Genomic DNA, 288,358 nt, shown 5'->3' on the forward strand with positions numbered 1-288,358 from the left:
GGGACATTCAGAGCTCTCTGACAGAGTTTTTGGGCCACCAAGAGTTTCTGCACTTCAGTGGTTCTAGGATGCCTGTAAACCCCTTTTTTGGTCCTTCAAAGTTTTCTACATTTTTGCACGCCAAAGAGGCATTTGAAGGCCTTTTTTGGGCTGCCATCATATTCTGAACTTTCAGGGGTGTAGGATGCATTTTTCATGCACAAAATGTTTTTGGGAATTTCAGTGGTCTAGGATGCGGGTTAATGCCCCTTTTAGGCTGCAAATGTTTTTGGGACATTCAGAGCTCTCTGACAGTTTTTGGTCCACAAACATTTTCTGGACTTTAGGGGGTCTAGGATGCCTGTAAACCCCTTTTATGGGCCTCCAAAGTTTTCCACATTTTTGCAGGTCTAAAATGCATTTTAAGGCCTTTTTTGGGCTTCCAACATTTTCTGAACTTTCAGGGGTGTAGATGCATTTTTCGTGCCAAAAATATTTTTGGGAATTTCAGTGGTCTAGGATGCAGGTTAAACCCCCTTTCAGGCTGCAACTGTTTTTGGGACATTCAGAGCTCGCTGACACAGATTTTGTGCCACCAACATTTTCTGGATTTTAGGGGGTCTAGGATGCCTGTAAACCCCTTTTTTGGGCTTCCAAAGTTTTCTACAATTTTGCAGGCCTAAGATGAATTTTAAGGCCTTTTTTGTGCTGCCAACATTTCCTGAACTTTCAGGGGTTTAGGATGCATTTTTTGTGCCAAACATATTTTTGGGAATTTCAGTGGTCTAGGATGCAGGTTAATGCCCCTTTCAGGCAGCAAATGTGTTTGTGACATTCAGAGATCTATGACACAGTTTTTGGGCCAATAATATTTTCTGGACTTTAGCGGGTCCAGGATGCCTGTAACCCCTTTTTTGGGCCTCCAAAGTTTTCTACATTTTTGCAGGCATAAAATGCAATTGAAGGCCTTTTTTGGGCTGCCAACATTTTCTGAACTTTCAGGGGTGCAGGATGCATTTTTCTTGCACAACATTTTATGGGAATTTCAGTGGTCTATGATGCAGGTTAATGCCCCTTTGAGGCTGCAAATGTTTTTGGTACATCAGAGCTCTCTGACACAGTTTTTGCTCCACCAACATTTTCTGGAGTTTAGGGGGTCTAGGATGCCTGTAAACCCCTTTTTAGGGCCTCCAAAGTTTTCTACATTTTTGCAGGCCTAAGATGCATTTTAAGGCCTTTTTTGGGCGCAAACATTTTCTGAACTTTCAGGGTGTAGGATGCATTGTTCGTGCCAAAATATATTTTGGGGAATTTCAGTGATCTAGGATGTGGCTTAATGCCCCCTTCAGGCTGCAAAAGGTTTTGTGACATTCAGAGCTCTATGACACAGTTTTTGGGCCACCAAGATTTTCTGGACTTTTAGGGGGTCTAGGATGCCTGTAAACCCCTTTTTTGGTCCTCCAAAGTTTTCTACATTTTTGAAGGCCTAAGATGCATTTGAAGGCCTTTTTTGGGCTGCTAACATATTCTGAACTTTCAGGGGTGCAGGATGCATTTTTCTTGCACAACATTTTATGGGAATTTCAGTGGTCTAGGATGCAGGTTAATGCCCCTTTGAGGCTGCAAATGTTTTTGGGACATCAGAGCTCTCTGACACAGTTTTTGCTCCACCAACATTTTCTGGAGTTTAGGGGGTCTAGGATGCCTGTAAACCCCTTTTTTGGGCCTCCAAAGTTTTCTACATTTTTGCAGGCCTAAGATGAATTTTAAGGCCTTTTTTGTGCTGCCAACATTTCCTGAACTTTCATGGTGTAGGAAGCATTTTTCGTGCCAAAAATATTTTTGGGAATTTCAGTGGTCTTCGATGTGGGTTAGTTCCCCTTCAGGCTACAAATGTTTTTGTAACAGTCAGAGCTCTATGACAGCGTTTTTGGGCCACCAAGAGTTTCTGGACTTTAGGGGGTCTAGGATGCCTGTAAACTCCTTTTTTGGTCCTTCAAAGTTTTCTACATTTGTGCACGCCTAAGATGCATTTGAAGGCCATTTTTGGGCTGCCATCATATTCTGAATTTTCAGGGGTGTAGGATGCATTTTTCGTGCCAAAAAATATTTTTGGGAATTTCAGTGATCTAGGATGTGGGTTACTGCCCCCTTCAGGTTGCAAATGTTTTTGTGAAGTTCAGAGCTCTCTGACACAGTTTTTGGGCCACCAAGATATTCTGGACTTTAGGGAGTCTAGGATTTCTGTAAACCCCTTTTTTAGGCCTCCAAAGTTTTCTACATGTTTGCAGGCCTAAAATGCATTTTAAGGCCTTTTTTGGGCTGATAACATTTTCTGAACTTTCAGGGGTGTAGGATGCATTTTTTGTGCCAAAAATATTTTTGGGAATTTCAGTGGTCTGCGGGTTAATGCCCCCTTCAGGCTACAAATGTTTTTGTGACATTCAGAGCTCTCTGACACCGTTTTTGGGCCACCAAGATTTTCTAGACTTTAGGGGGTCTAGGATGCCTGTAAATCCCTTTTTTGGTTCTTCAAAGTTTTCTACATATTTGCAGGCCTAAAATGCATTTTAAGGCCTTTTTTGGGCTTCCACATTTTCTGAACTTTCAGGGGTGTAGATGCATTTTTTGTGCCAAACATATTTTTTGGAATTTCAGTGGTCTAGGATGTGGGTTAATGCCCCTTCAGGCTACAAATGTTTTTGTGACATTCAGAGCTCTATGACAGAGTTTTTGGGCCACCAACATTTTCTGGATTTTAGGGGGTCTAGGATGCCCGTAAACCCCTTTTTTGGGCCTCCAAAGTTTTCTACATTTTTGCACGCCTAAGATGCATTTGAAGGCCATTTTTGGGCTGCCATCATATTCTTAACTTTCAGGGGTGTAGGATGTTTTTTCGTGCCAAAAAATATTTTTGGGAATTTCAGTGATCGAGGATGCAGGTTAAACCCCCTTTCAGGCTGCAACTGTTTTTCTGACATTCAGAGCTCTCTGACACCGTTTTTGGGCCACCAAGATTTTCTAGACTTTAGGGGGTCTAGGATGCCTGTAAATCCCTTTTTTGGTCCTTCAAAGTTTTCTACATATTTGCAGGCCTAAAATGCATTTTAAGGCCTTTTTTGGGCTTCCAACATTTTCTGAACTTTCAGGGGTGTAGATGCATTTTTTGTGCCAAACATATTTTTGGGAATTTCAGTGGTCTAGGATGCGGGTTAATGCCCCTTTCAGGCTGCAAATGTTTTTGGGACATTCAGAGCTTTCTGACAGAGTTTTTGGTCCACAAACATTTTCGGGACGTTAGGGGGTCTAGGATGCCTGTAAACCCCTTTTCTGGGCTTCCAAAGTTTTCTACATCTTTATAGGCCTAAGATGCATTTTAAGGCCTTTTTTGGGCTGCCATCATATTCTGAACTTTCAGGAGTGTAGGTTGCATTTTTCATGCACAAAATATTTTTTCGGAATTTCAGTGGTCTAGGATGCAGGTTAAACCCCCTTTCAGGCTGCAACTGTTTTTGGGACATTCAGAGCTTGCTGACACAGATTTTGGGCCACCAACATTTTCTGGATTTTAGGGGGTCTAGGATGCCTCTAAACCCCTTTTTTGGGCCTCCAAAGTTTTCTACATTTTTACAGGCCTAAAATGAATTTTAAGGCCTTTTTTGTGCTGCCAACATTTCCTGAACTTTCAGGGTGTAGGATGCATTTTTCGTGCAAAAAATATTTTTGGGAATTTCAGTGGTGTTTGATGTGGGTTAATGCCCCTTTAGGCTACAAATGTTTTTGTGACATTCAGAGCTCTATGGCAGAGTTTTTGGGCCACCAACATTTTCTGGATTTTAGGGGGTCTAGGATGCCTGTAAACCCCTTTTTTGGGCCTCCAAAGTTTTCTACATTTTTGAACGCCTAAGATGCATTTGAAGGCCATTTTTGGGCTGCCATCATATTCTGAACTTTCAGGGTTGTAGGATGCATTTTTCGTGCCAAAAAATATTTTTGGGAATTTCAGTGATCGAGGATGTGGGTTACTGCCCCCTTCAGGTTGCAAATGTTTTTGTGAAGTTCAGAGCTCTCTGACACAGTTTTTCGGCCACCAAGATATTCTGGACTTTAGGGGGTCTAGGATTTCTGTAAACCCCTTTTTTAGGCCTCCAAAGTTTTCTACATGTTTGCAGGCCTAAAATGCATTTTAAGGCCTTTTTTGGGCTGATAACATTTTCTGAACTTTCAGGGGTGTAGGATGCATTTTTTGTGCCAAAATATTTTTGGGAATTTCAGTGGTCTGCGGGTTAATGCCCCCTTCAGGCTACAAATGTTTTTGTGACATTCAGAGCTCTCTGACACCGTTTTTGGGCCACCAAGATTTTCTAAACTTTAGGGGGTCTAGGATGCCTGTAAATCCCTTTTTTGGTCCTGCAAAGTTTTCTACATTTTTGCACGCCTAAGATGCATTTGAAGGCCTTTTTTGGGCTGCTATCATATTCTGAACTTTCACGGGTGTAGGATACATTTTTCGTACCAAAAAATATTTTTGGGAATTTCAGTGATCTAGGATGTGGGTTACTGCCCCCTTCAGGTTGCAAATGTTTTTGGGACATTCAGAGCTCTCTGACAGAGTTTTTGGGCCACCAAGAGTTTCTGCACTTCAGTGGTTCTAGGATGCTTGTAAACCCCTTTTTTGGTCCTTCAAAGTTTTCTACATTTTTGCACGCCTAAGAGGCATTTGAAGGCCTTTTTTGGGCTGCCATCATATTCTGAACTTTCAGGGTGTAGGATGCATTTTTCGTGCCAAAAGTGTTTTTGGGAATTTCAGTGGTCTAGGATGGGGGTTAATGCCCCTTTTAGGCTGCAAATGTTTTTGGGACATTCAGAGCTCTCTGACAGTTTTTGGTCCACAAACATTTTCTGGACTTTAGGGGGTCTAGGATGCCTGTAAACCCCTTTTATGGGCCTCCAAAGTTTTCTACATTTTTGCAGGCCTAAAATGCATTTTAAAGCCTTTTTTGGGCTTCCAACATTTTCTGAACTTTCAGGGGTGTAGATGTATTTTTTGTGCCAAACATATTTTTGGGAATCTCAGTGGTCTAGGATGCGGGTTAATGCCCCTTTCAGGCTGCAAATGTTTTTGGGACATTCAGAGCTCTCTGACAGAGTTTTTGGTCCACGAACATTTTCTGGATTTTAGGGTGTCTAGGATGCCTGTAAACCCCTTTTTTGGGCTTCCAAAGTTTTCTACATTTTTGCAGGACTAAGATGAATTTTAAGGCCTTTTTTGTGCTACCAACATTTCCTGAACTTTCAGGGTGTAGGATGCATTTTTCGTGCCAAAAATATTTTTGGGAATTTCAGTGGTCTAGAATGCGGGTTAATGCCCCTTTCAGGCTCAAATGTTTTTGGGACATTCAGAGCTCTCTGACACAGTTTCTGGTCCACCAACATTTTCTGGACTTTAGGGGATCTAGGATGCCTGTAAACCTCTTTTTTGGGCCTCCAAAGTTTTCTACATTTTTATAGGCCTAAGATGCATTTTAAGGCCTTTTTTGGGCTGCCATCATATTCTGAACTTTCAGGAGTGTAGGATGCATTTTTCATGCACAAAATATTTTTCGGAATTTCAGTGGTCTAGGATGCAGGTTAAACCCCCTTTCAGGCTGCAACTGTTTTTGGGACATTCAGAGCTCGCTGACACAGATTTTGTGCCACCAACATTTTCTGGATTTTAGGGGGTCTAGGATGCCTGTAAACCCCTTTTTTGGGCTTCCAAAGTTTTCTACAATTTTGCAGGCCTAAGATGAATTTTAAGGCCTTTTTTGTGCTGCCAACATTTCCTGAACTTTCAGGGTGTAGGATGCATTTTTCGTGCCAAAAATATTTTTTGGAATTTCAGTGGTCTTTGATGTGGGTTAATGCCCCTTCAGGCTACAAATGTTTTTGTGACATTCAGAGCTCTATGACAGAGTTTTTGGGCCACCAAGAGTTTCTGGACTTCAGGGGCTCTAGGATGCCTGTAAACTCCTTTTTTGGTCCTTCAAAGTTTTCTACATTTTTGCATGCCTAAGATGCATTTGAAGGCCTTTCTTGGGCTGCCATCATATTCTGAACTTTCAGGGGTGTAGGATGCATTTTTCGTGCCAAAAAATATTTTTGGGAATTTCAGTGATCTAGGATGTGGGTTACTGCCCCCTTCAGGTTGCAAATGTTTTTGTGACGTTCAGAGCTCTCTGACACAGTTTTTGGGCCACCAAGATTTTCTGGACTTTAGGGGGTCTAGGATTTCTGTAAACCCCTTTTTTAGGCCTCCAAAGTTTTCTACAGGTTTGCAGGCCTAAAATGCATTTTAAGGCCTTTTTTGGGCTGATAACATTTTCTGAACTTTCAGGGGTGTAGGATGCATTTTTTGTGCCAAAAATATTTTTGGGAATTTCAGTGGTCTGCGGGTTAATGCCCCCTTCAGGCTACAAATGTTTTTGTGACATTCAGAGCTCTCTGACACCGTTTTTGGGCCACCAAGATTTTCTAGACTTTAGGGGGTCTAGGATGCCTGTAAATCCCTTTTTTGGTCCTTCAAAGTTTTCTACATTTTTGCACGCCTAAAATGCATTTGAAGGCCTTTTTTGGGCTGATAACATTTTCTGAACTTTCAGGGGTGTAGGATGCATTTTTTGTGCCAAACATATTTTTGGGAATTTCAGTGGTCTAGGATGCGGGTTAATGCCCCTTTCAGGCTGCAAATGTTTTTGGGACATTCAGAGCTCTATGACAGAGTTTTTGGGCCACGAACATTTTCTGGACTTTAGGGGGTCTAGGATGCCTGTAAACCCCTTTTCTGGGCCTCCAAAGTTTTCTACATTTTTGCAGTCCTAAGATGCATTTGGCCTTGTTTGGGCTGCAAACATTTTCTGAACTTTCAGGGTGTAGGATGCATTTTTTGTGCCAAAATATTTTTGGGAATTTCAGTGATCTAGGATGTGGGTAAATGCCCCCTTCAGGCAGCAAATGTGTTTGTGACATTCAGAGCTCTATGACACAGTTTTTGGGCCAATAATATTTTCTGGACTTTAGCGGGTCTAGGATGCCTGTAACCCCTTTTTTGGTCCTCCAAAGTTTTCTACATTTTTGCAGGCATAAAATGCATTTGAAGGCAATTTCTGGGCTGCCATCATATTCTGAACTTTCAGGGGTGTAGGATGCATTTTTCGTGCCAAAAAATATTTTTGGGAATTTCAGTGATCTAGGATGTGGGTTACTGCCCCCTTCAGGTTGCAAATGTTTTTGTGACGTTCAGAGCTCTCTGACACAGTTTTTGGGCCACCAAGATTTTCTGGACTTTAGGGGGTCTAGGATTTCTGTAAACCCCTTTTTAGGCCTCCAAAGTGTTCTACATTTTTGCAGGCCTAAAATGCATTTTAAGGCCTTTTTTGGGCTGATAACATTTTCTGAACTATCAGGGGTGTAGGATGCATTTTTCATGCCAAAAATATTTTTGGGAATTTCAGTGGTCTGCGGGTTAATGCCTCCTTCAGGCTACAAATGTTTTTCTGACAGTCAGAGCTCTCTGACACCGTTTTTGGGCCACCAAGATTTTCTAGACTTTAGGGGGTCTAGGATGCCTGTAAATCCCTTTTTTGGGCCTTCAAAATTTTCTACATTTTTGCAGGCCTAAAATGCATTTTAAGGCCTTTTTTGGGCTTCCAACATTTTCTGAACTTTCAGGGGTGTAGGATGCATTTTTCGTGCCAAAAATATTTTTGGGAATTTCAGTGGTCCTGGATGCGGGTTAATGCCCCTTTCAGGCTGCAAATGTTGTTGGGACATTCAGAGCTCGCTGACACCGTTTTTGGTACACCAACATTTTCTGGATTTTAGGGGGTCTAGGATGCCTGTAAACCCCTTTTTTGGGCCTCCAAAGTTTTCTACATTTTTTCAGGCCTAAGATGCATTTTAAGGCCTTTTTTGGGCTGCTAACATTTTCTGAACTTTCAGGGTTGTAAGATGCATTTTTCGTGCCAAAAATATTTTTGGGAATTTCAGTGGTCTGCGGGTTAATGCCCCCTTCAGGCTACAAATGTTTTTGTGACATTCAGAGCTCTCGGACACCGTTTTTCGGCCACCTAGATTTTCTAGACTTTAGGGGGTCTAGGATGCCTGTAAATCCCTTTTTTGGTCCTTCAAAGTTTTCTACATTTTTGCAGGCCTAAAATGCATTTTAAGGTCTTTTTTGGGCTGATAACATTTTCTGAACTTTCAGGGGTTTAGGATGCATTTTTTGTGGCAAACATATTTTTGGGAATTTCAGTGGTCTAGGATGCGGGTTAATGCCCCTTTCAGGCAGCAAATGTGTTTGTGACATTCAGAGCTCTATGACACAGTTTTTGGGCCAATAATATTTTCTGGACTTTAGCGGGTCCAGGATGCCTGTAACCCCTTTTTTGGGCCTCCAAAGTTTTCTACATTTTTGCAGGCATAAAATGCAATTGAAGGCCTTTTTTGGGCTGCCAACATTTTCTGAACTTTCAGGGGTGTAGGATGCATTTTTCGTGCCAAAAATATTTTTGGGAATTTCAGTGGTCTAGGATGCGGGTTAATGCCCCTTTCAGGCTGCAAATGTTGATGGGACATTCAGAGCTCACTGACACCGTTTTTGGTACACCAACATTTTCTGGATTTTAAGGGGTCTAGGATGCCTGTAAACCCCTTTTTAGGGCCTCCAAAGTTTTCTACATTTTTGCAGGCCTAAGATGCATTTTAAGGCCTTTTTTGGGCTGCAAACATTTTCTGAACTTTCAGGGTGTAGGATGCATTGTTCGCGCCAAAAAATATTTTGGGGAATTTCAGTGATCTAGGATGTGGCTTAATGCCCCCTTCAGGCTGCAAAAGGTTTTGTGACATTCAGAGCTCTATGACACAGTTTTTGGGCCACCAAGATTTTCTGAACTTTTAGGGGGTCTAGGATGCCTGTAAACCCCTTTTTTGGTCCTCCAAAGTTTTCTACATTTTTGAAGGCCTAAGATGCATTTGAAGGCCTTTTTTGGGCTGCTAACATATTCTGAACTTTCAGGGGTGCAGGATGCATTTTTCTTGCACAACATTTTTTGGGAATTTCCGTGGTCTAGGATGCAGGTTAATGCCCCTTTCAGTCTGCAAATGTTTTTGGGACATCAGAGCTCTCTGACACAGTTTTTGGTCCACCAACATTTTCTGGACTTTAGGGGGTCTAGGATGCCTGTAAACCCCTTTTTTGGTCCTCCAAAGTTTTCTACATTTTTGCAGGCCTAAGATGAATTTTAAGGCATTTTTTGTGCTGCCAACATTTCCTGAAATTTCATGGTGTAGGAAGCATTTTTCGTGCCAAAAATATTTTTGGGAATTTCAGTGATCTAGGATGTGGGTTACTGCCCCCTTCAGGTTGCAAATGTTTTTGTGACGTTCAGAGCTCTCTGACACAGTTTTTGGGCCACCAAGATTTTCTGGACTTTAGGGGGTCTAGGATTTCTGTAAACCCCTTTTTTAGGCATCCAAAGTTTTCTACATTTTTGCAGGCCTAAAATGCATTTTAAGGCCTTTTTTGGGCTGATAACATTTTCTGAACTAACAGGGGTGTAGGATGCATTTTTTGTGGCAAAAATATTTTTGGGAATTTCAGTGGTCTGCGGGTTAATGCCCCTTCAGGCTACAAATGTTTTTCTGACATTCAGAGCTCTCTGACACCGTTTTTGGGCCACCAAGATTTTCTAGACTTTAGGGGGTCTAGGATGCCTGTAAATCCCTTTTTTGGTCCTTCAAAGTTTTCTACATTTTTGCAGGCCTAAAATGCATTTTAAGGCCTTTTTTGGGCTTCCAACATTTTCTGAACTTTCAGGGGTGTAGATGCATTTTTTGTGCCAAACATATTTTTGGGAATTTCAGTGGTCTAGGATGCGGGTTAATGCCCCTTTCAGGCTGCAAATGTTTTTGGGACATTCAGAGCTCTCTGACAGAGTTTTTGGTCCACAAACATTTTCGGGACTTTAGGGGGTCTAGGATGCCTGTAAACCCCTTTTCTGGGCCTCCAAAGTTTTCTACATCTTTATAGGCCTCAGATGCATTTTAAGGCCTTTTTTGGGCGCCCATCATATTCTGAACTTTCAGCAGTGTAGGTTGCATTTTTCATGCACAAAATATTTTTTCGGAATGTCAGTGGTCTAGGATGCAGGTTAAACCCCCTTTCAGGCTGCAACTGTTTTTGGGACATTCAGAGCTCGCTGACACAGATTTTGGGCCACCAACATTTTCTGGATTTTAGGGGGTCTAGGATGCCTGTAAACCCCTTTTTTGGGCTTCCAAAGTTTTCTACATTTTTGCAGGCCTAAGATGAATTTTAAGGCCTTTTTTGTGCTGCCAACATTTCCTGAACTTTCAGGGTATAGGATGCATTTTTCGTGGCAAAAATATTTTTGGGAATTTCAGTGGTCTTTGATGTGGGTTAATGCCCCTTCAGGCTACAAATGTTTTTGTGACATTCAGAGCTCTATGACAGAGTTTTTGGGCCACCAACATTTTCTGGATTTTAGGGGGTCTAGGATGCCTGTAAACCCCTTTTTTGGGCCTCCAAAGTTTTCTACATTTTTGCACGCCTAAGATGCATTTGAAGGCCATTTTTGGGCTGCCATCATATTCTGAACTTTCAGGGGTGTAGGATGCATTTTTCGTGCCAAAAAATATTTTTGGGAATTTCAGTGATCTAGGATGTGGGTTACTGCCCCCTTCAGGTTGCAAATGTTTTTGTGACGTTCAGAGCTCTCTGACACAGTTTTTGGGCCACCAAGATTTTCTGGACTTTAGAGGGTCTAGGATTTCTGTAAACCCCTTTTTTAGGCCTCCAAAGTTTTCTACATTTTTGCAGGCCTAAAATGCATTTTAAGGCCTTTTTTGGGCTGCTAAATTTTCTGAACTTTCAGGGTTGTAGGATGCATTTTTCGTGCCAAAAATATTTTTGGGAATTTCAGTGATCTAGGATGTGGGTTACTGCCCCCTTCAGGCTACAAATGTTTTTGTGACATTCAGAGCTCTCTGACACCGTTTTTGGGCCACCAAGATTTTCTAGACTTTACGGGGTCTAGGATGCCTGTAAACCCCTTATTTGGTCCTTCAAAGTTTTCTACATTTTTGCAGGCCTAAAATGCATTTTAAGGCCTTTTATGGGCTCCAACATTTTCTGAACTTTCAGGGGTGTAGGATGCATTTTTTGTGCCAAACATATTTTTGGGAATTTCAGTGGTTTAGGATGCGGGTTAATGCCCCCTTCAGGCTGCAAATGTTTTTGGGACATTCAGAGCTCTCTGACAGAGTTTTTGGTCCACGAACATTTTCTGGACTTCAGGGGGTCTAGGATGCCTGTAAACCCCTTTTCTGGGCCTCCAAAGTTTTCTACATTTTTGCAGTCCTAAGATGCATTTGGCCTTGTTTGGGCTGCAAACATTTTCTGAACTTTCAGGGTGTAGGATGCATTTTTTGTGCCAAAATATTTTTGGGAATTTCAGTGATCTAGGATGTGGGTAAATGCCCCCTTCAGGCAGCAAATGTGTTTGTGACATTCAGAGCTCTATGACACAGTTTTTGGGCCAATAATATTTTCTGGACTTTAGCGGGTCCAGGATGCCTGTAACCCCTTTTTTGGGCCTCCAAAGATTTCTACATTTTTGCAGGCATAAAATGCAATTGAAGGCCTTTTTTGGGCTGGCAACATTTTCTGAACTTTCAGGGGTGTAGGATGCATTTTTCGTGCCAAAAATATTTTTGGGAATTTCAGTGGTCTAGGATGCGGGTTAATACCCCTTTCAGGCTGCAAATGTTGTTGGGACATTCAGAGCTCTCTGACACCGTTTTTGGTACACCAACATTTTCTGGATTTTAGGGGGTCTTGGATGCCTGTAAACCACTTTTTTGGGCCTCCAAAGTTTTCTACATTTTTTCAGGCCTAAGATGCATTTTAAGGCCTTTTTTGGGCTGCTAAATTTTCTGAACTTTCAGGGTTGTAGGATGCATTTTTCGTGCCAAAAATATTTTTGGGAATTTCAGTGGTCTGCGGGTTAATGCCCCCTTCAGGCTACAAATGTTTTTGTGACATTCAGAGCTCTCTGACACCATTTTTGGGCCACCTAGATTTTCTAGACTTTAGGGGGCCTAGGATGCCTGTAAATCCCTTTTTTGGTCCTTCAAAGTTTTCTACATTTTTGCAGGCCTAAGATGCATTTTAAGGCCTTTTTTGGGCTGCAAACATTTTCTGAACTTTCAGGGTGTAGGATGCATTGTTCGTGCCAAAAAATATTTTGGGGAATTTCAGTGATCTAGGATGTGGCTTAATGCCCCGTTCAGGCTGCAAAAGGTTTTGTGACATTCAGAGCTCTATGACACAGTTTTTGGGCCACCAAGATTTTCTGAACTTTTAGGGGGTCTAGGATGCCTGTAAACCCCTTTTTTGGTCCTCCAAAGTTTTCCACATTTTTGCAGGCCTAAGATGAATTTTAAGGCCTTTTTTGTGCTGCCAACATTTCCTGAACTTTCATGGTGTAGGAAGCATTTTTCGTGCCAAAAATATTTTTGTGAATTTCAGTGGTCTTCGATGTGGGTTAATTCCCCTTCAGGCTACAAATGTTTTTGTGACATTCAGAGCTCTATGACAGAGTTTTTGGGCCACCAAGAGTTTCTGGAATTTAGGGGGTCTAGGATTTCTGTAAACCCCTTTTTTAGGCCTCCAAAGTTTTCTACATTTTTGCAGGCCTAAAATGCATTTTAAGGCCTTTTTTGGGCTGATAACATTTTCTGAACTATCAGGGGTGTAGGATGCATTTTTTGTGCCAAAAATATTTTTGGGAATTTCAGTGGTCTGCGGGTTAATGCCCCCTTCAGGCTACAAATGTTTTTCTGACATTTAGAGCTCTCTGACACCGTTTTTGGGCCACCAAGATTTTCTAGACTTTAGGGGGTCTAGGATGCCTGTAAATCCCTTTTTTGGTCCTTCAAAGTTTTCTACATTTTTGCAGGCCTAAAATGCATTTTAAGGCCTTTTTTGGGCTGCCATCATATTCTGAACTTTCTGGAGTGTAGGTTGCATTTTTCATGCACAAAATATTTTTTCGGAATGTCAGTGGTCTAGGATGCAGGTTAAACCCCCTTTCAGGCTGCAACTGTTTTTGGGACATTCAGAGCTCGCTGACACAGATTTTGGGCCACCAACATTTTCTGGATTTTAGGGGGTCTAGGATGCCTGTAAACCCCTTTTTTGGGCCTCCAAAGTTTTCTACATTTTTGCAGGCCTAAGATGAATTTTAAGGCCTTTTTTGTGCTGCCAACATTTCCTGAACTTTCAGGGTGTAGGATGCATTTTTCGTGGCAAAAATATTTTTGGGAATTTCAGTGGTCTTTGATGTGGGTTAATGCCCCTTCAGGCTACAAATGTTTTTGTGACATTCAGAGCTCTATGACAGAGTTTTTGGGCCACCAACATTTTCTGGATTTTAGGGGGTCTAGGATGCCTGTAAACCCCTTTTTTGGGCCTCCAAAGTTTTCTACATTTTTGCACGCCTAAGATGCATTTGAAGGCCATTTTTGGGCTGCCATCATATTCTGAACTTTCAGGGGTGTAGGATGCATTTTTCGTGCCAAAAAATATTTTTGGGAATTTCAGTGATCTAGGATGAGGGTTACTGCCCCCTTCAGGTTGCAAATGTTTTTGTGACGTTCAGAGCTCTCTGACACAGTTTTTGGGCCACAAAGATTTTCCGGACTTTAGGGGGTCTAGGATTTCTGTAAACCCTTTTTTTAGGTCTCCAAAGTTTTCTACATGTTTGCAGGCCTAAAATGCATTTTAAGGCCTTTTTTGGGCTGATAACATTTTCGGAACTTTCAGGGGTGTAGGATGCATTTTTCGTGCCAAAAATATTTTTGGAATTTCAGTGGTCTGCGGGTTAATGCCCCCTTCAGGCTACAAATGTTTTTGTGACATTCAGAGCTCTCTGACACCGTTTTTGGGCCACCAAGATTTTCTAGACTTTAGGGGGTCTAGGATGTCTGTAAAGCCCTTTTTTGGTCCTTCAAAGTTTTCTACATTTTTGCACGCCTAAGATGCATTTGAAGGCCTTTTTTGGGCTGCTATCATATTCTGAACTTTCAGGGGTGTAGGATGCATTTTTCGTGCCAAAAAATATTTTTGGGAATTTCAGTGATCTAGGATGTGGGTTACTGCCGCCTTCAGGTTCCAAATGTTTTTGGGACATTCAGAGCTCTCTGACAGAGTTTTTGGGCCACCAAGAGTTTCTGCACTTCAGTGGTTCTAGGATGCCTGTAAACCCCTTTTTTGGTCCTTCAAAGTTTGCTACATTTTTGCACGCCTAAGAGGCATTTGAAGGCCTTTTTTGGGCTGCCATCATATTCTGAACTTTCAGGGGTGTAGGATGCATTTTTCATGCACAAAATGTTTTTGGGAATTTTAGTGGTCTAGGATGCGGGTTAATACCCCTTTCAGGCTGCAAATGTTTTTGGGACATTCAGAGCTCTCTGACAGAGTTTTTGGTCCACGAACATTTTCTGGATTTTAGGGTGTCTAGGATGCCTGTAAACCCCTTTTTTGGGCTTCCAAAGTTTTCTACATTTTTGCAGGACTAAGATGAATTTTAAGGCCTTTTTTGTGCTACCAACATTTCCTGAACTTTCAGGGTGTAGGATGCATTTTTCGTGCCAAAAATATTTTTGGGAATTTCAGTGGTCTTTGATGTGGGTTAATGCCCCTTCAGGCTACAAATGTTTTTGTGACATTCAGAGCTCTATGACAGAGTTTTTGGGCCACCAACATTTTCTGGATTTTAGGGGGTCTAGGATGCCTGTAAACCCCTTTTTTAGGCCTCCAAAGTTTTCTACATTTTTGCACGCCTAAGATGCATTTGAAGGCCATTTTTGGGCTGCCATCATATTCTGAACTTTCAGGGGTGTAGGATGCATTTTTCGTGCCAAAAAATATTTTTGGGAATTTCAGTGATCTAGGATGTGGGTTACTGCCCCCTTCAGGTTGCAAATGTTTTTGTGACGTTCAGAGCTCTCTGACACAGTTTTTGGGCCACCAAGATTTTCTGGACTTTAGGGGGTCTAGGATTTCTGTAAACCCCTTTTTTAGGCCTCCAAAGTTTTCTACAGGTTTGCAGGCCTAAAATGCATTTTAAGGCCTTTTTTGGGCTGATAACATTTTCTGAACTTTCAGGGGTGTAGGATGCATTTTTTGTGCCAAAAATATTTTTGGGAATTTCAGTGGTCTGCGGGTTAATGCCCCCTTCAGGCTACAAATGTTTTTGTGACATTCAGAGCTCTCTGACACCGTTTTTGGGCCACCAAGATTTTCTAGACTTTAGGGGGTCTAGGATGCCTGTAAATCCCTTCTTTGGGCCTTCAAAGTTTTCTACATTTTTGCACGCCTAAGATGCATTTGAAGGCCTTTTTTGGGCTGCCATCATATTCTGAACTTTCAGGGGTGTAGGATGCATTTTTCATGCACAAAATGTTTTTGGGAATTTCAGTGGTCTAGGATGCGGGTTAATGCCCCTTTTAGGCTGCAAATGTTTTTGGGACATTCAGAGCTCTCTGACAGTTTTTGGTCCACAAACATTTTCTGGACTTTAGGGGGTCTAGGATGCCTGTAAACCCCTTTTATGGGCCTCCAAAGTTTTCCACATTTTTGCAGGCCTAAAATGCATTTTAAGGCCTTTTTTGGGCTTCCAACATTTTCTGAACTTTCAGGGGTGTAGATGCATTTTTCGTGCCAAAAATATTTTTGAGAATTTCAGTGGTCTAGGATGCGGGTTAATGCCCCTTTCAGGCTCAAATGTTTTTGGGACATTCAGAGCTCTCTGACACAGTTTTTGGTCCACCAACATTTTCTGGACTTTAGGGGATCTAGGATGCCTGTAAACCTCTTTTTTGGGCCTCCAAAGTTTTCTACATTTTTATAGGCCTAAGATGCATTTTAAGGCCTTTTTTGGGCTGCCATCATATTCTGAACTTTCAGGAGTGTAGGATGCATTTTTCATGCACAAAATATTTTTCGGAATTTCAGTGGTCTAGGATGCAGGTTAAACCCCCTTTCAGGCTGCAACTGTTTTTGGGACATTCAGAGCTCGCTGACACAGATTTTGTGCCACCAACATTTTCTGGATTTTAGGGGGTCTAGGATGCCTGTAAACCCCTTTTTTGGGCTTCCAAAGTTTTCTACAATTTTGCAGGCCTAAGATGAATTTTAAGGCCTTTTTTGTGCTGCCAACATTTCCTGAACTTTCAGGGTGTAGGATGCATTTTTCGTGCCAAAAATATTTTTGGGAATTTCAGTGGTCTTTGATGTGGGTTAATGCCCCTTCAGGCTACAAATGTTTTTGTGACATTCAGAGCTCTATGACAGAGTTTTTGGGCCACCAAGAGTTTCTGGACTTCAGGGGCTCTAGGATGCCTGTAAACTCCTTTTTTGGTCCTTCAAAGTTTTCTACATTTTTGCATGCCTAAGATGCATTTGAAGGCCTTTTTTGGGCTGCCATCATATTCTGAACTTTCAGGGGTGTAGGATGCATTTTTTGTGCCAAAAAATATTTTTGGGAATTTCAGTGATCTAGGATGTGGGTTACTGCCCCCTTCAGGTTGCAAATGTTTTTGTGACGTTCAGAGCTCTCTGACACAGTTTTTGGGCCACCAAGATTTTCTGGACTTTAGGGGGTCTAGGATTTCTGTAAACCCCTTTTTTAGGCCTCCAAAGATTTCTACAGGTTTGCAGGCCTAAAATGCATTTTAAGGCCTTTTTTGGGCTGATAACATTTTCTGAACTTTCAGGGGTGTAGGATGCATTTTTTGTGCCAAAAATATTTTTGGGAATTTCAGTGGTCTGCGGGTTAATGCCCCCTTCAGGCTACAAATGTTTTTGTGACATTCAGAGCTCTCTGACACCGTTTTTGGGCCACCAAGATTTTCTAGACTTTAGGGGGTCTAGGATGCCTGTAAATCCCTTTTTTGGTCCTTCAAAGTTTTCTACATTTTTGCACGCCTAAGATGCATTTGAAGGCCTTTTTTGGGCTGCCATCGTATTCTGAACTTTCAGGGGTGTAGGATGCATTTTTCATGCACAAAATGTTTTTGGGAATTTCAGTGGTCTAGGATGCGGGTTAATGCCCCTTTTAGGCTGCAAATGTTTTTGGGACATTCAGAGCTCTCTGACAGTTTTTGGTCCACAAACATTTTCTGGACTTTAGGGGGTCTAGGATGCCTGTAAACCCCTTTTATGGGCCTCCAAAGTTTTCCACATTTTTGCAGGCCTAAAATGCATTTTAAGGCCTTTTTTGGGCTTCCAACATTTTCTGAACTTTCAGGGGTGTAGATGCATTTTTCGTGCCAAAAAATATTTTTGGGAATTTCAGTGATCTAGGATGTGGGTTACTGCCCCCTTCAGGTTGCAAATGTTTTTGTGACGTTCAGAGCTCTCTGACACAGTTTTTGTGCCACCAAGATTTTCTGGACTTTAGGGGGTCTAGGATTTCTGTAAACCCCTTTTTAGGCCTCCAAAGTTTTCTACATTTTTGCAGGCCTAAAATGCATTTTAAGGCCTTTTTTGGGCTGATAACATTTTCTGAACTATCAGGGGTGTAGGATGCATTTTTCATGCCAAAAATATTTTTGGGAATTTCAGTGGTCTGCGGGTTAATGCCTCCTTCAGGCTACAAATGTTTTTCTGACAGTCAGAGCTCTCTGACACCGTTTTTGGGCCACCAAGATTTTCTAGACTTTAGGGGGTCTAGGATGCCTGTAAATCCCTTTTTTGGTCCTTCAAAATTTTCTACATTTTTGCAGGCCTAAAATGCATTTTAAGGCCTTTTTCGGGCTTCCAACATTTTCTGAACTTTCAGGGGTGTAGGATGCATTTTTCGTGCCAAAAATATTTTTGGGAATTTCAGTGGTCCTGGATGCGGTTAATGCCCCTTTCAGGCTGCAAATGTTGTTGGGACATTCAGAGCTCGCTGACACCGTTTTTGGTACACCAACATTTTCTGGATTTTAGGGGGTCTAGGATGCCTGTAAACCCCTTTTTTGGGCCTCCAAAGTTTTCTACATTTTTTCAGGCCTAAGATGCATTTTAAGGCCTTTTTTGGGCTGCTAACATTTTCTGAACTTTCAGGGTTGTAGGATGCATTTTTCGTGCCAAAAATATTTTTGGGAATTTCAGTGGTCTGCGGGTTAATGCCCCCTTCAGGCTACAAATGTTTTTGTGACATTCAGAGCTCTCGGACACCGTTTTTCGGCCACCTAGATTTTCTAGACTTTAGGGGGTCTAGGATGCCTGTAACCCCTTTTTTGGGCCTCCAAAGTTTTCTACATTTTTGCAGGCATAAAATGCAATTGAAGGCCTTTTTTGGGCTGCCAACATTTTCTGAACTTTCAGGGGTGTAGGATGCATTTTTCGTGCCAAAAATATTTTTGGGAATTTCAGTGGTCTAGGATGCGGGTTAATGCCCCTTTCAGGCTGCAAATGTTGATGGGACATTCAGAGCTCACTGACACCGTTTTTGGTACACCAACATTTTCTGGATTTTAAGGGGTCTAGGATGCCTGTAAACCCCTTTTTAGGGCCTCCAAAGTTTTCTACATTTTTGCAGGCCTAAGATGCATTTTAAGGCCTTTTTTGGGCTGCAAACATTTTCTGAACTTTCAGGGTGTAGGATGCATTGTTCGTGCCAAAAAATATTTTGGGGAATTTCAGTGATCTAGGATGTGGCTTAATGCCCCCTTCAGGCTGCAAAAGGTTTTGTGACATTCAGAGCTCTATGACACAGTTTTTGGGCCACCAAGATTTTCTGAACTTTTAGCGGGTCTAGGATGCCTGTAAACCCCTTTTTTGGTCCTCCAAAGTTTTCTACATTTTTGAAGGCCTAAGATGCATTTGAAGGCCTTTTTTGGGCTGCTAACATATTCTGAACTTTCAGGGGTGCAGGATGCATTTTTCTTGCACAACATTTTTTGGGAATTTCCGTGGTCTAGGATGCAGGTTAATGCCCCTTTCAGTCTGCAAATGTTTTTGGGACATCAGAGCTCTCTGACACAGTTTTTGGTCCACCAACATTTTCTGGACTTTAGGGGGTCTAGGATGCCTGTAAACCCCTTTTTTGGTCCTCCAAAGTTTTCTACATTTTTGCAGGCCTAAGATGAATTTTAAGGCATTTTTTGTGCTGCCAACATTTCCTGAAATTTCATGGTGTAGGAAGCATTTTTCGTGCCAAAAATATTTTTGGGAATTTCAGTGATCTAGGATGTGGGTTACTGCCCCCTTCAGGTTGCAAATGTTTTTGTGACGTTCAGAGCTCTCTGACACAGTTTTTGGGCCACCAAGATTTTCTGGACTTTAGGGGGTCTAGGATTTCTGTAAACCCCTTTTTTAGGCATCCAAAGTTTTCTACATTTTTGCAGGCCTAAAATGCATTTTAAGGCCTTTTTTGGGCTGATAACATTTTCTGAACTAACAGGGGTGTAGGATGCATTTTTTGTGGCAAAAATATTTTTGGGAATTTCAGTGGTCTGCGGGTTAATGCCCCTTCAGGCTACAAATGTTTTTCTGACATTCAGAGCTCTCTGACACCGTTTTTGGGCCACCAAGATTTTCTAGACTTTAGGGGGTCTAGGATGCCTGTAAATCCCTTTTTTGGTCCTTCAAAGTTTTCTACATTTTTGCAGGCCTAAAATGCATTTTATGGCCTTTTTTGGGCTTCCAACATTTTCTGAACTTTCAGGGGTGTAGATGCATTTTTTGTGCCAAACATATTTTTGGGAATTTCAGTGGTCTAGGATGCGGGTTAATGCCCCTTTCAGGCTGCAAATGTTTTTGGGACATTCAGAGCTCTCTGACAGAGTTTTTGGTCCACAAACATTTTCGGGACTTTAGGGGGTCTAGGATGCCTGTAAACCCCTTTTCTGGGCCTCCAAAGTTTTCTACATCTTTATAGGCCTCAGATGCATTTTAAGGTCTTTTTTGGGCGCCCATCATATTCTGAACTTTCAGGAGTGTAGGTTGCATTTTTCATGCACAAAATATTTTTTCGGAATGTCAGTGGTCTAGGATGCAGGTTAAACCCCCTTTCAGGCTGCAACTGTTTTTGGGACATTCAGAGCTCGCTGACACAGATTTTGGGCCACCAACATTTTCTGGATTTTAGGGGGTCTAGGATGCCTGTAAACCCCTTTTTTGGGCCTCCAAAGTTTTCTACATTTTTGCAGGCCTAAGATGAATTTTAAGGCCTTTTTTGTGCTGCCAACATTTCCTGAACTTTCAGGGTATAGGATGCATTTTTCGTGCCAAAAATATTTTTGGGAATTTCAGTGGTCTTTGATGTGGGTTAATGCCCCTTCAGGCTACAAATGTTTTTGTGACATTCAGAGCTCTATGACAGAGTTTTTGGGCCACCAACATTTTCTGGATTTTAGGGGGTCTAGGATGCCTGTAAACCCCTTTTTTGGGCCTCCAAAGTTTTCTACATTTTTGCACGCCTAAGATGCATTTGAAGGCCATTTTTGGGCTGCCATCATATTCTGAACTTTCAGGGGTGTAGGATGCATTTTTCGTGCCAAAAAATATTTTTGGGAATTTCAGTGATCTAGGATGTGGGTTACTGCCCCCTTCAGGTTGCAAATGTTTTTGTGACGTTCAGAGCTCTCTGACACAGTTTTTGGGCCACCAAGATTTTCTGGACTTTAGAGGGTCTAGGATTTCTGTAAACCCCTTTTTTAGGCCTCCAAAGTTTTCTACATTTTTGCAGGCCTAAAATGCATTTTAAGGCCTTTTTTGGGCTGCTAAATTTTCTGAACTTTCAGGGTTGTAGGATGCATTTTTCGTGCCAAAAATATTTTTGGGAATTTCAGTGGTCTGCGGGTTAATGCCCCCTTCAGGCTACAAATGTTTTTGTGACATTCAGAGCTCTCTGACACCGTTTTTGGGCCACCAAGATTTTCTAGACTTTACGGGATGCCTGTAAACCCCTTATTTGGTCCTTCAAAGTTTTCTACATTTTTGCAGGCCTAAAATGCATTTTAAGGCCTTTTATGGGCTCCAACATTTTCTGAACTTTCAGGGGTGTAGGATGCATTTTTTGTGCCAAACATATTTTTGGGAATTTCAGTGGTTTAGGATGCGGGTTAATGCCCCTTTCAGGCTGCAAATGTTTTTGGGACATTCAGAGCTCTCTGACAGAGTTTTTGGTCCACGAACATTTTCTGGACTTCAGGGGGTCTAGGATGCCTGTAAACCCCTTTTCTGGGCCTCCAAAGTTTTCTACATTTTTGCAGTCCTAAGATGCATTTGGCCTTGTTTGGGCTGCAAACATTTTCTGAACTTTCAGCGTGTAGGATGCATTTTTTGTGCCAAAATATTTTTGGGAATTTCAGTGATCTAGGATGTGGGTAAATGCCCCCTTCAGGCAGCAAATGTGTTTGTGACATTCAGAGCTCTATGACACAGTTTTTGGGCCAATAATATTTTCTGGACTTTAGCGGGTCCAGGATGCCTGTAACCCCTTTTTTGGGCCTCCAAAGATTTCTACATTTTTGCAGGCATAAAATGCAATTGAAGGCCTTTTTTGGGCTGGCAACATTTTCTGAACTTTCAGGGGTGTAGGATGCATTTTTCGTGCCAAAAATATATTTGGGAATTTCAGTGGTCTAGGATGCGGGTTAATGCCCCTTTCAGGCTGCAAATGTTGTTGGGACATTCAGAGCTCTCTGACACCGTTTTTGGTACACCAACATTTTCTGGATTTTAGGGGGTCTTGGATGCCTGTAAACCACTTTTTTGGGCCTCCAAAGTTTTCTACATTTTTTCAGGCCTAAGATGCATTTTAAGGCCTTTTTTGGGCTGCTAAATTTTCTGAACTTTCAGGGTTGTAGGATGCATTTTTCGTGCCAAAAATATTTTTGGGAATTTCAGTGGTCTGCGGGTTAATGCCCCCTTCAGGCTACAAATGTTTTTGTGACATTCAGAGCTCTCTGACACCATTTTTGGGCCACCTAGATTTTCTAGACTTTAGGGGGCCTAGGATGCCTGTAAATCCCTTTTTTGGTCCTTCAAAGTTTTCTACATTTTTGCAGGCCTAAGATGCATTTTAAGGCCTTTTTTGGGCTGCAAACATTTTCGGAACTTTCAGGGTGTAGGATGCATTGTTCGTGCCAAAAAATATTTTGGGGAATTTCAGTGATCTAGGATGTGGCTTAATGCCCCGTTCAGGCTGCAAAAGGTTTTGTGACATTCAGAGCTCTATGACACAGTTTTTGGGCCACCAAGATTTTCTGAACTTTTAGGGGGTCTAGGATGCCTGTAAACCCCTTTTTTGGTCCTCCAAAGTTTTCCACATTTTTGAAGGCCTAAGATGCATTTGAAGGCCTTTTTTGGGCTGCTAACATATTATGAACTTTCAGGGGTGCAGGATGCATTTTTCTTGCACAACATTTTTTGGGAATTTCAGTGGTCTAGGATGCAGGTTAATGCCCCTTTCAGGCTGCAAATGTTTTTGGGACATCAGAGCTCTCTGACACAGTTTTTGGTCCACCAACATTTTCTGGACTTTAGGGGGTCTAGGATGCCTGTAAACCCCTTTTTTGGTCCTCCAAAGTTTTCTACATTTTTGCAGGCCTAAGATGAATTTTAAGGCCTTTTTTGTGCTGCCAACATTTCCTGAACTTTCATGGTGTAGGAAGCATTTTTCGTGCCAAAAATATTTTTGTGAATTTCAGTGGTCTTCGATGTGGGTTAATTCCCCTTCAGGCTACAAATGTTTTTGTGACATTCAGAGCTCTATGACAGAGTTTTTGGGCCACCAAGAGTTTCTGGAATTTAGGGGGTCTATGATTTCTGTAAACCCCTTTTTTAGGCCTCCAAAGTTTTCTACATTTTTGCAGGCCTAAAATGCATTTTAAGGCCTTTTTTGGGCTGATAACATTTTCTGAACTATCAGGGGTGTAGGATGCATTTTTTGTGCCAAAAATATTTTTGGGAATTTCAGTGGTCTGCGGGTTAATGCCCCCTTCAGGCTACAAATGTTTTTCTGACATTTAGAGCTCTCTGACACCGTTTTTGGGCCACCAAGATTTTCTAGACTTTAGGGGGTCTAGGATGCCTGTGAATCCCTTTTTTGGTCCTTCAAAGTTTTCTACATTTTTGCAGGCCTAAAATGCATTTTAAGGCCTTTTTTGGGCTGCCATCATATTCTGAACTTTCTGGAGTGTAGGTTGCATTTTTCATGCACAAAATATTTTTTCGGAATGTCAGTGGTCTAGGATGCAGGTTAAACCCCCTTTCAGGCTGCAACTGTTTTTGGGACATTCAGAGCTCGCTGACACAGATTTTGGGCCACCAACATTTTCTGGATTTTAGGGGGTCTAGGATGCCTGTAAACCCCTTTTTTGGGCCTCCAAAGTTTTCTACATTTTTGCAGGCCTAAGATGAATTTTAAGGCCTTTTTTGTGCTGCCAACATTTCCTGAACTTTCAGGGTGTAGGATGCATTTTTCGTGCCAAAAATATTTTTGGGAATTTCAGTGGTCTAGGATGCGGGTTAATGCCCCTTTCAGGCTGCAAATGTTTTTGGGACATTCAGAGCTCTCTGACAGAGTTTTTGGTCCACAAACATTTTCGGGACTTTAGGGGGTCTAGGATGCCTGTAAACCCCTTTTCTGGGCCTCCAAAGTTTTCTACATCTTTATAGGCCTAAGATGCATTTTAAGGCCTTTTTTGGGCTGCCATCATATTCTGAACTTTCAGGAGTGTAGGTTGCATTTTTCATGCACAAAATATTTTTTCGGAATGTCAGTGGTCTAGGATGCAGGTTAAACCCCCTTTCAGGCTGAAACTGTTTTTGGGACATTCAGAGCTCGCTGACACAGATTTTGGGCCACCAACATTTTCTGGATTTTAGGGGGTCTAGGATGCCTGTAAACCCCTTTTTTGGGCCTCCAAAGTTTTCTACATTTTTGCAGGCCTAAGATGAATTTTAAGGCCTTTTTTGTGCTGCCAACATTTCCTGAACTTTCAGGGTGTAGGATGCATTTTTCGTGCCAAAAATATTTGTGGGAATTTCAGTGGTCTTTGATGTGGGTTAATGCCCCTTCAGGCTACAAATGTTTTTGTGACATTCAGAGCTCTATGACAGAGTTTTTGGGCCACCAACATTTTCTGGATTTTAGGGGGTCTAGGATGCCTGTAAACCCCTTTTTTGGGCCTCTATAGTTTTCTACATTTTTGCACGCCTAAGATGCATTTGAAGGCCATTTTTGAGCTGCCATCATATTCTGAACTTTCAGGGGTGTAGGATGCATTTTTCGTGCCAAAAAATATTTTTGGGAATTTCAGTGATCTAGGATGTGGGTTACTGCTGCCTTCAGGTTGCAAATGTTTTTGTGACGTTCAGAGCTCTCTGACACAGTTTTTGGGCCACCAAGATTTTCCGGACTTTTGGGGGTCTAGGATTTCTGTAAACCCCTTTTTTAGGCCTCCAAAGCTTTCTACATGTCTTTTGGGCTGATAACATTTTCGGAACTTTCAGGGGTGTAGGATGCATTTTTTGTGCCAAAAATATTTTTGGGAATTTCAGTGGTCTGCGGGTTAATGCCCCCTTCAGGCTACAAATGTTTTTGTGACATTCAGAGCTCTCTGACACTGTTTTTGGGCCACCAAGATTTTCTAGACTTTAGGGGGTCTAGGATGCCTGTAAATCTCTTTTTTGGTCCTTCAAAGTTTTCTACATTTTTGCACGCCTAAGATGCATTTGAAGGCCTTTTTTGGGCTGCTATCATATTCTGAACTTTCAGGGGTGTAGGATGCATTTTTCGTACCAAAATATATTTTTGGGAATTTCAGTGATCTAGGATGTGGGTTACTGCCCCCTTCAGGTTGCAAATGTTTTTGGGACAATCAGAGCTCTCTGACAGAGTTTTTGGGCCACCAAGAGTTTCTGCACTTCAGTGGTTCTAGGATGCCTGTAAACCCCTTGTTTGGTCCTTCAAAGTTTTCTACATTTTTATAGGCCTAAAATGCATTTTAAGGCCTTTTTTGGGCTGCCATCATATTCTGAACTTTCAGGAGTGTAGGATGCATTTTTCATGCACAAAATATTTTTCGGAATTTCAGTGGTCTAGGATGCAGGTTAAACCCCCTTTCAGGCTGCAACTGTTTTTGGGACATTCAGAGCTCGCTGACACAGATTTTGTGCCACTAACATTTTCTGGATTTTAGGGGGTCTAGGATGCCTGTAAACCCCTTTTTTGGGCTTCCAAAGTTTTCTACATTTTTGCAGGCCTAAGATGAATTTTAAGGCCTTTTTTGTGCTGCCAACATTTCCTGAACTTTGAGGGTGTAGGATGCATTTTTCGTGCCAAAAATATTTTTGGGAATTTCAGTGGTCTAGGATGTGGGTTACTGCCGCCTTCAGGTTGCAAATGTTTTTGTGACGTTCAGAGCTCTCTGACACAGTTTTTGGGCCACCAAGATTTTCCGGACTTTTGGGGGTCTAGGATTTCTGTAAACCCCTTTTTAAGGCCTCCAAAGCTTTCTACATGTCTTTTGGGCTGATAACATTTTCGGAACTTTCAGGGGTGTAGGATGCATTTTTTGTGCCAAAAATATTTTTGGGAATTTCAGTGGTCTGCGGGTTAATGCCCCCTTCAGGCTACAAATGTTTTTGTGACATTCAGAGCTCTCTGACACTGTTTTTGGGCCACCAAGATTTTCTAGACTTTAGGGGGTCTAGGATGCCTGTAAATCTCTTTTTTGGTCCTTCAAAGTTTTCTACATTTTTGCACGCCTAAGTTGCATTTGAAGGCCTTTTTTGGGCTGCTATCATATTCTGAACTTTCAGGGGTGTAGGATGCATTTTTCGTACCAAAATATATTTTTGGGAATTTCAGTGATCTAGGATGTGGGTTACTGCCCCCTTCAGGTTGCAAATGTTTTTGGGACAATCAGAGCTCTCTGACAGAGTTTTTGGGCCACCAAGAGTTTCTGCACTTCAGTGGTTCTAGGATGCCTGTAAACCCCTTGTTTGGTCCTTCAAAGTTTTCTACATTTTTATAGGCCTAAAATGCATTTTAAGGCCTTTTTTGGGCTGCCATCATATTCTGAACTTTCAGGAGTGTAGGATGCATTTTTCATGCACAAAATATTTTTCGGAATTTCAGTGGTCTTTGATGTGGGTTAATGCCCCTTCAGGCTACAAATGTTTTTGTGACATTCAGAGCTTTATGACAGAGTTTTTGGGCCACCAAGAGTTTCTGGGCTTTAGGGGCTCTAGGATGCCTGTAAACTCCTTTTTTGGTCCTTCAAAGTTTTCTACATTTTTGCATGCCTAAGATGCATTTGAAGGCCATTTTTGGGCTGCCATCATATTCTGAACTTTCAGGGGTGCAGGATGCATTTTTCGTGCCAAAAAATAGTTTTGGGAATTTCAGTGATCTAGGATGTGGGTTACTGCCCCCTTCAGGTTGCAAATGTTTTTGTGACGTTCAGAGCTCTCTGACACAGTTTTTGGGCCACCAAGATTTTCTGGACTTTAGGGGGTCTAGGATTTCTGTAAACCCCTTTTTTAGGCCTCCAAAGCTTTCTACATTTTTGCAGGCCTAAAATGCATTTTAAGGCCTTTTTTGGGCTGATAACATTTTCTGAACTTTCAGGGGTGTAGGATGCATTTTTCGTGCCAAAAATATTTTTGGGAATTTCAGTGGTCTGCGGGTTAATGCCCCCTTCAGGTTACAAATGTTTTTGTGACATTCAGAGCTCTCTGACACCGTTTTTGGGCCACCAAGATTTTCTAGACTTTAGGGGGTCTACGATGCCTGTAAATCCCTTTTTTGGTCCTTCAAAGTTTTCTACATTTTTGCAGGCCTAAAATGCATTTTAAGGCCTTTTTTGGGCTCCAACATTTTCTGAACTTTCAGGGGTGTAGGATGCATTTTTTGTGCCAAACATTTTTGGGAATTTCAGTGGTCTAGGATGCAGGTTAATGCCCCTTTCAGGCTGCAAATGTTTTTGGGACATTCAGAGCTCTTTGACAGAGTTTCTGGTCCACGAACATTTTCTGGACTTTAGGGGGTCTAGGATGCATGTAAACCCCTTTTCTGGGCCTCCAAAGTTTTCTACATTTTTGCAGTCCTAAAATGCATTTGGCCTTGTTTGGGCTGCAAACATTTTCTGAACTTTCAGGGTGTAGGATGCATTTTTTGTGCCAAAATATTTTTGGGAATTTCAGTGATCTAGGATGTGGGTTAATGCCCCTTTCCGGCAGCAAATGTGTTTGTGACATTCAGAGCTCTATGACACTGTTTTTGGGCCAATAATAGTTTCTGGACTTTAGCGGGTCCAGGACGCCTGTAACCCCTTTGTTGGGCCTCGAAAGTTTTCTACATTTTTGCAGGCATAAAATGCAATTGAAGGCCTTTTTTGGGCTGGCAACATTTTCTGAACTTTCAGGGGTGTAGGATGCATTTTTCGTGCCAAAAATATTTTTGGGAATTTCAGTGGTCTAGGATGCGGGTTAATCCCCCTTTCAGGCTGCAAATGTTTTTGGGACATTCAGAGCTCGCTGACACCATTTTTGGGCCACAAGATTTTCTAGACTTTAGGGGGTCTAGGATGCCTGTAAATCCATTTTTTTTGGGCCTCCACCACTTTTGGGCCTCCAAAGTTTTCTACATTTTTGCAGGCATAAAATGCAATTGAAGGCCTTTTTTGGGATGCCAACATTTTCTCAACTTTCAGGGGTGTAGGATGCATTTTTTGTGCCAAACATTTTTGGGAATTTCAGTGGTCTAGGATGCAGGTTAATGCCCCTTTCAGGCTGCAAATGTTTTTGGGACATTCAGAGCTCTTTGACAGAGTTTCTGGTCCACGAACATTTTCTGGACTTTAGGGGGTCTAGGATGCATGTAAACCCCTTTTCTGGGCCTCCAAAGTTTTCTACATTTTTGCAGTCCTAAAATGCATTTGGCCTTGTTTGGGCTGCAAACATTTTCTGAACTTTCAGGGTGTAGGATGCATTTTTTGTGCCAAAATATTTTTGGGAATTTCAGTGATCTAGGATGTGGGTTAATGCCCCTTTCAGGCAGCAAATGTGTTTGTGACATTCAGAGCTCTATGACACTGTTTTTGGGCCAATAATAGTTTCTGGACTTTAGCGGGTCCAGGACGCCTGTAACCCCTTTGTTGGGCCTCCAAAGTTTTCTACATTTTTGCAGGCATAAAATGCAATTGAAGGCCTTTTTTGGGCTGGCAACATTTTCTGAACTTTCAGGGGTGTAGGATGCATTTTTCGTGCCAAAAATATTTTTGGGAATTTCAGTGGTCTAGGATGCGGGTTAATCCCCCTTTCAGGCTGCAAATGTTGTTGGGACATTCAGAGCTCGCTGACACCATTTTTGGGCCACCAAGATTTTCTAGACTTTAGGGGGTCTAGGATGCCTGTAAATCCATTTTTTTTGGGCCTCCACCACTTTTGGGCCTCCAAAGTTTTCTACATTTTTGCAGGCATAAAATGCAATTGAAGGCCTTTTTTGGGATGCCAACATTTTCTCAACTTTCAGGGGTGTAGGATGCATTTTTCGTGCCAAAAATATTTTTGGGAATTTCAGTGGTCTAGGATGCGGGTTAATGCCCCTTTCAGGCTGCAAATGTTGTTGGGACATTCAGAGCTCACTGACACCGTTTTTGGTACACCAACATTTTTTGGATTTTAAGGGGTCTAGGATGCCTGTAAACCCCTTTTTAGGGCCTCCAAAGTTTTCTACATTTTTGCAGGCCTAAGATGCATTTTAAGGCCTTTTTTGGGCTGCAAACATTTTCTGAACTTTCAGGGTGTAGGATGCATTTTTCGTGCCAAAAAATATTTTGGGGAATTTCAGTGATCTAGGATGTGGCTTAATGCCCCCTTCAGGCTGCAAAAGTTTTTGTGACATTCAGAGCTCTATGACACAGTTTTTGGGCCACCAAGATTTTCTGGACTTTTAGGGGGTCTAGGATGCCTGTAAACCCCTTTTTTGGTCCTCCAAAGTTTTCTACATTTTTGAAGGCCTAAGATGCTTTTGAAGGCCTTTTTTGGGCTGCTAACATATTCTGAACTTTCAGGGGTGCAGGATGCATTTTTCTTGCACAACATTTTTTGGGAATTTCAGTGGTCTAGGATGCAGGTTAATGCCCCTTTCAAGCTGCAAATGTTTTTGGGACATTCAGAGCTCTCTGACAGAGTTTTTGGTCCACAAACATTTTCGGGACTTTAGGGTGTCTAGGATGCCTGTAAACCCCTTTTCTGGGCCTCCAAAGTTTTCTACATCTTTATAGGCCTAAGATGCATTTTAAGGCCTTTTTTGGGCTGCCATCATATTCTGAACTTTCAGGAGTGTAGGTTGCATTTTTCATGCACAAAATATTTTTTCGGAATTTCAGTGGTCTAGGATGCAGGTTAAACCCCCTTTCAGGCTGCAACTGTTTTTGGGACATTCAGAGCACGCTGACACAGAATTTGGGCCACCAACATTTTCTGGATTTTAGGGGGTCTAGGATGCCTGTAAACCCCTTTTTTGGGCCTCCAAAGTTTTCTACATTTTTGCACGCCTAAGATGCATTTGAAGGCCATTTTTGGGCTGCCATCATATTCTGAACTTTCAGGGGTGTAGGATGCATTTTTTGTGCCAAAAATATTTTTGGGAATTTCAGTGATCTAGGATGTGGGTTACTGCCCCCTTCAGGTTGCAAATGTTTTTGTGACGTTCAGAGCTCTCTGACACAGTTTTTGGGCCACCAAGATTTTCTGGACTTTAGGGGGTCTAGGATTTCTGTAAACCCCTTTTTTAGGCCTCCAAAGTTTTCTACATTTTTGCAGGCCTAATATGCAATTGAAGGCCTTTTTTGGGCTGCCAATATTTTCTGAACTTTCAGGGGTGTAGGATGCATTTTTCGTGCCAAAAATATTTTTGGGAATTTCAGTGGTCTAGGATGCGGGTTAATGCCCCTTTCAGGCTGCAAATGTTGTTGGGACATTCAGAGCTCACTGACACCGTTTTTGGTACACCAACATTTTCTGGATTTTAAGGGGTCTAGGATGCCTGTAAACCCCTTTTTTGGGCCTCCAAAGTTTTCTACATTTTTGCAGGCCTAAGATGCATTTTAAGGCCTTTTTTGGGCTGCAAACATTTTCTGAACTTTCAGGGTGTAGGATGCATTTTTCGTGCCAAAAAATATTTTGGGGAATTTCAGTGATCTAGGATGTGGCTTAATGCCCCCTGCAGGCTGCAAACGTTTTTGTGACATTCAGAGCTCTATGACACAGTTTTTGGGACACCAAGATTTTCTGGACTTTTAGGGGGTCTAGGATGCCTGTAAACCCCTTTTTTGGTCCTCCAAAGTTTTCTACATTTTTGAAGGCCTAAGATGCATTTGAAGGCCTTTTTTGGGCTGCTAACATATTCTGAACTTTCAGGGGTGCAGGATGCATTTTTCTTGCACAACATTTTTGGGGAATTTCAGTGGTCTAGGACGCAGGTTAATGCCCCTTTCAGGCTGCAAATGTTTTGGGACATCAGAGCTCTCTGACACAGTTTTTGGTCCACCAACATTTTCTGGACTTTAGGGGGTCTAGGATGCCTGTAAACCCCTTTTTTGGGCCTCCAAAGTTTTCTACATTTTTGCAGGCCTAAGATGAATTTTAAGGCCTTTTTTGTGCTGCAAACATTTCCTGAACTTTCATGGTGTAGGATGCATTTTTCGTGCCAAAAATATTTTTGGGAATTTCAGTGGTCTTCGATGTGGGTTAATTCCCCTTCAAGCTACAAATGTTTTTGTGACGTTCAGAGGTCTATGACAGAGTTTTTGGGCCACCAAGAGTTTCTGGACTTTAGGGGGTCTAGGATGCCTGTAAACTCCTTTTTTGGTCCTTCAAAGTTTTCTACATTTTTGCACGCCTAAAATGCATTTGAAGGCCATTTTTGGGCTTCCAACATTTTCTGAACTTTCAGGGGTGTAGATGCATTTTTTGTGCCAAACATATTTTTGGGAATTTCTGTGGTCTAGGATGCGGGTTAATGCCCCTTTCAGGCTGCAAATGTTTTTGGGGCATTCAGAGCTCTCTGACAGAGTTTTTGCTCCACTAACATTTTCGGGACTTTAGGGGGTCTAGGATGCCTGTAAACCCCTTTTCTGGGCCTCCAAAGTTTTCTACATCTTTATAGGCCTAAGATGCATTTTAAGGTCTTTTTTGGGCTGCCATCATATTCTGAACTTTCAGGAGTGTAGGTTGCATTTTTCATGCACAAAATATTTTTTCGGAATTTCCGTGGTCTAGGATGCAGGTTAAACCCCCTTTCAGGCTGCAACTGTTTTTGGGACATTCAGAGCTCGCTGACACAGATTTTGGGCCACCAACATTTTCTGGATTTTAGGGGGTTTAGGATGCCTGTAAACCCCTTTTTTGGGCCTCTAAAGTTTTCTACATTTTTGCAGGCCTATGATGAATTTTAAGGCCTTTTTTGTGCTGCCAACATTTCCTGAACTTTCAGGGTGTAGGATTCATTTTTCGTGCCAAAAATATTTTTGGGAATTTCAGTGTCTTTGATGTGGGTTAATGCCCCTTCAGGCTACAAATGTTTTGTTTTTGTGACATTCAGAGCTCTATGACAGAGTTTTTGGGCCACCAACATTTTCTCGATTTTAGGGGGTCTAGGATTTCTGTAAACCCCTTTTTTAGGCCTCCAAAGTTTTCTACATGTTTGCAGGCCTAAAATGCATTTTAAGGCCTTTTTTGGGCTGATAACACTTTCTGAACTTTCAGGGGTGTAGGATGCATTTTTTGTGCCAAACATATTTTTGGGAATTTCAGTGATCTAGGATGTGGGTAAATGCCCCCTTCAGGCAGCAAATGTGTTTGTGACATTCAGAGCTCTATGACACAGTTTTTGGGCCACCAAGATTTTCTAGACTTTAGGGGGTCTAGGATGCCTGTAAATCCCTTTTTTGGTCCTTCAAAGTGTTCTACATTTTTGCAGGCCTAAAATGCATTTTAAGGCCTTTTTTGGGCTTCCAACATTTTCTGAACTTTCAGGGTGTAGGATGCATTTTTTGTGCCAAAAATATTTTTGGGAATTTCAATGATCTAGGATGTGGGCAAATGCCCCCTTCACGCAGCAAATGTGTTTGTGACATTCAGAGCTCTATGACACAGTTTTTGGGCCACCAATATTTTCTGGACTTTAGCGGGTCTAGGATGCCTGTAACCCCTTTTTTGGGCCTCCAAAGTTTTCTACATTTTTGCAGGCATAAAATGCAATTGAAGGCCTTTTTTGGGCTGCCAACATTTTCTGAACTTTCAGGGGTGTAGGATGCATTTTTCGTGCCAAAAATATTTTTGATAATTTCAGTGGTCTAGGATGCAGGTTAATGCCCCTTTCAGGCTGCACATGTTGTTGGGACATTCAGAGCTCTATGACACAGTTTTTGGGCCACCAAGATTTTCTGGACTTTTGGGGGGTCTAGGATGCCTGTAAACCCCTTTTTTGGGCCTCCAAAGTTTTCTACATTTTTGAAGGCCTAAGATGCATTTGAAGGCCTTTTTTGGGCTGCTAACATATTCTGAACTTTCAGGAGTGCAGGATGCATTTTTCTTGCACAACATTTTTTGGGAATTTCAGTGGTCTAGGATGCAGGTTAAACCCCCTTTCAGGCTGCAAATGTTTTGGGACATCAGAGCTCTCTGACACAGAATTTGGGCCACCAACATTTTCTGGATTTTAGGGGGTCTAGGATGCCTGTAAACCTCTTTTTTGGGCCTCCAAAGTTTTCTACATTTTTGCAGGCCTAAAATGAATTTTAAGGCCTTTTTTGTGCTGCAAACATTTCCTGAACTTTCATGGTGTAGGATGCATTTTTCGTGCCAAAAATATTTTTGGGAATTTCAGTGGTCTTCGATGTGGGTTAATTCCCCTTCAAGCTACAAATGTTTTTGTGACGTTCAGAGGTCTATGACAGTTTTCTACATTTTTGCACGCCTAAAATGCATTTGAAGGCCATTTTTGGGCTTCCAACATTTTCTGAACTTTCGGGGGTGTAGATGCATTTTTTGTGCCAAACATATTTTTGGGAATTTCTGTGGTCTAGGATGCGGGTTAATGCCCCTTTCAGGCTGCAAATGTTTTTGGGGCATTCAGAGCTCTCTGACAGAGTTTTTGCTCCACAAACATTTTCGGGACTTTAGGGGGTCTAGGATGCCTGTAAACCCCTTTTCTGGGCCTCCAAAGTTTTCTACATCTTTATAGGCCTAAGATGCATTTTAAGGTCTTTTTTGGGCTGCCATCATATTCTGAACTTTCAGGAGTGTAGGTTGCATTTTTCATGCCCAAAATATTTTTTCGGAATTTCCGTGGTCTAGGATGCAGGTTAAACCCCCTTTCAGGCTGCAACTGTTTTTGGGACATTCAGAGCTCGCTGACACAGATTTTGGGCCACCAACATTTTCTGGATTTTAGGGGGTCTAGGATGCCTGTAAACCCCTTTTTTGGGCCTCTAAAGTTTTCTACATTTTTGCAGGCCTATGATGAATTTTAAGGCCTTTTTTGTGCTGCCAACATTTCCTGAACTTTCAGGGTGTAGGATTCATTTTTCGTGCCAAAAATATTTTTGGGAATTTCAGTGTCTTTGATGTGGGTTAATGCCCCTTCAGGGTACAAATGTTTTGTTTTTGTGACATTCAGAGCTCTGAGACAGAGTTTTTGGGCCACCAACATTTTCTCGATTTTAGGGGGTCTAGGATTTCTGTAAACCCCTTTTTTAGGCCTCCAAAGTTTTCTACATGTTTGCAGGCCTAAAATGCATTTTAAGGCCTTTTTTGGGCTGATAACACTTTCTGAACTTTCAGGGGTGTAGGATGCATTTTTTGTGCCAAACATATTTTTGGGAATTTCAGTGATCTAGGATGTGGGTAAATGCCCCCTTCAGGCAGCAAATGTGTTTGTGACATTCAGAGCTCTATGACACAGTTTTTGGGCCACCAAGATTTTCTAGACTTTAGGGGGTCTAGGATGCCTGTAAATCCCTTTTTTGGTCCTTCAAAGTGTTCTACATTTTTGCAGGCCTAAAATGCATTTTAAGGCCTTTTTTGGGCTTCCAACATTTTCTGAACTTTCAGGGTGTAGGATGCATTTTTTGTGCCAAAAATATTTTTGGGAATTTCAATGATCTAGGATGTGGGTAAATGCCCCCTTCACGCAGCAAATGTGTTTGTGACATTCAGAGCTCTATGACACAGTTTTTGGGCCACCAATATTTTCTGGACTTTAGCGGGTCTAGGATGCCTGTAACCCCTTTTTTGGGCCTCCAAAGTTTTCTACATTTTTGCAGGCATAAAATGCAATTGAAGGCCTTTTTTGGGCTGCCAACATTTTCTGAACTTTCAGGGGTGTAGGATGCATTTTTCGTGCCAAAAATATTTTTGATAATTTCAGTGGTCTAGGATGCAGGTTAATGCCCCTTTCAGGCTGCAAATGTTGTTGGGACATTCAGAGCTCTATGACACAGTTTTTGGGCCACCAAGATTTTCTGGACTTTTAGGGGGTCTAGGATGCCTGTAAACCCCTTTTTTGGGCATCCAAAGTTTTCTACATTTTTGAAGGCCTAAGATGCATTTGAAGGCCTTTTTTGGGCTGCTAACATATTCTGAACTTTCAGGGGTGCAGGATGCATTTTTCTTGCACAACATTTTTTGGGAATTTCAGTGGTCTAGGATGCAGGTTAATGCCCCATTCAGGCTGCAAATGTTTTTGGGACATCAGAGCTCTCTGACACAATTTTTGGTCCACCAACATTTTCTGGTCTTTAGGGGGTCTAGGATGCCTGTAAATCCCTTTTTTGGGCCTCCAAAGTTTTCTACATTTTTGCAGGCCTAAGATGAATTTTAAGGCTTTTTTTGTGCAGCCAACATTTTCTGAACTTTCCGGGTGTAGGATGCATTTTTCGTGCCAAAAATATTTTTGGGAATTTCAGTGGTCTTCGATGTGGGTTAATGCCCCTTCAGGCTACAAATGTTTTTGTGACATTCAGAGCTCTATGACAGAGTTTTTGGGCCACCAAGAGTTTCTGGAATTTAGGGGGTCTAGGATGCTGTAAACTCATTTTTTGGTCCTTCAAGGTTTTCTACATTTTTGCACGCCTAAGATGCATTTTAAGGCCATTTTTGGGCTGCCATCATATTCTGAACTTTCAGGGGTGTAGGATGCATTTTTCGTGCCAAAAAATATTTTTGGGAATTTCAGTGATCTAGGATGTGGGTTACTGCCCCCTTCAGGTTGCAAATGTTTTTGTGACGTTCAGAGCTCTCTGACACAGTTTTTGGGCCACCAAGATTTTCTGGACTTTAGGGGGTCTAGGATTTCTGTAAACCTCTTTTTTAGGCCTCCAAAGTTATCTACATTTTTGCAGGCCTAAAATGCATTTTAAGGCCTTTTTTGGGCTGGTAACATTTTCTGAACTTTCAGGGGTGTAGGATGCATTTTTCGTGCCAAAAATATTTTTGGGAATTTCAGTGGTCTGCGGGTTAATGCCCCCTTCTGGCTACAAATGTTTTTGTGACATTCAGAGCTCTCTGACACTGCTTTTGGGCCACCAAGATTTTCTAGACTTTAGGGGGTCTAGGATGCCTGTAAACCCCTTTTTTGGGCCTCGAAAGTTTTCTACATTTTTGAAGGCCTAAGATGCATTTGAAGGCCTTTTTTGGGCTGCTAACATATTCTGAACTTTCAGGGGTGCAGGATGCATTTTTCCTGCAGAACATTTTTTGGGAATTTCAGTGGTCTAGGATGCAGGTTAATGCCCCTTTCAGGCTGCAAATGTTTTTGGGACATCAGAGCTCTCTGACACAGTTTTTGGTCCACGAACATTTTCTGGACTTTAGGGGATCTACGATGCCTGTAAACCCCTTTTTTGGGCCTCCAAAGTTTTCTACTTTTTTGCAGGCCTAAAATGCATTTTAAGGCCTTTTTTGGGCTGATAACATTTTCTGAACTTTCAGGGGTGTAGGATGCATTTTTTGTGCCAAACATATTTTTGGGAATTTCAGTGATCTAGGATGTGGGTAAATGCCCCCTTCAGGCAGCAAATGTGTTTGTGACATTCAGAGCTCTATGACACAGTTTTTGGGCCACCAAGATTTTCTAGACTTTAGGGGGTCTAGGATGCCTGTAAATCCCTTTTATGGTCCTTCAAAGTGTTCTACATTTTTGCAGGCCTAAAATGCATTTTAAGGCCTTTTTTGGGCTTCCAACATTTTCTGAACTTTCAGGGTGTAGGATGCATTTTTTGTGCCAAAAATATTTTTGGGAATTTCAATGATCTAGGATGTGGGTAAATGCCCCCTTCAGCCAGCAAATGTGTTTGTGACATTCAGAGCTCTATGACACAGTTTTTGGGCCACCAATATTTTCTGGACTTTAGCGGGTCTAGGATGCCTGTAACCCCTTTTTTGGGCCTCTAAGGTTTTCTACATTTTTGCAGGCAGAAAATGCAATTGAAGGCCTTTTTTGGGCTGCCAACATTTTCTGAACTTTCAGGGGTGTAGGATGCATTTTTCGTGCCAAAAATATTTTTGGGAATTTCAGTGATCTAGGATGTGGGTAAATGCCCCCTTCAGGCTGCAAAAGTTTTTGTGACATTCAGAGCTCTATGACGCAGTTTTTGGGCCACCAAGATTTTCTGGACTTTTAGGGGGTCTAGGATGCCTGTAAACCCCATTTTTGGGCCTCCAAAGTTTTCTACATTTTTGAAGGCCTAAAATGCATTTGAAGGCCTTTTTTGGGCTGCTAACATATTCTGAACTTTCAGGGGTGCAGGATGCATTTTTCTTGCAGAACATTTTTTGGGAATTTCAGTGGTCTAGGATGCAGGTTAATGCCCCTTCCAGGCTGCAAATGTTTTTGGGACATCAGAGCTCTCTGACACAGTTTTTGGTCCACCAACATTTTCTGGACTTTAGGGGGTCTAGGATGCCTGTAAACCCCTTTTTTGGGCCTCCAAAGTTTTCTACATTTTTGCAGGCCTAAAATGCATTTTAAGGCCTTTTTTGGGCTGATAACATTTTCTGAACTTTCAGAGGTGTAGGATGCATTTTTTGTGCCAAACATATTTTTGGGAATTTCAGTGATCTAGGATGTGGGTACATGCCCCCTTCAGGCAGCAAATGTGTTTGTGACATTCAGAGCTCTATGACACAGTTTTTGGGCCACCAAGATTTTCTAGACTTTAGGGGGTCTAGGATGCCTGTAAATCCCTTTTATGGTCCTTCAAAGTGTTCTACATTTTTGCAGGCCTAAAATGCATTTTAAGGCCTTTTTTGGGCTTCCAACATTTTCTGAACTTTCAGGGGTGTAGGATGCATTTTTCGTGCCAAAAATATTTTTGGGAATTTCAGTGGTCTAGGATGCGGGTTAATGTCCCTTTCAGGCTGCAAATGTTGTTGGGACATTCAGAGCTCTATGACACAGTTTTTGGGCCACCAAGATTTTCTGGACTTTTAGGGGGTCTAGGATGCCTGTAAACCCCATTTTTGGGCCTCCAAAGTTTTCTACATTTTTGAAGGCCTAAAATGCATTTGAAGGCCTTTTTTGGGCTGCTAACATATTCTGAACTTTCAGGGGTGCAGGATGCATTTTTCTTGCAGAACATTTTTTGGGAATTTCAGTGGTCTAGGATGCAGGTTAATGCCCCTTCCAGGCTGCAAATGTTTTTGGGACATCAGAGCTCTCTGACACAGTTTTTGGTCCACCAACATTTTCTGGACTTTAGGGGGTCTAGGATGCCTGTAAACCCCTTTTTTGGGCCTCCAAAGTTTTCTACATTTTTGCAGGCCTAAAATGCATTTTAAGGCCTTTTTTGGGCTGCCATCATTTTCTGAACTTTCAGAGGTGTAGGATGCATTTTTTGTGCCAAACATATTTTTGGGAATTTCAGTGATCTAGGATGTGGGTACATGCCCCCTTCAGGCAGCAAATGTGTTTGTGACATTCAGAGCTCTATGACACAGTTTTTGGGCCACCAAGATTTTCTAGACTTTAGGGGGTCTAGGATGCCTGTAAATCCCTTTTATGGTCCTTCAAAGTGTTCTACATTTTTGCAGGCCTAAAATGCATTTAAAGGCCATTTTTGGGCTGCCATCATATTCTGAACTTTCAGGGGTGTAGGATGCATTTTTCGTGCCAAAAAATATTTTGGGGAATTTCAGTGATCTAGGATGTGGGTTACTGCCCCCTTCAGGTTGCAAATGTTTTTGTGACGTTCAGAGCTCTCTGACACAGTTTTTGGGCCACCAAGATTTTCTGGACTTTAGGGGGTCTAGGATTTCTGTAAACCCCTTTTTTAGGCCTCCAAAGTTTTCTACATTTTTCCAGGCCTAAAATGCATTTTAAGGCCTTTTTTGGGCTGATAACATTTTCTGAACTTTCAGGGGTGTAGGATGCATTTTACGTGCCAAAAATATTTTTGGGAATTTCAGTGTTCTGCGGGTTAATGCCCCTTTCAGGCTACAAATGTTTTTGTGACATTCAGAGCTCTCTGACACCATTTCTGGGCCACCAAGATTTTCTAGACTTTAGGGGGTCTAGGATGCCTGTAAATCCCTTTTTTGGTCCTTCAAAGTTTTCTACATTTTTGCAGGCCTAAAATGCATTTTAAGGCCTTTTTTGGGCTTCCAACATTTTCTGAATTTTCAGGGGTGCAGGATGCATTTTTCTTTCACAACATTTTTGGGGAATTTCAGTGGTCTAGGATGCGGGTTAATGCCCCTTTCAGGCTGCAAATGTTTTTGGGACATTCAGAGCTCGCTGACACAGATTTTGGTCCACCAACATTTTCTGGACTTTAGGGGATCTAGGATGCCTGTAAACCCCTTTTTTGGGCCTCCAAAGTTTTCTACATTTTTATAGGCCTAAAATGCATTTTAAGGCCTTTTTTGGGCTGCCATCATATTCTGAACTTTCAGGAGTGTAGGATGCATTTTTCATGCACAAAATATTTTTCGGAATTTCAGTGGTCTAGGATGCAGGTTAAACCCCCTTTCAGGCTGCAACTGTTTTTGGGACATTCAGAGCTCGCTGACACAGATTTTGTGCCACTAACATTTTCTGGATTTTAGGGGATCTAGGATGCCTGTAAACACCTTTTTTGGGCTTCCAAAGTTTTCTACATTTTTGCAGGCCTAAGATGAATTTTAAGGCCTTTTTTGTGCTGCCAACATTTCCTGAACTTTGAGGGTGTAGGATGCATTTTTCGTGCCAAAAATATTTTTGGGAATTTCAGTGGTCTTTGATGTGGGTTAATGCCCCTTCAGGCTACAAATGTTTTTGTGACATTCAGAGCTTTATGACAGAGTTTTTGGGCCACCAAGAGTTTCTGGACTTTAGGGGCTCTAGGATGCCTGTAAACTCCATTTTTGGTCCTTCAAAGTTTTCTACATTTTTGCATGCCTAAGATGCATTTGAAGGCCATTTTTGGGCTGCCATCATATTCTGAACTTTCAGGGGTGCAGGATGCATTTTTCGTGCCAAAAAATAGTTTTGGGAATTTCAGTGATCTAGGATGTGGGTTACTGCCCCCTTCAGGTTGCAAATGTTTTTGTGACGTTCAGAGCTCTCTGACACAGTTTTTGGGCCACCAAGATTTTCTGGACTTAGGGGGTCTAGGATTTCTGTAAACCCCTTTTTTAGGCCTCCAAAGTTTTCTGCATTTTTGCAGGCCTAAAATGCATTTTAAGGACTTTTTTGGGCTGATAACATTTTCTGAACTTTCAGGGGTGTAGGATGCATTTTTCGTGCCAAAAATATTTTTGGGAATTTCAGTGGTCTGCGGGTTAATGCCCCCTTCAGGTTACAAATGTTTTTGTGACATTCAGAGCTCTCTGACACCGTTTTTGGGCCACCAAGATTTTCTAGACTTTAGGGGGTCTAGGATGCCTGTAAATCCCTTTTTTGGTCCTTCAAAGTTTTCTACATTTTTGCAGGCCTAAAATGCATTTTAAGGCCTTTTTTGGGCTTCCAACATTTTCTGAATTTTCAGGGGTGCAGGATGCATTTTTCTTTCACAACATTTTTGGGGAATTTCAGTGGTCTAGGATGCGGGTTAATGCCCCTTTCAGGCTGCAAATGTTTTTGGGACATTCAGAGCTCGCTGACACAGATTTTGGTCCACCAACATTTTCTGGACTTTAGGGGATCTAGGATGCCTGTAAACCCCTTTTTTGGGCCTCCAAAGTTTTCTACATTTTTGCAGGCCTAAAATGCATTTTAAGGCCTTTTTTGGGCTGATAACATTTTCTGAACTTTCAGAGGTGTAGGATGCATTTTTTGTGCCAAACATATTTTTGGGAATTTCAGTGATCTAGGATGTGGGTACATGCCCCCTTCAGGCAGCAAATGTGTTTGTGACATTCAGAGCTCTATGACACAGTTTTTGGGCCACCAAGATTTTCTAGACTTTAGGGGGTCTAGGATGCCTGTAAATCCCTTTTATGGTCCTTCAAAGTGTTCTACATTTTTGCAGGCCTAAAATGCATTTAAAGGCCATTTTTGGGCTGCCATCATATTCTGAACTTTCAGGGGTGTAGGATGCATTTTTCGTGCCAAAAAATATTTTGGGGAATTTCAGTGATCTAGGATGTGGGTTACTGCCCCCTTCAGGTTGCAAATGTTTTTGTGACGTTCAGAGCTCTCTGACACAGTTTTTGGGCCACCAAGATTTTCTGGACTTTAGGGGGTCTAGGATTTCTGTAAACCCCTTTTTTAGGCCTCCAAAGTTTTCTACATTTTTCCAGGCCTAAAATGCATTTTAAGGCCTTTTTTGGGCTGATAACATTTTCTGAACTTTCAGGGGTGTAGGATGCATTTTACGTGCCAAAAATATTTTTGGGAATTTCAGTGTTCTGCGGGTTAATGCCCCTTTCAGGCTACAAATGTTTTTGTGACATTCAGAGCTCTCTGACACCATTTCTGGGCCACCAAGATTTTCTAGACTTTAGGGGGTCTAGGATGCCTGTAAATCCCTTTTTTGGTCCTTCAAAGTTTTCTACATTTTTGCAGGCCTAAAATGCATTTTAAGGCCTTTTTTGGGCTTCCAACATTTTCTGAATTTTCAGGGGTGCAGGATGCATTTTTCTTTCACAACATTTTTGGGGAATTTCAGTGGTCTAGGATGCGGGTTAATGCCCCTTTCAGGCTGCAAATGTTTTTGGGACATTCAGAGCTCGCTGACACAGATTTTGGTCCACCAACATTTTCTGGACTTTAGGGGATCTAGGATGCCTGTAAACCCCTTTTTTGGGCCTCCAAAGTTTTCTACATTTTTATAGGCCTAAAATGCATTTTAAGGCCTTTTTTGGGCTGCCATCATATTCTGAACTTTCAGGAGTGTAGGATGCATTTTTCATGCACAAAATATTTTTCGGAATTTCAGTGGTCTAGGATGCAGGTTAAACCCCCTTTCAGGCTGCAACTGTTTTTGGGACATTCAGAGCTCGCTGACACAGATTTTGTGCCACTAACATTTTCTGGATTTTAGGGGATCTAGGATGCCTGTAAACACCTTTTTTGGGCTTCCAAAGTTTTCTACATTTTTGCAGGCCTAAGATGAATTTTAAGGCCTTTTTTGTGCTGCCAACATTTCCTGAACTTTGAGGGTGTAGGATGCATTTTTCGTGCCAAAAATATTTTTGGGAATTTCAGTGGTCTTTGATGTGGGTTAATGCCCCTTCAGGCTACAAATGTTTTTGTGACATTCAGAGCTTTATGACAGAGTTTTTGGGCCACCAAGAGTTTCTGGACTTTAGGGGCTCTAGGATGCCTGTAAACTCCATTTTTGGTCCTTCAAAGTTTTCTACATTTTTGCATGCCTAAGATGCATTTGAAGGCCATTTTTGGGCTGCCATCATATTCTGAACTTTCAGGGGTGCAGGATGCATTTTTCGTGCCAAAAAATAGTTTTGGGAATTTCAGTGATCTAGGATGTGGGTTACTGCCCCCTTCAGGTTGCAAATGTTTTTGTGACGTTCAGAGCTCTCTGACACAGTTTTTGGGCCACCAAGATTTTCTGGACTTAGGGGGTCTAGGATTTCCGTAAACCCCTTTTTTAGGCCTCCAAAGTTTTCTGCATTTTTGCAGGCCTAAAATGCATTTTAAGGACTTTTTTGGGCTGATAACATTTTCTGAACTTTCAGGGGTGTAGGATGCATTTTTCGTGCCAAAAATATTTTTGGGAATTTCAGTGGTCTGCGGGTTAATGCCCCCTTCAGGTTACAAATGTTTTTGTGACATTCAGAGCTCTCTGACACCGTTTTTGGGCCACCAAGATTTTCTAGACTTTAGGGGGTCTACGATGCCTGTAAATCCTTTTTTGGTCCTTCAAAGTTTTCTTCATTTTTGCAGGCCTAAAATGCATTTTAAGGCCTTTTTTGGGCTCCAACATTTTCTGAACTTTCAGGGGTGTAGGATGCATTTTTTGTGCCAAACATTTTTGGGAATTTCAGTGGTCTAGGATGCAGGTTAATGCCCCTTTCAGGCTGCAAATGTTTTTGGGACATTCAGAGCTCTTTGACAGAGTTTCTGGTCCACGAACATTTTCTGGACTTTAGGGGGTCTAGGATGCATGTAAACCCCTTTTCTGGGCCTCCAAAGTTTTCTACATTTTTGCAGTCCTAAAATGCATTTGGCCTTGTTTGGGCTGCAAACATTTTCTGAACTTTCAGGGTGTAGGATGCATTTTTTGTGCCAAAATATTTTTGGGAATTTCAGTGATCTAGGATGTGGGTTAATGCCCCTTTCAGGCAGCAAATGTGTTTGTGACATTCAGAGCTCTATGACACTGTTTTTGGGCCAATAATAGTTTCTGGACTTTAGCGGGTCCAGGACGCCTGTAACCCCTTTGTTGGGCCTCCAAAGTTTTCTACATTTTTGCAGGCATAAAATGCAATTGAAGGCCTTTTTTGGGCTGGCAACATTTTCTGAACTTTCAGGGGTGTAGGATGCATTTTTCGTGCCAAAAATATTTTTGGGAATTTCAGTGGTCTAGGATGCGGGTTAATCCCCCTTTCAGGCTGCAAATGTTGTTGGGACATTCAGAGCTCGCTGACACCATTTTTGGGCCACCAAGATTTTCTAGACTTTAGGGGGTCTAGGATGCCTGTAAATCCATTTTTTTTGGGCCTCCACCACTTTTGGGCCTCCAAAGTTTTCTACATTTTTGCAGGCATAAAATGCAATTGAAGGCCTTTTTTGGGATGCCAACATTTTCTCAACTTTCAGGGGTGTAGGATGCATTTTTCGTGCCAAAAATATTTTTGGGAATTTCAGTGGTCTAGGATGCGGGTTAATGCCCCTTTCAGGCTGCAAATGTTGTTGGGACATTCAGAGCTCACTGACACCGTTTTTGGTACACCAACATTTTTTGGATTTTAAGGGGTCTAGGATGCCTGTAAACCCCTTTTTAGGGCCTCCAAAGTTTTCTACATTTTTGCAGGCCTAAGATGCATTTTAAGGCCTTTTTTGGGCTGCAAACATTTTCTGAACTTTCAGGGTGTAGGATGCATTTTTCGTGCCAAAAAATATTTTGGGGAATTTCAGTGATCTAGGATGTGGCTTAATGCCCCCTTCAGGCTGCAAAAGTTTTTGTGACATTCAGAGCTCTATGACACAGTTTTTGGGCCACCAAGATTTTCTGGACTTTTAGGGGGTCTAGGATGCCTGTAAACCCCTTTTTTGGTCCTCCAAAGTTTTCTACATTTTTGAAGGCCTAAGATGCTTTTGAAGGCCTTTTTTGGGCTGCTAACATATTCTGAACTTTCAGGGGTGCAGGATGCATTTTTCTTGCACAACATTTTTTGGGAATTTCAGTGGTCTAGGATGCAGGTTAATGCCCCTTTCAAGCTGCAAATGTTTTTGGGACATTCAGAGCTCTCTGACAGAGTTTTTGGTACACAAACATTTTCAGGACTTTAGGGTGTCTAGGATGCCTGTAAACCCCTTTTCTGGTGAAGTGGGAGAATGGAAAACCAGACTCCCGTCCTTCACCTCTCGCGCTTGGCCTAGAGGGTCGCGGCCCAGACACCCGCCACGAGAAGAGTTTGCCCATTTACCAGATGACCAAATACCCTGGTACAGAAACATACGGATGTGTCCATCTGCCTGCCCAACAGCCCGCACTGGCCATGCCGACACCTGCGGCACGGACCAACTAGACTGAAATCTACACATCGTTAGAGATGCCATGACGACCTAGATAACGGGAAGCACCGCTGAACTATTATACACGCTGAACATTTCCACACCAATCTACACGAAGAACATACTCAGTGCTCTGACGTAGGCGACAGGCTTATTCACGGACGTGCATCTTTATTATTTTTACATAGGCTTTCAGAATGCAGAAACGCAAGACGCACCATGAGCTCATTTATAACGCTTGCTCACGCTTCTCTTGAAACCCGTTACCATCATGAGAGATATAATGGAAACACGATACTGGCCATGAAACTGTATGCCACTATAACCTAAAGCATCCATGCACTAAATGGATTACTCGTGCACCAGGCCCAAGTAGGCCTCAAGCAAGAGTTCCCGTGGACATTAACAAAGCAAAAGTCAGGTTGCTGAGCCTGCAGAAAGAACCCAGTGGAGCAACCAGCCAAGGTCGTAATGTTGCAAACCCACAGTCAAGAAACAAATCTTCAAAGGCACGATGTTGCAACCTCGCACTCCACGTACCAATGTTAAAATCATATCTGCAAATTAAACCAGACATACAGTGGAAAAACAATATTAATTGTGCAGAATTATGCCTCAAACACGGTCCCTCCCCACGTGACCAAGCCGAACCTGACGAGATGCCAAAACCCAGGAGAGAAAAGGCGTCTGGGTACCTCGCTACGAGACGCAGGCCGACACACTTGAAAGGCTCAATGGACACCTGCTACAGTGGGAACGGTCAGTCTCCCACCTATGAATAAATCCTCACATTGCCTGCACGTACCCATATTGAAACACTGTTGCAACCACAGGTGCACCGTGTGCTGGGAACAACGGTGGTCCCAGGCTGGGGAGCTCACGGATGCACCAATCAGAACATGAGGTTCTTATCTCAGACGTCAGTAACGTTAGCCAATCCTCAGGGGTCTTCATGTAACAATTCTTATGTATCTAATTGTAGGGACAACCCAGATATACCACCTGACTACATCTTAACCACTAATATCATTCTCTATATGCGTACTATACTAACCCCACCACTCGAGCAACCAATCAAGAGTGGCGATAGGTTCTTTTGGTAACTTTTTGGAATGACGCAAGTAGCGCGTCATAATGTAGTAAAAAGGGCCTGCGAGCCCCACTATTGTGTGTGTGTCAGGACGAACGCGTACGCTCCTTGACCCATCCCTGCCGTTTGCATAATAAACGGCAGAAGTTGCCTTGCTCCTTGTGTGTGCCTCATACTCTGTCTCGATCCGAGATATACACGGGAGGAGTTGGGGCCTCCCTGCCCGGAGGTCTGCGGACGGCCCGGCCGACCCCGGCAGAATCCCCCCCGACAAGTTGGAGGCACTGCTGAGATCTGTTTAAGATCGACTTTTATTTTTTATTTTTCCAGGCACTCCCGTTGCGGGGAGGCCCGGCGGCGCGGCCCCCTCTGCCGTTGCCCCCTTCTGAGGACTACAGGACCATCGCGGAGCTGCGAGAGGACCGGACAGCGCAATCCGGATATTGGCCCTCGGGAGCCGGTTGAGAAGTATCCCGCCCGCGGTCGGCGAGTGTCCAGACGTGGTCCAGACGAGGGGAGGTGGCGAGCCGCTTGGAGGGGTGCACGCAGTCGAGCGGCCCTGCATCGAGGGAACTTGGTGAGCATGACACGCACAACAAGCAATGCGAAATTGTGAGGGAGGGGGCGGAAGTAAATAAGGGAGGAGGGAGGTATTGTAAAAAGGTGGGGTGAAGGTTTAATTGAGTGATGATAATGGAATGAATGGTAGTGAATTGAGTGCGAGAGAAGGCGGCTAACGTTACGCGAAAGAGGGGGGCAGGGCACGAGAACAACACGTGCAGACGCTCGCAACAAAAAGCTAACGTTACGCGAAAGAGGGGGGCGGGGCACGAAAACATCACGTGCAGCCGCTCGAAAGACACTGATTGGCCTAAATCGCGACTACGTGTGAGGGTGGGTGTGTGTGGTTTCCTACGATTTGACATTTATCATTCAATGAGTAGATGAGGTTCCCTATTGTTCGAGCAAGAAACTCGATAGGTAGATGAGGTTCCCTATTGTTCGAGCAAGAAACTCGATAGGTAGATGACGTTTCCCTGTGGGCGGTGGCTAGTTACGTAGTTGCCCAAAACGGAAGATAATTGGCTGGTTAAGCCCTCCTGTTGAGGGGCGTATCACACGCGAGGCGACGCAGCGTGCGCAGTCCGGTTATAGTATTGATGAGATTACCTTGTTCCAGGAGAGACAGGAAGACAGCTGTAGGGTTAGCGGGGTAGATTGCAAGTGTATTTTGAATTTAAAGAACATAACACGAATATACCAGTAGTTCGAAGAAATAGGTGACGTCACCAGTAGGGATTTAGTAAGATATCGTGAACACAAGAAGCTTTGGGTTTGACATTGGTGGGGAAGAGAAACATGATAAAGGAGCGGACACGGAGATAAACGATAAACGAGTGGATCAAAGAGGAGAAGGGGAAGGGGGCGTGGCTGCGCACGGAGAACGCCGGCCACGGCAAGTGTAAAGGTGGGAGGAGAACGGGGAAAAAGGACGACTGTGTAAGATCGTCGTAAGGGGTACGCAGCTGCAGGGGGCTGCGTGCGCTTCGGCCGCAGGGGGCCGTAGGGGAAGGAATATAATATAACATCATAAATATATTTGTTTTATAATTTTTTTTTTTTTTTTTTTTTTGTGATTATTATCATTGCATAATTTGTCAAAGGATTGTCGTAAGTCCCCACACTTGCGGGGCAAGGTAAGCAATAAAAGGTTGTATGTTGCAAACTGGTAGCAAGGGGAAGGGTAAGAAAGGGTGCGCTAGTATGTCATACGGGAGAGGGTTGGGAGGGTGGGGGAATACCCTCACTACCCCACTACAACATATATGCACCACACTGCCACCACATAGGGAGAAGTTAATTAAGTACAGCATAGAGTGGACCCAGGGGACGGACAACAAAATGTTGACACCATGGCCGCCTAATGGTAGCTTTGACCCATATGCCCAACATTCACTATTAAACCATCTGCACAATACATACAAGGGGAAGAAGTTGGCAAACCATGTGGAGGTGTTTAACTTATGGAGGATGTTCCAGGGGTCTAGACCAGGACCAAATGGAATGTTCACTATGGGGGAAACACCGGAAGAAAAGGAGATTAAGAAAGAAGGAACGGATGGGGAAAAGGAGAGTGAAGGAACAAAGAATATGGGGAATGAAAAACTGGGTGGAGGAAAGGTTGATAAATTAGCTGACATAAAACAGGAACCGAGCAATGAGATACCCTTAACACCGGGAGTGAAAACAGAGGGAGGAGGGTTGTACCCTTTAAGAGAATTAGGAGAAATAAAAGGACAGTTAAGGGCGGCTGAAGGATACTCAAACCCGGCATACAGCCCTCCACCATATGTGGCTCATGGAAAGATACCAATGGGGGACGGGAGGAGAGAAGAGCAGACTGTAGAGATAGGAAACGATGAGTGGGTAGCTGCACAGATATTGTTGAAATTACGAGGATCACTAACTGGAGAGGAAAGGGAGGCGGTAAAGAGAACAAACGAGGATAGTGAAAGAGAGAGTGAAATGAGGGGAGAGGAGCTGCTACGGCAGAAGGAAGAGATTTTGGAGGAAAGATTAGCTAAACTAAGGGATGAGCAGAATGAACTGATAAAACAACTTGAGGGGGAGGAAAGAGAGAGAGTGAGGAAAAGGAAAGAAGGTAAGGACGAATTGGAAAAATTAAGGGAGCAAAGTGAGGAGAGAAAGAGGGAAGCTGTAAGGGTAAAAGCAGCAGCAGAAAGGGTATCAAGAGTAGTGATGAGGGAGAAGAAGAAGGAAGAAGAAGAAAATGAAAAAGAAATGGAAATATGGAGGAGGAGGATAATATCAGAGACAGCTAAAAAATATGAAGAGGGGAAGGTAATAGAGAGTATAGTAGAAAGAGAAAGGGTGAAATGGGAAAGGAGGAGAGAGGATGAAAGGATATTGGAACAGATGAGCAACGAAGTAATGGAGGAATTAAAAAGGAAAAGAGAGGAAAATAGTAGGGAGATGGAGGAGAGGAGTGAAGGGGAGAGAGAAGAGAGTAAGAGGGAGAGTGAAAGATGGGGAGAAGTATATAAAAATAGAGAGGTAGCAACAACGTCAGCACTAAGGGGAACAGTTGGTAACAACGGAAAGGAAGAGGGAGACCTAATAGACTTAAAAACTGTAACAATAAAAGGAAAAAAGGCAGAGTGGGGGGCGCAATTTATGAATGATTTTTGTAGTGAGGATGGAAGGAAGAGTGAAAGGGAAAGCTTAGATAAGCTATACCTCACTAGAACAAACATAGATTCGCCATGGGTGAGTAGAAGATGGGAGGAGCTGGAGAGAAGTAAGGAGGAAGTGAAAAGAATGGGAGAAACACAAACTAACGAACACACGCCACCGACGCTCACCAACCAACACACGCCACCCACATCACCATCACGCTCTCTAACGCCACACCCCACATGTTCAACAACTGCACGCTCTCTGCACAGAATAAAGCTCGCACCCTTCATGGACGAAGTTACACCTTATGCATGTCGGCTTAGGGACCTCCCTAGTCGCAGGCAAGACAGGCAAACAGACGTGCCCATATTGAACACAGGAAAGGATGAAAAAAGGGGAAAGGAAGAAGAGGGAGGTAGGAGAAGAGGTAGTAAGGAAGGATTTGAAGTAGTAAAAGGAATGGGGGAAGAGGAGGGGTGTGAAGAGTTAACATCATGGAGCATAAAGGATGACACAAGACAGAATGTAATGCCACTGCTGGAGAGAGGAGGGGTTAGACCACAGTATGTACCTTGGAAACATACGGATAAGGAAAACATAAAATGTAGGCTCCCATCATTAAGTGGAGGTGCGGGTAAATGGATATATGAAATGGAAAAACACACCGCAGGACAGAAACTAGCAGTGGGAGATGTTAAGGGCCTGTTAATATCAATATTAGGGGATAGAGCGGATGACATTTGGAAAAGAGCGGGATTCCATGGGGTAACAATAACAAACACATCGCATGATGGGGCACCATTTGCAAACTGCAGACATGCGCTATGGCAGGCACTAAGAGTGCAGTACCCAGACACATCAGACATAGGAGCCATTACTTCCCGTAAGATGGGTGAGAACGAGGATCCTGTTGATTATATCCAGGATATTCAAGAGAAGTGGCGCATGGAAACTAGAGAACAATGGGACAAAACACCAGCCATATTTTATCATATACTAGTACAAGGGCTCCCAGAAGGAGTTCAGAGACAATTAAAGAAAGTAGTGGGGATGGAAGCAAAACCATGGCCGGAAATACAACTGACTATAGTACATCACTGTAGAACATGGCAAGGAAAAATGAAACAAAAGGAAGAGGACAGGAAAACAGAAGAGGCCAAATTAGTACAGAAAAAACTTACTAAATATACCATGGAAGGGGCACTAATAACTGCGCCAACACCAATGGCCCAAAGCCCAACGCAAGTAGTGGCTGCACAAAATCCAGCTCAAATAGCGCCTCCACAAGAGGTAATAGAGCAAGTGCTGCCTCTGCAATCACACGCACAGAACATGGGAGGAGGGTACCCAATGCAAGGAGCTGGGTATTATAATTATAATAGAGGGAGAGGAGGGTTTATGAGGGGAAGAGGATACGGATATAATACCCAACAACAGGCTGGGGGACTCAGAAATAACTACCAGACAGGGCAACCAGTATACCAGGACAACACAGGGAACTTCCCATGGCAAAACAGGGAACCACCCGTGTGTTGGAGCTGCGGACTATTAGGACACATGTCACGTACATGCAGGGTCAGGCCAGGAACACCAGCATGGAACGAACAAGCACAACATAGGACATCACAAGAACAGCAGGGCATACAACCACAGCAGATGTCACCACAAGGGAGTGACCAACACTATTCCCTACCACAACAACAAATAAAACAATACCTGCCACAAGTAACTGGTGCAGCGTTAATACAACCACCACCACAACCTGAACGAACGCAATTGGGTGGGGTGACGGTGTTGGGACACAACCCTTACACAGGGAATGGCCAGTCATTGTACCCCCAATAGGACAGCCCACAGACGGCCTTGGTGTGTCCCATCCTGTCAGTAACACCTAATAGTGCGGAGGAGCCACGCATAGAGGTAACGATAGGTGACAAAAAATTATCATTCCTTGTTGACACCGGGGCAACCCGGTCTTGCATAAGGGAAGGTAAGTTTAAGATGTCAGGCGAAGCCATGAACACACAAGGGTTTTCTGGGGCTAAAGGGTTGGTTCCATTTACTGATAACGTTCCGCTATCCATTGGAGATTACGATCTGTCAGTACCACTTTTGTATTATAGTGCCTCACCAGTAAACATACTGGGGAGGGACATAATGAACAGATTAAATATGACGATCTCCTTTACAGAGGATGGCATAATTTGCTCTACTCCAGGGATTAACATGCTTGCAGCACGACAGATTTTGCAAGCATACTGTGGACAGATAGCGATCAGGGCGGAGCCGGTAGACGGCGAGCTATTCCAGTACGGAACAGACATGGCATTTGCATGGATGCCAGGGATAGGAGGGAAAATATGGAGGAGACCAGCAGCCTATCTATTCCGACCAGAAACACCAGCTAATGAACTGGAAGGGAAGGTCCTTGCAGTGGACATTGAGAGCATTATTGCAACAGCTGATTATGTTGCTGTGCACGCCCAAGATAAAGAAGGGAGAGCATGGAGGGCGGTGATAGCACTAGCAGAAGGATGTAGGCTGACCCAGGTGTCAGATGAAGAGTTGTTTTCAGAAGAAAAGGAGGAAAATGAAATGGTGTTCATGATGAGTGTAGAAATGTGGCTAACAGTGGCTCACAAACAAGTGGCACAGAAAATTGCAATGGCACTTGAGGCACCCGCTGGCACACCAGTCCCATTTTTTAAAGAAGATATGTCAAAGGTGCCAAAATCATTATGGACTATTAGCCCTTATGATGTAGGATGCATTAAAAGCATAGGGGGTGTAAGGATAAAATTAAAAAAGGGTGCCATACTACCAAGAGTGAAACAATACCCATTGTCAAGAGAGGCAGATGAGGGCATATACGAAACCATAACAGCCCTTATAAACAATGGCATATTGGTCCCCTCAGAATCCCCATGCAACACAGCTGTGTACCCGGTGCGCAAGGCTAAAGGAGGGTCTTGGCGGTTCATACAGGACCTCAGACCGTTGAACAACATAGTAGAAGCAGAGTATCCAGTAACAGCAAACCCGGCCACAATTTTGTGTGGCATTCCAGCAGAAGCATCACGGTTTACAGTGATTGACCTTAAAAATGCTTTTTTCTCAATACCATTACACCCAGACTCACAAGACTTGACAAGCTTCACTTACCGAAATAGGAAGTGGAAACATACCAGATTACCACAGGGATATTGTGAATCACCTTCAATTTTCAATAGGGTAATACAGATGGATTTGGGTAACGTTGAGTTGGAAAGCACAGTGTTACAGTATGTGGATGACATAATAATTTGCAGTACAAATGAAGATAAATGTAGAGAGGACTCATTAAAAATGTTGACGATATTGGCTGAAAAGGGGTACAAGGTAGACATGGAAAAGATACAATACTGTCAGGAACAGGTACTTTACATTGGCCAACTGATATCACAACATGGAAGAAGGATTGCACCACAAAGAGCACAGGCAATATCAGGCACTCCCGTGCCACAGACTGTAAGAGAACTGCAGCAATTTCTGGGACTGTGCAACTACTGTAGAGCATGGGTATTTGATTACAGCTCTTACATAGGACCCCTGCTTGAGGGTTTGAAGGAAGCAAATAAAGGGGAGAAAAAGTTGGGATGGACTATGGAAATGAAGGAGGCATTTGATGAATTAAAAGAAGCAATATCAACTGCTCCAGTACTAGCATCCCCAGACTATGAGCGACGATTTTTTATATTTTCACATTGCGACTCAGCAGTAATGAAAGCAGTATTGGCCCAAAAGACTAGCATGGGCTATAAACCAGTAGCATTTTACAGCGGTCACTTAGATCCAATAATGTTAGGACAATTCTCTTGCGAACAAGGTCTTGCTGCAGCTGCATTTGCAGTAGAAAAAGCATCATCAATAACTATGGGGTGTCCAACTACACTATTTGTAGAACATGCACTATTTGCGATATTGAATAAACCTAAGTCCACACTGACGACACAGAGGGCAACAGGTTATGAGATTATTTTGTCCAAAGCTGAACTGGCAATTGTTAGATGTAGCACGGTTAACCCTGCAAGGTTCCTAGCAGAAGTAATTGAAGAGGGAGATTACGCCCACGACTGCACCCAAGTAACTGAGATGTACTCATGTACTAGGAAAGTTGAAGAAAACGCACTAGAGGGAGGTGAGCTTTTGTTTATTGATGGGTCATCAACTATTGATCAAGGAGACGGGATAAGGAGGACTGGGGCAGCAGTAGTACAAATGATGGAAGCGCCAGTGTGTGTGGCTATTAAGTGTGTACAATTACCACAGCATTACTCTGCTCAAGCGGCGGAACTGGTTGCACTCATATTGGCACTAAAGGAAAGTTTTGATAAAAAAGTTACTATATATTCCGACAGTGCATATGTTACATCCACTGTCCACTCAGGGCTATCAAAGTGGAGAAGAAGAGGGTTTAGGAGAGCTGACGGCACTCCAGTACAACATGCCCTCTTGTTGGCTGAACTAATTGAAGTAATAAACGATCCCCAAGAACTAGCCCTAGTAAAATGCACCGCACACACCAATGGAGAAGACTATATATCAAAAGGAAATGCAGCAGCAGACGCACATGCAAAATATGCTGCATATTTTGGTGAGATATGGAACCCCACAGACTCACAGAGAGGGAGAGGGAGGGGAATAGCGAGGGAGATGTTAATAAAAGAAGGGTACACCCATCTCCCAGCCACCCAGATTATGGAGTTACAAGCGGCTGCACCAATGGCCGAAAAAGAAGTATGGGTGAAAAGAGGATGCACAATGTCACCAACCGACGCACTATGGCGCCAGGGTGGCACTGGGAAAGTTGTAATACCATTGGCATTGTTAAATACCGCCTTGAACCAATTACATCACCCTGCCCATACAGGCAAAGAAATAATAGCAGCACGAATTAGAGAAGATTGGTTCTGTCCCGAGTTAACATCCCATGTGTCAAATTTTATCAGCAATTGCCTTACATGTCAACAGTTCACGGCCGGTCATACTTTAAAGGTGATAAGAGGTACCATACCCCGACCAGAAGGACCTTTTCGGCACCTCCACATTGACTATGTTGATATGATCAACATTTGTCAAGGCAATAGATACATGATAGTAGTAGTATGCCCATTTTCTAGGTGGATCGAAGCAGGGCCCTGTTCACACCCTGATGCGTTTAGAGCAGCCAAATTTATAGTAAGGGAGGTATTCCCCAGGTGGGGAGTGTGCGAGGTGTTAAGATCAGACAACGGACCCCATTTCGCAAATGAAATGTTCCAGCATATCACATCCCTACTGAACATTAAACACAAATTTGCATGTGCGTACCACCCACAGGCTAATGGTGTATGTGAACGCCTGAATGGCCTATTGAAGGAGGCAATTGCTAAAATACAGCAAACAACAAAGAAAAGTTGGTTGTATTGCCTTCCGTTAGCACTGTTCGAACTTAGAAACAGGCCAGGGTCCGACCACCACCTCACCCCACACGAGGTGGTTACTGGACGCCAAATGCGCCTTCCCCTAACACCAACGTCAAGGGCATTCACCGACCAAGAAAGTTCTGCGAATGTGTTAGGTGATGAAATGTATCAATATGTGTCTTCTTTGATTACTAGCGTTGTGTTTGTGTCTCAACAGCTCGAGCGCACACGGGGCGGGTCCACCAGCAACCAAGAAATAGACGAAAATACAGAATTGGGAAAGGAGAACTTGTGCCAACTTGCCAAAGGTGACCACGTACTACTTCGAAATTTTAATAGAAAGTGGAACCAGCAGAGGTTCACTGGCCCCCATTTAGTAGAGGACGTATCAACAAGAGCAGTAAAACTAAAGGATAAGCGTGCGTGGAACCACCTGCATGATGTAAAAATTTACAAACTGCAGACCCGCCCCAGCGCCAACGACAGGTCCATTGGAAAAACGCCAACAACATCCCCGGCAGCGGAAGAAAACACAACCACAGACAACGACCCAATTGTTCCCTCGGAGAGAATAACGGACGAAGAAGGGGGTGATCCCCACACTGCCCACCCCATGGTCACACGTTCAAAGAGTAAAACTGCTCCCGCCATCTGAGCAAACCCCCCCCCCCATTGACTACTAAATACAATTGTAATAAAAACTAAGGACTTCGCTTGCACCAATACACATGTAAACACGTGAATGTTCTCTTTTTCTCTCGCACATACAGGAGCTGCGTAATATTGTATTGTTAAGAAAAGTTATCTAACAAATTCAGTGTGCAGGCGTAGATGGTGCTGCCAGACGATAGTTACCCAGAAGAATTGTCACACCAATTTGTATACGAAATAAAAAGGCCAACATACTTAAAAAAGAAAAGGGTACGTGTATACTACACGGCCTTCCTCCTGGCCATAGAAAATTACATGCCCCACCTCCGCCCATACTTGCCGGTCTTGAGAGACCGATCACTTAGAGTAGCGTGGGAGCAACTCTTCACCTGGGCACTGAATGACTATTTGATAGGGAGAGCTTAATGAAACAAAACTAACATTTAATAACAAGCACTTTTTGAGAATTTTTAGGCGGGCAACTTTAACGTCGCAAGAATACGCTGCCAGGACTGCAGCAAGGTAAGAGCAAAAATGTCGGTGAGGTTAGCATATGTAATAAAAATAATAGGGATTTTTATGATCACCGGAGTTTTGGCTGCCTCTGTATGGCAGTACAGCTATGCTATGAGTTTTTTTGCTGCACCCAAACCTAATGTACCCCACCTCCCTGCTGCAACAGGTGTTACGTCAGGTGGTAACAGTAACAATGAACAAAAGCGAAATAAAGTTAAACGCAGCACATACTCAGACAATAAAGGTATTGATAATTATGTACAAGATTCAGCACACGTCACAAACAACATATGGTACCAGCACATGACCCGCATTGGTAAGCAGACAACTGAGGATAGCTGTTACGTTTGCTCATTAATACCATACGCCATGAGCGCTTCACGAACATTTGTTGCCACAGAAATAGATGAAAAAACAGCACAGTGCATAATATATTTGGCCCTGTTCCAAACGAAAGGAAGATTCCAAGGAACAGTAGTGCACATGACATGGAAAACACGAGACTCATACCCATATGAAAACAACTTCCTCAAGACCTATCTGAGTTATCACAAGACCAGTTTACATGCTGAAGCATTCAGATACATAACAAGTGGCCCTGAAAAAGGAGAAACAAAGAAGGTAACACTGCAGTATCTACCATGTGATTGGTACGCCACGGAAGTTCCGGGTAAACAAGGATGCTGGGAGAGGCCATTACTGACGATAACAGGAAAGGTGTTCCTGGGTACCAGCTGGGAGATAGGAGTGGTTGGCAGCAACATGGTAACAAAAGAAACTATCTCAACCATCGAGACACACAATCATCGATGTTGGACGACATGGATCAAGTATGTACCAATGCTCACGTGGGTAGAAGAAGATGAAGACCCGATAACTATATTACCATTGACTGCGCCCAAAGTATGTTACCAGCATAAAGGAGAGGTGGACGTGGGATATAACACCAATTGTGCAAGTGTGATGGAGTTACCTGAGGGGGGAGCGGGAACAGCAGTAATAATGGACCATTATTGGGCCTGTGGAGAAAAGGCATATCATACACTGCCTCCCCTGTGGAGTGGTGTGTGCACAATGGTACACGTCAATGTACCATCACTAGTGGTACCTAAGAAGCATGTCGATGTGGCGAAATTTCCGAAAATGGATGAAGGAGACAGGAGAAGAAAGAGATCTGCACCACTCCAGAAGGAGCAAGAAAACAGGACCAACAGCAATGATACTGTCCTAAACAGGAGAAAAAGACAAGGAGAGCCATTAACAGGAAATTATCTGTGGGGAAGGTCGGAAACGGAACTAACATCAATACCGCCAGAACACAGACTATTCAGCAGAGCAGCAATGTTCTTCTCCTCAATAATACATCCGGGACTGCAGGCATACGCAAACGCAAAATGGCTGCAAATAACCAGATGGGAACTAATGATGACCATAAATTCGACAGTAAATGGGTTTAACGCAATTAAAGAGGAGCTGCGAGCTGTAAGGATGGTAGCACTACAGAACAGATATGTATTGGACCTTCTCACAGCAATGGAAGGAGGAGTTTGTGCAAAGATAGGACAATCATGCTGCACGTTCATACCTGCCAACGATGCCGACAATGGTACACTAACAGAAGCAGTTTCACAATTGGCCCAGATGCACTCCAAAATGATGGACGAAAGTAACGGCGTAAACAAGGATAAAAGCTGGTTTTCACTATTATGGTCATGGATGCCATCTTGGCTGTCAGATGGACTGAAAATAATAGTGGGATGTGCTATTTTGGCTGGAGCTGCACTGATAATAATTAGATTTTGGAAAGCCCGGAAGGCGTGCTCAACTGATGAGTTGCTGGAAATGGTGGGAATGCACCCCTTGATGCCAGCGGATGACGGCCAGCACACAGGTGTGATAATACACGAAAGGGAGAAGTTGCGCACCCAAATCATCGCCAATCATCTAGACCCACCATCAGTGAAGATCGAGAACCCAAGGAACCCTAGGAGCTACATAGGAAGATGGGTGTACTGTACTCCTGGAGGAACATGCGAATACATGTATTGGTCATTTGAAGATCACGTAAACCATTATGGACATCTCGGAGGGATAACCAAGATATGGAGAGTAAGAGGAGATAACGAGAAGGATATGTTTGTGGTCGACAAGTCGACCAGAGGGGGGACTGAAGTGGGAGAATGGAAAACCAGACTCCCGTCCTTCACCTCTCGCGCTTGGCCTAGAGGGTCGCGGCCCAGACACCCGCCACGAGAAGAGTTTGCCCATTTACCAGATGACCAAATACCCTGGTACAGAAACATACGGATGTGTCCATCTGCCTGCCCAACAGCCCGCACTGGCCATGCCGACACCTGCGGCACGGACCAACTAGACTGAAATCTACACATCGTTAGAGATGCCATGACGACCTAGATAACGGGAAGCACCGCTGAACTATTATACACGCTGAACATTTCCACACCAATCTACACGAAGAACATACTCAGTGCTCTGACGTAGGCGACAGGCTTATTCACGGACGTGCATCTTTATTATTTTTACATAGGCTTTCAGAATGCAGAAACGCAAGACGCACCATGAGCTCATTTATAACGCTTGCTCACGCTTCTCTTGAAACCCGTTACCATCATGAGAGATATAATGGAAACACGATACTGGCCATGAAACTGTATGCCACTATAACCTAAAGCATCCATGCACTAAATGGATTACTCGTGCACCAGGCCCAAGTAGGCCTCAAGCAAGAGTTCCCGTGGACATTAACAAAGCAAAAGTCAGGTTGCTGAGCCTGCAGAAAGAACCCAGTGGAGCAACCAGCCAAGGTCGTAATGTTGCAAACCCACAGTCAAGAAACAAATCTTCAAAGGCACGATGTTGCAACCTCGCACTCCACGTACCAATGTTAAAATCATATCTGCAAATTAAACCAGACATACAGTGGAAAAACAATATTAATTGTGCAGAATTATGCCTCAAACACGGTCCCTCCCCACGTGACCAAGCCGAACCTGACGAGATGCCAAAACCCAGGAGAGAAAAGGCGTCTGGGTACCTCGCTACGAGACGCAGGCCGACACACTTGAAAGGCTCAATGGACACCTGCTACAGTGGGAACGGTCAGTCTCCCACCTATGAATAAATCCTCACATTGCCTGCACGTACCCATATTGAAACACTGTTGCAACCACAGGTGCACCGTGTGCTGGGAACAACGGTGGTCCCAGGCTGGGGAGCTCACGGATGCACCAATCAGAACATGAGGTTCTTATCTCAGACGTCAGTAACGTTAGCCAATCCTCAGGGGTCTTCATGTAACAATTCTTATGTATCTAATTGTAGGGACAACCCAGATATACCACCTGACTACATCTTAACCACTAATATCATTCTCTATATGCGTACTATACTAACCCCACCACTCGAGCAACCAATCAAGAGTGGCGATAGGTTCTTTTGGTAACTTTTTGGAATGACGCAAGTAGCGCGTCATAATGTAGTAAAAAGGGCCTGCGAGCCCCACTATTGTGTGTGTGTCAGGACGAACGCGTACGCTCCTTGACCCATCCCTGCCGTTTGCATAATAAACGGCAGAAGTTGCCTTGCTCCTTGTGTGTGCCTCATACTCTGTCTCGATCCGAGATATACACGGGAGGAGTTGGGGCCTCCCTGCCCGGAGGTCTGCGGACGGCCCGGCCGACCCCGGCAGAATCCCCCCCGACACTGGGCCTCCAAAGTTTTCTACATCTTTATAGGCCTAAGATGCATTTTAAGGCCTTTTTTGGGCTGCCATCATATTCTGAACTTTCAGGAGTGTAGGTTGCATTTTTCATGCACAAAATATTTTTTCGGAATTTCAGTGGTCTAGGATGCAGGTTAAACCCCCTTTCAGGCTGCAACTGTTTTTGGGACATTCAGAGCACGCTGACACAGAATTTGGGCCACCAACATTTTCTGGATTTTAGGGGGTCTAGGATGCCTGTAAACCCCTTTTTTGGGCCTCCAAAGTTTTCTACATTTTTGCACGCCTAAGATGCATTTGAAGGCCATTTTTGGGCTGCCATCATATTCTGAACTTTCAGGGGTGTAGGATGCATTTTTTGTGCCAAAAATATTTTTGGGAATTTCAGTGATCTAGGATGTGGGTTACTGCCCCCTTCAGGTTGCAAATGTTTTTGTGACGTTCAGAGCTCTCTGACACAGTTTTTGGGCCACCAAGATTTTCTGGACTTTAGGGGGTCTAGGATTTCTGTAAACCCCTTTTTTAGGCCTCCAAAGTTTTCTACATGTTTGCAGGTCTAATATGCAATTGAAGGCCTTTTTTGGGCTGCCAATATTTTCTGAACTTTCAGGGGTGTAGGATGCATTTTTCGTGCCAAAAATATTTTTGGGAATTTCAGTGGTCTAGGATGCGGGTTAATGCCCCTTTCAGGCTGGAAATGTTGTTGGGACATTCAGAGCTCACTGACACCGTTTTTGGTACACCAACATTTTCTGGATTTTAAGGGGTCTAGGATGCCTGTAAACCCCTTTTTTGGGCCTCCAAAGTTTTCTACATTTTTGCAGGCCTAAGATGCATTTTAAGGCCTTTTTTGGGCTGCAAACATTTTCTGAACTTTCAGGGTGTAGGATGCATTTTTCGTGCCAAAAAATATTTTGGGGAATTTCAGTGATCTAGCATGTGGCTTAATGCCCCCTGCAGGCTGCAAACGTTGTTGTGACATTCAGAGCTCTATGACACAGTTTTTGGGACACCAAGATTTTCTGGACTTTTAGGGGGTCTAGGATGCCTGTAAACCCCTTTTTTGGTCCTCCAAAGTTTTCTACATTTTTGAAGGCCTAAGATGCATTTGAAGGCCTTTTTTGGGCTGCTAACATATTCTGAACTTTCAGGGGTGCAGGATGCATTTTTCTTGCACAACATTTTTTGGGAATTTCAGTGGTCTAAGACGCAGGTTAATGCCCGTTTCAGGCTGCAAATGTTTTTGTGACATTCAGAGCTCTCTGACACCATTTCTGGGCCACCAAGATTTTCTAGACTTTAGGGCGTCTAGGATGCCTGTAAATCCCTTTTTTGGTCCTTCAAAGTTTTCTACATTTTTGAAGGCCTAAGATGCATTTGAAGGCCTTTTTTGGGCTGCTAACATATTCTGAACTTTCAGGGGTGCAGGATGCATTTTTCTTGCACAACATTTTTGGGGAATTTCAGTGGTCTAGGATGCGGGTTAATGCCCCTTTCAGGCTGCAAATGTTTTTGGGACATTCAGAGCTCTCTGACAGAGTTTTTGGTCCACAAACATTTTCTGGAATTTAGGGGGTCTAGGATGCCTGTAAACCTCTTTTCTTGGCCTCCAAAGTTTTCTACATTTTTGCAGTCCTAAGATGCATTTGGCCTTGTTTGGGCTGCAAACATTTTCTGAACTTTCAGGGTGTAGGATGCATTTTTTGTGCCAAAAATATTTTTGGGAATTTCAGTGATCTAGGATGTGGGTAAATGCCCCCTTCAGGCAGCAAATGTGTTTGTGACATTCAGAGCTCTATGACACAGTTTTTGGGCCACCAAGATTTTCTAGACTTTAGGGGGTCTAGGATGCCTGTAAATCCCTTTTTTGGTCCTTCAAAGTGTTCTACATTTTTGCAGGCCTAAAATGCATTTTAAGGCCTTTTTTGGGCTTCCAACATTTTCTGAACTTTCAGGGGTGTAGGATGCATTTTTCGTGCCAGAAATATTTTTGATAATTTCAGTGGTCTAGGATGCAGGTTAATGCCCCTTTCAGGCTGCAAATGTTGTTGGGACATTCAGAGCTCTATGACACAGTTTTTGGGCCACCAAGATTTTCTGGACTTTTAGGGGGTCTAGGATGCCTGTAAACCCCTTTTTTGGGCCTCCAAAGTTTTCTACATTTTTGAAGGCCTAAGATGCATTTGAAGGCCTTTTTTGGGCTGCTAACATATTCTGAACTTTCAGGGGTGCAGGATGCATTTTTCTTGCACAACATTTTTTGGGAATTTCAGTGGTCTAGGATGCAGGTTAATGCCCCATTCAGGCTGCAAATGTTTTTGGGACATCAGAGCTCTCTGACACAGTTTTTGGTCCACCAACATTTTCTGGTCTTTAGGGGGTCTAGGATGCCTGTAAATCCCTTTTTTGGGCCTCCAAAGTTTTCTACATTTTTGCAGGCCTAAGATGAATTTTAAGGCTTTTTTTGTGCTGCCAACATTTCCTGAACTTTCAGGGTGTAGGATGCATTTTTCGTGCCAAAAATATTTTTGGGAATTTCAGTGGTCTTCGATGTGGGTTAATGCCCCTTCAGGCTACAAATGTTTTTGTGACATTCAGAGCTCTATGACAGAGTTTTTGGGCCACCAAGAGTTTCTGGAATTTAGGGGGTCTAGGATGCCTGTAAACTCATTTTTTGGTCCTTCAAGGTTTTCTACATTTTTGCACGCCTAAGATGCATTTTAAGGCCATTTTTGGGCTGCCATCATATTTTGAACTTTCAGGGGTGTAGGATGCATTTTTCGTGCCAAAAAATATTTTTGGGAATTTCAGTGATCTAGGATGTGGGTTACTTCCCCCTTCAGGTTGCAAATGTTTTTGTGACGTTCAGAGCTCTCTGACACAGTTTTTGGGCCACCAAGATTTTCTGGACTTTAGGGGGTCTAGGATTTCTGTAAACCCCTTTTTTAGGCCTCCAAAGTTTTCTACATTTTTGCAGGCCTAAAATGCATTTTAAGGCCTTTTTTGGGCTGGTAACATTTTCTGAACTTTCAGGGGTGTAGGATGCATTTTTCGTGCCAAAAATATTTTTGGGAATTTCAGTGGTCTGCGGGTTAATGCCCCCTTCCGGCTACAAATGTTTTTGTGACATTCAGAGCTCTCTGACACTGTTTTTGGGCCACCAAGATTTTCTAGACTTTAGGGGGTCTAGGATGCCTGTAAACCCCTTTTTTGGGCCTCGAAAGTTTTCTACATTTTTGAAGGCCTAAGATGCATTTGAAGGCCTTTTTTGGGCTGCTAACATATTCTGAACTTTCAGGGGTGCAGGATGCATTTTTCCTGCAGAACATTTTTTGGGAATTTCAGTGGTCTAGGATGCAGGTTAATGCCCCTTTCACGCAGCAAATGTGTTTGTGACATTCAGAGCTCTATGACACAGTTTTTGGGCCACCAATATTTTCTGGACTTTAGCGGGTCTAGGATGCCTGTAAACCCCTTTTTTGGGCCTCCAAAGTTTTCTACATTTTTGCAAGCCTAAAATGCATTTTAAGGCCTTTTTTGGGCTGATAACATTTTCTGAACATTCAGGGGTGTAGGATGCATTTTTTGTGCCAAACATATTTTTGGGAATTTCAGTGATCTAGGATGTGGGTAAATGCCCCCTTCAGGCAGCACATGTGTTTGTGACATTCAGAGCTCTATGACACAGTTTTTGGGCCACCAAGATTTTCTAGACTTTAGGGGGTCTAGGATGCCTGTAAATCCCTTTTATGGTCCTTCAAAGTGTTCTACATTTTTGCATTCCTAAAATGCATTTTAAGGCCTTTTTTGGGCTTCCAACATTTTCTGAACTTTCAGGGGTGTAGGATGCATTTTTCGTGCCAAAAATATTTTTGGGAATTTCAGTGGTCTAGGATGCGGGTTTATGCCCCTGTCAGGCTGCAAATGTTGTTGGGACATTCAGAGCTCTATGACAAAGTTTTTGGGCCACCAAGATTTTCTGGACTTTTAGGGGGTCTAGGATGCCTGTAAACCCCTTTTTTGGGCCTCCAAAGTTTTCTACATTTTTGAAGGCCTAAAATGCATTTGAAGGCCTTTTTTGGGCTGCTAACATATTCTGAACTTTCAGGGGTGCAGGATGCATTTTTCTTGCACAACATTTTTTGGGAATTTCAGTGGTCTAGGATGCAGGTTAATGCCCCTTTCAGGCTGGAAATGTTTTTGGGACATCAGAGCTCTCTGACACAGTTTTTGGTCCACCAACATTTTCTGGACTTTAGGGGTCTAGGATGCCTGTAAACCCCTTTTTTGGGCCTCCAAAGTTTTCTACATTTTTGCAGGCCTAAGATGAATTTTAAGGCTTTTTTTGTGCTGCCAACATTTCCTGAACTTTCAGGGTGTAGGATGCATTTTTCGTGCCAAAAATATTTTTGGGAATTTCAGTGGTCTTCGATGTGGGTTAATGCCCCTTCAGGCTACAAATGTTTTTGTGACATTCAGAGCTCTATGACAGAGTTTTTGGGCCACCAAGAATTTCTGGAATTTAGGGGGTCTAGGATGCCTGTAAACTCATTTTTTGGTCCTTCAAGGTTTTCTACATTTTTGCACGCCTAAGATGCATTTAAAGGCCATTTTTGGGCTGCCATCATATTCTGAACTTTCAGGGGTGTAGGATGCATTTTTCGTGCCAAAAAATATTTTGGGGAATTTCAGTGATCTAGGATGTGGGTTACTACCCCCTTCAGGTTGCAAATGTTTTTGTGACGTTCAGAGCTCTATGACACAGTTTTTGGGCCACCAAGATTTTCTGGTCTTTAGGGGGTCTAGGATTTCTGTAAACCCCTTTTTTAGGCCTCCAAAGTTTTCTGCATTTTTCCAGGCCTAAAATGCATTTTAAGGCCTTTTTTGGGCTGATAACATTTTCTGAACTTTCAGGGGTGTAGGATGCATTTTACGTGCCAAAAATATTTTTGGGAATTTCAGTGTTCTGCGGGTTAATGCCCCTTTCAGGCTACAAATGTTTTTGTGACATTCAGAGCTCTCTGACACCATTTCTGGGCCACCAAGATTTTCTAGACTTTAGGGGGTCTAGGATGCCTGTAAATCCCTTTTTTGGTCCTTCAAAGTTTTCTACATTTTTGCAGGCCTAAAATGCATTTTAAGGCCTTTTTTGGGCTTCCAACATTTTCTGAATTTTCAGGGGTGCAGGATGCATTTTTCTTTCACAACATTTTTGGGGAATTTCAGTGGTCTAGGATGTGGGTTAATGCCCCTTTCAGGCTGCAAATGTTTTTGGGACATTCAGAGCTCTCTGACACGGTTTTTGGTCCACACACATTTTCTGGAATTTAGGGGGTCTAGGATGCCTGTAAACCCCTTTTCTGGGCCTCCAAAGTTTTCTACATTTTTGCAGTCCTAAGATGCATTTGGCCTTGTTTGGGCTGCAAACATTTTCTGAACTTTCAGGGTGTACGATGCATTTTTTGTGCCAAAAATATTTTTGGGAATTTCAGTGATCTAGGATGTGGGTAAATGCCCCTTTAAGGCTGCAAATGTTGTTGGGACATTCAGAGCTCGCTGACACCGTTTTTGGTACACCAACATTTTCTGGACTTTTAGGGGGTCTAGGATGCCTGTAAACCCCTTTTTTGGGCCTCCAAAGTTTTCTACATTTTTGAAGGCCTAAGATGCATTTGAAGGCCTTTTTTGGGCTGCTAACATATTCTGAACTTTCAGGGGTGCAGGATGCATTTTTCTTGCAGAACATTTTTTGGGAATTTCAGTGGTCTAGGATGCAGGTTAAGGCCCCTTTCAGGCTGCAAATGTTTTTGGGACATCAGAGCTCTCTGACACAGTTTTTGGTCCACCAACATTTTCTGGACTTTAGGGGGTCTAGGATGCCTGTAAACCCCTTTTTTCGGCCTCCAAAGTTTTCTACATTTTTGCAGGCCTAAGATGAATTTTAAGGCTTTTTTTTGTGCTGCCAACATTTCCTGAACTTTCAGGGTGTAGGATGCATTTTTCGTGCCAAAAATATTTTTGGGAATTTCAGTGGTCTTCGATGTGGGTTAATGCCCCTTCAGGCTACAAATGTTTGTGTGACATTCAGAGCTCTATGACAGAGTTTTTGGGCCACCAAGAGTTTCTGGACTTTAGGGGGTCTAGGATGCCTGTAAACTCATTTTTTGGTCCTTCAAGGTTTTCTACATTTTTGCACGCTTAAGATGCATTTGAAGGCCATTTTTGGGCTGCCATCATATTCTGAACTTTCAGGGGTGTAGGATGCATTTTTCGTGCCAAAAAATATTTTTGGGAATTTCTGTGATCTAGGATGTGGGTTACTGCCCCCTTCAGGTTGCAAATGTTTTTGTGACGTTCAGAGCTCTCTGACACAGTTTTTGTGCCTCCAAGATTTTCTGGACTTTAGGGGGTCTAGGATTTCTGTAAACCCCTTTTTTTAGGCCTCCAAAGTTTTCTACATTTTTGCAGGCCTAAAATGTATTTTAAGGCCTTTTTTGGGCTGTTAACATTTTCTGAAATTTCAGGGGTGTATGATGCATTTTTCATGCCAAAAATATTTTTGGGAATTTCAGTGGTCTGCGGGTTAATGCCCCCTTCAGGCTACAAATGTTTTTGTGACATTCAGAGCTCTCTGACACCGTTTTTGGGCCACCAAGATTTTCTTAACTTTAGGGGGTCTAGGATGCCTGTAAATCCCTTTTTTGGTCCTTCAAAGTTTTCTACATTTTTGCAGGCCTAAAATGCATTTTAAGGCCTTTTTTGGGCTTCCAACATTTTCTGAACTTTCAGGGGTGTAGGATGCATTTTTTGTGCCAAACATATTTTTGGGAATTTCAGTGGTCTATGATGCGGGTTAATGCCCCTTTCAGGCTGCAAATGTTTTTGGGACATTCAGAGCTCTATGACACAGTTTTTGGGCCACCAATATTTTCTGGACTTTAGCGGGTCTAGGATGCCTGTAACCCCTTTTTTGGGCCTCCAAAGTTTTCTACATTTTTGCAGTCCTAAGATGCATTTGGCCTTGTTTGGGCTGCAAACATTTTCTGAACTTTCAGGGTGTAGGATGCATTTTTTGTGCCAAAAATATTTTTGGGAATTTCAGTGATCTAGGATGTGGGTAAATGCCCCCTTCAGGCAGCAAATGTGTTTGTGACATTCAGAGCTCTATGACACAGTTTTTGGGCCACCAATATTTTCTGGACTTTAGCGGGTCTAGGATGCCTGTAACCCCTTTTTTGGACCTCCAAAGTTTTCTACATTTTTGCAGGCATAAAATGCAACTGAAGGCCTTTTTTGGGCTGCCAACATTTTCTGAATTTTCAGGGGTGTAGGATGCATTTTTCGTGCCAAAAATATTTTTGGGAATTTCAGTGGTCTAGGATGCGGGTTAATGCCCCTTTCAGGCTGCAAATGTTGTTGGGACATTCAGAGCTCGCAGACACCGTTTTTGGTACACCAACATTTTCTGGATTTTAAGGGGTCTAGGATGCCTGTAAACCCCTTTTTTGGGCCTCCAAAGTTTTCTACATTTTTGCAGGCCTAAGATGCATTTTAAGGCCTTTTTTGGGCTGCAAACATTTTCTGAACTTTCAGGGTGTAGGATGCATTTCTCGTGCCAAAAAATATTTTGGGGAATTTCAGTGATCTAGGATGTGGGTAAATGCCCCCTTCAGGCAGCAAATGTGTTTGTGACATTCAGAGCTCTATGACACAGTTTTTGGGCCACCAATATTTTCTGGACTTTAGCGGGTCTAGGATGCCTGTAACCCCTTTTTTGGGCCTCCAAAGTTTTCTACATTTTTGCAGGCATAAAATGCAACTGAAGGCCTTTTTTGGGCTGCCAACATTTTCTGAACTTTCAGGGGTGTAGGATGCATTTTTCGTGCCAAAAATATTTTTGGGAATTTCAGTGGTCTAGGATGCAGGTTAATGCCCCTTTCAGGCTGCAAATGTTGTCGGGACATTCAGAGCTTGCTGACACCGTTTTTGGTACACCAACATTTTCTGGATTTTAAGGGGTCTAGGATGCCTGTAAACCCCTTTTTTGGGCCTCCAAAGTTTTCTACATTTTTGCAGGCCTAAGATGAATTTTAAGGCTTTTTTTGGGCTGCCAACATTTTCTGAACTTTCAGGGGTGCAGGATGCATTTTTCTTTCACAACATTTTTGGGGAATTTCAGTGGTCTACGATGCAGGTTAATGCCCCTTTCAGGCTGCAAATGTTTTTGGGACATCAGATCTCTCTGATACAGTTTTTGGTCCACCAACATTTTCTGGATTCTAGGGGGTCTAGGATGCCTGTAAATCCCTTTTTTGGGCCTCCAAAGTTTTCTACATTTTTGCAGGCCTAAGATGAATTTTAAGGCCTTTTTTGTGCTGCCAACATTTCCTGAACTTTCAGGGTGTAGGATGCATTTTTCGTGCCAAAAATATTTTTGGGAATTTCAGTGATCTAGGATGTGGGTTACTGCCCCCTTCAGGTTGCAAATGTTTTTGTGACATTCAGAGCTCTATGACAGAGTTTTTGGGCCACCAAGAGTTTCTGGACTTTAGGGGGTCTAGGATGCCTGTAAACTCATTTTTTGGTCCTTCAAAGTTTTCTACATTTTTGCACGCCTAAGATGCATTTGAAGGCTATTTTTGGGCTGCCATCATATTCTGACCTTTCAGGGGTGTAGGATGTATTTTTCGTGCCAAAAAATATTTTTGGGAATTTCAGTGATCTAGGATGTGGGTTACTGCCCCCTTCAGGTTGCAAATGTTTTTGTGAGTTCAGAGCTCTCTGACACAGTTTTTGGGCCACCAAGATTTTCTGGACTTTAGGGGGTCTAGGATTTCTGTAAACCACTTTTTTAGGCCTCCAAAGTTTTCTATATTTTTGCAGGCCTAAAATGCATTTTAAGGCCTTTTTTGGGCTGCCAACCAACATTTTCTGAACTTTCAGGGGTGTAGGATGCATTTTTCGTGCCAAAAATATTTTTGGGAATTTCAGTGGTCTGCGGGTTAATGCCCCCTTCAGGCTACAAATGTTTTTGTGACATTCAGAGCTCTCTGACACCGTTTTTGGGCCACCAAGATTTTCTAGACTTCAGGGGGTCTAAGATGCCTGTAAATCCCTTTTTTGGTCCTTCAAAATTTTCTACATTTTTGCAGGCCTAAAATGCATTTTAAGGCCTTTTTTGGGCTTCCAACATTTTCTGAACTTTCAGGGGTGTAGGATGCATTTTTTGTGCCAAACCTATTTTTGGGAATTTCAGTGGTCTAGGATGCGGGTTAATGCCCCTTTCAGGCTGCAAATGTTTTTGGCACATTCAGAGCTCTCTGACAGAGTTTTTGGTCCACGAACATTTTCTGGACTTTAGGGGGTCTAGGATGCCTGTAAACCCCTTTTCTGGGGCTCCAAAGTTTTCTACATTTTTGCAGTCCTAAGATGCATTTGGCCTTTTTTGGGCTGCAAACATTTTCTGAACTTTCAGGGTGTAGGATGCATTTTTTGTGCCAAAATATTTTTTGGGAATTTCAGTGATCTAGGATGTGGGTAAATGCCCCCTTCAGGCAGCAAATGTGTTTGTGACATTCAGAGCTCTATGACACAGTTTTTGGGCCACCAACATTTTCTGGACTTTAGGGGGTCTAGGATGCCTGTAAACCCCTTTTTTGGGCCTCTGAAGTTTTGTACATTTTTGCAGGGCTAAAATGCATTTTAAGGCCTTTTCTGGGCTGCCATCATATTCTGAACTTTCAGGGGTGTAGGATGCATTTTTCGTGCCAAAAATATTTTTGGGAATTTCAGTGGTCTATGATGCGGGTTAATGCCCCCTTCAGGCTGCAAATGTTTTTGGGACATTCAGAGCTCGCTGACACAGTTTTCTGGTACACCAACATTTTCTGGATTTTAAGGGGTCTAGGATGCCTGTAAACCCCTTTTTTGGGCCTCCAAAGTTTTCTACATGTTTGCAGGCCTAAGATGCATTTTAAGTCCTTTTTTGGACTGCAAACATTTTCTGAACTTTCACGGTGTAGGATGCATTTGTCGTGCCAAAAAGTATTTTGGGGAATTTCAGTGATCTAGGATGTGGCTTAATGCCCCCTTGAGGCTGCAAATGTTTTTGTGACATTCAGGGCTCTATGACACAGTTTTTGGGCCACCAAGATTTTCTGGACTTTTAGGGGGTCTAGGATGCCTGTAAACCCCTTTTTTGGCCTCCAAAGTTTTCTACATTTTTGCAGGCATAACATGCAATTGAAGGCCTTTTTTGGGCTGCCAACATTTTCTGAACTTTCAGGGGTGTAGGATGCATTTTTCGTGCCAAAAATATTTTTGGGAATTTCAGTGGTCTAGGATGCGGGTTAATGCCCCTTTCAGGCTGCAAATGTTGTTGGGACATTCAGAGCTCGCTGACACCGTTTTTGGTACACCAACATTTTCTGGATTTTAGGGGGTCTAGGATGCCTGTAAACCCCTTTTTTGGGCCTCCAAAGTTTTCTATATTTTTGCAGGCCTAAGATGCATTTTAAGGCCTTTTTTGGGCTGCCAACATTTTCTGAACTTTCAGGGGTGTAGTATGCATTTTCCGTGGCAAAAATATTTTTGGGAATTTCAGTGGTCTGCGGGTTAATGCCCCCTTCAGGCTACAAATGTTTTTGTGACATTCAGAGCTCTCTGACACCATTTCTGGGCCCCCAAGATTTTCTAGACTTTAGGGGGTCTAGGATGCCTGTAAATCCCTTTTTTGGTCCTTCAAAGTTTTCTACATTTTCGCAGGCCTAAAATGCATTTTAAGGCCTTTTTTGGGCTTCCAACATTTTCTGAACTTTCAGGGGTGTAGGATGAATTTTTTGTGCCAAACCTATTTTTGGGAATTTCAGTGGTCTAGGGTGCGGGTTAATGCCCCTTTCAGGCTGCAAATGTTTTTGGCACATTCAGAGCTCTCTGACAGAGTTTTTGGTCCACAAACATTTTCTGGACTTTAGGGGGTCTAGGATGCCTGTAAACCCCTTTTCTGGGCCTCCAAAGTTTTCTACATTTTTGCAGTCCTAAGATGCATTTGGCCTTTTTTGGGCTGCAAACATTTTCTGAACTTTCAGGGTGTAGGATGCATTTTTTGTGCCAAAAAGTTTTTTGGGAATTTCAGTGATCTAGGATGTGGGTAAATGCCCCCTTCAGGCAGCAAATGTGTTTGTGACATTCAGAGCTCTATGACACAGTTTATGGGCCACCAACATTTTCTGGACTTTAGGGGGTCTAGGATGCCTGTAAACCCCTTTTTTGGGCCTCTGAAGTTTTGTACATTTTTGCAGGCCTAAGATGCATTTTAAGGCCTTTTTTTGGGCTGCCATCATATTCTGAACTTTCAGGGGTGTAGTATGCATTTTCCGTGGCAAAAATATTTTTGGGAATTTCAGTGGTCTGCGGGTTAATGCCCCCTTCAGGCTACAAATGTTTTTGTGACATTCAGAGCTCTCTGACACCATTTCTGGGCCCCCAAGATTTTCTAGACTTTAGGGGGTCTAGGATGCCTGTAAATCCCTTTTTTGGTCCTTCAAAGTTTTCTACATTTTTGCAGGCCTAAAATGCATTTTAAGGCCTTTTTTGGGCTTCCAACATTTTCTGAACTTTCAGGGGTGTAGGATGCATTTTTTGTGCCAAACCTATTTTTGGGAATTTCAGTGGTCTAGGATGCGGGTTAATGCCCCTTTCAGGCTGCAAATGTTTTTGGCACATTCAGAGCTCTCTGACAGAGTTTTTGGTCCACGAACATTTTCTGGACTTTAGGGGGTCTAGGATGCCTGTAAACCCCTTTTCTGGGCCTCCAAAGTTTTCTACATTTTTGCAGTCCTAAGATGCATTTGGCCTTTTTTGGGCTGCAAACATTTTCTGAACTTTCAGGGTGTAGGATGCATTTTTTGTGCCAAAATATTTTTTGGGAATTTCAGTGATCTAGGATGTGGGTAAATGCCCCCTTCAGGCAGCAAATGTGTTTGTGACATTCAGAGCTCTATGACACAGTTTTTGGGCCACCAACATTTTCTGGACTTTAGGGGGTCTAGGATGCCTGTAAACCCCTTTTTTGGGCCTCTGAAGTTTTGTACATTTTTGCAGGGCTAAAATGCATTTTAAGGCCTTTTTTGGGCTGCAAACATTTTCTGAACTTTCAGGGTGTAGGATGCATTTTTTGTGCCAAAATATTTTTTGGGAATTTCAGTGATCTAGGATGTGGGTAAATGCCCCCTTCAGGCAGCAAATGTGTTTGTGACATTCAGAGCTCTATGACACAGTTTTTGGGCCACCAACATTTTCTGGACTTTAGGGGGTCTAGGATGCCTGTAAACCCCTTTTTTGGGCCTCCAAAGTTTTCTACATTTTTGCAGGCCTAAAATGCATTTTAAGGCCTTTTTTGTGCTGCCAACATTTCCTGAACTTTCAGGGTGTAGGATGCATTTTTCGTGCCAAAAATATTTTTGGGAATTTCAGTGGGCTTCGATGTGGGTTAATGCCCCTTCAGGCTACAAATGTTTTTGTGACATTCAGAGCTCTATGACAGAGTTTTTGGGCCACCAAGAGTTTCTGGACTTTAGGGGTTCTAGGATGCCTGTAAACCCCTTTTTTGGGCCTCCAACGTTTTCTACATTTTTGCGGGCCTAAAATGCATGTTAAGGCCTTTTTTGGTCTTCCAACATTTTCTGAACTTTCAGGGGTGTAGGATGCATTTTACGTGTCAAAAAATATTTTTGGGAATTGCAGTGATCTAGGATGTGGTTTACGGCCCTCTTCAGGTTGCAAATGTTTTTGTGACGTTCAGAGCTCTCTGACACAGTTTCTGGGCCACCAAGTCTTTCTGGACTTTAGGGGGTCTAGGATGCCTGTAAATCCCTTTTTTGGGCCTCCAAAGTTTTCTACATTTTTGCAGGCCTAAAATGCATTTTAAGGCCTTTTTTGTGCTGCCAACATTTCCTGAACTTTCAGGGTGTAGGATGCATGTTTCGTGCCAAAAATATTTTTGGGAATTTCAGTGATCTAGGATGTGGGAAAATGCCCCCTTCAGGAAGCAAATGTTTTTGTGACATTCAGAGCTCTCTGACACATTTTTTGGTCCACCAATATTTTCTGTACTTTAGCAGGTCTAGGATGCCTGTAAACCCCTTTTTTGGGACTCCAAAGCTTTCTACATTTTTGCAGGCATAAAATGCAATTTAAGGCCTTTTTTTGGGCTGCCAACATTTTCTGAACTTTCAGGGGTGTAGGATGCATTTTTCCTGCCAAATATATTTTGGTGAATTTCAGTGGTCCAGGATGTGGGTTAATGCCCCCTTCAGGCTGCAAATATTTTTGTGACATTCAGAGCTCTCTGACACAGTTTTTGGGCCACCAAGATTTTCTGGACTTTAGGGGGTCTAGGATGCCTGTAAATCCCTTTTTTGGTCCCTCAAAGTTTTCTAGGTTTTTGCAGGGCTAAAATACATCTAAGGCCTTTTTTGGGGTTCCAACACTTTCTGAACTTTCAGGGGTGTAGGATGCATTTTTCATGACAAAAATATTTTTGGGAATTTCAGTGGTCTTCAATGTGGGTTAATGCCCCCTTGAGGCTGCAAATGTTTTTGTGACATTCAGAGCTCTATGACAGAGTTTTTGGCCCACCAAGAGTTTCTGGACCTTAGGGGGTCTAGGATGCCTGTAAACCCCTTTTTTGGTCCTTTAAAGTTTTCTACATTTTTGCACGCCTAAGATGCATTTGAAGGCCTTTTTTGGGCTGCCATCATATTCTGAACTTTCAGGGGTGGAGGATGCATTTTTAATGCACAAAATATTTTTGGGAATTTCAGTGGTCTAGGGTGCGGGTTAATGCCCCTTTAAGGCTGCAAATGTTTCTGGGACATTCAGAGCTCTCTGACACAGTTTTTGGGCCACCAAGATTTTCTGGACTTTATGGGGGCTAGGATGCCTGTAAATCCCTTTTTTGGTCCTTCAAAGTTTTCTACATTTTTGCAGGCCTAAAATGCATTTTAAGGCCTTTTTTGGGCTTCCAACATGTTCTGAACTTTCAGGGGTGTACGATGCATTTTTTGTGCCAAAAATATTTTTGGGAATTTCAGTGGTCTAGGATGCGGGTTAATGGCCCTTTTAGGCTGCAAATGTTTTTGGCACATTCAGAGCTCTCCGACACAGTTTTTGTCAACCAACATTTTCTGGACTTTAGCGGATCTAGGATGCCTGCAAACCCCTTTTTTGGGCCTCCAAAGTTTTCTACATTTTCGCAGGCATAAAATGCAATTGAAGGCCTTTTTTGGGCTGCCAACATTTTCTGAACTTTCAGGGATGTAGGATGCATTTTTCGTGCCAAAAATATTTTTGCGAATTTCAGTGGTCTAGGATGTGCGTTAATGCCCCTTTCAGGCTGCAAATCTTGTTGGGACATTCAGAGCTCGCTGACACCGTTTTTGGTACACAAACATTTTCTGGATTTTAGGGGGTCTAGGATGCCTGTAAACCCCTTTTACGGGCCTCCAAAGTTTTCTACATTTTTGCAGGCCTAAGATGCATTTTAAGGCCTTTTTTGGCCTGCAAACATTTTCTGAACTTTCAGGGTGTAGGATGCATTTTTCGTGCCCAAAAATATTTTTGGGAATTTCAGTGATCTTGGATGTGGGTTAATGCCCCCTTAAGGCTGCAAATGTTTTTGTGAGATTCAGAGCTCTCTGACACAGTTTTTGGGCCACCAAGATTTTATGGACTTTAGGGGGTCTAGGATGCCTGCAAAACCCCTTTTTTGGGCCTCCAAAGTTTTCTACATTTTTGCAGGCCTAAGATGCATTTGAAGCACTTTTTTTGGGCAGCTAACATATTCTGAACTTTCCGGGGTGCAGGATGCATTTTTCATGCACAACATTTTTGGGAATTTCAGTGGTCTAGGATGCAGGTTAATGCCCCTTTCAGGCTGCAAATGTTTTTGGGACATTCAGAGCGCTCTGACAGTTTTTGGTCCACCAACATTTTCTGGACTTTAGGGGGTCTAGGATGGCTGTTAACCCCCTTTTCTGGGCCTCCAAAGTTTTCTACATTTTTGCAGTCCTAAGATGCATTTGGCCTTTTTTGGGTTGCAAACATTTTCTAAACTTTCAGGGTGTAGGATGCATTTTTAGTGCCAAAAAATATTTTTGGGAATTTCAGTGATCTTGGATGTGGGTTAATGCCCCCTTCAGGCTGCAAATGGTTTTGTGACATTCAGAGCTCTCTGACACAGTTTTTGGGCCACCAGTTTTTTTGGACTTTAGGGGGTCTAAAATGCCTGTAAACCCCTTTTTTGGGCCTCCAAAGTTTGCAGGCCTAAGATGGATTTGAAGCCCTTTTTTTGGGCTGCTAACATATTCTGAACTTTCCGGGGTGCAGGATGCATTTTTCATGCACAACATTTTTTGGGAATTTCAGTGGTCTAGGATTCAGGTTAATGCCCCTTTCAGGCTGCAAATGTTTTTGGGACATTCAGAGCTCTCTGACAGTTTTTGGTCCACCAACATTTTCTGGATTTTATTGGGTCTAGAATGCCTGTAAATCCCTTTTTTGGTCCTTCGAAGTTTTCTACATTTTTGCAGGCCTCAAATGCATTTTAAGGCCTTTTTTGGGCTTCCAACATATTCCGAACTATCAAGGTTGTAGGATACATTTTTTGTGGCAAAAATATTTTTGGGAATTTCAGTGGTCTAGGATGCGGGTTAATGCCCCTTTCAGGCTGCAAATGTTTTTAGGACATTCAGAGCTCTCTGACACAGTTTTTGGTCCACAAACATTTTCTGGACTTTAGGGGTCTAGGATGCCTGTAAACCCCTTTTCTGGGCCTCCAAAGTTTTCTACATTTTTGCAGTCCTAAAATGCATTTGGCCTTTTTTGGGCTGCAAACATTTTCTCAACTTTCAGGGTGTAGGATGCATTTTTCGTGCCAAAATATTTTTGGGAATTTCAGTGGTCTAGGATGTGGGTTAATGGCCCTTTCAGGCTGCAAATGTTTTTGGGACATTCAGAGCTCTCCGACACAGTTTTTGGTCAACAAACATTTTCTGGACTTTAGCGGATCTAGGATGCCTGCAAACCCCTTTTTTGGGCCTCCAAAGTTTTCTACATTTTTGCAGGCATAAAATGCAATTGAAGGCCTTTTTTGGGCTGCCAACATTTTCTGAACTTTCAGGGATGTAGGATGCATTTTTCGTGCCAAAAATATTTTTGCGAATTTCAGTGGTCTAGGATGTGCGTTAATGCCCCTTTCAGGCTGCAAATGTTTTTGTGAGATTCAGAGCTCTCTGACACAGTTTTTGGGCCACCAAGATTTTATGGACTTTAGGGGGTCTAGGATGCCTGTAAACCCCTTTTTTGGGCCTCCAAAGTTTTCTACATTTTTGCAGGCCTAAGATGCATTTGAAGCACTTTTTTTGGGCTGCTAACATATTCTGAACTTTCCGGGGTGCAGGATGCATTTTTCATGCACAACATTTTTTGGGAATTTCAGTGGTCTAGGATGCAGGTTAATGCCCCTTTCAGGCTGCAAATGTTTTTGGGACATTCAGAGCGCTCTGACAGTTTTTGGTCCACCAACATTTTCTGGACTTTAGGGGGTCTAGGATGGCTATTAACCCCCTTTTCTGGGCCTCCAAAGTTTTCTACATTTTTGCAGTCCTAAGATGCATTTGGCCTTTTTTGGGCTGCAAACATTTTCTAAACTTTCAGGGTGTAGGATGCATTTTTCGTGCCAAAAAATATTTTTGGGAATTTCAGTGATCTTGGATGTGGGTTAATGCCCCCTTCAGGCTGCAAATGTTTTTGTGACATTCAGAGCTCTCTGACACAGTTTTTGGGCCACAAGATTTTATGGACTTTAGGGGGTCTAAGATGCCTGTAAACCCCTTTTTTGGGCCTCCAAAGTTTGCAGGCCTAAGATGCATTTGAAGCCCTTTTTTTGGGCTGCTAACATATTCTGAACTTTCCGGGGTGCAGGATGCATTTTTCATGCACAACATTTTTTGGGAATTTCAGTGGTCTAGGATTCAGGTTAATGCCCCTTTCAGGCTGCAAATGATTTTGGGACATTCAGAGCTCTCTGACAGTTTTTGGTCCACCAACATTTTCTGGATTTTATGGGGTCTAGAATGCCTGTAAATCCCTTTTTTGGTCCTTCAAAGTTTTCTACATTTTTGCAGGCCTAAAATGCATTTTAAGGCCTTTTTTGGGCTTCCAACATATTCCGCACTATCAAGGTTGTAGGATACATTTTTTGTGGCAAAAATATTTTTGGGAATTTCAGTGGTCTAGGATGCGGGTTAATGCCCCTTTCAGGCTGCAAATGTTTTTAGGACATTCAGAGCTCTCTGACACAGTTTTTGGTCCACAAACATTTTCTGAACTTTAGGGGTCTAGGATGCCTGTAAACCCCTTTTCTGGGCCTCCAAAGTTTTCTACATTTTTGCAGTCCTAAGATGCATTTGGCCTTTTTTGGGCTGCAAACATTTTCTGAACTTTCAGGGTGTAGGATGCATTTTTTGTGCCAAAAATATTTTTGGGAATTTCAGTGATCTAGGATGTGGGTAAATGCCCCCTTCAGGCAGCAAATGTGTTTGTGACATTCAGAGCTCTATGACACAGTTTTTGGGCCACCAACATTTTCTGGACTTTAGGGGGTCTAGGATGCCTGTAAACCCCTTTTTTGGGCCTCTGAAGTTTTGTACATTTTTGCAGGCCTAAAATGCATTTTAAGGCCTTTTCTGGGCTGCCATCATATTCTGAACTTTCAGGGGTGTAGGATGCATTTTTCGTGCCAAAAATATTTTTGGGAATTTCAGTGGGCTTCGATGTGGGTTAATGCCCCTTCAGGCTACAAATGTTTTTGTGACATTGAGAGCTCTATGACAGAGTTTTTGGGCCACCAAGAGTTTCTGGACTTTAGGGGTTCTAGGATGCCTGTAAACCCCTTTTTTGGGCCTCCAACGTTTTCTACATTTTTGCAGGCCTAAAATGCATGTTAAGGCCTTTTTTGGTCTTCCAACATTTTCTGAACTTTCAGGGGTGTAGGATGCATTTTTCGTGTCAAAAAATATTTTTGGGAATTGCAGTGATCTAGGATGTGGTTTACTGCCCTCTTCAGGTTGCAAATGTTTTTGTGACGTTCAGAGCTCTCTGACACAGTTTCTGGGCCACCAAGTCTTTCTGGACTTTAGGGGGTCTAGGATGCCTGTAAACCCTTTTTATGGGCCTCCAAAGTTTTCTACATTTTTGCAGGCATAAAATGCAATTGAAGGCCTTTTTTGGGCTGCCAACATTTTCTGAACTTTCAGGGATGTAGGATGCATTTTTCGTGCCAAAAATATTTTTGCGAATTTCAGTGGTCTAGGATGTGCGTTAATGCCCCTTTCAGGCTGCAAATGTTTTTGTGAGATTCAGAGCTCTCTGACACAGTTTTTGGGCCACCAAGATTTTATGGACTTTAGGGGGTCTAGGATGCCTGTAAACCCCTTTTTTGGGCCTCCAAAGTTTTCTACATTTTTGCAGGCCTAAGATGCATTTGAAGCACTTTTTTGGGCTGCTAACATATTCTGAACTTTCCGGGGTGCAGGATGCATTTTTCATGCACAACATTTTTTGGGAATTTCAGTGGTCTAGGATGCAGGTTAATGCCCCTTTCAGGCTGCAAATGTTTTTGGGACATTCAGAGCGCTCTGACAGTTTTTGGTCCACCAACATTTTCTGGACTTTAGGGGGTCTAGGATGGCTATTAACCCCCTTTTCTGGGCCTCCAAAGTTTTCTACATTTTTGCAGTCCTAAGATGCATTTGGCCTTTTTTGGGCTGCAAACATTTTCTAAACTTTCAGGGTGTAGGATGCATTTTTCGTGCCAAAAAATATTTTTGGGAATTTCAGTGATCTTGGATGTGGGTTAATGCCCCCTTCAGGCTGCAAATGTTTTTGTGACATTCAGAGCTCTCTGACACAGTTTTTGGGCCACCAGATTTTATGGACTTTAGGGGGTCTAAGATGCCTGTAAACCCCTTTTTTGGGCCTCCAAAGTTTGCAGGCCTAAGATGCATTTGAAGCCCTTTTTTTGGGCTGCTAACATATTCTGAACTTTCCGGGGTGCAGGATGCATTTTTCATGCACAACATTTTTTGGGAATTTCAGTGGTCTAGGATTCAGGTTAATGCCCCTTTCAGGCTGCAAATGATTTTGGGACATTCAGAGCTCTCTGACAGTTTTTGGTCCACCAACATTTTCTGGATTTTATGGGGTCTAGAATGCCTGTAAATCCCTTTTTTGGTCCTTCAAAGTTTTCTACATTTTTGCAGGCCTAAAATGCATTTTAAGGCCTTTTTTGGGCTTCCAACATATTCCGCACTATCAAGGTTGTAGGATACATTTTTTGTGGCAAAAATATTTTTGGGCATTTCAGTGGTCTAGGATGCGGGTTAATGCCCCTTTCAGGCTGCAAATGTTTTTAGGACATTCAGAGCTCTCTGACACAGTTTTTGGTCCACAAACATTTTCTGAACTTTAGGGGTCTAGGATGCCTGTAAACCCCTTTTCTGGGCCTCCAAAGTTTTCTACATTTTTGCAGTCCTAAGATGCATTTGGCCTTTTTTGGGCTGCAAACATTTTCTGAACTTTCAAGGTGTAGGATGCATTTTTTGTGCCAAAAATATTTTTGGGAATTTCAGTGATCTAGGATGTGGGTAAATGCCCCCTTCAGGCAGCAAATGTGTTTGTGACATTCAGAGCTCTATGACACAGTTTTTGGGCCACCAACATTTTCTGGACTTTAGGGGGTCTAGGATGCCTGTAAACCCCTTTTTTGGGCCTCTGAAGTTTTGTACATTTTTGCAGGCCTAAAATGCATTTTAAGGCCTTTTTTGTGCTGCCAACATTTCCTGAACTTTCAGGGTGTAGGATGCATTTTTCGTGCCAAAAATATTTTTGGGAATTTCAGTGGTCTTCAATGTGGGTTAATGCCCCCTTCAGGCTACAAATGTTTTTGTGACATTGAGAGCTCTCTGACACAGTTTCTGGGCCACCAAGTCTTTCTAGACTTTAGGGGGTCTAGGATGCCTGTAAACCCTTTTTTTGGGCCTCCAAAGTTTTCTACATTTTTGCAGGCCTAAAATGCATGTTAAGGCCTTTTTTGGGCTTCCAACATTTTCTGAACTTTCAGGGGTGTAGGATGCATGTTTCGTGCCAAAAATATTTTTGGGGATTTCAGTGATCTAGGATGTGGGAAAATGCCCCCTTCAGGAAGTAAATGTTTTTGTGACATTCAGAGCTCTCTGACACATTTTTTGGTCCACCAATATTTTCTGTACTTTAGCAGGTCTAGGATGCCTGTAAACCCCTTTTTTGGGACTCCAAAGCTTTCTACATTTTTGCAGGCATAAAATGCAATTTAAGGCCTTTTTTTGGGCTGCCAACATTTTCTGAACTTTCAGGGGTGTAGGATGCATTTTTCCTGCCAAAAATATCTTGGTGAATTTCAGTGGTCTAGGATGTGGGTTAATGCCCCCTTCAGGCTGCAAATGTTTTTGTGACATTCAGAGCTCTCTGACACAGTTTTTGGGCCACCAAGATTTTCTGGACTTTAGGGGGTCTAGGATGCCTGTAAATCCCTTTTTTGGTCCCTCAAAGTTTTCTAGGTTTTTGCAGGCTTAAAATACATCTAAGGCCTTTTTTGGGGTCCAACATTTTCTGAACTTTCAGGGGTGTAGGATGCATTTTTCATGACAAAAATATTTTTGCGAATTTCAGTGGTCTTCAATGTGGGTTAATGCCCCCTTCAGGCTGCAAATGTTTTTGTGACATTCAGAGCTCTATGACAGAGTTTTTGGCCCACCAAGAGTTTCTGGACCTTAGGGGGTCTAGGATGCCTGTAAACCCCTTTTTTGGTCCTTCAAAGTTTTCTACATTTTTGCACGCCTAAGATGCATTTGAAGGCCTTTTTTGGGCTGCCATCATATTCTGAACTTTCAGGGGTGTAGGATGCATTTTTTATGCACAAAATATTTTTTGGAATTTCAGTGGTCTAGGATGCGGGTTAATGCCCCTTTAAGGCTGCAAATGTTTTTGGGACATTCAGAGCTCTCCGACACAGTTTTTGGGCCACCAAGATTTTCTGGACTTTATGGGGGCTAGGATGCCTGTAAATCCCTTTTTTGGTCCTTCAAAGTTTTCTACATTTTTGCAGGCCTAAAATGCATTTTAAGGCCTTTTTTGGGCTTCCAACATATTCTGAACTTTCAGGGGTGTACAATGCATTTTTTGTGCCAAAAATATTTTTGGGAATTTCAGTGGTCTAGGATGTGGGTTAATGCCCCTTTCAGGCTGCAAATGGTGTTGGGACATTCAGAGTTCGCTGACACCGTTTTTGGTACACCAACATTTTCTGGACTTTAGGGGGTCTAGGATGCCTGTAAACCCCTTTTTTGGGCCTCCAAAGTTTTCTACATTTTTGCAGTCCTAAAATGCATTTTAAGGCCTTTTTTGGGCTTCCAACATATTCTGTACTTTCAAGGTTGTAGGATGCATTTTTTGTGCCAAAAATATTTTTGGGAATATCAGTGGTCTAGGATGCGGGTTAATGCCCCTTTCAGGCTGCAAATGTTTTTGGGACTTTCTGAGCTCTCTGACACAGATTTTGGTCCACAAACATTTTCTGGACTTTAGGGGGTCTTGGATGCCTGTAAACCCCTTTTCTGGGCCTCCAAAGTTTTCTACATTTTTACAGTCCTCAGATGCATTTGGCCTTTTTTGGGCTGCAAACATTTTCTGAACTTTCAGGGTGTAGGATGCATTTTTCGTGCCAAAAATATTTTTGGGATTTTCAGTGGTCTAGGATGCGGGTTAATGGCCCTTTTAGGCTACAAATGTTTTTGGCACATTCAGAGCTCTCCGACACAGTTTTTGTCAACCAACATTTTCTGGACTTTAGCGGATCTAGGATGCCTGCAAACCCCTTTTTTGGGCCTCCAAAGTTTTCTACATTTTTGCAGGCATAAAATGCAATTGAAGGCCTTTTTTGGGCTGCCAACATTTTCTGAACTTTCAGGGATGTAGGATGCATTTTTCGTGCCAAAAATATTTTTGCGAATTTCAGTGGTCTAGGATGTGCGTTAATGCCCCTTTCAGGCTGCAAATGTTGTTGGGACATTCAGAGCTCGCTGACACCGTTTTTGGTACACAAACATTTTCTGGATTTTAGGGGGTCTAGGATGCCTGTAAACCCCTTTTTTGGGCCTCCAAAGTTTTCTACATTTTTGCAGGCCTAAGATGCATTTTAAGGCCTTTTTTGGCCTGCAAACATTTTCTGAACTTTCAGGGTGTAGGATGCATTTTTCGTGCCCAAAAATATTTTTGGGAATTTCAGTGATCTTGGATGTGGGTTAATGCCCCCTTAAGGCTGCAAATGTTTTTGTGAGATTCAGAGCTCTCTGACACAGTTTTTGGGCCACCAAGATTTTATGGACTTTAGGGGGTCTAGGATGGCTGTTAACCCCCTTTTCTGGGCCTCCAAAGTTTTCTACATTTTTGCAGTCCTAAGATGCATTTGGCCTTTTTTGGGCTGCAAACATTTTCTAAACTTTCAGGGTGTAGGATGCATTTTTCGTGCCAAAAAATATTTTTGGGAATTTCAGTGATCTTGGATGTGGGTTAATGCCCCCTTCAGGCTGCAAATGTTTTTGTGACATTCAGAGCTCTCTGACACAGTTTTTGGGCCACCAGTTTTTATGGACTTTAGGGGGTCTAAGATGCCTGTAAACCCCTTTTTTGGGCCTCCAAAGTTTGCAGGCCTAAGATGCATTTGAAGCCCTTTTTTTGGGCTGCTAACATATTCTGAACTTTCCGGGGTGCAGGATGCATTTTTCATGCACAACATTTTTTGGGAATTTCAGTGGTCTAGGATTCAGGTTAATGCCCCTTTCAGGCTGCAAATGTTTTTGGGACATTCAGAGCTCTCTGACAGTTTTTGGTCCACCAACATTTTCTGGATTTTATGGGGTCTAGAATTCCTGTAAATCCCTTTTTTGGTCCTTCAAAGTTTTCTACATTTTTGCAGGCCTAAAATGCATTTTAAGGCCTTTTTTGGGCTTCCAACATATTCTGAACTATCAAGGTTGTAGGATACATTTTTTGTGGCAAAAATATTTTTGGGAAATTCAGTGGTCTAGGATGCGGGTCAATGCCCCTTTCAGGCTGCAAATGTTTTTAGGACATTCAGAGCTCTCTGACACAGTTTTTGGTCCACAAACATTTTCTGGACTTTAGGGGTCTAGGATGCCTGTAAACCCCTTTTCTGGGCCTCCAAAGTTTTCTACATTTTTGCAGTCCTAAGATGCATTTGGCCTTTTTTGGGCTGCAAACATTTTCTGAACTTTCAGGGTGTTTGATGCATTTTTCGTGCCAAAAATATTTTTGGGGATTTCAGTGGTCTAGGATGTGGGTTAATGGCCCTTTCAGGCTGCAAATGTTTTTGGGACATTCAGAGCTCTCCGACACAGTTTTTGGTCAACAAACATTTTCTGGACTTTAGCGGATCTAGGATGCCTGCAAACCCCTTTTTTGGGCCTCCAAAGTTTTCTACATTTTTGCACGCCTAAGATGCATTTGAAGGCCTTTTTTGGGCTGCCATCATATTCTGAACTTTCAGGGGTGTAGGATGCATTTTTCATGCACAAACTGTTTTTGGGAATTTCAGTGGTCCAGGATGCGGGTTAATGCCCCTTTTAGGCTGCAAATGTTTTTGGGACATTCAGAGCTCTCTGACAGTTTTTGGGCCACCAATATTTTCTGTACTTTAACGGGTCTAGGATGCCTGTAACCCCTTTTTTGGGCCTCCAAACTTTTGTACATTTTTGCAGGCATAAAATGCAATTGAAGGCTTTTTTGGGCTGCCAATATTTTCTGAACTTTCAGGGGTGTAGGATGCATTTTTCGTGCCAAAAATATTTTTGGGAATTTCAGTGGTCTAGGATGCTGGTTAATGCCCCTTTCAGGCTGCAAATGTTGTTGGGACATTCAGAGCTCGCTGACACCGTTTTCTGGTACACCAACATTTTCTGGATTTTAAGGGGTCTAGGATGCCTGTAAACCCCTTTTTTGGGCCTCCAAAGTTTTCTACATGTTTGCAGGCCTAAGATGCATTTTAAGGCCTTTTTTGGGCTGCAAACATTTTCTGAACTTTCACGGTGTAGGATGCATTTGTCGTGCCAAAAAGAATTTTGGGGAATTTCAGTGATCTAGGATGTGGCTTAATGCCCCCTTCAGGCTGCAAATGTTTTTGTGACATTCAGGGCTCTATGACACAGTTTTTGGGCCACCAAGATTTTCTGGACTTTTAGGGGGTCTAGGATGCCTGTAAACCCCTTTTTTGGCCTCCAAAGTTTTCTACATTTTTGCAGGCATAACATGCAATTGAAGGCCTTTTTTGGGCTGCCAACATTTTCTGAACTTTCAGGGGTGTAGGATGCATTTTTCGTGCCAAAAATATTTTTGGGAATTTCAGTGGTCTAGGATGCGGGTTAATGCCCCTTTCAGGCTGCAAATGTTGTTGGGACATTCAGAGCTCGCTGACACCGTTTTTGGTACACCAACATTTTCTGGATTTTAGGGGGTCTAGGATGCCTGTAAACCCCTTTTTTGGGTCTCCAAAGTTTTCTACATTTTTGCAGGCCTAAGATGCATTTTAAGGCCTTTTTTGGGCTGCCAACATTTTCTGAACTTTCAGGGGTGTAGTATGCATTTTCCGTGGCAAAAATATTTTTGGGAATTTCAGTGGTCTGCGGGTTAATGCCCCCTTCAGGCTACAAATGTTTTTGTGACATTCAGAGCTCTCTGACACCATTTCTGGGCCCCCAAGATTTTCTAGACTTTAGGGGGTCTAGGATGCCTGTAAATCCCTTTTTTGGTCCTTCAAAGTTTTCTACATTTTTGCAGGCCTAAAATGCATTTTAAGGCCTTTTTTGGGCTTCCAACATATTCTGAACTTTCAGGGGTGTAGGATGCATTTTTTGTGCCAAACCTATTTTTGGGAATTTCAGTGGTCTAGGATGCGGGTTAATGCCCCTTTCAGGCTGCAAATGTTTTTGGCACATTCAGAGCTCTCTGACAGAGTTTTTGGTCCACGAACATTTTCTGGACTTTAGGGGGTCTAGGATGCCTGTAAACCCCTTTTCTGGGCCTCCAAAGTTTTCTACATTTTTGCAGTCCTAAGATGCATTTGGCCTTTTTTGGGCTGCAAACATTTTCTGAACATTCAGGGTGTAGGATGCATTTTTGTGCCAAAAAATTTTTTGGGAATTTCAGTGATCTAGGATGTGGGTAAATGCCCCCTTCAGGCAGCAAATGTGTTTGTGACATTCAGAGCTCTATGACACAGTTTTTGGTCCACGAACATTTTCTGGAATTTAGGGGGTCTAGGATGCCTGTAAACCCCTTTTCTGGGCCTCCAAAGTTTTCTACATTTTTGCAGTCCTAAGATGCATTTGGCCTTTTTTGGGCTGCAAACATTTTCTGAACATTCAGGGTGTAGGATGCATTTTTGTGCCAAAAATTTTTTTGGGAATTTCAGTGATCTAGGATGTGGGTAAATGCCCCCTTCAGGCAGCAAATGTTTTTGTGACATTCAGAGCTCTCTGACACCATTTCTGGGCCCCCAAGATTTTCTAGACTTTAGGGGGTCTAGGATGCCTGTAAATCCCTTTTTTGGTCCTTCAAAGTTTTCTACATTTTTGCAGGCCTAAAATGCATTTTAAGGCCTTTTTTGGGCTTCCAACATATTCTGAACTTTCAGGGGTGTAGGATGCATTTTTTGTGCCAAACCTATTTTTGGGAATTTCAGTGGTCTAGGATGCGGGTTAATGCCCCTTTCAGGCTGCAAATGTTTTTGGCACATTCAGAGCTCTCTGACAGAGTTTTTGGTCCACGAACATTTTCTGGACTTTAGGGGGTCTAGGATGCCTGTAAACCCCTTTTCTGGGCCTCCAAAGTTTTCTACATTTTTGCAGTCCTAAGATGCATTTGGCCTTTTTTGGGCTGCAAACATTTTCTGAACATTCAGGGTGTAGGATGCATTTTTGTGCCAAAAAATTTTTTGGGAATTTCAGTGATCTAGGATGTGGGTAAATGCCCCCTTCAGGCAGCAAATGTGTTTGTGACATTCAGAGCTCTATGACACAGTTTTTGGTCCACGAACATTTTCTGGAATTTAGGGGGTCTAGGATGCCTGTAAACCCCTTTTCTGGGCCTCCAAAGTTTTCTACATTTTTGCAGTCCTAAGATGCATTTGGCCTTTTTTGGGCTGCAAACATTTTCTGCACTTTCAGGGTGTAGGATGCATTTTTTGTGCCAAAAATATTTTTGGGAATTTCAGTGATCTAGGATGTGGGTAAATGCCCCCTTCAGGCAGCAAATGTGTTTGTGACATTATGAGCTCTATGACACAGTTTTTGTGCCACCAACATTTTCTGGACTTTAGGGGGTCTAGGATGCATGTAAACCCCTTTTTTGGGCCTCTGAAATTTTGTACATTTTTGCAGGCCTAAAATGCATTTTAAGGCCTTTTCTGGGCTGCCATCATATTCTGAACTTTCAGGGGTGTAGGATGCATTTTTCGTGCCAAAAATATTTTTGGGAATTTCAGTGGTCTATGATGCGGGTTAATGCCCCCTTCAGGCTGCAAATGTTTTTGGGACATTCAGAGCTCGCTGACACCGTTTTCTGGTACACCAACATTTTCTGGATTTTAAGGGGTCTAGGATGCCTGTAAACCCCTTTTTTGGGCCTCCAAAGTTTTCTACATGTTTGCAGGCCTAAGATGCATTTTAAGGCCTTTTTTGGACTGCAAACATTTTCTGAACTTTCACGGTGTAGGATGCATTTGTCGTTCCAAAAAGTATTTTGGGGAATTTCAGTGATCTAGGATGTGGCTTAATGCCCCCTTCAGGCTGCAAATGTTTTTGTGACATTCAGGACTCTATGACACAGTTTTTGGGCCACCAAGATTTTCTGGACTTTGTAGGGGAGGACTGGCCGCGAGGCCCTCCTCACCTGCAGCCTTCTCCCCAGGTGAGGACCATGACTCGGTGGCCGTCCCCTCATGCCACCCGGGCCCAGGTGAAGGAGGGGTCACCCGCCGACGACATTGCCCACACCTATCCGTTCCCTGCATATACCCAAATTCAGTTAGGCCTAGAAGCCATCTTGTTTAGCAAACATGGCGTGAGTTCAGCACACTGTAACGAGGCCCCCACCTTTGGAGGACCTTTCATGCATCTCTGCCGCCGCAGTAGCCTTGGTAGATCCGCTGCGAGCGCGTTCCCATGAGAAAGTCGGATATGAACTAACCCGAGATGCTAACATAGTAACATTATTCTCATCCACAATGTAATATCGCACCCTGCATGACCTGGTCCGCGAGGCCGGGGTGACGGGAAAAAAGCTGAAGCATCACTATCTGAAGAAAGTAGAAAATAATTCAAGTATTGGTATTAACGAACTACCTCGGTTTAAACAGATCATGTAAACTGTGAATTAACCATAAAGATGTAACGTTACATGATACCACCCTAGGTCTGGACTAGTGCTGCTACAACCACAGAGAAAGATGTCGACCAAATGTATAGCCTTTACTTACTCATATATGTTTTCTTAATCACCTAAAGCAGCGAGCATCAATTTCTGTAGGCCATAACCTAGAACGACCTCGTGTAACGTTTAATGTACATAAAATAATCACATCATGTAGTAAATATAATGTTAGGTAACGAAAAGGTACTCGGACCGACTGTATTAAAGAAATGTGTAACGAAATGGAAATATATATGTGTGTTTAAATAACATCAAAATAAGACGGAACGTTATAAAAGTTCTGCATTTAAAAGTTAGCAACGCACGAGGAAAAAACCTTTGTGAGTATATGCAAGGCCATTCTCCCTCCCACCCTGCCAAGCCTGCCAGATAAGGAAGCTAAGGCCTGTGCCGCGCTCCCTCACCTCCCCCAACCAAGCTGGAGCCGCTTCAGAGAGTCAGAGGCCCCGGTACCGCACCCAAGGCCACAGCCCACCACCTGGGTTATTTACAGCACGGTAATAAACCCACGTTTTGAATCCTCTGATCTACCAGCACCCTCTCGTAAAGTCCACAACCCTCCCCCCTAGACCACCCCAAGAACGACCCCCATCACTGGGACAAGACACAGAGACCCATTTGTATAATAACTTCTAACGCGGCAGACAGGCATGTACCAGTCGTCTCAGGCCCCAAAACTCAGCCCCTCGACCTAAAATACCGGTCAATAGGACACAGGTAAATCTCACCCTAACCGACAATCACCGGACCTCTCAAGAGGTGCATTCCTCATGCGTTGCGTTTATTGTATAAGACAAACTGCCGAGCGATTTATTGATGAACTTAGATGTCGTTTCTTGAATAACTGCAGTGTGCATGGCCTAGGGCAAACGAGTCAGGAGAGGTATTCATCTTTGTCACAGGCTGCCCCAGCATACCAACACCGCTCGGATGACCTCAAGCTGGCCTGCCAGGCCCAACCCAACCCACGAGGCTGACCAGTGACGTCCTCACGCCAAGACCAACCACGCTGCAGCAACACCTATAGTTAGTCGACGCCACCCAATCCCAATTAACTTGTGCCCCCTATAGTGTGTAGGTTCTGATGACGTTTTTTGTATTAGAAATACGCCTGTCTTTGCTATTGTCAGACAGAGCGCTCTCGGAGGTTGCAGAGTTCTTTGCATGCCCTATTCTTTGGATAAACTCCCACTTACGCTCACCCGCACTCTGTCTTGGCCTTATTCCCACTACGGGAGAGTCCCTTATTGTCTCTCATTGCGGGGAGGATCGTGCTGAAATTGGGGGCGCTTCCTTTCAGTGGTGACCCCGATAGCGTGATATCTCCAAATTATTTTTCCTATCTCCTTTCTAACGACCCCCTTGTGGCACGAGAATCTCCGGTCGAGAAGGGATACGCACGGTGAGCCGGCTCCGGGAGGCCGCCCGCCAACGGCGACCGGCACAATAAGAAGTGCGCACTCAATGAGAAAGGGTACGGGATCCCGATTGGAAAAAAATCCCCTTTGAGTGCCGCTCGCCGGAGCCAGGGGCTGACCGTTGAGTTACCGGTGACACCGCCTGGACGGACCCAGTTTCGGAGACTATCGGTTCAAGACGGGCACGTGAGTACTGAGTGCGAGCGATCGTAAAGGGGAAGGGAGGGGAAACGGTGAACAGGAGAACGGGGACAGGTAGAGGAGAAGAATATCGGGGGTCTACTAAAGACGGGTCTTGAAACTTTCTTTATCTTTTCTTTGCATATGGCCATTAGGAGTAAGAAATAAGTGAAGTGGTAGAAGTGACGGAAACCTAGCTCCGAAAGGGGGTGGAAGGCGGCGCCGCATAGTGCTATCTAAACTAGTACTGGGAATATATGAAGAAGTAAGAAATAAGTTATTGGTGTCTGGCAAAAGGAGACACCGGGAATATTTTTTAGTGATTGCTATTCTCTCTATTTCTTTTTTCCAATCCACGGGGCAGGGGAAGAAAGCGAAAAGGGTATAAGATAAATATACTTGTAGAAGGACTATAAAATAGGGAGCACATTTTGACGAGTGGGGGCTAAGTAGTGGCACGTACAGACGTGAACGGAGCAACTTTAGCAGAAAAATAGGGACAGCTGGCCAGGGAGGAAAGGGAGGAAATAAGAAGAAGTGTGAGTGGAAAGGCATTGTGATGGGTGCGCGCACCGTGTGAGTGTTGGAGACGATCGGTTGACCGCGAGGTGGCGCCAGAGAGTGTTGACCATAACTAGTACTTGATCAGTTGTGAGCGGAATCACACGAGAGTGTATGGGAATGGAAAGGAAATGAGCTATGGTAAGTGCGAAAGGATTTGTGCAGTAAATAAACTTGGGTGATAAAATTTGAGACGTTCGCTCTTGTCTGTGCCATAAAGGTATACATACATAGATCTACACCTAACTAAACGTAAAGAAGGTGGACACGGCTGTGAGAGTGATTTAGAAGATGGGGGCCGAAACTCCCTTGTCACATATTTGTAAGAGCTTACCGGGATACGCTGAACGAATAAATAAATATCACGATCAATGGGTAACAGAATTGAAGGGGGAGGGTCTGCCCCAGATTTGGCCCGAGAGAGGGTCTTTTGACAAAAGCGTTCTTGATATGGTACGAACATGCATTAGCCTCAAGTATAAGGGGAAACAATGGCAAAATAGGAAGGAGATATTAGACCTCTGGAGATTGTTTGAGGAGGTACCCCCACCCAAAGCTCCGGCCCCAAACATTGATCTACCTTCCACCACAGATAATCCATTGATAATTCCAAGAGAGGACAAGGAACAGCTAAGTGCAGCACAACCTGCGGAAGTGATTAGTCTGTACCCGATATTACCTAAACCAGCCCCCGCAGCAGGATACAGCGACCCTACGTATGTGCCTCCCCCCACAACTGGTACACCACAAAGACCAACAGCCCCCCCGCCATACGAAAGCACCAGAGAGCGAGCCCAGGGAAGCACACAGAGGGTGGATATAGAGAAATTAACGAGTGACTTAGAGTCGAGGCTTACTGTGGCAAGGGATGAACTCTCAAGGATAAAAGACATATGTGAGCGCACAGCGTGTGCCCCCACACAATCAGGACGCACGTCTAGAGCGTCGAGCGAAGGTAGACAGATAGAGGAAGGATGGAAAAAGGGGGAAATACTGTTCAGGATTGAGGAGGAGCCGACACGAATAATAGAGGTAGGAGCAGTAGAAGGGAGCATTGGTGATGTATCACGAGAGAGAGGGATCAGAGAGGACTTGTTATGTGATGTCAGAGGAGGATTGGATGACAGTGATAGGTTGAGTATGGCAGTGGGAGGGGAAAGCGAGGAAGTGGACGGTGCATGTTCACTAGGGACTATAGACGACGAATGGATGGGACGACTAAGAAATAGGGTAGGGAAGATGGCGTCATTGGAGTCAGCAGCGACTAAGGAAAGGGAGGGTGCAACTGCAAAAGGGAAGTTACAACTTCCATTGATACACAGAGGGGGGGGAGACCAAACTATATACCATGGGCTCAGATGGATAAGGCTAATTTAATGAAATTATTGCCCCAGCTGTCAGGAGGGGCGAGCAAGTGGATATATGCATTTGAGAAACATACCGCCGGCATACCGTTGGCAGTAGGCGATGTGAAAAGCCTACTAGTCACCGCAGTAGGAGATCAAGCGGACAGAGTATGGGCTAAGGCTGGTTTCCCGGCCGTGACGTTAGATTATGATCGTCATGATGGAGCTTCCTTTAATACAGTACGAGCAAGGGTGTGGGACGCGCTGCGGGAGACATTCCCAGATACCCCTGATTTACAGTCAGTAATGCAATGTACAATGAACGACGGGGAGGATGCTATGGATTACATTCTCCGGGTGCAGGAGATGTGGAGAGCGGAAACGGGCACGCCCTGGCACCAATCCACATCTCTTTTTTATTTCATCATTAAGAGAGGGCTCCCAAAAGAGGTGCAGAAGGCACTCGATAAGATAGCGGGCGTTGAGGCGAAGGGGTGGCCAGAGATCCAAAGTATAATAGTGCACCATTGCAAAAGGATCAAAGAGAGAGAGAGGGAAGTAGCACAGAAAAGGTTGGCAGACGAGGCAAAGTTGGTACAATCAAAACTAGTGAAGGTTGCAGCAGCGGTAGCAGGACTCCCACTCATGAGGGAGGGAGAGGAAGGAGAGGAGGGGCAAATAGCAATACAAGGAAGAATAGCAGCAAATTGGGCAGGACAAGGACAACGACAGTGGACTGAGCAGGAGCAGAACGGAGGTCCAATGTGGCAAGAGTGGGCCCCAAGAGGGGGAAGAGGTGGGTACCGGGGCCGAAGAGGAGGACAAGGGTATGGAGGAATGGGAGGTAATGGGTGGCAGGGTGCCAGAGGTCCACAGGGGAGCTGCTGGAATTGTGGGAGATGGGGGCACTACTCAAGAGAGTGCAGGAGCAGACAAAACAACGGGTTCCAGGAGACAGGACAGTACGGTCACCCCCACCCAGGAAGCCCCTATGGCCTCCCCATGGGACAATATCAACAACCAGAAAATGTAGGACAAAGAAGTAACGCACAGCTACACGGACATCAGTACAGGACACAAAACCACCCACAGAATAATGACAACATGCAATACACGCCAGGTAACACTTTCGCCACAGTAGCTAACGGAGCACCTGCTCCTGCACCTTACAGCGGAGTGTCAGTAGTTTCGGGGAACATTTTTGATCAAGGGGGGGCAATGAGACACCCCGCATAGGACAGCCCACAGAGAGCACTTGCGTGTCCAGTACTATCTACGACCCACAATGCATCAGAGGAACCATTGATAGGAGCGCAGATAGGAGACAAGCAGTTCATATTCATGGTGGATTCGGGAGCGGAGAAATCATGCATTAGAGAGGGCCGGTTCCCGTTATCTAATAGAACGTTAGAGACGCAGGGGTTCTCTGGGGCTGTAATTGAAGTTCCTTACACAGAAGCATTGGATGTGACAGTGGGGGGTAAAACAGTGAAAGCACCCTTACTGTACTATGAACACTCTCCCATTAATTTGCTGGGGAGAGATCTCTTGAGCAAACTAAACATGACAATATCATTCACAGGGAGCGGTATCGTATGTTCGACGCCAGGCATATGTCCTCTCCGCATATTAGCAGTAATACACGGCCACACAATTATGCAAGAGATCAGAGGGTTACCAAGAAACGAGGAGATGTTTGTTGAGGGCATGAGAGCATTGGCTCTCATAGTACCAGAACTAAAAAGGATGGATTGGAGGATTCCAGCCGAATTCCTCTTCCGCCCCATAGCAAGCCCCGACACTGCTCTAGGGTCAGTGGTATCGTTGGATTTACACGCAGTACACGTGTCAGCAAACAGAATATGTGTGATTGGCGTTGACATGGAAGGATGTGAGTGGCGGACAGTACTGTGTACAAATGCAAATATCCCACTGAGGGAGCTCTCGGACGAGGAGCTATTTTCAGACACTGAGACAGATGGCGAAATAGTGATGGAACTAGCAATGCCGTGTGACATTGTAGTTACAGCCAGAAAAACTCAAGTTGAATTAATGGCAGTGGTAGGAGCACCACATGCATTTTTTGATGACGACATGCGGTTAGTACCCGATAACATATGGACAAATGGCCCCCATGACGTGGGGTTATTACATGAGGTTCAGCCTGTGGTAATAAAACTGAAACCGGGAGCAATTATACCCCGGGTAAAACAATATCCATTGTCACGCGAAGCAGAAGAAGGGATCAGAGAGACACTAGATGCACTGCTAGCACAAGGAATAATAGTGCCCTCAAACTCCCCATGCAACACATGTATTTACCCGATTAAAAAGGCGAAGGGAGGTTCATGGAGGATGATACAGGATTTACGCCCACTCAATGATGTGATTCAGAAGGAGTTCCCTTTAGTTCCGAACCCATCAACAATACTGTGCAACATTCCAAAAACGGCATCCCACTTCACAGTTATTGACTTAAAAAATGCATTTTTCTCGATTCCCTTAGCTGAGGAGAGCAGGTACTTAACAGCATTTACACTAGGGGGGAGGAGGTTCGAACACTGCAGACTACCTCAGGGGTATTGCGAGAGCCCAAGCATATTCAACAGGGTACTACACGAAGATCTGGGGAATTTGTGTGTAGAAAGCACAGTGATTCAGTACGTTGATGATTTATTGATCTGTGCACAAACTGAGGAAGAGTGTAGAAAGGACTCAATAACACTCCTGACATTATTGGCCAATAAAGGGTACAAGGTGGACAAGGGGAAGTTACAATACTGTCTGGCCGAGGTCCTATACTTGGGACAGCTGATATCAAAGGACGGCAAGCGGATCATACCCGACAGGGCACAGGCGATTAGAGCAGTTGGGGAGCCCAAAACAGTAAAAGAGATGCAGAAATTTCTGGGTATGTGCAACTATTGCCGAGCATGGATATTGGATTATGCTGCATACACAAGGCCCTTGTTACAGGCACTAAAAGAGGCACAGCAGGAAAACAAACACATAGAATGGACAGAAGAGATGAACACAGCATTTGACTCACTAAAAGAGCTGATATCAAGCGCTCCAGTACTGGCAAATCCAGACTATGGACGCGAATTCTTCTTATTTTCACACTGCAAAGGAACACTGATGACAGCAGTATTGACACAAAAGACATCGTTAGGGCACAAACCACTGGCTTACTATAGTGGCACCCTAGACGCAGTAATGCAAGGTCATTTCGCGTGCGAACAATCTCTAGCTGCAGCCGCGTTCGCGATTGAGAAAAGTGCCACGATAGTGATGGGCTGTCCTGTGACACTGTTTGTGGAACACTCACTCTTTGCAATATTAGAGCGATCAAAGAGCACATTGACGACACAACGCGCCACAGCATACGAAATAATATTGTCCAGCGCAAACATCCACATAGTAAGATGTAAAACAGTGAACCCAGCCACATTCATCACAGAGGCATGCACCGTAGAGGATATGCAAAACCACAACTGCGCTACGTTCACAGGTGACGAATGTCAGGATCAAGTGATTTTTGAGAATGCCCTGAACGAGGGAGAGGTGTATTTCGTAGACGGGTCAGCATCAATAGATATGGAGACAGGAGAGAAACATGTGGGTATGGCAGTTGTACGATTAGAGGAAGATGAATACGAGACACTAGTGCAACACCGTCTCCCATCCCACTATTCAGCCCAAGCAGCAGAACTAATTGCGCTAATAGAAGCATTGCATGCCGCCAAGGGGTGCGCAGTAACAATATATACCGACTCAGCATACATGACAACGACAGTACACGGCGGGTTGGCACGGTGGGGGCGGAGAGGGTTCCGACGAGCAGATGGAGCACCAGTTCAGCATGCAGAACTATTGAAAGAACTGATTGAGGCTCTGCAAGACCCCACGGCAGTGGCCATCGTAAAATGCCAAGCCCACACCACAAATACAGATTTTATATCTTTGGGGAACGCGGCAGCAGACGCCGCTGCCAAAGAAGCTTCGTATTTACAGAAAGGTGTAGTAGGAGAATACATGTTGCACCACACAGCACGCCAAGAGGTCCCCACAGGATACAACATGATGCCCACACAGGAAATAATAGAGCTGCAAGAGGGAGCTAGTGCAGAAGAAAAATTGCTGTGGACTAAAAGGGGATGCAGCAAATCGCCGACTGATTTGTTATGGCGACAAAAAAGTTCAGGAAAAGCGGTAATGCCAGTCACATTGTTAGAAATAGCATTTCAACAACTACACTTTCCCGCACATAACGCAAAGCAACACATAATGGCGGAGATACAAGAAGATTGGTTTGCACCTTGCCTCCATGAACATGTCACAAGACTGGCTTTAGAATGCACGACATGTCAGATTTACAACTCAGGCATGACATTGCGCACACTGAGAGGAACGATACCCAAACCAAATGGCCCATTCAGAGAGCTCCACATTGATTATGTAGACATGGGAGAAAGATGTAACGGGGCTCGCTACATGATTGTGGTTGTATGTCCATTTTCGAGATGGGTGGAGGCAGGCCCCTGTGCGCGCCCTGATGCGAAGGGTGGCGCGAAGTTCCTAGTGCGGGAAGTGTTCCCGCGCTGGGGGATTTGCGAAGTTATTCGCTCAGATAACGGCACGCATTTTGTTAATGAACTATTCAAGGAAGTGACTACCCTATTGGGAATAAAGCACAAATTATGTTCAATTTATCATCCTCAAAGTAATGGCGTAGTGGAAAAAATGAACGGTCTGTTAAAAAGCAGATTGTCAAAACTGTGTTTTTCCCTTAAAAAGACCTGGATGTACTGCCTGCCTTTGGCCTTGTTCGAGTTACGAAATCAGCCAAGTAAAGACCACCACTTGTCCCCGCATGAGATCGTCACGGGAAGGAGGATGCACACAGCGCATTCACCTCTCCGTGAACGTTCTGATGCACACAGAAGCGCAGCGATATTAGGAGAGGAGTTCACAGAGTACTTGAGAAAACTGACACGGGCAGCGCGCGTAATTGCAAAGCAACTAGCCCCCCCCTCTACAAGAGAGGAGGGGAACACAACAGAAACAGAGACAATGCCTGAAAAACCATTACAACTAATGCCTGGTGACCTTATATATGTCCGAAGTTTTGTGCGAAGGTGGAATGCACCACGTTTCCATGGCCCTTATGAGGTAGTGTTTTGCACACCGACAGCAGTAAAGGTAAAGGGCCTACGATACTGGGTGCATTTGACAGACGTACGCAGAGCTTATAACGCCGCGGAAGGTGAGGTACAGGACGAGGCACGGACAACTGCGGACAATGAAATTGTGCAGAATGGATGATGGGAATTTTGTGTGCATTAAGTGTTGAACACTGAACACGAATGGCGCACGACATGCGTACTGAAATGAACATGTGTATATACATATATATATATATATAATTTTTTACAACTTTTGAAGGTTTTTGTCTGGTCCTTTTTGGGTTTTGGAGAAGTTTTTTTTTTTCTCTCTCTCTCTCTCTCTCTCTCTCTCTCTCTCTCTCTCTCGACTTTTCTCTTTATGTATGAAATAATGTACTGATAGTAATATTTGTAAAGTTACCTTGTCTGTGGACATACCCCCTCCTTCACCCACTCCCATACTTTACCGAAAAAATTTCACAACGTTCTAAATGTTTACATGCGTGTACTTAATGCACTTTTATGTCTCAAACAGGATTCACTATGGCATCGGATGGGCAGCCTGCAACTAATAGATTTGTTAGATTTAGAGAAATGTTAGTAGATAGATTGACGTATTCATACGAATGTGGTTTATCAATGTGTGTTATTGTGTTCTTCATCTCAATATTCTGCCTAATGACACATTGGGTCATAGCGTTCATCTCTACTGAGATGAACGAGGGGGGAGGGGGGAGTAACACCACCCTTGCCCCTGGCACGAATTCAATTACAAATATGAATATTAAAGAAGGTGATTTTTTGATCTGGGATGGATCCCGCCTTGTATGGGGTTACTACACTGCACCACCCACTGCTGCCCCGTCACGATCAAAAGACAAAGGTATGAAAAATGACACAATGTCCCTACCTGAAATATATAACAGCCCCACTACCCTTCCCGCCCCGATACAAAACAGCGACTTGTTGTTTATTGAGGAAAATGGAAAAGTAATTACAATGACAGAACACAAGTACCTACATGAAGAATTGGAAAAGGGGGGAGGGAATGAGAAAGGGGGGCCTATTCTTACACCTGTCGAAACTATAAGGTATAGGAGGGGGGAGAGAAGTAGGCGAAGAAGAGAGACAAGCAGGAGGGGGTATGATGAGTATTATGGGTTAGGATTAGACAAGATGGAAGACCCACGACACCCCCACCAAGCAAATAAATGGTATGCAGATATGAGTACAACAGCTAAACAGACAACTAATGAAAGCTGCTATGTCTGTTCGCTCATCCCCCATGCATCAGGTACACCCAAAGTGTTGTTGCCAAGAGAATTGCCCATTGTGGATGCCCAATGTCTCCTTCATCTCACACTGTGTAGAATAAAGAACACCTTTCAAGCACACGATGTCTCTTTCAAAATAATACAGGACAACAAAACGTGCTATTCAAAAGCGTCTGGAGTGGTCTGTCCTAAAGAACCTTTCTTTGCAATACAAGGGACGCTGTTTTCAGAAAACAAATGGAAAGATGAGGAAGTACTGTGCAAAGCGGAAGCACTGAGAGGTGTCCAACCAGACAAGCTGCGATGGATGGAAAAAACGTGCTTACCAATATGGAAAGAACGCATCTCTAAACTAACATGGGTAACAGCGATGGAGAAACCCTTCAAGCTACAAAGTGAAATACAAAACGAACTATGTTTCAAGGGAGAAGGAAAAGTGGTAATGGGAACGAACAAAAACTGTAACAAAACTCTCACCATCCCAGACATGAAAAAAGGAACAGCAGCACTAATGGACACATACTGGGTGTGCGGGAATAAGGCTTACTTGCACCTTCCCCAGGCATGGAGTGGCAGCTGCTCAATGGCCACTTTGCATTCGGCCCTAATGGTGATTCCAGAAAGCCACGTTGACAAAAATAAAAAGACGCAAGGAAACATGAACAAGGACGAGACGTCTCCCACTGCAGAAGCACACCTCTATGTCCTGTCCTCCGGAGGGAAAGAAGAGGAGCTATCACGGAACAAGCGAGCATCAAACTATATATCACAAGCGTCATCCGATTTATTGGCACAGATCCCAGACAGGTATCGCCTGTTCAGCTCCGTGGAAACATTTTTTGCCTCACTGGTTTCAAGTGTCCAAGCAAGAGCAAATGCAAAATGGCTTCAGATCACACGGTGGGAACTGATTCAGCTGGCCAATGACACTGAAGAAGGGTTCAACATAATAAAGGTGGAACTACGAGCTCTGCGACTAATGACCATGCAGAACAGGTATGTTCTGGACCTACTAACAGCAATCGATGGAGGTGTTTGCCGAAAAATAGGAAGTGCGTGCTGCATGTTCGTACCTTCTGAAGACGCAGAAAATGGGTCCCTGTCCCACGTCATTGAAGCAGTCCATAACCTGGGAGAGAAAATGAAGCTGGAAGGTGGGGCTGAAGACAGCTCATGGTTCGACAATATCTTCTCCTGGGTTCCCTCCTGGCTTGGAATAACGATGAAATTATTGATACCAGTTGCGGTGGTCCTCCTCGTGGTGTTCTGCCTGTGCCAGGTGGGCCTTCGATGTTGTGCTAACGCAGTCCCTAACGGTGCGATGATGATGGTGACAATGGGCAACTCAGGTGGTACAATTAAGGCGACACAAGAAGTACATGTACAGACAGGACCGGATAATACTCCCAGATACCAGTTAGTGCCTATGTGCCGTGATAAGTACATAGTAGACAAACTATGGCACACCACTATCAAAGAACCCCGAGATGTGGAACTGGAATGGTATGAGGAGGTCTGGGTGGACTTGGAAGAGACGGGTGACTGTATATATTTAACCTGTACCCCAGATGAGTATGCTAGAAGAGGTGAGAGCTTGAGGGGGGTATGCAGAGCCTGGATGCCTAGAAAAGGAACACCTGCATGGGATGACGCAGTGGTAGAGGAGCAGGAATGCAGAAGATTAGAAGAGCTAAAGAATTCGTTACTTTAGTAACGAAAGGGGGGAAATGTAGGGGAGGACTGGCCGCGAGGCCCTCCTCACCTGCAGCCTTCTCCCCAGGTGAGGACCATGACTCGGTGGCCGTCCCCTCATGCCACCCGGGCCCAGGTGAAGGAGGGGTCACCCGCCGACGACATTGCCCACACCTATCCGTTCCCTGCATATACCCAAATTCAGTTAGGCCTAGAAGCCATCTTGTTTAGCAAACATGGCGTGAGTTCAGCACACTGTAACGAGGCCCCCACCTTTGGAGGACCTTTCATGCATCTCTGCCGCCGCAGTAGCCTTGGTAGATCCGCTGCGAGCGCGTTCCCATGAGAAAGTCGGATATGAACTAACCCGAGATGCTAACATAGTAACATTATTCTCATCCACAATGTAATATCGCACCCTGCATGACCTGGTCCGCGAGGCCGGGGTGACGGGAAAAAAGCTGAAGCATCACTATCTGAAGAAAGTAGAAAATAATTCAAGTATTGGTATTAACGAACTACCTCGGTTTAAACAGATCATGTAAACTGTGAATTAACCATAAAGATGTAACGTTACATGATACCACCCTAGGTCTGGACTAGTGCTGCTACAACCACAGAGAAAGATGTCGACCAAATGTATAGCCTTTACTTACTCATATATGTTTTCTTAATCACCTAAAGCAGCGAGCATCAATTTCTGTAGGCCATAACCTAGAACGACCTCGTGTAACGTTTAATGTACATAAAATAATCACATCATGTAGTAAATATAATGTTAGGTAACGAAAAGGTACTCGGACCGACTGTATTAAAGAAATGTGTAACGAAATGGAAATATATATGTGTGTTTAAATAACATCAAAATAAGACGGAACGTTATAAAAGTTCTGCATTTAAAAGTTAGCAACGCACGAGGAAAAAACCTTTGTGAGTATATGCAAGGCCATTCTCCCTCCCATCCTGCCAAGCCTGCCAGATATGGAAGCTAAGGCCTGTGCCGCGCTCCCTCACCTCCCCCAACCAAGCTGGAGCCGCTTCAGAGAGTCAGAGGCCCCGGTACCGCACCCAAGGCCACAGCCCACCACCTGGGTTATTTACAGCACGGTAATAAACCCACGTTTTGAATCCTCTGATCTACCAGCACCCTCTCGTAAAGTCCACAACCCTCCCCCCTAGACCACCCCAAGAACGACCCCCATCACTGGGACAAGACACAGAGACCCATTTGTATAATAACTTCTAACGCGGCAGACAGGCATGTACCAGTCGTCTCAGGCCCCAAAACTCAGCCCCTCGACCTAAAATACCGGTCAATAGGACACAGGTAAATCTCACCCTAACCGACAATCACCGGACCTCTCAAGAGGTGCATTCCTCATGCGTTGCGTTTATTGTATAAGACAAACTGCCGAGCGATTTATTGATGAACTTAGATGTCGTTTCTTGAATAACTGCAGTGTGCATGGCCTAGGGCAAACGAGTCAGGAGAGGTATTCATCTTTGTCACAGGCTGCCCCAGCATACCAACACCGCTCGGATGACCTCAAGCTGGCCTGCCAGGCCCAACCCAACCCACGAGGCTGACCAGTGACGTCCTCACGCCAAGACCAACCACGCTGCAGCAACACCTATAGTTAGTCGACGCCACCCAATCCCAATTAACTTGTGCCCCCTATAGTGTGTAGGTTCTGATGACGTTTTTTGTATTAGAAATACGCCTGTCTTTGCTATTGTCAGACAGAGCGCTCTCGGAGGTTGCAGAGTTCTTTGCATGCCCTATTCTTTGGATAAACTCCCACTTACGCTCACCCGCACTCTGTCTTGGCCTTATTCCCACTACGGGAGAGTCCCTTATTGTCTCTCATTGCGGGGAGGATCGTGCTGAAATTGGGGGCGCTTCCTTTCAACTTTTAGGGGGTCTAGGATGCCTGTAAACCCCTTTTTTGGCCTCCAAAGTCTTCTACATTTTTGCAGGCATAAAATGCAATTGAAGGCCTTTTTTGGGCTGCCAACATTTTCTGAACTTTCAGGGGTGTAGGATGCATTTTTCGTGCCAAAAATACTTTTGAGAATTTCAGTGGTCTAGGATGCGGGTTAATGCCCCTTTCAGGCTGCAAATGTTGTTGGGACATTCAGAGCTCGCTGACACCGTTTTTGGTACACCAACATTTTCTGGATTTTAGGGGGTCTAGGATGCCTGTAAACCCCTTTTTTGGGCCTCCAAAGTTTTCTACATTTTTGCAGGCCTAAGATGCATTTTAAGGCCTTTTTTGGGCTGCCAACATTTTCTGAACTTTCAGTGGTGTAGTATGCATTTTCCGTGGCAAAAATATTTTTGGGAATTTCAGTGGTCTGCGGATTAATGCCCCCTTCAGGCTACAAATGTTTTTGTGACATTCAGGGCTCTATGACACAGTTTTTGGGCCACCAAGATTTTCTGGACTTTTAGGGGGTCTAGGATGCCTGTAAACCCCTTTTTTGGCCTCCAAAGTTTTCTACATTTTTGCAGGCATAAAATGCAATTGAAGGCCTTTTTTGGGCTGCCAACATTTTCTGAACTTTCAGGGGTGTAGGATGCATTTTTCGTGCCAAAAATATTTTTGAGAATTTCAGTGGTCTAGGATGCGGGTTAATGCCCTTTTCAGGCTGCAAATGTTGTTGGGACATTCAGAGCTCGCTGACACCGTTTTTGGTACACCAACATTTTCTGGATTTTAGGGGGTCTAGGATGCCTGTAAACCCCTTTTCTGGGCCTCCAAAGTTTTCTACATTTTTGCAGTCCTAAGATGCATTTGGCCTTTTTTGGGCTGCAAACATTTTCTGAACATTCAGGGTGTAGGATGCATTTTTGTGCCAAAAAATTTTTTGGGAATTTCAGTGATCTAGGATGTGGGTAAATGCCCCCTTCAGGCAGCAAATGTGTTTGTGACATTCAGAGCTCTATGACACAGTTTTTGGTCCACGAACATTTTCTGGAATTTAGGGGGTCTAGGATGCCTGTAAACCCCTTTTCTGGGCCTCCAAAGTTTTCTACATTTTTGCAGTCCTAAGATGCATTTGGCCTTTTTTGGGCTGCAAACATTTTCTGCACTTTCAGGGTGTAGGATGCATTTTTTGTGCCAAAAATATTTTTGGGAATTTCAGTGATCTAGGATGTGGGTAAATGCCCCCTTCAGGCAGCAAATGTGTTTGTGACATTCAGGACTCTATGACACAGTTTTTGGGCCACCAAGATTTTCTGGACTTTTAGGGGGTCTAGGATGCCTGTAAACCCCTTTTTTGGCCTCCAAAGTCTTCTACATTTTTGCAGGCATAAAATGCAATTGAAGGCCTTTTTTGGGCTGCCAACATTTTCTGAACTTTCAGGGGTGTAGGATGCATTTTTCGTGCCAAAAATACTTTTGAGAATTTCAGTGGTCTAGGATGCGGGTTAATGCCCCTTTCAGGCTGCAAATGTTGTTGGGACATTCAGAGCTCGCTGACACCGTTTTTGGTACACCAACATTTTCTGGATTTTAGGGGGTCTAGGATGCCTGTAAACCCCTTTTTTGGGCCTCCAAAGTTTTCTACATTTTTGCAGGCCTAAGATGCATTTTAAGGCCTTTTTTGGGCTGCCAACATTTTCTGAACTTTCAGTGGTGTAGTATGCATTTTCCGTGGCAAAAATATTTTTGGGAATTTCAGTGGTCTGCGGATTAATGCCCCCTTCAGGCTACAAATGTTTTTGTGACATTCAGGGCTCTATGACACAGTTTTTGGGCCACCAAGATTTTCTGGACTTTTAGGGGGTCTAGGATGCCTGTAAACCCCTTTTTTGGCCTCCAAAGTTTTCTACATTTTTGCAGGCATAAAATGCAATTGAAGGCCTTTTTTGGGCTGCCAACATTTTCTGAACTTTCAGGGGTGTAGGATGCATTTTTCGTGCCAAAAATATTTTTGAGAATTTCAGTGGTCTAGGATGCGGGTTAATGCCCCTTTCAGGCTGCAAATGTTGTTGGGACATTCAGAGCTCGCTGACACCGTTTTTGGTACACCAACATTTTCTGGATTTTAGGGGGTCTAGGATGCCTGTAAACCCCTTTTTTGGGCCTCCAAAGTTTTCTACATTTTTGCAGGCCTAAGATGCATTTTAAGGCCTTTTTTGGGCTGCCAACATTTTCTGAACTTTCAGTGGTGTAGTATGCATTTTCCGTGGCAAAAATATTATGGGAATTTCAGTGGTCTGCGGGTTAATGCCCCCTTCAGGTACAAATGTTTTTGTGACATTCAGAGCTCTCTGACACCATTTCTGGGCCCCCAAGATTTTCTAGACTTTAGGGGGTCTAGGATGCTTGTAAATCCCTTTTTTGGTCCTTCAAAGTTTTCTACATTTTTGCAGGCCTAAAATGCATTTTACGGCCTTTTTTGGGCTTCCAACATTTTCTGAACTTTCAGGGGTGTAGGATGCATTTTTTGTGCCAAACCTATTTTTGGGAATTTCAGTGGTCTAGGATGCGGGTTAATGCCCCTTTCAGGCTGCAAATGTTTTTGGCACATTCAGAGCTCTCTGACAGAGTTTTTGTCCACAAACATTTTCTGGACTTTAGGGGGTCTAGGATGCCTGTAAACCCCTTTTCTGGGCCTCCAAAGTTTTCTACATTTTTGCAGTCCTAAGATGCATTTGGCCTTTTTTGGGCTGCAAACATTTTCTGAACTTTCAGGGTGTAGGATGCATTTTTTGTGCCAAAAATTTTTTTGGGAATTTCAGTGATCTAGGATGTGGGTAAATGCCCCCTTCAGGCAGCAAATGTGTTTGTGACATTCAGAGCTCTATGACACAGTTTTTGGGCCACCAACATTTTCTGGACTTTAGGGGGTCTAGGATGCCTGTAAACCCCTTTTTTGGGCCTCTGAAGTTTTGTACATTTTTGCAGGGCTAAAATGCATTTTAAGGCCTTTTCTGGGCTGCCATCATATTCTGAACTTTCAGGGGTGTAGGATGCATTTTTCGTGCCAAAAATATTTTTGGGCATTTCAGTGGTCTATGATGCGGGTTAATACCCCCTTCAGGCTGCAAATGTTTTTGGGACATTCAGAGCTCTCTGAACAGTTTTTGGTTCACCAACCTTTTCTAGATTTTAGGGGGTCTAGGATGCCTGTAAACCCCTTTTTTGGGCCTCCAAAGTTTTCTACATTTTTGCAGGCCTAAAATGCATTTTAAGGCCTTTTTTGTGCTGCCAACATTTCCTGAACTTTCAGGGTGTAGGATGCATTTTTCGTGTCAAAAAATATTTTTGGGAATTGCAGTGATCTAGGATGTGGTTTACGGCCCTCTTCAGGTTGCAAATGTTTTTGTGACGTTCAGAGCTCTCTGACACAGTTTCTGGGCCACCAAGTCTTTCTGGACTTTAGGGGGTCTAGGATGCCTGTAAACCCTTTTTTTGGGCCTCCAAAGTTTTCTACATTTTTGCAGGCCTAAAATGCATGTTAAGGCCTTTTTTGGGCTTCCAACATTTTCTGAACTTTCAGGGGTGTAGGATGCATGTTTCGTGCCAAAAATATTTTTGGGAATTTCAGTGATCTAGGATGTGGGAAAATGCCCCCTTCAGTAAGCAAATGTTTTTGTGACATTCAGAGCTCTCTGACACATTTTTTGGTCCACCAATATTTTCTGTACTTTAGCAGGTCTAGGATGCCTGTAAACCCCTTTTTTGGGACTCCAAAGCTTTCTACATTTTTGCAGGCATAAAATGCAATTTAAGGCCTTTTTTTGGGCTGCCAACATTTTCTGAACTTTCAGGGGTGTAGGATGCATTTTTCGTGCCAAAAATATTTTTGGGAATTTCAGTGGTCTATGATGCGGGTTAATACCCCCTTCAGGCTGCAAATGTTTTGTGACATTCAGAGCTCTCTGACACAGTTTTTGGTTCACCAACCTTTTCTAGATTTTAGGGGGTCTAGGATGCCTGTAAACCCCTTTTTTGGGCCTCCAAAGTTTTCTACATTTTTGCAGGCCTAAAATGCATTTTAAGGCCTTTTTTGTGCTGCCAACATTTCCTGAACTTTCAGGGTGTAGGATGCATTTTTCGTGTCAAAAAATATTTTTGGGAATTGCAGTGATCTAGGATGTGGTTTACGGCCCTCTTCAGGTTGCAAATGTTTTTGTGACGTTCAGAGCTCTCTGACACAGTTTCTGGGCCACCAAGTCTTTCTGGACTTTAGGGGGTCTAGGATGCCTGTAAACCCTTTTTTTGGGCCTCCAAAGTTTTCTACATTTTTGCAGGCCTAAAATGCATGTTAAGGCCTTTTTTGGGCTTCCAACATTTTCTGAACTTTCAGGGGTGTAGGATGCATGTTTCGTGCCAAAAATATTTTTGGGAATTTCAGTGATCTAGGATGTGGGAAAATGCCCCCTTCAGGAAGCAAATGTTTTTGTGACATTCAGAGCTCTCTGACACATTTTTTGGTCCACCAATATTTTCTGTACTTTAGCAGGTCTAGGATGCCTGTAAACCCCTTTTTTGGGACTCCAAAGCTTTCTACATTTTTGCAGGCATAAAATGCAATTTAAGGCCTTTTTTTGGGCTGCCAACATTTTCTGAACTTTCAGGGGTGTAGGATGCATTTTTCGTGCCAAAAATATTTTTGGGAATTTCAGTGGTCTATGATGCGGGTTAATACCCCCTTCAGGCTGCAAATGTTTTGTGACATTCAGAGCTCTCTGACACAGTTTTTAGGCCACCAAGATTTTCTGGACTTTAGGGGGTCTAGGATGCCTGTAAATCCCTTTTTTGGTCCCTCAAAGTTTTCTAGGTTTTTGCAGGCCTAAAATACATCTAAGGCCTTTTTTGGGGTTCCAACATTTTCTGAACTTTCAGGGGTGTAGGATGCATTTTTCATGACAAAAATATTTTTGGGAATTTCAGTGGTCTTCAATGTGGGTTAATGCCCCCTTCAGGCTGCAAATGTTTTTGTGACATTCAGAGCTCTATGACAGAGTTTTTGGCCCACCAAGAGTTTCTGGACCTTAGGGGGTCTAGGATGCCTGTAAACCCCTTTTTTGGTCCTTCAAAGTTTTCTACATTTTTGCACGCCTAAGATGCATTTGAAGGCCTTTTTTGGGCTGCCATCATATTCTGAACTTTCAGGGGTGTAGGATGCATTTTTTATGCACAAAATATTTTTGGGAATTTCAGTGGTCTAGGATGCGGGTTAATGCCCCTTTAAGGCTGCAAATGTTTTTGGGACATTCAGAGCTCTCTGACACAGTTTTTGGGCCACCAAGATTTTCTGGACTTTATGGGGGCTAGGATGCCTGTAAATCCCTTTTTTGGTCCTTCAAAGTTTTCTACATTTTTGCAGGCCTAAAATGCATTTTAAGGCCTTTTTTGGGCTTCCAACATATTCTGAACTTTCAGGGGTGTACGATGCATTTTTTGTGCCAAAAATATTTTTGGGAATTTCAGTGGTCTAGGATGTGGGTTAATGCCCCTTTCAGGCTGCAAATGGTGTTGGGACATTCAGAGTTCGCTGACACCGTTTTTGGTACACCAACATTTTCTGGACTTTAGGGGGTCTAGGATGCCTGTAAACCCCTTTTTTGGGCCTCCAAAGTTTTCTACATTTTTGCAGGCCTAAAATGCATTTTAAGGCCTTTTTTGGGCTTCCAACATATTCTGTACTTTCAAGGTTGTAGGATGCATTTTTTGTGCCAAAAATATTTTTGGAAATATCAGTGGTCTAGGATGCGGGTTAATGCCCCTTTCAGGCTGCAAATGTTTTTGGGACATTCTGAGCTCTCTGACACAGATTTTGGTCCACAAACATTTTCTGGACTTTAGGGGGTCTTGGATGCCTGTAAACCCCTTTTCTGGGCCTCCAAATTTTTCTACATTTTTACAGTCCTCAGATGCATTTGGCCTTTTTTGGACTGCAAACATTTTCTGAACTTTCAGGGTGTAGGATGCATTTTTCGTGCCAAAAATATTTTTGGGAATTTCAGTGGTCTAGGATGCGGGTTAATGGCCCTTTTAGGCTGCAAATGTTTTTGGCACATTCAGAGCTCTCCGACACAGTTTTTGTCAACCAACATTTTCTGGACTTTAGCGGATTTAGGATGCCTGCAAACCCCTTTTTTGGGCCTCCAAAGTTTTCTACATTTTCGCAGGCATAAAATGCAATTGAAGGCCTTTTTTGGGCTGCCAACATTTTCTGAACTTTCAGGGATGTAGGATGCATTTTTCGTGCCAAAAATATTTTTGCGAATTTCAGTGGTCTAGGATGTGCGTTAATGCCCCTTTCAGGCTGCAAATGTTGTTGGGACATTCAGAGCTCGCTGACACCGTTTTTGGTACACGAACATTTTCTGGATTTTAGGGGGTCTAGGATGCCTGTAAACCCCTTTTTTGGGCCTCCAAAGTTTTCTACATTTTTGCAGGCCTAAGATGCATTTTAAGGCCTTTTTTGGCCTGCAAACATTTTCTGAACTTTCAGGGTGTAGGATGCATTTTTCGTGCCCAAAAATATTTTTGGGAATTTCAGTGATCTTGGATGTGGGTTAATGCCCCCTTAAGGCTGCAAATGTTTTTGTGAGATTCAGAGCTCTCTGACACAGTTTTTGGGCCACCAAGATTTTATGGACTTTAGGGGGTCTAGGATGCCTGCAAAACCCCTTTTTTGGGCCTCCAAAGTTTTCTACATTTTTGCAGGCCTAAGATGCATTTGAAGCACTTTTTTGGGCTGCTAACATATTCTGAACTTTCCGGGGTGCAGGATGCATTTTTCATGCACAACATTTTTTGGGAATTTCAGTGGTCTAGGATTCAGGTTAATGCCCCTTTCAGGCTGCAAATGTTTTTGGGACATTCAGAGCTCTCTGACAGTTTTTGGTCCACCAACATTTTCTGGATTTTATGGGGTCTAGAATGCCTGTAAATCCCTTTTTTGGTCCTTCAAAGTTTTCTACATTTTTGCAGGCCTCAAATGCATTTTAAGGCCTTTTTTGGGCTTCCAACATATTCCGAACTATCAAGGTTGTAGGATACATTTTTTGTGGCAAAAATATTTTTGGGAATTTCAGTGGTCTAGGATGCGGGTTAATGCCCCTTTCAGGCAAATGTTTTTAGGACATTCAGAGCTCTCTGACACAGTTTTTGGTCCACAAACATTTTCTGAACTTTAGGGGTCTAGGATGCCTGTAAACCCCTTTTCTGGGCCTCCAAAGTTTTCTACATTTTTGCAGTCCTAAGATGCATTTGGCCTTTTTTGGGCTGCAAACATTTTCTGAACTTTCAGGGTGTAGGATGCATTTTTTGTGCCAAAAATATTTTGGGGAATTTCAGTGGTCTAGGATGTGGGTAAATGCCCCCTTCAGGCAGCAAATGTGTTTGTGACATTCAGAGCTCTATGACACAGTTTTTGGGCCACCAACTTTTTCTGGACTTTAGGGGGTCTAGGATGCCTGTAAACCCCTTTTTTGGGCCTCTGAAGTTTTGTACATTTTTGCAGGCCTAAAATGCATTTTAAGGCCTTTTCTGGGCTGCCATCATATTCTGAACTTTCAGGGGTGTAGGATGCATTTTTCGTGCCAAAAATATTTTTGGGAATTTCAGTGGTCTATGATGCGGGTTAATGCCCCCTTCAGGCTGCAAATGTTTTTGGGACATTCAGAGCTCTCTGAACAGTTTTTGGTCCACCAACCTTTTCTAGACTTTAGGGGGTCTAGGATGCCTGTAAACCCCTTTTTTGGGCCTCCAAAGTTTTCTACATTTTTGCAGGCCTAAGATGCATTTTAAGGCTTTTTTGTGCTGCCAACATTTCCTGAACTTTCAGGGTGTAGGATGCATTTTTTGTGCCAAAAATATTTTTGGGAATTTCAGTGGGCTTCGATGTGGGTTAATGCCCCTTCAGGCTACAAATGTTTTTGTGACATTGAGAGCTCTATGACAGAGTTTTTGGGCCACCAAGAGTTTCTGGACTTTAGGGGTTCTAGGATGCCTGTAACCCCCTTTTCTGGGCCTCCAACGTTTTCTACATTTTTGCAGGCCTAAAATGCATGTTAAGGCCTTTTTTGGTCTTCCAACATTTTCTGAACTTTCAGGGGTGTAGGATGCATTTTTCGTGTCAAAAAATATTTTTGGGAATTGCAGTGATCTAGGATGTGGTTTACTGCCCTCTTCAGGTTGCAAATGTTTTTGTGACGTTCAGAGCTCTCTGACACAGTTTCTGGGCCACCAAGTCTTTCTGGACTTTAGGGGGTCTAGGATGCCTGTAACCCCCTTTTCTGGGCCTCCAACGTTTTCTACATTTTTGCAGGCCTAAAATGCATGTTAAGGCCTTTTTTGGGCTTCCAACATTTTCTGAACTTTCAGGGGTGTAGGATGCATGTTTCGTGCCAAAAATATTTTTGGGAATTTCAGTGATCTAGGATGTGGGAAAATGCCCCCTTCAGGAAGCAAATGTTTTTGTGACATTCAGAGCTCTCTGACACATTTTTTGGTCCACCAATATTTTCTGTACTTTAGCAGGTCTAGGATGCCTGTAAACCCCTTTTTTGGGACTCCAAAGCTTTCTACATTTTTGCAGGCATAAAATGCAATTTAAGGCCTTTTTTTGGGCTGCCAACATTTTCTGAACTTTCAGGGGTGTAGGATGCATTTTTCCTGCCAAAAATATCTTGGTGAATTTCAGTGATCTAGGATGTGGGAAAATGCCCCCTTCAGGCTGCAAATGTTTTTGTGACATTCAGAGCTCTCTGACACAGTTTTTGGGCCACCAAGATTTTCTGGACTTTAGGGGGTCTAGGATGCCTGTAAATCCCTTTTTTGGTCCCTCAAAGTTTTCTAGGTTTTTGCAGGCCTAAAATACATCTAAGGCCTTTTTTGGGGTTCCAACATTTTCTGAACTTTCAGGGGTGTAGGATGGCTGTTAACCCCCTTTTCTGGGCCTCCAAAGTTTTCTACATTTTTGCAGTCCTAAGATGCATTTGGCCTTTTTTGGGCTGCAAACATTTTCTAAACTTTCAGGGTGTACAATGCATTTTTAGTGCCAAAAAATATTTTTGTGAATTTCTGTGATCTTGGATGTGGGTTAATGCCCCCTTCAGGCTGCAAATGTTTTTGTGACATTCAGAGCTCTCTGACACAGTTTTTGGGCCACCAGATTTTATGGACTTTAGGGGGTCTAAAGTGCCTGTAAACCCCTTTTTTGGGCCTCCAAAGTTTGCAGGCCTAAGATGCATTTGAAGCCCTTTTTTTGGGCTGCTAACATATTCTGAACTTTCCGGGGTGCAGGATGCATTTTTCATGCACAACATTTTTTGGGAATTTCAGTGGTCTAGGATTCAGGTTAATGCCCCTTTCAGGCTGCAAATGTTTTTGGGACATTCAGAGCTCTCTGACAGTTTTTGGTCCACCAACATTTTCTGGATTTTATGGGGTCTAGAATGCCTGTAAATCCCTTTTTTGGTCCTTCAAAGTTTTCTACATTTTTGCAGGCCTCAAATGCATTTTAAGGTCTTTTTTGGGCTTCCAACATATTCCGAACTATCAAGGTTGTAGGATACATTTTTTGTGGCAAAAATATTTTAGGGAATTTCAGTGGTCTAGGATGCGGGTTAATGCCCCTTTCAGGCTGCAAATGTTTTTAGGACATTCAGAGCTCTCTGACACAGTTTTTGGTCCACAAACATTTTCTGGACTTTAGGGGTCTAGGATGCCTGTAAACCCCTTTTCTGGGCCTCCAAAGTTTTCTACATTTTTGCAGTCCTAAGATGCATTTGGCCTTTTTTGGGCTGCAAACATTTTCTGAACTTTCAGGGTGTAGGATGCATTTTTCGTGCCAAAATATTTTTGGGAATTTCAGTGGTCTAGGATGTGGGTTAATGGCCCTTTCAGGCTGCAAATGTTTTTGGGACATTCAGAGCTCTCCGACACAGTTTTTGGTCAACAAACATTTTCTGGACTTTAGCGGATCTAGGATGCCTGCAAACCCCTTTTTTGGGCCTCCAAAGTTTTCTACATTTTTGCAGGCATAAAATGCAATTGAAGGCCTTTTTTGGGCTGCCAACATTTTCTGAACTTTCAGGGATGTAGGATGCATTTTTCGTGCCAAAAATATTTTTGCGAATTTCAGTGGTCTAGGATGTGCGTTAATGCCCCTTTCAGGCTGCAAATGTTTTTGTGAGATTCAGAGCTCTCTGACACAGTTTTTGGGCCACCAAGATTTTATGGACTTTAGGGGGTCTAGGATGCCTGTAAACCCCTTTTTTGGGCCTCCAAAGTTTTCTACATTTTTGCAGGCCTAAGATGCATTTGAAGCACTTTTTTTGGGCTGCTAACATATTCTGAACTTTCCGGGGTGCAGGATGCATTTTTCATGCACAACATTTTTTGGGAATTTCAGTGGTCTAGGATGCAGGTTAATGCCCCTTTCAGGCTGCAAATGTTTTTGGGACATTCAGAGCGCTCTGACAGTTTTTGGTCCACCAACATTTTCTGGACTTTAGGGGGTCTAGGATGGCTATTAACCCCCTTTTCTGGGCCTCCAAAGTTTTCTACATTTTTGGAGTCCTAAGATGCATTTGGCCTTTTTTGGGCTGCAAACATTTTCTAAACTTTCAGGGTGTAGGATGCATTTTTCGTGCCAAAAAATATTTTTGGGAATTTCAGTGATCTTGGATGTGGGTTAATGCCCCCTTCAGGCTGCAAATGTTTTTGTGACATTCAGAGCTCTCTGACACAGTTTTTGGGCCACCAGATTTTATGGACTTTAGGGGGTCTAAGATGCCTGTAAACCCCTTTTTTGGGCCTCCAAAGTTTGCAGGCCTAAGATGCATTTGAAGCCCTTTTTTTGGGCTGCTAACATATTCTGAACTTTCCGGGGTGCAGGATGCATTTTTCATGCACAACATTTTTTGGGAATTTCAGTGGTCTAGGATTCAGGTTAATGCCCCTTTCAGGCTGCAAATGATTTTGGGACATTCAGAGCTCTCTGACAGTTTTTGGTCCACCAACATTTTCTGGATTTTATTGGGTCTAGAATGCCTGTAAATCCCTTTTTTGGTCCTTCAAAGTTTTCTACATTTTTGCAGGCCTAAAATGCATTTTAAGGCCTTTTTTGGGCTTCCAACATATTCCGAACTATCAAGGTTGTAGGATACATTTTTTGTGGCAAAAATATTTTTGGGAATTTCAGTGGTCTAGGATGCGGGTTAATGCCCCTTTCAGGCTGCAAATGTTTTTAGGACATTCAGAGCTCTCTGACACAGTTTTTGGTCCACAAACATTTTCTGAACTTTAGGGGTCTAGGATACCTGTAAACCCCTTTTCTGGGCCTCCAAAGTTTTCTACATTTTTGCAGTCCTAAGATGCATTTGGCCTTTTTTGGGCTGCAAACATTTTCTGAACTTTCAGGGTGTAGGATGCATTTTTTGTGCCAAAAATATTTTTGGGAATTTCAGTGATATAGGATGTGGGTAAATGCCCCCTTCAGGCAGCAAATGTGTTTGTGACATTCAGAGCTCTATGATACAGTTTTTGGGCCACCAACATTTTCTGGACTTTAGGGGGTCTAGGATGCCTGTAAACCCCTTTTTTGGGCCTCTGAAGTTTTGTACATTTTTGCAGGCCTAAAATGCATTTTAAGGCCTTTTCTGGGCTGCCATCATATTCTGAACTTTCAGGGGTGTAGGATGCATTTTTCGTGCCAAAAATATTTTTGGGAATTTCAGTGGTCTATTATGATGCGGGTTAATGCCCCCTTCAGGCTGCAAATGTTTTTGGGACATTCAGAGCTCTCTGAACAGTTTTTGGTCCACCAACCTTTTCTAGACTTTAGGGGGTCTAGGATGCCTGTAAACCCCCTTTTTGGGCCTCCAACGTTTTCTACATTTTTGCAGGCCTAAGATGCATTTTAAGGCCTTTTTTGTGCTGCCAACATTTCCTGAACTTTCAGGGTGTAGGATGCATTTTTCGTGCCAAAAATATTTTTGGGAATTTCAGTGGGCTTCGATGTGGGTTAATGCCCCTTCAGGCTACAAATGTTTTTGTGACATTGAGAGCTCTATGACAGAGTTTTTGGGCCACCAAGAGTTTCTGGACTTTAGGGGTTCTAGGATGCCTGTAAACCCCTTTTTTGGGCCTCCAACGTTTTCTACATTTTTGCAGGCCTAAAATGCATGTTAAGGCCTTTTTTGGTCTTCCAACATTTTCTGAACTTTCAGGGGTGTAGGATGCATGTTTCGTGCCAAAAATATTTTTGGGAATTTCAGTGATCTAGGATATTGGAAAATGCCCCCTTCAGGAAGCAAATGTTTTTGTGACATTCAGAGCTCTCTGACACATTTTTTGGTCCACCAATATTTTCTGTACTTTAGCAGGTCTAGGATGCCTGTAAACCCCTTTTTTGGGACTCCAAAGCTTTCTATATTTTTGCAGGCATAAAATGCAATTTAAGGCCTTTTTTTGGGCTGCCAACATTTTCTGAACTTTCAGGGGTGTAAAATGCATTTTTCCTGCCAAAAATATCTTGGTGAATTTCAGTGGTCTAGGATGTGGGTTAATGCCCCCTTCAGGCTGCAAATGTTTTTGTGACATTCAGAGCTCTCTGACACAGTTTTTGGGCCACCAAGATTTTCTGGACTTTAGGGGGTCTAGGATGCCTGTAAATCCCTTTTTTGGTCCCTCAAAGTTTTCTAGGTTTTTGCAGGCCTAAAATACATCTACGGCCTTTTTTGGGGTTCCAACATTTTCTGAACTTTCAGGGGTGTAGGATGCATTTTTCATGACAAAAATATTTTTGGGAATTTCAGTGGTCTTCAATGTGGGTTAATGCCCCCTTCAGGCTGCAAATGTTTTTGTGACATTCAGAGCTCTATGACAGAGTTTTTGGCCCACCAAGAGTTTCTGGACCTTAGGGGGTCTAGGATGCCTGTAAACCCCTTTTTTGGTCCTTCAAAGTTTTCTACATTTTTGCACGCCTAAGATGCATTTGAAGGCCTTTTTTGGGCTGCCATCATATTCTGAACTTTCAGGGGTGTAGGATGCATTTTTTATGCACAAAATATTTTTTGGAATTTCAGTGGTCTAGGATGCGGGTTAATGCCCCTTTAAGGCTGCAAATGTTTTTGGGACATTCAGAGCTCTCTGACACAGTTTTTGGGCCACCAAGATTTTCTGGACTTTATGGGGGCTAGGATGCCTGTAAATCCCTTTTTTGGTCCTTCAAAGTTTTCTACATTTTTGCAGGCCTAAAATGCATTTTAAGGCCTTTTTTGGGCTTCCAACATATTCTGAACTTTCAGGGGTGTACAATGCATTTTTTGTGCCAAAAATATTTTTGGGAATTTCAGTGGTCTAGGATGTGGGTTAATGCCCCTTTCAGGCTGCAAATGTTTTTGTGAGATTCAGAGCTCTCTAACACAGTTTTTGGGCCACCAAGATTTTATGGACTTTAGGGGGTCTAGGATGCCTGTAAACCCCTTTTTTGGGCCTCCAAAGTTTTCTACATTTTTGCAGGCCTAAGATGCATTTGAAGCACTTTTTTTGGGCTGCTAACATATTCTGAACTTTCCGGGGTGCAGGATGCATTTTTCATGCACAACATTTTTTGGGAATTTCAGTGGTCTAGGATGCAGGTTAATGCCCCTTTCAGGCTGCAAATGTTTTTGGGACATTCAGAGCGCTCTGACAGTTTTTGGTCCACCAACATTTTCTGGACTTTAGGGGGTCTAGGATGGCTGTTAACCCCCTTTTTTGGTCCTTCAAAGTTTTCTACATTTTTGCAGGCCTAAAATGCATTTTAAGGCCTTTTTTGGGCTTCCAACATATTCTGAACTTTCAGGGGTGTACAATGCATTTTTTGTGCCAAAAATATTTTTGGGAATTTCAGTGGTCTAGGATGTGGGTTAATGCCCCTTTCAGGCTGCAAATGTTTTTGTGACATTCAGAGCTCTCTGACACAGTTTTTGGGCCACCAGATTTTATGGACTTTAGGGGGTCTAAGATGCCTGTAAACCCCTTTTTTGGGCCTCCAAAGTTTGCAGGCCTAAGATGCATTTGAAGCCCTTTTTTTGGGCTGCTAACATATTCTGAACTTTCCGGGGTGCAGGATGCATTTTTCATGCACAACATTTTTTGGGAATTTCAGTGGTCTAGGATTCAGGTTAATGCCCCTTTCAGGCTGCAAATGTTTTTGGGACATTCAGAGCTCTCTGACAGTTTTTGGTCCACCAACATTTTCTGGATTTTATGGGGTCTAGAATTCCTGTAAATCCCTTTTTTGGTCCTTCAAAGTTTTCTACATTTTTGCAGGCCTAAAATGCATTTTAAGGCCTTTTTTGGGCTTCCAACATATTACGAACTATCAAGGTTGTAGGATACATTTTTTGTGGCAAAAATATCTTTGGGAATTTCAGTGGTCTAGGATGCGGGTCAATGCCCCTTTCAGACTGCAAATGTTTTTAGGACATTCAGAGCTCTCTGACACAGTTTTTGGTCCACAAACATTTTCTGGACTTTAGGGGTCTAGGATGCCTGTAAACCCCTTTTCTGGGCCTCCAAAGTTTTCTACATTTTTGCAGTCCTAAGATGCATTTGGCCTTTTTTGGGCTGCAAACATTTTCTGGACTTTCAGGGTGTAGGATGCATTTTTCGTGCCAAAAATATTTTTGGGAATTTCAGTGGTCTAGGATGTGGGTTAATGGCCCTTTCAGGCTGCAAATGTTTTTGGGACATTCAGAGCTCTCCGACACAGTTTTTGGTCAACAAACATTTTCTGGACTTTAGCGGATCTAGGATGCCTGCAAACCCCTTTTTTGGGCCTCCAAAGTTTTCTACATTTTTGCAGGCATAAAATGCAATTGAAGGCCTTTTTTGGGCTGCCAACATTTTCTGAACTTTCAGGGATGTAGGATGCATTTTTCGTGCCAAAAATATTTTTGGGAATTTCAGTGATCTTGAATTTGGGTTAATGCCCCCTTCAGGCTGCAAATGTTTTTGTGACATTCAGAGCTCTCTGACAGTTTTTGGTCCACGAACATTCTCTGGACTTTGGGGGGTCTAGGATGCCTGTAAACCATTTTGCTGGGCCTCCAAAGTTTTCTACATTTTTGCAGGCCTAAGATGCATTTGGCCTTTTTTGGGCTGCAAACATTTTCTGAACTTTCAGGGTGTACGATGCATTTATCGGAATTTCAGTGATCTAGGATGTGGGTAAATGCCCCCTTCAGGCTGCAAATGTTGTTGTGACATTCAGAGCTCTCTGACACAGTTTTTGGGCCACCAAGATTTTCTGGACTTTAGGGGGTCTAGGATGCCTGTAAACCCCTTTTTTGGTCCTTCAAAGTTTTCTACATTTTTGCACCCCTAAGATGCATTTGAAGGCCTTTTTTGGGCTGCCATCATATTCTGAACTTTCAGGGATCTAGGATGCATTTTTCATGCACAAAATATTTTTGGGAATTTCAGTGGTCTTCGATGTGGGTTAATGCCCCCTTCAGGCTGCAAATGTTTTTGTGACGTTCAGAGCTCTCTGACACAGTTTTTGGGAGACCAAGAGTTTGTGGACTTTAGGGGGTCTAGGATGCCTGTAAACCCCTTTTTTGGGCCTCAAATGTTTTCTACATTTTTGCAGGTCTAAAATGCATTTTAAGGACTTTTTTGGGCTGCCAACATTTTCTGAACTTTCAGGGGTGCAGGATGTATTCTTTGTGCCAAAAATATTTTTGGGAATTTCAGTGGTCTAGGATGCGGGTTAATGGCCTTCAGGCTGCAATTGTATTTGGGACATTCAGAGCTCTCTGACACAGTTTTTGGGCAACCAATATTTTCTGGACTTTAGCGGGTCTAGGATTCCTGCAAACCCCTTTTTTGGGCCTCCAAAGTTTTCTACATTTTTGCAGGCATAAAATGCAATTGAAGGCCTTTTTTGGGCTGCCAACATTTTCTGAACTTTGAGGTGTGTAGGATGCATTTTTCGTGCCCAAAATATTTTTGGGAATTTCAGTGGTCTAGGATGCGGGTTAATGCCCCTTTCAGGCTGCACATGTTTTTGGGACATTCAGAGCTCTCTGACAGTTTTTGGTCCACCAACATTTTCTGGACTTTAGGGGGTCTAGGATGCCTGTAAAGCCCTTTTTTGGGCCTCTGAAATTTTCTACATTTTTGCAGGCCTAAAATGCATTTTAAGGCCTTTTTTGGGATGTAAACATTTTTTGAACTTTCAGGGTGCAGGATGCATTTTTCGTGCCCAAAAATAATTTTGGGAATTTCAGTGATTTAGGATGTGGGTTATGCCCCCTTCAGGCTGCAAATGTTTTTGTGACGTTCAGAGCTCTATGACACAGTTTTTGGGCCACCAAGATTTTCCGGACTTTAGGGGGTCTAGGATGCCTGTAAACCCCTTTTTTGAGCCTCCAAAGTTTTCTACATTTTTGCAGACCTAAAATGCATTTTAAGGCCTTTTTTTGGGCTGCCAACATTTTCTGAACTTTCAGGGGTGTAGGATGCATTTTTCGTGCCAAAAATATTTTTGGGAATTTCAGTGGTCTAGGATGCGGGTTAATGGCCCTTTCAGGCTGCAAATGTTTTTGGGACATTCAGAGCTCTCTGACACAGTTTTTGGTCCACGAACATTTTCTGGACTTTTGGGGGTCTAGGATGCCTGTAAACCATTTTGTTGGGCCTCCAAAGTGTTCTACATTTTTACATGCCTACGATGCATTTGAAGGCCTTTTTTGGGCTGCCATCATATTCTGAACTTTCAGGGGTGTAAGATGCATTTTTCATGCACAAAATATTTTTTGGAATTTCAGTGGTCTAGGATACAGGTTAAACCCCCTTTCAGGCTACAACTGTTTTTGGGATATTCAGAGCTCTCTGACACAGTTTTTGGTCCACCAACATTTTCTGGACTATAGGGGGTCTAGGATGTGTATAAACCCCTTGTTTGGGCCTCTGAAGTTTTGTACATTTTTGCAGGCCTAAAATGCATTTTAAGGCCTTTTTTGGGCTGCCATCATATTCTGAACTTTCAGGGGTGTAGGATGCATTTTTCATGCACAAAATAGTTTTTGGAATTTCAGTGGTCTAGGATACAGGTTAAACCCCCTTTCAGGCTGCAACTGTTTTTGGGATATTCAGAGCTCTCTGACACAGTTTTTGGTCCACCAAGATTTTCTGGAATATTAGGGGGTCTAGGATGCCTGTAAAACCCTTTTTTGGGCCTCCAAAGTTTTCCACATTTTTGAAGGCCTAAAATGCATTTGAAGGCCTTTTTGGGCTGCTAACATATTCTGAACTTTCAGGGGTGCAGGATGCATTTTTCTTTCACAACATTTTTGGGGAATTTCAGTGGTCTAGGATGCAGGTTAATGCCCCTTTCAGGCTGCAACTGTTTTTGGGATATTCAGAGCTCTCTGACACAGTTTTTGGTCCACCAAGATTTTCTGGACTTTTAGGGGGTCTAGGATGCCTGTAAACCCCTTTTTTGGGCCTCCAAAGTTTTCTACATTTTTGCAGGCCTAAGATGAATTCTAAGGCCTTTTTTGTGCTGCCAACATTTCCTGAACTTTCAGGGTGTAGGATGCATTTTTCGTGCCAAAAATACTTTTGGGAATTTCAGTGGTCTTCGATGTGTGTTAATGCCCCTTCAGGCTACAAATGTTTTTGTGACATTCAGAGCTCTATGACACAGTTTTTGGGCCAATAATATTTTCTGGACTTTAGCGGGCCTAGGATGCCTGTAACCCCTTTTTTGGGCCTCCAAAGTTTTCTACATTTTTGCAGGCATAAAATGCAATTGAAGGCCTTTTTTGGGCTGCCAACATTTTCTGAACTTTGAGGGGTGTAGGATGCATTTTCCGTGCCAAAAATATTTTTGGGAATTTCAGTGGTCTAGGATGCGGGTTAATGCCCCTTTCAGGCTGCAAATGTTGTTGGGACATTCAGAGCTCGCTGACACCGTTTTTGGTACACCAACATTTTCTGGATTTTAAGGGGTCTAGGATGCCTGTAAACCCCTTTTTTGGGCCTCCAAAGTTTTCTACATTTTTATAGGCCTAAGATGCATTTTAAGGCCTTATTTGGGCTGCCATCATATTCTGAACTTTCAGGAGTGTAGGATGCATTTTTCATGCACAAAATATTTTTCGGAATTTCAATGGTCTAGTATGCAGGTTAAACCCCCTTTCAGGCTGCAACTGTTTTTGGGGCATTCCGAGCTCGCTGACACAGATTTTGGGCCACCAACATTTTCTGGATTTTAGGGGGTCTAGGATGCCTGTAAATCCCTTTTTTGGGCCTCCAACGTTTTCTAAATGTTTGCAGGCCTAAGATGAATTTTAAGGCCTTTTTTGTACTGCCAACATTTCCTGAACTTTCAGGGGTGTAGGATGCATTTTTCGTGCCCAAAAATATTTTTGGGAATTTCAGTGATCTAGGATGTGGGTTACTGCCCCCTTCACGTTGCAAATGTTTTTGTGACGTTCAGAGCTCTCTGACACAGTTTTTGGGCCACCAAGATTTTCTGGACTTTAGGGGTTCTAGGATTTCTGTAAACCCCTTTTTTAGGCCTCCAAAGTTTTCTACATTTTTGCAGGCCTAAAATGCATTTTAAGGCCTTTTTTGGGCTGCCAACATTTTTTGAACTTTCAGGGGTGTAGGATGCATTTTTCGTGCCAAAAATATTTTTGGGAATTTCAGTGGTCTGCGGGTTAATGCCCCCTTCAGGCTACAAATGTTTTTGTGACATTCAGAGCTCTCTGACACCGTTTTTGGGTCACCAAGATTTTCTAGACTTTAGCGGGTCTAGGATGCCTCTAAATCCCTTTTTTGGTCCTTCAAAGTTTTCTACATTTTTGAAGGCCTAAAATGCATTTTAAGGCCTTTTTTGGGCTTCCAACATTTTCTGAACTTTCAGGGGCGTAGGATGCATTTTTTGTGCCAAACATATTTTTGGGAATTTCAGTGGTCTAGGATGTGGGTTAATGCCCCTTTCAGGCTGCAAATGTATTTGGGACATTCAGAGCTCTCTGACACAGATTTTGGCCCACCAACATTTTCTGGACTTTAGGGGGTCTAGGATGCCTCTAAACCCCTTTTTTCCACCTCCAAAGTTTTCAACATTTTTGCAGGCCTAAGATGCACTTTAAGGCCTTTTTTGGCTACTAACATATTCTGAGCTTAAGGGGTGAGGATGCATTTTTCGTGCCAAAATTATTTTTGGGAATGTCAGTGGTCTAGGATGCGGGTTAATGCCCCTTTGAGGCTGCAAATGTTTTTGGGACATTCAGAGCTCTCTGACACAGATTTTGGCCCACCAACATTTTCTGGACTTTAGGGGGTCTAGGATGCCTGTAAACCCCTTTTTTCCACCTCCAAAGTTTTCAACATTTTTGCAGGCGTAAAATGCAATTTAAGGCCTTTTTTGGGCTGCTAACATATTCTGAGCCTTAGGGGTGTAGGATGCATTTTTCGTGCCAAAAATATTTTTGGGAATTTCAGTGGTCTAGGATGCGGGTTAATGCCCCTTTCAGGCTGCAAATGTTTTTGGCAATTCAGGGCTCTCTGACACCATTTTTGAGCCACAATCATTTTCTGGACTTTAGGGGGTCTAGGATGCCTGTACCCCCTTTTTTGGGCCTCCAAAGTTTTCAACATTTTTGCAGGCCTAAAATGCATTTTAAGGCCTTTTTTGGGCTGCTAACATATTCTGAGCTTCAGGGGTATAGGTTGCATTTTTCATGGCAAAAATATTTTTGGGAATTTCAGTGGTCTAGGGTGCTGGTTAATGCCCCTTTCAGGCTGCAAATGTTTTTGGGACATTCAGGGCTCTCTGACACCATTTTTGGGCCACCAACATTTTCTGGACTTTAGGGGGTCTAGGATGCCTGTAAACCCCTTATTTGGTCCTTCAAAGTTTTCAACATTTTTGCAGGCCTAAAATGCATTTTAAGGCCTTTTTTTGGGCTGCTAACATATTCCTAGCTTTCAGGGGTGAAGTATGCATTTTTAGTGCCAAAAATATTTTTGGGAATTTCAGTGGTCTAGGATGCGGGTTAATGCCCCTTTGAGGCTGCAAATGTTTTTGGGACATTCAGGGCTCTCTGACACCATTTTTGGGCCATCAACATTTTCTGGACTTTAGGGGGTCTAGGATGCCTCTATTCCCCTTTTTTCCACCTCCAAAGTTTTCAACATTTTTTCAAGCCTAAGATGCACTTTAAGGCATTTTTGGGCTGCTAACATTTTCAGAACTTTCAGGGGTGTAGTATGCATTTTTTGTGCCAAAAATATTTTTGGGAATTTCAGTGGTCTAGGATGCGGGTTAATGCCTCTTTGAGGCTGCAAATGTTTTTGGGACATTCAGGGCTCTCTGACACCATTTTTGGGCCACCAACATTTTCTGGACTTTAGGGAGTCTAGGATGCCTGTAAACCCCTTATTTGGTCCTTCAAAGTTTTCAACATTTTTGCAGGCCTAAAATGCATTTTAAGGCCTTTTTTTGGGCTGCTAACATATTCTGAGCTTTCAGGGGTGTAGTATGCATTTTTAGTGCCAAAAATATTTTTGGGAATTTCAGTGGTCTACGATGCGGGTTAATGCCCCTTTGAGGCTGCAAATGTTTTTGGGACATTCAGGGCTCTCTGACACCATTTTTGGGCCACCAACATTTTCTGGACTTTAGGGGGTCTAGGATGCCTCTAAACCCCTTTTTTCCACCTCCAAAGTTTTCAACATTTTTGCAAGCCTAAGATGCACTTTAAGGCATTTTTGGGCTGCTAACATTTTCAGAACTTTCAGGGGTGTAGTATGCATTTTTTGTGCCAAAAATATTTTTGGGAATTTCAGTGGTCTAGGATGCGGGTTAATGCCCCTTTGAGGCTGCAAATGTTTTTGGGACATTCAGGGCTCTCTGACACCATTTTTGGGCAACCAACATTTTCTGGACCTTAGGGGGTCTAGGATGCCTGTATTGCCGCCCTTTTTTGGTCCTTCAAAGTTTTCAACATTTTTGTAGGCTTAAGATGCATTTTAAGTCCTTTTTTTGAGATGCCAACATTTTCTGATCTTTCAGGGTTGTAGGGTGCATTTTTTGTGCCAAAAATATTTTGGGGAATTTCAGTGGTCTAGGATGCGACTTAATGCCCCTTTCAGGCTGCAAATCTGTTTGGGACATTCAGAGCTCTCTGACACTGTTTTTGGGCCACCAACATTTTCTGGACTTTAGGTGGTCTAGGATGCCTGTAAACCCCTTTTTTGGGACTCCAAAGTTTTCAACATTTTTGCAGGCGTAAAATGCATTTTAAGGCCTTTTTTGGGCTGCTAACATATTCTGAGCCTTAGGGGTATAGGATGCATTTTTCGTGCAAAAAATATTTTTGGGAATTTCAGTGGTCTAGGATGCGGCTTAATGCCCCTTTCAGGCTGCAAATCTGTTTGGGACATTCAGAGCTCTCTGACACCGATTATGGCCCACCAACATTTTCTGGACTTTAGGGGGTCTGTGATGCCTGTAAACCCCTTTTTTCGGCCTCCAAAGGTTTCAACATATTTGCAGGCCTAAAATGCATTTTAAGGCCTTTTCTGGGCTGCTAACATATTCTGAGCTTTCAGGGGTGTAGGATACATTTTTCGTGCCAAAAATATTTTTGGGAATTTCAGTGGTCTAGGATGCGGGTTAATGCCCCTTTCAGGCTGCAAATGTTTTTGGCAATTCAGGGCTCTCTGACACCATTTTTGAGCCACAATCATTTTCTGGACTTTAGGGGGTCTAGGATGCCTGTACCCCCTTTTTTGGGCCTCCAAAGTTTTCAACATTTTTGCAGGCCTAAAATGCATTTTAAGGCCTTTTTTGGGCTGCTAACATATTCTGAGCTTCAGGGGTATAGGTTGCATTTTTCATGCCAAAAATATTTTTGGGAATTTCAGTGGTCTAGGATGCGGGTTAATGCCCCTTTCAGGCTGCAAATGTTTTTGGCAATTCAGGGCTCTCTGACACCATTTTTGAGCCACAATCATTTTCGGGACTTTAGGGGGTCTAGGATGCCTGTACCCCCTTTTTTGGGCCTCCAAAGTTTTCAACATTTTTGCAGGCCTAAAATGCATTTTAAGGCCTTTTTTGGGCTGCTAACATATTCTGAGATTCAGGGGTATAGGGTGCATTTTTCATGCCAAAAATATTTTTGGGAATTTCAGTGGTCTAGGATGCGGGTTAATGCCCCTTTCAGGCTGCAAATGTTTTTGGGACATTCAGGGCTCTCTGACACCATTTTTGGGCCACCAACATTTTCTGGACTTCAGGGGGTCTAGGATGCCTGTAAACCCCTTATTTGGTCCTTCAAAGTTTTCAACATTTTTGCAAGCCTAAGATGCACTTTAAGGCATTTTTGGGCTGCTAACATTTTCAGAACTTTCAGGGGTGTAGTATGCATTTTTTGTGCCAAAAATATTTTTGGGAATTTCAGTGGTCTAGGATGCGGGTTAATGCCCCTTTGAGGCTGCAAATGTTTTTGGGACATTCAGGGCTCTCTGACACCATTTTTGGGCAACCAACATTTTCTGGACCTTAGGGGGTCTAGGATGCCTGTATTGCCCTTTTTGGTCCTTCAAAGTTTTCAACATTTTTGTAGGCTTAAGATGCATTTTAAGTCCTTTTTTTGAGATGCCAACATTTTCTGAACTTTCAGGGTTGTAGGGTGCATTTTTAGTGCCAAAAATATTTTTGGGAATTTCAGTGGTCTAGGATGCGGGTTAATGCCCCTTTGAGGCTGCAAATGTTTTTGGGACATTCAGAGCTCTCTGACACCGATTTTGGTCCACCAACATTTTCTGGACTTTAGGGGGTCTAGGATGCCTGTAAACCCCTTTTTTGGGACTCCAAAGTTTTCAACATTTTTGCAGGCCTAAAATGCACTTTAAGGCATTTTTGGGCTGCTAACATTTTCAGAACTTTCAGAGGTGTAGTATGCATTTTTTGTGCCAAAAATATTTTTGGGAATTTCAGTGGTCTACGATGCGGGTTAATGCCCCTTTGAGGCTGCAAATGTTTTTGGGACATTCAGGGCTCTCTGACACCATTTTTGTGCCACCAACATTTTCTGGACTTTAGGGGGTCTAGGATGCCTCTAAACCCCTTTTTTCCACCTCCAAAGTTTTCAACATTTTTGCAAGCCTAAGATGCACTTTAAGGCATTTTTGGGCTGCTAACATTTTCAGAACTTTCAGGGGTGTAGTATGCATTTTTTGTGCCAAAAATATTTTTGGGCATTTCAGTGGTCTAGGATGCGGGTTAATGCCCCTTTGAGGCTGCAAATGTTTTTGGGACATTCAGGGCTCTCTGACACCATTTTTGGGCAACCAACATTTTCTGGACCTTAGGGGGTCTAGGATGCCTGTATTGCCCTTTTTTGGTCCTTCAAAGTTTTCAACATTTTTGCAGGCGTAAAATGCATTTTAAGGCCTTTTTTGGGCTGCTAACATATTCTGAGCCTTAGGGGTATAGGATGCATTTTTCGTGCAAAAAATATTTTTGGGAATTTCAGTGGTCTAGGATGCGGGTTAATGCCCCTTTCAGGCTGCAAATGTTTTTGGGACATTCAGAGCTCTCTGGCACAGATTTTGGCCCACCAACATTTTCTGGACTTTAGGGGGTCTAGGATGCCTCTAAAGCCCTTTTTTCCACCTCGAAAGTTTTCTCCATTTTTGCAGGCCTAAGATGCACTTTAAGGCATTTTTGGGCTGCTAACATTTTCAAAACTTTCAGGGGTGTAGTATGCATTTTTTGTGCTAAAAATATTTTGGGGAATTTAAGTGGTCTAGGATGCAGGTTAATGCCCCTTTCAGGCTCCAAATGTTTTTGGGACATTCAGGGCTCTCTGACACCATTTTTGGGCCACCAACATTTTCTGGACTTTAGGGGGTCTAGGATGCCTGTAAACCCCTTTTTTCGGCCTCCAAAGGTTTCAACATTTTTGCAGGCCTAAAATGCATTTTAAGGCCTTTTTGGGGCTGCTAACATATTCTGAGCCTTAGGGGTGTAGGATGCATTTTTCGTGCAAAAAAATATTTTTGGGAATTTCAGTGGTCTAGGATGCGGGTTAATGCCCCTTTCAGGCTGCAAATGTTTTTGGGAATTCAGGGCTCTCTGACACCATTTTTGAGCCACAGTCATTTTCTGGACTTTAGGGGGTCTAGGATGCCTGTACCCTCTTTTTTGGGCCTCCAAAGTTTTCAACATTTTTGCAGACCTAAAATGCATTTTAAGGCCTTTTTTGGGCTGCTAACATATTCTGAGCTTCAGGGGTATAATTTGCATTTTTCATGCCAAAAATATTTTGGGGAATTTCAGTGGTCTAGGATGCGGCTTAATGCCCCTTTCAGGCTGCAAATGTATTTGGGACATTCAGAGCTCTCTGACACAGATTTTGGCACACCAACATTTTCTGGACTTTAGGGGGTCTAGGATGCATGTAAAACCCCTTTTTTCGGCCTCCAAAGTTTTCAACATTTTTGCAGGCCTAAAATGCATTTTAAGGCCTTTTTTGGGCTGCTAACCTATCCTGAGCTTTCAGAGGTGTAGGATGCATTTTTCGTGCCGAAAATATTTTTGGGAATTTCAGTGGTCTAGGATGCGGGTTAATGCCTGTTTCACTCTGCAAATGTTTTTGGGACATTCAGGGCTGTCTGACACAATTTTTGGGCCACCAACATCTTCTGGACTTTAGGGGGTCTAGGATGCCTGTAAACCCCTTTTTTGGTCCTTCAAAGTTTTCAACATTTTTGCAGGCCTAAAATGCATGTTAAGGCCTTTTTTGGGCTGTTAACATATTCTGAGCTTCAGGTATGTAGGATGCATTTTTCGTGCCAAAAATATTTTTGGGAATTTCAGTGGTCTAGGATGCGGGTTAATGCCCCTTTCAGGCTGCAAATGTTTTTGGGACATTCAGGGCTCTCTGACACCATTTTTGGGCCACCAACATTTTCTGGACTTTATGGGGTCTAGGATGCCTGTAAACCCCTTTTTTGGTCCTTCAAAGTTGTCAACATTTTTGCAGGCCTAAAATGCATGTTAAGGCCTTTTTTGGGCTGCTAACATATTCTGAGCTCTAGGGGTGTAGGATGCATTTTTCGTGTCAAAAATATTTTTGGGAATTTCAGTGGTCTAGGATGCGGGTTAATGCCCCTTTCAGGCTCACAATGTTTTTGGGACATTCAGAGCTCTCTGACACAGATTTTGGCCCACCAACATTTTCTGGTCTTTAGGGGGTCTAGGATGCCTCTAAAGCCCTTTTTTCCACCTCGAAAGTTTTCTCCATTTTTGCAGGCCTAAGATGCACTTTAAGGCATTTCTGGGCTGCTAACATTTTCAGAACTTTCAGGGGTGTAGTATGCATTTTTTGTGCTAAAAATATTTTTGGGAATTTCAGTGGTCTAGGATGCAGGTTAATGCCCCTTTCAGGCTCCAAGTGTTTTTGGGACATTCAGGGCTCTCTGACACCATTTTTGGGCCACCAACATTTTCTGGACTTTAGGGGGTCTAGGATGCCTGTAAACCCCCTTTTTCGGCCTCCAAAGTTTTCAACATTTTTGCAGGCCTAAAATGCATTTTAAGGCCTTTTCTGGGCTGCTAACATATTCTGAGCTTTCAGGGGTGTACGATGCATTTTTCATGCCAAAAATATTTTGGGGAATTTCAGTGGTCTAGGATGCGGCTTAATGCCCCTTTCAGGCTGCAAATGTTTTTGGGACATTCAGAGCTCTCTGACACCGATTTTGGCCCACCAACATTTTCTGGACTTTAGGGGGTCTAGGATGCCTGTAAACCCCTTTTTTCGGCCTCCAAAGGTTTCAACATTTTTGCAGGCCTAAAATGCATTTTAAGGCCATTTGGGGGCTGCTAACATATTCTGAGCCTTAGGGGTGTAGGATGCATTTTTCGTGCAAAAAATATTTTTGGGAATTTCAGTGGTCTAGGATGCGGGTTAATGCCCCTTTCAGGCTGCAAATGTTTTTGGGAATTCAGGGCTCTCTGACACCATTTTTGAGCCACAATCATTTTCTGGACTTTAGGGGGTCTAGGATGCCTGTACCCTCTTTTTTGGGCCTCCAAAGTTTTCAACATTTTTGCAGACCTAAAATGCATTTTAAGGCCTTTTTTGGGCTGCTAACATATTCTGAGCTTCAGGGGTATAATTTGCATTTTTCATGCCAAAAATATTTTGGGGAATTTCAGTGGTCTAGGATGCGGCTTAATGCCCCTTTCAGGCTGCAAATGTATTTGGGACATTCCGGGCTCTCTGTCACAATTTTTGGGCCACCAACATCTTCTGGACTTTAGGGGGTCTAGGATGCCTGTAAACCCCTTTTTTGGTCATTCAAAGTTTTCAACATTTTTGCAGGCCTAAAATGCATGTTAATGCCTTTTTTGGGCTGCTAACATATTCTGATCTTCAGGGGTGTAGGATGCATTTTTCGTGCCAAACATACTTTTGGGAATTTCAGTGGTCTAGGATGCGGGTTAATGCCCCTTTCAGGCTGCAAATGTTTGTGGGACATTCAGGGCTCTCTGACACCATTTTTGGGCCACCAACATTTTCTGGGCTTTAGGGGGTCTAGGATGCCTGTAAACCCCTTTTTTGGTCCTTCAAAGTTTTCAACATTTTTGCAGGCCTAAAATGCATTTTAAGGCATTTTTTGGGCTGCTAACATATTCTGAGCTTTCAGGGGTGTAGGATGCATTTTTCATGCCAAAAATATTTTTGGAATTTCAGTGGTCTAGGATGCGGGTTAGCCCCTTTCAGGCTGCAAATATTTTTGGGACAATCAGGGCTCTCTGACACCATTTTTGGATCACCAACATTTTCTGGACTTTAGGGGGTCTAGGATGCCTGTAAACCCCTTTTTTGGACCTTCAAAGTTTTCAACATTTCTGCAGGCCTAAGAAGCATTTTAAGTCTTTTTTTTGAACTGCCAACATTTTCTGATCTTTCAGGGTTGTAGGATGCATTTTTTGTGCCAAAAATATTTTGGGGAATTTCAGTGGTCTAGGATGCGACTGAAAGCCCCTTTCAGGCTACAAATATGTTTGGGGGCATTCAGAGCTCTCTGACACTGTTTTTGGGCCACCAACATTTTCTGGACTTTAGGGGGCCTAGGATGCCTGTACCCCCTTTTTTGGGCCTCCAAAGTTTTCAACATTTTTGAAGGCCTAAAATGCATTTTAAGGCCTTTTTTGGGCTGCTAACATATTCTGAGCTTCAGGGGTATAGGTTGCATTTTTCATGCCAAAAATATTTTTGGGAATTTCAGTGGTCTAGAATGCGGGTTAATGCCTGTTTCACTCTGCAAATGTTTTTGGGACATTCAGGGCTCTCTGACACAATTTTCGGGCCACCAACATTTTCTGGACTTTAGGGGGTCTAGGATGCCTGTAAACCCCTTTTTTGGTCCTTCAAAGTTTTCAACATTTTTGCAGGCCTAAAATGCATTTTAAGGCCTTTTTTGGGCTGCTAACATATTCTGAGCTTAAGGGGTGAGGATGCATTTTTCGTGCCAAAAATATTTTTGGGAATTTCAGTGGTCTAGGATGCGGGTTAATGCCCCTTTCAGGCTGCAAATGTTTTTGGGACATTCAGGGCTCTCTGACACCATTTTTGGGCCACCAACATTTTCTGGACTTTAGGGGCTCTAGGATGTCTGTAAACCCCTTTTTTGGTCCTTCAAAGTTGTCAACATTTTTGCAGGCCTAAAATGCATGTTAAGGCCTTTTTTGGGCTGCTAACATATTCTGAGCTCTAGGGGTGTAGGATGCATTTTTCGTGCCAAAAATATTTTTGGGAATTTCAGTGGTCTAGGATGCGGGTTAATGCCCCTTTCAGGCTCTCAATGTTTTTGGGACATTCAGAGCTCTCTGACACCATTTTTGGGCCACCAACATTTTCTGGACTTTAGGGGGTCTAGGATGCCTCTAAAGCCCTTTTTTCCACCTCGAAAGTTTTCTCCATTTTTGCAGGCCTAAGATGCACTTTAAGGCATTTCTGGGCTGCTAACATTTTCAGAACTTTCAGGGGTGTAGTATGCATTTTTTGTGCTAAAAATATTTTTGGGAATTTCAGTGTTCTAGGATGCAGGTTAATGCCCCTTTCAGGCTCCAAATGTTTTTGGGACATTCAGGGCTCTCTGACACCATTTTTGGGCCACCAACATTTTCTGGACTTTAGGGGGTCTAGGATGCCTGTAAATCCCCTTTTTCGGCCTCCAAAGTTTTCAACATTTTTGCAGGCCTAAAATGCATTTTAAGGCCTTTTCTGGGCTGCTAACATATTCTGAGCTTTCAGGGGTGTAGGATGCATTTTTCATGCCAAAATTATTTTGGGGAATTTCAGTGGTCTAGGATGCGGCTTAATGCCCCTTTCAGGCTGCAAATGTTTTTGGGACATTCAGAGCTCTCTGACACCGATTTTGGCCCACCAACATTTTCTGGACTTTAGGGGGTCTAGGATGCCTGTAAACCCCTTTTTTCGGCCTCTAAAGGTTTCAACATTTTTGCAGGCCTAAAATGCATTTTAAGGCCTTTTTTGGGCTGCTAACTTATTCTGAGCTTCAGGGGTGTAGGATGCATTTTTCGTGCCAAAAATATTTTTGGGAATTTCAGTGGTCTAGGATGCGGGTTAATGCCCCTTTCAGGCTGCAAATGTTTTTGGGACATTCAGGGCTCTCTGACACCATTTTTGGGCCACCAACATTTTCTGGACTTTAGGGGGTCTAGGATGTCTGTAAACCCCTTTTTTGGTCCTTCAAAGTTGTCAACATTTTTGCAGGCCTAAAATGCATTTTAAGGCCTTTTTTGGGCTGCTAACATATTCTGAGCTCTAGGGGTGTAGGATGCATTTTTCGTGCCAAAAATATTTTTGGGAATTTCAGTGGTCTAGGATGCGGGTTAATGCCCCTTTCAGGCTCACAATGTTTTTGGGACATTCAGAGCTCTCTGACACAGATTTTGGCCAACCAACATTTTCTGGACTTTAGGGGGTCTAGGATGCCTCTAAAGCCCTTTTTTCCACCTCGAAAGTTTTCTCCATTTTTGCAGGCCTAAGATGCACTTTAAGGCATTTCTGGGCTGCTAACATACTCTGAGCTTTCAGGGGTGTAGGATGCATTTTTCATGCCAAAATTATTTTGGGGAATTTCAGTGGTCTAGGATGCGGCTTAATGCCCCTTTCAGGCTGCAAATGTTTTTGGGACATTCAGAGCTCTCTGACACTGATTTTGGCCCACCAACATTTTCTGGACTTTAGGGGGTCTAGGATGCCTGTAAACCCCTTTTTTCGGCCTCCAAAGGTTTCAACATTTTTGCAGGCCTAAAATGCATTTTAAGGCCTTTTGGGGGCTGCTAACATATTCTGAGCCTTAGGGGTGTAGGATGCATTTTGCGTGCAAAAAATATTTTTGGGAATTTCAGTGGTCTAGGATGCGGGTTAACGCCCCTTTCAGGCTGCAAATGTTTTTGGGAATTCAGGGCTCTCTGACACCATTTTTGAGCCACAATCATTTTCTGGACTTTAGGGGGTCTAGGATGCCTGTACCCTCTTTTTTGGGCCTCCAAAGTTTTCAACATTTTTGCAGACCTAAAATGCATTTTAAGGCCTTTTTTGGGCTGCTAACATATTCTGAGCTTCAGGGGTATAATTTGCATTTTTCATGCCAAAAATATTTTGGGGAATTTCAGTGGTCTAGGATGCGGCTTAATGCCCCTTTCAGGCTGCAAATGTATTTGGGACATTCAGGGCTCTCTGACACAATTTTTGGGCCATCAACATCTTCTGGACTTTAGGGGGTCTAGGATGCCTGTAAACCCCTTTTTTGGTCCTTCAAAGTTTTCAACATTTTTGCAGGCCTAAAATGCATGTTAAGGCCTTTTTTGGGCTGCTAACATATTCTGAGCTTCAGGGGTGTAGGATGCATTTTTCGTGCCAAAAATATTTTTGGGAATTTCAGTGGTCTAGGATGCGGGTTAATGCCCCTTTCAGGCTGCAAATGTTTGTGGGACATTCAGGGCTCTCTGACACCATTTTTGGGCCACCAACATTTTCTGGACTTTAGGGGGTCTAGGATGCCTGTAAACCCCTTTTTTGGTCCTTCAAAGTTTTCAACATTTTTGCAGGCCTAAAATGCATTTTAAGGCATTTTTTGGGCTGCTAACATATTCTGAGCTTTCAGGGGTGTAGGATGCATTTTTCATGCCAAAAATATTTTGGGAATTTCAGTGGTCTAGGATGCGGGTTACCCCCTTTCAGGCTGCAAATATTTTTGGGACAATCAGGGCTCTCTGACACCATTTTTGGGCCACCAACATTTTCTGGACTTTAGGGGGTCTAGGATGCCTGTAAACCCCTTTTTTGGACCTTCAAAGTTTTCAACATTTCTGCAGGCCTAAGAAGCATTTTAAGTCCTTTTTTGAACTGCCAACATTTTCTGATCTTTCAGGGTTGTAGGATGCATTTTTTGTGCCAAAAATATTTTGGGGAATTTCAGTGGTCTAGGATGCGACTTAATGCCCCTTTCAGGCTACAAATCTGTTTGGGGGCATTCAGAGCTCTCTGACACTGTTTTTGGGCCACCAACATTTTCTGGACTTTAGGGGGTCTAGGATGCCTGTACCCCCTTTTTTGGGCCTCCAAAGTTTTCAACATTTTTGAAGGCCTAAAATGCATGTTAAGGCCTTTTTTTGGGCTGCTAACATATTCTGAGCTTCAGGGGTGTAGGATGCATTTTTCGTGCCAAAAATATTTTTGGGAATTTCAGTGGTCTAGGATGCGGGTTAATGCCCCTTTCAGGCTGCAAATGTTTTTGGGACATTCAGGGCTCTCTGACACCATTTTTGGGCCACCAACATTTTCTGGACTTTAGGGGGTCTAGGATGCCTGTAAACCCCTTTTTTGGTCCTTCAAAGTTTTCAACATTTTTGCAGGCCTAAAATGCATTTTAAGGCCTTTTTTGGGCTGCTAACATATTCTGAGCTTAAGGGGTGAGGATGCATTTTTCGTGCCAAAAATATTTTTGGGAATGTCAGTGGTCTAGGATGCGGGTTAATGCCCCTTTGAGGATGCAAATGTTTTGGGACATTCAGAGCTCTCTGACACAGATTTTGGCCCACCAACATTTTCTGGACTTTAGGGGGTCTAGGATGCCTGTAAACCCCTTTTTTGGTCCTTCAAAGTTTTCAACATTTTCGCAGGCGTAAAATGCAATTCAAGGCCTTTTTTGGGCTGCTAACATATTCTGAGCCTTAGGGGTGTAGGATGCATTTTTCGTGCAAAAAATATTTTTGGGAATTTCAGTGGTCTAGGATGCGGGTTAATGCACCTTTCAGGCTGCAAATGTTTTTGGCAATTCAGGGCTCTCTGACACCATTTTTGAGCCACAATCATTTTCTGGACTTTAGGGGGTCTAGGATGCCTATACCCCCTTTTTTGGGCCTCCAATGTTTTCAACATTTTTGCAGGCCTAAAATGCATTTTAAGGCCTTTTTTGGGCTGCTAACATATTCTGAGCTTCAGGGGTATAGGTTGCATTTTTCATGCCAAAAATATTTTTGGGAATTTCAGTGGTCTAGGATGCGGGATAATGCCCCTTTCAGGCTGCAAATGTTTTTGGGACATTCAGGGCTCTCTGACACCATTTTTGGGCCACCAACATTTTCTGGACTTTAGGGGGTCTAGGATGCCTGTAAACCCCTTATTTGGTCCTTCAAAGTTTTCAACATTTTTGCAGGCCTAAAATGCATTTTAAGGCCTTTTTTGGGCTGCTAACATATTCTGAGCTTCAGGGGTATAGGTTGCATTTTTCATGCCAAAAATATTTTTGGGAATTTCAGTGGTCTAGGATGCGGGTTAATGCCTCTTTGAGGCTGCAAATGTTTTTGGGACATTCAGGGCTCTCTGACACCATTTTTGGGCCACCAACATTTTCTGGACTTTAGGGAGTCTAGGATGCCTGTAAACCCCTTATTTGGTCCTTCAAAGTTTTCAACATTTTTACAGGCCTAAAATGCATTTTAAGGCCTTTTTTTGGGCTGCTAACATATTCTGAGCTTTCAGGGGTGTAGTATGCATTTTTAGTGCCAAAAATATTTTTGGGAATTTCAGTGGTCTAGGATGCGGGTTAATGCCCCTTTGAGGCTGCAAATGTTTTTGGGACATTCAGAGCTCTCTGACACCGATTTTGGTCCACCAACATTTTCTGGACTTTAGGGGGTCTAGGATGCCTGTAAACCCCTTTTTTGGGACTCCAAAGTTTTCAACATTTTTGCAGGCCTAAAATGCACTTTAAGGCATTTTTGGGCTGCTAACATTTTCAGAACTTTCAGGGGTGTAGTATGCATTTTTTGTGCCAAAAATATTTTTGGGAATTTCAGTGGTCTAGGATGCGGGTTAATGCCCCTTTGAGGCTGCAAATGCTTTTGGGACATTCAGGGCTCTCTGACACCATTTTTGGGCCACCAACATTTTCTGGACTTTAGGGGGTCTAGGATGCCTCTAAACCCCTTTTTTCCACCTCCAAAGTTTTCAACATTTTTGCAAGCCTAAGATGCACTTTAAGGCATTTTTGGGCTGCTAACATTTTCAGAACTTTCAGGGGTGTAGTATGCATTTTTTGTGCCAAAAATATTTTTGGGAATTTCAGTGGTCTAGGATGCGGGTTAATGCCCCTTTGAGGCTGCAAATGTTTTTGGGACATTCAGGGCTCTCTGACACCATTTTTGGGCCACCAACATTTTCTGGACCTTAGGGGGTCTAGGATGCCTGTAAACCCCTTTTTTGGTCCTTCAAAGTTTTCAACATTTTTGCAGGCCTAAAATGCATTTTAAGGCCTTTTTTGGGCTGCTAACATATTCTGAGCTTTCAGGGGTGTAGGATGCATTTTTCGTGCCAAAAATATTTTGGGGAATTTCAGTGGTCTAGGATGCGGGTTAATGCCCCTTTCAGGCTGCAAATGGTTTTGGCACATTCAGGGCTCTCTGACACCATTTTTGGGCCACAACCATTTTCTAGGTGGTCTAGGATGCCTGTAAACCCCTTTTTTGGGACTCCCAAGTTTTCAACATTTTTGCAGGCGTAAAATGCATTTTAAGGCCTTTTTTGGGCTGCTAACATATTCTGAGCCTTAGGGGTATAGGATGCATTTTTCGTGCAAAACATATTTTTGGGAATCTCAGTGGTCTAGGATGCGGGTTAATGCCCCTTTCAGGCTGCAAATGTTTTTGGGAATTTTTGGGCCTCCAACGTTTTCAACATTTTTGCAGGCCTAAAATGCTTTTTAAGGCCTTTTTTGGGCTGCTAACATATTCTGAGCTTCAGGGGTATAGGTTGCATTTTTCATGCCAAAAATATCTTGGGGAATTTCAGTGGTCTAGGATGCGGGTTAATGCCCCTTTCAGGCTGCAAATGTTTTTGGGACATTCAGGACTCTCTGACACCATTTTTGGGCCACCAACATTTTCTGGACTTTAGTGGGTCTAGGATGCCTGTAAACCCCTTTTTTGGGCCTCCAAAGTTTTCAACATTTTTGCAGGCCTAAAATGCATTTTAAGGCATTTTTGGGCTTCTAACATTTTCAGAACTTTCAGGGGTGTAGTATACATTTTTTGTGCCAAAAATATTTTGGGAATTTCAATGCTCTAGGATGCGGGTTAATGCCACTTTCATGCTGCAAATGTTTTTGGGACATTCAGAGCTCTCTGACACAGATTTTGGCCCACCAACATATTCTGGACTTTAGGGGGTCTAGGATGCCTCTAAACCCCTTTTTTCCACCTCCAAAGTTTTCAACATTTTTGCAGGCCTAAAATGCACTTTAAGGCCTTTTTTGGGCTGGTAACATATTCTGAGCTTAAGGAGTGAGGATGCATTTTACGTGCCAAAAATATTTTTGGGAATGTCAGTGGTCTAGGATGCGGGTTAATGCCCCTTTGAGGCTGCAAATGTTTTTGGGACATTCAGAGCTCTCTGACACCGATTTTGGTCCACCAACATTTTCTGGACTTTAGGGGGTCTAGGATGCCTGTAAACCCCTTTTTTGGGACTCCAAAGTTTTCAACATTTTTGCAGGCCTAAAATGCACTTTAAGGCATTTTTGGGCTGCTAACATTTTCAGAACTTTCAGGGGTGTAGTATGCATTTTTTGTGCCAAAAATATTTTTGGGAATTTCAGTGGTCTACGATGCGGGTTAATGCCCCTTTGAGGCTGCAAATGTTTTTGGGACATTCAGGGCTCTCTGACACCATTTTTGGGCCACCAACATTTTCTGGACTTTAGGGGGTCTAGGATGCCTCTAAACCCCTTTTTTCCACCTCCAAAGTTTTCAACATTTTTGCAAGCCTAAGATGCACTTTAAGGCATTTTTGGGCTGCTAACATTTTCAGAACTTTCAGGGGTGTAGTATGCATTTTTTGTGCCAAAAATATTTTTGGGAATTTCAGTGGTCTAGGATGCGGGTTAATGCCCCTTTGAGGCTGCAAATGTTTTTGGGACATTCAGGGCTCTCTGACACCATTTTTGGGCAACCAACATTTTCTGGACCTTAGGGGGTCTAGGATGCCTGTATTGCCCTTTTTTGGTCCTTCAAAGTTTTCAACATTTTTGTAGGCTTAAGATGCATTTTAAGTCCTTTTTTTGAGATGCCAACATTTTCTGATCTTTCAGGGTTGTAGGGTGCATTTTTAGTGCCAAAAATATTTTTGGGAATTTCAGTGGTCTAGGATGCGGGTTAATGCCCCTTTGAGGCTGCAAATGTTTTTGGGACATTCAGAGCTCTCTGACACCGATTTTGGTCCACCAACATTTTCTGGACTTTAGGGGGTCTAGGATGCCTGTAAACCCCTTTTTTGGGACTCCAAAGTTTTCAACATTTTTGCAGGCCTAAAATGCACTTTAAGGCATTTTTGGGCTGCTAACATTTTCAGAACTTTCAGGGGTGTAGTATGCATTTTTTGTGCCAAAAATATTTTTGGGAATTTCAGTGGTCTACGATGCGGGTTAATGCCCCTTTGAGGCTGCAAATGTTTTTGGGACATTCAGGGCTCTCTGACACCATTTTTGTGCCACCAACATTTTCTGGACTTTAGGGGGTCTAGGATGCCTCTAAACCCCTTTTTTCCACCTCCAAAGTTTTCAACATTTTTGCAAGCCTAAGATGCACTTTAAGGCATTTTTGGGCTGCTAACATTTTCAGAACTTTCAGGGGTGTAGTATGCATTTTTTGTGCCAAAAATATTTTTGGGAATTTCAGTGGTCTAGGATGCGGGTTAATGCCCCTTTGAGGCTGCAAATGTTTTTGGGACATTCAGGGCTCTCTGACACCATTTTTGGGCAACCAACATTTTCTGGACCTTAGGGGGTCTAGGATGCCTGTATTGCCCTTTTTTGGTCCTTCAAAGTTTTCAACATTTTTGCAGGTGTAAAATGCATTTTAAGGCCTTTTTTGTGTTGCTAACATATTCTGAGCCTTAGGGGTATAGGATGCATTTTTCGTGCAAAAAATATTTTTGGGAATTTCAGTGGTCTAGGATGCGGGTTAATGCCCCTTTCAGGCTGCAAATGTTTTTGGGACATTCAGAGCTCTCTGGCACAGATTTTGGCCCACCAACATTTTCTGGACTTTAGGGGGTCTAGGATGCCTCTAAAGCCCTTTTTTCCACCTCGAAAGTTTTCTCCATTTTTGCAGGCCTAAGATGCACTTTAAGGCATTTTTGGGCTGCTAACATTTTCAAAACTTTCAGGGGTGTAGTATGCATTTTTTGTGCTAAAAATATTTTGGGGAATTTAAGTGGTCTAGGATGCAGGTTAATGCCCCTTTCAGGCTCCAAATGTTTTTGGGACATTCAGGGCTCTCTGACACCATTTTTGGGCCACCAACATTTTCTGGACTTTAGGGGGTCTAGGATGCCTGTAAACCCCTTTTTTCGGCCTCCAAAGGTTTCAACATTTTTGCAGGCCTAAAATGCATTTTAAGGCCTTTTTGGGGCTGCTAACATATTCTGAGCCTTAGGGGTGTAGGATGCATTTTTCGTGCAAAAAAATATTTTTGGGAATTTCAGTGGTCTAGGATGCGGGTTAATGCCCCTTTCAGGCTGCAAATGTTTTTGGGAATTCAGGGCTCTCTGACACCATTTTTGAGCCACAGTCATTTTCTGGACTTTAGGGGGTCTAGGATGCCTGTACCCTCTTTTTTGGGCCTCCAAAGTTTTCAACATTTTTGCAGACCTAAAATGCATTTTAAGGCCTTTTTTGGGCTGCTAACATATTCTGAGCTTCAGGGGTATAATTTGCATTTTTCATGCCAAAAATATTTTGGGGAATTTCAGTGGTCTAGGATGCGGCTTAATGCCCCTTTCAGGCTGCAAATGTATTTGGGACATTCAGAGCTCTCTGACACAGATTTTGGCACACCAACATTTTCTGGACTTTAGGGGGTCTAGGATGCATGTAAAACCCCTTTTTTCGGCCTCCAAAGTTTTCAACATTTTTGCAGGCCTAAAATGCATTTTAAGGCCTTTTTTGGGCTGCTAACCTATCCTGAGCTTTCAGGGGTGTAGGATGCATTTTTCGTGCCGAAAATATTTTTGGGAATTTCAGTGGTCTAGGATGCGGGTTAATGCCTGTTTCACTCTGCAAATGTTTTTGGGACATTCAGGGCTGTCTGACACAATTTTTGGGCCACCAACATCTTCTGGACTTTAGGGGGTCTAGGATGCCTGTAAACCCCTTTTTTGGTCCTTCAAAGTTTTCAACATTTTTGCAGGCCTAAAATGCATGTTAAGGCCTTTTTTGGGCTGTTAACATATTCTGAGCTTCAGGTATGTAGGATGCATTTTTCGTGCCAAAAATATTTTTGGGAATTTCAGTGGTCTAGGATGCGGGTTAATGCCCCTTTCAGGCTGCAAATGTTTTTGGGACATTCAGGGCTCTCTGACACCATTTTTGGGCCACCAACATTTTCTGGACTTTAGGGGGTCTAGGATGCCTGTAAACCCCTTTTTTGGTCCTTCAAAGTTGTCAACATTTTTGCAGGCCTAAAATGCATGTTAAGGCCTTTTTTGGGCTGCTAACATATTCTGAGCTCTAGGGGTGTAGGATGCATTTTTCGTGTCAAAAATATTTTTGGGAATTTCAGTGGTCTAGGATGCGGGTTAATGCCCCTTTCAGGCTCACAATGTTTTTGGGACATTCAGAGCTCTCTGACACAGATTTTGGCCCACCAACATTTTCTGGTCTTTAGGGGGTCTAGGATGCCTCTAAAGCCCTTTTTTCCACCTCGAAAGTTTTCTCCATTTTTGCAGGCCTAAGATGCACTTTAAGGCATTTCTGGGCTGCTAACATTTTCAGAACTTTCAGGGGTGTAGTATGCATTTTTTGTGCTAAAAATATTTTTGGGAATTTCAGTGGTCTAGGATGCAGGTTAATGCCCCTTTCAGGCTCCAAGTGTTTTTGGGACATTCAGGGCTCTCTGACACCATTTTTGGGCCACCAACATTTTCTGGACTTTAGGGGGTCTAGGATGCCTGTAAACCCCCTTTTTCGGCCTCCAAAGTTTTCAACATTTTTGCAGGCCTAAAATGCATTTTAAGGCCTTTTCTGGACTGCTAACATATTCTGAGCTTTCAGGGGTGTACGATGCATTTTTCATGCCAAAAATATTTTGGGGAATTTCAGTGGTCTAGGATGCGGCTTAATGCCCCTTTCAGGCTGCAAATGTTTTTGGGACATTCAGAGCTCTCTGACACCGATTTTGGCCCACCAACATTTTCTGGACTTTAGGGGGTCTAGGATGCCTGTAAACCCCTTTTTTTGGCCTCCAAAGGTTTCAACATTTTTGCAGGCCTAAAATGCATTTTAAGGCCATTTGGGGGCTGCTAACATATTCTGAGCCTTAGGGGTGTAGGATGCATTTTTCGTGCAAAAAATATTTTTGGGAATTTCAGTGGTCTAGGATGCGGGTTAATGCCCCTTTCAGGCTGCAAATGTTTTTGGGAATTCAGGGCTCTCTGACACCATTTTTGAGCCACAATCATTTTCTGGACTTTAGGGGGTCTAGGATGCCTGTACCCTCTTTTTTGGGCCTCCAAAGTTTTCAACATTTTTGCAGACCTAAAATGCATTTTAAGGCCTTTTTTGGGCTGCTAACATATTCTGAGCTTCAGGGGTATAATTTGCATTTTTCATGCCAAAAATATTTTGGGGAATTTCAGTGGTCTAGGATGCGGCTTAATGCCCCTTTCAGGCTGCAAATGTATTTGGGACATTCCGGGCTCTCTGTCACAATTTTTGGGCCACCAACATCTTCTGGACTTTAGGGGGTCTAGGATGCCTGTAAACCCCTTTTTTGGTCATTCAAAGTTTTCAACATTTTTGCAGGCCTAAAATGCATGTTAATGCCTTTTTTGGGCTGCTAACATATTCTGAGCTTCAGGGGTGTAGGATGCATTTTTCGTGCCAAACATACTTTTGGGAATTTCAGTGGTCTAGGATGCGGGTTTATGCCCCTTTCAGGCTGCAAATGTTTGTGGGACATTCAGGGCTCTCTGACACCATTTTTGGGCCACCAACATTTTCTGGGCTTTAGGGGGTCTAGGATGCCTGTAAACCCCTTTTTTGGTCCTTCAAAGTTTTCAACATTTTTGCAGGCCTAAAATGCATTTTAAGGCATTTTTTGGGCTGCTAACATATTCTGAGCTTTCAGGGGTGTAGGATGCATTTTTCATGCCAAAAATATTTTTGGAATTTCAGTGGTCTAGGATGCGGGTTAGCCCCTTTCAGGCTGCAAATATTTTTGGGACAATCAGGGCTCTCTGACACCATTTTTGGATCACCAACATTTTCTGGACTTTAGGGGGTCTAGGATGCCTGTAAACCCCTTTTTTGGACCTTCAAAGTTTTCAACATTTCTGCAGGCCTAAGAAGCATTTTAAGTCCTTTTTTTGAACTGCCAACATTTTCTGATCTTTCAGGGTTGTAGGATGCATTTTTTGTGCCAAAAATATTTTGGGGAATTTCAGTGGTCTAGGATGCGACTTAAAGCCCCTTTCAGGCTACAAATCTGTTTGGGGGCATTCAGAGCTCTCTGACACTGTTTTTGGGCCACCAACATTTTCTGGACTTTAGGGGGCCTAGGATGCCTGTACCCCCTTTTTTGGGCCTCCAAAGTCTTCAACATTTTTGAAGGCCTAAAATGCATTTTAAGGCCTTTTTTGGGCTGCTAACATATTCTGAGCTTCAGGGGTATAGGTTGCATTTTTCATGCCAAAAATATTTTTGGGAATTTCAGTGGTCTAGAATGCGGGTTAATGCCTGTTTCACTCTGCAAATGTTTTTGGGACATTCAGGGCTCTCTGACACAATTTTCGGGCCACCAACATCTTCTGGACTTTAGGGGTCTAGGATGCCTGTAAACCCCTTTTTTGGTCCTTCAAAGTTTTCAACATTTTTGCAGGCCTAAAATGCATGTTAAGGCCTTTTTTGGGCTGCTAACATATTCTGAGCTTCAGGGGTGTAGGATGCATTTTTTGTGCCAAAAATATTTTTGGGAATTTCAGTGGTCTAGGATGCGGGTTAATGCCCCTTTCAGGCTGTAAATGTTTTTGGGACATTCAGGGCTCTCTGACACCATTTTTGGGCCACCAACATTTTCTGGACTTTAGGGGGTCTAGGATGCCTGCAAACCCCTTTTTTGGTCCTTCAAAGTTTTCAACATTTTTGCAGGCCTAAAATGCATTTTAAGGCCTTTTTTGGGCTGCTAACATATTCTGAGCTTAAGGGGTGAGGATGCATTTTTCGTGCCAAAAATATTTTTGGGAATTTCAGTGGTCTAGGATGCGGGTTAATGCCCCTTTCAGGCTGCAAATGTTTTTGGGACATTCAGGGCTCTCTGACACCATTTTTGGGCCACCAACATTTTCTGGACTTTTGGGGCTCTAGGATGTCTGTAAACCCCTTTTTTGGTCCTTCAAAGTTGTCAACATTTTTGCAGGCCTAAAATGCATGTTAAGGCCTTTTTTGGGCTGCTAACATATTCTGAGCTCTAGGGGTGTAGGATGCATTTTTCGTGCCAAAAATATTTTTGGGAATTTCAGTGGTCTAGGATGCGGGTTAATGCCCCTTTCAGGCTCACAATGTTTTTGGGACATTCAGAGCTCTCTGACACAGATTTTGGCCCACCAACATTTTCTGGACTTTAGGGGGTCTAGGATGCCTCTAAAGCCCTTTTTTCCACCTCGAAAGTTTTCTCCATTTTTGCAGGCCTAAGATGCACTTTAAGGCATTTCTGGGCTGCTAACATTTTCAGAACTTTCAGGGGTGTAGTATGCATTTTTTGTGCTAAAAATATTTTTGGGAATTTCAGTGTTCTAGGATGCAGGTTAATGCCCCTTTCAGGCTCCAAATGTTTTTGGGACATTCAGGGCTCTCTGACACCATTTTTGGGCCACCAACATTTTCTGGACTTTAGGGGGTCTAGGATGCCTGTAAATCCCCTTTTTCGGCCTCCAAAGTTTTCAACATTTTTGCAGGCCTAAAATGCATTTTAAGGCCTTTTCTGGGCTGCTAACATATTCTGAGCTTTCAGGGGTGTAGGATGCATTTTTCATGCCAAAATTATTTTGGGGAATTTCAGTGGTCTAGGATGCGGCTTAATGCCCCTTTCAGGCTGCAAATGTTTTTGGGACATTCAGAGCTCTCTGACACCGATTTTGGCCCACCAACATTTTCTGGACTTTAGGGGGTCTAGGATGCCTGTAAACCCCTTTTTTCGGCCTCTAAAGGTTTCAACATTTTTGCAGGCCTAAAATACATTTTAAGGCCTTTTTTGGGCTGCTAACTTATTCTGAGCTTCAGGGGTGTAGGATGCATTTTTCGTGCCAAAAATATTTTTGGGAATTTCAGTGGTCTAGGATGCGGGTTAATGCCCCTTTCAGGCTGCAAATGTTTTTGGGACATTCAGGGCTCTCTGACACCATTTTTGGGCCACCAACATTTTCTGGACTTTAGGGGGTCTAGGATGTCTGTAAACCCCTTTTTTGGTCCTTCAAAGTTGTCAACATTTTTGCAGGCCTAAAATGCATTTTAAGGCCTTTTTTGGGCTGCTAACATATTCTGAGCTCTAGGGGTGTAGGATGCATTTTTCGTGCCAAAAATATTTTTGGGAATTTCAGTGGTCTAGGATGCGGGTTAATGCCCCTTTCAGGCTCACAATGTTTTTGGGACATTCAGAGCTCTCTGACACAGATTTTGGCCAACCAACATTTTCTGGACTTTAGGGGGTCTAGGATGCCTCTAAAGCCCTTTTTTCCACCTCGAAAGTTTTCTCCATTTTTGCAGGCCTAAGATGCACTTTAAGGCATTTCTGGGCTGCTAACATACTCTGAGCTTTCAGGGGTGTAGGATGCATTTTTCATGCCAAAATTATTTTGGGGAATTTCAGTGGTCTAGGATGCGGCTTAATGCCCCTTTCAGGCTGCAAATGTTTTCGGGACATTCAGAGCTCTCTGACACCGATTTTGGCCCACCAACATTTTCTGGACTTTAGGGGGTCTAGGATGCCTGTAAACCCCTTTTTTCGGCCTCCAAAGGTTTCAACATTTTTGCAGGCCTAAAATGCATTTTAAGGCCTTTTGGGGGCTGCTAACATATTCTGAGCCTTAGGGGTGTAGGATGCATTTTGCGTGCAAAAAATATTTTTGGGAATTTCAGTGGTCTAGGATGCGGGTTAATGCCCCTTTGAGGCTGCAAATGCTTTTGGGACATTCAGGGCTCTCTGACACCATTTTTGGGCCACCAACATTTTCTGGACTTTAGGGGGTCTAGGATGCCTCTAAACCCCTTTTTTCCACCTCCAAAGTTTTCAACATTTTTGCAAGCCTAAGATGCACTTTAAGGCATTTTTGGGCTGCTAACATTTTCAGAACTTTCAGGGGTGTAGTATGCATTTTTTGTGCCAAAAATATTTTTGGGAATTTCAGTGGTCTAGGATGCGGGTTAATGCCCCTTTGAGGCTGCAAATGTTTTTGGGACATTCAGGGCTCTCTGACACCATTTTTGGGCCACCAACATTTTCTGGACCTTAGGGGGTCTAGGATGCCTGTAAACCCCTTTTTTGGTCCTTCAAAGTTTTCAACATTTTTGCAGGCCTAAAATGCATTTTAAGGCCTTTTTTGGGCTGCTAACATATTCTGAGCTTTCAGGGGTGTAGGATGCATTTTTCGTGCCAAAAATATTTTGGGGAATTTCAGTGGTCTAGGATGCGGGTTAATGCCCCTTTCAGGCTGCAAATGGTTTTGGCACATTCAGGGCTCTCTGACACCATTTTTGGGCCACAACCATTTTCTAGGTGGTCTAGGATGCCTGTAAACCCCTTTTTTGGGACTCCCAAGTTTTCAACATTTTTGCAGGCGTAAAATGCATTTTAAGGCCTTTTTTGGGCTGCTAACATATTCTGAGCCTTAGGGGTATAGGATGCATTTTTCGTGCAAAACATATTTTTGGGAATCTCAGTGGTCTAGGATGCGGGTTAATGCCCCTTTCAGGCTGCAAATGTTTTTGGGAATTTTTGGGCCTCCAACGTTTTCAACATTTTTGCAGGCCTAAAATGCTTTTTAAGGCCTTTTTTGGGCTGCTAACATATTCTGAGCTTCAGGGGTATAGGTTGCATTTTTCATGCCAAAAATATCTTGGGGAATTTCAGTGGTCTAGGATGCGGGTTAATGCCCCTTTCAGGCTGCAAATGTTTTTGGGACATTCAGGACTCTCTGACACCATTTTTGGGCCACCAACATTTTCTGGACTTTAGTGGGTCTAGGATGCCTGTAAACCCCTTTTTTGGGCCTCCAAAGTTTTCAACATTTTTGCAGGCCTAAAATGCATTTTAAGGCATTTTTGGGCTTCTAACATTTTCAGAACTTTCAGGGGTGTAGTATACATTTTTTGTGCCAAAAATATTTTGGGAATTTCAATGCTCTAGGATGCGGGTTAATGCCACTTTCATGCTGCAAATGTTTTTGGGACATTCAGAGCTCTCTGACACAGATTTTGGCCCACCAACATATTCTGGACTTTAGGGGGTCTAGGATGCCTCTAAACCCCTTTTTTCCACCTCCAAAGTTTTCAACATTTTTGCAGGCCTAAAATGCACTTTAAGGCCTTTTTTGGGCTGGTAACATATTCTGAGCTTAAGGAGTGAGGATGCATTTTACGTGCCAAAAATATTTTTGGGAATGTCAGTGGTCTAGGATGCGGGTTAATGCCCCTTTGAGGCTGCAAATGTTTTTGGGACATTCAGAGCTCTCTGACACCGATTTTGGTCCACCAACATTTTCTGGACTTTAGGGGGTCTAGGATGCCTGTAAACCCCTTTTTTGGGACTCCAAAGTTTTCAACATTTTTGCAGGCCTAAAATGCACTTTAAGGCATTTTTGGGCTGCTAACATTTTCAGAACTTTCAGGGGTGTAGTATGCATTTTTTGTGCCAAAAATATTTTTGGGAATTTCAGTGGTCTACGATGCGGGTTAATGCCCCTTTGAGGCTGCAAATGTTTTTGGGACATTCAGGGCTCTCTGACACCATTTTTGGGCCACCAACATTTTCTGGACTTTAGGGGGTCTAGGATGCCTCTAAACCCCTTTTTTCCACCTCCAAAGTTTTCAACATTTTTGCAAGCCTAAGAGGCACTTTAAGGCATTTTTGGGCTGCTAACATTTTCAGAACTTTCAGGGGTGTAGTATGCATTTTTTGTGCCAAAAATATTTTTGGGAATTTCAGTGGTCTAGGATGCGGGTTAATGCCCCTTTGAGGCTGCAAATGTTTTTGGGACATTCAGGGCTCTCTGACACCATTTTTGGGCAACCAACATTTTCTGGACCTTAGGGGGTCTAGGATGCCTGTATTGCCGCCCTTTTTTGGTCCTTCAAAGTTTTCAACATTTTTGTAGGCTTAAGATGCATTTTAAGTCCTTTTTTTGAGATGCCAACATTTTCTGATCTTTCAGGGTTGTAGGGTGCATTTTTTGTGCCAAAAATATTTTGGGGAATTTCAGTGGTCTAGGATGCGACTTAATGCCCCTTTCAGGCTGCAAATCTGTTTGGGACATTCAGAGCTCTCTGACACTGTTTTTGGGCCACCAACATTTTCTGGACTTTAGGTGGTCTAGGATGCCTGTAAACCCCTTTTTTGGGACTCCAAAGTTTTCAACATTTTTGCAGGCGTAAAATGCATTTTAAGGCCTTTTTTGGGCTGCTAACATATTCTGAGCCTTAGGGGTATAGGATGCATTTTTCGTGCAAAAAATATTTTTGGGAATTTCAGTGGTCTAGGATGCGGCTTAATGCCCCTTTCAGGCTGCAAATCTGTTTGGGACATTCAGAGCTCTCTGACACCGATTTTGGCCCACCAACATTTTCTGGACTTTAGGGGGTCTGTGATGCCTGTAAACCCCTTTTTTCGGCCTCCAAAGGTTTCAACATATTTGCAGGCCTAAAATGCATTTTAAGGCCTTTTCTGGGCTGCTAACATATTCTGAGCTTTCAGGGGTGTAGGATACATTTTTCGTGCCAAAAATATTTTTGGGAATTTCAGTGGTCTAGGATGCGGGTTAATGCCCCTTTCAGGCTGCAAATGTTTTTGGCAATTCAGGGCTCTCTGACACCATTTTTGAGCCACAATCATTTTCTGGACTTTAGGGGGTCTAGGATGCCTGTACCCCCTTTTTTGGGCCTCCAAAGTTTTCAACATTTTTGCAGGCCTAAAATGCATTTTAAGGCCTTTTTTGGGCTGCTAACATATTCTGAGCTTCAGGGGTATAGGTTGCATTTTTCATGCCAAAAATATTTTTGGGAATTTCAGTGGTCTAGGATGCGGGTTAATGCCCCTTTCAGGCTGCAAATGTTTTTGGCAATTCAGGGCTCTCTGACACCATTTTTGAGCCACAATCATTTTCTGGACTTTAGGGGGTCTAGGATGCCTGTACCCCCTTTTTTGGGCCTCCAAAGTTTTCAACATTTTTGCAGGCCTAAAATGCATTTTAAGGCCTTTTTTGGGCTGCTAACATATTCTGAGATTCAGGGGTATAGGGTGCATTTTTCATGCCAAAAATATTTTTGGGAATTTCAGTGGTCTAGGATGCGGGTTAATGCCCCTTTCAGGCTGCAAATGTTTTTGGGACATTCAGGGCTCTCTGACACCATTTTTGGGCCACCAACATTTTCTGGACTTCAGGGGGTTTAGGATGCCTGTAAACCCCTTATTTGGTCCTTCAAAGTTTTCAACATTTTTGCAGGCCTAAAATGCATTTTAAGGCCTTTTTTTGGGCTGCTAACATATTCTGAGCTTTCAGGTGTGTAGTATGCATTTTTAGTGCCAAAAATATTTTTGGGAATTTCAGTGGTCTAGGATGCGGGTTAATGCCCCTTTGAGGCTGCAAATGTTTTTGGGACATTCAGAGCTCTCTGACACCGATTTTGGTCCACCAACATTTTCTGGACTTTAGGGGGTCTAGGATGCCTGTAAACCCCTTTTTTGGGACTCCAAAGTTTTCAACATTTTTGCAGGCCTAAAATGCACTTTAAGGCATTTTTGGGCTGCTAACATTTTCAGAACTTTCAGGGGTGTAGTATGCATTTTTTGTGCCAAAAATATTTTTGGGAATTTCAGTGGTCTACGATGCGGGTTAATGCCCCTTTGAGGCTGCAAATGTTTTTGGGACATTCAGGGCTCTCTGACACCATTTTTGGGCCACCAACATTTTCTGGACTTTAGGGGGTCTAGGATGCCTCTAAACCCCTTTTTTCCACCTCCAAAGTTTTCAACATTTTTGCAAGCCTAAGATGCACTTTAAGGCATTTTTGGGCTGCTAACATTTTCAGAACTTTCAGGGGTGTAGTATGCATTTTTTGTGCCAAAAATATTTTTGGGAATTTCAGTGGTCTAGGATGCGGGTTAATGCCCCTTTGAGGCTGCAAATGTTTTTGGGACATTCAGGGCTCTCTGACACCATTTTTGGGCAACCAACATTTTCTGGACCTTAGGGGGTCTAGGATGCCTGTATTGCCCTTTTTTGGTCCTTCAAAGTTTTCAACATTTTTGTAGGCTTAAGATGCATTTTAAGTCCTTTTTTTGAGATGCCAACATTTTCTGATCTTTCAGGGTTGTAGGGTGCATTTTTAGTGCCAAAAATATTTTTGGGAATTTCAGTGGTCTAGGATGCGGGTTAATGCCCCTTTGAGGCTGCAAATGTTTTTGGGACATTCAGAGCTCTCTGACACCGATTTTGGTCCACCAACATTTTCTGGACTTTAGGGGGTCTAGGATGCCTGTAAACCCCTTTTTTGGGACTCCAAAGTTTTCAACATTTTTGCAGGCCTAAAATGCACTTTAAGGCATTTTTGGGCTGCTAACATTTTCAGAACTTTCAGGGGTGTAGTATGCATTTTTTGTGCCAAAAATATTTTTGGGAATTTCAGTGGTCTACGATGCGGGTTAATGCCCCTTTGAGGCTGCAAATGTTTTTGGGACATTCAGGGCTCTCTGACACCATTTTTGTGCCACCAACATTTTCTGGACTTTAGGGGGTCTAGGATGCCTCTAAACCCCTTTTTTCCACCTCCAAAGTTTTCAACATTTTTGCAAGCCTAAGATGCACTTTAAGGCATTTTTGGGCTGCTAACATTTTCAGAACTTTCAGGGGTGTAGTATGCATTTTTTGTGCCAAAAATATTTTTGGGAATTTCAGTGGTCTAGGATGCGGGTTAATGCCCCTTTGAGGCTGCAAATGTTTTTGGGACATTCAGGGCTCTCTGACACCATTTTTGGGCAACCAACATTTTCTGGACCTTAGGGGGTCTAGGATGCCTGTATTGCCCTTTTTTGGTCCTTCAAAGTTTTCAACATTTTTGCAGGTGTAAAATGCATTTTAAGGCCTTTTTTGTGTTGCTAACATATTCTGAGCCTTAGGGGTATAGGATGCATTTTTCGTGCAAAAAATATTTTTGGGAATTTCAGTGGTCTAGGATGCGGGTTAATGCCCCTTTCAGGCTGCAAATGTTTTTGGGACATTCAGAGCTCTCTGGCACAGATTTTGGCCCACCAACATTTTCTGGACTTTAGGGGGTCTAGGATGCCTCTAAAGCCCTTTTTTCCACCTCGAAAGTTTTCTCCATTTTTGCAGGCCTAAGATGCACTTTAAGGCATTTTTGGGCTGCTAACATTTTCAAAACTTTCAGGGGTGTAGTATGCATTTTTTGTGCTAAAAATATTTTGGGGAATTTAAGTGGTCTAGGATGCAGGTTAATGCCCCTTTCAGGCTCCAAATGTTTTTGGGACATTCAGGGCTCTCTGACACCATTTTTGGGCCACCAACATTTTCTGGACTTTAGGGGGTCTAGGATGCCTGTAAACCCCTTTTTTCGGCCTCCAAAGGTTTCAACATTTTTGCAGGCCTAAAATGCATTTTAAGGCCTTTTTGGGGCTGCTAACATATTCTGAGCCTTAGGGGTGTAGGATGCATTTTTCGTGCAAAAAAATATTTTTGGGAATTTCAGTGGTCTAGGATGCGGGTTAATGCCCCTTTCAGGCTGCAAATGTTTTTGGGAATTCAGGGCTCTCTGACACCATTTTTGAGCCACAGTCATTTTCTGGACTTTAGGGGGTCTAGGATGCCTGTACCCTCTTTTTTGGGCCTCCAAAGTTTTCAACATTTTTGCAGACCTAAAATGCATTTTAAGGCCTTTTTTGGGCTGCTAACATATTCTGAGCTTCAGGGGTATAATTTGCATTTTTCATGCCAAAAATATTTTGGGGAATTTCAGTGGTCTAGGATGCGGCTTAATGCCCCTTTCAGGCTGCAAATGTATTTGGGACATTCAGAGCTCTCTGACACAGATTTTGGCACACCAACATTTTCTGGACTTTAGGGGGTCTAGGATGCATGTAAAACCCCTTTTTTCGGCCTCCAAAGTTTTCAACATTTTTGCAGGCCTAAAATGCATTTTAAGGCCTTTTTTGGGCTGCTAACCTATCCTGAGCTTTCAGGGGTGTAGGATGCATTTTTCGTGCCGAAAATATTTTTGGGAATTTCAGTGGTCTAGGATGCGGGTTAATGCCTGTTTCACTCTGCAAATGTTTTTGGGACATTCAGGGCTGTCTGACACAATTTTTGGGCCACCAACATCTTCTGGACTTTAGGGGGTCTAGGATGCCTGTAAACCCCTTTTTTGGTCCTTCAAAGTTTTCAACATTTTTGCAGGCCTAAAATGCATGTTAAGGCCTTTTTTGGGCTGTTAACATATTCTGAGCTTCAGGTATGTAGGATGCATTTTTCGTGCCAAAAATATTTTTGGGAATTTCAGTGGTCTAGGATGCGGGTTAATGCCCCTTTCAGGCTGCAAATGTTTTTGGGACATTCAGGGCTCTCTGACACCATTTTTGGGCCACCAACATTTTCTGGACTTTAGGGGGTCTAGGATGCCTGTAAACCCCTTTTTTGGTCCTTCAAAGTTGTCAACATTTTTGCAGGCCTAAAATGCATGTTAAGGCCTTTTTTGGGCTGCTAACATATTCTGAGCTCTAGGGGTGTAGGATGCATTTTTCGTGTCAAAAATATTTTTGGGAATTTCAGTGGTCTAGGATGCGGGTTAATGCCCCTTTCAGGCTCACAATGTTTTTGGGACATTCAGAGCTCTCTGACACAGATTTTGGCCCACCAACATTTTCTGGTCTTTAGGGGGTCTAGGATGCCTCTAAAGCCCTTTTTTCCACCTCGAAAGTTTTCTCCATTTTTGCAGGCCTAAGATGCACTTTAAGGCATTTCTGGGCTGCTAACATTTTCAGAACTTTCAGGGGTGTAGTATGCATTTTTTGTGCTAAAAATATTTTTGGGAATTTCAGTGGTCTAGGATGCAGGTTAATGCCCCTTTCAGGCTCCAAGTGTTTTTGGGACATTCAGGGCTCTCTGACACCATTTTTGGGCCACCAACATTTTCTGGACTTTAGGGGGTCTAGGATGCCTGTAAACCCCCTTTTTCGGCCTCCAAAGTTTTCAACATTTTTGCAGGCCTAAAATGCATTTTAAGGCCTTTTCTGGACTGCTAACATATTCTGAGCTTTCAGGGGTGTACGATGCATTTTTCATGCCAAAAATATTTTGGGGAATTTCAGTGGTCTAGGATGCGGCTTAATGCCCCTTTCAGGCTGCAAATGTTTTTGGGACATTCAGAGCTCTCTGACACCGATTTTGGCCCACCAACATTTTCTGGACTTTAGGGGGTCTAGGATGCCTGTAAACCCCTTTTTTTGGCCTCCAAAGGTTTCAACATTTTTGCAGGCCTAAAATGCATTTTAAGGCCATTTGGGGGCTGCTAACATATTCTGAGCCTTAGGGGTGTAGGATGCATTTTTCGTGCAAAAAATATTTTTGGGAATTTCAGTGGTCTAGGATGCGGGTTAATGCCCCTTTCAGGCTGCAAATGTTTTTGGGAATTCAGGGCTCTCTGACACCATTTTTGAGCCACAATCATTTTCTGGACTTTAGGGGGTCTAGGATGCCTGTACCCTCTTTTTTGGGCCTCCAAAGTTTTCAACATTTTTGCAGACCTAAAATGCATTTTAAGGCCTTTTTTGGGCTGCTAACATATTCTGAGCTTCAGGGGTATAATTTGCATTTTTCATGCCAAAAATATTTTGGGGAATTTCAGTGGTCTAGGATGCGGCTTAATGCCCCTTTCAGGCTGCAAATGTATTTGGGACATTCCGGGCTCTCTGTCACAATTTTTGGGCCACCAACATCTTCTGGACTTTAGGGGGTCTAGGATGCCTGTAAACCCCTTTTTTGGTCATTCAAAGTTTTCAACATTTTTGCAGGCCTAAAATGCATGTTAATGCCTTTTTTGGGCTGCTAACATATTCTGAGCTTCAGGGGTGTAGGATGCATTTTTCGTGCCAAACATACTTTTGGGAATTTCAGTGGTCTAGGATGCGGGTTTATGCCCCTTTCAGGCTGCAAATGTTTGTGGGACATTCAGGGCTCTCTGACACCATTTTTGGGCCACCAACATTTTCTGGGCTTTAGGGGGTCTAGGATGCCTGTAAACCCCTTTTTTGGTCCTTCAAAGTTTTCAACATTTTTGCAGGCCTAAAATGCATTTTAAGGCATTTTTTGGGCTGCTAACATATTCTGAGCTTTCAGGGGTGTAGGATGCATTTTTCATGCCAAAAATATTTTTGGAATTTCAGTGGTCTAGGATGCGGGTTAGCCCCTTTCAGGCTGCAAATATTTTTGGGACAATCAGGGCTCTCTGACACCATTTTTGGATCACCAACATTTTCTGGACTTTAGGGGGTCTAGGATGCCTGTAAACCCCTTTTTTGGACCTTCAAAGTTTTCAACATTTCTGCAGGCCTAAGAAGCATTTTAAGTCCTTTTTTTGAACTGCCAACATTTTCTGATCTTTCAGGGTTGTAGGATGCATTTTTTGTGCCAAAAATATTTTGGGGAATTTCAGTGGTCTAGGATGCGACTTAAAGCCCCTTTCAGGCTACAAATCTGTTTGGGGGCATTCAGAGCTCTCTGACACTGTTTTTGGGCCACCAACATTTTCTGGACTTTAGGGGGCCTAGGATGCCTGTACCCCCTTTTTTGGGCCTCCAAAGTCTTCAACATTTTTGAAGGCCTAAAATGCATTTTAAGGCCTTTTTTGGGCTGCTAACATATTCTGAGCTTCAGGGGTATAGGTTGCATTTTTCATGCCAAAAATATTTTTGGGAATTTCAGTGGTCTAGAATGCGGGTTAATGCCTGTTTCACTCTGCAAATGTTTTTGGGACATTCAGGGCTCTCTGACACAATTTTCGGGCCACCAACATCTTCTGGACTTTAGGGGTCTAGGATGCCTGTAAACCCCTTTTTTGGTCCTTCAAAGTTTTCAACATTTTTGCAGGCCTAAAATGCATGTTAAGGCCTTTTTTGGGCTGCTAACATATTCTGAGCTTCAGGGGTGTAGGATGCATTTTTTGTGCCAAAAATATTTTTGGGAATTTCAGTGGTCTAGGATGCGGGTTAATGCCCCTTTCAGGCTGTAAATGTTTTTGGGACATTCAGGGCTCTCTGACACCATTTTTGGGCCACCAACATTTTCTGGACTTTAGGGGGTCTAGGATGTCTGTAAACCCCTTTTTTGGTCCTTCAAAGTTGTCAACATTTTTGCAGGCCTAAAATGCATGTTAAGGCCTTTTTTGGGCTGCTAACATATTCTGAGCTCTAGGGGTGTAGGATGCATTTTTCGTGCCAAAAATATTTTTGGGAATTTCAGTGGTCTAGGATGCGGGTTAATGCCCCTTTCAGGCTCACAATGTTTTTGGGACATTCAGAGCTCTCTGACACAGATTTTGGCCCACCAACATTTTCTGGACTTTAGGGGGTCTAGGATGCCTCTAAAGCCCTTTTTTCCACCTCGAAAGTTTTCTCCATTTTTGCAGGCCTAAGATGCACTTTAAGGCATTTCTGGGCTGCTAACATTTTCAGAACTTTCAGGGGTGTAGTATGCATTTTTTGTGCTAAAAATATTTTTGGGAATTTCAGTGTTCTAGGATGCAGGTTAATGCCCCTTTCAGGCTCCAAATGTTTTTGGGACATTCAGGGCTCTCTGACACCATTTTTGGGCCACCAACATTTTCTGGACTTTAGGGGGTCTAGGATGCCTGTAAATCCCCTTTTTCGGCCTCCAAAGTTTTCAACATTTTTGCAGGCCTAAAATGCATTTTAAGGCCTTTTCTGGGCTGCTAACATATTCTGAGCTTTCAGGGGTGTAGGATGCATTTTTCATGCCAAAATTATTTTGGGGAATTTCAGTGGTCTAGGATGCGGCTTAATGCCCCTTTCAGGCTGCAAATGTTTTTGGGACATTCAGAGCTCTCTGACACCGATTTTGGCCCACCAACATTTTCTGGACTTTAGGGGGTCTAGGATGCCTGTAAACCCCTTTTTTCGGCCTCTAAAGGTTTCAACATTTTTGCAGGCCTAAAATACATTTTAAGGCCTTTTTTGGGCTGCTAACTTATTCTGAGCTTCAGGGGTGTAGGATGCATTTTTCGTGCCAAAAATATTTTTGGGAATTTCAGTGGTCTAGGATGCGGGTTAATGCCCCTTTCAGGCTGCAAATGTTTTTGGGACATTCAGGGCTCTCTGACACCATTTTTGGGCCACCAACATTTTCTGGACTTTAGGGGGTCTAGGATGTCTGTAAACCCCTTTTTTGGTCCTTCAAAGTTGTCAACATTTTTGCAGGCCTAAAATGCATTTTAAGGCCTTTTTTGGGCTGCTAACATATTCTGAGCTCTAGGGGTGTAGGATGCATTTTTCGTGCCAAAAATATTTTTGGGAATTTCAGTGGTCTAGGATGCGGGTTAATGCCCCTTTCAGGCTCACAATGTTTTTGGGACATTCAGAGCTCTCTGACACAGATTTTGGCCAACCAACATTTTCTGGACTTTAGGGGGTCTAGGATGCCTCTAAAGCCCTTTTTTCCACCTCGAAAGTTTTCTCCATTTTTGCAGGCCTAAGATGCACTTTAAGGCATTTCTGGGCTGCTAACATACTCTGAGCTTTCAGGGGTGTAGGATGCATTTTTCATGCCAAAATTATTTTGGGGAATTTCAGTGGTCTAGGATGCGGCTTAATGCCCCTTTCAGGCTGCAAATGTTTTCGGGACATTCAGAGCTCTCTGACACCGATTTTGGCCCACCAACATTTTCTGGACTTTAGGGGGTCTAGGATGCCTGTAAACCCCTTTTTTCGGCCTCCAAAGGTTTCAACATTTTTGCAGGCCTAAAATGCATTTTAAGGCCTTTTGGGGGCTGCTAACATATTCTGAGCCTTAGGGGTGTAGGATGCATTTTGCGTGCAAAAAATATTTTTGGGAATTTCAGTGGTCTAGGATGCGGGTTAACGCCCCTTTCAGGCTGCAAATGTTTTTGGGAATTCAGGGCTCTCTGACACCATTTTTGAGCCACAATCATTTTCTGGACTTTAGGGGGTCTAGGATGCCTGTACCCTCTTTTTTGGGCCTCCAAAGTTTTCAACATTTTTGCAGACCTAAAATGCATTTTAAGGCCTTTTTTGGGCTGCTAACATATTCTGAGCTTCAGGGGTATAATTTGCATTTTTCATGCCAAAAATATTTTGGGGAATTTCAGTGGTCTAGGATGCGGCTTAATGCCCCTTTCAGGCTGCAAATGTATTTGGGACATTCAGGGCTCTCTGACACAATTTTTGGGCCATCAACATCTTCTGGACTTTAGGGGGTCTAGGATGCCTGTAAACCCCTTTTTTGGTCCTTCAAAGTTTTCAACATTTTTGCAGGCCTAAAATGCATGTTAAGGCCTTTTTTGGGCTGCTAACATATTCTGAGCTTCAGGGGTGTAGGATGCATTTTTCGTGCCAAAAATATTTTTGGGAATTCCAGTGGTCTAGGATGCGGGTTAATGCCCCTTTCAGGCTGCAAATGTTTGTGGGACATTCAGGGCTCTCTGACACCATTTTTGGGCCACCAACATTTTCTGGACTTTAGGGGGTCTAGGATGCCTGTAAACCCCTTTTTTGGTCCTTCAAAGTTTTCAACATTTTTGCAGGCCTAAAATGCATTTTAAGGCATTTTTTGGGCTGCTAACATATTCTGAGCTTTCAGGGGTGTAGGATGCATTTTTCATGCCAAAAATATTTTTGGAATTTCAGTGGTCTAGGATGCGGGTTACCCCCTTTCAGGCTGCAAATATTTTTGGGACAATCAGGGCTCTCTGACACCATTTTTGGGCCACCAACATTTTCTGGACTTTAGGGGGTCTAGGATGCCTGTAAACCCCTTTTTTGGACCTTCAAAGTTTTCAACATTTCTGCAGGCCTAAGAAGCATTTTAAGTCCTTTTTTGAACTGCCAACATTTTCTGATCTTTCAGGGTTGTAGGATGCATTTTTTGTGCCAAAAATATTTTGGGGAATTTCAGTGGTCTAGGATGCGACTTAATGCCCCTTTCAGGCTACAAATCTGTTTGGGGGCATTCAGAGCTCTCTGACACTGTTTTTGGGCCACCAACATTTTCTGGACTTTAGGGGGTCTAGGATGCCTGTACCCCCTTTTTTGGGCCTCCAAAGTTTTCAACATTTTTGAAGGCCTAAAATGCATGTTAAGGCCTTTTTTTGGGCTGCTAACATATTCTGAGCTTCAGGGGTGTAGGATGCATTTTTCGTGCCAAAAATATTTTTGGGAATTTCAGTGGTCTAGGATGCGGGTTAATGCCCCTTTCAGGCTGCAAATGTTTTTGGGACATTCAGGGCTCTCTGACACCATTTTTGGGCCACCAACATTTTCTGGACTTTAGGGGGTCTAGGATGCCTGTAAACCCCTTTTTTGGTCCTTCAAAGTTTTCAACATTTTTGCAGGCCTAAAATGCATTTTAAGGCCTTTTTTGGGCTGCTAACATATTCTGAGCTTAAGGGGTGAGGATGCATTTTTCGTGCCAAAAATATTTTTGGGAATGTCAGTGGTCTAGGATGCGGGTTAATGCCCCTTTGAGGATGCAAATGTTTTGGGACATTCAGAGCTCTCTGACACAGATTTTGGCCCACCAACATTTTCTGGACTTTAGGGGGTCTAGGATGCCTGTAAACCCCTTTTTTGGTCCTTCAAAGTTTTCAACATTTTTGCAGGCGTAAAATGCAATTCAAGGCCTTTTTTGGGCTGCTAACATATTCTGAGCCTTAGGGGTGTAGGATGCATTTTTCGTGCAAAAAATATTTTTGGGAATTTCAGTGGTCTAGGATGCGGGTTAATGCACCTTTCAGGCTGCAAATGTTTTTGGCAATTCAGGGCTCTCTGACACCATTTCTGAGCCACAATCATTTTCTGGACTTTAGGGGGTCTAGGATGCCTATACCCCCTTTTTTGGGCCTCCAATGTTTTCAACATTTTTGCAGGCCTAAAATGCATTTTAAGGCCTTTTTTGGGCTGCTAACATATTCTGAGCTTCAGGGGTATAGGTTGCATTTTTCATGCCAAAAATATTTTTGGGAATTTCAGTGGTCTAGGATGCGGGATAATGCCCCTTTCAGGCTGAAAATGTTTTTGGGACATTCAGGGCTCTCTGACACCATTTTTGGGCCACCAACATTTTCTGGACTTTAGGGGGTCTAGGATGCCTGTAAACCCCTTATTTGGTCCTTCAAAGTTTTCAACATTTTTGCAGGCCTAAAATGCATTTTAAGGCCTTTTTTGGGCTGCTAACATATTCTGAGCTTCAGGGGTATAGGTTGCATTTTTCATGCCAAAAATATTTTTGGGAATTTCAGTGGTCTAGGATGCGGGTTAATGCCTCTTTGAGGCTGCAAATGTTTTTGGGACATTCAGGGCTCTCTGACACCATTTTTGGGCCACCAACATTTTCTGGACTTTAGGGAGTCTAGGATGCCTGTAAACCCCTTATTTGGTCCTTCAAAGTTTTCAACATTTTTACAGGCCTAAAATGCATTTTAAGGCCTTTTTTTGGGCTGCTAACATATTCTGAGCTTTCAGGGGTGTAGTATGCATTTTTAGTGCCAAAAATATTTTTGGGAATTTCAGTGGTCTAGGATGCGGGTTAATGCCCCTTTGAGGCTGCAAATGTTTTTGGGACATTCAGAGCTCTCTGACACCGATTTTGGTCCACCAACATTTTCTGGACTTTAGGGGGTCTAGGATGCCTGTAAACCCCTTTTTTGGGACTCCAAAGTTTTCAACATTTTTGCAGGCCTAAAATGCACTTTAAGGCATTTTTGGGCTGCTAACATTTTCAGAACTTTCAGGGGTGTAGTATGCATTTTTTGTGCCAAAAATATTTTTGGGAATTTCAGTGGTCTAGGATGCGGGTTAATGCCCCTTTGAGGCTGCAAATGCTTTTGGGACATTCAGGGCTCTCTGACACCATTTTTGGGCCACCAACATTTTCTGGACTTTAGGGGGTCTAGGATGCCTCTAAACCCCTTTTTTCCACCTCCAAAGTTTTCAACATTTTTGCAAGCCTAAGATGCACTTTAAGGCATTTTTGGGCTGCTAACATTTTCAGAACTTTCAGGGGTGTAGTATGCATTTTTTGTGCCAAAAATATTTTTGGGAATTTCAGTGGTCTAGGATGCGGGTTAATGCCCCTTTGAGGCTGCAAATGTTTTTGGGACATTCAGGGCTCTCTGACACCATTTTTGGGCCACCAACATTTTCTGGACCTTAGGGGGTCTAGGATGCCTGTAAACCCCTTTTTTGGTCCTTCAAAGTTTTCAACATTTTTGCAGGCCTAAAATGCATTTTAAGGCCTTTTTTGGGCTGCTAACATATTCTGAGCTTTCAGGGGTGTAGGATGCATTTTTCGTGCCAAAAATATTTTGGGGAATTTCAGTGGTCTAGGATGCGGGTTAATGCCCCTTTCAGGCTGCAAATGGTTTTGGCACATTCAGGGCTCTCTGACACCATTTTTGGGCCACAACCATTTTCTAGGTGGTCTAGGATGCCTGTAAACCCCTTTTTTGGGACTCCCAAGTTTTCAACATTTTTGCAGGCGTAAAATGCATTTTAAGGCCTTTTTTGGGCTGCTAACATATTCTGAGCCTTAGGGGTATAGGATGCATTTTTCGTGCAAAACATATTTTTGGGAATTTCAGTGGTCTAGGATGCGGGTTAATGCCCCTTTCAGACTGCAAATGTTTTTGGGAATTTTTGGGCCTCCAACGTTTTCAACATTTTTGCAGGCCTAAAATGCTTTTTAAGGCCTTTTTTGGGCTGCTAACATATTCTGAGCTTCAGGGGTATAGGTTGCATTTTTCGTGCAAAAAATATTTTTGGGAATTTCAGTGGTCTAGGATGCGGCTTAATGCCCCTTTTAGGCTGCAAATCTGTTTGGGACATTCAGAGCTCTCTGACACCGATTTTGGCCCACCAACATTTTCTGGACTTTAGGGGGTCTGTGATGCCTGTAAACCCCTTTTTTCGGCCTCCAAAGGTTTCAACATATTTGCAGGCCTAAAATGCATTTTAAGGCCTTTTCTGGGCTGCTAACATATTCTGAGCTTTCAGGGGTGTAGGATACATTTTTCGTGCCAAAAATATTTTTGGGAATTTCAGTGGTCTAGGATGCGGGTTAATGCCCCTTTCAGGCTGCAAATGTTTTTGGCAATTCAGGGCTCTCTGACACCATTTTTGAGCCACAATCATTTTCTGGACTTTAGGGGGTCTAGGATGCCTGTACCCCCTTTTTTGGGCCTCCAAAGTTTTCAACATTTTTGCAGGCCTAAAATGCATTTTAAGGCCTTTTTTGGGCTGCTAACATATTCTGAGCTTCAGGGGTATAGGTTGCATTTTTCATGCTAAAAATATTTTTGGGAATTTCAGTGGTCTAGGATGCGGGTTAATGCCCCTTTCAGGCTGCAAATGTTTTTGGCAATTCAGGGCTCTCTGACACCATTTTTGAGCCACAATCATTTTCTGGACTTTAGGGTTCTAGGATGCCTGTACCCCCTTTTTTGGGCCTCCAAAGTTTTCAACATTTTTGCAGGCCTAAAATGCATTTTAAGGCCTTTTTTGGGCTGCTAACATATTCTGAGATTCAGGGGTATAGGGTGCATTTTTCATGCCAAAAATATTTTTGGGAATTTCAGTGGTCTAGGATGCGGGTTAATGCCCCTTTCAGGCTGCAAATGTTTTTGGGACATTCAGGGCTCTCTGACACCATTTTTGGGCCACCAACATTTTCTGGACTTCAGGGGGTTTAGGATGCCTGTAAACCCCTTATTTGGTCCTTCAAAGTTTTCAACATTTTTGCAGGCCTAAAATGCATTTTAAGGCCTTTTTTTGGGCTGCTAACATATTCTGAGCTTTCAGGGGTGTAGTATGCATTTTTAGTGCCAAAAATATTTTTGGGAATTTCAGTGGTCTAGGATGCGGGTTAATGCCCCTTTGAGGCTGCAAATGTTTTTGGGACATTCAGAGCTCTCTGACACCGATTTTGGTCCACCAACATTTTCTGGACTTTAGGGGGTCTAGGATGCCTGTAAACCCCTTTTTTGGGACTCCAAAGTTTTCAACATTTTTGCAGGCCTAAAATGCACTTTAAGGCATTTTTGGGCTGCTAACATTTTCAGAACTTTCAGGGGTGTAGTATGCATTTTTTGTGCCAAAAATATTTTTGGGAATTTCAGTGGTCTACGATGCGGGTTAATGCCCCTTTGAGGCTGCAAATGTTTTTGGGACATTCAGGGCTCTCTGACACCATTTTTGGGCCACCAACATTTTCTGGACTTTAGGGGGTCTAGGATGCCTCTAAACCCCTTTTTTCCACCTCCAAAGTTTTCAACATTTTTGCAAGCCTAAGATGCACTTTAAGGCATTTTTGGGCTGCTAACATTTTCAGAACTTTCAGGGGTGTAGTATGCATTTTTTGTGCCAAAAATATTTTTGGGAATTTCAGTGGTCTAGGATGCGGGTTAATGCCCCTTTGAGGCTGCAAATGTTTTTGGGACATTCAGGGCTCTCTGACACCATTTTTGGGCAACCAACATTTTCTGGACCTTAGGGGGTCTAGGATGCCTGTATTGCCCTTTTTTGGTCCTTCAAAGTTTTCAACATTTTTGTAGGCTTAAGATGCATTTTAAGTCCTTTTTTTGAGATGCCAACATTTTCTGATCTTTCAGGGTTGTAGGGTGCATTTTTAGTGCCAAAAATATTTTTGGGAATTTCAGTGGTCTAGGATGCGGGTTAATGCCCCTTTGAGGCTGCAAATGTTTTTGGGACATTCAGAGCTCTCTGACACCGATTTTGGTCCACCAACATTTTCTGGACTTTAGGGGGTCTAGGATGCCTGTAAACCCCTTTTTTGGGACTCCAAAGTTTTCAACATTTTTGCAGGCCTAAAATGCACTTTAAGGCATTTTTGGGCTGCTAACATTTTCAGAACTTTCAGGGGTGTAGTATGCATTTTTTGTGCCAAAAATATTTTTGGGAATTTCAGTGGTCTACGATGCGGGTTAATGCCCCTTTGAGGCTGCAAATGTTTTTGGGACATTCAGGGCTCTCTGACACCATTTTTGTGCCACCAACATTTTCTGGACTTTAGGGGGTCTAGGATGCCTCTAAACCCCTTTTTTCCACCTCCAAAGTTTTCAACATTTTTGCAAGCCTAAGATGCACTTTAAGGCATTTTTGGGCTGCTAACATTTTCAGAACTTTCAGGGGTGTAGTATGCATTTTTTGTGCCAAAAATATTTTTGGGAATTTCAGTGGTCTAGGATGCGGGTTAATGCCCCTTTGAGGCTGCAAATGTTTTTGGGACATTCAGGGCTCTCTGACACCATTTTTGGGCAACCAACATTTTCTGGACCTTAGGGGGTCTAGGATGCCTGTATTGCCCTTTTTTGGTCCTTCAAAGTTTTCAACATTTTTGCAGGCGTAAAATGCATTTTAAGGCCTTTTTTGGGCTGCTAACATATTCTGAGCCTTAGGGGTATAGGATGCATTTTTCGTGCAAAAAATATTTTTGGGAATTTCAGTGGTCTAGGATGCGGGTTAATGCCCCTTTCAGGCTGCAAATGTTTTTGGGACATTCAGAGCTCTCTGGCACAGATTTTGGCCCACCAACATTTTCTGGACTTTAGGGGGTCTAGGATGCCTCTAAAGCCCTTTTTTCCACCTCGAAAGTTTTCTCCATTTTTGCAGGCCTAAGATGCACTTTAAGGCATTTTTGGGCTGCTAACATTTTCAAAACTTTCAGGGGTGTAGTATGCATTTTTTGTGCTAAAAATATTTTGGGGAATTTAAGTGGTCTAGGATGCAGGTTAATGCCCCTTTCAGGCTCCAAATGTTTTTGGGACATTCAGGGCTCTCTGACACCATTTTTGGGCCACCAACATTTTCTGGACTTTAGGGGGTCTAGGATGCCTGTAAACCCCTTTTTTCGGCCTCCAAAGGTTTCAACATTTTTGCAGGCCTAAAATGCATTTTAAGGCCTTTTTGGGGCTGCTAACATATTCTGAGCCTTAGGGGTGTAGGATGCATTTTTCGTGCAAAAAAATATTTTTGGGAATTTCAGTGGTCTAGGATGCGGGTTAATGCCCCTTTCAGGCTGCAAATGTTTTTGGGAATTCAGGGCTCTCTGACACCATTTTTGAGCCACAGTCATTTTCTGGACTTTAGGGGGTCTAGGATGCCTGTACCCTCTTTTTTGGGCCTCCAAAGTTTTCAACATTTTTGCAGACCTAAAATGCATTTTAAGGCCTTTTTTGGGCTGCTAACATATTCTGAGCTTCAGGGGTATAATTTGCATTTTTCATGCCAAAAATATTTTGGGGAATTTCAGTGGTCTAGGATGCGGCTTAATGCCCCTTTCAGGCTGCAAATGTATTTGGGACATTCAGAGCTCTCTGACACAGATTTTGGCACACCAACATTTTCTGGACTTTAGGGGGTCTAGGATGCATGTAAAACCCCTTTTTTCGGCCTCCAAAGTTTTCAACATTTTTGCAGGCCTAAAATGCATTTTAAGGCCTTTTTTGGGCTGCTAACCTATCCTGAGCTTTCAGGGGTGTAGGATGCATTTTTCGTGCCGAAAATATTTTTGGGAATTTCAGTGGTCTAGGATGCGGGTTAATGCCTGTTTCACTCTGCAAATGTTTTTGGGACATTCAGGGCTGTCTGACACAATTTTTGGGCCACCAACATCTTCTGGACTTTAGGGGGTCTAGGATGCCTGTAAACCCCTTTTTTGGTCCTTCAAAGTTTTCAACATTTTTGCAGGCCTAAAATGCATGTTAAGGCCTTTTTTGGGCTGTTAACATATTCTGAGCTTCAGGTATGTAGGATGCATTTTTCGTGCCAAAAATATTTTTGGGAATTTCAGTGGTCTAGGATGCGGGTTAATGCCCCTTTCAGGCTGCAAATGTTTTTGGGACATTCAGGGCTCTCTGACACCATTTTTGGGCCACCAACATTTTCTGGACTTTAGGGGGTCTAGGATGCCTGTAAACCCCTTTTTTGGTCCTTCAAAGTTGTCAACATTTTTGCAGGCCTAAAATGCATGTTAAGGCCTTTTTTGGGCTGCTAACATATTCTGAGCTCTAGGGGTGTAGGATGCATTTTTCGTGTCAAAAATATTTTTGGGAATTTCAGTGGTCTAGGATGCGGGTTAATGCCCCTTTCAGGCTCACAATGTTTTTGGGACATTCAGAGCTCTCTGACACAGATTTTGGCCCACCAACATTTTCTGGTCTTTAGGGGGTCTAGGATGCCTCTAAAGCCCTTTTTTCCACCTCGAAAGTTTTCTCCATTTTTGCAGGCCTAAGATGCACTTTAAGGCATTTCTGGGCTGCTAACATTTTCAGAACTTTCAGGGGTGTAGTATGCATTTTTTGTGCTAAAAATATTTTTGGGAATTTCAGTGGTCTAGGATGCAGGTTAATGCCCCTTTCAGGCTCCAAGTGTTTTTGGGACATTCAGGGCTCTCTGACACCATTTTTGGGCCACCAACATTTTCTGGACTTTAGGGGGTCTAGGATGCCTGTAAACCCCCTTTTTCGGCCTCCAAAGTTTTCAACATTTTTGCAGGCCTAAAATGCATTTTAAGGCCTTTTCTGGGCTGCTAACATATTCTGAGCTTTCAGGGGTGTACGATGCATTTTTCATGCCAAAAATATTTTGGGGAATTTCAGTGGTCTAGGATGCGGCTTAATGCCCCTTTCAGGCTGCAAATGTTTTTGGGACATTCAGAGCTCTCTGACACCGATTTTGGCCCACCAAAATTTTCTGGACTTTAGGGGGTCTAGCATGCCTGTAAACCCCTTTTTTCGGCCTCCAAAGGTTTCAACATTTTTGCAGGCCTAAAATGCATTTTAAGGCCATTTGGGGGCTGCTAACATATTCTGAGCCTTAGGGGTGTAGGATGCATTTTTCGTGCAAAAAATATTTTTGGGAATTTCAGTGGTCTAGGATGCGGGTTAATGCCCCTTTCAGGCTGCAAATGTTTTTGGGAATTCAGGGCTCTCTGACACCATTTTTGAGCCACAATCATTTTCTGGACTTTAGGGGGTCTAGGATGCCTGTACCCTCTTTTTTGGGCCTCCAAAGTTTTCAACATTTTTGCAGACCTAAAATGCATTTTAAGGCCTTTTTTGGGCTGCTAACATATTCTGAGCTTCAGGGGTATAATTTGCATTTTTCATGCCAAAAATATTTTGGGGAATTTCAGTGGTCTAGGATGCGGCTTAATGCCCCTTTCAGGCTGCAAATGTATTTGGGACATTCCGGGCTCTCTGTCACAATTTTTGGGCCACCAACATCTTCTGGACTTTAGGGGGTCTAGGATGCCTGTAAACCCCTTTTTTGGTCATTCAAAGTTTTCAACATTTTTGCAGGCCTAAAATGCATGTTAATGCCTTTTTTGGGCTGCTAACATATTCTGAGCTTCAGGGGTGTAGGATGCATTTTTCGTGCCAAACATACTTTTGGGAATTTCAGTGGTCTAGGATGCGGGTTTATGCCCCTTTCAGGCTGCAAATGTTTGTGGGACATTCAGGGCTCTCTGACACCATTTTTGGGCCACCAACATTTTCTGGGCTTTAGGGGGTCTAGGATGCCTGTAAACCCCTTTTTTGGTCCTTCAAAGTTTTCAACATTTTTGCAGGCCTAAAATGCATTTTAAGGCATTTTTTGGGCTGCTAACATATTCTGAGCTTTCAGGGGTGTAGGATGCATTTTTCATGCCAAAAATATTTTTGGAATTTCAGTGGTCTAGGATGCGGGTTAGCCCCTTTCAGGCTGCAAATATTTTTGGGACAATCAGGGCTCTCTGACACCATTTTTGGATCACCAACATTTTCTGGACTTTAGGGGGTCTAGGATGCCTGTAAACCCCTTTTTTGGACCTTCAAAGTTTTCAACATTTCTGCAGGCCTAAGAAGCATTTTAAGTCCTTTTTTTGAACTGCCAACATTTTCTGATCTTTCAGGGTTGTAGGATGCATTTTTTGTGCCAAAAATATTTTGGGGAATTTCAGTGGTCTAGGATGCGACTTAAAGCCCCTTGCAGGCTACAAATCTGTTTGGGGGCATTCAGAGCTCTCTGACACTGTTTTTGGGCCACCAACATTTTCTGGACTTTAGGGGGCCTAGGATGCCTGTACCCCCTTTTTTGGGCCTCCAAAGTTTTCAACATTTTTGAAGGCCTAAAATGCATTTTAAGGCCTTTTTTGGGCTGCTAACATATTCTGAGCTTCAGGGGTGTAGGATGCATTTTTTGTGCCAAAAATATTTTTGGGAATTTCAGTGGTCTAGGATGCGGGTTAATGCCCCTTTCAGGCTGCAAATGTTTTTGGGACATTCAGGGCTCTCTGACACCATTTTTGGGCCACCAACATTTTCTGGACTTTAGGGGGTCTAGGATGCCTGTAAACCCCTTTTTTGGTCCTTCAAAGTTTTCAACATTTTTGCAGGCCTAAAATGCATTTTAAGGCCTTTTTTGGGCTGCTAACATATTCTGAGCTTAAGGGGTGAGGATGCATTTTTCGTGCCAAAAATATTTTTGGGAATTTCAGTGGTCTATGATGCGGGTTAATGCCCCTTTCAGGCTGCAAATGTTTTTGGGACATTCAGGGCTCTCTGACACCATTTTTGGGCCACCAATATTTTCTGGACTTTAGGGGCTCTAGGATGTCTGTAAACCCCTTTTTTGGTCCTTCAAAGTTGTCAACATTTTTGCAGGCCTAAAATGCATGTTAAGGCCTTTTTTGGGCTGCTAACATATTCTGAGCTCTAGGGGTGTAGGATGCATTTTTCGTGCCAAAAATATTTTTGGGAATTTCAGTGGTCTAGGATGCGGGTTAATGCCCCTTTCAGGTTCACAATGTTTTTGGGACATTCAGAGCTCTCTGACACAGATTTTGGCCCACCAACATTTTCTGGACTTTAGGGGGTCTAGGATGCCTCTAAAGCCCTTTTTTCCACCTCGAAAGTTTTCTCCATTTTTGCAGGCCTAAGATGCACTTTAAGGCATTTCTGGGCTGCTAACATTTTCAGAACTTTCAGGGGTGTAGTATGCATTTTTTGTGCTAAAAATATTTTTGGGAATTTCAGTGTTCTAGGATGCAGGTTAATGCCCCTTTCAGGCTCCAAATGTTTTTGGGACATTCAGGGCTCTCTGACACCATTTTTGGGCCACCAACATTTTCTGGACTTTAGGGGGTCTAGGATGCCTGTAAATCCCCTTTTTCGGCCTCCAAAGTTTTCAACATTTTTGCAGGCCTAAAATGCATTTTAAGGCCTTTTCTGGGCTGCTAACATATTCTGAGCTTTCAGGGGTGTAGGATGCATTTTTCATGCCAAAATTATTTTGGGGAATTTCAGTGGTCTAGGATGCGGCTTAATGCCCCTTTCAGGCTGCAAATGTTTTTGGGACATTCAGAGCTCTCTGACACCGATTTTGGCCCACCAACATTTTCTGGACTTTAGGGGGTCTAGGATGCCTGTAAACCCCTTTTTTCGGCCTCTAAAGGTTTCAACATTTTTGCAGGCCTAAAATGCATTTTAAGGCCTTTTTTGGGCTGCTAACTTATTCTGAGCTTCAGGGGTGTAGGATGCATTTTTCGTGCCAAAAATATTTTTGGGAATTTCAGTGGTCTAGGATGCGGGTTAATGCCCCTTTCAGGCTGCAAATGTTTTTGGGACATTCAGGGCTCTCTGACACCATTTTTGGGCCACCAACATTTTCTGGACTTTAGGGGGTCTAGGATGTCTGTAAACCCCTTTTTTGGTCCTTCAAAGTTGTCAACATTTTTGCAGGCCTAAAATGCATTTTAAGGCCTTTTTTGGGCTGCTAACATATTCTGAGCTCTAGGGGTGTAGGATGCATTTTTCGTGCCAAAAATATTTTTGGGAATTTCAGTGGTCTAGGATGCGGGTTAATGCCCCTTTCAGGCTCACAATGTTTTTGGGACATTCAGAGCTCTCTGACACAGATTTTGGCCAACCAACATTTTCTGGACTTTAGGGGGTCTAGGATGCCTCTAAAGCCCTTTTTTCCACCTCGAAAGTTTTCTCCATTTTTGCAGGCCTAAGATGCACTTTAAGGCATTTCTGGGCTGCTAACATACTCTGAGCTTTCAGGGGTGTAGGATGCATTTTTCATGCCAAAATTATTTTGGGGAATTTCAGTGGTCTAGGATGCGGCTTAATGCCCCTTTCAGGCTGCAAATGTTTTTGGGACATTCAGAGCTCTCTGACACCGATTTTGGCCCACCAACATTTTCTGGACTTTAGGGGGTCTAGGATGCCTGTAAACCCCTTTTTTCGGCCTCCAAAGGTTTCAACATTTTTGCAGGCCTAAAATGCATTTTAAGGCCTTTTGGGGGCTGCTAACATATTCTGAGCCTTAGGGGTGTAGGATGCATTTTGCGTGCAAAAAATATTTTTGGGAATTTCAGTGGTCTAGGATGCGGGTTAACGCCCCTTTCAGGCTGCAAATGTTTTTGGGAATTCAGGGCTCTCTGACACCATTTTTGAGCCACAATCATTTTCTGGACTTTAGGGGGTCTAGGATGCCTGTACCCTCTTTTTTGGGCCTCCAAAGTTTTCAACATTTTTGCAGACCTAAAATGCATTTTAAGGCCTTTTTTGGGCTGCTAACATATTCTGAGCTTCAGGGGTATAATTTGCATTTTTCATGCCAAAAATATTTTGGGGAATTTCAGTGGTCTAGGATGCGGCTTAATGCCCCTTTCAGGCTGCAAATGTATTTGGGACATTCAGGGCTCTCTGACACAATTTTTGGGCCATCAACATCTTCTGGACTTTAGGGGGTCTAGGATGCCTGTAAACCCCTTTTTTGGTCCTTCAAAGTTTTCAACATTTTTGCAGGCCTAAAATGCATGTTAAGGCCTTTTTTGGGCTGCTAACATATTCTGAGCTTCAGGGGTGTAGGATGCATTTTTCGTGCCAAAAATATTTTTGGGAATTTCAGTGGTCTAGGATGCGGGTTAATGCCCCTTTCAGGCTGCAAATGTTTGTGGGACATTCAGGGCTCTCTGACACCATTTTTGGGCCACCAACATTTTCTGGACTTTAGGGGGTCTAGGATGCCTGTAAACCCCTTTTTTGGTCCTTCAAAGTTTTCAACATTTTTGCAGGCCTAAAATGCATTTTAAGGCATTTTTTGGGCTGCTAACATATTCTGAGCTTTCAGGGGTGTAGGATGCATTTTTCATGCCAAAAATATTTTTGGAATTTCAGTGGTCTAGGATGCGGGTTACCCCCTTTCAGGCTGCAAATATTTTTGGGACAATCAGGGCTCTCTGACACCATTTTTGGGCCACCAACATTTTCTGGACTTTAGGGGGTCTAGGATGCCTGTAAACCCCTTTTTTGGACCTTCAAAGTTTTCAACATTTCTGCAGGCCTAAGAAGCATTTTAAGTCCTTTTTTGAACTGCCAACATTTTCTGATCTTTCAGGGTTGTAGGATGCATTTTTTGTGCCAAAAATATTTTGGGGAATTTCAGTGGTCTAGGATGCGACTTAATGCCCCTTTCAGGCTACAAATCTGTTTGGGGGCATTCAGAGCTCTCTGACACTGTTTTTGGGCCACCAACATTTTCTGGACTTTAGGGGGTCTAGGATGCCTGTACCCCCTTTTTTGGGCCTCCAAAGTTTTCAACATTTTTGAAGGCCTAAAATGCATGTTAAGGCCTTTTTTTGGGCTGCTAACATATTCTGAGCTTCAGGGGTGTAGGATGCATTTTTCGTGCCAAAAATATTTTTGGGAATTTCAGTGGTCTAGGATGCGGGTTAATGCCCCTTTCAGGCTGCAAATGTTTTTGGGACATTCAGGGCTCTCTGACACCATTTTTGGGCCACCAACATTTTCTGGACTTTAGGGGGTCTAGGATGCCTGTAAACCCCTTTTTTGGTCCTTCAAAGTTTTCAACATTTTTGCAGGCCTAAAATGCATTTTAAGGCCTTTTTTGGGCTGCTAACATATTCTGAGCTTAAGGGGTGAGGATGCATTTTTCGTGCCAAAAATATTTTTGGGAATGTCAGTGGTCTAGGATGCGGGTTAATGCCCCTTTGAGGATGCAAATGTTTTGGGACATTCAGAGCTCTCTGACACAGATTTTGGCCCACCAACATTTTCTGGACTTTAGGGGGTCTAGGATGCCTGTAAACCCCTTTTTTGGTCCTTCAAAGTTTTCAACATTTTTGCAGGCGTAAAATGCAATTCAAGGCCTTTTTTGGGCTGCTAACATATTCTGAGCCTTAGGGGTGTAGGATGCATTTTTCGTGCAAAAAATATTTTTGGGAATTTCAGTGGTCTAGGATGCGGGTTAATGCACCTTTCAGGCTGCAAATGTTTTTGGCAATTCAGGGCTCTCTGACACCATTTTTGAGCCACAATCATTTTCTGGACTTTAGGGGGTCTAGGATGCCTATACCCCCTTTTTTGGGCCTCCAATGTTTTCAACATTTTTGCAGGCCTAAAATGCATTTTAAGGCCTTTTTTGGGCTGCTAACATATTCTGAGCTTCAGGGGTATAGGTTGCATTTTTCATGCCAAAAATATTTTTGGGAATTTCAGTGGTCTAGGATGCGGGATAATGCCCCTTTCAGGCTGCAAATGTTTTTGGGACATTCAGGGCTCTCTGACACCATTTTTGGGCCACCAACATTTTCTGGACTTTAGGGGGTCTAGGATGCCTGTAAACCCCTTATTTGGTCCTTCAAAGTTTTCAACATTTTTGCAGGCCTAAAATGCATTTTAAGGCCTTTTTTGGGCTGCTAACATTTTCAGAACTTTCAGGGGTGTAGTATGCATTTTTCATGCCAAAAATATTTTTGGGAATTTCAGTGGTCTAGGATGCGGGTTAATGCCCCTTTCAGGCTGCAAATGTTTGTGGGACATTCAGGGCTCTCTGACACCATTTTTGGGCCACCAACATTTTCTGGACTTTAGGGGGTCTATGATGCCTGTAAACCCCTTTTTTGGTCCTTCAAAGTTTTCAACATTTTTGCAGGCCTAAAATGCATTTTAAGGCATTTTTTGGGCTGCTAACATATTCTGAGCTTTCAGGGGTGTAGGATGCATTTTCATGCCAAAAATATTTTTGGAATTTCAGTGGTCTAGGATGCGGGTTACCCCCTTTCAGGCTGCAAATATTTTTGGGACAATCAGGGCTCTCTGACACCATTTTTGGGCCACCAACATTTTCTGGACTTTAGGGGGTCTAGGATGCCTGTAAACCCCTTTTTTGGACCTTCAAAGTTTTCAACATTTCTGCAGGCCTAAGAAGCATTTTAAGTCCTTTTTTGAACTGCCAACATTTTCTGATCTTTCTGGGTTGTAGGATGCATTTTTTGTGCCAAAAATATTTTGGGGAATTTCAGTGGTCTAGGATGCGACTTAATGCCCCTTTCAGGCTACAAATCTGTTTGGGGGCATTCAGAGCTCTCTGACACTGTTTTTGGGCCACCATCATTTTCTGGACTTTAGGGGGTCTAGGATGCCTGTACCCCCTTTTTTGGGCCTCCAAAGTTTTCAACATTTTTGAAGGCCTAAAATGCATTTTAAGGCCTTTTTTGGGCTGCTAACATTTTCAGAACTTTCAGGGGTGTAGTATGCATTTTTTGTGCCAAAAATATTTTTGGGAATTTCAGTGGTCTAGGATGCGGGTTAATGCCCTTTGAGGCTGCAAATGTTTTTGGGACATTCAGGGCTCTCTGACACCATTTATGGGCCACCAACATTTTCTGGACTTTAGGGGGTCTAGGATGCCTCTAAACCCCTTTTTTCCACCTCCAAAGTTTTCAACATTTTTGCAAGCCTAAGATGCACTTTAAGGCATTTTTGGGCTGCTAACATTTTCAGAACTTTCAGGGGTGTAGTATGCATTTTTTGTGCCAAAAATATTTTCGGGAATTTCAGTGGTCTAGGATGCGGGTTAATGCCCCTTTGAGGCTGCAAATGTTTTTGGGACATTCAGGGCTCCCTGACACCATTTTTGGGCCACCAACATTTTCTGGACCTTAGGGGGTCTAGGATGCCTGTAAACCCCTTTTTTGGTCCTTCAAAGTTTTCAACATTTTTGCAGGCCTAAAATGCATTTTAAGGCCTTTTTTGGGCTGCTAACATATTCTGAACTTTCAGGGGTGTAGGATGCATTTTTCGTGCCAAAAATATTTTTGGGAATTTCAGTGGTCTAGGATGCGGGTTAATGCCCCTTTCAGGCTGCAAATGTTTTTGGGACATTCAGGGCTCTCTGACACCATTTTTGGGCCACCAACATTTTCTGGACTTTAGGGGGTCTAGGATGCCTCTAAACCCCTTTTTTCCACCTCCAAAGTTTTCAACATTTTTGCAAGCCTAAGATGCACTTTAAGGCATTTTTGGGCTGCTAACATTTTCAGAACTTTCAGGGGTGTAGTATGCATTTTTTGTGCTAAAAATATTTTGGGGAATTTAAGTGGTCTAGGATGCAGGTTAATGCCCCTTTCAGGCTCCAAATGTTTTTGGGACATTCAGGGCTCTCTGACACCATTTTTAGGCCACCAACATTTTCTGGACTTTAGGGGGTCTAGGATGCCTGTAAACCCCTTTTTTCGGCCTCCAAAGTTTTCAACATCTTTGCAGGCCTAAAATGCATGTTAAGGCCTTTTTTGGGCTGCTAACATATTCTGAGCTTTCAGGGGTGTAGGATGCATTTTTCGTGCCAAAAATATTTTGGGGAATATCAGTGGTCTAGGATGCGGGTTAATGCCCCTTTCAGGCTGCAAATGGTTTTGGGAATTCAGGGCTCTCTGACACCATTTTTGGGCCACAACCATTTTCTAGGTGGTCTAGGATGCCTGTAAACCCCTTTTTTGGGACTCCAACGTTTTCAACATTTTTGCAGGCCTAAAATGCTTTTTAAGGCCTTTTTTGGGCTGCTAACATATTCTGAGCTTCAGGGGTATAGGTTGCATTTTTCATGCCAAAAATATCTTGGGGAATTTCAGTGGTGTAGGATGCGGGTTAATGCCCCTTTCAGGCTGCAAATGTTTTTGGGACATTCAGGACTCTCTGACACCATTTTTGGGCCACCAACATTTTCTGGACTTTAGGGGGTCTAGGATGCCTGTAAACCCCTTTTTAGGGCCTCCAAAGTTTTCAACATTTTTGCAGGCCTAAAATGCATTTTAAGGCCTTTTTTGGGCTGCTAACATATTCTGAGCTTTAAGGGGTGTAGGATGCATTTTTCATGCCAAAAATATTTTGGGGAATTTCAGTGGTCTAGGATGCGGCTTAATGCCCCTTTCAGGCTGCAAATGTTTTTGGGACATTCAGAGCTCTCTGACACAAATTTTGGCCCACCAACATTTTCTGGACTTTAGGGGGTCTAGGATGCCTGTAAACCCCTTTTTTCGGCCTCCAAAGTTTTCAACATTTTTGCAGGCCTAAAATGCATTTTAAGGCATTTTTGGGCTTCTAACATTTTCAGAACTTTCAGGGGTGTAGTATGCATTTTTTGTGCCAAAAATATTTTGGGAATTTCAATGCTCTAGGATGCGGGTTAATGCCACTTTCATGCTGCAAATGTTTTTGGGACATTCAGAGCTCTCTGACACAGATTTTGGCCCACCAACATTTTCTGGACTTTAGGGGGTCTAGGATGCCTCTAAACCCCTTTTTTCCACCTCCAAAGTTTTCAACATTTTTGCAGGCCTAAAATGCACTTTAAGGCCTTTTTTGGGCTGCTAACATATTCTGAGTTTAAGGGGTGAGGATGCATTTTACGTGCCAAAAATATTTTTGGGAATGTCAGTGGTCTAGGATGCGGGTTAATGCCCCTTTGAGGCTGCAAATGTTTTTGGGACATTCAGAGCTCTCTGACACAGATTTTGGCCCACCAACATTTTCTGGACTTTAGGGGGTCTAGGATGCCTGTAAACCCCTTTTTTCCACCTCCAAAGTTTTCAACATTTTTGCAGGCGTAAAATGCAATTTAAGGCCTTTTTTGGGCTGCTAACATATTCTGAGCCTTAGGGGTGTCGGATGCATTTTTCGTGCAAAAAATATTTTTGGGAATTTCAGTGGTCTAGGATGCGGCTTAATACCCCTTTCAGGCTGCAAATCTGTTTGGGACATTCAGAGCTCTCTGACACTGTTTTTGGGCCACCAACATTTTCTGGACTTTAGGGGGTCTAGGATGTCTGTAAACCCCTTTTTTGGGCCTCCAAAGTTTTCAACATTTTTGCAGGCCTAAAATGCATTTTAAGGCCTTTTTTGGGCTGCTAACATATTCTGAGCCTTAGGGGTGTAGGATGCATTTTTCGTGCAAAAAATATTTTTGGGAATTTCAGTGGTCTAGGATGCGGGTTAATACCCCTTTCAGGCTGCAAATGTTTTTGAGAATTCAGGGCTCTCTGACACCGATTTTGGCCCACCAACATTTTCTGGACTTTAGGGGGTCTATGATGCCTGTAAACCCCTTTTTTCGGCCTCCAAAGGTTTCAACATTTTTGCAGGCCTAAAATGCATTTTAAGGCCTTTTCTGGGCTGCTAACATATTCTGAGCCTTAGGGGTGTAGGATGCATTTTTCGTGCAAAAAATATTTTTGGGAATTTCAGTGGTCTAGGATGCGGGTTAATGCCTCTTTCAGGCTGCAAATCTGTTTGGGACATTCAGAGCTCTCTGACACTGTTTTTGGGCCACCAACATTTTCTGGACTTTAGGGGGTCTAGGATGTCTGTAAACCCCTTTTTTGGGCCTCCAAAGTTTTCAACATTTTTGCAGGCCTAAAATGCATTTTAAGGCCTTTTTTGGGCTGCTAACATATTCTGAGCCTTAGGGGTGTAGGATGCATTTTTCGTGCAAAAAATATTTTTGGGAATTTCAGTGGTCTAGGATGCGGGTTAATGCCCCTTTCAGGCTGCAAATGTTTTTGGCAATTCAGGGCTCTCTGACACCATTTTTGAGCCACAATCATTTTCTGGACTTTAGGGGGTCTAGGATGCCTGTACCCCTTTTTTTGGGCCTCCAAAGTTTTCAACATTTTTCCAGGCCTAAAATGCATTTTAAGGCCTTTTTTGGGCTGCTAACATATTCTGAGCTTCAGGGGTATAGGTTGCATTTTTCGTGCCAAAAATATTTTTGGGAATTTCAGTGGTCTAGGATGCGGGTTAATGCCCCTTTCAGGCTGCAAATGTTTTTGGCAATTCAGGGCTCTCTGACACCATTTTTGAGCCACAATCATTTTCTGGACTTTAGGGGGTCTAGGATGCCTGTACCCCCTTTTTTGGGCCTCCAAAGTTTTCAACATTTTTGCAGGCCTAAAATGCATTTTAAGGCCTTTTTTGGGCTGCTAACATATTCTGAGCTTCAGGGGTATAGGTTGCATTTTTCATGCCAAAAATATTTTTGGGAATTTCAGTGGTCTAGGATGCGGGTTAATGCCCCTTTCAGGCTGCAAATGTTTTTGGGACATTCAGGGCTCTCTGACACCATTTTTGGGCCACCAACATTTTCTGGACTTTAGGGGGTCTAGGATGCCTGTAAACCCCTTTTTTGGGACTCCAAAGTTTTCAACATTTTTGCAGGCCTAAAATGCACTTTAAGGCATTTTTGGGCTGCTAACATTTTCAGAACTTTCAGGGGTGTAGTATGCATTTTTCGTGCCAAAAATATTTTTGGGAATTTCAGTGGTCTAGGATGCGGGTTAATGCCCCTTTCAGGCTCACAATGTTTTTGGGACATTCAGAGCTCTCTGACACAGATTTTGGCCCACCAACATTTTCTGGACTTTAGGGGGTCTAGGATGCCTCTAAAGCCCTTTTTTCCACCTCGAAAGTTTTCTCCATTTTTGCAGGCCTAAGATGCACTTTAAGGCATTTCTGGGCTGCTAACATTTTCAGAACTTTCGGGGGTGTAGTATGCATTTTTTGTGCCAAAAATATTTTTGGGAATTTCAGTGGTCTAGGATGCAGGTTAATGCCCCTTTCAGGCTCCAAATGTTTTTGGGACATTCAGGGCTCTCTGACACCATTTTTGGGCCACCAACATTTTCTGGACTTTAGGGGGTCTAGGATGCCTGTAAACCCCCTTTTTCGGCCTCCAAAGTTTTCAACATTTTTGCAGGCCTAAAATGCATTTTAAGGCCTTTTCTGGGCTGCTAACATATTCTGAGCTTTCAGGGGTGTAGGATGCATTTTTCATGCCAAAAATATTTTGGGGAATTTCAGTGGTCTAGGATGCGGCTTAATGCCCCTTTCAGGCTGCAAATGTTTTTGGGACATTCAGAGCTCTCTGACACCGATTTTGGCCCACCAACAATTTCTGGACTTTAGGGGGTCTAGGATGCCTGTAAACCCCTTTTTTCGGCCTCCAAAGGTTTCAACATTTTTGCAGGCCTAAAATGCATTTTAAGGCCTTTTGGGGGCTGCTAACATATTCTGAGCCTTAGGGGTGTAGGATGCATTTTTCGTGCAAAAAATATTTTTGGGAATTTCAGTGGTCTAGGATGCAGGTTAATGCCCCTTTCAGGCTGCAAATGTTTTTGGGAATTCAGGGCTCTCTGACACCATTTTTGAGCCACAATCATTTTCTGGACTTTAGGGGGTCTAGGATGCCTGTACCCTCTTTTTTGGGCCTCCAAGGTTTTCAACATTTTTGCAGACCTAAAATGCATTTTAAGGCCTTTTTTGGGCTGCTAACATATTCTGAGCTTCAGGGGTATAATTTGCATTTTTCATGCCAAAAATATTTTGGGGAATTTCAGTGGTCTAGGATGCGGCTTAATGCCCCTTTCAGGCTGCAAATGTATTTGGGACATTCAGGGCTCTCTGACACAATTTTTAGGCCACCAACATCTTCTGGACTTTAGGGGGTCTAGGAGGCCTGTAAACCCCTTTTTTGGTCCTTCAAAGTTTTCAACATTTTTGCAGGCCTAAAATGCATGTTAAGGCCTTTTTTAGGCTGCTAACATATTCTGAGCTTCAGGGGTGTAGGATGCATTTTTCGTGCCAAAAATATTTTTGGGAATTTCAGTGGTCTAGGATGCGGGTTAATGCCCCTTTCAGGCTGCAAATGTTTGTGGGACATTCAGGGCTCTCTGACACCATTTTTGGGCCACCAACATTTTCTGGACTTTAGGGGGTCTAGGATGCCTGTAAACCCCTTTTTTGGACCTTCAAAGTTTTCAACATTTCTGCAGGCCTAAGAAGCATTTTAAGTCCTTTTTTTGAACTGCCAACATTTTCTGATCTTTCAGGGTTGTAGGATGCATTTTTTGTGCCAAAAATATTTTGGGGAATTTCAGTGGTCTAGGATGCGACTTAATGCCCCTTTCAGGCTACAAATCTGTTTGGGGGCATTCAGAGCTCTCTGACACTGTTTTTGGGCCACCAACATTTTCTGGACTTTAGGGGGTCTAGGATGCCTGTACCCCCTTTTTTGGGCCTCCAAAGTTTTCAACATTTTTGAAGGCCTAAAATGCATTTTAAGGCCTTTTTTGGGCTGCTAACATATTCTGAGCTTCAGGGGTATAGGTTGCATTTTTCATGCCAAAAATATTTTTGGGAATTTCAGTGGTCTAGGATGCGGGTTAATGCCTGTTTCACTCTGCAAATGATTTTGGGACATTCAGGGCTCTCTGACACAATTTTTGGGCCACCAACATCTTCTGGACTTTAGGGGGTCTAGGATGCCTGTAAACCCCTTTTTTGGTCCTTCAAAGTTTTCAACATTTTTGCAGGCCTAAAATGCATGTTAAGGCCTTTTTTTGGGCTGCTAACATATTCTGAGCTTCAGGGGTGTAGGATGCATTTTTCGTGCCAAAAATATTTTTGGGAATTTCAGTGGTCTAGGATGCGGGTTAATGCCCCTTTCAGGCTGCAAATGTTTTTGGGACATTCAGGGCTCTCTGACACCATTTTTGGGCCACCAACATCTTCTGGACTTTAGGGGGTCTAGGATGACTGTAAACCCCTTTTTGGGTCCTTCAAAGTTGTCAACATTTTTGCAGGCCTAAGATGCACTTTAAGGCATTTTTGGGCTGCTAACATTTTCAGAACTTTCAGGGGTGTAGTATGCATTTTTCGTGCCAAAAATATTTTTGGGAATTTCAGTGGTCTAGGATGCGGGTTAATGCCCCTTTCAGGCTCACAATGTTTTTGGGACATTCAGAGCTCTCTGACACAGATTTTGGCCCACCAACATTTTCTGGACTTTAGGGGGTCTAGGATGCCTCTAAAGCCCTTTTTTCCACCTCGAAAGTTTTCTCCATTTTTGCAGGCCTAAGATGCACTTTAAGGCATTTCTGGGCTGCTAACATTTTCAGAACTTTCGGGGGTGTAGTATGCATTTTTTGTGCCAAAAATATTTTTGGGAATTTCAGTGGTCTAGGATGCAGGTTAATGCCCCTTTCAGGCTCCAAATGTTTTTGGGACATTCAGGGCTCTCTGACACCATTTTTGGGCCACCAACATTTTCTGGACTTTAGGGGGTCTAGGATGCCTGTAAACCCCCTTTTTCGGCCTCCAAAGTTTTCAACATTTTTGCAGGCCTAAAATGCATTTTAAGGCCTTTTCTGGGCTGCTAACATATTCTGAGCTTTCAGGGGTGTAGGATGCATTTTTCATGCCAAAAATATTTTGGGGAATTTCAGTGGTCTAGGATGCGGCTTAATGCCCCTTTCAGGCTGCAAATGTTTTTGGGACATTCAGAGCTCTCTGACACCGATTTTGGCCCACCAACAATTTCTGGACTTTAGGGGGTCTAGGATGCCTGTAAACCCCTTTTTTCGGCCTCCAAAGGTTTCAACATTTTTGCAGGCCTAAAATGCATTTTAAGGCCTTTTGGGGGCTGCTAACATATTCTGAGCCTTAGGGGTGTAGGATGCATTTTTCGTGCAAAAAATATTTTTGGGAATTTCAGTGGTCTAGGATGCAGGTTAATGCCCCTTTCAGGCTGCAAATGTTTTTGGGAATTCAGGGCTCTCTGACACCATTTTTGAGCCACAATCATTTTCTGGACTTTAGGGGGTCTAGGATGCCTGTACCCTCTTTTTTGGGCCTCCAAAGTTTTCAACATTTTTGCAGACCTAAAATGCATTTTAAGGCCTTTTTTGGGCTGCTAACATATTCTGAGCTTCAGGGGTATAATTTGCATTTTTCATGCCAAAAATATTTTGGGGAATTTCAGTGGTCTAGGATGCGGCTTAATGCCCCTTTCAGGCTGCAAATGTATTTGGGACATTCAGGGCTCTCTGACACAATTTTTAGGCCACCAACATCTTCTGGACTTTAGGGGGTCTAGGAGGCCTGTAAACCCCTTTTTTGGTCCTTCAAAGTTTTCAACATTTTTGCAGGCCTAAAATGCATGTTAAGGCCTTTTTTAGGCTGCTAACATATTCTGAGCTTCAGGGGTGTAGGATGCATTTTTCGTGCCAAAAATATTTTTGGGAATTTCAGTGGTCTAGGATGCGGGTTAATGCCCCTTTCAGGCTGCAAATGTTTGTGGGACATTCAGGGCTCTCTGACACCATTTTTGGGCCACCAACATTTTCTGGACTTTAGGGGGTCTAGGATGCCTGTAAACCCCTTTTTTGGACCTTCAAAGTTTTCAACATTTCTGCAGGCCTAAGAAGCATTTTAAGTCCTTTTTTTGAACTGCCAACATTTTCTGATCTTTCAGGGTTGTAGGATGCATTTTTTGTGCCAAAAATATTTTGGGGAATTTCAGTGGTCTAGGATGCGACTTAATGCCCCTTTCAGGCTACAAATCTGTTTGGGGGCATTCAGAGCTCTCTGACACCATTTTTGGGCCACCAACATCTTCTGGACTTTAGGGGGTCTAGGATGACTGTAAACCCCTTTTTTGGTCCTTCAAAGTTGTCAACATTTTTGCAGGCCTAAAATGCATGTTAAGGCCTTTTTTGGCCTGCTAACATATTCTGAGCTCTAGGGGTGTAGGATGCATTTTTCGTGCCAAAAATATTTTTGGGAATTTCAGTGGTCTAGGATGCGGGTTAATGCCCCTTTCAGGCTCACAATGTTTTTGGGACATTCAGAGCTCTCTGACACAGATTTTGGCCCACCAACATTTTCTGGACTTTAGGGGGTCTAGGATGCCTCTAAAGCCCTTTTTTCCACCTCGAAAGTTTTCTCCATTTTTGCAGGCCTAAGATGCACTTTAAGGCATTTCTGGGCTGCTAACATTTTCAGAACTTTCAGGGGTGTAGTATGCATTTTTTGTGCTAAAAATATTTTTGGGAATTTCAGTGGTCTAGGATGCGGGTTAATGCCCCTTTCAGGCTCACAATGTTTTTGGGACATTCAGAGCTCTCTGACACAGATTTTGGCCCACCAACATTTTCTGGACTTTAGGGGGTCTAGGATGCCTCTAAAGCCCTTTTTTCCACCTCGAAAGTTTTCTCCATTTTTGCAGGCCTAAGATGCACTTTAAGGCATTTCTGGGCTGCTAACATTTTCAGAACTTTCAGGGGTGTAGTATGCATTTTTTGTGCTAAAAATATTTTTGGGAATTTCAGTGGTCTAGGATGCAGGTTAATGCCCCTTTCAGGCTCCAAATGTTTTTGGGACATTCAGGGCTCTCTGACACCATTTTTGGGCCACCAACATTTTCTGGACTTTAGGGGGTCTAGGATGCCTGTAAACCCCCTTTTTTGGCGTCCAAAGTTTTCAACATTTTTGCAGGCCTAAAATGCATTTTAAGGCCTTTTCTGGGCTGCTAACATATTCTGAGCTTTCAGGGGTGTAGGATGCATTTTTCATGCCAAAAATATTTTGGGGAATTTCAGTGGTCTAGGATGCGGCGTAATGCCCCTTTCAGGCTGCAAATGTTTTTGGGACATTCAGAGCTCTCTGACACCGATTTTGGCCCACCAACATTTTCTGGACTTTAGGGGGTCTAGGATGCCTGTAAACCCCTTTTTTCGGCCTCCAAAGGTTTCAACATTTTTGCAGGCCTAAAATGCATTTTAAGGCCTTTTGGGGGCTGCTAACATATTCTGAGCCTTAGGGGTGTAGGATGCATTTTTCGTGCAAAAAATATTTTTGGGAATTTCAGTGGTCTAGGATGCGGGTTAATGCCCCTTTCAGGCTGCAAATGTTTTTGGGAATTCAGGGCTCTCTGACACCATTTTTGAGCCACAATCATTTTCTGGACTTTAGGAGGTCTAGGATGCCTGTAAACCCCTTTTTTGGGCCTCCAAAGTTTTCAACATTTTTGCAGGCCTAAAATGCATGTTAAGGCCTTTTTTGGGCTGCTAACATATTCTGAGCTTCAGGGGTGTAGGATGCATTTTTCGTGCCAAAAATATTTTTGGAATTTCAGTGGTCTAGGATGCGGGTTAGCCCCTTTCAGGCTACAAATCTGTTTGGGGGCATTCAGAGCTCTCTGACACTGTTTTTGGGCCACCAACATTTTCTGGACTTTAGGGGGTCTAGGATGCCTGTACCCCCTTTTTTGGGCCTCCAAAGTTTTCAACATTTTTGAAGGCCTAAAATGCATTTTAAGGCCTTTTTTGGGCTGCTAACATATTCTGAGCTTCAGGGGTATAGGTTGCATTTTTCATGCCAAAAATATTTTTGGGAATTTCAGTGGTCTAGGATGCGGGTTAATGCCTGTTTCACTCTGCAAATGTTTTTGGGACATTCAGGGCTCTCTGACACAATTTTCGGGCCACCAACATCTTCTGGACTTTAGGGGGTCTAGGATGCCTGTAAACCCCTTTTTTGGTCCTTCAAAGTTTTCAACATTTTTGCAGGCCTAACATGCATGTTAAGGCCTTTTTTTGGGCTGCTAACATATTCTGAGCTTCAGGGGTGTAGGATGCATTTTTCGTGCCAAAAATATTTTTGGGAATTTCAGTGGTCTAGGATGCGGGTTAATGCCCCTTTCAGGCTGCAAATGTTTTTGGGACATTCAGGGCTCTCTGACACCATTTTTGGGCCACCAACATTTTCTGGACTTTAGGGGGTCTAGGATGCCTGTAAACCCCTTTTTTGGTCCTTCAAAGTTTTCAACATTTTTGCAGGCCTAAAATGCATTTTAAGGCCTTTTTTGGGCTGCTAACATATTCTGAGCTTAAGGGGTGAGGATGCATTTTTCGTGCCAAAAATATTTTTGGGAATGTCAGTGGTCTAGGATGCGGGTTAATGCCCCTTTGAGGATGCAAATGTTTTTGGGACATTCAGAGCTCTCTGACACAGATTTTGGCCCACCAACATTTTCTGGACTTTAGGGGGTCTAGGATGCCTGTAAACCCCTTTTTTGGTCCTTCAAAGTTTTCAACATTTTTGCAGGCGTAAAATGCAATTTAAGGCCTTTTTTGGGCTGCTAACATATTCTGAGCCTTAGGGGTGTAGGATGCATTTTTCGTGCAAAAAATATTTTTGGGAATTTCAGTGGTCTAGGATGCGGGTTAATGCCCCTTTCAGGCTGCAAATGTTTTTGGGACATTCAGGGCTCTCTGACACCATTTTTGGGCCACCAACATTTTCTGGACTTTAGGGGGTCTAGGATGCCTCTAAACCCCTTTTTTCCACCTCCAAAGTTTTCAACATTTTTGCAAGCCTAAGATGCACTTTAAGGCATTTTTGGGCTGCTAACATTTTCAGAACTTTCAGGGGTGTAGTATGCATTTTTTGTGCTAAAAATATTTTGGGGAATTTAAGTGGTCTAGGATGCAGGTTAATGCCCCTTTCAGGCTCCAAATGTTTTTGGGACATTCAGGGCTCTCTGACACCATTTTTAGGCCACCAACATTTTCTGGACTTTAGGGGGTCTAGGATGCCTGTAAACCCCTTTTTTCGGCCTCCAAAGTTTTCAACATCTTTGCAGGCCTAAAATGCATGTTAAGGCCTTTTTTGGGCTGCTAACATATTCTGAGCTTTCAGGGGTGTAGGATGCATTTTTCATGCCAAAAATATTTTGGGGAATTTCAGTGGTCTAGGATGCGGCTTAATGCCCCTTTCAGGCTGCACATGTTTTTGGGACATTCAGAGCTCTCTGACACCGATTTTGGTCCACCAACATTTTCTGGACTTTAGGGGGTCTAGGATGCCTGTAAACCCCTTTTTTTCCACCTCCAAAGTTTTCAACATTTTTGCAGGCCTAAAATGCATTTTAAGGCCTTTTTTGGGCTGCTAACATATTCTGAGCTTTCAGGGGTGTAGGATGCATTTTTCGTGCCAAAAATATTTTGGGGAATTTCAGTGGTCTAGGATGCGGGTTAATGCCCCTTTCAGGCTGCAAATGGTTTTGGGAATTCAGGGCTCTCTGACACCATTTTTGGGCCACAACCATTTTCTAGGTGGTCTAGGATGCCTGTAAACCCCTTTTTTGGGACTCCAACGTTTTCAACATTTTTGCAGGCCTAAAATGCTTTTTAAGGCCTTTTTTGGGCTGCTAACATATTCTGAGCTTCAGGGGTATAGGTTGCATTTTTCATGCCAAAAATATCTTGGGGAATTTCAGTGGTGTAGGATGCGGGTTAATGGCCCTTTCAGGCTGCAAATGTTTTTGGGACATTCAGGACTCTCTGACACCATTTTTGGGCCACCAACATTTTCTGGACTTTAGGGGGTCTAGGATGCCTGTAAACCCCTTTTTAGGGCCTCCAAAGTTTTCAACATTTTTGCAGGCCTAAAATGCATTTTAAGGCCTTTTTTGGGCTGCTAACATATTCTCAGCTTTAAGGGGTGTAGGATGCATTTTTCATGCCAAAAATATTTTGGGGAATTTCAGTGGTCTAGGATGCGGCTTAATGCCCCTTTCAGGCTGCAAATGTTTTTGGGACATTCAGAGCTCTCTGACACAAATTTTGGCCCACCAACATTTTCTGGACTTTAGGGGGTCTAGGATGCCTGTAAACCCCTTTTTTCGGCCTCCAAAGTTTTCAACATTTTTGCAGGCCTAAAATGCATTTTAAGGCATTTTTGGGCTTCTAACATTTTCAGAACTTTCAGGGGTGTAGTATGCATTTTTTGTGCCAAAAATATTTTGGGAATTTCAATGCTCTAGGATGCGGGTTAATGCCACTTTCATGCTGCAAATGTTTTTGGGACATTCAGAGCTCTCTGACACAGATTTTGGCCCACCAACATTTTCTGGACTTTAGGGGGTCTAGGATGCCTCTAAACCCCTTTTTTCCACCTCCAAAGTTTTCAACATTTTTGCAGGCCTAAAATGCACTTTAAGGCCTTTTTTGGGCTGCTAACATATTCTGAGTTTAAGGGGTGAGGATGCATTTTACGTGCCAAAAATATTTTTGGGAATGTCAGTGGTCTAGGATGCGGGTTAATGCCCCTTTGATGCTGCAAATGTTTTTGGGACATTCAGAGCTCTCTGACACAGATTTTGGCCCACCAACATTTTCTGGACTTTAGGGGGTCTAGGATGCCTGTAAACCCCTTTTTTCCACCTCCAAAGTTTTCAACATTTTTGCAGGCGTAAAATGCAATTTAAGGCCTTTTTTGGGCTGCTAACATATTCTGAGCCTTAGGGGTGTCGGATGCATTTTTCGTGCAAAAAATATTTTTGGGAATTTCAGTGGTCTAGGATGCGGCTTAATACCCCTTTCAGGCTGCAAATCTGTTTGGGACATTCAGAGCTCTCTGACACTGTTTTTGGGCCACCAACATTTTCTGGACTTTAGGGGGTCTAGGATGTCTGTAAACCCCTTTTTTGGGCCTCCAAAGTTTTCAACATTTTTGCAGGCCTAAAATGCGTTTTAAGGCCTTTTTTGGGCTGCTAACATATTCTGAGCCTTAGGGGTGTAGGATGCATTTTTCGTGCAAAAAATATTTTTGGGAATTTCAGTGGTCTAGGATGCGGGTTAATACCCCTTTCAGGCTGCAAATGTTTTTGAGAATTCAGGGCTCTCTGACACCGTTTTTGGCCCACCAACATTTTCTGGACTTTAGGGGGTCTATGATGCCTCTAAACCCCTTTTTTCGGCCTCCAAAGGTTTCAACATTTTTGCAGGCCTAAAATGCATTTTAAGGCCTTTTCTGGGCTGCTAACATATTCTGAGCCTTAGGGGTGTAGGATGCATTTTTCGTGCAAAAAATATTTTTGGGAATTTCAGTGGTCTAGGATGCGGGTTAATGCCCCTTTCAGGCTGCAAATCTGTTTGGGACATTCAGAGCTCTCTGACACTGTTTTTGGGCCACCAACATTTTCTGGACTTTAGGGGGTCTAGGATGTCTGTAAACCCCTTTTTTGGGCCTCCAAAGTTTTCAACATTTTTGCAGGCCTAAAATGCATTTTAAGGCCTTTTTTGGGCTGCTAACATATTCTGAGCCTTAGGGGTGTAGGATGCATTTTTCGTGCAAAAAATATTTTTGGGAATTTCAGTGGTCTAGGATGCGGGTTAATGCCCCTTTCAGGCTGCAAATGTTTTTGGCAATTCAGGGCTCTCTGACACCATTTTTGAGCCACAATCATTTTCTGGACTTTAGGGGGTCTAGGATGCCTGTACCCCTTTTTTTGGGCCTCCAAAGTTTTCAACATTTTTCCAGGCCTAAAATGCATTTTAAGGCCTTTTTTGGGCTGCTAACATATTCTGAGCTTCAGGGGTATAGGTTGCATTTTTCGTGCCAAAAATATTTTTGGGAATTTCAGTGGTCTAGGATGCGGGTTAATGCCCCTTTCAGGCTGCAAATGTTTTTGGCAATTCAGGGCTCTCTGACACCATTTTTGAGCCACAATCATTTTCTGGACTTTAGGGGGTCTAGGATGCCTGTACCCCCTTTTTTGGGCCTCCAAAGTTTTCAACATTTTTGCAGGCCTAAAATGCATTTTAAGGCCTTTTTTGGGCTGCTAACATATTCTGAGCTTCAGGGGTATAGGTTGCATTTTTCATGCCAAAAATATTTTTGGGAATTTCAGTGGTCTAGGATGCGGGTTAATGCCCCTTTCAGGCTGCAAATGTTTTTGGGACATTCAGGGCTCTCTGACACCATTTTTGGGCCACCAACAATTTCTGGACTTTAGGGGGTCTAGGATGCCTGTAAACCCCTTTTTTGGGACTCCAAAGTTTTCAACATTTTTGCAGGCCTAAAATGCACTTTAAGGCATTTTTGGGCTGCTAACATTTTCAGAACTTTCAGGGGTGTAGTATGCATTTTTTGTGCCAAAAATATTTTTGGGAATTTCAGTGGTCTAGGATGCGGGTTAATGCCCCTTTGAGGCTGCAAATGTTTTTGGGACATTCAGGGCTCTCTGACACCATTTTTGGGCCACCAACATTTTCTGGACTTTAGGGGGTCTAGGATGCCTCTAAACCCCTTTTTTCCACCTCCAAAGTTTTCAACATTTTTGCAAGCCAAGATGCACTTCAAGGCATTTTTGGGCTGCTAACATTTTCAGAACTTTCAGGGGTGTAGTATGCATTTTTTGTGCTAAAAATATTTTTGGGAATTTCAGTTGTCTAGGATGCGGGTTAATGCCCCTTTCAGGCTGCAAATGTTTTTGGGACATTCAGGGCTCTCTGACACCATTTTTGGGCCACCAACATTTTCTGGACTTTAGGGGGTCTAGGATGCCTGTAAACCCCTTTTTTGGTCCTTCAAAGTTGTCAACATTTTTGCAGGCCTAAAATGCATGTTAAGGCCTTTTTTGGGCTGCTAACATATTCTGAGCTCTAGGGGTGTAGGATGCATTTTTCGTGCCAAAAATATTTTTGGGAATTTCAGTGGTCTAGGATGCGGGTTAATGCCCCTTTCAGGCTCACAATGTTTTTGGGACATTCAGAGCTCTCTGACAAAGATTTTGGCCCACCAACATTTTCTGGACTTTAGGGGGTCTAGGATGCCTCTAAAGCCCTTTTTTCCACCTCGAAAGTTTTCTCCATTTTTGCAGGCCTAAGATGCACTTTAAGGCATTTCTGGGCTGCTAACATTTTCAGAACTTTCGGGGGTGTAGTATGCATTTTTTGTGCTAAAAATATTTTTGGGAATTTCAGTGGTCTAGGATGCAGGTTAATGCCCCTTTCAGGCTCCAAATGTTTTTGGGACATTCAGGGCTCTCTGACACCATTTTTGGGCCGCCAACATTTTCTGGACTTTAGGGGGTCTAGGATGCCTGTAAACCCCCTTTTTCGGCCTCCAAAGTTTTCAACATTTTTGCAGGCCTAAAATGCATTTTAAGGCCTTTTCTGGGCTGCTAACATATTCTGAGCTTTCAGGGGTGTAGGATGCATTTTTCATGCCAAAAATATTTTGGGGAATTTCAGTGGTCTAGGATGCGGCTTAATGCCCCTTTCAGGCTGCAAATGTTTTTGGGACATTCAGAGCTCTCTGACACCGATTTTGGCCCACCAACAATTTCTGGACTTTAGGGGGTCTAGGATGCCTGTAAACCCCTTTTTTCGGCCTCCAAAGGTTTCAACATTTTTGCAGGCCTAAAATGCATTTTAAGGCCTTTTGGGGGCTGCTAACATATTCTGAGCCTTAGGGGTGTAGGATGCATTTTTCGTGCAAAAAATATTTTTGGGAATTTCAGTGGTCTAGGATGCGGGTTAATGCCCCTTTCAGGCTGCAAATGTTTTTGGGAATTCAGGGCTCTCTGACACCATTTTTGAGCCACAATCATTTTCTGGACTTTAGGGGGTCTAGGATGCCTGTACCCCCTTTTTTGGGCCTCCAAAGTTTTCAACATTTTTGCAGACCTAAAATGCATTTTAAGGCCTTTTTTGGGCTGCTAACATATTCTGAGCTTCAGGGGTATAATTTGCATTTTTCATGCCAAAAATATTTTGCGGAATTTCAGTGGTCTAGGATGCGGCTTAATGCCCCTTTCAGGCTGCAAATGTATTTGGGACATTCAGGGCTCTCTGACACAATTTTTAGGCCACCAACATCTTCTGGACTTTAGGGGGTCTAGGATGCCTGTAAACCCCTTTTTTGGTCCTTCAAAGTTTTCAACATTTTTGCAGGCCTAAAATGCATGTTAAGGCCTTTTTTGGGCTGCTAACATATTCTGAGCTTCAGGGGTGTAGGATGCATTTTTCGTGCCAAAAATATTTTTGGGAATTTCAGTGGTCTAGGATGCGGGTTAATGCCCCTTTCAGGCTGCAAATGTTTGTGGGACATTCAGGGCTCTCTGACACCATTTTTGGGCCACCAACATTTTCTGGACTTTAGGGGGTCTAGGATGCCTGTAAACCCCTTTTTTGGTCCTTCAAAGTTTTCAACATTTTTGCAGGCCTAAAATGCATTTTAAGGCATTTTTTGGGCTGCTAACATATTCTGAGCTTTCAGGGGTGTAGGATGCATTTTTCATGCCAAAAATATTTTTGGAATTTCAGTGGTCTAGGATGCGGGTTAGCCCCTTTCAGGCTGCAAATATTTTTGGGACAATCAGGGCTCTCTGACACTATTTTTGGGCCACCAACATTTTCTGGACTTTAAGGGGTCTAGGATGCCTGTAAACCCCTTTTTTGGACCTTCAAAGTTTTCAACATTTCTGCAGGCCTAAGAAGCATTTTAAGTCCTTTTTTTGAACTGCCAACATTTTCTGATCTTTCAGGGTTGTAGGATGCATTTTTTGTGCCAAAAATATTTTGGGGAATGTCAGTGGTCTAGGATGCGACTTAATGCCCCTTTCAGGCTACAAATCTGTTTGGGGGCATTCAGAGCTCTCTGACACTGTTTTTGGGCCACCAACATTTTCTGGACTTTAGGGGGTCTAGGATGCCTGTACCCCCTTTTTTGGGCCTCCAAAGTTTTCAACATTTTTGAAGGCCTAAAATGCATGTTAAGGCCTTTTTTGGGCTGCTAACATATTCTGAGCTTCAGGGGTATAGGTTGCATTTTTCATGCCAAAAATATTTTTGGGAATTTCAGTGGTCTAGGATGTGGGTTAATGCCTGTTTCACTCTGCAAATGTTTTTGGGACATTCAGGGCTCTCTGACACAATTTTCGGGCCACCAACATCTTCTGGACTTTAGGGGGTCTAGGATGCCTGTAAACCCCTTTTTTGGTCCTTCAAAGTTTTCAACATTTTTGCAGGCCTAAAATGCATGTTAAGGCCTTTTTTTGGGCTGCTAACATATTCTGAGCTTCAGGGGTGTAGGATGCATTTTTCGTGCCAAAAATATTTTTGGGAATTTCAGTGGTCTAGGATGCGGGTTAATGCCCCTTTCAGGCTGCAAATGTTTTTGGGACATTCAGGGCTCTCTGACACCATTTTTGGGCCACCAACATTTTCTGGACTTTAAGGGGGTCTAGGATGCCTGTAAACCCCTTTTTTCCACCTCCAAAGTTTTCAACATCTTTGCAGGCCTAAAATGCATGTTAAGGCCTTTTTTGGGCTGCTAACATATTCTGAGCTTTCAGGGGTGTAGGATGCATTTTTCATGCCAAAAATATTTTGGGGAATTTCAGTGGTCTAGGATGCGGCTTAATGCCCCTTTCAGGCTGCAAATGTTTTTGGGACATTCAGAGCTCTCTAACACCGATTTTGGCCCACCAACATTTTCTGGACTTTAGGGGGTCTAGGATGCCTGTAAACCCCTTTTTTCGGCCTCCAAAGGTTTCAACATTTTTGCAGGCCTAAAATGCATTTTAAGGCCTTTTTGGGGCTGCTAACATATTCTGAGCCTTAGGGGTGTAGGATGCATTTTTCGTGCAAAAAAATATTTTTGGGAATTTCAGTGGTCTAGGATGCGGGTTAATGCCCCTTTCAGGCTGCAAATGTTTTTGGGAATTCAGGGCTCTCTGACACCATTTTTGAGCCACAATCATTTTCTGGACTTTAGGGGGTCTAGGATGCCTGTACCCTCTTTTTTGGGCCTCCAAAGTTTTCAACATTTTTGCAGACCTAAAATGCATTTTAAGGCCTTTTTTGGGCTGCTAACATATTCTGAGCTTCAGGGGTATAATTTGCATTTTTCATGCCAAAAATATTTTGGGGAATTTCAGTGGTCTAGGATGCGGCTTAATGCCCCTTTCAGGCTGCAAATGTATTTGGGACATTCAGAGCTCTCTGACACAGATTTTGGCCCACCAACATTTTCTGGACTTTAGGGGGTCTAGGATGCCTGTAAAACCCCTTTTTTCGGCCTCCAAAGTTTTCAACATTTTTGCAGGCCTAAAATGCATTTTAAGGCCTTTTTTGGGCTGCTAACCTATTCTGAGCTTTCAGGGGTGTAGGATGCATTTTTCGTGCCGAAAATATTTTTGGGAATTTCAGTGGTCTAGGATGCTGGTTAATGCCTGTTTCACTCTGCAAATGTTTTTGGGACATTCAGGGCTCTCTGACACAATTTTTGGGCCACCAACATCTTCTGGACTTTAGGGGGTCTAGGATGCCTGTAAACCCCTTTTTTGGTCCTTCAAAGTTTTCAACATTTTTGCAGGCCTAAAATGCATGTTAAGGCCTTTTTTGGGCTGCTAACATATTCTGAGCTTCAGGGATGTAGGATGCATTTTTCGTGCCAAAAATATTTTTGGGAATTTCAGTGGTCTAGGATGCGGGTTAATGCCCCTTTCAGGCTGCAAATGTTTTTGGGACATTCAGGGCTCTCTGACACCATTTTTGGGCCACCAACATTTTCTGGACTTTAGGGGGTCTATGATGCCTGTAAACCCCTTTTTTGGTCCTTCAAAGTTGTCAACATTTTTGCAGGCCTAAAATGCATGTTAAGGCCTTTTTTGGCCTGCTAACATATTCTGAGCTCTAGGGGTGTAGGATGCATTTTTCGTGCCAAAAATATTTTTGGGAATTTCAGTGGTCTAGGATGCGGGTTAATGCCCCTTTCAGGCTCACAATGTTTTTGGGACATTCAGAGCTCTCTGACACAGATTTTGGCCCACCAACATTTTCTGGACTTTAGGGGGTCTAGGATGCCTCTAAAGCCCTTTTTTCCACCTCGAAAGTTTTCTCCATTGTTGCAGGCCTAAGATGCACTTTAAGGCATTTCTGGGCTGCTAACATTTTCAGAACTTTCAGGGGTGTAGTATGCATTTTTTGTGCTAAAAATATTTTTGGGAATTTCAGTGGTCTAGGATGCAGGTTAATGCCCCTTTCAGGCTCCAAATGTTTTTGGGACATTCAGGGCTCTCTGACACCATTTTTGGGCCACCAACATTTTCTGGACTTTAGGGGGTCTAGGATGCCTGTAAACCCCCTTTTTCGGCGTCCAAAGTTTTCAAAATTTTTGCAGGCCTAACATGCATTTTAAGGCCTTTTCTGGGCTGCTAACATATTCTGAGCTTTCAGGGGTGTAGGATGCATTTTTCATGCCAAAAATATTTTGCGGAATTTCAGTGGTCTAGGATCCGGCTTAATGCCCCTTTCAGGCTGCAAATGTTTTTGGGACATTCAGAGCTCTCTGACACCGATTTTGGCCCACCAACATTTTCTGGACTTTAGGGGGTCTAGGATGCCTGTAAACCCCTTTTTTCGGCCTCCAAAGGTTTCAACATTTTTGCAGGCCTAAAATGCATTTTAAGGCCTTTTGGGGGCTGCTAACATATTCTGAGCCTTAGGGGTGTAGGATGCATTTTTCGTGCAAAAAATATTTTTGGGAATTTCAGTGGTCTAGGATGCGGGTTAATGCCCCTTTCAGGCTGCAAATGTTTTTGGGAATTCAGGGCTCTCTGACACCATTTTTGAGCCACAATCATTTTCTGGACTTTAGGAGGTCTAGGATGCCTGTACCCTCTTTTTTGGGCCTCCAAAGTTTTCAACATTTTTGCAGACCTAAAATGCATTTTAAGGCCTTTTTTGGGCTGCTAACATATTCTGAGCTTCAGGGGTATAATTTGCATTTTTCATGCCAAAAATATTTTGGGGAATTTCAGTGGTCTAGGATGCGGCTTAATGCCCCTTTCAGGCTGCAAATGTATTTGGGACATTCAGGGCTCTCTGACACAATTTTTGGGCCACCAACATCTTCTGGACTTTAGGGGGTCTAGGATGCCTGTAAACCCCTTTTTTGGTCCTTCAAAGTTTTCAACATTTTTGCAGGCCTAAAATGCATGTTAAGGCCTTTTTTGGGCTGCTAACATATTCTGAGCTTCAGGGGTGTAGGATGCATTTTTCGTGCCAAAAATATTTTTGGGAATTTCAGTGGTCTAGGATGCGGGTTAATGCCCCTTTCAGGCTGCAAATGTTTGTGGGACACTCAGGGCTCTCTGACACCATTTTTGGGCCACCAACATTTTCTGGACTTTAGGGGGTCTAGGATGCCTGTAAACCCCTTTTTTGGTCCTTCAATGTTTTCAACATTTTTGCAGGCCTAAAATGCATTTTAAGGCATTTTTTGGGCTGCTAACATATTCTGAGCTTTCAGGGGTGTAGGATGCATTTTTCATGCCAAAAATATTTTTGGAATTTCAGTGGTCTAGGATGCGGGTTAGCCCCTTTCAGGCTGCAAATATTTTTGGGACAATCAGGGCTCTCTGACACCATTTTTGGGCCACCAACATTTTCTGGACTTTAGGGGGTCTAGGATGCCTGTAAACCCCTTTTTTGGACCTTCAAAGTTTTCAACATTTCTGCAGGCCTAAGAAGCATTTTAAGTCCTTTTTTTGAACTGCCAACATTTTCTGATCTTTCAGGGTTGTAGGATGCATTTTTTGTGCCAAAAATATTTTGGGGAATTTCAGTGGTCTAGGATGCGACTTAATGCCCCTTTCAGGCTACAAATCTGTTTGGGGGCATTCAGAGCTCTCTGACACTGTTTTTGGGCCACCAACATTTTCTGGACTTTAGGGGGTCTAGGATGCCTGTACCCCCTTTTTTGGGCCTCCAAAGTTTTCAACATTTTTGAAGGCCTAAAATGCATTTTAAGGCCTTTTTTGGGCTGCTAACATATTCTGAGCTTCAGGGGTATAGGTTGCATTTTTCATGCCAAAAATATTTTTGGGAATTTCAGTGGTCTAGGATGTGGGTTAATGCCTGTTTCACTCTGAAAATGTTTTTGGGACATTCAGGGCTCTCTGACACAATTTTCGGGCCACCAACATCTTCTGGACTTTAGGGGGTCTAGGATGCCTGTAAACCCCTTTTTTGGTCCTTCAAGGTTTTCAACATTTTTGCAGGCCTAAAATGCATGTTAAGGCCTTGTTTTGGGCTGCTAACATATTCTGAGCTTCAGGGGTGTAGGATGCATTTTTCGTGCCAAAAATATTTTTGGGAATTTCAGTGGTCTAGGATGCGGGTTAATGCCCCTTTCAGGCTGCAAATGTTTTTGGGACATTCAGGGCTCTCTGACACCATTTTTGGGCCACCAACATTTTCTGGACTTTAGGGGGTCTAGGATGCCTCTAAACCCCTTTTTTCCACCTCCAAAGTTTTCAACATTTTTGCAAGCCTAAGATGCACTTTAAGGCATTTTTGGGCTGCTAACATTTTCAGAACTTTCAGGGGTGTAGTATGCATTTTTTGTGCTAAAAATATTTTGGGGAATTTAAGTGGTCTAGGATGCAGGTTAATGCCCCTTTCAGGCTCCAAATGTTTTTGGGACATTCAGGGCTCTCTGACACCATTTTTAGGCCACCAACATTTTCTGGACTTTAGGGGGTCTAGGATGCCTGTAAACCCCTTTTTTCGGCCTCCAAAGTTTTCAACATCTTTGCAGGCCTAAAATGCATTTTAAGGCCTTTTTTGGGCTGCTAACCTATTCTGAGCTTTCAGGGGTGTAGGATGCATTTTTCGTGCCGAAAATATTTTTGGGAATTTCAGTGGTCTAGGATGCGGGTTAATGCCTGTTTCACTCTGCAAATGTTTTTGGGACATTCAGGGCTCTCTGACACAATTTTTGGGCCACCAACATCTTCTGGACTTTAGGGGGTCTAGGATGCCTGTAAACCCCTTTTTTGGTCCTTCAAAGTTTTCAACATTTTTGCAGGCCTAAAATGCATGTTAAGGCCTTTTTTGGGCTGCTAACATATTCTGAGCTTCAGGGATGTAGGATGCATTTTTCGTGCCAAAAATATTTTTGGGAATTTCAGTGGTCTAGGATGCGGGTTAATGCCCCTTTCAGGCTGCAAATGTTTTTGGGACATTCAGGGCTCTCTGACACCATTTTTGGGCCACCAACATTTTCTGGACTTTAGGGGGTCTAGGATGCCTGTAAACCCCTTTTTTGGTCCTTCAAAGTTGTCAACATTTTTGCAGGCCTAAAATGCATGTTAAGGCCTTTTTTGGCCTGCTAACATATTCTGAGCTCTAGGGGTGTAGGATGCATTTTTCGTGCCAAAAATATTTTTGGGAATTTCAGTGGTCTAGGATGCGGGTTAATGCCCCTTTCAGGCTCACAATGTTTTTGGGACATTCAGAGCTCTCTGACACAGATTTTGGCCCACCAACATTTTCTGGACTTTAGGGGGTCTAGGATGCCTGTAAACCCCCTTTTTCGGCGTCCAAAGTTTTCAACATTTTTGCAGGCCTAACATGCATTTTAAGGCCTTTTCTGGGCTGCTAACATATTCTGAGCTTTCAGGGGTGTAGGATGCATTTTTCATGCCAAAAATATTTTGCGGAATTTCAGTGGTCTAGGATCCGGCTTAATGCCCCTTTCAGGCTGCAAATGTTTTTGGGACATTCAGAGCTCTCTGACACCGATTTTGGCCCACCAACATTTTCTGGACTTTAGGGGGTCTAGGATGCCTGTAAACCCCTTTTTTCGGCCTCCAAAGGTTTCAACATTTTTGCAGGCCTAAAATGCATTTTAAGGCCTTTTGGGGGCTGCGAACATATTCTGAGCCTTAGGGGTGTAGGATGCATTTTTCGTGCAAAAAATATTTTTGGGAATTTCAGTGGTCTAGGATGCGGGTTAATGCCCCTTTCAGGCTGCAAATGTTTTTGGGAATTCAGGGCTCTCTGACACCATTTTTGAGCCACAATCATTTTCTGGACTTTAGGAGGTCTAGGATGCCTGTACCCTCTTTTTTGGGCCTCCAAAGTTTTCAACATTTTTGCAGACCTAAAATGCATTTTAAGGCCTTTTTTGGGCTGCTAACATATTCTGAGCTTCAGGGGTATAATTTGCATTTTTCATGCCAAAAATATTTTGGTGAATTTCAGTGGTCTAGGATGCGGCTTAATGCCCCTTTCAGGCTGCAAATGTATTTGGGACATTCAGGGCTCTCTGACACAATTTTTGGGCCACCAACATCTTCTGGACTTTAGGGGGTCTAGGTTGCCTGTAAACCCCTTTTTTGGTCCTTCAAAGTTTTCAACATTTTTGCAGGCCTAAAATGCATGTTAAGGCCTTTTTTGGGCTGCTAACATATTCTGAGCTTCAGGGGTGTAGGATGCATTTTTCGTGCCAAAAATATTTTTGGGAATTTCAGTGGTCTAGGATGCGGGTTAATGCCCCTTTCAGGCTGCAAATGTTTGTGGGACACTCAGGGCTCTCTGACACCATTTTTGGGCCACCAACATTTTCTGGACTTTAGGGGGTCTAGGATGCCTGTAAACCCCTTTTTTGGTCCTTCAATGTTTTCAACATTTTTGCAGGCCTAAAATGCATTTTAAGGCATTTTTTGGGCTGCTAACATATTCTGAGCTTTCAGGGGTGTAGGATGCATTTTTCATGCCAAAAATATTTTTGGAATTTCAGTGGTCTAGGATGCGGGTTAGCCCCTTTCAGGCTGCAAATATTTTTGGGACAATCAGGGCTCTCTGACACCATTTTTGGGCCACCAACATTTTCTGGACTTTAGGGGGTCTAGGATGCCTGTAAACCCCTTTTTTGGACCTTCAAAGTTTTCAACATTTCTGCAGGCCTAAGAAGCATTTTAAGTCCTTTTTTTGAACTGCCAACATTTTCTGATCTTTCAGGGTTGTAGGATGCATTTTTTGTGCCAAAAATATTTTGGGGAATTTCAGTGGTCTAGGATGCGACTTAATGCCCCTTTCAGGCTACAAATCTGTTTGGGGGCATTCAGAGCTCTCTGACACTGTTTTTGGGCCACCAACATTTTCTGGACTTTAGGGGGTCTAGGATGCCTGTACCCCCTTTTTTGGGCCTCCAAAGTTTTCAACATTTTTGAAGGCCTAAAATGCATGTTAAGGCCTTTTTTGGGCTGCTAACATATTCTAAGCTTCAGGGGTATAGGTTGCATTTTTCATGCCAAAAATATTTTTGGGAATTTCAGTGGTCTAGGATGTGGGTTAATGCCTGTTTCACTCTGAAAATGTTTTTGGGACATTCAGGGCTCTCTGACACAATTTTCGGGCCACCAACATCTTCTGGACTTTAGGGGGTCTAGGATGCCTGTAAACCCCTTTTTTGGTCCTTCAAAGTTTTCAACATTTTTGCAGGCCTAAAATGCATGTTAAGGCCTTGTTTTGGGCTGCTAACATATTCTGAGCTTCAGGGGTGTAGGATGCATTTTTCGTGCCAAAAATATTTTTGGGAATTTCAGTGGTCTAGGATGCGGGTTAATGCCCCTTTCAGGCTGCAAATGTTTTTGGGACATTCAGGGCTCTCTGACACCATTTTTGGGCCACCAACATTTTCTGGACTTTAGGGGGTCTAGGATGCCTCTAAACCCCTTTTTTCCACCTCCAAAGTTTTCAAAATTTTTGCAAGCCTAAGATGCACTTTAAGGCATTTTTGGGCTGCTAACATTTTCAGAACTTTCAGGGGTGTAGTATGCATTTTTTGTGCTAAAAATATTTTGGGGAATTTAAGTGGTCTAGGATGCAGGTTAATGCCCCTTTCAGGCTCCAAATGTTTTTGGGACATTCAGGGCTCTCTGACACCATTTTTAGGCCACCAACATTTTCTGGACTTTAGGGGGTCTAGGATGCCTGTAAACCCCTTTTTTCGGCCTCCAAAGTTTTCAACATCTTTGCAGGCCTAAAATGCATTTTAAGGCCTTTTTTGGGCTGCTAACCTATTCTGAGCTTTCAGGGGTGTAGGATGCATTTTTCGTGCCGAAAATATTTTTGGGAATTTCAGTGGTCTAGGATGCGGGTTAATGCCTGTTTCACTCTGCAAATGTTTTTGGGACATTCAGGGCTCTCTGACACAATTTTTGGGCCACCAACATCTTCTGGACTTTTGGGGGTCTAGGATGCCTGTAAACCCCTTTTTTGGTCCTTCAAAGTTTTCAACATTTTTGCAGGCCTAAAATGCATGTTAAGGCCTTTTTTGGGCTGCTAACATATTCTGAGCTTCAGGGATGTAGGATGCATTTTTCGTGCCAAAAATATTTTTGGGAATTTCAGTGGTCTAGGATGTGGGTTAATGCCTGTTTCACTCTGAAAATGTTTTTGGGACATTCAGGGCTCTCTGACACAATTTTCGGGCCACCAACATCTTCTGGACTTTAGGGGGTCTAGGATGCCTGTAAACCCCTTTTTTGGTCCTTCAAAGTTTTCAACATTTTTGCAGGCCTAAAATGCATGTTAAGGCCTTGTTTTGGGCTGCTAACATATTCTGAGCTTCAGGGGTGTAGGATGCATTTTTCGTGCCAAAAATATTTTTGGGAATTTCAGTGGTCTAGGATGCGGGTTAATGCCCCTTTCAGGCTGCAAATGTTTTTGGGACATTCAGGGCTCTCTGACACCATTTTTGGGCCACCAACATTTTCTGGACTTTAGGGGGTCTAGGATGCCTCTAAACCCCTTTTTTCCACCTCCAAAGTTTTCAACATTTTTGCAAGCCTAAGATGCACTTTAAGGCATTTTTGGGCTGCTAACATTTTCAGAACTTTCAGGGGTGTAGTATGCATTTTTTGTGCTAAAAATATTTTGGGGAATTTAAGTGGTCTAGGATGCAGGTTAATGCCCCTTTCAGGCTCCAAATGTTTTTGGGACATTCAGGGCTCTCTGACACCATTTTTAGGCCACCAACATTTTCTGGACTTTAGGGGGTCTAGGATGCCTGTAAACCCCTTTTTTCGGCCTCCAAAGTTTTCAACATCTTTGCAGGCCTAAAATGCATTTTAAGGCCTTTTTTGGGCTGCTAACCTATTCTGAGCTTTCAGGGGTGTAGGATGCATTTTTCGTGCCGAAAATATTTTTGGGAATTTCAGTGGTCTAGGATGCGGGTTAATGCCTGTTTCACTCTGCAAATGTTTTTGGGACATTCAGGGCTCTCTGACACAATTTTTGGGCCACCAACATCTTCTGGACTTTTGGGGGTCTAGGATGCCTGTAAACCCCTTTTTTGGTCCTTCAAAGTTTTCAACATTTTTGCAGGCCTAAAATGCATGTTAAGGCCTTTTTTGGGCTGCTAACATATTCTGAGCTTCAGGGATGTAGGATGCATTTTTCGTGCCAAAAATATTTTTGGGAATTTCAGTGGTCTAGGATGCGGGTTAATGCCCCTTTCAGGCTGCAAATGTTTTTGGGACATTCAGGGCTCTCTGACACCATTTTTGGGCCACCAACATTTTCTGGACTTTAGGGGGTCTAGGATGCCTGTAAACCCCTTTTTTGGTCCTTCAAAGTTGTCAACATTTTTGCAGGCCTAAAATGCATGTTAAGGCCTTTTTTGGCCTGCTAACATATTCTGAGCTCTAGGGGTGTAGGATGCATTTTTCGTGCCAAAAATATTTTTGGGAATTTCAGTGGTCTAGGATGCGGGTTAATGCCCCTTTCAGGCTCACAATGTTTTTGGGACATTCAGAGCTCTCTGACACAGATTTTGGCCCACCAACATTTTCTGGACTTTAGGGGGTCTAGGATGCCTGTAAACCCCCTTTTTCGGCGTCCAAAGTTTTCAACATTTTTGCAGGCCTAACATGCATTTTAAGGCCTTTTCTGGGCTGCTAACATATTCTGAGCTTTCAGGGGTGTAGGATGCATTTTTCATGCCAAAAATATTTTTGGGAATTTCAGTGGTCTAGGATGCGGGTTAATGCCCCTTTCAGGCTGCAAATGTTTGTGGGACACTCAGGGCTCTCTGACACCATTTTTGGGCCACCAACATTTTCTGGACTTTAGGGGGTCTAGGATGCCTGTAAACCCCTTTTTTGGTCCTTCAATGTTTTCAACATTTTTGCAGGCCTAAAATGCATTTTAAGGCATTATTTGGGCTGCTAACATATTCTGAGCTTTCAGGGGTGTAGGATGCATTTTTCATGCCAAAAATATTTTTGGAATTTCAGTGGTCTAGGATGCGGGTTAGCCCCTTTCAGGCTGCAAATATTTTTGGGACAATCAGGGCTCTCTGACACCATTTTTGGGCCACCAACATTTTCTGGACTTTAGGGGGTCTAGGATGCCTGTAAACCCCTTTTTTGGACCTTCAAAGTTTTCAACATTTCTGCAGGCCTAAGAAGCATTTTAAGTCCTTTTTTTGAACTGCCAACATTTTCTGATCTTTCAGGGTTGTAGGATGCATTTTTTGTGCCAAAAATATTTTGGGGAATTTCAGTGGTCTAGGATGCGACTTAATGCCCCTTTCAGGCTACAAATCTGTTTGGGGGCATTCAGAGCTCTCTGACACTGTTTTTGGGCCACCAACATTTTCTGGACTTTAGGGGGTCTAGGATGCCTGTACCCCCTTTTTTGGGCCTCCAAAGTTTTCAACATTTTTGAAGGCCTAAAATGCATGTTAAGGCCTTTTTTGGGCTGCTAACATATTCTGAGCTTCAGGGGTATAGGTTGCATTTTTCATGCCAAAAATATTTTTGGGAATTTCAGTGGTCTAGGATGTGGGTTAATGCCTGTTTCACTCTGCAAATGTTTTTGGGACATTCAGGGCTCTCTGACACAATTTTCGGGCCACAATCATTTTCTGGACTTTAGGGGGTCTAGGATGCCTGTACCCCCTTTTTTGGGCCTCCAAAGTTTTCAACATTTTTGCAGGCCTAAAATGCATTTTAAGGCCTTTTTTGGGCTGCTAACATATTCTGAGCTTCAGGGGTATAGGTTGCATTTTTCATGCCAAAAATATTTTTGGTAATTTCAGTGGTCTAGGATGCGGGTTAATGCCCCTTTCAGGCTGCAAATGTTTTTGGGACATTCAGGGCTCTCTGACACCATTTTTGGGCCACCAACATTTTCTGGACTTTAGGGGGTCTAGGATGCCTCTAAACCCCTTTTTTCCACCTCCAAAGTTTTCAACATTTTTGCAAGCCTAAGATGCACTTTAAGGCATTTTTGGGCTGCTAACATTTTCAGAACTTTCAGGGGTGTAGTATGCATTTTTTGTGCTAAAAATATTTTGGGGAATTTAAGTGGTCTAGGATGCAGGTTAATGCCCCTTTCAGGCTCCAAATGTTTTTGGGACATTCAGGGCTCTCTGACACCATTTTTAGGCCACCAACATTTTCTGGACTTTAGGGGGTCTAGGATGCCTGTAAACCCCTTTTTTCGGCCTCCAAAGTTTTCAACATCTTTGCAGGCCTAAAATGCATGTTAAGGCCTTTTTTGGGCTGCTAACATATTCTGAGCTTTCAGGGGTGTAGGATGCATTTTTCGTCCCAAAAATATTTTGGGGAATTTCAGTGGTCTAGGATGCGGGTTAATGCCCCTTTCAGGCTGCAAATGGTTTTGGGAATTCAGGGCTCTCTGACACCATTTTTGGGCCACAACCATTTTCTAGGTGGTCTAGGATGCCTGTAAACCCCTTTTTTGGGACTCCAACGTTTTCAACATTTTTGCAGGCCTAAAATGCTTTTTAAGGCCTTTTTTGGGCTGCTAACATATTCTGAGCTTCAGGGGTATAGGTTGCATTTTTCATGCCAAAATATCTTGGGGAATTTCAGTGGTGTAGGATGCGGGTTAATGCCCCTTTCAGGCTGCAAATGTTTTTGGGACATTCAGGACTCTCTGACACCATTTTTGGGCCACCAACATTTTCTGGACTTTAGGGGGTCTAGGATGCCTGTAAACCCCGTTTTAGGGCCTCCAAAGTTTTCAACATTTTTGCAGGCCTAAAATGCATTTTAAGGCCTTTTTTGGGCTGCTAACATATTCTGAGCTTTAAGGGGTGTAGGATGCATTTTTCATGCCAAAAATATTTTGGGGAATTTCAGTGGTCTAGGATGCGGCTTAATGCCCCTTTCAGGCTGCAAATGTTTTTGGGACATTCAGAGCTCTCTGACACAAATTTTGGCCCACCAACATTTTCTGGACTTTAGGGGGTCTAGGATGCCTGTAAACCCCTTTTTTCGGCCTCCAAAGTTGTCAACATTTTTGCAGGCCTAAAATGCATTTTAAGGCATTTTTGGGCTTCTAACATTTTCAGAACTTTCAGGGGTGTAGTATGCATTTTTTGTGCCAAAAATATTTTGGGAATTTCAATGCTCTAGGATGCGGGTTAATGCCACTTTCATGCTGCAAATGTTTTTGGGACATTCAGAGCTCTCTGACACAGATTTTGGCCCACCAACATTTTCTGGACTTTAGGGGGTCTAGGATGCCTCTAAACCCCTTTTTTCCACCTCCAAAGTTTTCAACATTTTTGCAGGCCTAAAATGCACTTTAAGGCCTTTTTTGGGCTGCTAACATATTCTGAGTTTAAGGGGTGAGGATGCATTTTACGTGCCAAAAATATTTTTGGGAATGTCAGTGGTCTAGGATGCGGGTTAATGCCCCTTTGAGGCTGCAAATGTTTTCGGGACATTCAGAGCTCTCTGACACAGATTTTGGCCCACCAACATTTTCTGGACTTTAGGGGGTCTAGGATGCCTGTAAACCCCTTTTTTCCACCTCCAAAGTTTTCAACATTTTTGCAGGCGTAAAATGCAATTTAAGGCCTTTTTTGGGCTGCTAACATATTCTGAGCCTTAGGGGTGTCGGATGCATTTTTCGTGCAAAAAATATTTTTGGGAATTTCAGTGGTCTAGGATGCGGCTTAATACCCCTTTCAGGCTGCAAATCTGTTTGGGACATTCAGAGCTCTCTGACACTGTTTTTGGGCCACCAACATTTTCTGGACTTTAGGGGGTCTAGGATGTCTGTAAACCCCTTTTTTGGGCCTCCAAAGTTTTCAACATTTTTGCAGGCCTAAAATGCATTTTAAGGCCTTTTTTGGGCTGCTAACATATTCTGAGCCTTAGGGGTGTAGGATGCATTTTTCGTGCAAAAAATATTTTTGGGAATTTCAGTGGTCTAGGATGCGGGTTAATACCCCTTTCAGGCTGCAAATGTTTTTGAGAATTCAGGGCTCTCTGACACCGATTTTGGCCCACCAACATTTTCTGGACTTTAGGGGGTCTATGATGCCTGTAAACCCCTTTTTTCGGCCTCCAAAGGTTTCAACATTTTTGCAGGCCTAAAATGCATTTTAAGGCCTTTTCTGGGCTGCTAACATATTCTGAGCCTTAGGGGTGTAGGATGCATTTTTCGTGCAAAAAATATTTTTGGGAATTTCAGTGGTCTAGGATGCGGGTTAATGCCCCTTTCAGGCTGCAAATCTGTTTGGGACATTCAGAGCTCTCTGACACTGTTTTTGGGCCACCAACATTTTCTGGACTTTAGGGGGTCTAGGATGTCTGTAAACCCCTTTTTTGGGCCTCCAAAGTTTTCAACATTTTTGCAGGCCTAAAATGCATTTTAAGGCCTTTTTTGGGCTGCTAACATATTCTGAGCCTTAGGGGTGTAGGATGCATTTTTCGTGCAAAAAATATTTTTGGGAATTTCAGTGGTCTAGGATGCGGGTTAATGCCCCTTTCAGGCTGCAAATGTTTTTGGCAATTCAGGGCTCTCTGACACCATTTTTGAGCCACAATCATTTTCTGGACTTTAGGGGGTCTAGGATGCCTGTACCCCTTTTTTTGGGCCTCCAAAGTTTTCAACATTTTTCCAGGCCTAAAATGCATTTTAAGGCCTTTTTTGGGCTGCTAACATATTCTGAGCTTCAGGGGTATAGGTTGCATTTTTCGTGCCAAAAATATTTTTGGGAATTTCAGTGGTCTAGGATGCGGGTTAATGCCCCTTTCAGGCTGCAAATGTTTTTGGCAATTCAGGGCTCTCTGACACCATTTTTGAGCCACAATCATTTTCTGGACTTTAGGGGGTCTAGGATGCCTGTACCCCCTTTTTTGGGCCTCCAAAGTTTTCAACATTTTTGCAGGCCTAAAATGCATTTTAAGGCCTTTTTTGGGCTGCTAACATATTCTGAGCTTCAGGGGTATAGGTTGCATTTTTCATGCCAAAAATATTTTTGGGAATTTCAGTGGTCTAGGATGCGGGTTGATGCCCCTTTCAGGCTGCAAATGTTTTTGGGACATTCAGGGCTCTCTGACACCATTTTTGGGCCACCAACATTTTCTGGACTTTAGGGGGTCTAGGATGCCTGTAAACCCCTTTTTTGGGACTCCAAAGTTTTCAACATTTTTGCAGGCCTAAAATGCACTTTAAGGCATTTTTGGGCTGCTAACATTTTCAGAACTTTCAGGGGTGTAGTATGCATTTTTTGTGCCAAAAATATTTTTGGGAATTTCAGTGGTCTAGGATGCGGGTTAATGCCCCTTTGAGGCTGCAAATGTTTTTGGGACATTCAGGGCTCTCTGACACCATTTTTGGGCCACCAACATTTTCTGGACTTTAGGGGGTCTAGGATGCCTCTAAACCCCTTTTTTCCACCTCCAAAGTTTTCAACATTTTTGCAAGCCAAGATGCACTTCAAGGCATTTTTGGGCTGCTAACATTTTCAGAACTTTCAGGGGTGTAGTATGCATTTTTTGTGCTAAAAATATTTTTGGGAATTTCAGTTGTCTAGGATGCGGGTTAATGCCCCTTTCAGGCTGCAAATGTTTTTGGCAATTCAGGGCTCTCTGACACCATTTTTGAGCCACAATCATTTTCTGGACTTTAGGGGGTCTAGGATGCCTGTACCCCCTTTTTTGGGCCTCCAAAGTTTTCAACATTTTTGCAGGCCTAAAATGCATTTTAAGGCCTTTTTTGGGCTGCTAACATATTCTGAGCTTCAGGGGTATAGGTTGCATTTTTCATGCCAAAAATATTTTTGGGAATTTCAGTGGTCTAGGATGCGGGTTAATGCCCCTTTCAGGCTGCAAATGTTTTTGGGACATTCAGGGCTCTCTGACACCATTTTTGGGCCACCAACATTTTCTGGACTTTAGGGGGTCTAGGATGCCTGTAAACCCCTTTTTTGGTCCTTCAAAGTTGTCAACATTTTTGCAGGCCTAAAATGCATGTTAAGGCCTTTTTTGGGCTGCTAACATATTCTGAGCTCTAGGGGTGTAGGATGCATTTTTCGTGCCAAAAATATTTTTGGGAATTTCAGTGGTCTAGGATGCGGGTTAATGCCCCTTTCAGGCTCACAATGTTTTTGGGACATTCAGAGCTCTCTGACAAAGATTTTGGCCCACCAACATTTTCTGGACTTTAGGGGGTCTAGGATGCCTCTAAAGCCCTTTTTTCCACCTCGAAAGTTTTCTCCATTTTTGCAGGCCTAAGATGCACTTTAAGGCATTTCTGGGCTGCTAACATTTTCAGAACTTTCGGGGGTGTAGTATGCATTTTTTGTGCTAAAAATATTTTTGGGAATTTCAGTGGTCTAGGATGCAGGTTAATGCCCCTTTCAGGCTCCAAATGTTTTTGGGACATTCAGGGCTCTCTGACACCATTTTTGGGCCACCAACATTTTCTGGACTTTAGGGGGTCTAGGATGCCTGTAAACCCCCTTTTTCGGCCTCCAAAGTTTTCAACATTTTTGCAGGCCTAAAATGCATTTTAAGGCCTTTTCTGGGCTGCTAACATATTCTGAGCTTTCAGGGGTGTAGGATGCATTTTTCATGCCAAAAATATTTTGGGGAATTTCAGTGGTCTAGGATGCGGCTTAATGCCCCTTTCAGGCTGCAAATGTTTTTGGGACATTCAGAGCTCTCTGACACCGATTTTGGCCCACCAACAATTTCTGGACTTTAGGGGGTCTAGGATGCCTGTAAACCCCTTTTTTCGGCCTCCAAAGGTTTCAACATTTTTGCAGGCCTAAAATGCATTTTAAGGCCTTTTGGGGGCTGCTAACATATTCTGAGCCTTAGGGGTGTAGGATGCATTTTTCGTGCAAAAAATATTTTTGGGAATTTCAGTGGTCTAGGATGCGGGTTAATGCCCCTTTCAGGCTGCAAATGTTTTTGGGAATTCAGGGCTCTCTGACACCATTTTTGAGCCACAATCATTTTCTGGACTTTAGGGGGTCTAGGATGCCTGTACCCTCTTTTTTGGGCCTCCAAAGTTTTCAACATTTTTGCAGACCTAAAATGCATTTTAAGGCCTTTTTTGGGCTGCTAACATATTCTGAGCTTCAGGGGTATAATTTGCATTTTTCATGCCAAAAATATTTTGCGGAATTTCAGTGGTCTAGGATGCGGCTTAATGCCCCTTTCAGGCTGCAAATGTATTTGGGACATTCAGGGCTCTCTGACACAATTTTTAGGCCACCAACATCTTCTGGACTTTAGGGGGTCTAGGATGGCTGTAAACCCCTTTTTTGGTCCTTCAAATTTTTCAACATTTTTGCAGGCCTAAAATGCATGTTAAGGCCTTTTTTGGGCTGCTAACATATTCTGAGCTTCAGGGGTGTAGGATGCATTTTTCATGCCAAAAATATTTTTGGAATTTCAGTGGTCTAGGATGCGGGTTAGCCCCTTTCAGGCTGCAAATATTTTTGGGACAATCAGGGCTCTCTGACACTATTTTTGGGCCACCAACATTTTCTGGACTTTAAGGGGTCTAGGATGCCTGTAAACCCCTTTTTTGGACCTTCAAAGTTTTCAACATTTCTGCAGGCCTAAGAAGCATTTTAAGTCCTTTTTTTGAACTGCCAACATTTTCTGATCTTTCAGGGTTGTAGGATGCATTTTTTGTGCCAAAAATATTTTGGGGAATGTCAGTGGTCTAGGATGCGACTTAATGCCCCTTTCAGGCTACAAATCTGTTTGGGGGCATTCAGAGCTCTCTGACACTGTTTTTGGGCCACCAACATTTTCTTGACTTTAGGGGGTCTAGGATGCCTGTACCCCCTTTTTTGGGCCTCCAAAGTTTTCAACATTTTTGAAGGCCTAAAATGCATGTTAAGGCCTTTTTTGGGCTGCTAACATATTCTGAGCTTCAGGGGTATAGGTTGCATTTTTCATGCCAAAAATATTTTTGGGAATTTCAGTGGTCTAGGATGTGGGTTAATGCCTGTTTCACTCTGCAAATGTTTTTGGGACATTCAGGGCTCTCTGACACAATTTTCGGGCCACCAACATCTTCTGGACTTTAGGGGGTCTAGGATGCCTGTAAACCCCTTTTTTGGTCCTTCAAAGTTTTCAACATTTTTGCAGGCCTAAAATGCATGTTAAGGCCTTTTTTTGGGCTGCTAACATATTCTGAGCTTCAGGGGTGTAGGATGCATTTTTCGTGCCAAAAATATTTTTGGGAATTTCAGTGGTCTAGGATGCGGGTTAATGCCCCTTTCAGGCTGCAAATGTTTTTGGGACATTCAGGGCTCTCTGACACCATTTTTGGGCCACCAACATTTTCTGGACTTTAAGGGGGTCTAGGATGCCTGTAAACCCCTTTTTTCGGCCTCCAAAGGTTTCAACATTTTTGCAGGCCTAAAATGCATTTTAAGGCCTTTTTGGGGCTGCTAACATATTCTGAGCCTTAGGGGTGTAGGATGCATTTTTCGTGCAAAAAAATATTTTTGGGAATTTCAGTGGTCTAGGATGCGGGTTAATGGCCCTTTCAGGCTGCAAATGTTTTTGGGAATTCAGGGCTCTCTGACACCATTTTTGAGCCACAATCATTTTCTGGACTTTAGGGGGTCTAGGATGCCTGTACCCTCTTTTTTGGGCCTCCAAAGTTTTCAACATTTTTGCAGACCTAAAATGCATTTTAAGGCCTTTTTTGGGCTGCTAACATATTCTGAGCTTCAGGGGTATAATTTGCATTTTTCATGCCAAAAATATTTTGGGGAATTTCAGTGGTCTAGGATGCGGCTTAATGCCCCTTTCAGGCTGCAAATGTATTTGGGACATTCAGAGCTCTCTGACACAGATTTTGGCCCACCAACATTTTCTGGACTTTAGGGGGTCTAGGATGCCTGTAAAACCCCTTTTTTCGGCCTCCAAAGTTTTCAACATTTTTGCAGGCCTAAAATGCATTTTAAGGCCTTTTTTGGGCTGCTAACCTATTCTGAGCTTTCAGGGGTGTAGGATGCATTTTTCGTGCCGAAAATATTTTTGGGAATTTCAGTGGTCTAGGATGCGGGTTAATGCCTGTTTCACTCTGCAAATGTTTTTGGGACATTCAGGGCTCTCTGACACAATTTTTGGGCCACCAACATCTTCTGGACTTTTAGGGGGTCTAGGATGCCTGTAAACCCCTTTTTTGGTCCTTCAAAGTTTTCAACATTTTTGCAGGCCTAAAATGCATGTTAAGGCCTTTTTTGGCCTGCTAACATATTCTGAGCTCTAGGGGTGTAGGATGCATTTTTCGTGCCAAAAATATTTTTGGGAATTTCAGTGGTCTAGGATGCGGGTTAATGCCCCTTTCAGGCTCACAATGTTTTTGGGACATTCAGAGCTCTCTGACACAGATTTTGGCCCACCAACATTTTCTGGACTTTAGGGGGTCTAGGATGCCTCTAAAGCCCTTTTTTCCACCTCGAAAGTTTTCTCCATTGTTGCAGGCCTAAGATGCACTTTAAGGCATTTCTGGGCTGCTAACATTTTCAGAACTTTCAGGGGTGTAGTATGCATTTTTTGTGCTAAAAATATTTTTGGGAATTTCAGTGGTCTAGGATGCAGGTTAATGCCCCTTTCAGGCTCCAAATGTTTTTGGGACATTCAGGGCTCTCTGACACCATTTTTGGGCCACCAACATTTTCTGGACTTTAGGGGGTCTAGGATGCCTGTAAACCCCCTTTTTCGGCGTCCAAAGTTTTCAACATTTTTGCAGGCCTAACATGCATTTTAAGGCCTTTTCTGGGCTGCTAACATATTCTGAGCTTTCAGGGGTGTAGGATGCATTTTTCGTGCCAAAAATATTTTGCGGAATTTCAGTGGTCTAGGATCCGGCTTAATGCCCCTTTCAGGCTGCAAATGTTTTTGGGACATTCAGAGCTCTCTGACACCGATTTTGGCCCACCAACATTTTCTGGACTTTAGGGGGTCTAGGATGCCTGTAAACCCCTTTTTTCGGCCTCCAAAGGTTTCAACATTTTTGCAGGCCTAAAATGCATTTTAAGGCCTTTTGGGGGCTGCTAACATATTCTGAGCCTTAGGGGTGTAGGATGCATTTTTCGTGCAAAAAATATTTTTGGGAATTTCAGTGGTCTAGGATGCGGGTTAATGCCCCTTTCAGGCTGCAAATGTTTTTGGGAATTCAGGGCTCTCTGACACCATTTTTGAGCCACAATCATTTTCTGGACTTTAGGAGGTCTAGGATGCCTGTACCCTCTTTTTTGGGCCTCCAAAGTTTTCAACATTTTTGCAGACCTAAAATGCATTTTAAGGCCTTTTTTGGGCTGCTAACATATTCTGAGCTTCAGGGGTATAATTTGCATTTTTCATGCCAAAAATATTTTGGGGAATTTCAGTGGTCTAGGATGCGGCTTAATGCCCCTTTCAGGCTGCAAATGTATTTGGGACATTCAGGGCTCTCTGACACAATTTTTGGGCCACCAACATCTTCTGGACTTTAGGGGGTCTAGGATGCCTGTAAACCCCTTTTTTGGTCCTTCAAAGTTTTCAACATTTTTGCAGGCCTAAAATGCATGTTAAGGCCTTTTTTGGGCTGCTAACATATTCTGAGCTTCAGGGGTGTAGGATGCATTTTTCGTGCCAAAAATATTTTTGGGAATTTCAGTGGTCTAGGATGCGGGTTAATGCCCCTTTCAGGCTGCAAATGTTTGTGGGACACTCAGGGCTCTCTGACACCATTTTTGGGCCACCAACATTTTCTGGACTTTAGGGGGTCTAGGATGCCTGTAAACCCCTTTTTTGGTCCTTCAATGTTTTCAACATTTTTGCAGGCCTAAAATGCATTTTAAGGCATTTTTTGGGCTGCTAACATATTCTGAGCTTTCAGGGGTGTAGGATGCATTTTTCATGCCAAAAATATTTTTGGAATTTCAGTGGTCTAGGATGCGGGTTAGCCCCTTTCAGGCTGCAAATATTTTTGGGACAATCAGGGCTCTCTGACACCATTTTTGGGCCACCAACATTTTCTGGACTTTAGGGGGTCTAGGATGCCTGTAAACCCCTTTTTTGGACCTTCAAAGTTTTCAACATTTCTGCAGGCCTAAGAAGCATTTTAAGTCCTTTTTTTGAACTGCCAACATTTTCTGATCTTTCAGGGTTGTAGGATGCATTTTTTGTGCCAAAAATATTTTGGGGAATTTCAGTGGTCTAGGATGCGACTTAATGCCCCTTTCAGGCTACAAATCTGTTTGGGGGCATTCAGAGCTCTCTGACACTGTTTTTGGGCCACCAACATTTTCTGGACTTTAGGGGGTCTAGGATGCCTGTACCCCCTTTTTTGGGCCTCCAAAGTTTTCAACATTTTTGAAGGCCTAAAATGCATTTTAAGGCCTTTTTTGGGCTGCTAACATATTCTGAGCTTCAGGGGTATAGGTTGCATTTTTCATGCCAAAAATATTTTTGGGAATTTCAGTGGTCTAGGATGTGGGTTAATGCCTGTTTCACTCTGCAAATGTTTTTGGGACATTCAGGGCTCTCTGACACAATTTTCGGGCCACCAACATCTTCTGGACTTTAGGGGGTCTAGGATGCCTGTAAACCCCTTTTTTGGTCCTTCAAAGTTTTCAACATTTTTGCAGGCCTAAAATGCATGTTAAGGCCTTGTTTTGGGCTGCTAACATATTCTGAGCTTCAGGGGTGTAGGATGCATTTTTCGTGCCAAAAATATTTTTGGGAATTTCAGTGGTCTAGGATGCGGGTTAATGCCCCTTTCAGGCTGCAAATGTTTTTGGGACATTCAGGGATCTCTGACACCATTTTTGGGCCACCAACATTTTCTGGACTTTAGGGGGTCTAGGATGCCTGTAAACCCCTTTTTTCCACCTCCAAAGTTTTCTACATCTTTGCAGGCCTAAAATGCATGTTAAGGCCTTTTTTGGGCTGCCAACATATTCTGAGCTTTCAGGGGTGTAGGATGCATTTTTCATGCCAAAAATATTTTGAGGAATTTCAGTGGTCTAGGATGCGGCTTAATGCCCCTTTCAGGCTGCAAATGTTTTTGGGACATTCAGAGCTCTCTAACACCGATTTTGGCCCACCAACATTTTCTGGACTTTAGGGGGTCTAGGATGCCTGTAAACCCCTTTTTTCGGCCTCCAAAGGTTTCAACATTTTTGCAGGCCTAAAATGCATTTTAAGGCCTTTTTGGGGCTGCTAACATATTCTGAGCCTTAGGGGTGTAGGATGCATTTTTCGTGCAAAAAAATATTTTTGGGAATTTCAGTGGTCTAGGATGCGGGTTAATGCCCCTTTCAGGCTGCAAATGTTTTTGGGAATTCAGGGCTCTCTGACACCATTTATGAGCCACAATCATTTTCTGGAATTTAGGGGGTCTAGGATGCCTGTACCCTCTTTTTTGGGCCTCCAAAGTTTTCAACATTTTTGCAGACCTAAAATGCATTTTAAGGCCTTTTTTTGGGCTGCTAACATATTCTGAGCTTCAGGGGTATAATTTGCATTTTTCATGCCAAAAATATTTTGGGGAATTTCAGTGGTCTAGGATGCGGCTTTATGCCCCTTTCAGGCTGCAAATGTATTTGGGACATTCAGAGCTCTCTGACACAGATTTTGGCCCACCAACATTTTCTGGACTTTAGGAGGTCTAGGATGCCTGTAAAACCCCTTTTTTCGGCCTCCAAAGTTTTCAACATTTTTGCAGGCCTAAAATGCATTTTAAGGCCTTTTTTGGGCTGCTAACCTATTCTGAGCTTTCAGGGGTGTAGGATGCCTTTTTCGTGCCGAAAATATTTTTGGGAATTTCAGTGGTCTAGGATGCGGGTTAATGCCTGTTTCACTCTGCAAATGTTTTTGGGACATTCAGGGCTCTCTGACACAATTTTCGGGCCACCAACATCTTCTGGACTTTAGGGGGTCTAGGATGCCTGTAAATCCCTTTTTTGGTCCTTCAAAGTTTTCAACATTTTTGCAGGCCTAAAATGCATGTTAAGGCCTTTTTTGGGCTGCTAACATATTCTGAGCTTCAGGGATGTAGGATGCATTTTTCGTGCCAAAAATATTTTTGGGAATTTCAGTGGTCTAGGATGCGGGTTAATGCCCCTTTCAGGCTGCAAATGTTTTTGGGACATTCAGGGCTCTCTGACACCATTTTTGGGCCACCAACATTTTCTGGACTTTAGGGGGTCTAGGATGCCTGTAAACCCCTTTTTTGGTCCTTCAAAGTTGTCAACATTTTTGCAGGCCTAAAATGCATGTTAAGGCCTTTTTTGGCCTGCTAACATATTCTGAGCTCTAGGGGTGTAGGATGCATTTTTCGTGCCAAAAATATTTTGGGGAATTTCAGTGGTTTAGGATGCGGGTTAATGCCCCTTTCAGGCTCACAATGTTTTTGGGACATTCAGAGCTCTCTGACACAGATTTTGGCCCACCAACATTTTCTGGACTTTAGGGGGTCTAGGATGCCTCTAAAGCCCTTTTTTCCACCTCGAAAGTTTTCTCCATTTTTGCAGGCCTAAGATGCACTTTAAGGCATTTCTGGGCGGCTAACATTTTCAGAACTTTCAGGGGTGTAGGATGCATTTTTCGTGCCGAAAATATTTTTGGGAATTTCAGTGGTCTAGGATGCAGGTTAATGCCTGTTTCACTCTGCAAATGTTTTTGGGACATTCAGGGCTCTCTGACACCATTTTTTTTGGGCCACCAACATTTTCTGGACTTTAGGGGGTCTAGGATGCCTGTAAACCCCCTTTTTCGGCGTCCAAAGTTTTCAACATTTTTGCAGGCCTAAAATGCATTTTAAGGCCTTTTCTGGGCTGCTAACATATTATGAGCTTTCAGGGGTGTAGGATGCATTTTTCATGCCAAAAATATTTTGGGGAATTTCAGTGGTCTAGGATGCGGCTTAATGCCCCTTTCAGGCTGCAAATGTTTTTGGGACATTCAGAGCTCTCTGACACCGATTTTGGCCCACCAACATTTTCTGGACTTTAGGGGGTCTAGGATGCCTGTAAACCCCTTTTTTGGTCCTTCAATGTTTTCAACATTTTTGCAGGCCTAAAATGCATTTTAAGGCATTTTTTGGGCTGCTAACATATTCTGAGCTTTCAGGGGTGTAGGATGCATTTTTCATGCCAAAAATATTTTTGGAATTTCAGTGGTCTAGGATGCGGGTTAGCCCCTTTCAGGCTGCAAATATTTTTGGGACAATCAGGGCTCTCTGACACCATTTTTGGGCCACCAACATTTTCTGGACTTTAGGGGGTCTAGGATGCCTGTAAACCCCTTTTTTGGTCCTTCAATGTTTTCAACATTTTTGCAGGCCTAAAATGCATTTTAAGGCATTTTTTGGGCTGCTAACATATTCTGAGCTTTCAGGGGTGTAGGATGCATTTTTCATGCCAAAAATATTTTTGGAATTTCAGTGGTCTAGGATGCGGGTTAGCCCCTTTCAGGCTGCAAATATTTTTGGGACAATCAGGGCTCTCTGACACCATTTTTGGGCCACCAACATTTTCTGGACTTTAGGGGGTCTAGGATGCCTGTAAACCCCTTTTTTCGGCCTCCAAAGGTTTCAACATTTTTGCAGGCCTAAAATGCATTTTAAGGCCTTTTGGGGGCTGCTAACATATTCTGAGCCTTAGGGTGTAGGATGCATTTTTCGTGCAAAAAATATTTTTGGGAATTTCAGTGGTCTAGGATGCGGGTTAATGCCCCTTTCAGGCTGCAAATGTTTGTGGGACACTCAGGGCTCTCTGACACCATTTTTGGGCCACCAACATTTTCTGGACTTTAGGGGGTCTAGGATGCCTGTAAACCCCTTTTTTGGTCCTTCAATGTTTTCAACATTTTTGCAGGCCTAAAATGCATTTTAAGGCATTTTTTGGGCTGCTAACATATTCTGAGCTTTCAGGGGTGTAGGATGCATTTTTCATGCCAAAAATATTTTTGGAATTTCAGTGGTCTAGGATGCGGGTTAGCCCCTTTCAGGCTGCAAATATTTTTGGGACAATCAGGGCTCTCTGACACCATTTTTGGGCCACCAACATTTTCTGGACTTTAGGGGGTCTAGGATGCCTCTAAACCCCTTTTTTGGACCTTCAAAGTTTTCAACATTTCTGCAGGCCTAAGAAGCATTTTAAGTCCTTTTTTTGAACTGCCAACATTTTCTGATCTTTCAGGGTTGTAGGATGCATTTTTTGTGCCAAAAATATTTTGGGGAATTTCAGTGGTCTAGGATGCGACTTAATGCCCCTTTCAGGCTACAAATCTGTTTGGGGGCATTCAGAGCTCTCTGACACTGTTTTTGGGCCACCAACATTTTCTGGACTTTAGGGGGTCTAGGATGCCTGTACCCCCTTTTTTGGGCATCCAAAGTTTTCAACATTTTTGAAGGCCTAAAATGCATTTTAAGGCCTTTTTTGGGCTGCTAACATATTCTGAGCTTCAGGGGTATAGGTTGCATTTTTCATGCCAAAAATATTTTTGGGAATTTCAGTGGTCTAGGATGCGGGTTAATGCCCCTTTCAGGCTGCAAATGTTTTTGGGACATTCAGGGCTCTCTGACACAATTTTCGGGCCACCAACATCTTCTGGACTTTAGGGGGTCTAGGATGCCTGTAAACCCCTTTTTTGGTCCTTCAAAGTTTTCAACATTTTTGCAGGCCTAAAATGCATTTTAAGGCCTTTTTTGGGCTGCTAACATATTCTGAGCTTAAGGGGTGAGGATGCATTTTTCGTGCCAAAAATATTTTTTATGGAATGTCAGTGGTCTAGGATGCGGGTTAATGCCCCTTTGAGGATGCAAATGTTTTTGGGACATTCAGAGCTCTCTGACACAGATTTTGGCCCACCAACATTTTCTGGACTTTAGGGGGTCTAGGATGCCTGTAAACCCCTTTTTTGGTCCTTCAAAGTTTTCAACATTTTTGCAGGCGTAAAATGAATTTAAGGCCTTTTTTGGGCTGCTAACATATTCTGAGCCTTAGGGGTGTAGGGTGCATTTTTCGTGCAAAAAATATTTTTGGGAATTTCAGCGGTCTAGGATGCGGGTTAATGCCCCTTTCAGGCTGCAAATGTTTTTGGGACATTCAGGGCTCTCTGACACCATTTTTGGGCCACCAACATTTTCTGGACTTTAGGGGGTCTAGGATGCCTCTAAACCCCTTTTTTCCACCTCCAAAGTTTTCAACATTTTTGCAAGCCTAAGATGCATGTTAAGGCCTTTTTTGGGCTGCTAACATATTCTGAGCTTTCAGGGGTGTAGGATGCATTTTTCATGCCAAAAATATTTTGGGGAATTTCAGTGGTCTAGGATGCGGCTTAATGCCCCTTTCAGGCTGCAAATGTTTTTGGGAATTCAGGGCTCTCTGACACCATTTTTGAGCCACAATCATTTTCTGGACTTTAGGGGGTCTAGGATGCCTGTAAACCCCTTTTTTCGGCCTCCAAAGGTTTCAACATTTTTGCAGGCCTAAAATGCATTTTAAGGCCTTTTTGGGGCTGCTAACATATTCTGAGCCTTAGGGGTGTAGGATGCATTTTTCGTGCAAAAAAATATTTTTGGGAATTTCAGTGGTCTAGGATGCGGGTTAATGCCCCTTTCAGGCTGCAAATGTTTTTGGGAATTCAGGGCTCTCTGACACCATTTTTGAGCCACAATCATTTTCTGGGCTTTAGGGGGTCTAGGATGCCTGTACCCTCTTTTTTGGGCCTCCAAAGTTTTCAACATTTTTGCAGACCTAAAATGCATTTTAAGGCCTTTTTTGGGCTGCTAACATATTCTGAGCTTCAGGGGTATAATTTGCATTTTTCATGCCAAAAATATTTTGGGGAATTTCAGTGGTCTAGGATGCGGCTTAATGCCCCTTTCAGGCTGCAAATGTATTTGGGACATTCAGAGTTCTCTGACACAGATTTTGGCCCACCAACGTTTTCTGGACTTTAGGGGGTCTAGGATGCCTGTAAAACCCCTTTTTTCGGCCTCCAAAGTTTTCAACATTTTTGCAGGCCTAAAATGCATTTTAAGGCCTTTTTTGGGCTGCTAACCTATTCTGAGCTTTCAGGGGTGTAGGATGCATTTTTCGTGCCGAAAATATTTTTGGGAATTTCAGTGGTCTAGGATGCGGGTTAATGCCCCTTTCAGGCTGCAAATGTTTTTGGGACATTCAGGGCTCTCTGACACCATTTTTGGGCCACCAACATTTTCTGGACTTTAGGGGGTCTAGGATGCCTGTAAACCCCTTTTTTGGTCCTTCAAAGTTGTCAACATTTTTGCAGGCCTAAAATGCATGTTAAGGCCTTTTTTGGGCTGATAACATATTCTGAGCTCTAGGGGTGTAGGATGCATTTTTCGTGCCAAAAATATTTTTGGGAATTTCAGTGGTCTAGGATGCGGGTTAATGCCCCTTTCAGGCTCACAATGTTTTTGGGACATTCAGAGCTCTCTGACACAGATTTTGGCCCACCAACATTTTCTGGACTTTAGGGGGTCTAGGATGCCTGTAAACCCCCTTTTTCGGCCTCCAAAGTTTTCAACATTTTTGCAGGCCTAAAATGCATTTTAAGGCCTTTTCTGGGCTGCTAACATATTCTGAGCTTTCAGGGGTGTAGGATGCATTTTTCATGCCAAAAATATTTTGGGGAATTTCAGTGGTCTAGGATGCGGCTTAATGCCCCTTTCAGGCTGCAAATGTTTTTGGGACATTCAGAGCTCTCTGACACCGATTTTGGCCCACCAACATTTTCTGGACTTTAGGGGGTCTAGGATGCCTGTAAACCCCTTATTTCGGCCTCCAAAGGTTTCAACATTTTTGCAGGCCTAAATGCATTTTAAGGCCTTTTGGGGGCTGCTAACATATTCTGAGCCTTAAGGGTGTAGGATGCATTTTTCGTGCAAAAAATATTTTTGGGAATTTCAGTGGTCTAGGATGCGGGTTAATGCCCCTTTCAGGCTGCAAATGTTTTTGGGACATTCAGGGCTCTCTGACACAATTTTCGGGCCACCAACATCTTCTGGACTTTAGGGGGTCTAGGATGCCTGTAAACCCCTTTTTTGGTCCTTCAAAGTTTTCAACATTTTTGCAGGCCTAAAATGCATTTTAAGGCCTTTTTTGGGCTGCTAACATATTCTGAGCTTCAGGGGTATAATTTGCATTTTTCATGCCAAAAATATTTTGGGGAATTTCAGTGGTCTAGGATGCGGCTTAATGCCCCTTTCAGGCTGCAAATGTATTTGGGACATTCAGGGCTCTCTGACACAATTTTTGGGCCACCAACATCTTCTGTACTTTAGGGGGTCTAGGATGCCTGTAAACCCCTTTTTTGGTCCTTCAAAGTTTTCAACATTTTTGCAGGCCTAACATGCATGTTAAGGCCTTTTTTTGGGCTGCTAACATATTCTGAGCTTCAGGGGTGTAGGATGCATTTTTCGTGCCAAAAATATTTTTGGGAATTTCAGTGGTCTAGGATGCGGGTTAATGCCCCTTTCAGGCTGCAAATGTTTTTGGGACATTCAGGGTTTTCTGACACCATTTTTGGGCCACCAACATTTTCTGGACTTTAGGGGGTCTAGGATGCCTGTAAACCCCTTTTTTGGTCCTTCAAAGTTTTCAACATTTTTGCAGGCCTAAAATGCATTTTAAGGCCTTTTTTGGGCTGCTAACATATTCTGAGCTTAAGGGGTAAGGATGCATTTTTCGTGCCAAAAATATTTTTGGGAATGTCAGTGGTCTAGGATGCGGGTTAATGCCCCTTTGAGGCTGCAAATGTTTTTGGGACATTCAGAGCTCTCTGACACAGATTTTGGCCCACCAACATTTTCTGGACTTTAGGGGGTCTAGGATGCCTGTAAACCCCTTTTTTGGTCCTTCAAAGTTTTCAACATTTTTGCAGGCGTAAAATGCAATTTAAGGCCTTTTTTGGGCTGCTAACATATTCTGAGCTTCAGGGGTGTAGGATGCATTTTTCGTGCCAAAAATATTTTTGGGAATTTCAGTGGTCTAGGATGCGGGTTAATGCCCCTTTCAGGCTGCAAATGTTTGTGGGACATTCAGGGCTCTCTGACACCATTTTTGGGCCACCAACATTTTCTGGACTTTAGGGGGTCTAGGATGCCTGTAAACCCCTTTTTTGGTCCTTCAAAGTTTTCAACATTTTTGCAGGCCTAAAATGCATTTTAAGGCATTTTTTGGGCTGCTAACATATTCTGAGCTTTCAGGGGTGTAGGATGCATTTTTCATGCCAAAAATATTTTTGGAATTTCAGTGGTCTAGGATGCGGGTTAGCCCCTTTCAGGCTGCAAATATTTTTGGGACAATCAGGGCTCTCTAACATCATTTTTGGGCCACCAACATTTTCTGGACTTTAGGGGGTCTAGGATGCCTGTACCCCCTTTTTTGGGCCTCCAAAGTTTTCAACATTTTTGAAGGCCTAAAATGCATTTTAAGGCCTTTTTTGGGCTGCTAACATATTCTGAGCTTCAGGGGTATAGGTTGCATTTTTCATGGCAAAAATATTTTTGGGAATTTCAGTGGTCTAGGATGCGGGTTAATGCCTGTTTCACTCTGCAAATGTTTTTGGGACATTCAGGGCTCTCTGACACAATTTTCGGGCCACCAACATCTTCTGGACTTTAGGGGGTCTAGGATGCCTGTAAACCCCTTTTTTGGTCCTTCAAAGTTTTCAACATTTTTGCAGGCCTAAAATGCATTTTAAGGCCTTTTCTGGGCTGCTAACATATTCTGAGCTTTCAGGGGTGTAGGATACATTTTTCGTGCCAAAAATATTTTTGGGAATTTCAGTGGTCTAGGATGCGGGTTAATGCCCCTTTCAGGCTGCAAATGTTTTTGGCAATTCAGGGCTCTCTGACACCATTTTTGAGGCACAATCATTTTCTGGACTTTAGGGGGTCTAGGATGCCTGTACCCCCTTTTTTGGGCCTCCAAAGTTTTCAACATTTTTGCAGGCCTAAAATGCATTTTAAGGCCTTTTTTGGGCTGCTAACATATTCTGAGCTTCAGGGGTATAGGTTGCATTTTTCATGCCAAAAATATTTTTGGGAATTTCAGTGGTCTAGGATGCGGGTTAATGCCCCTTTCAGGATGCAAATGTTTTTGGGACATTTAGAGCTCTCTGACACAGATTTTGGCCCACCAACATTTTCTGGACTTTAGGGGGTCTAGGATGCCTGTAATCCCCTTTTTTGGTCCTTCAAAGTTTTCAACATTTTTGCAGGCGTAAAATGCAATTTAAGGCCTTTTTTGAGATGCCAACATTTTCTGATCTTTCAGGGTTGTAGGGTGCATTTTTTGTGCCAAAAATATTTTGGGGAATTTCAGTGGTCTAGGATGCGACTTAATGCCCCTTTCAGGCTGCAAATCTGTTTGGGACATTCAGAGCTCTCTGACACTGTTTTTGGGCCACCAACATTTTCTGGACTTTAGGTGGTCTAGGATGCCTGTAAACCCCTTTTTTGGGACTCCAAAATTTTCAACATTTTTGCAGGCGTAAAATGCATTTTAAGGCCTTTTTTGGGCTGCTAACATATTCTGAGCTTCAGGGGTATAGGTTGCATTTTTCATGCCAAAAATAACTTGGGGAATTTCAGTGGTCTAGGATGCAGGTTAATGCCCCTTTCAGGCTGCAAATGTTTTTGGGAATTCAGGGCTCTCTGACACCATTTTTGAGCCACAATCATTTTCTGGACTTTAGGGGGTCTAGGATGCCTGTAACCCCTTTTTTGGGCCTCCAATGTTTTCAACATTTTTGCAGGCCTAAAATGCTTTTTAAGGCCTTTTTTGGGCTGCTAACATATTCTGAGCTTCAGGGGTATAGGTTGCATTTTTCATGCCAAAAATATCTTGGGGAATTTCAGTGGTCTAGGATGCGGGTTAATGCCCCTTTCAGGCTGCAAATGTTTTTGGGACATTCAGGACGCTCTGACACCATTTTTGGCCCACCAACATTTTCTGGACTTTAGGGGGTCTAGGATGCCTGTAAACCCCTTTTTTGGACCTCCAAAGTTTTCAACATTTTTGCAGGCCTAAAATGCATTTTAAGGCCTTTTTTGGGCTGCTAACATATTCTGAGCTTTCAGGGGTGTAGGATGCATTTTTCATGCCAAAAATATTTTGGGGAATTTCAGTGGTCTAGGATGCGGCTTAATGCCCCTTTCAGGCTGCAAATGTTTTTGGGACATTCAGAGCTCTCTGACACCGATTTTGGCCCACCAACATTTTCTGGACTTTAGGGGGTCTAGGATGCCTGTAAACCCCTTTTTTGGGCCTCCAAAGTTTTCAACATTTTTGCAGGCCTAAAATGCATTTTAAGGCATTTTTGGGCTGCTAACATTTTCAGAACTTTCAGGGGTGTAGTATGCATTTTTTGTGCCAAAAATATTTTGGGAATTTCAATGCTCTAGGATGCGGGTTAATGCCACTTTCATGCTGCAAATGTTTTAGGGACATTCAGAGCTCTCTGACACAGATTTTGGCCCACCAACATTTTCTGGACTTTAGGGGGTCTAGGATGCCTCTAAACCCCTTTTTTCCACCTCCAAAGTTTTCAACATTTTTGCAGGCCTAAGATGCACTTTAAGGCCTTTTTTGGCTGCTAACATATTCTGAGCTTAAGGGGTGAGGATGCATTTTTCGTGCCAAAAATATTTTTGGGAATGTCAGTGGTCTAGGATGCGGGTTAATGCCCCTTTGAGGCTGCAAATGTTTTTGGGACATTCAGAGCTCTCTGACACAGATTTTGGCCCACCAACATTTTCTGGACTTTAGGGGGTCTAGGATGCCTGTAAACCCCTTTTTTCCACCTCCAAAGTTTTCAACATTTTTGCAGGCGTAAAATGCAATTTAAGGCCTTTTTTGGGCTGCTAACATATTCTGAGCCTTAGGGGTGTAGGATGCATTTTTCATGCAAAAAATATTTTTGGGATTTTCAGTGGTCTAGGATGCGGCTTAATGCCCCTTTCAGGCTGCAAATCGGTTTGGGACATTCAGAGCTCTCTGACACTGTTTTTGGGCCACCAACATTTTCTGGACTTTAGGGGGTCTAGGATGTCTGTAAACCCCTTTTTTGGGCCTCCAAAGGTTTCAACATTTTTGCAGGCCTAAAATGCATTTTAAGGCCTTTTTTGGGCTGCTAACATATTCTGAGCTTTCAGGGGTGTAGGATGCATTTTTCATGCCAAAAATATTTCGGAGAATTTCAGTGGTTTAGGATGCGGCTTAATGCCCCTTTCAGGCTGCAAATGTTTTTGGGACATTCAGAGCTCTCTGACACAGATTTTGGCCCACCAACATTTTCTGGACTTTAGGGGGTCTAGGATGCCTGTAAACCCCTTTTTTGGTCCTTCAAAGTTTTCAACATTTTTGCAGGCGTAAAATGCAATTTAAGGCCTTTTTTGGGCTGCTAACATATTCTGAGCCTTAGGGGTGTAGGATGCATTTTTCGGGAAAAATATATTTTTTGGAATTTCAGTGGTCTAGGATGCGGGTTAATGCCCCTTTCAGGCTGCAAATGTTTTTGGCAATTCAGGGCTCTCTGACACCATTTTTGAGCCACAATCATTTTCTGGACTTTAGGGGGTCTAGGATGCCTATACCCCCTTTTTTGGGCCTCCAATGTTTTCAACATTTTTGCAGGCCTAAAATGCATTTTAAGGCCTTTTTTGGGCTGCTAACATATTCTGAGCTTCAGGGGTATAGGTTGCATTTTTCATGCCAAAAATATTTTTGGGAATTTCAGTGGTCTAGGATGCGGGATAATGCCCCTTTCAGGCTGCAAATGTTTTTGGGACATTCAGGGCTCTCTGACACCATTTTTGGGCCACCAACATTTTCTGGACTTTAGGGGGTCTAGGATGCCTGTAAACCCCTTATTTGGTCCTTCAAAGTTTTCAACATTTTTGCAAGCCTAAAATGCATTTTAAGGCCTTTTTTGGGCTGCTAACATTTTCAGAACTTTCAGGGGTGTAGTATGCATTTTTTGTGCCAAAAATATTTTTGGGAATTTCAGTGGTCTAGGATGCGGGTTTATGCCCCTTTGAGGCTGCAAATGTTTTTGGGACATTCAGGGCTCTCTGACACCATTTTTGGGCCACCAACATTTTCTGGACTTTAGGGGATCTAGGATGCCTCTAAACCCCTTTTTTCCACCTCCAAAGTTTTCAACATTTTTGCAAGCCTAAGATGCATTTTAAGGCATTTTTGGGCTGCTAACATTTTCAGAACTTTCAGGGGTGTAGGATGCATTTTTCGTGCCCAAAATATTTTTGGGAATTTCAGTGGTCTAGGATGCGGGTTAATGCCCCTTTGAGGCTGCAAATGTTTTTGGGGCATTCAGAGCTCTCTGAAACAGATTTTGGCCCACCAACATTTTCTGGACTTTAGGGGGTCTAGGATGCCTGTAAACCCCTTTTTTGGACCTTCAAAGTTTTCAACATTTTTGTAGGCTTAAGATGCATTTTAAGTCCTTTTTTTGAGATGCCAACATTTTCTGATCTTTCAGGGTTGTAGGGTGCATTTTTTGTGCCAAAAATATTTTGGGGAATTTCAGTGGTCTAGGATGCAACTTAATGCCCCTTTCAGGCTGCAAATCTGTTTGGGACATTCAGAGCTCTCTGACACTGTTTTTGGGCCACCAACATTTTCTGGACTTTAGGTGGTCTAGGATGCCTGTAAACCCCTTTTTTGAGACTCCAAAATTTTCAACGTTTTTGCAGGCGTAAAATGCATTTTAAGGCCTTTTTTGGGCTGCTAACATATTCTGAGCTTCAGGGGTATAGGTTGCATTTTTCATGCCAAAAATATCTTGGGGAATTTCAGTGGTCTAGGATGCGGGTTAATGCCTCTTTCAGGCTGCAAATGTTTTTGGGAATTCAGGGCTCTCTGACACCATTTTTGAGCCACAATCATTTTCTGGACTTTAGGGGGTCTAGGATGCCTGTAACCCCTTTTTTGGGCCTCCAACGTTTTCAACATTTTTGCAGGCCTAAAATGCTTTTTAAGGCCTTTTTTGGGCTGCTAACATATTCTGAGCTTCAGGGGTATAGGTTGCATTTTTCATGCCAAAAATATCTTGGGGAATTTCAGTGGTCTAGGATGCGGGTTAATGCCCCTTTCAGGCTGCACATGTTTTTGGGACATTCAGGACGCTCTGACACCATTTTTGGGCCACCAACATTTTCTGGACTTTAGGGGGTCTAGGATGCCTGTAAACCCCTTTTTTGGACCTCCAAAGTTTTCAACATTTTTGCAGGCCTAAAATGCATTTTAAGGCCTTTTTTGGGCTGCTAACATATTCTGAGCTTTCAGGGGTGTAGGATGCATTTTTCATGCCAAAAATATTTTGGGGAATTTCAGTGGTCTAGGATGCGGCTTAATGCCCCTTTCAGGCTGCAAATGTTTTTGGGACATTCAGAGCTCTCTGACACCGATTTTGGCCCACCAACATTTTCTGGACTTTAGGGGGTCTAGGATGCCTGTAAACCCCTTTTTTGGGCCTCCAAAGTTTTCAACATTTTTGCAGGCCTAAAATGCATTTTAAGGCATTTTTGGGCTGCTAACATATTCTGAGCTTAAGGGGTGAGGATGCATTTTTCGTGCCAAAAATATTTTTGGGAATGTCAGTGGTCTAGGATGCGGGTTAATGCCCCTTTGAGGCTGCAAATGTTTTTGGGACATTCAGAGCTCTCTGACACAGATTTTGGCCCACCAACATTTTCTGGACTTTAGGGGGTCTAGGATGCCTGTAAACCCCTTTTTTCCACCTCCAAAGTTTTCAACATTTTTGCAGGCGTAAAATGCAATTTAAGGCCTTTTTTGGGCTGCTAACATATTCTGAGCCTTAGGGGTGTAGGATGCATTTTTCGGGAAAAATATATTGTTTGTAATTTATGTGGTCTAGGATGCGGGCTAATGCCCCTTTCAGGCTGCAAATGTTTTTGGCAATTCAGGGCTCTCTGACACCATTTTTGAGCCACAATCATTTTCTGGACTTTAGGGGGTCTAGGATGCCTGTACCCCCTTCTTTGGGCCTCCAAAGTTTTCAACATTTTTGCAGGCCTAAAATGCATTTTAAGGCCTTTTTTGGGCTGCTAACATATTCTGAGCTTCAGGGGTGTAGTATGCATTTTTAGTGCCAAAAATATTTTTGGGAATTTCAGTGGTCTAGGATGCGGGTTAATGTCCCTTTGAGGCTGCAAATGTTTTTGGGACATTCAGAGCTCTCTGACACCGATTTTGGTCCACCAACATTTTCTGGACTTTAGGGGGACTAGGATGCCTGTAAACCCCTTATTTGGTCCTTCAAAGTTTTCAACATTTTTGCAGGCCTAAAATGCATTTTAAGGCCTTTTTTTGGGCTGCTAACATATTCTGAGCTTTCAGGGGTGTAGTATGCATTTTTAGTGCCAAAAATATTTTTGGGAATTTCAGTGGTCTAGGATGCGGGTTAATGCCCCTTTGAGGCTGCAAATGTTTTTGGGACATTCAGAGCTCTCTGACACCGATTTTGGTCCACCAACATTTTCTGGACTTTAGGGGGTCTAGGATGCCTGTAAACCCCTTTTTTGGGACTCCAAAGTTTTCAACATTTTTGCAGGCCTAAAATGCACTTTAAGGCATTTTTGGGCTGCTAACATTTTCAGAACTTTCAGGGGTGTAGTATGCATTTTTTGTGCCAAAAATATTTTTGGGAATTTCAGTGGTCTAGGATGCGGGTTAATGCCCCTTTGAGGCTGCAAATGTTTTTGGGACATTCAGGGCTCTCTGACACCATTTTTGGGCCACCAACATTTTCTGGACTTTAGGGGGTCTAGGATGCCTCTAAACCCCTTTTTTCCACCTCCAAAGTTTTCAACATTTTTGCAAGCCTGAGATGCACTTTAAGGCATTTTTGGGCTGCTAACATTTTCAGAACTTTCAGGGGTGTAGTATGCATTTTTTTTGCCAAAAATATTTTTGGGAATTTCAGTGGTCTAGGATGCGGGTTAATGCCCCTTTGAGGCTGCAAATGTTTTTGGGACATTCAGGGCTCTCTGACACCATTTTTGGGCCACCAACATTTTCTGGACCTTAGGGGGTCTAGGATGCCTGTAAACCCCTTTTTTGGTCCTTCAAAGTTTTCAACATTTTTGCAGGCCTAAAATGCATTTTAAGGCCTTTTTTGGGCTGCTAACATATTCTGAGCTTTCAGGGGTGTAGGATGCATTTTTCGTGCCAAAATATTTTGGGGAATTTCAGTGGTCTAGGATGCGGGTTAATGCCCCTTTCAGGCTGCAAATGGTTTTGGCACATTCAGGGCTCTCTGACACCATTTTTGGGCCACAACCATTTTCTAGGTGGTCTAGGATGCCTGTAAACCCCTTTTTTGGGACTCCAAAGTTTTCAACATTTTTGCAGGCGTAAAATGCATTTTAAGGCCTTTTTTGGGCTGCTAACATATTCTGAGCCTTAGGGGTATTGGATGCATTTTTCGTGCAAAACATATTTTTGGGAATTTCAGTGGTCTAGGATGCGGGTTAATGCCCCTTTCAGGCTGCAAATGTTTTTGGGAATTTTTGGGCCTCCAACGTTTTCAACATTTTTGCAGGCCTAAAATGCTTTTCAAGGCCTTTTTTGGGCTGCTAACATATTCTGAGCTTCAGGGGTATAGGTTGCATTTTTCATGCCAAAAATATCTTGGGGAATTTCAGTGGTCTAGGATGCGGGTTAATGCCCCTTTCAGGCTGCAAATGTTTTTGGGACATTCAGGACTCTCTGACACCATTTTTGGGCCACCAACATTTTCTGGACTTTAGGGGTTCTAGGATGCCTGTAAACCCCTTTTTAGGGCCTCCAAAGTTTTCAACATTTTTGCAGGCCTAAAATGCATTTTAAGGCCTTTTTTGGGCTGCTAACATATTCTGAGCTTTCAGGGGTGTAGGATGCATTTTTCATGCCAAAAATATTTTGGGGAATTTCAGTGGTCTAGGATGCGGCTTAATGCCACTTTCATGCTGCAAATGTTTTTGGGACATTCAGAGCTCTCTGACACAGATTTGGGCCCACCAACATTTTCTGGACTTTAGGGGGTATAGGATGCCTCTAAACCCCTTTTTTCCACCTCCAAAGTTTTCAACATTTTTGCAGGCCTAAGATGCATTTTAAGGCCTTTTTTGGGCTGCTAACATATTCTGAGCTTAAGGGGTGAGGATGCATTTTACGTGCCAAAAATATTTTTGGGAATGTCAGTGGTCTAGGATGCGGGTTAATGCCCCTTTGAGGCTGCAAATGTTTTTGGGACATTCAGAGCTCTCTGACACAGATTTTGGCCCACCAACATTTTCTGGACTTTAGGGGGTCTAGGATGCCTGTAAACCCCTTTTTTCCACCTCCAAAGTTTTCAACATTTTTGAAGGCGTAAAATGCAATTTAAGGCCTTTTTTGGGCTGCTAACATATTCTGAGCCTTAGGGGTGTCGGATGCATTTTTCGTGCAAAAAATATTTTTGGGAATTTCAGTGGTCTAGGATGCGGCTTAATGCCCCTTTCAGGCTGCAAATCTGTTTGGGACATTCAGAGCTCTCTGACACTGTTTTTGGGCCACCAACATTTTCTGGACTTTAGGGGGTCTAGGATGCCTGTAAACCCCTTTTTTGGACTCCAAAGTTTTCAACATTTTTGCAGGCCTAAAATGCACTTTAAGGCATTTTTGGGCTGCTAACATTTTCAGAACTTTCAGAGGTGTAGTAGGCATTTTTTGTGCCAAAAATATTTTTGGGAATTTCAGTGGTCTAGGATGCGGGTTAATGCCCCTTTGAGGCTGCAAATGTTTTTGGGACATTCAGGGCTCTCTGACACCATTTTTGGGCCACCAACATTTTCTGGACTTTAGGGGGTCTAGGATGCCTCTAAACCCCTTTTTTCCACCTCCAAAGTTTTCAACATTTTTGCAAGCCTAAGATGCACTTTACGGCATTTTTGGGCTGCTAACATTTTCAGAACTTTCAGGGGTGTAGTATGCATTTTTTGTGCCAAAAATATTTTTGGGAATTTCAGTGGTCTAGGATGCGGGTTAATGCCCCTTTGAGGCTGCAAATGTTTTTGGGACATTCAGGGCTCTCTGACACCATTTTTGGGCCACCAACATTTTCTGGACCTTAGGGGGTCTAGGATGCCTGTAAACCCCTTTTTTGGTCCTTCAAAGTTTTCAACATTTTTGTAGGCTTAAGATGCATTTTAAGTCCTTTTTTTGAGATGCCAACATTTTCTGATCTTTCAGGGTTGTAGGGTGCATTTTTTGTGCCAAAAATATTTTGGGGAATTTCAGTGGTCTAGGATGCGGGTTAATGCCCCTTTCAGGCTGCAAATGTTTTTGGGAATTCAGGCCTCTCTGACACAGATTTTGGCCCACCAACATTTTCTGGACTTTATGGGGTCTAGGATGCCTGTAAAACCCCTTTTTTCGGCCTCCAAAGTTTTCAACATTTTTGCAGGCCTAAAATGCATGTTAAGGCCTTTTTTGGGCTGCTAACATATTCTGAGCTTCAGGGGTGTAGGATGCATTTTTCGTGCCAAAAATATTTTTGGGAATTTCAGTGGTCTAGGATGCGGGTTAATGCCCCTTTCAGGCTCACAATGTTTTTGGGCCATTCAGGGCTCTCTGACACCATTTTTTTTGGCCACCAACATTTTCTGGACTTTAGGGGGTCTAGGATGCCTGTAAACCCCTTTTTTGGTCCTTCAAAGTTTTCAACATTTTTCCAGGCCTAAAATGCATTTTAAGGCCTTTTTTGGGCTGCTAACATATTCTGAGCTTTCAGGGGTGTAGGATGCATTTTTCGTGCCAAAAATATTTTTGGGAATTTCAGTGGTCTAGGATGCGGGTTAATGCCCCTTTGAGGCTGCAAATGTTTCTGTGACATTCAGGGCTCTCTGACACCATTTTTGGGCCACCAACATTTTCTGGACTTTAGGGGGTCTAGGATGCCTGTAAACCCCTTATTTGGTCCTTCAAAGTTTTCAACATTTTTGCACGCCTAAAATGCATTTTAAGGCCTTTTTTTGGGCTGCTAACATATTCTGAGCTCTCAGGGGTATAGTATGCATTTTTAGTGCCAAAAATATTTTTGGCATTTCAGTGGTCTAGGATGCGGGTTAATGCCCCTTTGAGGCTGCAAATGTTTTTGGGACATTCAGAGCTCACTGACACCGATTTTGGTCCACCAACATTTTCTGGACTTTAGGGGGTCTAGGATGCCTGTAAACCCCTTTTTTGGGACTCCAAAGTTTTCAACATTTTTGCAGGCCTAAAATGCACTTTAAGGCATTTTTGGGCTGCTAACATTTTCAGAACTTTCAGGGGTGTAGTAGGCATTTTTTGTGCCAAAAATATTTTTGGGAATTCCAGTGGTCTAGGATGCGGGTTAATGCCCCTTTGAGGCTGCAAATGTTTTTGGGACATTCAGGGCTCTCTGACACAATTTTTGGGCCACCAACATCCTCTGGACTTTAGGGGGTCTAGGATGCCTGTAAACCCCCTTTTTCGGCCTCCAAAGTTTTCAACATTTTTGCAGGCCTAAAATGCATTTTAAGGCCTTTTCTGGGCTGCTAACATATTCTGAGCTTTCAGGGGTGTAGGATGCATTTTTCATGCCAAAAATATTTTGGGGAATTTCAGTGGTCTAGGATGCGGCTTAATGCCCCTTTCAGGCTGCAAATGTTTTTGGGAATTCAGGGCTCTCTGACACCATTTTTGAGCCACAATCATTTTCTGGACTTTAGGGGGTCTAGGATGCCTGTACCCTCTTTTTTGGACCTCCAAAGTTTTCAACATTTTTGCAGACCTAAAATGCATTTTAAGGCCTTTTTTGGGCTGCTAACATATTCTGAGCTTCAGGGGTATAATTTGCATTTTTCATGCCAAAAATATTTTGGGGAATTTCAGTGGTCTAGGATGTGGGTTAATGCCTGTTTCACTCTGCAAATGTTTTTGGGACATTCAGGGCTCTCTGACACTATATTTGGGCCACCAATATCTTCTGGACTTTAGGGGGTCTAGGATGCCTGTAAACCCCTTTTTTGGTCCTTCAAAGTTTTCAACATTTTTGCAGGCCTAAAATGCATGTTAAGGCCTTTTTTAGGCTGCTAACATATTCTGAGCTTCAGGGGTGTAGGATGCATTTTTCGTGCCAAAAATATTTTTGGGAATTTCAGTGGTCTAGGATGCGGGTTAATGCCCCTTTCAGGCTGCAAATGTTTTTGGGACATTCAGGGCTATCTGACACCATTTTTGGGCCACCAACATTTTCTGGACTTTAGGGGGTCTAGGATGCCTGTAAACCCCTTTTTTGGTCCTTGAAAGTTTTCAACATTTTTGCAGGCCTAAAATGCATTTTAAGGCATTTTTTGGGCTGCTAACATAGTCTGAGCTTTCAGGGGTGTAGGATGCGGGTTAATGCCACTTTCAGGCTGGAAATGTGTTTGGCAATTCAGGGCTCTCTGACACCATTTTTGAGCCACAATCATTTTCTGGACTTTAGGGGGTCTAGGATGCCTGTACCCCCTTATTTGGGCCTCCAAAGTTTTCAACATTTTTGCAGGCCTAAAATGCATTTTAAGGCCTTTTTTGGGCTGCTAACATATTCTGAGCTTCAGGGGTATAGGTTGCATTTTTCATGCCAAAAATATTTTTGGGAATTTCAGTGGTCTAGGATGCGGGTTAATGCCCCTTTCAGGCTGCAAATGTTTTTGGGACATTCAGGGCTCTCTGACACCATTTTTGGGCCACCAACATTTTCTGGACTTTCGGAGGTCTAGGATGCCTGTAAACCCCTTATTTGGTCCTTCAAAGTTTTCAACATTTTTGCAGGCCTAAAATGCATTTTAAGGCCTTTTTTTGGGCTGCTAACATATTCTGAGCTTTCAGGCATGTAGTATGCATTTTTAGTGGCAAAAATATTTTTGGGAATTTCAGTGGTCTAGGATGCGGGTTAATGCCCCTTTGAGGCTGCAAATGTTTTTGGGACATTCAGGGCTCTCTGACACCATTTTTGGGCCACCAACATTTTCTGGACTTTAGGGGTTCTAGGATGCCTCTAAACCCCTTTTTTCCACCTCCAAAGTTTTCAACATTTTTGCAAGGCTAAGAGGCACTTTAAGGCATTTTTGGGCTGCTAACATTTTCAGACCTTTCAGGGGTGTAGTATGCATTTTTTGTGCCAAAAATATTTTTGGAATTTCAGTGGTCTAGGATGCGGGTTAATGCCCCTTTCAGGCTGCAAATGTTTTCGGGACATTCAGGGCTCTCTGACACCATTTTTGGGCCACCAACATTTTCTGGACTTTAGGGGGTCTAGGATGCCTGTAAACCCCTTTTTTGGTCCTTCAAAGTTTTCAACATTTTTGCAGGCCTAAAATGCATTTTAAGGCCTTTTTTGGGCTGCTAACATATTCTGAGCTTAAGGGGTGAGGATGCATTTTTCGTGCCAAAAATATTTTTGGGAATGTCAGTGGTCTAGGATGCGGGTTAATGTCCCTTTAAGGATGCAAATGTTTTTGGGACATTCAGAGCTCTCTGACACAGATTTTGGCCCACCAACATTTTCTGGACTTTAGGGGGTCTAGGATGCCTGTAAACCCCTTTTTTGGGCCTCCAAAGTTTTCAACATTTTTGCAGGCGTAAAATGCAATTTAAGGCCTTTTTTGGACTGCTAACATATTCTGAGCCTTAGGGGTGTAGGATGCATTTTTCGTGCAAAAAATATTTTTGGGAATTTCAGTGGTCTAGGATGCGGGTTAATGCCCCTTTCAGGCTGCAAATGTTTTTGGCAATTCAGGGCTCTCTGACACCATTTTTGAGCCACAATCATTTTCTGGACTTTAGGGGGTCTAGGATGCCTGTACCCCCTTTTTTGGGCCTCCAATGTTTTCAACATTTTTGCAGGCCTAAAATGCATTTTAAGGCCTTTTTTGGGCTGCTAACATATTCTGAGCTTCAGGGGTATAGGTTGCATTTTTCATGCCAAAAATATTTTTGGGAATTTCAGTGGTCTAGGATGTGGGATAATGCCCCTTTCAGGCTGCAAATGTTTTTGGGACATTCAGGGCTCTCTGACACCATTTTTGGGCCACCAACATTTTCTGGACTTTAGGGGGTCTAGGATGCCTGTAAACACCTTATTTGGTCCTTCAAAGTTTTCAACATTTTTGCAGGCCTAAAATGCATTTTAAGCCTTTTTTTGGGCTGCTAACATTTTCAGAACTTTCAGGGGTGTAGTATGCATTTTTTGTGCCAAAAATATTTTTGGGAATTTCAGTGGTCTAGGAGGTGGGTTAATGCCCCTTTGAGGCTGCAAATGTTTTTGGGACATTCAGGGCTCTCTGACACCATTTTTGGGCCACCAACATTTTCTGGACTTTAGGGGGTCTAGGATGCCTCTAAACCCCTTTTTTCCACCTCCAAAGTTTTCAACATTTTTGCAAGTCTAAGATGCACTTTAAGGCATTTTTGGGCTGCTAACATTTTCAGAACTTTCAGGGGTGTAGTATGCATTTTTTGTGCCAAAAATATTTTTGGGAATTTCAGTGGTCTAGGATGTGGGATAATGCCCCTTTCAGGCTGCAAATGTTTTTTGGACATTCAGGGCTCTCTGACACCATTTTTGAGCCACAATCATTTTCTGGACTTTAGGGGGTCTAGGATGCCTGTACCCCCTTTTTTGGGCCTCCAATGTTTTCAACATTTTTGCAGGCCTAAAATGCATTTTAAGGCCTTTTTTGGGCTGCTAACATATTCTGAGCTTCAGGGGTATAGGTTGCATTTTTCATGCCAAAAATATTTTTGGGAATTTCAGTGGTCTAGGATGTGGGATAATGCCCCTTTCAGGCTGCAAATGTTTTTGGGACATTCAGGGCTCTCTGACACCATTTTTGGGCCACCAACATTTTCTGGACTTTAGGGGGTCTAGGATGCCTGTAAACCCCTTATTTGGTCCTTCAAAGTTTTCAACATTTTTCCAGGCCTAAAATGCATTTTAAGGCCTTTTTTGGGCTGCTAACATATTCTGAGCTTTCAGGGGTGTAGGATGCATTTTTCGTGCCAAAAATATTTTTGGGAATTTCAGTGGTCTAGGATGCGGGTTAATGCCCCTTTGAGGCTGCAAATGTTTTTGGGACATTCAGGGCTCTCTGACACCATTTTTGGGCCACCAACATTTTCTGGACTTTAGGGGGTCTAGGATGCCTGTAAACCCCTTATTTGGTCCTTCAAAGTTTTCAACATTTTTGCAGGCCTAAAATGCATTTTAAGGCCTTTTTTTGGGCTGCTAACATATTCTGAGCTTTCAGGGGTGTAGTATGCATTTTTAGTTCCAAAAATATTTTTGGGAATTTCAGTGGTCTAGGATGCAGGTTAATGCCCGTTTCACTCTGCAAATGTTTTTGGGGCATTCAGAGCTCTCTGACACAGATTTTGGCCCACCAACATTTTCTGGACTTTAGGGGGTCTAGGATGCCTGTAAACCCCTTTTTTGGACCTTCAAAGTTTTCAATATTTTTGTAGGCTTAAGATGCATTTTAAGTCCTTTTTTTGAGATGCCAACATTTTCTGATCTTTCAGGGTTGTAGGGTGCATTTTTTGTGGCAAAAATATTTTGGGGAATTTCAGTGGTCTAGGATGCGACTTAATGCCCCTTTCAGGCTGCAAATCTGTTTGGGACATTCAGAGCTCTCTGACACTGTTTTTGGGCCACCAACATTTTCTGGACTTTAGGTGGTCTAAGATGCCTGTAACCCCTTTTTTGGGCCTCCAACGTTTTCAACATTTTTGCAGGCCTAAAATGCTTTTTAGGGCCTTTTTTGGGCTGCTAACATATTCTGAGCTTCAGGGGTATAGGTTGCATTTTTCATGCCAAAAATATCTTGGGGAATTTCAGTGGTCTAGGATGTGGGTTAATGCCCCTTTCAGGCTGCAAATGTTTTTGGGACATTCAGGACTCTCTGACACCATTTTTGGCCCACCAACATTTTCTGGACTTTAGGGGGTCTAGGATGCCTGTAAACCCCTTTTTTGGGCCTTCAAAGTTTTCAACATATTTGCAGGCCTAAAATGCATTTTAAGGCCTTTTTTGGGCTGCTAACATATTCTGAGCTTTCAGGGGTGTAGGATGCATTTTTCATGCCAAAAATATTTTGGGGAATTTCAGTGGTCTAGGATGCGGCTTAATGCCCCTTTCAGGCTGCAAATGTTTTTGGGACATTCAGAGCTCTCTGACAACGATTTTGGCCCACCAACATTTTCTGGACTTTAGGGGGTCTAGGATGCCTGTAAACCCCTTTTTTGGGCCTCCAAAGTTTTCAACATTTTTTGCAGGCCTAAAATGCATTTTAACGCATTTTTGGGCTGCTAACATTTTCAGAACTTTCAGGGGTGTAGTATGAATTTTTTGTGCCAAAAATATTTTGGGAATTTCAATGCTCTAGGATGCGGGTTAATGCCACTTTCATGCTGCAAATGTTTTTGGGACATTCAGAGCTCTCTGACACAGATTTTGGCCCACCAACATTTTCTGGACTTTAGGGGGTCTAGGATGCCGCTAACCCCCTTTTTTCCACCTCCAAAGTTTTCAACATTTTTGCAGGCCTAAGATGCACTTTAAGGCCTTTTTTGGGCTGCTAACATATTCTGAGCTTTCAGGGGTGTAGGATGCATTTTTCATGCCAAAAATATTTTGGAGAATTTCAGTGGTCTAGGATGCGGCTTAATGCCCCTTTCAGGCTGCAAATGTTTTTGGGACATTCAGAGCTCTCTGACACCGATTTTGGCCCACCAACATTTTCTGGACTTTAGGGGGTCTATGATGCCGGTAAACCCCTTTTTTCGGCCTCCAAAGGTTTCAACATTTTTGCAGGCCTAAAATGCATTTTAAGGCCTTTTCTGGGCTGCTAACATATTCTGAGCTTTCAGGGGTGTAGGATGCATTTTTCGTGCCAAAATATTTTTGGGAATTTCAGTGGTCTAGGATGCGTGTTAATGCCGTTTCACTCTGCAACTGTTTTTGGGACATTCAGGGCTCTCTGACACCATTTTTGGGCCACCAACATTTTCTGGACTTTAGGGGGTCTAGGATGCCTGTAAACCCCTTTTTTGGTCCTTCAAAGTTTTCAACATTTTTGCAGGCCTAAAATGCATTTAAGGCCTTTTTTGGGCTGCTAACATTCTGAGCTTCATGGGTGTAGGATGCATTTTTCGTGCCAAAAATATTTTTGGGAATTTCAGTGGTCTAGGACGCGGGTTAATGCCCCTTTGAGGCTGCAAATGTTTTTGGGACATTCAGAGCTCTCTGACACAGATTTTGGCCCACCAACATTTTCTGGACTTTAGGGGGTCTAGGATGCCTCTAAACCCCTTTTTTCGGCCTCCAAAGTTTTCAACATTTTTGCAGGCCTAAAATGCATTTTAAGGCATTTTTGGGCTGCTAACATTTTCCGAACTTTCAGGGGTGTAGTATGCATTTTTTGTGCCAAAAATATTTTTGGGAATTTCAGTGGTCTAGGATGCGGGTTAATGCCCCTTTCAGGCTGCAAATGTTTTTGGGACATTCAGGGCTCTCTGACACCATTTTTGGGCCACAACCATTTTCTGGACTTTAGGGGGTCTAGGATGCCTCTAAACCCCTTTTTTTCCACCTCCAAAGTTTTCTACATTTTTGCAGGCCTAAGATGCACTTTAAGGCCTATTTTGGGCTGCTAACATATTCTGAGCTTCATGGGTGTAGTATTCATTTTTTGTGCCAAAAATATTTTTGGGAATGTCAGAGGTCTGGGATGCAGGTTAATGCCGTTTAACTCTGCAAATGTTTTTGGGACATTCAGGGCTCTCTGACACCGATTTTGGCCCACCAACATTTTCTGGACTTTCCGGGGTCTAGGATGCCTGTAAACCCCGTTTTTCGGCCTCCAAAGTTTTCAACATTTGTGCAGGCCTAAGAAGCATTTTAAGTCCTTTTTTTGAGCTGCCAACATTTTCTGATCTTTCAGGGTTGTAGGATGCATTTTTTGTGGCAAAAATATTTTGGGGAATTTCAGTGGTCTAGGATGCGACTTAATGCCCCTTTCAGGCTGCAAATCTGTTTGGGACATTCAGGGCTCTCTGACACCATTTTTGGGCCACCAACATTTTCTGGACTTTAGTGGGTCTAGGATGCCTGTAAACCCCTTTTTTGGTCCTTCAAAGTTTTCAACATTTTTGCAGGCCTAAAATGCATTTTAAGGCCTTAATTGGGCTGCTAACATATTCTGAGCTTTCAGGGGTGCAGGATGCATTTTTCGTGCCAAAAATATTTTTGGGAATTTCATTGGTCTAGGATGCGGGTTAATGCCCCTTTCAGGCTGCAAATGTTTTTGGGACATTCAGAGCTCTCTGACACAGATTTTGGCCCACCAACATTTTCTGGACTTTAGGGGGTCTATGATGCCTCTAAACCCCTTTTTTCCACCTCCAAAGTTTTCAACATTTTTGCAGGCCTAAAATGCATTTTAAGGCCTTTTTTGGGCTGCTAACATATTCTGAGCTTCAGGGGTGTAGGATGCATTTTTCGTGCCAAAAATATTTATGGGAATTTCAGTGGTCTAGGATGCGGGTTAATGCCCCTTTCAGGCTGCAAATGTTTTTGGGAATTCAGGGCTCTCTGACACCATTTTTGAGCCACAATCATTTGCTGGACTTTAGGGGGTCTAGGATGCCTGTAACCCCTTTTTTGGGCCTCCAAAGTTTTCAACATTTTTGCAGGCCTAAAATGCATTTTAAGGCCTTTTTTTGGGCTGCTAACATATTCTGAGCTTTCAGGGGTGTAGTATGCATTTTTAGTTCCAAAAATATTTTGGGGAATTTCAGTGGTCTAGGATGCAGGTTAATGCCCGTTTCACTCTGCAAATGTTTTTATGGCATTCAGAGCTCTCTGACACAGATTTTGGCCCACCAACATTTTCTGGACTTTAGGGGGTCTAGGATGCCTGTAAACCCCTTTTTTGGACCTTCAAAGTTTTCAATATTTTTGTAGGCTTAAGATGCATTTTAAGTCCTTTTTTTGAGATGCCAACATTTTCTGATCTTTCAGGGTTGTAGGGTGCATTTTTTGTGCCAAAAATATTTTGGGGAATTTCAGTGGTCTAGGATGCGACTTAATGCCCCTTTCAGGCTGCAAATCTGTTTGGGACATTCAGAGCTTTCTGACACTGTTTTTGGGCCACCAACATTTTCTGGACTTTAGGTGGTCTAGGATGCCTGTAAACCCCTTTTCTGGGACTCCAAAGTTTTCAACATTTTTGCAGGCGTAAAATGCATTTTAAGGTCTTTTTTGGGCTGCTAACATATTCTGAGCCTCAGGGGTATAGGTTGCATTTTTCATGCCAAAAATATCTTGGGGAATTTCAGTGGTCTAGGATGCGGGTTAATGCCCCTTTCAGGCTGCAAATGTTTTTGGGAATTCGGGGCTCTCTGACACCATTTTTGAGCCACAATCATTTTCTGGACTTTAGGGGGTCTAGGATGCCTGTAACCCCTTTTTTGGGCCTCCAACGTTTTCAACATTTTTGCAGGCCTAAAATGCTTTTTAAGGCCTTTTTTGGGCTGCTAACATATTCTGAGCTTCAGGGGTATAGGTTGCATTTTTCATGCCAAAAATATCTTGGGGAATTTCAGTGGTCTAGGATGCGGGTTAATGCCCCTTTCAGGCTGCAAATGTTTTTGGGACATTCAGGACTCTCTGACACCATTTTTGGCCCACCAACATTTTCTGGACTTTAGGGGGTCTAGGATGCCTGTAAACCCCTTTTTTGGGCCTCCAAAGTTTTCAACATTTTTGCAGGCCTAAAATGCATTTTAAGGCCTTTTTTGGGCTGCTAACATATTCTGAGCTTTCAGGGGTGTAGGATGCATTTTTCATGCCAAAAATATTTTGGGGAATTTCAGTGGTCTAGGATGCGGCTTAATGCCCCTTTCAGGCTGCAAATGTTTTTGGGACATTCAGAGCTCTCTGACAACGATTTTGGCCCACCAACATTTTCTGGACTTTAGGGGGTCTAGGATGCCTGTAAACCCCTTTTTTGGGCCTCCAAAGTTTTCAACATTTTTTGCAGGCCTAAAATGCATTTTAAGGCATTTTTGGGCTGCTAACATTTTCAGAACTTTCAGGGGTGTAGTATGAATTTTTTGTGCCAAAAATATTTTGGGAATTTCAATGCTCTAGGATGCGGGTTAATGCCACTTTCATGCTGCAAATGTTTTTGGGACATTCAGAGCTCTCTGACACAGATTTTGGCCCACCAACATTTTCTGGACTTTAGGGGGTCTAGGATGCCGCTAAACCCCTTTTTTCCACCTCCAAAGTTTTCAACATTTTTGCAGGCCTAAGATGCACTTTAAGGCCTTTTTTGGGCTGCTAACATATTCTGAGCTTAAGGGGTGAGGATGCATTTTTCGTGCCAAAAATATTTTTGGGAATGTCAGTGGTCTAGGATGCGGGTTAATGCCCCTTTGAGGCTGCAAATGTTTTTGGGACATTCAGAGCTCTCTGACACAGATTTTGGCCCACCAACATTTTCTGGACTTTAGGGGGTCTAGGATGTCTGTAAACCCCTTTTTTGGGCCTCCAAAGGTTTCAACATTTTTGCAGGCCTAAAATGCATTTTAAAGCCTTTTTTGGGCTGCTAACATATTCTGAGCTTTCAGGGGTGTAGGATGCATTTTTCATGCCAAAAATATTTTGGAGAATTTCAGTGGTCTAGGATGCGGGTTAATGCCCCTTTGAGGCTGCAAATGTTTTTGGGACATTCAGGACTCTCTGACACCATTTTTGGGCCACCAACATTTTCTGGACTTTAGGGGGTCTAGGATGCCTGTGAACCCCTTTTTTCGGCCTCCTAAGTTTTCAACATCTTTGCAGGCCTAAAATGCATGTTAAGGCCTTTTTTGGGCTGCTAACATATTCTGAGCTTTCAGGGGTGTAGGATGCATTTTTCATGCCAAAAATATTTTGGGGAATTTCAGTGGTCTAGGATGCGGCTTAATGCCCCTTTCAGGCTGCAAATGTTTTTGGGACATTCAGAGCTCTCTAACACTGATTTTGGCCCACCAACATTTTCTGGACTTTAGGGGGTCTAGGATGCCTGTAAACCCCTTTTTTCGGCCTCCAAAGGTTTCAACATTTTTGCAGGCCTAAAATGCATTTTAAGGCCTTTTTGGGGCTGCTAACATATTCTGAGCTTTCAGGGGTGTAGGATGCATTTTTCATGCCAAAAATATTTTGGGGAATTTCAGTGGTCTAGGATGCGGCTTAATGCCCCTTTCAGGCTGCAAATGTTTTTGGGACATTCAGAGCTCTCTGACACCGATTTTGGCCCACCAACATTTTCTGGACTTTAGGGGGTCTAGGATGCCTCTAAACCCCTTTTTTCCACCTCCAAAGTTTTCAACATTTGTGCGGGCCTAAGATGCACTTTAAGGTCTTTTTTGGGCTGCTAACATATTCTGAGCTTAAGGGTGAGGATGCATTTTTCGTGCCAAAAATATTTTTGGGAATGTCAGTGGTCTAGGATGCGGGTTAATGCCCCTTTGAGGCTGCAAATGTTTTTGGGACATTCAGAGCTCTCTGACACAGATTTTGGCCCACCAACATTTTCTGGACTTTAGGGGGTCTAGGATGCCTGTAAACCCCTTTTTTCCACCTCCAAAGTTTTCAACATTTTTGCAGGCGTAAAATGCAATTTAAGGCCTTTTTTGGGCTGCTAACATATTCTGAGCCTTAGGGGTGTAGGATGCATTTTTCGTGCAAAAAATATTTTGGGGAATTTCAGTGGTCTAGGATGCGGCTTAATGCCCCTTTCAGGCTGCAAATCGGTTTGGGACATTCAGAGCTCTCTGACACTGTTTTTGGGCCACCAACATTTTCTGGACTTTAGGGGGTCTAGGATGTCTGTAAACCCCTTTTTTGGGCCTCCAAAATTTTCAACATTTTTGCAGGCCTAAAATGCATTTTAAGGCCTTTTTTGGGCTGCTAACATATTCTGAGCTTTCAGGGGTGTAGGATGCATTTTTCATGCCAAAAATATTTTGGAGAATTTCAGTGGTCTAGGATGCGGCTTAATGCCCCTTTCAGGCTGCAAATGTTTTTGGGACATTCAGGGCTCTCTGACACCGATTTTGGCCCACCAACATTTTCTGGACTTTAGGGGGTCTATGATGCCTGTAAACCCCTTTTTTCGGCCTCCAAAGGATTCAACAGTTTTGCAGGCCTAAAATGCATTTTAAGGCCTTTTCTGGGCTGCTAACATATTCTGAGCTTTCAGGGGTGTAGGATGCATTTTTCGTGCCAAAAATATTTTTGGGAATTTTAGTGGTCTAGGATGCGTGTTAATGCCGTTTCACTCTGCAACTGTTTTTGGGACATTCAGGGCTCTCTGACACCATTTTTGGGCCACCAACATTTTCTGGACTTTAGGGGGTCTAGGATGCCTGTAAACCCCTTTTTTGGTCCTTCAAAGTTTTCAACATTTTTGCAGGCCTAAAATGCATTTAAGGCCTTTTTTGGGCTGCTAACATTCTGAGCTTCATGGGTGTAGGATGCATTTTTCGTGCCAAAAATATTTTTGGGAATTTCAGTGGTCTAGGACGCGGGTTAATGCCCCTTTGAGGCTGCAAATGTTTTCGGGACATTCAGAGCTCTCTGACACAGATTTTGGCCCACCAACATTTTCTGGACTTTAGGGGGTCTAGGATGCCTCTAAACCATTTTTTTCGGCCTCCAAAGTTTTCAACATTTTTGCAGGCCTAAAATGCATTTTAAGGCATTTTTGGGCTGCTAACATTTTCCGAACTTTCAGGGGTGTAGTATGCATTTTTTGTGCCAAAAATATTTTTGGGAATTTCAGTGGTCTAGGATGCGGGTTAATGCCCCTTTCAGGCTGCAAATGTTTTTGGGACATTCAGGGCTCTCTGACACCATTTTTGGGCCACAACCATTTTCTGGACTTTTGGGGGTCTAGGATGCCTCTAAACCCCTTTTTTCCACCTCCAAAGTTTTCTACATTTTTGCAGGCCTAAGATGCACTTTAAGGCCTTTTTTGGGCTGCTAACATATTCTGAGCTTCATGGGTGTAGTATTCATTTTTTGTGCCAAAAATATTTTTGGGAATGTCAGAGGTCTGGGATGCAGGTTAATGCCGTTTCACTCTGCAAATGTTTTTGGGACATTCAGGGCTCTCTGACACCATTTTTGGGCCACCAACATTTTCTGGACTTTAGGGGGTCTAGGATGCCTGTAAACACCTTATTTGGTCCTTCAAAGTTTTCAACATTTTTGCAGGCCTAAAATGCATTTTAAGCCTTTTTTTGGGCTGCTAACATTTTCAGAACTTTCAGGGGTGTAGTATGCATTTTTTGTGCCAAAAATATTTTTGGGAATTTCAGTGGTCTAGGAGGTGGGTTAATGCCCCTTTGAGGCTGCAAATGTTTTTGGGACATTCAGGGCTCTCTGACACCATTTTTGGGCCACCAACATTTTCTGGACTTTAGGGGGTCTAGGATGCCTCTAAACCCCTTTTTTCCACCTCCAAAGTTTTCAACATTTTTGCAAGTCTAAGATGCACTTTAAGGCATTTTTGGGCTGCTAACATTTTCAGAACTTTCAGGGGTGTAGTATGCATTTTTTGTGCCAAAAATATTTTTGGGAATTTCAGTGGTCTAGGATGTGGGATAATGCCCCTTTCAGGCTGCAAATGTTGTTTGGACATTCAGGGCTCTCTGACACCATTTTTGAGCCACAATCATTTTCTGGACTTTAGGGGGTCTAGGATGCCTGTACCCCCTTTTTTGGGCCTCCAATGTTTTCAACATTTTTGCAGGCCTAAAATGCATTTTAAGGCCTTTTTTGGGCTGCTAACATATTCTGAGCTTCAGGGGTATAGGTTGCATTTTTCATGCCAAAAATATTTTTGGGAATTTCAGTGGTCTAGGATGTGGGATAATGCCCCTTTCAGGCTGCAAATGTTTTTGGGACATTCAGGGCTCTCTGACACCATTTTTGGGCCACCAACATTTTCTGGACTTTAGGGGGTCTAGGATGCCTGTAAACCCCTTATTTGGTCCTTCAAAGTTTTCAACATTTTTCCAGGCCTAAAATGCATTTTAAGGCCTTTTTTGGGCTGCTAACATATTCTGAGCTTTCAGGGGTGTAGGATGCATTTTTCGTGCCAAAAATATTTTTGGGAATTTCAGTGGTCTAGGATGCGGGTTAATGCCCCTTTGAGGCTGCAAATGTTTTTGGGACATTCAGGGCTCTCTGACACCATTTTTGGGCCACCAACATTTTCTGGACTTTAGGGGGGTCTAGGATGCCTGTAAACCCCTTATTTGGTCCTTCAAAGTTTTCAACATTTTTGCAGGCCTAAAATGCATTTTAAGGCCTTTTTTTGGGCTGCTAACATATTCTGAGCTTTCAGGGGTGTAGTATGCATTTTTAGTTCCAAAAATATTTTTGGGAATTTCAGTGGTCTAGGATGCAGGTTAATGCCCGTTTCACTCTGCAAATGTTTTTGGGGCATTCAGAGCTCTCTGACACAGATTTTGGCCCACCAACATTTTCTGGACTTTAGGGGGTCTAGGATGCCTGTAAACCCCTTTTTTGGACCTTCAAAGTTTTCAATATTTTTGTAGGCTTAAGATGCATTTTAAGTCCTTTTTTTGAGATGCCAACATTTTCTGATCTTTCAGGGTTGTAGGGTGCATTTTTTGTGGCAAAAATATTTTGGGGAATTTCAGTGGTCTAGGATGCGACTTAATGCCCCTTTCAGGCTGCAAATCTGTTTGGGACATTCAGAGCTCTCTGACACTGTTTTTGGGCCACCAACATTTTCTGGACTTTAGGTGGTCTAAGATGCCTGTAACCCCTTTTTTGGGCCTCCAACGTTTTCAACATTTTTGCAGGCCTAAAATGCTTTTTAGGGCCTTTTTTGGGCTGCTAACATATTCTGAGCTTCAGGGGTATAGGTTGCATTTTTCATGCCAAAAATATCTTGGGGAATTTCAGTGGTCTAGGATGTGGGTTAATGCCCCTTTCAGGCTGCAAATGTTTTTGGGACATTCAGGACTCTCTGACACCATTTTTGGCCCACCAACATTTTCTGGACTTTAGGGGGTCTAGGATGCCTGTAAACCCCTTTTTTGGGCCTTCAAAGTTTTCAACATATTTGCAGGCCTAAAATGCATTTTAAGGCCTTTTTTGGGCTGCTAACATATTCTGAGCTTTCAGGGGTGTAGGATGCATTTTTCATGCCAAAAATATTTTGGGGAATTTCAGTGGTCTAGGATGCGGCTTAATGCCCCTTTCAGGCTGCAAATGTTTTTGGGACATTCAGAGCTCTCTGACAACGATTTTGGCCCACCAACATTTTCTGGACTTTAGGGGGTCTAGGATGCCTGTACACCCCTTTTTTGGGCCTCCAAAGTTTTCAACATTTTTTGCAGGCCTAAAATGCATTTTAACGCATTTTTGGGCTGCTAACATTTTCAGAACTTTCAGGGGTGTAGTATGAATTTTTTGTGCCAAAAATATTTTGGGAATTTCAATGCTCTAGGATGCGGGTTAATGCCACTTTCATGCTGCAAATGTTTTTGGGACATTCAGAGCTCTCTGACACAGATTTTGGCCCACCAACATTTTCTGGACTTTAGGGGGTCTAGGATGCCGCTAACCCCCTTTTTTCCACCTCCAAAGTTTTCAACATTTTTGCAGGCCTAAGATGCACTTTAAGGCCTTTTTTGGGCTGCTAACATATTCTGAGCTTTCAGGGGTGTAGGATGCATTTTTCATGCCAAAAATATTTTGGAGAATTTCAGTGGTCTAGGATGCGGCTTAATGCCCCTTTCAGGCTGCAAATGTTTTTGGGACATTCAGAGCTCTCTGACACCGATTTTGGCCCACCAACATTTTCTGGACTTTAGGGGGTCTATGATGCCGGTAAACCCCTTTTTTCGGCCTCCAAAGGTTTCAACATTTTTGCAGGCCTAAAATGCATTTTAAGGCCTTTTCTGGGCTGCTAACATATTCTGAGCTTTCAGGGGTGTAGGATGCATTTTTCGTGCCAAAATATTTTTGGGAATTTCAGTGGTCTAGGATGCGTGTTAATGCCGTTTCACTCTGCAACTGTTTTTGGGACATTCAGGGCTCTCTGACACCATTTTTGGGCCACCAACATTTTCTGGACTTTAGGGGGTCTAGGATGCCTGTAAACCCCTTTTTTGGTCCTTCAAAGTTTTCAACATTTTTGCAGGCCTAAAATGCATTTAAGGCCTTTTTTGGGCTGCTAACATTCTGAGCTTCATGGGTGTAGGATGCATTTTTCGTGCCAAAAATATTTTTGGGAATTTCAGTGGTCTAGGACGCAGGTTAATGCCCCTTTGAGGCTGCAAATGTTTTTGGGACATTCAGAGCTCTCTGACACAGATTTTGGCCCACCAACATTTTCTGGACTTTAGGGGGTCTAGGATGCCTCTAAACCCCTTTTTTCGGCCTCCAAAGTTTTCAACATTTTTGCAGGCCTAAAATGCATTTTAAGGCATTTTTGGGCTGCTAACATTTTCCGAACTTTCAGGGGTGTAGTATGCATTTTTTGTGCCAAAAATATTTTTGGGAATTTCAGTGGTCTAGGATGCGGGTTAATGCCCCTTTCAGGCTGCAAATGTTTTTGGGACATTCAGGGCTCTCTGACACCATTTTTGGGCCACAACCATTTTCTGGACTTTAGGGGGTCTAGGATGCCTCTAAACCCCTTTTTTCCACCTCCAAAGTTTTCTACATTTTTGCAGGCCTAAGATGCACTTTAAGGCCTATTTTGGGCTGCTAACATATTCTGAGCTTCATGGGTGTAGTATTCATTTTTTGTGCCAAAAATATTTTTGGGAATGTCAGAGGTCTGGGATGCAGGTTAATGCCGTTTAACTCTGCAAATGTTTTTGGGACATTCAGGGCTCTCTGACACCGATTTTGGCCCACCAACATTTTCTGGACTTTCCGGGGTCTAGGATGCCTGTAAACCCCGTTTTTCGGCCTCCAAAGTTTTCAACATTTGTGCAGGCCTAAGAAGCATTTTAAGTCCTTTTTTTGAGCTGCCAACATTTTCTGATCTTTCAGGGTTGTAGGATGCATTTTTTGTGGCAAAAATATTTTGGGGAATTTCAGTGGTCTAGGATGCGACTTAATGCCCCTTTCAGGCTGCAAATCTGTTTGGGACATTCAGGGCTCTCTGACACCATTTTTGGGCCACCAACATTTTCTGGACTTTAGTGGGTCTAGGATGCCTGTAAACCCCTTTTTTGGTCCTTCAAAGTTTTCAACATTTTTGCAGGCCTAAAATGCATTTTAAGGCCTTAATTGGGCTGCTAACATATTCTGAGCTTTCAGGGGTGCAGGATGCATTTTTCGTGCCAAAAATATTTTTGGGAATTTCATTGGTCTAGGATGCGGGTTAATGCCCCTTTCAGGCTGCAAATGTTTTTGGGACATTCAGAGCTCTCTGACACAGATTTTGGCCCACCAACATTTTCTGGACTTTAGGGGGTCTATGATGCCTCTAAACCCCTTTTTTCCACCTCCAAAGTTTTCAACATTTTTGCAGGCCTAAAATGCATTTTAAGGCCTTTTTTGGGCTGCTAACATATTCTGAGCTTCAGGGGTGTAGGATGCATTTTTCGTGCCAAAAATATTTTTGGGAATTTCAGTGGTCTAGGATGCGGGTTAATGCCCCTTTCAGGCTGCAAATGTTTTTGGGAATTCAGGGCTCTCTGACACCATTTTTGAGCCACAATCATTTGCTGGACTTTAGGGGGTCTAGGATGCCTGTAACCCCTTTTTTGGGCCTCCAAAGTTTTCAACATTTTTGCAGGCCTAAAATGCATTTTAAGGCCTTTTTTTGGGCTGCTAACATATTCTGAGCTTTCAGGGGTGTAGTATGCATTTTTAGTTCCAAAAATATTTTGGGGAATTTCAGTGGTCTAGGATGCAGGTTAATGCCCGTTTCACTCTGCAAATGTTTTTATGGCATTCAGAGCTCTCTGACACAGATTTTGGCCCACCAACATTTTCTGGACTTTAGGGGGTCTAGGATGCCTGTAAACCCCTTTTTTGGACCTTCAAAGTTTTCAATATTTTTGTAGGCTTAAGATGCATTTTAAGTCCTTTTTTTGAGATGCCAACATTTTCTGATCTTTCAGGGTTGTAGGGTGCATTTTTTGTGCCAAAAATATTTTGGGGAATTTCAGTGGTCTAGGATGCGACTTAATGCCCCTTTCAGGCTGCAAATCTGTTTGGGACATTCAGAGCTTTCTGACACTGTTTTTGGGCCACCAACATTTTCTGGACTTTAGGTGGTCTAGGATGCCTGTAAACCCCTTTTCTGGGACTCCAAAGTTTTCAACATTTTTGCAGGCGTAAAATGCATTTTAAGGTCTTTTTTGGGCTGCTAACATATTCTGAGCCTCAGGGGTATAGGTTGCATTTTTCATGCCAAAAATATCTTGGGGAATTTCAGTGGTCTAGGATGCGGGTTAATGCCCCTTTCAGGCTGCAAATGTTTTTGGGAATTCGGGGCTCTCTGACACCATTTTTGAGCCACAATCATTTTCTGGACTTTAGGGGGTCTAGGATGCCTGTAACCCCTTTTTTGGGCCTCCAACGTTTTCAACATTTTTGCAGGCCTAAAATGCTTTTTAAGGCCTTTTTTGGGCTGCTAACATATTCTGAGCTTCAGGGGTATAGGTTGCATTTTTCATGCCAAAAATATCTTGGGGAATTTCAGTGGTCTAGGATGCGGGTTAATGCCCCTTTCAGGCTGCAAATGTTTTTGGGACATTCAGGACTCTCTGACACCATTTTTGGCCCACCAACATTTTCTGGACTTTAGGGGGTCTAGGATGCCTGTAAACCCCTTTTTTGGGCCTCCAAAGTTTTCAACATTTTTGCAGGCCTAAAATGCATTTTAAGGCCTTTTTTGGGCTGCTAACATATTCTGAGCTTTCAGGGGTGTAGGATGCATTTTTCATGCCAAAAATATTTTGGGGAATTTCAGTGGTCTAGGATGCGGCTTAATGCCCCTTTCAGGCTGCAAATGTTTTTGGGACATTCAGAGCTCTCTGACAACGATTTTGGCCCACCAACATTTTCTGGACTTTAGGGGGTCTAGGATGCCTGTAAACCCCTTTTTTGGGCCTCCAAAGTTTTCAACATTTTTTGCAGGCCTAAAATGCATTTTAAGGCATTTTTGGGCTGCTAACATTTTCAGAACTTTCAGGGGTGTAGTATGAATTTTTTGTGCCAAAAATATTTTGGGAATTTCAATGCTCTAGGATGCGGGTTAATGCCACTTTCATGCTGCAAATGTTTTTGGGACATTCAGAGCTCTCTGACACAGATTTTGGCCCACCAACATTTTCTGGACTTTAGGGGGTCTAGGATGCCGCTAAACCCCTTTTTTCCACCTCCAAAGTTTTCAACATTTTTGCAGGCCTAAGATGCACTTTAAGGCCTTTTTTGGGCTGCTAACATATTCTGAGCTTAAGGGGTGAGGATGCATTTTTCGTGCCAAAAAAATTTTTTGAATGTCAGTGGTCTAGGATGCGGGTTAATGCCCCTTTGAGGCTGCAAATGTTTTTGGGACATTCAGAGCTCTCTGACACAGATTTTGGCCCACCAACATTTTCTGGACTTTAGGGGGTCTAGGATGTCTGTAAACCCCTTTTTTGGGCCTCCAAAGGTTTCAACATTTTTGCAGGCCTAAAATGCATTTTAAAGCCTTTTTTGGGCTGCTAACATATTCTGAGCTTTCAGGGGTGTAGGATGCATTTTTCATGCCAAAAATATTTTGGAGAATTTCAGTGGTCTAGGATGCGGGTTAATGCCCCTTTGAGGCTGCAAATGTTTTTGGGACATTCAGGACTCTCTGACACCATTTTTGGGCCACCAACATTTTCTGGACTTTAGGGGGTCTAGGATGCCTGTGAACCCCTTTTTTCGGCCTCCTAAGTTTTCAACATCTTTGCAGGCCTAAAATGCATGTTAAGGCCTTTTTTGGGCTGCTAACATATTCTGAGCTTTCAGGGGTGTAGGATGCATTTTTCATGCCAAAAATATTTTGGGGAATTTCAGTGGTCTAGGATGCGGCTTAATGCCCCTTTCAGGCTGCAAATGTTTTTGGGACATTCAAAGCTCTCTAACACTGATTTTGGCCCACCAACATTTTCTGGACTTTAGGGGGTCTAGGATGCCTGTAAACCCCTTTTTTCGGCCTCCAAAGGTTTCAACATTTTTGCAGGCCTAAAATGCATTTTAAGGCCTTTTTGGGGCTGCTAACATATTCTGAGCTTTCAGGGGTGTAGGATGCATTTTTCATGCCAAAAATATTTTGGGGAATTTCAGTGGTCTAGGATGCGGCTTAATGCCCCTTTCAGGCTGCAAATGTTTTTGGGACATTCAGAGCTCTCTGACACCGATTTTGGCCCACCAACATTTTCTGGACTTTAGGGGGTCTAGGATGCCTCTAAACCCCTTTTTTCCACCTCCAAAGTTTTCAACATTTGTGCGGGCCTAAGATGCACTTTAAGGTCTTTTTTGGGCTGCTAACATATTCTGAGCTTAAGGGTGAGGATGCATTTTTCGTGCCAAAAATATTTTTGGGAATGTCAGTGGTCTAGGATGCGGGTTAATGCCCCTTTGAGGCTGCAAATGTTTTTGGGACATTCAGAGCTCTCTGACACAGATTTTGGCCCACCAACATTTTCTGGACTTTAGGGGGTCTAGGATGCCTGTAAACCCCTTTTTTCCACCTCCAAAGTTTTCAACATTTTTGCAGGCGTAAAATGCAATTTAAGGCCTTTTTTGGGCTGCTAACATATTCTGAGCCTTAGGGGTGTAGGATGCATTTTTCGTGCAAAAAATATTTTTGGGAATTTCAGTGGTCTAGGATGCGGCTTAATGCCCCTTTCAGGCTGCAAATCGGTTTGGGACATTCAGAGCTCTCTGACACTGTTTTTGGGCCACCAACATTTTCTGGACTTTAGGGGGTCTAGGATGTCTGTAAAACCCTTTTTTGGGCCTCCAAAATTTTCAACATTTTTGCAGGCCTAAAATGCATTTTAAGGCCTTTTTTGGGCTGCTAACATATTCTGAGCTTTCAGGGGTGTAGGATGCATTTTTCATGCCAAAAATATTTTGGAGAATTTCAGTGGTCTAGGATGCGGCTTAATGCCCCTTTCAGGCTGCAAATGTTTTTGGGACATTCAGGGCTCTCTGACACCGATTTTGGCCCACCAACATTTTCTGGACTTTAGGGGGTCTATGATGCCTGTAAACCCCTTTTTTCGGCCTCCAAAGGATTCAACAGTTTTGCAGGCCTAAAATGCATTTTAAGGCCTTTTCTGGGCTGCTAACATATTCTGAGCTTTCAGGGGTGTAGGATGCATTTTTCGTGCCAAAAATATTTTTGGGAATTTTAGTGGTCTAGGATGCGTGTTAATGCCGTTTCACTCTGCAACTGTTTTTGGGACATTCAGGGCTCTCTGACACCATTTTTGGGCCACCAACATTTTCTGGACTTTAGGGGGTCTAGGATGCCTGTAAACCCCTTTTTTGGTCCTTCAAAGTTTTCAACATTTTTGCAGGCCTAAAATGCATTTAAGGCCTTTTTTGGGCTGCTAACATTCTGAGCTTCATGGGTGTAGGATGCATTTTTCGTGCCAAAAATATTTTTGGGAATTTCAGTGGTCTAGGACGCGGGTTAATGCCCCTTTGAGGCTGCAAATGTTTTCGGGACATTCAGAGCTCTCTGACACAGATTTTGGCCCACCAACATTTTCTGGACTTTAGGGGGTCTAGGATGCCTCTAAACCATTTTTTTCGGCCTCCAAAGTTTTCAACATTTTTGCAGGCCTAAAATGCATTTTAAGGCATTTTTGGGCTGCTAACATTTTCCGAACTTTCAGGGGTGTAGTATGCATTTTTTGTGCCAAAAATATTTTTGGGAATTTCAGTGGTCTAGGATGCGGGTTAATGCCCCTTTCAGGCTGCAAATGTTTTTGGGACATTCAGGGCTCTCTGACACCATTTTTGGGCCACAACCATTTTCTGGACTTTTGGGGGTCTAGGATGCCTCTAAACCCCTTTTTTCCACCTCCAAAGTTTTCTACATTTTTGCAGGCCTAAGATGCACTTTAAGGCCTTTTTTGGGCTGCTAACATATTCTGAGCTTCATGGGTGTAGTATTCATTTTTTGTGCCAAAAATATTTTTGGGAATGTCAGAGGTCTGGGATGCAGGTTAATGCCGTTTCACTCTGCAAATGTTTTTGGGACATTCAGGGCTCTCTGACACCGATTTTGGCCCACCAACATTTTCTGGACTTTCCGGGGTCTAGGATGCCTGTAAACCCCTTTTTTGGTCCTTCAAAGTTTTCAACATTTTTGCAGGCCTAAAATGCATGTTAAGGCCTTTTTTGGGCTGCTAACATATTCTGAGCTTCAGGGGTGTAGGATGCATTTTTCGTGCCAAAAATATTTTTGGGAATTTCAGTGGTCTAGGATGCGGGTTAATGCCCCTTTCAGGCTGCAAATGTTTTTGGGAATTCAGGGCTCTCTGACACCATTTTTGAGCCACAATCATTTTCTGGACTTTAGGGGGTCTAGGATGCCTGTAACCCCTTTTTTGGGCCTCCAAAGTTTTCAACATTTTTGCAGGCCTAAAATGCATTTTAAGGCCTTTTTTGGGCTGCTAACATATTCTGAGCTTTCAGGGGTGTAGGATGCATTTTTCATGCCAAAAATATTTTGGAGAATTTCAGTGGTCTAGGATGTGGCTTAATGCCCCTTTCAGGCTGCAAATGTTTTTGGGACATTCAGAGCTCTCTGACACCGATTTTGGCCCACCAACATTTTCTGGACTTTAGGGGGTCTAGGATGCCTGTAAACCCCTTTTTTCGGCCTCCAAAGGTTTCAACATTTTTGCAGGCCTAAAATGCATTTTAAGGCCTTTTTTGGGCTGCTAACATATTCTGAGCTTTAGGGGTGTAGGATGCATTTTTCGTGCAAAAAATATTTTTGGGAATTTCAGTGGTCTGGGACACGGGTTAATACCCCTTTCAGGCTGCAAATGTTTTTGGGAATTCAGGGCTCTCTGACACCATTTTTGAGCCACAATCATTTTCTGGACTTTAGGGGGTCTAGGATGCCTGTACCCTTTTTTTTGGGCCTCCAAAGTGTTCAACATTTTTGCAGACCTAAAATGCATTTTAAGGCCTTTTTTGGGCTGCTAACATATTCTGAGCCTTAGCGGTGTAGGATGCATTTTTCGTGCAAAAAATATTTTTGGGAATTTCAGTGGTCTAGGATGCGGGTTAATGCCCCTTTAAGGCTGCAAATGTTTTTGGGACATTCAGCGCTCTCTGACACCATTTTTGGCCCACCAACATTTTCTGGACTTTAGGGGGTCTAGGATGCCTGTAAACCCCTTTTTTGGGCCTCCAAAGTTTTCAACATTTTTGCAGGCGTAATATGCATTTTAAGGCCTTTTTTGGGCTGCTAACATATTCTGAGCTTCAGGGGTGTAGGATGCATTTTTCGTGCAAAAAATATTTTTGGGAATTTCAGTGGTCTAGGATGCGGGTTAATGCCCCTTTCAGGCTGCAAATGTTTTTGGGACATTCAGGGCTCTCTGACACCATTTCTGGGCCACCAACATTTTCTGGACTTTAGGGGGTCTAGGATGCCTGTAAACGCCTTTTTTGGGCCTCCAAAGTTTTCAACTTTTTTGCAGGCCTAAAATGCATTTTAAGGCCTTTTTTGGGCTGCTAACATATTCTGAGCCTTAGCGGTGTAGGATGCATTTTTCGTGCAAAAAATATTTTTGGGAATTTCAGTGGTCTAGGATGCGGGTTAATGCCCCTTTAAGGCTGCAAATGTTTTTGGGACATTCAGCGCTCTCTGACACCATTTTTGGCCCACCAACATTTTCTGGACTTTAGGGGGTCTAGGATGCCTGTAAACCCCTTTTTTGGGCCTCCAAAGTTTTCAACATTTTTGCAGGCGTAATATGCATTTTAAGGCCTTTTTTGGGCTGCTAACATATTCTGAGCTTTCAGGGGTGTAGGATGCATTTTTCATGCCAAAAATATTTTGGAGAATTTCAGTGGTCTAGGATGTGGCTTAATGCCCCTTTCAGGCTGCAAATGTTTTTGGGACATTCAGAGCTCTCTGACACCGATTTTGGCCCACCAACATTTTCTGGACTTTAGGGGGTCTAGGATGCCTGTAAACCCCTTTTTTCAGCCTCCAAAGGTTTCAACATTTTTGCAGGCCTAAAATGCATTTTAAGGCCTTTTTTGGGCTGCTAACATATTCTGAGCTTTAGGGGTGTAGGATGCATTTTTCGTGCCAAATATGTTTTTGGGAATTTCAGTGGTCTAGGATGCGGGTTAATGCCACTTTCAGGCTGCAAATGTTTTTGGGACATTCAGAGCTCTCTGACACCGATTTTGGCCCACCAACATTTTCTGGACTTTAGGGGGTCTAGGATGCCTGTAAACCCCTTTTTTCGGCCTCCAAAGTTTTCAACATTTGTGCAGGCCTAGGAAGCATTTTAAGTCCTTTTTTTGAGCTGCCAACATTTTCTGATCTTTCAGGGTTGTAGGATGCATTTTTCGTGCAAAAAATATTTTTGGGAATTTCAGTGATCTAAGATGCGGGTTAATGCCCCTTTCAGGCTGCAAATGTTTTTGGGACATTCAGGGCTCACTGACACCATTTTTGGGCCACCAACATTTTCTGGACTTTAGGGAGTCTAGGATGCCTGTAAACCCCTTTTTTCAACCTCCAAAGTTATCAACATTTTTGCAAGCCTAAGATGCACTTTAAGGCATTTTTGGGCTGCTAACATTTTCAGAACTTTCAGGGGTGTAGTATGCATTTTTTGTGCTAAAAATATTTTGAGGAATTTCAGTGGTCTAGGATGCGACTTAATGCCCCTTTCAGGCTGCAAATCTGTTTGGGACATTCAGAGCTCTCTGACACTGTTTTTGGGCCACCAACATTTTCTGGACTTTAGGGGGTCTAGGATGTCTGTAAACCCCTTTTTTGGGCCTCCAAAGTTTTCAACATTTTTGCAGACCTAAAATGCATTTTAAGGCCTTTTTTGGGCTGCTAACATATTCTGAGCCTTAGCGGTGTAGGATGCATTTTTCGTGCAAAAAATATTTTTGGGATTTTCAGTGGTCTAGGATGCTGCTTAATGCCCCTTTCAGGCTGCAAATGTTTTTGGGACATTCAGAGCTCTCTGACACTGATTTTGGCCCACCAACATTATCTGGACTTTAGGGCGTCTAGGATGCCTGTGAATCCCTTTTTTCGGCCTCCAAAGGTTTCAACATTTTTGCAGGCCTAAAATGCATTTTAAGGCCTTTTTTGGGCTGCTAACATATTCTGAGCTTTAGGGGTGTAGGATGCATTTTTCGTGCAAAAAATATTTTTGGGAATTTCAGTGGTCTGGGATGCGGGTTAATACCCCTTTCAGGCTGCAAATGTTTTTGGGAATTCAGGGCTCTCTGACACCATTTTTGAGCCGCAATAATTTTCTGGACTTTAGGGGGTCTAGGATGCCTGTACCCTTTTTTTTGGGCCTCCAAAGTGTTCAACATTTTTGCAGACCTAAAATGCATTTTAAGGCCTTTTTTGGGCTGCTAACATATTCTGAGCCTTAGCGGTGTAGGATGCATTTTTCGTGCAAAAAATATTTTTGGGAATTTCAGTGGTCTAGGATGCTGCTTAATGCCCCTTTCAGGCTGCAAATGTTTTTGGGACATTCAGAGCTCTCTGACACTGATTTTGGCCCACCAACATTATCTGGACTTTAGGGCGTCTAGGATGCCTGTGAATCCCTTTTTTCGGCCTCCAAAGGTTTCAACATTTTTGCAGGCCTAAAATGCATTTTAAGGTCTTTTTTTGGGCTGCTAACATATTCTGAGCTTTAGGGGTGTAGGATGCATTTTTCGTGCAAAAAATATTTTTGGGAATTTCAGTGGTCTGGGATGCGGGTTAATACCCCTTTCAGGCTGCAAATGTTTTTGGGAATTCAGGGCTCTCTGACACCATTTTTGAGCCGCAATAATTTTCTGGACTTTAGGGGGTCTAGGATGCCTGTACCCTTTTTTTTGGGCCTCCAAAGTGTTCAACATTTTTGCAGACCTAAAATGCATTTTAAGGCCTTTTTTGGGCTGCTAACATATTCTGAGCCTTAGCGGTGTAGGATGCATTTTTCGTGCAAAAAATATTTTTGGGAATTTCAGTGGTCTAGGATGCGGGTTAATGCCCCTTTAAGGCTGCAAATGTTTTTGGGACATTCAGCGCTCTCTGACACCATTTTTGGCCCACCAACATTTTCTGGACTTTAGGGGGTCTAGGATGCCTGTAAACCCCTTTTTTGGGCCTCCAAAGTTTTCAACATTTTTGCAGGCGTAATATGCATTTTAAGGCCTTTTTTGGGCTGCTAACATATTCTGAGCTTTCAGGGGTGTAGGATGCATTTTTCATGCCAAAAATAATTTGGAGAATTTCAGTGGTCTAGGATACGGCTTAATGCCCCTTTCAGGCTGCAAATGTTTTTGGGACATTCAGAGCTCTCTGACACCGATTTTGGCCCACCAACATTTTCTGGACTTTAGGGGGTCTAGGATGCCTGTAAACCCCTTTTTTCAGCCTCCAAAGGTTTCAACATTTTTGCAGGCCTAAAATGCATTTTAAGGCCTTTTTTGGGCTGCTAACATTTTCTGAGCTTTAGGGGTGTAGGATGCATTTTTCATGCCAAATATGTTTTTGGGAATTTCAGTGGTCTAGGATGCGGGTTAATGCCACTTTCAGGCTGCAAATGTTTTTGGGAATTCAGGGCTCTCTGACACCATCTTTGAGCCACAATCATTTTCTGGACTTTAGGGGGTCTAGGATGCCTGTACCCTTTTTTTTGGGCCTCCAAAGTGTTCAACATTTTTGCAGACCTAAAATGCATTTTAAGGCCTTTTTTGGGCTGCTAACATATTCTGAGCCTTAGCGGTGTAGGATGCATTTTTCGTGCAAAAAATATTTTTGGGAATTTCAGTGGTCTAGGATGCGGGTTAATGCCCCTTTAAGGCTGCAAATGTTTTTGGGACATTCAGCGCTCTCTGACACCATTTTTGGCCCACCAACATTTTCTGGACTTTAGGGGGTCTAGGATGCCTGTAAACCCCTTTTTTGGGCCTCCAAAGTTTTCAACATTTTTGCAGGCGTAATATGCATTTTAAGGCCTTTTTTGGGCTGCTAACATATTCTGAGCTTCAGGGGTGTAGGATGCATTTTTCGTGCAAAAAATATTTTTGGGAATTTCAGTGGTCTAGGATGCGGGTTAATGCCCCTTTCAGGCTGCAAATGTTTTTGGGACATTCAGGGCTCTCTGACACCATTTCTGGGCCACCAACATTTTCTGGACTTTAGGGGGTCTAGGATGCCTGTAAACGCCTTTTTTGGGCCTCCAAAGTTTTCAACTTTTTTGCAGGCCTAAAATGCATTTTAAGGCCTTTTTTGGGCTGCTAACATATTCTGAGCCTTAGCGGTGTAGGATGCATTTTTCGTGCAAAAAATATTTTTGGGAATTTCAGTGGTCTAGGATGCGGGTTAATGCCCCTTTAAGGCTGCAAATGTTTTTGGGACATTCAGCGCTCTCTGACACCATTTTTGGCCCACCAACATTTTCTGGACTTTAGGGGGTCTAGGATGCCTGTAAACCCCTTTTTTGGGCCTCCAAAGTTTTCAACATTTTTGCAGGCGTAATATGCATTTTAAGGCCTTTTTTGGGCTGCTAACATATTCTGAGCTTTCAGGGGTGTAGGATGCATTTTTCATGCCAAAAATATTTTGGAGAATTTCAGTGGTCTAGGATACGGCTTAATGCCCCTTTCAGGCTGCAAATGTTTTTGGGAATTCAGGGCTCTCTGACACCATTTTTGAGCCACAATCATTTTCTGGACTTTAGGGGGTCTAGGATGCCTGTAACCCCTTTTTTGGGCCTCCAAAGTTTTCAACATTTTTGCAGACCTAAAATGCATGTTAAGGCCTTTTTTGGGCTGCTAACATATTCTGAGTTTCAGTGGTATAGGTTGCATTTTTCATGCCAAAGATATTTTGGGGAATTTCAGTGGTCTAGGATGCGGGTTAATGCCCCTTTAAGGCTGCAAATGTTTTTGGGACATTCAGGGCTCTCTGACACCATTTTTGGCCCACCAACATTTTCTGGACTTTAGGGGGTCTAGGATGCCTGTAAACGCCTTTTTTGGGCCTCCAAAATTTTCAACTTTTTTGCAGGCCTAAAATGCATTTTAAGGCCTTTTTTGGGCTGCTAACATATTCTGAGCTTTCAGGGGTGTAGGATGCATTTTTCATGCCAAAAATATTTTGGAGAATTTCAGTGGTCTAGGATGTGGCTTAATGCCCCTTTCAGGCTGCAAATGTTTTTGGGACATTCAGAGCTCTCTGACACCGATTTTGGCCCACCAACATTTTCTGGACTTTAGGGGGTCTAGGATGCCTGTAAACCCCTTTTTTCGGCCTCCAAAGGTTTCAACATTTTTGCAGGCCTAAAATGCATTTTAAGGCCTTTTTTGGGCTGCTAACATATTCTGAGCTTTAGGGGTGTAGGATGCATTTTTCGTGCAAAAAATATTTTTGGGAATTTCAGTGGTCTGGGATGCGGGTTAATACCCCTTTCAGGCTGCAAATGTTTTTGGGAATTCAGGGCTCTCTGACACCATTTTTGAGCCACAATCATTTTCTGGACTTTAGGGGGTCTAGGATGCCTGTACCCTCTTTTTTGGGCCTCCAAAGTTTTCAACATTTTTGCAGACCTAAAATGCATTTTAAGGCCTTTTTTGGGCTGCTAACATATTCTGAGCCTTAGCGGTGTAGGATGCATTTTTCGTGCAAAAAATATTTTTGGGATTTTCAGTGGTCTAGGATGCTGCTTAATGCCCCTTTCAGGCTGCAAATGTTTTTGGGACATTCAGAGCTCTCTGACACCGATTTTGGCCCACCAACATTATCTGGACTTTAGGGCGTCTAGGATGCCTGTAAATCCCTTTTTTCGGCCTCCAAAGGTTTCAACATTTTTGCAGGCCTAAAATGCATTTTAAGGCCTTTTTTGGGCTGCTAACATATTCTGAGCTTTAGGGGTGTAGGATGCATTTTTCGTGCAAAAAATATTTTTGGGAATTTCAGTGGTCTGGGATGCGGGTTAATACCCCTTTCAGGCTGCAAATGTTTTTGGGAATTCAGGGCTCTCTGACACCATTTTTGAGCCGCAATAATTTTCTGGACTTTAGGGGGTCTAGGATGCCTGTACCCTTTTTTTTGGGCCTCCAAAGTGTTCAACATTTTTGCAGACCTAAAATGCATTTTAAGGCCTTTTTTGGGCTGCTAACATATTCTGAGCCTTAGCGGTGTAGGATGCATTTTTCGTGCAAAAAATATTTTTGGGAATTTCAGTGGTCTAGGATGCGGGTTAATGCCCCTTTAAGGCTGCAAATGTTTTTGGGACATTCAGCGCTCTCTGACACCATTTTTGGCCCACCAACATTTTCTGGACTTTAGGGGGTCTAGGATGCCTGTAAACCCCTTTTTTGGGCCTCCAAAGTTTTCAACATTTTTGCAGGCGTAATATGCATTTTAAGGCCTTTTTTGGGCTGCTAACATATTCTGAGATTTCAGGGGTGTAGGATGCATTTTTCATGCCAAAAATATTTTGGAGAATTTCAGTGGTCTAGGATACGGCTTAATGCCCCTTTCAGGCTGCAAATGTTTTTGGGACATTCAGAGCTCTCTGACACCGATTTTGGCCCACCAACATTTTCTGGACTTTAGGGGGTCTAGGATGCCTGTAAACCCCTTTTTTCAGCCTCCAAAGGTTTCAACATTTTTGCAGGCCTAAAATGCATTTTAAGGCCTTTTTTGGGCTGCTAACATATTCTGAGCTTTAGGGGTGTAGGATGCATTTTTCGTGCCAAATATGTTTTTGGGAATTTCAGTGGTCTAGGATGCGGGTTAATGCCACTTTCAGGCTGCAAATGTTTTTGGGACATTCAGAGCTCTCTGACACCGATTTTGGCCCACCAACATTTTCTGGACTTTAGGGGGTCTAGGATGCCTGTAAACCCCTTTTTTCGGCCTCCAAAGTTTTCAACATTTGTGCAGGCCTAGGAAGCATTTTAAGTCCTTTTTTTGAGCTGCCAACATTTTCTGATCTTTCAGGGTTGTAGGATGCATTTTTCGTGCAAAAAATATTTTTGGGAATTTCAGTGATCTAAGATGCGGGTTAATGCCCCTTTCAGGCTGCAAATGTTTTTGGGACATTCAGGGCTCACTGACACCATTTTTGGGCCACCAACATTTTCTGGACTTTAGGGAGTCTAGGATGCCTGTAAACCCCTTTTTTCAACCTCCAAAGTTATCAACATTTTTGCAAGCCTAAGATGCACTTTAAGGCATTTTTGGGCTGCTAACATTTTCAGAACTTTCAGGGGTGTAGTATGCATTTTTTGTGCTAAAAATATTTTGAGGAATTTCAGTGGTCTAGGATGCGACTTAATGCCCCTTTCAGGCTGCAAATATGTTTGGGACATTCAGAGCTCTCTGACACTGTTTTTGGGCCACCAACATTTTCTGGACTTTAGGGGGTCTAGGATGTCTGTAAACCCCTTTTTTGGGCCTCCAAAGTTTTCAACATTTTTGCAGGCCTAAAATGCATTTTAAGGCCTTTTTTGGGCTGCTAACATATTCTGAGCTTAAGGGGTGTAGGATGCATTTTTCGTGCAAAAAATATTTTTGGGAATTTCAGTGGTCTGGGATGCGGGTTAATACCCCTTTCAGGCTACAAATGTTTTTGGGAATTCAGGGCTCTCTGACACCATTTTTGAGCCACAATCATTTTCTGGACTTTAGGGGGTCTAGGATGCCTGTACCCTCTTTTTTGGGCCTCCAAAGTTTTCAACATTTTTGCAGACCTAAAATGCATTTTAAGGCCTTTTTTGGGCTGCTAACATATTCTGAGCCTTAGCGGTGTAGGATGCATTTTTCGTGCAAAAAATATTTTTGGGATTTTCAGTGGTCTAGGATGCTGCTTAATGCCCCTTTCAGGCTGCAAATGTTTTTGGGACATTCAGAGCTCTCTGACACTGATTTTGGCCCACCAACATTATCTGGACTTTAGGGCGTCTAGGATGCCTGTGAATCCCTTTTATCGGCCTCCAAAGGTTTCAACATTTTTGCAGGCCTAAAATGCATTTTAAGGCCTTTTTTGGGCTGCTAACATTTTCTGAGCTTTAGGGGTGTAGGATGCATTTTTCGTGCAAAAAATATTTTTGGGAATTTCAGTGGTCTGGGATGCGGGTTAATACCCCTTTCAGGCTGCAAATGTTTTTGGGAATTCAGGGCTCTCTGACACCATTTTTGAGCCGCAATAATTTTCTGGACTTTAGGGGGTCTAGGATGCCTGTACCCTTTTTTTTGGGCCTCCAAAGTGTTCAACATTTTTGCAGACCTAAAATGCATTTTAAGGCCTTTTTTGGGCTGCTAACATATTCTGAGCCTTAGCGGTGTAGGATGCATTTTTCGTGCAAAAAATATTTTTGGGAATTTCAGTGGTCTAGGATGCGGGTTAATGCCCCTTTAAGGCTGCAAATGTTTTTGGGACATTCAGCGCTCTCTGACACCATTTTTGGCCCACCAACATTTTCTGGACTTTAGGGGGTCTAGGATGCCTGTGAACCCCTTTTTTGGGCCTCCAAAGTTTTCAACATTTTTGCAGGCGTAATATGCATTTTAAGGCCTTTTTTGGGCTGCTAACATATTCTGAGCTTTCAGGGGTGTAGGATGCATTTTTCATGCCAAAAATAATTTGGAGAATTTCAGTGGTCTAGGATACGGCTTAATGCCCCTTTCAGGCTGCAAATGTTTTTGGGACATTCAGAGCTCTCTGACACCGATTTTGGCCCACCAACATTTTCTGGACTTTAGGGGGTCTAGGATGCCTGTAAACCCCTTTTTTCAGCCTCCAAAGGTTTCAACATTTTTGCAGGCCTAAAATGCATTTTAAGGCCTTTTTTGGGCTGCTAACATTTTCTGAGCTTTAGGGGTGTAGGATGCATTTTTCATGCCAAATATGTTTTTGGGAATTTCAGTGGTCTAGGATGCGGGTTAATGCCACTTTCAGGCTGCAAATGTTTTTGGGACATTCAGAGCTCTCTGACACCGATTTTGGCCCACCAACATTTTCTGGACTTTAGGGGGTCTAGGATGCCTGTAAACCCCTTTTTTCGGCCTCCAAAGTTTTCAACATTTGTGCAGGCCTAGGAAGCATTTTAAGTCCTTTTTTTGAGCTGCCAACATTTTCTGATCTTTCAGGGTTGTAGGATGCATTTTTCGTGCAAAAAATATTTTTGGGAATTTCAGTGATCTAAGATGCGGGTTAATGCCCCTTTCAGGCTGCAAATGTTTTTGGGACATTCAGGGCTCACTGACACCATTTTTGGGCCACCAACATTTTCTGGACTTTAGGGAGTCTAGGATGCCTGTAAACCCCTTTTTTCAACCTCCAAAGTTATCAACATTTTTGCAAGCCTAAGATGCACTTTAAGGCATTTTTGGGCTGCTAACATTTTCAGAACTTTCAGGGGTGTAGTATGCATTTTTTGTGCTAAAAATATTTTGAGGAATTTCAGTGGTCTAGGATGCGACTTAATGCCCCTTTCAGGCTGCAAATCTGTTTGGGACATTCAGAGCTCTCTGACACTGTTTTTGGGCCACCAACATTTTCTGGACTTTAGGGGGTCTAGGATGTCTGTAAACCCCTTTTTTGGGCCTCCAAAGTTTTCAACATTTTTGCAGGCCTAAAATGCATTTTAAGGCCTTTTTTGGGCTGCTAACATATTCTGAGCTTAAGGGGTGTAGGATGCATTTTTCCTGCAAAAAATATTTTTGGGAATTTCAGTGGTCTGGGATGCGGGTTAATACCCCTTTCAGGCTACAAATGTTTTTGGGAATTCAGGGCTCTCTGACACCATTTTTGAGCCGCAATCATTTTCTGGACTTTAGGGGGTCTAGGATGCCTGTACCCTTTTTTTTGGGCCTCCAAAGTTTTCAACATTTTTGCAGACCTAATATGCATTTTAAGGCCTTTTTTGGGCTGCTAACATATTCTGAGCCTTAGCGGTGTAGGATGCATTTTTCGTGCAAAAAATATTTACGGGAATTTCAGTGGTCTAGGATGCGGGTTAATGCCCCTTTCAGGCTGCAAATGTGTTGGGGACATTCAGGGCTCTCTGACACCATTTTTGGGCCAACAACATTTTCTGGACTTTAGGGGGTCTAGAATGCTTGTAAACCCCTTTTTTGGGCCTCCAAAGTTTTCAACATTTTTGCAGGCGTAAAATGCATTTTAAGGCCTTTTTGGGGCTGCTAACATATTCTGAGCTTTCAGGGGTGTAGGATGCATTTTTCATGCCAAAAATATTTTGGAGAATTTCAGTGGTCTAGGATACGGCTTAATGCCCCTTTCAGGCTGCAAATGTTTTTGGGACATTCAGAGCTCTCTGACACCGATTTTGGCCACCCAACATTTTCTGGACTTTAGGGGGTCTAGGATGCCTGTAAACCCCTTTTTTCGGCCTACAAAGGTTTCAACATTTTTGCAGGCCTAAAATGCATTTTAAGGCCTTTTTTGGGCTGCTAACATATTATGAGCTTTAGGGGTGTAGGATGCATTTTTCGTGCCAAATATGTTTTTGGGAATTTCAGTGGTCTAGGATGCGGGTTAATGCCACTTTCAGGCTGCAAATGTTTTTGGGACATTCAGAGCTCTCTGACACCGATTTTGGCCCACCAACATTATCTGGACTTTAGGGGGTCTAGGATGCATGTAAACCCCTATTTTCGGCCTCCAAAGTTTTCAACATTTGTGCAGGCCTAGGAAGCATTTTAAGTCCTTTTTTTGAGCTGCCAACATTTTCTGATCTTTCAGGGTTGTAGTATGCATTTTTTGTGCCAAAAATATTTTGGGGAATTTCAGTGGTCTAGGATGCAACTTAATGCCCCTTTCATGCTGCAAATCTGTTTGGGACATGCAGAGCTCTCTGACACTGTTTTTGGGCCAGCAACATTTTCTGGACGTTAGGGGGTCTAGGATGTCTGTAAACCCCTTTTTTGGGCCTCCAAAGTTTTCAACATTTTTGCAGGCCTAAAATGCATTTTAAGGCCTTTTTTGGGCTGCTAACATATTCTGAGCTTTAGGGGTGTAGGATGCATTTTTCGTGCCAAATATGTTTTTGGGAATTTCAGTGATCTAAGATGCGGGTTAATGCCTCTTTCAGGCTACAAATGTTTTTGGGAATTCAGAGCTCTCTGACACAGATTTTGGCCCACCAACATTTTCTGGACTTTAGGGGGTCTAGGATGCCTGTAAATCCCTTTTTTCGGCCTCCAAAGTTATCAACATTTTTGCAAGCCTAAGATGCACTTTAAGGCATTTTCGGGCTGCTAACATTTTCAGAACTTTCAGGGGTGTAGTATGCATTTTTTGTGCCAAAAATATTTTGGGGAATTTCAGTGGTCTAGGATGCAACTTAATGCCCCTTTCAGGCTGCAAATCTGTTTGGGACATGCAGAGCTCTCTGACACTGTTTTTGGGCCAGCAACATTTTCTGGACGTTAGGGGGTCTAGGATGTCTGTAAACCCCTTTTTTGGGCCTCCAAAGTTTTCAACATTTTTGCAGGCCTAAAATGCATTTTAAGGCCTTTTTTGGGCTGCTAACATATTCTGAGCCTTAGGGGTGACGGATGCATTTTTCGTGCAAAAAATATTTTTGGGAATTTCAGTGGTCTAGGATGCGGGTTAATGCCCCTTTCAGGCTGCAAATGTTTTTGGGACATTCAGGGCTCTCTGACACCATTTTTGGGCCACCAACATTTTCTGGACTTTAGGGGGTCTAGGATGCCTGTAAACCCCTTTTTTGGGCCTCCAAGGTTTTCAATATTTTTGCAGGCCTAAAATGCATTTTAAGGCCTTTTTTGGTCTGCTAACATATTCTGAGCTTTCAGGGGTGTAGGATGCATTTTTCGTGCAAAAAATATTTTTGGGAATTTCAGTGGTCTAGGATGCGGGTTAATACCCCTTTCAGGCTGCAAATGTTTTTGGGAATTCAGGGCTCTCTGACACCATTTTTGAGCAACAATCATTTTCTGGACTTTAGGGGGTCTAGGATGCCTGTACCCTCTTTTTTGGGCCTCCAAAGTTTTCAACATTTTTGCAGGCCTAAAATGCATTTTAAGGCCTTTTTTGGGCTGCTAACATATTCTGAGCCTTAGGGGTGACGGATGCATTTTTCGTGCAAAAAATATTTTTGGGAATTTCAGTGGTCTAGGATGCGGGTTAATGCCCCTTTCAGGATGCAAATGTTTTTGGGACATTCAGAGCTCTCTGACACCGATTTTAGCCCACCAACATTTTCTGGACTTTAGGGGGTCTAGGATGCCTGTAAACCCCTTTTTTCGGCCTCCAAAGGTTTCAACATTTTTGCAGGCCTAAAATGCATTTTAAGGCCTTTTTTGGGCTGCTAACATATTCTGAGCTTTAGGGGTGTAGGATGCATTTTTCGTGCAAAAAATATTTTTGGGAATTTCAGTGGTCTGGGATGCGGGTTAATACCCCTTTCAGGCTGCAAATGTTTTTGGGAATTCAGGGCTCTCTGACACCATTTTTGAGCCACAATCATTTTCTCGACTTTAGGGGGTCTAGGATGCCTGTACCCTCTTTTTTCGGCCTCCACAGTTTTCAACATTTTTGCAGACCTAAAATGCATTTTAAGGCCTTTTTTGGGCTGCTAACATATTCTGAGCCTTAGCGGTGTAGGATGCATTTTTCGTGCAAAAAATATTTTTGGGATTTTCAGTGGTCTAGGATGCTGCTTAATGCCCCTTTCAGGCTGCAAATGTTTTTGGGACATTCAGAGCTCTCTGACACCGATTTTGGCCCACCAACATTATCTGGACTTTAGGGCGTCTAGGATGCCTGTAAATCCCTTTTTTCGGCCTCCAAAGGTTTCAACATTTTTGCAGGCCTAAAATGCATTTTAAGGCCTTTTTTGGGCTGCTAACATATTCTGAGCTTTAGGGGTGTAGGATGCATTTTTCGTGCAAAAAATATTTTTGGGAATTTCAGTGGTCTGGGATGCGGGTTAATACCCCTTTCAGGCTGCAAATGTTTTTGGGAATTCAGGGCTCTCTGACACCATTTTTGAGCCGCAATAATTTTCTGGACTTTAGGGGGTCTAGGATGCCTGTACCCTTTTTTTTGGGCCTCCAAAGTGTTCAACATTTTTGCAGACCTAAAATGCATTTTAAGGCCTTTTTTGGGCTGCTAACATATTCTGAGCCTTAGCGGTGTAGGATGCATTTTTCGTGCAAAAAATATTTTTGGGAATTTCAGTGGTCTAGGATGCGGGTTAATGCCCCTTTAAGGCTGCAAATGTTTTTGGGACATTCAGCGCTCTCTGACACCATTTTTGGCCCACCAACATTTTCTGGACTTTAGGGGGTCTAGGATGCCTGTAAACCCCTTTTTTGGGCCTCCAAAGTTTTCAACATTTTTGCAGGCGTAATATGCATTTTAAGGCCTTTTTTGGGCTGCTAACATATTCTGAGCTTTCAGGGGTGTAGGATGCATTTTTCATGCCAAAAATATTTTGGAGAATTTCAGTGGTCTAGGATACGGCTTAATGCCCCTTTCAGGCTGCAAATGTTTTTGGGACATTCAGAGCTCTCTGACACCGATTTTGGCCCACCAACATTTTCTGGACTTTAGGGGGTCTAGGATGCCTGTAAACCCCTTTTTTCAGCCTCCAAAGGTTTCAACATTTTTGCAGGCCTAAAATGCATTTTAAGGCCTTTTTTGGGCTGCTAACATATTCTGAGCTTTAGGGGTGTAGGATGCATTTTTCGTGCCAAATATGTTTTTGGGAATTTCAGTGGTCTAGGATGCGGGTTAATTCCACTTTCAGGCTGCAAATGTTTTTGGGACATTCAGAGCTCTCTGACACCGATTTTGGCCCACCAACATTTTCTGGACTTTAGGGGGTCTAGGATGCCTGTAAACCCCTTTTTTCGGCCTCCAAAGTTTTCAACATTTGTGCAGGCCTAGGAAGCATTTTAAGTCCTTTTTTTGAGCTGCCAACATTTTCTGATCTTTCAGGGTTGTAGGATGCATTTTTCGTGCAAAAAATATTTTTGGGAATTTCAGTGATCTAAGATGCGGGTTAATGCCCCTTTCAGGCTGCAAATGTTTTTGGGACATTCAGGGCTCACTGACACCATTTTTGGGCCACCAACATTTTCTGGACTTTAGGGAGTCTAGGATGCCTGTAAACCCCTTTTTTCAACCTCCAAAGTTATCAACATTTTTGCAAGCCTAAGATGCACTTTAAGGCATTTTTGGGCTGCTAACATTTTCAGAACTTTCAGGGGTGTAGTATGCATTTTTTGTGCTAAAAATATTTTGAGGAATTTCAGTGGTCTAGGATGCGACTTAATGCCCCTTTCAGGCTGCAAATCTGTTTGGGACATTCAGAGCTCTCTGACACTGTTTTTGGGCCACCAACATTTTCTGGACTTTAGGGGGTCTAGGATGTCTGTAAACCCCTTTTTTGGGCCTCCAAAGTTTTCAACATTTTTGCAGGCCTAAAATGCATTTTAAGGCCTTTTTTGGGCTGCTAACATATTCTGAGCTTAAGGGGTGTAGGATGCATTTTTCGTGCAAAAAATATTTTTGGGAATTTCAGTGGTCTGGGATGCGGGTTAATACCCCTTTCAGGCTACAAATGTTTTTGGGAATTCAGGGCTCTCTGACACCATTTTTGAGCCACAATCATTTTCTGGACTTTAGGGGGTCTAGGATGCCTGTACCCTCTTTTTTGGGCCTCCAAAGTTTTCAACATTTTTGCAGGCCTAAAATGCATTTTAAGGCCTTTTTTGGGCTGCTAACATATTCTGAGCTTAAGGGGTGTAGGATGCATTTTTCGTGCAAAAAATATTTTTGGGATTTTCAGTGGTCTAGGATGCTGCTTAATGCCCCTTTCAGGCTGCAAATGTTTTTGGGACATTCAGAGCTCTCTGACACAGATTTTGGCCCACCAACATTTTCTGGACTTTAGGGGGTCTAGGATGCCTGTAAACCCCTTTTTTCGGCCTCCAAAGTTATCAACATTTTTGCAAGCCTAAGATGCACTTTAAGGCATTTTCGGGCTGCTAACATTTTCAGAACTTTCAGGTGTGTAGTATGCATTTTTTGTGCCAAAAATATTTTGGGGAATTTCAGTGGTCTAGGATGCAACTTAATGCCCCTTTCAGGCAGCAAATCTGTTTGGGACATGCAGAGCTCTCTGACACTGTTTTTGGGCCAGCAACATTTTCTGGACGTTAGGGGGTCTAGGATGTCTGTAAACCCCTTTTTTGGGCCTCCAAAGTTTTCAACATTTTTGCAGGCCTAAAATGCATTTTAAGGCCTTTTTTGGGCTGCTAACATATTCTGAGCCTTAGGGGTGACGGATGAATTTTTCGTGCAAAAAATATTTTTGGGAATTTCAGTGGTCTAGGATGCGGGTTAATGCCCCTTTCAGGCTGCAAATGTTTTTGGGACATTCAGGGCTCTCTGACACCATTTTTGGGCCACCAACATTTTCTGGACTTTAGGGGGTCTAGGATGCCTGTAAACCCCTTTTTTGGGCCTCCAAGGTTTTCAATATTTTTGCAGGCCTAAAATGCATTTTAAGGCCTTTTTTGGTCTGCTAACATATTCTGAGCTTTCAGGGGTGTAGGATGCATTTTTCGTGCAAAAAATATTTTTGGGAATTTCAGTGGTCTAGGATGCGGGTTAATACCCCTTTCAGGCTGCAAATGTTTTTGGGAATTCAGGGCTCTCTGACACCATTTTTGAGCCACAATCATTTTCTGGACTTTAGGGGGTCTAGGATGCCTGTACCCTCTTTTTTGGGCCTCCAAAGTTTTCAACATTTTTGCAGACCTAAAATGCATTTTAAGGCCTTTTTTGGGCTGCTAACATATTCTGAGCTTCAGGGGTATAATTTGCATTTTTCATGCCAAAAATATTTTGGGGAATTTCAGTGGTCTAGGATGTGGGTTAATGCCTGTTTCACTCTGCAAATGTTTTTGGGACATTCAGGGCTCTCTGACACAATATTTGGGCCACCAACATCTTCTGGAATTTAGGGGGTCTAGGATGCCTGTAAACCCCTTTTTTGGTCCTTCAAAGTTTTCAACATTTTTGCAGGCCTAAAATGCATGTTAAGGCCTTTTTTGGGCTGCTAACATATTCTGAGCTTCAGGGGTGTAGGATGCATTTTTCGTGCCAAAAATATTTTTGGGAATTTCAGTGGTCTAGGATGCGGGTTAATGCCCCTTTCAGGCTGCAAATGTTTTTGGGACATTCAGGGCTCTCTGACACCATTTTTGGGCCACCAACATTTTCTGGACTTTAGGGGGTCTAGGATGCCTGTAAACCCCTTTTTTGGTCCTTGAAAGTTTTCAACATTTTTGCAGGCCTAAAATGCATTTTAAGGCATTTTTTGGGCTGCTAACATATTCTGAGCTTTCAGGGGTGTAGGATGCATTTTTCATGCCAAAATATTTTTGGAATTTCAGTGGTCTAGGATGCGGGTTAATGCCCCTTTCAGGCTGGAAATGTTTTTGGCAATTCAGGGCTCTCTGACACCATTTTTGAGCCACAATCATTTTCTGGACTTTAGGGGGTCTAGGATGCCTGTACCCCCTTATTTGGGCCTCCAAAGTTTTCAACATTTTTACAGGCCTAAAATGCATTTTAAGGCCTTTTTTGGGCTGCTAACATATTCTGAGCTTTCAGGCATGTAGTATGCATTTTTAGTGCCAAAAATATTTTTGGGAATTTCAGTGGTCTAGGATGCGGGTTAATGCCCCTTTGAGGCTGCAAATGTTTTTGGAACATTCAGGGCTCTCTGACACCATTTTTGGGCCACCAACATTTTCTGGACTTTAGGGGGACTAGGATGCCTCTAAACCCCTTTTTTCCACCTCCAAAGTTTTCAACATTTTTGCAAGCCTAAGAGGCACTTTAAGGCATTTTTGGGCTGCTAACATTTTCAGACCTTTCAGGGGTGTAGTATGCATTTTTTGTGCCAAAAATATTTTTGGAATTTCAATGGTCTAGGATGCGGGTTAATGCCCCTTTCAGGCTGCAAATGTTTTCGGGACATTCAGGGCTCTCTGACACCATTTTTGGGCCACCAACATTTTCTGGACTTTAGGGGGTCTAGGATGCCTGTAAACCCCTTTTTTGGTCCTTCAAAGTTTTCAACATTTTTGCAGGCCTAAAATGCATTTTAAGGCCTTTTTTGGGCTGCTAACATATTCTGAGCTTAAGGGGTGAGGATGCATTTTTCGTGCCAAAAATATTTTTGGGAATGTCAGTGGTCTAGGATGCGGGTTAATGCCCCTTTGAGGATGCAAATGTTTTTGGGACATTCAGAGCTCTCTGACACAGATTTTGGCCCACCAACATTTTCTGGACTTTAGGGGGTCTAGGATGCCTGTACCCTCTTTTTTGGGCCTCCAAAGTTTTCAACATTTTTGCAGACCTAAAATGCATTTTAAGGCCTTTTTTGGGCTGCTAACATATTCTGAGCTTCAGGGGTATAATTTGCATTTTTCATGCCAAAAATATTTTGGGGAATTTCAGTGGTCTAGGATGTGGGTTAATGCCTGTTTCACTCTGCAAATGTTTTTGGGACATTCAGGGCTCTCTGACACAATATTTGGGCCACCAACATCTTCTGGAATTTAGGGGGTCTAGGATGCCTGTAAACCCCTTTTTTGGTCCTTCAAAGTTTTCAACATTTTTGCAGGCCTAAAATGCATGTTAAGGCCTTTTTTGGGCTGCTAACATATTCTGAGCTTCAGGGGTGTAGGATGCATTTTTCGTACCAAAAATATTTTTGGGAATTTCAGTGGTCTAGGATGCGGGTTAATGCCCCTTTCAGGCTGCAAATGTTTTTGGGACATTCAGGGCTCTCTGACACCATTTTTGGGCCACCAACATTTTCTGGACTTTAGGGGGTCTAGGATGCCTGTAAACCCCTTTTTTGGTCCTTGAAAGTTTTCAACATTTTTGCAGGCCTAAAATGCATTTTAAGGCATTTTTTGGGCTGCTAACATATTCTGAGCTTTCAGGGGTGTAGGATGCATTTTTCATGCCAAAATATTTTTGGAATTTCAGTGGTCTAGGATGCGGGTTAATGCCCCTTTCAGGCTGGAAATGTTTTTGGCAATTCAGGGCTCTCTGACACCATTTTTGAGCCACAATCATTTTCTGGACTTTAGGGGGTCTAGGATGCCTGTACCCCCTTATTTGGGCCTCCAAAGTTTTCAACATTTTTACAGGCCTAAAATGCATTTTAAGGCCTTTTTTGGGCTGCTAACATATTCTGAGCTTTCAGGCATGTAGTATGCATTTTTAGTGCCAACAATATTTTTGGGAATTTCAGTGGTCTAGGATACGGGTTAATGCCCCTTTGAGGCTGCAAATGTTTTTGGAACATTCAGGGCTCTCTGACACCATTTTTGGGCCACCAACATTTTCTGGACTTTAGGGGGACTAGGATGCCTCTAAACCCCTTTTTTCCACCTCCAAAGGTTTCAACATTTTTGCAAGCCTAAGAGGCACTTTAAGGCATTTTTGGGCTGCTAACATTTTCAGACCTTTCAGGGGTGTAGTATGCATTTTTTGTGCCAAAAATATTTTTGGAATTTCAGTGGTCTAGGATGCGGGTTAATGCCCCTTTCAGGCTGCAAATGTTTTCGGGACATTCAGGGCTCTCTGACACCATTTTTGGGCCACCAACATTTTCTGGACTTTAGGGGGTCTAGGATGCCTGTAAACCCCTTTTTTCGGCCTCCAAAGGTTTCAACATTTTTGAAGGCCTAAAATGCATTTTAAGGCCTTTTTTGGGCTGCTAACATATTCTGAGCTTTAGGGGTGTAGGATGCATTTTTCGTGCAAAAAATATTTTTGGGATTTTCAGTGGTCTAGGATGCGGGTTAATGCCCCTTTCAGGCTGCAAATGTTTTTGGGAATTCAGGGCTCTCTGACACCATTTTTGAGCCACAATCATTTTCTGGACTTTAGGGGGCCTCGGATGCCTGTAAACCCCTTTTTCGGGCCTCAAAAGTTTTCAACATTTTTGCAGGCCTAAAATGCATTTTAAGGCCTTTTTTGGGCTGCTAACATATTCTGAGCTTCAGGGGTGTAGGATGCATTTTTCGTGCAAAAAATATTTTTGGGAATTTCAGTGGTCTAGGATGCGGGTTAATGCCCCTTTCAGGCTGCAAATGTGTTGGGGACATTCAGGGCTCTCTGACACCATTTTTGGGCCAACAACATTTTCTGGACTTTAGGGGGTCTAGGATGCCTGTAAACACCTTTTTTGGGCCTCCAAAGTTTTCAACTTTTTTGCAGGCCTAAAATGCATTTTAAGGCCTTTTTTGGGCTGCTAACATATTCTGAGCTTTCAGGGTTGTAGGATGCATTTTTCATGCCAAAAATATTTTGGAGAATTTCAGTGGTCTAGGATGCGGCTTAATGCCCCTTTCAGGCTGCAAATGTTTTTGGGACATTCAGAGCTATCTTACACCGATTTTGGCCCACCAACATTTTCTGGACTTTAGGGGGTCTAGGATGCCTGTAAACCCCTTTTTTCGGCCTCCAAAGGTTTCAACATTTTTGCAGGCCTAAAATGCATTTTAAGGCCTTTTTTGGGCTGGTAACATATTCTGAGCTTTAGGGGTGTAGGATGCATTTTTCGTGCCAAAAATGTTTTTGGGAATTTCAGTGGTCTAGGATACGGGTTAATGCCACTTTCAGGCTGCAAATGTTTTTGGGACATTCAGAGCTCTCTGACACCTATTTTGGCCCACCAACATTTTCTGGACTTTAGGGGGTCTAGGATGCCTGTAAACCCCTTTTTTCGGCCTCCAAAGTTTTCAACATTTGTGCAGGCCTAGGAAGCATTTTAAGTCCTTTTTTTGAGCTGCCAACATTTTCTGATCTTTCAGGGTTGTAGGATGCATTTTTCGTGCAAAAAATATTTTTGGGAATTTCAGTGATCTAAGATGCGGGTTAATGCCCCTTTCAGGCTGCAAATGTTTTTGGGACATTCAGGGCTCACTGACACCATTTTTGGGCCACCAACATTTTCTGGACTTTAGGGAGTCTATGATGCCTGTAAACCGCTTTTTTCAACCTCCAAAGTTTTCAACATTTTTGCAAGCCTAAGATGCACTTTAAGGCATTTTTGGGCAGCTAACATTTTCAGAACTTTCAGGGGTGTAATATGCATTTTTTGTGCTAAAAATATTTTGAGGAATTTCAGTGGTCTAGGATGCGACTTAATGCCCCTTTCAGGCTGCAAATCTGTTTGGGACATTCAGAGCTCTCTGACACTGTTTTTGGGCCACCAACATTTTCTGGACTTTAGGGGGTCTAGGATGTCTGTAAACCCCTTTTTTGGGCCTTCAAAGTTTTCAACATTTTTGCAGGCCTAAAATGCATTTTAAGGCCTTTTTTGGGCTGCTAACATATTCTGAGCTTAAGGGGTGTAGGATGCATTTTTCGTGCAAAAAATATTTTTGGGAATTTCAGTGGTCTGGGATGCGGGTTAATACCCCTTTCAGGCTGCAAATGTTTTTGGGAATTCAGGGCTCTCTGACACCATTTTTGAGCCGCAATCATTTTCTGGACTTTAGGGGGTCTAGGATGCCTGTACCCTTTTTTTTGGGCCTCCAAAGTTTTCAACATTTTTGCAGACCTAAAATGCATTTTAAGGCCTTTTTTGGGCTGCTAACATATTCTGAGCCTTAGCGGTGTAGGATGCATTTTTCGTGCCAAAAATATTTTTGGGAATGTCAGTGGTCTAGGATGCGGGTTAATGCCCCTTTGAGGATGCAAATGTTTTTGGGACATTCAGAGCTCTCTGACACAGATTTTGGCCCACCAACATTTTCTGGACTTTAGGGGGTCTAGGATGCCTGTAAACCCCTTTTTTCGGCCTCCAAAGTTATCAACATTTTTGCAAGCCTAAGATGCACTTTAAGGCATTTTCGGGCTGCTAACATTTTCAGAACTTTCAGGGGTGTAGTATGCATTTTTTGTGCCAAAAATATTTTGGGGAATTTCAGTGGTCTAGGATGCAACTTAATGCCCCTTTCAGGCTGCAAATCTGTTTGGGACATGCAGAGCTCTCTGACACTGTTTTTGGGCCAGCAACATTTTCTGGACTTTAGGGGGTCTATGATGTCTGTAAACCCCTTTTTTGGGCCTCCAAAGTTTTCAACATTTTTGCAGGCCTAAAATGCATTTTAAGGCCTTTTTTGGGCTGCTAACATATTCTGAGCCTTAGGGGTGACGGATGCATTTTTCGTGCAAAAAATATTTTTGGGAATTTCAGTGGTCTAGGATGCGGGTTAATGCCCCTTTCAGGCTGCAAATGTTTTTGGGACATTCAGGGCTCTCTGACACCATTTTTGGGCCACCAACATTTTCTGGACTTTAGGGGGTCTAGGATGCCTGTAAACCCCTTTTTTGGGCCTCCAAAGTTTTCAATATTTTTGCAGGCCCAAAATGCATTTTAAGGCCTTTTTTGGTCTGCTAACATATTCTGAGCTTTCAGGGGTGTAGGATGCATTTTTCGTGCAAAAAATATTTTTGGGAATTTCAGTGGTCTAGGATGCGGGTTAATACCCCTTTCAGGCTGCAAATGTTTTTGGGAATTCAGGGCTCTCTGACACCATTTTTGAGCCACAATCATTTTCTGGACTTTAGGGGGTCTAGGATGCCTGTACCCTCTTTTTTGGGCCTCCAAAGTTTTCAACATTTTTGCAGACCTAAAATGCATTTTAAGGCCTTTTTTGGGCTGCTAACATATTCTGAGCTTCAGGGGTATAATTTGCATTTTTCATGCCAAAAATATTTTGGGGAATTTCAGTGGTCTAGGATGTGGGTTAATGCCTGTTTCACTCTGCAAATGTTTTTGGGACATTCAGGGCTCTCTGACACAATATTTGGGCCACCAACATCTTCTGGAGTTTAGGGGGTCTAGGATGCCTGTAAACCCCTTTTTTGGTCCTTCAAAGTTTTCAACATTTTTGCAGGCCTAAAATGCATGTTAAGGCCTTTTTTGGGCTGCTAACATATTCTGAGCTTCAGGGGTGTAGGATGCATTTTTCGTGCCAAAAATATTTTTGGGAATTTCAGTGGTCTAGGATGCGGGTTAATGCCCCTTTCAGGCTGCAAATGTTTTTGGGACATTCAGGGCTCTCTGACACCATTTTTGGGCCACCAACGTTTTCTGGACTTTAGGGGGTCTAGGATGCCTGTAAACCCCTTTTTTGGTCCTTGAAAGTTTTCAACATTTTTGCAGGCCTAAAATGCATTTTAAGGCCTTTTTTGGGCTGCTAACATATTCTGAGCTTAAGGGGTGTAGGATGCATTTTTCGTGCAAAAAATATTTTTGGGAATTTCAGTGGTCTGGGATGCGGGTTAATACCCCTTTCAGGCTGCAAATGTTTTTGGGAATTCAGGGCTCTCTGACACCATTTTTGAGCCGCAATCATTTTCTAGACTTTAGGGGGTCTAGGATGCCTGTACCCTTTTTTTTGGGCCTCCAAAGTTTTCAACATTTTTGCAGACCTAAAATGCATTTTAAGGCCTTTTTTGGGCTGCTAACATATTCTGAGCCTTAGCGGTGTAGGATGCATTTTTCGTGCCAAAAATATTTTTGGGAATGTCAGTGGTCTAGGATGCGGGTTAATGCCCCTTTGAGGATGCAAATGTTTTTGGGACATTCAGAGCTCTCTGACACAGATTTTGGCCCACCAACATTTTCTGGACTTTAGGGGGTCTAGGATGCCTGTAAACCCCTTTTTTCGGCCTCCAAAGTTATCAACATTTTTGCAAGCCTAAGATGCACTTTAAGGCATTTTCGGGCTGCTAACATTTTCAGAACTTTCAGGGGTGTAGTATGCATTTTTTGTGCCAAAAATATTTTGGGGAATTTCAGTGGTCTAGGATGCAACTTAATGCCCCTTTCAGGCTGCAAATCTGTTTGGGACATGCAGAGCTCTCTGACACTGTTTTTGGGCCAGCAACATTTTCTGGACTTTAGGGGGTCTAGGATGTCTGTAAACCCCTTTTTTGGGCCTCCAAAGTTTTCAACATTTTTGCAGGCCTAAAATGCATTTTAAGGCTTTTTTTGGGCTGCTAACATATTCTGAGCCTTAGGGGTGACGGATGCATTTTTCGTGCAAAAAATATTTTTGGGAATTTCAGTGGTCTAGGATGCGGGTTAATGCCCCTTTCAGGCTGCAAATGTTTTTGGGACATTCAGGGCTCTCTGACACCATTTTTGGGCCACCAACATTTTCTGGACTTTAGGGGGTCTAGGATGCCTGTAAACCCCTTTTTTGGGCCTCCAAAGTTTTCAATATTTTTGCAGGCCCAAAATGCATTTTAAGGCCTTTTTTGGTCTGCTAACATATTCTGAGCTTTCAGGGGTGTAGGATGCATTTTTCGTGCAAAAAATATTTTTGGGAATTTCAGTGGTCTAGGATGCGGGTTAATACCCCTTTCAGGCTGCAAATGTTTTTGGGAATTCAGGGCTCTCTGACACCATTTTTGAGCCACAATCATTTTCTGGACTTTAGGGGGTCTAGGATGCCTGTACCCTCTTTTTTGGGCCTCCAAAGTTTTCAACATTTTTGCAGACCTAAAATGCATTTTAAGGCCTTTTTTGGGCTGCTAACATATTCTGAGCTTCAGGGGTATAATTTGCATTTTTCATGCCAAAAATATTTTGGGGAATTTCAGTGGTCTAGGATGTGGGTTAATGCCTGTTTCACTCTGCAAATGTTTTTGGGACATTCAGGGCTCTCTGACACAATATTTGGGCCACCAACATCTTCTGGAGTTTAGGGGGTCTAGGATGCCTGTAAACCCCTTTTTTGGTCCTTCAAAGTTTTCAACATTTTTGCAGGCCTAAAATGCATGTTAAGGCTTTTTTTGGGCTGCTAACATATTCTGAGCTTCAGGGGTGTAGGATGCATTTTTCGTGCCAAAAATATTTTTGGGAATTTCAGTGGTCTAGGATGCGGGTTAATGCCCCTTTCAGGCTGCAAATGTTTTTGGGACATTCAGGGCTCTCTGACACCATTTTTGGGCCACCAACATTTTCTGGACTTTAGGGGGTCTAGGATGCCTGTAAACCCCTTTTTTGGTCCTTGAAAGTTTTCAACATTTTTGGAGGCCTAAAATGCATTTTAAGGCATTTTTTGGGCTGCTAACATATTCTGAGCTTTCAGGGGTGTAGGATGCATTTTTCATGCCAAAATATTTTTGGAATTTCAGTGGTCTAGGATGCGGGTTAATGCCCCTTTCAGGCTGGAAATGTTTTTGGCAATTCAGGGCTCTCTGACACCATTTTTGAGCCACAATCATTTTCTGGACTTTAGGGGGTCTAGGATGCCTGTACCCTCTTATTTGGGCCTCCAAAGTTTTCAACATTTTTACAGGCCTAAAATGCATTTTAAGGCCTTTTTTGGGCTGCTAACATATTCTGAGCTTCAGGGGTATAGGTTGCATTTTTCATGCCAAAAATATTTTTGGGAATTTCAGTGGTCTAGGATGCGGGTTAATGCCCCTTTCAGGCTGCAAATGTTTTTGGGACATTCAGGGCTCTCTGACACCATTTTTGGGCCACCAACATTTTCTGGACTTTCGGAGGTCTAGGATGCCTGTAAACCCCTTATTTGGTCCTTCAAAGTTTTCAACATTTTTGCAGGCCTAAAATGCATTTTAAGGCCTTTTTTTGGGCTGCTAACATATTCTGAGCTTTCAGGCATGTAGTATGCATTTTTAGTGCCAAAAATATTTTTGGGAATTTCAGTGGTCTAGGATGCGGGTTAATGCCCCTTTGAGGCTGCAAATGTTTTTGGGACATTCAGGGCTCTCTGACACCATTTTTGGGCCACCAACATTTTCTGGACTTTAGGGGGTCTAGGATGCCTCTAAACCCCTTTTTTCCACCTCCAAAGTTTTTAACATTTTTGCAAGCCTAAGGGGCACTTTAAGGCATTTTTGGGCTGCTAACATTTTCAGACCTTTCAGGGGTGTAGTATGCATTTTTTGTGCCAAAAATATTTTTGGAATTTCAGTGGTCTAGGATGCGGGTTAATGCCCCTTTCAGGCTGCAAATGTTTTCGGGACATTCAGGGCTCTCTGACACCATTTTTGGGCCACCAACATTTTCTGGACTTTAGGGGGTCTAGGATGCCTGTAAACCCCTTTTTTGGTCCTTCAAAGTTTTCAACATTTTTGCAGGCCTAAAATGCATTTTAAGGCCTTTTTTGGGCTGCTAACATATTCTGAGCTTAAGGGGTGAGGATGCATTTTTCGTGCCAAAAATATTTTTGGGAATGTCAGTGATCTAGGATGCGGGTTAATGCCCCTTTGAGGATGCAAATGTTTTTGGGACATTCAGAGCTCTCTGACACAGATTTTGGCCCACCAACATTTTCTGGACTTTAGGGGGTCTAGGATGCCCGTAAACCCCTTTTTTCGGCCTCCAAAGGTTTCAACATTTTTGCAGGCCTAAAATGCATTTTAAGGCCTTTTTTGGGCTGCTAACATATTCTGAGCTTTAGGGGTGTAGGATGCATTTTTCGTGCAAAAAATATTTTTGGGATTTTCAGTGGTCTAGGATGCGGGTTAATGCCCCTTTCAGGCTGCAAATGTTTTTGGGAATTCAGGGCTCTCTGACACCATTTTTGAGCCGCAATCATTTTCTGGACTTTAGGGGGTCTAGGATGCCTGTACCCTTTTTTTTGGGCCTCCAAAGTTTTCAACATTTTTGCAGACCTAAAATGCATTTTAAGGCCTTTTTTGGGCTGCTAACATATTCTGAGCCTTAGCGGTGTAGGATGCATTTTTCGTGCCAAAAATATTTTTGGGAATGTCAGTGGTCTAGGATGCGGGTTATTGCCCCTTTGAGGATGCAAATGTTTTTGGGACATTCAGAGCTCTCTGACACAGATTTTGGCCCACCAACATTTTCTGGACTTTAGGGGGTCTAGGATGCCTGTAAACCCCTTTTTTCGGCCTCCAAAGTTATCAACATTTTTGCAAGCCTAAGATGCACTTTAAGGCATTTTCGGGCTGCTAACATTTTCAGAACTTTCAGGGGTGTAGTATGCATTTTTTGTGCCAAAAATATTTTGGGGAATTTCAGTGGTCTAGGATGCAACTTAATGCCCCTTTCAGGCTGCAAATCTGTTTGGGACATGCAGAGCTCTCTGACACTGTTTTTGGGCCAGCAACATTTTCTGGACTTTAGGGGGTCTAGGATGTCTGTAAACCCCTTTTTTGGGCCTCCAAAGTTTTCAACATTTTTGCAGGCCTAAAATGCATTTTAAGGCCTTTTTTGGGCTGCTAACATATTCTGAGCCTTAGGGGTGACGGATGCATTTTTCGTGCAAAAAATATTTTTGGGAATTTCAGTGGTCTAGGATGCGGGTTAATGCCCCTTTCAGGCTGCAAATGTTTTTGGGACATTCAGGGCTCTCTGACACCATTTTTGGGCCACCAACATTTTCTGGACTTTAGGGGGTCTAGGATGCCTGTAAACCCCTTTTTTGGGCCTCCAAAGTTTTCAATATTTTTGCAGGCCTAAAATGCATTTTAAGGCCTTTTTTGGTCTGCTAACATATTCTGAGCTTTCAGGGGTGTAGGATGCATTTTTCGTGCAAAAAATATTTTTGGGAATTTCAGTGGTCTAGGATGCGGGTTAATACCCCTTTCAGGCTGCAAATGTTTTTGGGAATTCAGGGCTCTCTGACACCATTTTTGAGCCACAATCATTTTCTGGACTTTAGGGGGTCTAGGATGCCTGTACCCTCTTTTTTGGGCCTCCAAAGTTTTCAACATTTTTGCAGACCCAAAATGCATTTTAAGGCCTTTTTTGGGCTGCTAACATATTCTGAGCTTCAGGGGTATAATTTGCATTTTTCATGCCAAAAATATTTTGGGGAATTTCAGTGGTCTAGGATGTGGGTTAATGCCTGTTTCACTCTGCAAATGTTTTTGGGACATTCAGGGCTCTCTGACACAATATTTGGGCCACCAACATCTTCTGGAGTTTAGGGGGTCTAGGATGCCTGTAAACCCCTTTTTTGGTCCTTCAAAGTTTTCAACATTTTTGCAGGCCTAAAATGCATGTTAAGGCTTTTTTTGGGCTGCTAACATATTCTGAGCTTCAGGGGTGTAGGATGCATTTTTCGTGCCAAAAATATTTTTGGGAATTTCAGTGGTCTAGGATGCGGGTTAATGCCCCTTTCAGGCTGCAAATGTTTTTGGGACATTCAGGGCTCTCTGACACCATTTTTGGGCCACCAACATTTTCTGGACTTTAGGGGGTCTAGGATGCCTGTAAACCCCTTTTTTGGTCCTTGAAAGTTTTCAACATTTTTGGAGGCCTAAAATGCATTTTAAGGCATTTTTTGGGCTGCTAACATATTCTGAGCTTTCAGGGGTGTAGGATGCATTTTTCATGCCAAAATATTTTTGGAATTTCAGTGGTCTAGGATGCGGGTTAATGCCCCTTTCAGGCTGGAAATGTTTTTGGCAATTCAGGGCTCTCTGACACCATTTTTGAGCCACAATCATTTTCTGGACTTTAGGGGGTCTAGGATGCCTGTACCCTCTTATTTGGGCCTCCAAAGTTTTCAACATTTTTACAGGCCTAAAATGCATTTTAAGGCCTTTTTTGGGCTGCTAACATATTCTGAGCTTCAGGGGTATAGGTTGCATTTTTCATGCCAAAAATATTTTTGGGAATTTCAGTGGTCTAGGATGCGGGTTAATGCCCCTTTCAGGCTGCAAATGTTTTTGGGACATTCAGGGCTCTCTGACACCATTTTTGGGCCACCAACATTTTCTGGACTTTCGGAGGTCTAGGATGCCTGTAAACCCCTTATTTGGTCCTTCAAAGTTTTCAACATTTTTGCAGGCCTAAAATGCATTTTAAGGCCTTTTTTTGGGCTGCTAACATATTCTGAGCTTTCAGGCATGTAGTATGCATTTTTAGTGCCAAAAATATTTTTGGGAATTTCAGTGGTCTAGGATGCGGGTTAATGCCCCTTTGAGGCTGCAAATGTTTTTGGGACATTCAGGGCTCTCTGACACCATTTTTGGGCCACCAACATTTTCTGGACTTTAGGGGGTCTAGGATGCCTCTAAACCCCTTTTTTCCACCTCCAAAGTTTTTAACATTTTTGCAAGCCTAAGGGGCACTTTAAGGCATTTTTGGGCTGCTAACATTTTCAGACCTTTCAGGGGTGTAGTATGCATTTTTTGTGCCAAAAATATTTTTGGAATTTCAGTGGTCTAGGATGCGGGTTAATGCCCCTTTCAGGCTGCAAATGTTTTCGGGACATTCAGGGCTCTCTGACACCATTTTTGGGCCACCAACATTTTCTGGACTTTAGGGGGTCTAGGATGCCTGTAAACCCCTTTTTTGGTCCTTCAAAGTTTTCAACATTTTTGCAGGCCTAAAATGCATTTTAAGGCCTTTTTTGGGCTGCTAACATATTCTGAGCTTAAGGGGTGAGGATGCATTTTTCGTGCCAAAAATATTTTTGGGAATGTCAGTGATCTAGGATGCGGGTTAATGCCCCTTTGAGGATGCAAATGTTTTTGGGACATTCAGAGCTCTCTGACACAGATTTTGGCCCACCAACATTTTCTGGACTTTAGGGGGTCTAGGATGCCCGTAAACCCCTTTTTTCGGCCTCCAAAGGTTTCAACATTTTTGCAGGCCTAAAATGCATTTTAAGGCCTTTTTTGGGCTGCTAACATATTCTGAGCTTTAGGGGTGTAGGATGCATTTTTCGTGCAAAAAATATTTTTGGGATTTTCAGTGGTCTAGGATGCGGGTTAATGCCCCTTTCAGGCTGCAAATGTTTTTGGGAATTCAGGGCTCTCTGACACCATTTTTGAGCCGCAATCATTTTCTGGACTTTAGGGGGTCTAGGATGCCTGTACCCTTTTTTTTGGGCCTCCAAAGTTTTCAACATTTTTGCAGACCTAAAATGCATTTTAAGGCCTTTTTTGGGCTGCTAACATATTCTGAGCCTTAGCGGTGTAGGATGCATTTTTCGTGCCAAAAATATTTTTGGGAATGTCAGTGGTCTAGGATGCGGGTTATTGCCCCTTTGAGGATGCAAATGTTTTTGGGACATTCAGAGCTCTCTGACACAGATTTTGGCCCACCAACATTTTCTGGACTTTAGGGGGTCTAGGATGCCTGTAAACCCCTTTTTTCGGCCTCCAAAGTTATCAACATTTTTGCAAGCCTAAGATGCACTTTAAGGCATTTTCGGGCTGCTAACATTTTCAGAACTTTCAGGGGTGTAGTATGCATTTTTTGTGCCAAAAATATTTTGGGGAATTTCAGTGGTCTAGGATGCAACTTAATGCCCCTTTCAGGCTGCAAATCTGTTTGGGACATGCAGAGCTCTCTGACACTGTTTTTGGGCCAGCAACATTTTCTGGACTTTAGGGGGTCTAGGATGTCTGTAAACCCCTTTTTTGGGCCTCCAAAGTTTTCAACATTTTTGCAGGCCTAAAATGCATTTTAAGGACTTTTTTGGGCTGCTAACATATTCTGAGCCTTAGGGGTGACGGATGCATTTTTCGTGCAAAAAATATTTTTGGGAATTTCAGTGGTCTAGGATGCGGGTTAATGCCCCTTTCAGGCTGCAAATGTTTTTGGGACATTCAGGGCTCTCTGACACCATTTTTGGGCCACCAACATTTTCTGGACTTTAGGGGGTCTAGGATGCCTGTAAACCCCTTTTTTGGGCCTCCAAAGTTTTCAATATTTTTGCAGGCCTAAAATGCATTTTAAGGCCTTTTTTGGTCTGCTAACATATTCTGAGCTTTCAGGGGTGTAGGATGCATTTTTCGTGCAAAAAATATTTTTGGGAATTTCAGTGGTCTAGGATGCGGGTTAATACCCCTTTCAGGCTGCAAATGTTTTTGGGAATTCAGGGCTCTCTGACACCATTTTTGAGCCACAATCATTTTCTGGACTTTAGGGGGTCTAGGATGCCTGTACCCTCTTTTTTGGGCCTCCAAAGTTTTCAACATTTTTGCAGACCCAAAATGCATTTTAAGGCCTTTTTTGGGCTGCTAACATATTCTGAGCTTCAGGGGTATAATTTGCATTTTTCATGCCAAAAATATTTTGGGGAATTTCAGTGGTCTAGGATGTGGGTTAATGCCTGTTTCACTCTGCAAATGTTTTTGGGACATTCAGGGCTCTCTGACACAATATTTGGGCCACCAACATCTTCTGGAGTTTAGGGGGTCTAGGATGCCTGTAAACCCCTTTTTTGGTCCTTCAAAGTTTTCAACATTTTTGCAGGCCTAAAATGCATGTTAAGGCCTTTTTTGGGCTGCTAACATATTCTGAGCTTCAGGGGTGTAGGATGCATTTTTCGTGACAAAAATATTTTTGGGAATTTCAGTGGTCTAGGATGCGGGTTAATGCCCCTTTCAGGCTGCAAATGTTTTTGGGACATTCAGGGCTCTCTGACACCATTTTTGGGACACCAACATTTTCTGGACTTTAGGGGGTCTAGGATGCCTGTAAACCCCTTTTTTGGTCCTTGAAAGTTTTCAACATTTTTGCAGGCCTAAAATGCATTTTAAGGCATTTTTTGGGCTGCTAACATATTCTGAGCTTTCAGGGGTGTAGGATGCATTTTTCATGCCAAAATATTTTTGGAATTTCAGTGGTCTAGGATGCGGGTTAATGCCCCTTTCAGGCTGGAAATGTTTTTGGCAATTCAGGGCTCTCTGACACCATTTTTGAGCCACAATCATTTTCTGGACTTTAGGGGGTCTAGGATGCCTGTACCCCCTTATTTGGGCCTCCAAAGTTTTCAACATTTTTACAGGCCTAAAATGCATTTTAAGGCCTTTTTTGGGCTGCTAACATATTCTGAGCTTCAGGGGTATAGGTTGCATTTTTCATGCCAAAAATATTTTTGGGAATTTCAGTGGTCTAGGATGCGGGTTAATGCCCCTTTCAGGCTGCAAATGTTTTTGGGACATTCAGGGCTCTCTGACACCATTTTTGGGCCACCAACATTTTCTGGACTTTCGGAGGTCTAGGATGCCTGTAAACCCCTTATTTGGTCCTTCAAAGTTTTCAACATTTTTGCAGGCCTAAAATGCATTTTAAGGCCTTTTTTTGGGCTGCTAACATATTCTGAGCTTAAGGGGTGAGGATGCATTTTTCGTGCCAAAAATATTTTTGGGAAAGTCAGTGGTCTAGGATGCGGGTTAATGCCCCTTTGAGGATGCAAATGTTTTTGGGACATTCAGAGCTCTCTGACACAGATTTTGGCCCACCAACATTTTCTGGACTTTAGGGGGTCTAGGATGCCTGTAAACCCCTTTTTTCGGCCTCCAAAGGTTTCAACATTTTTGCAGGCCTAAAATGCATTTTAAGGCCTTTTTTGGGCTGCTAACATATTCTGAGCTTTAGGGGTGTAGGATGCATTTTTCGTGCAAAAAATATTTTTGGGATTTTCAGTGGTCTAGGATGCGGGTTAATGCCCCTTTCAGGCTGCAAATGTTTTTGGGAATTCAGGGCTCTCTGACACCATTTTTGAGCCACAATCATTTTCTGGACTTTAGGGGGCCTCGGATGCCTGTAAACCCCTTTTTTGGGCCTCCAAAGTTTTCAACATTTTTGCAGGCCTAAAATGCATTTTAAGGCCTTTTTTGGGCTGCTAACATATTCTGAGCTTCAGGGGTGTAGGATGCATTTTTCGTGCAAAAAATATTTTTGGGAATTTCAGTGGTCTAGGATGCGGCTTAATGCCCCTTTCAGGCTGCAAATGTTTTTGGGACATTCAGAGCTATCTTACACCGATTTTGGCCCACCAACATTTTCTGGACTTTAGGGGGTCTAGGATGCCTGTAAACCCCTTTTTTCGGCCTCCAAAGGTTTCAACATTTTTGCAGGCCTAAAATGCATTTTAAGGCCTTTTTTGGGCTGCTAACATATTCTGAGCTTTAGGGGTGTAGGATGCATTTTTCGTGCCAAAAATGTTTTTGGGAATTTCAGTGGTCTAGGATGCGGGTTAATGCCACTTTCAGGCTGCAAATGTTTTTGGGACATTCAGAGCTCTCTGACACCTATTTTGGCCCACCAACATTTTCTGGACTTTAGGGGGTCTAGGATGCCTGTAAACCCCTTTTTTCGGCCTCCAAAGTTTTCAACATTTGTGCAGGCCTAGGAAGCATTTTAAGTCCTTTTTTTGAGCTGCCAACATTTTCTGATCTTTCAGGGTTGTAGGATGCATTTTTCGTGCAAAAAATATTTTTGGGAATTTCAGTGGTCTAGGATGTGGGTTAATGCCCCTTTCAGGCTGCAAATGTTTTCGGGACATTCAGGGCTCTCTGACACCATTTTTGGGCCACCAACATTTTCTGGACTTTAGGGGGTCTAGGATGCCTGTAAACCCCTTTTTTGGTCCTTCAAAGTTTTCAACATTTTTGCAGGCCTAAAATGCATTTTAAGGCCTTTTTTGGGCTGCTAACATATTCTGAGCTTAAGGGGTGAGGATGCATTTTTCGTGCCAAAAATATTTTTGGGAATGTCAGTGGTCTAGGATGCGGGTTAATGCCCCTTTGAGGATGCAAATGTTTTTGGGACATTCAGAGCTCTCTGACACAGATTTTGGCCCACCAACATTTTCTGGACTTTAGGGGGTCTAGGATGCCTGTAAACCCCTTTTTTCGGCCTCCAAAGGTTTCAACATTTTTGCAGGCCTAAAATGCATTTTAAGGCCTTTTTTGGGCTGCTAACATATTCTGAGCTTTAGGGGTGTAGGATGCATTTTTCGTGCAAAAAATATTTTTGGGATTTTCAGTGGTCTAGGATGCGGGTTAATGCCCCTTTCAGGCTGCAAATGTTTTTGGGAATTCAGGGCTCTCTGACACCATTTTTGAGCCACAATCATTTTCTGGACTTTAGGGGGTCTCGGATGCCTGTAAACCCCTTTTTTGGGCCTCCAAAGTTTTCAACATTTTTGCAGGCCTAAAATGCATTTTAAGGCCTTTTTTGGGCTGCTAACATATTCTGAGCTTCAGGGGTGTAGGATGCATTTTTCGTGCAAAAAATATTTTTGGGAATTTCAGTGGTCTAGGATGCGGGTTAATGCCCCTTTCAGGCTGCAAATGTGTTGGGGACATTCAGGGCTCTCTGACACCATTTTTGGGCCAACAACATTTTCTGGACTTTAGGGGGTCTAGGATGCCTGTAAACGCCTTTTTTGGGCCTCCAAAGTTTTCAACTTTTTTGCAGGCCTAAAATGCATTTTAAGGCCTTTTTTGGGCTGCTAACATATTCTGAGCTTTCAGGGTTGTAGGATGCATTTTATATGCCAAAAATATTTTGGAGAATTTCAGTGGTCTAGGATGCGGCTTAATGCCCCTTTCAGGCTGCAAATGTTTTTGGGACATTCAGAGCTATCTTACACCGATTTTGGCCCACCAACATTTTCTGGACTTTAGGGGGTCTAGGATGCCTGTAAACCCCTTTTTAGGCCTCCAAAGGTTTCAACATTTTTGCAGGCCTAAAATGCATTTTAAGGCCTTTTTTGGGCTGCTAACATATTCTGAGCTTTAGGGGTGTAGGATGCATTTTTCGTGCCAAAAATGTTTTTGGGAATTTCAGTGGTCTAGGATGCGGGTTAATGCCACTTTCAGGCTGCAAATGTTTTTGGGACATTCAGAGCTCTCTGACACCTATTTTGGCCCACCAACATTTTCTGGACTTTAGGGGGTCTAGGATGCCTGTAAACCCCTTTTTTCGGCCTCCAAAGTTTTCAACATTTGTGCAGGCCTAGGAAGCATTTTAAGTCCTTTTTTTGAGCTGCCAACATTTTCTGATCTTTCAGGGTTGTAGGATGCATTTTTCGTGCAAAAATATTTTTGGGAATTTCAGTGATCTAGGATGCGGGTTAATGCCCCTTTCAGGCTGCAAATGTTTTTGTGACATTCAGGGCTCACTGACACCATTTTTGGGCCACCAACATTTTCTGGACTTTAGGGAGTCTAGGATGCATGTAAACCCCTTTTTTCCACCTCCAAAGTTTTCAACATTTTTGCAGGCCTAAAATGCATTTTAAGGCCTTTTTTGGGCTGCTAACATATTCTGAGCTTAAGGGGTGTAGGATGCATTTTTCGTGCAAAAAATATTTTTGGGAATTTCAGTGGTCTAGGATGCGGGTTAATGCCCCTTTCAGGCTGCAAATGTTTTTGGGACATTCAGGGCTCTCTGACACCATTTTTGGGCCACCAACATTTTCTGGACTTTAGGGGGTCTAGGATGCCTGTAAACGCCTTTTTTGGGCCTCCAAAGTTTTCAACTTTTTTGCAGGCCTAAAATGCATTTTAAGGCCTTTTTTGGGCTGCTAACATATTCTGAGCTTCAGGGGTGTAGGATGCATTTTTCGTGCAAAAAATATTTTTGGGAATTTCAGTGGTCTAGGATGCGGGTTAATGCCCCTTTCAGGCTGCAAATGTTTTTGGGACATTCAGGGCTCTCTGACACCATTTTTGAGCCACAATCATTTTCTGGACTTTAGGGGGTCTCGGATGCCTGTAAACCCATTTTTTGGGCCTCCAAAGTTTTCAACATTTTTGCAGGCCTAAAATGCATTTTAAGGCCTTTTTTGGGCTGCTAACATATTCTGAGCTTCAGGGGTGTAGGATGTATTTTCGTGCAAAAAATATTTTTGGGAATTTCAGTGGTCTAGGATGCGGGTTAATGCCCCTTTCAGGCTGCAAATGTGTTGGGGACATTCAGGGCTCTCTGACACCATTTTTGGGCCACCAACATTTTCTGGACTTTAGGGGGTCTAGGATGCCTGTAAACCCCTTTTTTGGTCCTTCAAAGTTTTCAACATTTTTGCAGGCCTAAAATGCATTTTAAGGCCTTTTTTGGGCTGCTAACATATTCTGAGCTTAAGGGGTGAGGATGCATTTTTCGTGCCAAAAATATTTTTGGGAATGTCAGTGGTCTAGGATGCGGGTTAATGCCCCTTTGAGGATGCAAATGTTTTTGGGACATTCAGAGCTCTCTGACACAGATTTTGGCCCACCAACATTTTCTGGACTTTAGGGGGTCTAGGATGCCTGTAAACCCCTTTTTTCGGCCTCCAAAGGTTTCAACATTTTTGCAGGCCTAAAATGCATTTTAAGGCCTTTTTTGGGCTGCTAACATATTCTGAGCTTTAGGGGTGTAGGATGCATTTTTCGTGCAAAAAATATGTTTGGGATTTTCAGTGGTCTAGGATGCGGGTTAATGCCCCTTTCAGGCTGCAAATGTTTTTGGGAATTCAGGGCTCTCTGACACCATTTTTGAGCCACAATCATTTTCTGGACTTTAGGGGGTCTCGGATGCCTGTAAACCCCTTTTTTGGGCCTCCAATTTTTTCAACATTTTTGCAGGCCTAAAATGCATTTTAAGGCCTTTTTTGGGCTGCTAACATATTCTGAGCTTCAGGGGTGTAGGATGCATTTTTCGTGCAAAAAATATTTTTGGGAATTTCAGTGGTCTAGGATGCGGGTTAATGCCCCTTTCAGGCTGCAAATGTGTTGGGGACATTCAGGGCTCTCTGACACCATTTTTGGGCCAACAACATTTTCTGGACTTTAGGGGGTCTAGGATGCCTGTAAACGCCTTTTTTGGGCCTCCAAAGTTTTCAACTTTTTTGCAGGCCTAAAATGCATTTTAAGGCCTTTTTTGGGCTGCTAACATATTCTGAGCTTTCAGGGTTGTAGGATGCATTTTATATGCCAAAAATATTTTGGAGAATTTCAGTGGTCTAGGATGCGGCTTAATGCCCCTTTCAGGCTGCAAATGTTTTTGGGACATTCAGAGCTATCTTACACCGATTTTGGCCCACCAACATTTTCTGGACTTTAGGGGGTCTAGGATGCCTGTAAACCCCTTTTTTCGGCCTCCAAAGGTTTCAACATTTTTGCAGGCCTAAAATGCATTTTAAGGCCTTTTTTGGGCTGCTAACATATTCTGAGCTTTAGGGGTGTAGGATGCATTTTTCGTGCCAAAAATGTTTTTGGGAATTTCAGTGGTCTAGGATGCGGGTTAATGCCACTTTCAGGCTGCAAATGTTTTTGGGACATTCAGAGCTCTCTGACACCTATTTTGGCCCACCAACATTTTCTGGACTTTAGGGGGTCTAGGATGCCTGTAAACCCCTTTTTTCGGCCTCCAAAGTTTTCAACATTTGTGCAGGCCTAGGAAGCATTTTAAGTCCTTTTTTTGAGCTGCCAACATTTTCTGATCTTTCAGGGTTGTAGGATGCATTTTTCGTGCAAAAAATATTTTTGGGAATTTCAGTGATCTAGGATGCGGGTTAATGCCCCTTTCAGGCTGCAAATGTTTTTGTGACATTCAGGGCTCACTGACACCATTTTTGGGCCACCAACATTTTCTGGACTTTAGGGAGTCTAGGATGCATGTAAACCCCTTTTTTCCACCTCCAAAGTTTTCAACATTTTTGCAGGCCTAAAATGCATTTTAAGGCCTTTTTTGGGCTGCTAACATATTCTGAGCTTAAGGGGTGTAGGATGCATTTTTCGTGCAAAAAATATTTTTGGGAATTTCAGTGGTCTAGGATGCGGGTTAATGCCCCTTTCAGGCTGCAAATGTTTTTGGGACATTCAGGGCTCTCTGACACCATTTTTGGGCCACCAACATTTTCTGGACTTTAGGGGGTCTAGGATGCCTGTAAACGCCTTTTTTGGGCCTCCAAAGTTTTCAACTTTTTTGCAGGCCTAAAATGCATTTTAAGGCCTTTTTTGGGCTGCTAACATATTCTGAGCTTCAGGGGTGTAGGATGCATTTTTCGTGCAAAAAATATTTTTGGGAATTTCAGTGGTCTAGGATGCGGGTTAATGCCCCTTTCAGGCTGCAAATGTTTTTGGGACATTCAGGGCTCTCTGACACCATTTTTGAGCCACAATCATTTTCTGGACTTTAGGGGGTCTCGGATGCCTGTAAACCCATTTTTTGGGCCTCCAAAGTTTTCAACATTTTTGCAGGCCTAAAATGCATTTTAAGGCCTTTTTTGGGCTGCTAACATATTCTGAGCTTCAGGGGTGTAGGATGTATTTTCGTGCAAAAAATATTTTTGGGAATTTCAGTGGTCTAGGATGCGGGTTAATGCCCCTTTCAGGCTGCAAATGTGTTGGGGACATTCAGGGCTCTCTGACACCATTTTTGGGCCAACAACATTTTCTGGACTTTAGGGGGTCTAGGATGCCTGTAAACCCCTTTTTTGGGCCTCCAAAGTTTTCAACTTTTTTGCAGGCCTAAAATGCATTTTAAGGCCTTTTTTGGGCTGCTAACATATTCTGATCTTTCAGGGGTGTAGGATGCATTTTTCATGCCAAAAATATTTTGGAGAATTTCAGTGGTCTAGGATGCGGCTTAATGCCCCTTTCAGGCTGCAAATGTTTTTGGGACATTCAGAGCTCTGTTACACCGATTTTGGCCCACCAACATTTTCTGGACTTTAGGGGGTCTAGGATGCCTGTAAACCCCTTTTTTCGGCCTCCAAAGGTTTCAACATTTTTTTAGGCCTAAAATGCATTTTAAGGCCTTTTTTGGGCTGCTAACAAATTCTGAGCTTTAGGGGTGTAGGATGCATTTTTCGTGCCAAAAATGTTTTTGGGAATTTCAGTGGTCTAGGATGCGGGTTAATGCCACTTTCAGACTGCAAATGTTTTTGGGACATTCAGAGCTCTCTGACACCGATTTTGGCCCACCAACATTTTCTGGACTTTAGGGGGTCTAGGATGCCTGTAAACCCCTTTTTTCGGCCTCCAAAGTTTTCAACATTTGTGCAGGCCTAGGAAGCATTTTAAGTCCTTTTTTTGAGCTGCCAACATTTTCTGATCTTTCAGGGTTGTAGGATGCATTTTTCGTGCAAAAAATATTTTTGGGAATTTCAGTGATCTAGGATGCGGGTTAATGCCCCTTTCAGGCTGCAAATGTTTTTGTGACATTCAGGGCTCACTGACACCATTTTTGGGCCACCAACATTTTCAGGACTTTAGGGAGTCTAGGATGCATGTAAACCCCTTTTTTCCACCTCCAAAGTTTTCAACATTTTTGCAGGCCTAAAATGCATTTTAAGGCCTTTTTTGGGCTGCTAACATATTCTGAGCCTTAGGGGTGACGGATGCATTTTTCGTGCAAAAAATATTTTTGGGAATTTCAGTGGTCTAGGATGTGGGTTAATGCCCCTTTCAGGCTGCAAATGTTTTTGGGACATTCAGGGCTCTCTGACACCATTTTTGGGCCACCAACATTTTCTGGACTTTAGGGGGTCTAGGATGCCTGTAAACCCCTTTTTTGGGCCTCCAAAGTTTTCAATATTTTTGCAGGCCTAAAATGCATTTTAAGGCCTTTTTTGGTCTGCTAACATATTCTGAGCTTTCAGGGGTGTAGGATGCATTTTTCGTGCAAAAAATATTTTTGGGAATTTCAGTGGTCTAGGATGCGGGTTAATACCCCTTTCAGGCTGCAAATGTTTTTGGGAATTCAGGGCTCTCTGACACAATATTTGGGCCACCAACATCTTCTGGAGTTTAGGGGGTCTAGGATGCCTGTAAACCCCTTTTTTGGTCCTTCAAAGTTTTCAACATTTTTGCAGGCCTAAAATGCATGTTAAGGCCTTTTTTGGGCTGCTAACATATTCTGAGCTTCAGGGGTGTAGGATGCATTTTTCGTGCCAAAAATATTTTTGGGAATTTCAGTGGTCTGGGATGCGGGTTAATGCCCCTTTCAGGCTGCAAATGTTTTTGGGACATTCAGGGCTCTCTGACACCATTTTTGGGCCACCAACATTTTCTGGACTTTAGGGGGTCTAGGATGCCTGTAAACCCCTTTTTTGGTCCTTGAAAGTTTTCAACATTTTTGCAGGCCTAAAATGCATTTTAAGGCATTTTTTGGGCTGCTAACATATTCTGAGCTTTCAGGGGTGTAGGATGCATTTTTCATGCCAAAATATTTTTGGAATTTCAGTGGTCTAGGATGCGGGTTAATGCCCCTTTCAGGCTGGAAATGTTTTTGGCAATTCAGGGCTCTCTGACACCATTTTTGAGCCACAATCATTTTCTGGACTTTAGGGGGTCTAGGATGCCTGTACCCCCTTATTTGGGCCTCCAAAGTTTTCAACATTTTTACAGGCCTAAAATGCATTTTAAGGCCTTTTTTGGGCTGCTAACATATTCTGAGCTTCAGGGGTATAGGTTGCATTTTTCATGCCAAAAATATTTTTGGGAATTTCAGTGGTCTAGGATGCGGGTTAATGCCCCTTTCAAGCTGCAAATGTTTTTGGGACATTCAGGGCTCTCTGACACCATTTTTGGGCCACCAACATTTTCTGGACTTTCGGAGGTCTAGGATGCCTGTAAACCCCTTATTTGGTCCTTCAAAGTTTTCAACATTTTTGCAGGCCTAAAATGCATTTTAAGGCCTTTTTTTGGGCTGCTAACATATTCTGAGCTTTCAGGCATGTAGTATGCATTTTTAGTGCCAAAAATACTTTTGGGAATTTCAGTGGTCTAGGATGCGGGTTAATGCCCCTTTGAGGCTGCAAATGTTTTTGGGACATTCAGGGCTCTCTGACACCATTTTTGGGCCACCAACATTTTCTGGACTTTAGGGGGTCTAGGATGCCTCTAAACCCCTTTTTTCCACCTCCAAAGTTTTCAACATTTTTGCAAGCCTAAGGGGCACTTTAAGGCATTTTTGGGCTGCTAACATTTTCAGACCTTTCAGGGGTGTAGTATGCATTTTTTGTGCCAAAAATATTTTTGGAATTTCAGTGGTCTAGGATGCGGGTTAATGCCCCTTTCAGGCTGCAAATGTTTTCGGGACATTCAGGGCTCTCTGACACCATTTTTGGGCCACCAACATTTTCTGGACTTTAGGGGGTCTAGGATGCCTGTAAACCCCTTTTTTGGTCCTTCAAAGTTTTCAACATTTTTGCAGGCCTAAAATGCATTTTAAGGTCTTTTTTGGGCTGCTAACATATTCTGAGCTTAAGGGGTGAGGATGCATTTTTCGTGCCAAAAATATTTTTGGGAATGTCAGTGGTCTAGGATGCGGGTTAATGCCCCTTTGAGGATGCAAATGTTTTTGGGACATTCAGAGCTCTCTGACACAGATTTTGGCCCACCAACATTTTCTGGACTTTAGGGGGTCTAGGATGCCTGTAAACCCCTTTTTTCGGCCTCCAAAGGTTTCAACATTTTTGCAGGCCTAAAATGCATTTTAAGGCCTTTTTTGTGCTGCTAACATATTCTGAGCTTTAGGGGTGTAGGATGCATTTTTCGTGCAAAAAATATTTTTGGGATTTTCAGTGGTCTAGGATGCGGGTTAATGCCCCTTTCAGGCTGCAAATGTTTTTGGGAATTCAGGGCTCTCTGACACCATTTTTGGGCCAACAACATTTTCTGGACTTTAGGGGGTCTAGGATGCCTGTAAACGCCTTTTTTGGGCCTCCAAAGTTTTCAACTTTTTTGCAGGCCTAAAATGCATTTTAAGGCCTTTTTTGGGCTGCTAACATATTCTGAGCTTTCAGGGTTGTAGGATGCATTTTTCATGCCAAAAATATTTTGGAGAATTTCAGTGGTCTAGGATGCGGCTTAATGCCCCTTTCAGGCTGCAAATGTTTTTGGGACATTCAGAGCTATCTTACACCGATTTTGGCCCACCAACATTTTCTGGACTTTAGGGGGTCTAGGATGCCTGTAAACCCCTTTTTTCGGCCTCCAAAGGTTTCAACATTTTTGCAGGCCTAAAATGCATTTTAAGGCCTTTTTTGGGCTGCTAACATATTCTGAGCTTTAGGGGTGTAGGATGCATTTTTCGTGCCAAAAATGTTTTTGGGAATTTCAGTGGTCTAGGATGCGGGTTAATGCCCCTTTCAGGCTGCAAATGTTTTCGGGACATTCAGGGCTCTCTGACACCATTTTTGGGCCACCAACATTTTCTGGACTTTAGGGGGTCTAGGATGCCTGTAAACCCCTTTTTTGGTCCTTCAAAGTTTTCAACATTTTTGCAGGCCTAAAATGCATTTTAAGGCCTTTTTTGGGCTGCTAACATATTCTGAGCTTAAGGGGTGAGGATGCATTTTTCGTGCCAAAAATATTTTTGGGAATGTCAGTGGTCTAGGATGCGGGTTAATGCCCCTTTGAGGATGCAAATGTTTTTGGGACATTCAGAGCTCTCTGACACAGATTTTGGCCCACCAACATTTTCTGGACTTTAGGGGGTCTAGGATGCCTGTAAACCCCTTTTTTCGGCCTCCAAAGGTTTCAACATTTTTGCAGGCCTAAAATGCATTTTAAGGCCTTTTTTGGGCTGCTAACATATTCTGAGCTTTAGGGGTGTAGGATGCATTTTTCGTGCAAAAAATATTTTCGGGATTTTCAGTTGTCTAGGATGCGGGTTAATGCCCCTTTCAGGCTGCAAATGTTTTTGGGAATTCAGGGCTCTCTGACACCATTTTTGAGCCACAATCATTTTCTGGACTTTAGGGGGTCTCGGATGCCTGTAAACCCCTTTTTTGGGCCTCCAAAGTTTTCAACATTTTTGCAGGCCTAAAATGCATTTTAAGGCCTTTTTTGGGCTGCTAACATATTCTGAGCTTCAGGGGTGTAGGATGCATTTTTCGTGCAAAAAATATTTTTGGGAATTTCAGTGGTCTAGGATGCGGGTTAATGCCC

The sequence above is a fragment of the Ambystoma mexicanum genome, chromosome 7p, assembly GCF_040938575.1.
Source record: "Ambystoma mexicanum isolate Mex_15411 chromosome 7p, UKY_AmexF1_1, whole genome shotgun sequence".
NCBI classification, from domain to species: domain Eukaryota; kingdom Metazoa; phylum Chordata; class Amphibia; order Caudata; family Ambystomatidae; genus Ambystoma; species Ambystoma mexicanum.